General features: G+C 42.4%; 6 protein-coding genes, 2 long non-coding RNA genes and 9 other non-coding genes across 25 annotated transcripts; 8 read left to right on the top strand and 9 right to left on the bottom strand.

Annotated features, from left to right (window-relative positions):
- Positions 1-5,319: 5,319 nt before the first annotated feature.
- Trnaq-uug (transfer RNA glutamine (anticodon UUG)) lies at positions 5,320-5,391 on the top strand. Its single transcript has one exon. It is a non-coding gene; the product is annotated as a tRNA-Gln (tRNA).
- A 7,085-nt stretch (positions 5,392-12,476) lies between these two features.
- Trnay-gua (transfer RNA tyrosine (anticodon GUA)) lies at positions 12,477-12,570 on the top strand. Its single transcript has 2 exons — positions 12,477-12,513; positions 12,535-12,570. It is a non-coding gene; the product is annotated as a tRNA-Tyr (tRNA).
- A 396-nt stretch (positions 12,571-12,966) lies between these two features.
- Positions 12,967-13,038, bottom strand: Trnaq-cug (transfer RNA glutamine (anticodon CUG)). The gene has a single exon. It is a non-coding gene; the product is annotated as a tRNA-Gln (tRNA).
- A 94-nt stretch (positions 13,039-13,132) lies between these two features.
- On the bottom strand, positions 13,133-13,204 carry Trnaq-uug (transfer RNA glutamine (anticodon UUG)). Its single transcript has one exon. It is a non-coding gene; the product is annotated as a tRNA-Gln (tRNA).
- Positions 13,205-13,283: 79 nt separating this feature from the next.
- Trnaq-uug (transfer RNA glutamine (anticodon UUG)) lies at positions 13,284-13,355 on the bottom strand. Its single transcript has one exon. It is a non-coding gene; the product is annotated as a tRNA-Gln (tRNA).
- Positions 13,356-14,208: 853 nt separating this feature from the next.
- Trnaq-cug (transfer RNA glutamine (anticodon CUG)) lies at positions 14,209-14,280 on the bottom strand. The gene has a single exon. It is a non-coding gene; the product is annotated as a tRNA-Gln (tRNA).
- A 79-nt stretch (positions 14,281-14,359) lies between these two features.
- On the bottom strand, positions 14,360-14,431 carry Trnaq-uug (transfer RNA glutamine (anticodon UUG)). The gene has a single exon. It is a non-coding gene; the product is annotated as a tRNA-Gln (tRNA).
- A 323-nt stretch (positions 14,432-14,754) lies between these two features.
- On the bottom strand, positions 14,755-14,826 carry Trnaq-uug (transfer RNA glutamine (anticodon UUG)). Its single transcript has one exon. It is a non-coding gene; the product is annotated as a tRNA-Gln (tRNA).
- Positions 14,827-14,906: 80 nt separating this feature from the next.
- Positions 14,907-14,978, bottom strand: Trnaq-cug (transfer RNA glutamine (anticodon CUG)). Its single transcript has one exon. It is a non-coding gene; the product is annotated as a tRNA-Gln (tRNA).
- Positions 14,979-21,133: 6,155 nt separating this feature from the next.
- Positions 21,134-23,635, top strand: LOC143906066 (uncharacterized). Its single transcript, XM_077421854.1, has 10 exons — positions 21,134-21,296; positions 21,386-21,475; positions 21,761-21,823; positions 21,940-22,005; positions 22,088-22,129; positions 22,222-22,293; positions 22,370-22,473; positions 22,815-22,992; positions 23,318-23,321; positions 23,381-23,635. Exons 1-10 carry the CDS (start codon positions 21,213-21,215, stop codon positions 23,584-23,586), a joined length of 909 nt encoding a protein of 302 aa, XP_077277980.1. The 5' UTR covers positions 21,134-21,212; the 3' UTR covers positions 23,587-23,635.
- Positions 23,636-26,555: 2,920 nt separating this feature from the next.
- On the top strand, positions 26,556-34,181 carry Geko (olfaction protein geko). Of its 2 annotated transcripts, none has more exons than XM_077421856.1 (4): positions 26,556-27,584; positions 27,958-28,295; positions 29,452-29,584; positions 33,389-34,181. In XM_077421856.1, the coding sequence occupies exons 2-4, from the start codon at positions 28,091-28,093 to the stop codon at positions 33,558-33,560; spliced, it is 510 nt and encodes a 169-aa protein (XP_077277982.1). In that variant the 5' UTR covers positions 26,556-27,584; positions 27,958-28,090; the 3' UTR covers positions 33,561-34,181. The 2 variants fall into 2 exon arrangements, with proteins under 2 accessions (XP_077277982.1, XP_077277981.1); XM_077421855.1 differs by having other exon boundaries at positions 26,556-27,750; positions 33,389-34,180.
- Positions 34,182-35,956: 1,775 nt separating this feature from the next.
- LOC143905999 (uncharacterized) lies at positions 35,957-40,756 on the top strand. Its single transcript, XM_077421707.1, has 4 exons — positions 35,957-36,048; positions 36,667-36,856; positions 37,478-37,679; positions 40,113-40,756. The coding sequence occupies exons 2-4, from the start codon at positions 36,679-36,681 to the stop codon at positions 40,252-40,254; spliced, it is 522 nt and encodes a 173-aa protein (XP_077277833.1). The 5' UTR covers positions 35,957-36,048; positions 36,667-36,678; the 3' UTR covers positions 40,255-40,756.
- A 90-nt stretch (positions 40,757-40,846) lies between these two features.
- LOC143905998 (uncharacterized) lies at positions 40,847-43,667 on the top strand. Its single transcript, XM_077421706.1, has 6 exons — positions 40,847-41,499; positions 41,629-41,794; positions 41,887-42,143; positions 42,250-42,479; positions 42,564-42,871; positions 43,024-43,667. Exons 1-6 carry the CDS (start codon positions 41,345-41,347, stop codon positions 43,108-43,110), a joined length of 1,203 nt encoding a protein of 400 aa, XP_077277832.1. The 5' UTR covers positions 40,847-41,344; the 3' UTR covers positions 43,111-43,667.
- A 26,669-nt stretch (positions 43,668-70,336) lies between these two features.
- Positions 70,337-256,602, bottom strand: LOC143906000 (uncharacterized). Of its 5 annotated transcripts, none has more exons than XM_077421712.1 (5): positions 256,184-256,602; positions 255,730-255,758; positions 173,794-173,878; positions 86,323-86,762; positions 70,337-73,752 (listed from the first exon to the last, which is right to left on the bottom strand). In XM_077421712.1, exons 2-5 carry the CDS (start codon positions 255,754-255,756, stop codon positions 73,573-73,575), a joined length of 732 nt encoding a protein of 243 aa, XP_077277838.1. In that variant the 5' UTR covers positions 255,757-255,758; positions 256,184-256,602; the 3' UTR covers positions 70,337-73,572. The 5 variants fall into 5 exon arrangements, with proteins under 5 accessions (XP_077277838.1, XP_077277836.1, XP_077277837.1 ...); XM_077421710.1 differs by lacking the exons at positions 173,794-173,878; positions 255,730-255,758; positions 256,184-256,602 and adding exons at positions 98,924-99,175; positions 106,927-107,026; positions 107,890-108,031; XM_077421711.1 differs by lacking the exons at positions 173,794-173,878; positions 255,730-255,758; positions 256,184-256,602 and adding exons at positions 98,924-99,175; positions 102,306-102,386.
- On the top strand, positions 79,748-84,597 carry LOC143906079 (uncharacterized). 2 transcript variants are annotated; one of them, XM_077421869.1, is made up of 3 exons: positions 79,748-79,892; positions 80,434-81,334; positions 83,146-84,597. In XM_077421869.1, the coding sequence occupies exons 1-2, from the start codon at positions 79,784-79,786 to the stop codon at positions 81,327-81,329; spliced, it is 1,005 nt and encodes a 334-aa protein (XP_077277995.1). In that variant the 5' UTR covers positions 79,748-79,783; the 3' UTR covers positions 81,330-81,334; positions 83,146-84,597. The 2 variants fall into 2 exon arrangements, with proteins under 2 accessions (XP_077277995.1, XP_077277996.1); XM_077421870.1 differs by lacking the exon at positions 83,146-84,597 and having other exon boundaries at positions 80,434-81,928.
- On the top strand, positions 102,480-242,726 carry LOC143906002 (uncharacterized). Of its 3 annotated transcripts, XR_013259411.1 has the most exons (4): positions 102,480-102,603; positions 131,772-131,871; positions 217,695-217,770; positions 241,835-242,726. It is a non-coding gene; the product is annotated as an uncharacterized LOC143906002 (long non-coding RNA). The 3 variants fall into 3 exon arrangements; XR_013259410.1 differs by lacking the exon at positions 241,835-242,726 and having other exon boundaries at positions 217,695-222,147; XR_013259412.1 differs by lacking the exons at positions 102,480-102,603; positions 131,772-131,871; positions 217,695-217,770 and adding exons at positions 237,149-237,343; positions 241,626-241,756.
- On the bottom strand, positions 213,431-214,175 carry LOC143906071 (uncharacterized). Its single transcript, XR_013259439.1, has 3 exons — positions 214,164-214,175; positions 213,718-213,898; positions 213,431-213,503 (listed from the first exon to the last, which is right to left on the bottom strand). It is a non-coding gene; the product is annotated as an uncharacterized LOC143906071 (long non-coding RNA).
- Positions 256,603-265,338: the final 8,736 nt, after the last annotated feature.

Raw genomic sequence — 265,338 nt, 5'->3', positions numbered from 1 at the left:
AATACATACGCATACGTATATAGACACACACACGTACAGTCGACAAATAGGTATGTGTACACACGCGGCATAGCGATGGAAAGACAGGGTCGAACAGATATATGGCCCGAAGTGAACGACGTATCTAATCTAACCCTTCTGGACAAGATACTCCGTGATGGCCGAGGGGGTTGACCGACCATGCGTTAACCATAGCCCTTGGGCAACGAAGTGTAATCTAAAATTACAAGAATCCACCGTGGGCCATATCCCGCGGGCTGCCATTTGTCACGCGCCGCGACAATTGTTATCGACAGTATCGCCCGCGAAAAATATACACATGCACAAACACACACACACATTTATATATATCACGAAAAGTATCGCTTTCCATGACGCTATCAGCATTTGATATAATCTCGGGAATACTCGACGCGTTGGTTACGTGTTGGACACAGTTCAATCTGTCAGCTTCGGACAAAGTATGTGTATATCGTTGCGGTAACTCTCGCCAGGACTCACGATATGTTCTACGACGCAGTGATAAAATTTAGCAGGTAAGGTTCTTCATATTCAAAGAACTAAAAAGACTTAACCGTATTGTGGAATTTATTTTTCTCTGTCAGGGAGCAGCAGGGACAAATAGAAGTGTAAAAGGAAAAATAGAAGCAACGTTTTAAAAAATTTTGCCTCGTATTTTTCATTTTTCTTCCGTTCATCCCCACGATGGCTCTTTGTAGAAGCGAAAACCATTAGGTCTGACACAATTGCACCGCGGGGTGTCCGAGCGAGAGTGACTAACGCGAAGAGAAGGGGCAGTCTCGGGATGTTGGAGCCCGAGAGACCTGGCAGTCTCTCGACCGAGAGGTGCTTTTTCTTATATCCATTAACGGGGCTGCATGGAGACTCGGTGAAAAGTGAAATGATAACCGCCAACTAGAATAATGATCTGAAATGGGCGTGACCGGCGTAGATGCCATCGACGAGATAGTGCCCGCATCGTGGCATCTGCTACGTCCACTTTTGTCACGGCGCGGCCGTAAGAGCGAGCGACGAGATGCAGATTTGTCCGATAAAAATGATTGAAACGCCATGCGTGTCGGCGCGTGAACGCGTGTGAACGCACCGTGCAACGATTCGCAGCTAGTCGACCAGAGGGGCAGGAGGAGGGAGGGGAAGGCTCGTTCGGATGCGAGGCTGATGCGAAAATTGCTTCGTCGCGATCTCTCCCACCCGCTGCGTCGCGTCGTCGCGCTCTCGGTATGAATGGCTCTCGGCACTGACCTATCCAAGAGAGACCGCTGCCGGTCGCCGCGCTCTTCCGGAAGACTTGCTATCTCCGGAAAATGATCGCGCCCGTATCGTGAAATTATGCCACGGCGTAATAGCGTATACGCTAATGAGCGTACGCGTGGCCCTGGAACACGAGTGTGACATATGTCGGGGGGGAGGCACTGTGCGAGACGCTCCGAGTAAAAGAAGCATAAATATCTATTCTGTGTGCAGCATATGAAAGAGAACGTAATATGGTACATCAGTATGTTTCATAAAATACGACACATTGCCATTAAATAAACTTGAAAACTCGGGGAAAGAATGTACGTATAAACAATGGTATTATACGATCTTGAATGATAATATCTTTCGGTGAAAAGCTACCAATATCTTTCCGCAGCATTACTATTAAATTAAGCAGAACAATATGAAATGCTGAAAAGTAGTATTTTTTTTATAAAATGTAAGTCATGGTCATTAAATAAACTTGAAATCAGGAAAAAACTGTGACCCTAGGCAACAATAGCGCTACCTTGAATAAATGCTAATATCTTTTGTATTATTGAGTTATCAGTAATCTCTCCGCAGCATTGCAATACTATTAAATTAAGGAATGTTGTATGAAGTAGCAAAGAATAGTATTTATAGTAAAATGCAAATCATAATCTTTGAATAAAAATTATATAGAGGATATAACTGGAGATAAAAATATTAAAAAGCGATTTTAAATGCTAATATCTTTCGTTTTCATTTAATAAATGCGTTCAGGTACTTATTAAATTAAGGGGAGCAACATAGGATACTAAATTGTAAAGAGAAATAATTTTCCAAAATCCGTCACGCGCTGCATGTTACATTGCCCGTAACGTAACACACCTTGATGACTTCCACCTTCAATTTAGAACGACTTCAATGTATTCTCCCCTATGACGATTAACCGTATCGGCTCTATGCCATGGGAGCAAGACCAGTTCGAGAATAACAGGCGATTCAATTTTCGCTGTTCGCCGCGTATGAGTCTCGCGCCGGGGTAACTTCCTGTAATTAATTATATCGATGGCGTACGGGGGGGGGCTCTACCACGGTCGGAAACGGCCCGGCAATATGTCCGTGACATGATTTTCATAGCGTATCGCAGTCGCACTCGAGTCGCAGTCAAGTCGAGGACTCGAGCCGGCGCGGCGCAGGAAGTGGTGCCGCATTAGTCACAGGCCATTTTGCCACCAGGCGTGACGGGCGCGCTCTTTTATTTTCCAGCGTTAATTCGTGCCGCCCTTACGGCGTGTCATCCGCGTGCGTCCCACTTTTTCCCGCGCGTTTTAAAATCCCGCTCGGCTCCTGCGTGGCTCCGCGCGGATCGAGCCGAGCGGCGGGCACGTGGCGAGATAGGGGTGCATCATAATGCACTCGTCGTCGACGTCAGAGTCGCGCCTCGATCTTGTCCTTCCTCCTTGTCGTCGACCCAGATGCATACATAATTAATGTTGTGTCTATTAACAGGGCTCGCTAATGGGTCTAACGGCGCGTAAGCGGTCGATTTTTACGTGCGGGTGAATGCGAAGACAGTCAGGATGATGATGATGATGATAAATATTGATGAACGTTCGCCGAGTTACAGATATTATCGGTAACGAGGCGACTTATATATAGCGAGATATGCCGGCTTAATCGATATAATTAATTCGTTGTAACATTAAATAAGGTGACTATGCTCTAAGTGACAAATTATTTCTGCCGAGAGGTACCGCGTGCCGAAGCACTGCAATGTTTACGAGATAATATTAAGTAGCCGAGCAGATCATGTATGTGGGACAAGCTTAGATTGCTACAATGATTTGTTTCAATTAAGCGCGCAATAAAACTGGTAGGGATAATTGCACCTATGGAGTAGATAAGGCCGGCTGGCTGTGTAACGCCTCGTTCTGCACGTCACAGGATTCGTTGCGCGTAGCCACTAAATCTAAAGCTCATAAATAGATCGTCTTATCATCACCATAATTGTCATCTATTAAACTGATTGAAATATAATGCCGGTATATAGCGTTATAAATTTTACGACGTGACGGAAAGAATTGCGGATTGTATAATACTGCACAAATTCGCGAGCCTATATGATCGGGCGCGATGAGTGATCAACAAAAATTACGCGTGATTATTTTTATTTACGCAGTCGATTCACTCTGTATGCGTCAAACAGGCAACAACAAATTCCGCTAACGAGGCGAGCCGCGCTCAAATATTTACGAGAGCGGCGGCACAAAGGCGCAGTGTCGCGGTACGAGAAGCCGGAAAAAAGGGGTGCGCCATCACCGTGGGGCGCGGTATCGCCGCGATGATCAAAATGATCGAAAGGTGGCGAGCGAGCCAGCGAAGTCGGTCGTGTCGAGGGAGGGAGGAGTAAAGCGAGTATCGCGAGAGAGCAGGGGCGAAACCGTAAGCAAAGTGAATCTCATTAGTCGTGCCCCGTTGCATGCCGGCAACAGAGGCGGCGCAATGGTAGCGAGGGGGAGAGGGAGGGGACTCACTTTGATGTCAAACGAGGTGCCCCGGGGCCGCTGCCTCGTAGCACGCGCCGTTATTGTTATTACGAGCCGGGGTCGCTTCTAATTATCAAGAAGAAACCGGAAGTCGCAGCCTGCGACACCGCCGAGGCTTTGCAAGCATCGCGAAGGATGGGAGAAGGGGGCGGTGGGTGGCAGCCGACGGGGATGATACTGCCGCGAGATGACAGACGTACCCCACGACCATGTCACCTGGTGTTTCCCCGATAAACGCGTTTACCGAGCATATGATGGGTTTTCGGTCCGAGCTAATAGGACGGGTATCAAGATGAATTTGAATTACGCGTTATTCTCCTTGTGCGCGATAGATTTTCACAGATTCCGAGTCACTGATTAATACGAAAGAATAATAAAAGTGTAACTGTATTAAATCGTAAATTTCTCATTATCTCAAAGGAAGAAGATTATCCCGAATGCATAAATTTCATAGTTTATAGACATGCCTGTTTTTTGCTGACCATTTTTAAGATACCTTTATAGTGACAGATAGTTAACATACTTTTCACTCATATTAAATTATTATGTAAATGTTAATAAGATAGCTAAAAATTTTTTACTCGTTTTCTAAGATCTAAGATGCAAAGAAAATGTTTTGACACATAAACAATGGATTTATCGTCGATATTCTCTTTCAAGACATTATCCCTGCACTTAACAGACAACATACTTTCATGTGTGTTGCAAATAGATTTCGCGAAGAAAGTTTTCTATGTAAAAATCCTCTCTTTTTATTCTAGCATTTACGAACTTCGCGAGTTCCGCAGCGCGTCGACGCGCTGCGTCTTCCTCCGATTGCAAGTTAATCGCACGTAGAGAGCGACACGGGGTATAAATCCCCGAAGCGTATGTCACATTGATTGCACATCCGCTTCCGTCATCGGTGCCACGGCTGCGCGCTATTATAAAATCGGCCCCACGAAAGAAACAGTAATATTTATTGCCGGCTTCCGTTCAATTAGGGGTTGACACGGGGCGAGAAGGGGTCGACCTCCAACCAAGCTCCCGCTTGTCGATGCTTTCGAAATCTATGTTTCCACCCTCCACCCTTCTCCTCTCCCCCGTCGGTCTCTCACTTTGGAGGGGTGCTCGAATTTATACATTGTTCGCCCCGTTCTTCCGATTCGGGACGACACTCGCGAAACGGCTCGAGAGGCTTTTTTTCTTTCCTTCGCGATAAGGGGGGAGAGTGAGGGGAGAGTAGACAGGGTGTAATGTAGCAAGGGGTTTGTAAATAACCACTTTTACGGTGGCGGACATGTAACATGTGACAGAAATTGAAATTTATTCCCAGTGGTAATTTTAGACAGGCGCAACAGTGATGCTCAGATAACTGTAAACGCGAACATGTATATTCAACTTGATTGAGAATATGATGATTATAAAATACATTATGTTTCGTGCCATTTTGTTCTTTTATGTTTTCGTTTTTCGAATTATTCGCGATGTCCAATTTTTAATTGAGATGGTTCACCTGTACGTTCAATAAATCCGATGAGTCCGTGAAGGTCCCATGGTGTAATGGTTAGCACTCTGGACTTTGAATCCAGCGATCCGAGTTCAAATCTCGGTGGGACCTAAAAACGGAATCTTTTTTTTTTTTTTTTTTTTTTTTTTTAGTCACTACCTTCCATATGGTTCACTACCCATTTCGTACAGCATGCAATTTTTTTTCCACATTTACATTTTGTTACACCACGTATTACTTAAATTAAAATATACAATCAATATGCAAATTAATTGTGTAAGTGGACTATGTCGACACGTTATCAGAACATTAAAGAGATTTTGTTATACATGTAACCGATACAACCAATAGTCGTGTGTCCACGTGCCGATTGCGAAAGAGCTCTGCTCGATCGTCCGCTGAGTCGCTTAATCAGCGATTACGCAATAGCGCGGCTGGATCCTATAACGCGAACGTTCGTTTATCGTCTACATATAATCGTCGGACGATATACGTGCTTGCGTTATCGCATTGTCGCGCCTCGCTCGATTTCGCGCTGTCCATCAGACCTCTTATCTCTCCCGAATCACCACTCGGACGCACCCGAGTGACTTTTATTACCTATCGTTTCGAGCTCGAGCTCGTCCGTTTTTTCGTGTCGGTGTCGAAATTACGGAGCGACGCAGCGATACCGTAGCGATCGGAAAAAAAAGGACGAGGAAGCGTTTGCAGCGTTGCTCGGAGAAATACGATCCGCGGCTGGTATACCATCCGCCCGGTTACGGACTCGATGTAGGGTAGATATTTCGATAATTCCGGATTTACTTCGCGGTCGTATCGAGAGCAGAGCGAAGCCTCTAAAAATATCGCATGCCACCGCATGTAAACTCGCTATGCAAATTCACCATTTAGATTTAGCGACGTGAATTTGTCGACCAAATTTGCTGCATTTGTAGGAAAAAAACTTTCTATAAGACATTTTACGCGGACTATTGACGTCGGGAACATCACGGAGATGCATCCGCGCCGGGTTATCGTAATCTACGTCGGGCAAGTGTCCGCGCGGTGCGTTTATCTATATACTGACCATTCGCAGCGTGCATAAAGAGTGGCTTTACGATCCCGCCGAAACGGCGTATTGTCAGGTGGGCGGACATCGCACGCGCGTGTATGCATCCGCATTCGCTTCGCAGGTGGCAGTTTGTACACGTACAGGGTGTCCTAGGAAATCTCTGTAATTATACGTTTGTCGAAACATTGGCTGGAAGCTTCTCAACTATATACTTATTCCTCATAGATCCGTCCGATTAGATTTTTCTTGACTCTCCTTCATCTGAAGAATACCGTCTCACCGAAATCACGGATTTCACGGGACACCCTGTGTATATATTACGCATATACACGTCACGGGAGATATACGGGACGCTCGCATTGTATCTAGCATTAGCGGCGAGGGGCGATGGCGATGCGAAGCGTGCGCGAATCGCGACTGTGAGGATAAGTGGCGCGAAGGGGGTGTCGGACTATCCATTTTAAATGCGGATACGATACACTTTTTTTCCTCCCGTCTAGCGCTTTTTTCCGCCTGTTTCGTAAACACATGGAGGCAGGTCTAATGGTGCGTATTTATGCCGCCTCACGTGCCCGCCCGTCATCGCCCGGTTGCACAAACGTTTCTGCTATCAAATGCTACTTGCTCCACGCGCTGATTAATTGAGATAGCACGTGATATTGTTAGTCAGTCATGGTGGTGAGTTTGATCGGATTATAAATAAGTTATATTCTTGAAAAATATCATCTATTGCAATTTTTTAATAATATGTAAACATTATTTATATTAATCCTTAGAGAAATCTATCAAAGTTATAAGATAATAAAACATTTTTCATCTAAAAATATCTCTATGCATTTGCGTATAAAACAAATTGAAACGTGTTATTATTTTTATTTCATTAAATAATAATAAGAGAAATTATTTCATTAATTTTGATTCCTTGTTTCCAACATTTCTTAATTCTGTACAGATATTTTGTATATAATCTAGCATTCACTTTGAAAGTATAGTCGTTCCAATGCATTAAATCACACAACGATAAACACAATGATTCTGCTGGTTTTGAATAATTTTTTTTAAATTCACTTTCCTTCCTATACCAATATTATCGATATCTTTAGATCGCATGGGATCCACAGGTGTTAAATAGATTGACCATTCCAGGATAACCCGTTATATAATATAGTCACGGCGGCGCTCTCAATCAAGAGTAAATGGCACGAATAAGTAATCGGTGTTCATTAATCTCGGTAGATTCTAGTTTCGTGAACCATCAGATTCCCGCGGCGCGGTCGTATAGCGGGTTCAACGTAGGCGGCGGCAGACGACGGCGACATTTTCCTACGATCGTTACCGGAAGTTCATCAAGATGTGACAACGCTACCGTGAAACTCCCGCGCGCTCGTAAAATACTTTCCCAATTTAAATTTGAGCGCGACGATCTCCGGGAACTTTCCGGTTAACGAGCGGAACCCCGTAACTCAGACAGGCGATAAAATACTCCTCGTAATGATGGAACGTGTAATCGAGAATCACACGAGCTTTTATCCCGATACCCCGCTAACGGGAAATGCACTTTCGAAGAGATTCCGTCGCGAAGTCGAATCGATCGTTCCTCGGCCAAGTGTCGATTGATCATTCTTTCGAAAATTTGAAAGCCATTTGTCGCAGCTTTTCAATTTATGATTCTAAGTGTCTTTTGCATTGATTCATTTCGAGAATACTTATAGGATGCGTTTAAATTTTTCAAACCATTGTTACCGTCTCGGCAATGAAACTCCTGATGGACTATACTCGCGTACGATATAAAGCACGATCATTTCGAGTCTAAATTAATAATCCCGAGGTCGAAGTGGCTGCTTATCCGGCGATAGGCGGTTCAAAAGTTTTGAATCTCGATACTGCTAGCGTAAACGTGGTAGGTGGTACGCGAGAATAAAAGTTACGTGGCAGTAAATTAAGAAGATTTATGCATCCTTCCGCGACTCTGGATTTATCGCGCTTTAGACTCTCCCGCAGTGGAGCTTAACTGATCGACAATGTCGAGCTTACTTGGCGAATATGTCGTATTCGCCGTACTCGGTATATACTTTCGAAAGGTTTCGTATAATCGTCCTCGGAACTTGGTGGTTGTACAGTCTGCTTTATCCGCGAGATAATGTACGGATTGTCGTATAGTTTGCTGTCGTTCCAGGAAAAGACGGAGAACGGTATTAAATAGCTACTAGATATCGTAGAATTCGTGAATGAGAGATTGGACTAACGGTAATGGGATTTAACAATGACATGGCACTGGGTATTATATGATTATTATAGAATGTTAGCTACGATCTCTCAACTGTTATGGCATCACGATGACGTCATGAACGACAAAAGCGGACTGCGGAAATCAAATTGGAACGCGTTCAAAATTGATCACATTAAAAACTCACGTTCTACTTTTTACGAAATTTATTCTCTGTCTATAACAGTTTTCGCAGTTAAATGGTTGTAAATCCATCCAATCCATGTTTTTATCCATAATATATATCGTACAGTTTTCTATCGTCCTAAAAAAGGATGAAACAAGAGGACAAAAGCGCGACATTAAACAGCTTTCACAAACATTCGATATTCGTGAATGAGAAGATTGACTATAAGAAGGTGATTAATGATATTGAGATCAACAGCGTCCAGTAGTAAGATTAGATTCTACCGAATATTACATAATTATTATAAAATGTTTTTAACATTATAGATGAACTTAATTGTCACCATCCGATGCTGCGTCATGAACCGCAAAAGCGGCAGTCCATCTTGGAACGCGTTCAAATTTGATTACATTAAGAGCGGCTCTCCGCGAAATTTATTTTCTATGTTTCTCGGGTCTTCTCTGTTCTTCATAGTTTCAAATTTCATTGTAACGCTGCGATATGCTAATGCAAACGATCTCAAACATTCCATTATCTGAATCATAATGTACATTGTGATACACGTCTATGTACGTCTATGTACTTTGGAGAGCGCTTATAACCGTCTTCGCAGCTAAATGGCCGTAAAGCTACCCGACTCCCTGCGTTCTTATCCGCGAGATAATACGTCGCTGGCCGTCCCAGCGGCGGATTACCGCCGGTCTTTCTCTCTACAAATTCAAGCAGGAAAGACGGCGCGGCGCACGCGACGGCAAACGGGGGCGGAAGGACATTAAGTAGCAAGCCGATTGGATAACAAACATTTTATCGCGTTTAATTTTGAGAGTGAGCGCCTCCGCGACGTTAAACTTTAACAGCTTCTTTGGCAATAAATAATATTATGCAGGCGGGCGGGGAAGAGAGCCCGCGGGCGAGTGAGCCGCGGGGCAATTAAATAAAATGTGATATACCGTTCGAGTTATGACGGGAATCTTTATAGCTTATGGCCGCGGCGTAACTCCTTAAATCCGGGAGGTATAAAGTAACTTCGCCGTTATTATACGTCCGTTTATACACGAAACGCGTATTCAACTTCTTGCACGTTGTCTCGAGACAATTCCGTCGAACGCATTAGAATAAGAACCAGAGTGTCTTTTTACAGAAACCTCGAGGGAGCTCGAAATCCGGAAGAGAACGAGAACATCTGTTTCATAAGTAAACCAAAGTACTGGTGCACCAGTAACAAGTGAAAATAAATTTACCCCACTTTTAAAGCATTGCGATCGCATTTATCTCGCATATAATCTCGACGCCGAAAAACTTCTCGTAAATTTAATGGGGCAGGCAGCGTCTTCAGCCAATTTCTCCGTAAAACCTCGATATCTAAGATTTACGCGCGTCGCGTCAATTACAAGGTGTTTTATATTACAGCCACCGGAATACAACGTGGCATGGCGCGGCTCAACCCCTTTCGCGATCGCGCGACACACCCTCGAAATATTTTACGTCGTAAAAACGTTATTAGGCTTCGAGCGAGAGGGATGTGGCAGAACGAGGATCGATGTTTAAATAAGATGAGAAATTCTTTTTATACGCCCAAAACGTGCGTCGCGTAAAAACGCCCTACTTCGTAAAAAGAATCTCTCGAAGACACGTACCGGAAATGGCCGCGGCGTACTTCCTCGCATCGAATGATCACTGGAAGGTGCGCGCGTGTACACGACGGGGGGGGGGTTTAGCACTTCACTCGTGTGTACAATGTCGCGACTTAACTGTCCCCTAAAAATTGTTTGTCTACGCGACGCTTTAAAGATGCGGCTTATACGATCCATCCTGGCGCCGCTTTTAACCGGTCTATCTCCCGCTCGTTGATGTCATTGTTTAAAGATGGACTTTAAAGCATGGGATATTGCGGTGATAAAACTGTCCGCGACGAAACGGAGATACGCGCGTGTCCTTAAAAAATACAACGTTTCTGTCGCCGTTCCTTAAATAACTTGACTTCCTTTTAAATAATTCAGTGGCTACTTCGGAATTTACAAGATCTAAATTTTGTCTATGCGCAAGTTGCTGCGGTACTGCATTCGCTCGGATCTAAATTCCCGAAATGCACTTTTTCGATATTTCAGGATTTTGTATTTGCAACAAAAACACTCGGGACGTTTCTAATATGAATTCTGAATCAATATCTTGGTCGAGTCTTAAATGGCATTTGTGAAATAAGGAACACGTGGATAAATATCTGCTGTTCTTGCAAGAGCAGCGCACAACGGCTTACACAATTCTTGGCGCCTTCTACAAGGGGGAACCGACTCGAGATTTTTCCGACGTCGTGAAAACTATCTCGTGAACCGGGAACACGTTTCTCTTCGCGAATCCCTCATTAAACATTCGTCTCTCATTAAACCAGAGTGCGATCTAAGACCTTAATTCGGCGATGAGGAGTAATTAAGCGATGCGTTGGGAGGGCGCGGGTGGCGAGGCACTTTGTTTCGCCGTAAACCGAGTTTAATGACTTCATGTAAAAATACCCCATCGGTTTTACGATGGCCCACCTCCCTCCCACAGGGTCTTCGTTTTCCTCCTGGGGACGTCTCCTACGTCTACGGCCATAATTTTATAGTTTTATGTAAACTGTATCGGGCCATGAAGCACGGGCGTCTACGACGCTTTGATGGTGATTGGCGTGCACGATGAGGTATATAAGATATATCCTCTAGAAACCAGTGTTTCCCAAACGACGAGGAAGGAATATATCTAAAAACTTTGTTGAAAGAATTGTTTACAAGAAGTACACAGACAGGCATCAAAATTTAATCGCCACAACTATTACCGAATTTTTACTTCGTTATTTACAGTGAGTTTAAAAATCTTACTTGAAATTTTCAGGATATCTGTATACTATCTGTTTGCTGCGTGGATTTTTAATACTGAAATGATATACACATATTTCCTTTTTCTTAATGAAGAGAGAAAGAGAGAGAGAGAGAGAGAGAGAGAGAGAGAGAGAGAGAGAGAGAGAGAGAGAGAGAGAGAGAGGAGAAAGACCGCATAAAAATATTATTTTTTACCTTCTTTATCTTAAAAGAATAATGTATTCCGAAGATGTGTTTATGAAGCAAATTTATAAAACGCTGTTCTCCGAATATAAAAGTTTCAGGCTGTTTGCATAAACATCTTGATAATTTTTCGTTACCTCAAGACCAAAGCTGCATTATAAATAAGTGATAACTGTATCATAACATGATGCAACACCAGATCAAGTATCGAAGTTTACAGAATGAGATGGTACGGAGAAGTATTATCTGCGAATATACCATATCTTTCACTCTATATTTTCTTTTTTTATTTCTGCCTTTTTGCACATGTTTGATAGTAAGTAATAATAGATACGGGACAATAAACAGTAGATTGCTTGTAGAGCATTTTTATTTTTGTCAAAAAATACTTCATTATATATTAAATATTAAGAATAATAAAATTTTTAATTGTTAATGTTAGTTGAAGAAGAATAAATTTTATATTTGTTATCATAGGTTTTTGTTATTTACATTCCATACATCTCAATAATATATTTTATACATCATTATATTATAAAAGCAGAAATATTGAATTTTTTATTGAAAGAATTTTTCTAAGTTATTCGGTCATAATTTTTTTGCATTTAAATAATTAGCGACACGTGTTTATATAATTTCTTATATACTTTATGTAATATATAAAATAAATGCAGTAATGTGAGAAGTATCGATTTGAGCACGTTCGTCCCCAAGCCTTCGATAGCTCAGTTGGTAGAGCGGTGGACTGTAGTGGGGAAGATCCGATACGGACATCCATAGGTCGCTGGTTCGAATCCGGCTCGAAGGAGTTTTTTTTTGTTCCGATTTTTTTTTATATTTTTTATTTTACAATTGCGTATTGTTTTAAATGCGCTTATACAGATATGATAAATAAATAAAAATAAAGATACTGCTGTAAATTACTAAAACGTGAGTACAAATGTAAGGCTCCATTAATAACTTAGAATAAAATTAAGATATGTTATTTAATTAAATACGAATGTAATTAATATTCTTGCCTATCTAAGTTTCAAGTTTTTAGAAAGCAAAATTTAAATAAATTCTTCTAATGACACACACACACTTTCTCCTTTCTCCTATATATAAAAATCAAGTTATCTAAAAGATTCATCAAGATATTTCAGGATTTATTTATATTTATATACTTCAAATAAAGAAAAATAAACATTTATTGCAAAATTAAAGGTTCCACCGAGATTTGAACTCGGATCGCTGGATTCAGAGTCCAGAGTGCTAACCATTACACCATGGAACCTTTTGTTATACGTGCTTTTATTATTGCTTCTATATACTGAATTCTTTAATTTAAAATTTAATAAAAATTTCATCAATCTAATATGCAAAAATAAAGGTTCCACCGAGATTTGAACTCGGATCGCTGGATTCAAAGTCCAGAGTGCTGACCATTACACCATGGAACCTTCTGTTTGTTGCTCATTTGCATATTGTAAAATTGTAAATTTATTGACATTTTTATAATAAAAATTAAATAAAAAATGAAGGTTCCACCGAGATTTGAACTCGGATCGCTGGATTCAAAGTCCAGAGTGCTAACCATTACACCATGGAACCTTTGTTTATTGCTCATTTGCATATTGTAAAATCGTGCAACCTATAGATATCCGTATCGGATCTTCCCCACTACAGTCCACCGCTCTACCAACTGAGCTATATCAAAGGCTTAGGGACAAACGTGCTCAAAATCGCTACTTCACACATTACTGCATTTATTTTAAATATTACATAAATTATAAGAAATTACAAACACGTGTGCATATCGTAAATTTACGCTGGTAAATTCGTGTCAAGTTATACTCAACTTGAGTCATTTTTAATCATTTCTGCAGATCGTCACTGCTCCTACTCAATATTTAACTAAATATAACAATATTAATTTAACTACCAATGGAGTTAAAATAATACTCAACACTAACACCTTGTTGAAGCTCTATGCTCCTTATTTTCGATTGATTTATTAATCGTCTGAGCCTTTGATATTTAATTTTATATTATACGGGCTTCAATATGCGATTTTTCAAGTTTATTAGATATATTTTCGGTCATTACGTTTGCTTTCTATTGAAGGATTGCGCTTGATTGTGACTCGTCGACTTTATATCTTTGATTGTTTATATTTCTACACTGAAGATAGTGTAGTAACAAACCGAAAAGTCTGTAGATTAATTTTATCACAAATACAGGTTTTTCAACGCTTAACGCCTTGTTATGACTCTATATACGCTCCTTATTTTCTCAATTAATTAAAATAATACTGTTTTGTGTTAAAATAATGAATTTCAACACACGTGGTAATTGAAAATAAAATGTTATTTAATTTAAGATATTGGTTTAAATTTTATCCTTTAATATTTAACAGTGTATAGTGGCATTTTTATATTAATAATTTTATTAATACAAAAAAAATAGGTTCCACCGAGATTTGAACTCGGATCGCTGGATTCAGAGTCCAGAGTGCTGACCATTACACCATGGAACCTTTGTTTATTATTCATTTGCATATTGTAAAATGGTAAATTTATTGTCGTTTTTGTCATAATAATTTTATGCAAAAATGAAGGTTCCACCGAGATTTGAACTCGGATCGCTGGATTCAAAGTCCAGAGTGCTGACCATTACACCACGGAACCTTTGTTTATTACTCTTTTGCATATTGTAAAAACGTAAATTTACGCTGTTAAATTCATAGTGTCAAATTATATTCAATTTGAGTCATTTTTATAACCATTTTTGTAGATCTTCACTGCTGCTACTGCGAATATGTCGTTAATTTAACTAACAATGGAGTTAAAATAATACTATTTTATATTAAAATAATAAATTTCGACACACACTAATTAGTTAAAAATAACAAAATGTTATTTAACTCAAGGTATTGATTTAAATTTTATCCTTTAATATTTAACAATGTAGCGGCATTTTTGTATTAATAATTTTATTAATACAAAAAAATAGGTTCCACCGAGATTTGAACTCGGATCGCTGGATTCAAAGTCCAGAGTGCTGACCATTACACCATGGAACCTTTTGTTTATTGCTCATTTGCATATTATAAAATCGTAAATTTATTGGCACTGTTGTAATAAAAATTTTATACAAAAATAAAGGTTCCACCGAGATTTGAACTCAGATCGCTGGATTCAGAGTCCAGAGTGCTAACCATTACACCATGGAACCTCTGTTTATTGCTCATTTGCATATTGTAAAATGGTACATTTATTGCCGTTTTGTAATAATAATTTTATGCAAAAATGAAGGTTTCACCGAGATTTGAACTCGGATCGCTGGATTTAAAGTCCAGAGTGCTAACCGTTACACCATGGAACCTCTTATTTATATCTTATTTATCATTGACTGTGCATTTTGATTATTGCGTGTTTTTTAATCATCTGTGGAAGTATCGTAAATGCGGTGAAAAATAAAGATTTTGTTTTGGTTTATATTCGCGTCAGAATCAAAAATAGATTTAGACTATGGAATCTTTTCCGTTCGATGATGCTATCATCGGATTTACTATTATTGAACACTATATGTTTAAAACATAACTTTCAAGATTAGATATAAATATATAAAGCAAGTGCGTTATAAAGAAACACAGTTGATATGAGAAATTCAAACATAGCAAAATTATCTTATTTATATCTGCAAGATCATCTCTGCAAGATGCTTTTCGTTACAGCTGAGATCCATGTTCTTTAGACACTATTAGAAGTGGTCTAATCCTTCACGAGGGTTTCATAGTTCGTGACTGGACGAAAACAATTAATCAGGGACGCACGCGTGCGGTCCTTTGGCCGACGGTCTTGCGGAAACCACTCAAATTAATTTCAAGTCACAGCATATTCTTCGATTTGACATGTTCTCGAGTGACGTCCAATCACGGTCACCCCACATGATCCATGCGCGCGTGTACACGAGAACAGCGGCCGACCCACCCTCTCCGCTCGCGCGCGCACGGACCGGAATTCGGCAACACCCCCGAGATTCCATTTCTGTTATACTTTCCGTACAATGCTCCTCCTTACGGTTCGCTGATCCTTGACTGACAGGATACCCGTGACACTTGCGTGCGGGATAATCGGGGGTACTGTAAGCGCAGCGTGCTGTTACGCACAGTGGATCCACGGTAGGTGCGGCGACGTCGTGCCGAATGACAGCTGAGCGAGCAAGTGCCATTGTGAAATCACTTTTAGATTCGATTTTGGGGATGATTCAGAATGACCGTATGATATACAGCTCTCAAATCTTGCGCATCCGTTTTTTTTTTGTTTTTTTTTAGTTTCCGGGGCTCGAATTATTGCCAACGCGATAAACAGAATGAAGTCATGCTACGATCTCATTTAGTCTTTAATATTTATATTGATAAATAACATATATATTATATGTATTAAATTGTACCCCTTCGTTTATTATCAAAAAAGTTATTAAATCGTCTTTATTTTAACAATATAATTTTAAATTTAATTACATGGATTATGTTAATAATTAATTTAAAATGCGTGTTGGAGTGTTAATAAAATATGTTTTTTTTCAGTCAGGAAGAGACTTGACTCGACCTACTTCCTTCAACCAGTGTAATACAAGCGGGATGCTCGATTTATTTATCTTCTACTCTATCTTGCAACCAACTTTATACTCTCTCGCCACGTTTGCACAGCGAGTCCTGCGCGCAATAATTCTCTAGGGGTAACAGGACTACGCGTTATCTCGGTTCTACGATTACATCTTTATGGTTTTATAAAACGACTCGTGCGTAAGGGATTCTTTTTTTTTAATCCCTCGTTTGATTGAAGGAAAGAACACGGGAATCGTGTTTCCGTGAACGCGAGGTACTTCCCTCGGTTTCTCTTACCCTTGTGCAAATTCGCTTTATCGTCGCGACCGCCGTGGAAAGCCTCGCGCCCCTTTGCACCGGCACGGGAGGACTTCGTGTGTACACTTATTTCACGCTCGGTGGAACGACAGGACTCGAAGGGAACATCCTTCTCTCTTCATGAAACGCGTAAAATCGAAGAAAGCCGAGACGGAATATTTTTCAGTGCACGAACCGTGATAAATTTGAGCGGTAATGTACTTTTGAAAATGGATAAACGTGAAATTTAAAAATCTGGCAAAATATTATTTGATGGTATCTCTAAAAACCGTATATACATTGATATAAATGTACGTTAATAGTAAAGATAAGAACACTGTGAAGTGATTTTACGTAAAAAAAAAGCATTTTATAATCCTGCTTTATTATTTTGCCAAGCTTTTTTTTAACATAAGATCACATTTATTTAATTAGCGAACTCGATACTGTAATTATATATTTTTTACTAGATTGCAGATAATAATAATAATTATTATTAAAATACATTTTTTTAAATGATAGCTTGATCTTTAACGATAATGTAAACATTTCACTAAAGTCCATATTCTCATATTATATTGTGTGCATTAATTTCTAAGTCTTTTATCTATCTGTAACATTTCACGAGTTTGCTAGAATCAAATCAAGATTTCACGTTGCACGTTATGCATGTGGAATAACATCAAAGCACAATGACGCGCAAGCGCTTAGTGACATCAGAAGATGCATTTCATAAAAGGCCACAGCTTAAGAGACGCTCTGTCGTCGCAAACGTTTTCTCTTTTTCGCTAATGAATTCTTCATTCGAACGAGTAATTGGTATCTCGCATTATCCTCAATCAACGTGACTGTCCTCGCGCGGATCTCACGGACGAGGCGAGGGAGGCTGCGGTACCGGTGAAAGCAGAGCTGAAACCGCGGCGAGGTTGGGTGGGAGATGCTGGAAAACGGTAGCGAAAAGTGCATCAGCATGGGGGCTTTGCTGATTTACGTGGAGTCGTTGCTAGGAGAACATTAATATCCGTGACGGAATATTAAACCGCGAGCGTCAATGGGTAGATCTTCAAAGGGATTTCCAGGGTGTCAGGGACGAGGAAAGGAGAAAGAGAGAGAGCCGCATCCCCGCAAGATTATGAGATTCTCGTTAAGTGTCACGTGTAAAGAGTTCTTTCATACGCGGCCGAGCCAACCCCTGGATAGCGTTGCTTGTGAAATACTGTCATATAAAGGTGACATGAAAATTTATCGAACGTGCGGGGTTTTCAGAGATTCGCTTTAAACTCTTCCCCCAATCCTCGGCTCTGATGTCCTGTGTACGATGGAACGTAAAGCTGGGCTTACTTCGCCAGCGGTTTTACCGCGGTAAGCGAAAGAACAGAAAATTGCGCGGATGAAAGCGAACTCGGAGCTAAGTTTAAAAAAAGTGCTCGTTTCACGTGGAATTACTGTGAAATTTTTATCACATTTCTGTAACAGAATTTTCGCAGACTTTATCGCATTTATACAAAGACGACCAATCTCATTTTGTCACGTATCTCAGAGTTTTGCCTCTTACGATCTTCGTCACATCTTATTTTATCGTCACGATCGAATGTCGCTTGCGTTTAATGATTCCTATATCGATCGAGAAACGTCCAATTGAACGTGACACCGTGACGGAAACTTTTTTCTTCGCGCGAAATAAAAATCAGTACTTTATCCGCAGCAGAACACGAGCGGAGCATTCAGGGAAAGACGGTTAATGAGATAAAAGAAGCGGACCGATTCCGGTAATAACGAGGGAGCATTTTTATAACGAGGATCGGCGTCGACCTTCTCCTGGGGGACAGAAGCGAGACGTTCCTCGCTCGCGTTCGCCGCGCTCGTCCCCGTCGTGTACCCTGCCGCGTTCCGTCCCTTCGGCGCCGGTCGCGGGCAGGGGCAGACTTAATTATCTAATTAATTAACCTCAATCAGAACGATGAGTAATTTCTCGCTCGGGTGGCGCCTTTGCCGCCGAGACTTTCTCGTCGCGTTGACTGCAGGGAGCGAATTACGGATGAGCTCACGGCAAATCGATTATGTCCCGATCCTGTCGCCCCGAAACGGCGTGTCTCCGCCGTAGTAGTTCGCACACAAGAGAGGGTCCAGGATCCACGATCCTTCGGCGATATCCTGCTCTAGGTGGCCGACCAATTTTCCTCCCCCGTGCCTCGCAACCGCCTTTATCTTTGGCGCTTATACCGATCGCACGATAACTCGGTCGTGAAGGGCGATTGTGGTCATTCGTCCTTCGTGTAGAGTTCAACGCGGTGAAGCTTGAGTTGATTTGAGGGGATTTTGGGTAAAGAAGATAAATGAATATCCTCGCGAATCGCAACTGACCTTTACTTTGATTATATTCCCATAGAGAATGTTTAAGAGAGAAAATGAGTATCACATTGAGTTAAAAAAGATCTATATCGCACGAACAATAGCGATATAGAAAATTAATGAAGTCGTCTTGGGAATAATTATTTAACATTCTGGAATCAAATGTCGCACAGTGTCGCGTTTATTTAACCATTTAAATTCCCAAACAAACTGATTCTCCCCTCGTAAAATAATAACGACCCTTTCGCGGCGAACTCTCAATTTCTATTCTGGATATCTCAGGTTGCTTCTCAATCCCGTCTTTTCTCTTCGACAAAAGCACCCCCGGAGCTACCATCCAGCCGTACCCTGTGCGGCAGCACCGCCCCCGATATGTAACTGACGTTTTTGACGCGTCAAGTGGTTCCATCGCGCTTCCACCTCGAGGGTCGCCGCGTTTATCGGCTACTGTTTTACATAAACATCCCCGGGAGGGTGATGGATCGGTGAGAGCGAAGCTGCGGACGTCGCGCATTGCGACGGGGCGTAAACGCATCGCGGAGATTCCTCTAAGTGATCTCAAGTGTTTTCGCAGTTGATTCGGCGTCTCTCGCGCGTCGTCCATCACCCCGCAAAGCGTCCGCTCGAAGCTTTTTAAGCTCCGTTTAACCCTGGCCTCGGGACCCGTCTAACTTCGGTATTTAGTTAGTCAACCCTGCCCGCGAGGCATCATGGGAAACGACAAGTGGCCCGGTCTCGCCCCAGCTAGACCCTGCCGATGCTCGAGCATATCACCGCACCGGCTGTGTACATATTCGAGCGTATATACGTCACGTTGACGCGCGTGTGTGTGTGCGGTTTGTCGCTGCATGCCGAGCGGCCTGTATGCCTTTCATGTGATAATCCTTGTGTATTTAATCGAAGGATGTCGATGGAGCCGACTCGGTGCTTGACGCAAAAAGCAAACGATCCCTCGTGGATTAGTTCATAATTTGCTTTGAGCGGAGGGCCGGATAGAGGAGGGACCACTCGAACGCGACGGACGCGACTTTCAACGAGTGTTTGTTTAACAGTTTAGATTTTTTTTTTCCCCTCGACTTTGATTCCTGCCGCTTTTCGATAGTTACTGGATAGTTACTCGCGGCTTTGTTTAAGTTTCCGTTAAATGTACGTTTTAGTTGTCGGTACCAGTCCCGTGACGAAAGTGTCTGCATAGCATAAAGTTGGATTTAATACCTGTGCTATTATCTCGTAGTCCCTTGCCGAGTTGAAGCCGCGGAATAGCACGTTTTAATGACGACGACGTAGTGGTGCTGACGTTTGAAATTTTGGTTCGTAAAATTATAAAGCTTGTCGTTTACAGCAAAATTGCTCGCATATTAATTAAAATCCCCCATAAATGGGGGATTGTGAGTTCCGTTGTATAAAAATGAGAAAGATTATAGGTTGCATTTCAAGTTGTTATATACGTATTTAAGTACGATAAGCATTAGAGACAGTTCGAGAATGTAACACTTATAATAATAGCGGATTATGACAATGATAAGGATAATTATGACCCCAATGCGTTCTCTGCGCTGTCGCGCTTCCTATCACTTATCGAAATTACGCTCTCTCTTATCGCGGGAATTATTCGTACCACTCGTGTCGCAACCTCTGCAATCGATAAACGCGGCCATCGCTATATGAAGTCACCTGCTTCGACACACGCTTTCGCGCCTTAATTATGTTTATATGAAGGAGATTAGATTATCGCGATCCCGCGAGGTGTTATTATACGAGTCCACGCGGGGGAGATAATATCCTGATAAGGGAGCTTTTCAGAAGCTATATACGATACCGATACATAAAATATCGCAATTTGAAAACTATTAAACACAAAGTGTCAAACCTGCATTGAACCGATAACGTTTTTTATTAGCATAATTTTCTAATAAATTGAAAATTTATACGATTCTTATTAAAAAGTGCTCGTTATACCAAGCTCTCGATGAAAATCGTTTTGTTCCACGAAGTTCGGCACGGCTTTCCGCGACATTCCGCTATTCTCAAGTAACTCGAGTGGCGAATGTAAATGAGATACATTCACACGATGCTGTCAAATCGTCTGGAAATTCTCGTTTCGCGTCTTATCACAGGAATACGTTGCTCGATTTTCGCGCTTGGTGTGCTCGAGTTTCTCTAATTTTCGTAACTCTTTACTTTGCTAATGGATTACGCTCTCGAGGATGTTCTCGCAGAGGCCGTGCTATTTCTCACAACTATCGAGAAACCATCCGATTTTGAAGCTCGTTGACATTTACGACCGTCAGGTAACCCCTTCGAATCAGCATTAAAGCCAAAATGATTTTGCCATGACAATTGTTTTTGACATTTTTTCTATCACTGTTCATATTCGCAGTCGTTTATACGAGCATACGTTTTGGATAACTTCTACGTCTGCCTTTTGATGTACATTTTGTTCTATGTAGCGCTGTGGTATGCTAATAACGTAAGTAGTCCGCATAATAAGTTATGATTACAAAAGCAAGAAACGAGATATACTCGTATATATAGTTAATATATGTATTGTTGTGACTAAATTTTTATTAATTATATATATTTAAAATAAATGTAGAAATATATATATATATAAAATATATGTGCGTGTGTGTAGTTAATTGAAAGTTAGTTTACATATATGTATTTGCATCTATAATTTAAAAAAAAATAGACTGATTCTTTATATAAACCTTAGATTAATTTTAATATATTTTTCGATACAACCATTTTCAAGATAATAAAACGAATTGAGAAATCAAATCGAGAGATGTCAATAACAGTTGCAGAGAATAAGACGGTCAGTTCAATTTTGTTTATGACATTTATATACTCATTCAAGATCAGCCTTCCTTTTTACATAACGCTATAACCAATGCTGTTATGTTATGCATATTTATCAAGAACTCTTTTCAGAAACTAGACAGACTGGTTTTGTTAAAAAATAAGAAGGCGGAATTCGAGGAAGTAATCGTAAAAACGGTCAGCAGTGTTTCAATTCTTATTTTTTACTTTTATAGTAATATTTACTATGTATATGTAACTAAAGGTGCTAACTTTACAGACAGATGCGCAAAAGATGACTACGAAATACTTGGAAGATGAAGTAAGTTTAAAAGTTATGTGAATCATCTACGCATAAGTGAAACTTTTAATGCTTTAATGTTCAATCGTATAACTATTGAATTTATTATTCAGATGCACATACTTAGCAGAGAATTAATTACGACATCTAATAAAATCACCGGATTGGAAAAAGTTGTTGAAAAAGTAATGCTCGCGTCTCTCGACGTTTATTCTGCGGTTAATCATTTTACCAGCTTCAGTAATTGTTATTAAATCGTAGATGGTTTTTAGTACAAACACCCAGACGAATTACTTAATTCGGCCATCGAGGGTGAATGTCCAAAAGAATTCGAAGGAGTCACGAGCCCGCTCGAGAAGTTCAAGGTGAATTAAATGCATTTCATACAAAAAAAGGAACATTTAAATAAGATATTCTAAATCTTACATTATGAACTGATAAATAAGATTACGGGTTAACGAAATTAAATATGAATTAATCCCTTTTTCATATCCATATACAAAAATATTTATTGTTTTTTTTTTGCCAGAATTTATTCGCGGCAATTTAAATAAATTAAATCTTAATGATTTTATATCATAATCAATATATATATTACTAAGTTATCATTAAATATATATATTTTTATATATTAGATATTAAAGTTTAAAAAAAAACTACTAACTGGTTGTATCTTGCGCAAAATATTATGAAATATGATTTCAAGATTCTCGAACCGTCATTTCCACCGTCTGTACCACCGGAACCTCCGCCTCGAAAGTACGGGATCTTTGTCAGTAGACCGCCTGGGCAGCGGAGAACGTCGTCTGCAGCTGCATCTGCAACTCCACCGCCAAAAATCGGACTCAAATAACAGTGCCTCTGCAGAAGCTTCCTCCGAATCTGTAAATCAATATCGTAAGACATTAATTACATCATAATAATATTTAATCTTCAGATATCTATGAACAAACTGTTCAAACACCTTTTTGCGTATGAAAAATTATAAAAGCGAAGAGTGTGAGATATATATGTCAGTTCATGAAATTCGAAATGTGTTGGCCTAGAAATCGCGCATCTGCAATTGTAATTTTAATACATTCTGTTTTTCGCATGTGAACTGAATAGCACTCGTCTCATCTATTTCCTTTATGTCAATTGTTCTATGCAAGATTTTAAATTTTCTTTTTTTATTCTAGCTTGACATTTTTTTTAAATTGTATTATAAAGCCAAGTTTCTGCATATCAAAAATATTTTTAAATCAAGTTAATTTCACTATCTCTATTTTATAGCTACCAATAAGATTCTTTCACGATACAATTATCATGATGGTGATCGAAAAAGACATCCTAATAAATGGCTGTCCACAAAGATGCGTTCGCGACGATCTTCATGTTGCAATATACGTAAAATTCATATGGATTCCTTAAGAAATGTCACACCTTTCACCAAATCACTATTAGGATTGGCTACCATCTTTCTCCGTGGACATTCATAAGAGTAGAATATTTTAATAATTTCAATGACTCATAAATTCAATAATTTTCCTCGGCATCGTTTTTAAAATGATCGTTCTTTAATGAAAGTATATTACAAATTATGTCATTTTAATATTTTAATATTTATTCTTGTAATATTATACACTACTATAACAATTGTATAATGAGATTGTAATAAATACAATAAATATGTAATTTTATTACACACACTTTCTCTCTCTCTCTCTCTCTCTCTCTCTCTCTCTCTCTCTCTCTCTCTCTCTCTCTCTCTTGTTTTAATTCCTTTTTTATAATTAACTTCGAAAGATTTGCACTATTGCTATTGCAACAGCCTTTACGCTAATGTTCTAGCTTATTTTTTTTACTGAAGGGGGTAGCCTGGTGTAAAACGCCAAAAACAAGCTCTTTTTCTGGATTTTTTTTTAAAGAAACTACTTAATATATATTTTTGCAATTAACATCGTTTATTGTGTACATATTGAAATGTTCAAATTAATTTTTTTGAATAAATATATGTAAGTACACAAGAGTTATGCGATCAAATACGAAGGTGGCTTCGAAAATTTTTTCTGAATGGCGTACACTCTAGCATCCCGTAGAACGATCTGGAAAAAAATGTAAAGTTTATGAGTGTAGTTTCTAGTTATACCTAAAACATGATTTTTTTTATCATAAAAAATTTAAAAATGGTGGTTAAAAAAAAATTTTGTTCTTTTTGCATGAATTTTGCACTTTCTTTTGTTTATAACTTTTTTTAAAGAAAATTTTTAGTACATATTATAGGTATAAGTTTAAGGCAATTTAATTACCTTTAATTAAAAAAAAATGGTCTGGATCCATCAAGAATATTTTGAGTTATCGTGTACGCCAATTTCAAAAACATGGTTTTGAGAAAAACGCGTTTAAAGTTTTCGAACAAGAAAGAAGGTTGATAAAAGCTTATTATCGTTGATTTACCTATACTTTTTGGTCAATCTGCTATCCCTGCTTCATATAATATCCCCTCAACTTCTTCATACAGCTCGTTTTGCTCCAACAGCCGTTGTTTATGTATATTTTTTAGTTCGCGAGCAATGCTTTTACTTCGACGATTCTGCGAGGTCGTACGGCTATTATTAATTTTGTCGGCATAATCTCTGCATGCTGTCCCAATAACTATTTCCAAGTCTGACATTATGTTTAGCACTAACAGATATTATATAGCCTTTGTTAAATATTCCAGCTGCTATGTAAGCAGCCATTTCTATGATCTTCCGGCCGCAGTGGAGGTGTTTTGGAGCAAACCGCCAAATCTTTTTTTTCTTGGCCTTGATGATTGAAACTGCTCTTTTTTGCTTCTTTTCGGATACGTAGACATGTTCGAATTAAAAAAAACGGCACAAAACAACAGAAAACACGTTCACAAACGCTAACGGTCGAACTGTGTTTCTATAATCGAACGGCGTCGGTAGTCGGAATATACATTATAAACACTCATTTCAGCCCGCTAAAATCTAAATGCATGTTTAGGGTTTAGGGAGCGTATTCTAGAGATAGAATACTATCGATTTAAGCAAAAAAAATATTCGATTTTTTTAAGCCGCTACATCAGGCTACCCCCTGAATATCTCATGGACGTTTTTTCGCCATAAGCTGTAGTTATTTACATAATGTGTGCAATAGAGATAAAAGTATGCGCACACGAGAGGTAAATTTTTTACGAAACGATAGAGCAAAAGCGTGTTTAATTTTTTCCTTTTTTTTTAAATTTTTTCAGTAAATATCTCTTACACATAACTTACACTTCTTTGCGTAAGTTGGACATGTTGATATTAACTGCAATATATGGGTGGCATTTGCATTCACATTAAAAGACGCGACCTGATTTAAAAATAGTTCTTCATAAACCTTGATCAAAATGAATATTTATGCAAACTTCATTGCGGGACATTCAATAAACAAATGTGTTGAATATTATAGTTTCATGGATAAGAGCGAGAGAACGTTTCAGAAACAACTAAAGTATGTATTTTATTAACAATAATCCAATCGTACATATATATCACCATTATTTTCCTTCCCGTATTTTTATCTATCGAAAAGAATATATTAATTTTAATTTTAACTCTTGCTATGTTATTTAATTATATTGTAGTGCGAATATTTGCACCAATATTAATATCGGTATAAAAATTATCTCTGCCGCTGTGATTTTCATATAATAATTATTATACTTTTTTCTACGAGAAGAACAGTAATGTATCAATGTAGTTTTCATTCTGCATATATGTTACTATTTCTTGTTTAGAGTACACAGATAATACGAATAACATGACTTTCTCTCTCTCTCTTTTAGATATTTTATAATTAAATTAGAAAAAAATGTGACGTTATATCATCTTTCTGCTCCGGTTGCCACGGTTCAATTGACTCTCCTCATTTTCCCAAGCATTTTCACACTGTATCATTCTTGAAATAGCACGGATATCGCGAGACACCATTATATATTTATCGAAAATACAGTGGAGAAAAAATAATTATATTTTTTATTAATTGTAAAATTAATAAAAAAATAACTTTCATTGACTAAAATTAATATATATCTATATCTTATTTATTTTTCTATTCTACATTTATTTGCTATGAAAATAATTGTAATAAAAATTTTGTTCGAATCTGTAAATAATTTTAACTCGTTTCCTCGGAACCATATTCTTTCATTCACGCGGTATAAGATGCTTCTTTTTTCGTACTTATCGTAATTTTTCCGACTTTAAAGAGCAATATGTTACGGAGCGATACTTGTTGTAAACTATTGCCAATACTAAAAACAGCACGTTTTCCCGTGCGATTTGCCTCGCTCGAGCGGCAGAACTACAAGCTATCGGAACTCGTGGACTTACGAGCGATCGGCCAACTTTCACTGACGACTCGTTAGGTTCGCCGCCGTAGTTTCGAGTCATTCACAGTCATTCCGCGACTTCAACAGACTGCGGTTGCGCTGCTCGTATTTCTCTCTTCGTTGGAGACGGCGAGCTGTCACTCCAAAGTGCGGTTTGGTGATAGATCGGTAACAATACGTAGTGGCACGTTTGCAAATTCTACGTTTCGTTCAGGACGTTCTCCCAGTTTTTATACGGAACGTTATTGTGAGCTCGTTTGCGTCTCGCACAGACGTCTCCTGGTGACACAGAGTGATATTCGACGTCCAGCATTTTATCCGGATATTTTTCACGGTGAACCTTCGATTGTGCGTAATGGAGAAACAGAGAAATTTGTTACAGCCACGCGACATATACAATTGCAGGATCGACGCGCGATCCTGAGTTACGATCCGCGGATTTCGATTTACGCCGTGATTTGATTTAGCGAGCGAGTTGAAACGCGCGCGTGATTTTCGAACGTCGACGTTCGGGGATTGATCGTCCGCTCCTCGGTTAATTGCTTTCCGAAATTTCGCACACGTCGGCGCGCGATTTAATGGGCAAATCGCTTCGTTCGCGTTTGCGAGGTATGAGAAATACTTTGCCGTGCGCGCGAATTATAATCGGCGACGTCATTCGCAAATGCGAGTCACTTTGGAAGTGAATTCCGGCGCCACTCCCGCTCGATGACGGTGTTACAGCTCGGTGAGAGAGGTCTCGCGTCGTTTGCGCCGTGTTTCCTGGGACAAGGGAGTAAAAGGAGAATTCCCGTTACGATTTCGCCGGTCATTTCCGCGACTCCCGTGCGCTAGAAGTGCATTCGACGATACAAAGGAGTCGTCGACGTCGCGCTCGAAGCGGCCGCGGCTCTCGAGAACGAGCTTTGTCGCTTCGGATGAAAGTAAGACGAACATCGTAAGAGGATTTAGCTTTATTGCTGCGGCGGAACTTGAAGAAAGTGGAAGTTAACAGAAAGTGAGAGTCTTCTCGTCTCTTGAGAGAGAAAGAGAGAGGGGAGATAAAGAAAGAGAACTGTAACCGGTTCACAGTGTCGGCCGCCTGGCCAATTGCATCGATCGCGGGTTTAAGGAGAGGTACTTGTTTGGACGATCACGCGTATAAGTAATTGTGTTTCTTTGAGAATTCAGGTTAAGGCGAACTTACCGCTCCCGCAGTCGCGAAGCATGATCGACTCTACTCGTTTACGTAATAATACGTGATCGTTGAAAGCGGCGGAGTCATCGCCGCGAATCGACGTTTGTACGTTTATATCATTAGATAGCATAACTTATTAATAATCAACTGAATTTCAATATAATCCTGCCGCTTTGATTTTATACATATTTATACGTTATATATATTTTAACATAGAATATAAAACGGAGTCAAATTTTTCTAAATCTACACATTACGTTCAAATTTGTCCCTTAATTAATTAAATCCGCTCGATATTTCATACTTTTTCAGACGTAATTCTCTACCTCTCTGGATTCACAATCATCATTTCATCAGGCTTGTGTCTGATGAGATTGTCAGGGGATTAACAACAAATTAACGGATTATCTCTAGTCTAACGCCTTACTGAAAAAAAAAAATCGACATGGACACCAGTACGGTGCGTTTGGTGATATTTTTGGGGATGTTTCTGGTTTTCGCTGGCGATTATAGCGCGTTCATTGCTTCGATTTTCGGTAACGCGACGGAGAGCAACATAACTGATGCTGTAAGAGAACCCGAAGCTCAGTTCAAAGGGCCCCATGAAAAGATACCCGTTGTCTCGAAAATAGACGTCGATAAGAATAACGGTAAGAATGAGGATATCGTGTAAAATATATACACGATGTAACGTGAAACTTTCTCACAGATGCGTTACAAAATAAAAGAATACAATCATATTTACTTTGGACACAACACGATGATATCTTATTCGAGCTGTAATTTTATAGTTTGTGTAAGATACCCTTGGGTGTAAACTGCTATTTTTCCCTACAGTCATTGCATAAAAATATATTCGCATACGAAATCCATACCCACGTGTGTCGGCATACCATTATTCATCGAGTTACGCTTGTTAGTTCGCGTGGAGCTAATTGCTATACTCTTGCTATATTTGACAACATTATCGAGACCCCCTCCACTCAATGTATGTCTCATCTGTCTCGCAGCTTATCGAAATCTCGCTACGAGACCATAACCAGTTCTCGGTCGAAAAAATGCTATTGGAAAGTAGAGCACGATAAAATGGATTTCAATCCGACGCCGGAGCGTATGCGTAGTATATTCTTAAATATTAAAGCTTAAAGATATAATTAGGGAGTGATGTACGTATCTCTCTCCTTTAACGATAATATTTAATTAATAGTTACGATTATTATATTTATGACATTTTGTGATTACATTTTAGTATGTATTACTTATCGCGATAAGCATAACAATAGAGCTGCCGATTTGTATCATTATTTAATAAATTACTTTTTATATTTAAAATAGAAGAAAAATATGTATTTTATAGGATATTAAAAAATACGGCCTAATTGATCAAATATTTTCTATATTTTCTGTATCACTCAAATATTTTCTAATAAATTAATACCACGCGGTATTGTCTTTCAATAGCGGAAAAAAATATATAGCAAAAGTAGAAACTATAACGTTACTAATATACATTTGTATATGAGTTCAGTTTCTAAAGATAGACGTAACGAGAACGAAACACATTTTGTTCTGAAAGTAAAAGTGTCCTCCCGTCACGTTCCAGATCTTTAGAAATTTTCAAACTGCGTCCTTCGCTCTTAACTTGTCATTTACTTATCGTGCGATTAAACAAAGCCGGTCGTTTCATACGAAATACGCGTGGTCATTCGGAATAATGCATGTGATCCATTAATCGTCCCATCACTCAGAATGATATTGCATGTGTCACGATATAATTGACAGTATATAACTCCGATTTTTGTGCAGTTGCTTTACGCCGTGCGAAGATGATGGCGACAATCAAAACTGCTTGCTTGCCGAAGCTAATATGCGAACTCACCAAATCCGTTCACCAAGAGCAACTAAGTGAAATGGAGCGATCTCTTTTGAATCTTATAAGGTATGCAACTTTTACATCCTATTTACATCTATTTCCTTTTTTCCACATGTGTAGTATATTAAAAAGAGAAGGTGGCTCGGTTCATATTAAATAATAAATAGCAAACTTATCATTAAATCGCAAAGATATCTGATTTTTTTTTAAGTCGCTTGAGGGAGAATCTGGGAATGATCGGGGATTAGCTGACGGTTCGTACGCTAGTCAATTTATTTTGCTATAGCAAGGCGAGAATCTACTTTCATCATTGAGGCTCTTGCACCCAGTGTTCTTATACTTTCACAACTTTCGATCGGCATTGCAACTAAACGTCCGTCGACCCTGAAACGCAAGCGCTATGTGCGAAGATTACGGAAACATTTTCCTCGAGAATCACGTATAGGTAATGGCAAGGGGAAAACTACGAGAAACGTGATTTTTCAGAATGCGAAACGGCTGCGTGTTTCTTATCCAAAAGCATAGACCGACGACTGTCGTCCTCGACGAACGGGCACGGCAAATTTTGCAATTTTCACTCAGCGAAGCTGAAAGCTAGTAATAATATCACCCGTGCATTACAATTATACGGGACATTTTGGAAAACGACGGCGTAGGTGACCACAGGAAACATCCAACGAGAAACGCTTGCTCGCCCGGGAAAATTGGACGCTGGGACAATTGCGCGCGGCGTGCACGCCGCGCGTATTTCGCAATTTTCGTTTACGATCGGAGATAAAATGCAGCTAGGGTCCCGCCTCGCGCACACACGTCCACCACGTTATGCGGATAATGCAAAGGAATTATACCGCGAAATTCGCGCCGTTTTACGTCCTGATTAAAAGCAACACGTTTACGTTAAAACGAACTCTGTGGGAAAATCGGGAAATGCGGTATTCGTTCGTACGCGGAACGCTTTTAAATCCTCATATTTGCACAGTGTGGAATGTATCGTCGCGGTGGACCCTGATACGCGGAAATTTCCAACATAAATGTATTAATTATACATTCGTGTCGATCCTCGACGCGCGAATGCGTATTCGTTAAGTTTAGGATGTGATATAAAAACCAGAGGGAAGAAGAGAGAGAGAGAGAGAGAGAGAGAGAGAGAGAGAGAGAGAGAGAAAGAGATGTTCTCAAATTTTCACATTGATAATCTAGTCTGCGACACAACGAATTAAATTATTCTAAAAATCAAAATGCATTATTCCAGATTCATTATTTTACAATCACATTTCGCAAAAAAACTTTAAGAAGTTATATATTTGTATTAGCAAAGTGGCTTTGTATAATATTTCGTCAGCGACTATACATTGATTTCTATTTCTCATCGTCTAGAGTACTTATTCTTGTCGCCTCTCGTCAGTCTTTATTAGGAATTGTAAAAACATGATCCGCGGATCTTACGTTGCGTCGGATCGCAAATTAAAGATTGCGTCGTACGCATTTTTGAAAGTGTGTTGGCTGGCTGAAAATTACCGCGAAAGTCCGCCGTGTCTTACGTAAATCCCGTCCGAAAATGCGCATCTCTTGCCGCACCTCGCCGTAACTATCCTCAACGAGCACTTTCCTTTTCACAGGTTATTTCAATCCATATACTTTCTCCGTGACGCATGGCGGTATACATGTCATTTCGCATCTACCGTTCGGCCTTCCCGGAACTTCGACTTCCTACAAACATTTATTCGCGATAGGCAAACGCCGCGAGCTGATAGAAAGCAATACGTTTTATTATTTCAAACTTTGGTAATTAACTTGTCGTTCATATGGCGCTAAAGAAACGCTCGTCGATCGTTTTGCGCTCATCGCGGATTGATCAAGTCTTGATGTTTTCATTTTCGAGACAAACGTAAATTTCTTGCATTATTCGTGAATAAAGTGCAAACCGCATGTGTACTCTCTGTTTTGCATGCTTTTTACACGCTACAAGAAACAAATAAATTAATATGCACACTTCTATTGACAATTTTCGGTTTGTTCTTTCACAAAATAGTATGTCTCATTAGCATTTACTTAACTTTTCGTTTCTTATGGTAATAACTAGAAATTGGAACTTCTTGCGCATTTTATTATCTCTTTTCTCTGACAGCATTTGTTCTATAAAATAGTAATTCGAGTAATAAACAAATAAAGAAAGTAGTAGGTAATCATAATATCGCGATAAATAACATAAAAATTGAAGGAGCATTTATATACAATATATCGTAAATCGGTGGATTTAAGTAGTTTATCCCTAAAGCGACAAGCTCAAATAAAAGTCTTATATTTATTACGGCCGTTCACTTCCGTCCGTGTGTTAAACGAAAACGACGTCGACGAACAGTAAAATGAATTGACGCAGAAAAGCGAGTTCCATTAGAAAGTATAATGAACCAAAACGACGGCATTGTCTCGACGTATAGTACGTTTTTGTTTTCGTTTAAATGCACGATATTTTTTACACAACATTGCACACTCGTTAAAAGTTAAACGTGTAATTGCGATAAGATAAAAATTCCGCAGTCTTAATTAAACGAGAGACAGAAGCGCGTCTATAAAATAGAAGCTACGCGGGAGGGAGACGATTGTGGAAAATATTAGCTCTTGTATTAAAACTTCCCGGAAAGTTTCCAAATAGAACTTTAAATATAATTAGAAGTCGTAGGTAGGGCAAATGCAGCGCACGTTATCTTTCACGCGTCTTCATTGTCTTCCTGGCGCGAAAGTGGGCGCCATCCCCGAGCGAGAGAGAATCGCCCTAGGAACGATCCTTGCGCCGCGGTTAATGTCCCGGAAGGATCCGAGCTTTATATTTACTTTTATGCCTGCGTAAACGCCAGTCCATTCTGACGCATCTCGGGGCTCGATTTTTATCGACGCAGATCGCTCCGGGTTAAACCGATCAAGATGGAGAGGCTAAAAAGCCGTTTTGCGTTTATTCGTTATATCCTTGGCGCCCCTTCGAAGTCAGGATACTCAGGATACGGAATCGTAAAGGGAGGAAAAGCTTCCTCTCTTTCTTTCTCGAAAGAGGAAAACGTCTTCCGCGGGAGCCATGCGTGACGAAACTGCTGCGCTTTTACTCTCCTGATAAGTCAAACGATTTCTCGAAGAATTCAGCACGGTATTCGTTCACTTTTGACGGAATCAGGATGATTTTTAAGGCGGAAGATCGTCGGCAATCGACGTCGATTTTAGTTCCCACGGGAATCCGAGGAAATAGATTTGCAAAGCAACGTGTGGGAATTCCCGGAAAAAAGTCCGGAAGAAAGCGATTTATTGCCTTGCCGCTCGTATTCCGTGGTAATAGTTTACTTCAATAACGCTTTCTACAAGCATCTTTAAATTATTCTTTCAACTAAAAGAAGAACGAGAGAAATCGCAGTATTAAGAGCTTGTTTAAAGTGGAATATTATTGTGGACGATTTCGAATTTATGACGTTTTAGAAGAGATGATGAGATTTTGTTTGTTCCCCTTTGACTTGCCTGGAAATGCAAATGCGGGTACATTGAAGGAGAGAAAGGATCCAGGATACATCCTTTTTGCTGGGTGTAACCGGATTTTGCATGGACACATTTACCGGTTGGTGTCGATATCGAAAGTAAAAGGCGAGTCACCTTGTGCTGGTTCTTACAGATCGTGCCAGTAACCAGTTTAATAGTCAACTGTTTCGACATTCGACTTGGTTTTGTATAGTATGGTTTGTCAGAGGAAAATATTTTTAAGATTACCCCGATATTTGAAACGTTCGCTGTATATCCATAAATAGTAACATCTATGTTAAAATTAACGAATTGCGTTTCACGACTGAAAATTTGTTACGCTAATAAAAGCTCCATTGTTATTTACAGGGATACAAGTCTGAGTACGATGGCGGAAGTTCCGTCGAGGTACCACTTCGCGGCTCACATGGGTCAACTGATTTCCGGTATAGAAGGTCAGGGATGCCATAACTTTTACCCGACGTGTCCGTTGCCGGGTATCAGCGTTCTGAACATGATGAAGAAGGTTCGTCTACGCTGATGAGCCGTAACCACTGTAACTGTCGGAGTTGGCGAATACTGAACCTGTGATACTGCGGATACTTTGTTTTTACTCGCGTTCGGGAGATCATTAACACGATAAGAATTCAATTCGCGCAGCGATGAATCGCGTTTTTGGCGGTGCAACATGTGAATGGTGTACATAAGGTTTCGTGATAATATAACATCAATTACTATAAGGAAAAAATGACAATGTTCTTCGGCGTTTGAAATCTTATTTATACCGTAAAATAAAGGTTTTTAGCTCGTAAATTGAAATCATAAATTGCTAACATTATAGAAAAGTATCTGACCTAATATTGTTGACGTCTGATTTCTTTAATCCCAAAAAACTATTTCGTCAGATTTTACAATCAGTTGATACGTATGTAAATTATTTACTTTTTGTGAATTTAAAAGATGACACATGTATGTATATTCATGCTCAATATTACTATTTATTTATTTGTTAACAACTCATATCTCACTTATATGAATTTCTTTTACTCACTTTTGATACACCGTATATTTCAAATTTTATATTTCGGAAATCTTATGTAATTAACGTACGTGTACCCACAATCACTTATTTTTGTAACTTCGTATTGTTATACTGTATATATTATCATGTTTCAATTTTTAATAAGAAATTAAAAAAAATAAATTCCATCTTAAAAACACTGAATATTCTCTTTTTTCTGATTATAAAATATTCCTATACTTTATATAATTTAATTTTAGATTTTATTATATATTTTAAGAACCTTATTTTTATAACGCGTATGTATAATTCCTTAATTTCGTAATTTTGTACATTTTTATATTATAAATAATACTGTGTTTCAATAAGAAATGGCAAAAAAATTTGCTACTAGAGAACACACCGAACATTTCTTTTTTGTTGCGAAATATCCCCCCGGACATTGTCATAAGTTCACTGTATGTATACGATCCCAAAATCGTGCATTTCCGTAGGAGGTCCCATGGTGACGCTTTGCCAAATTATCAGAATTCCCGATCTTCGTTCTATACCCTATTCTTTTTCCTATTTTAATACAAGACTGCCATTCCCGGATATAATCCGAAACCCAGCGGGGAAACGCGCGAAAATTATTAGAATAATCGTCGGCGTCTTTATCGACTTAAGCCCGATGCCAACTCGTCCCGAGTGGACGTTTCCCAACGAACCATGCGGTCGTAAACGAGATCGTGCCAAGAGTTCTCGGTTAGCAGTTAGGACTGGCGCGATATGCGAGGACGAACGGGATGTAATGCCGATGAAACCGCGCCACTAACCGTTCCCATCGCCCTCCGAAACAGCCTGCGACACATTCGGAAATCTCGCAAAAATTATCGCGCGATATCGCCGTCGGAGTTTATTGACGTTTCTCGCGCCGATGCCAAGCCACGCGCGCGATTTCCAGTTGCAATTTCCGACTCATCTTTCGTAACGCATATAATACAACCATAACTGAAGTCAGATTGACTTTTCTAAAAACGACGGATGATATTAATAACTAAAATTAATTATTAGTCCGCTCTATTGAGACATCGACACACATAGACTGTTGTAATCGCTCCAAGAAGTTCCTCGAATATTTGCCATAAATGCACGACTTATTGCATTTCGATTGCGTTCACGTAACATTGCATTGTGCGCTGCATACGTGATTGATTCTACGAAGACTTGACCACTGGAAAGTAGGACAATAGAGCCCGAAAAGAAAATGTTAATCATTAAGCAATAAGGTAATGTGTAACCTATATATTTCGTATATTGGCACGATTAAAATATTCAAAACGTTCAGGATTCGTAATAAAAATATATTTCGTCATATTTTGTGCGTGTTGCGTCTTGTGTGATATTCCCTAAACTATTCGAATAATTTATCACGTATTTATATAGGTGACAAAACAGAAAGAATTTCCACATACCTCTTTGAATGTCAAAAGTTTAAATAAAATGATTGGATTAAAATACCGTAAAGTTTCAAAAAAAATGCACGATGTGTTTAAATCAACATCTCGCCACCCTGCTAAGAATTTTGCTTGCAAATAATTGCAAGTAGGCGACAATTATATATAGCGATACGAAAAAATGCTCTCTCGATATTTATCTAAAATTGATTTGCTATTAGAAAATATCTAAGTCAAATCGTCGCGTATCAATTTCGAAAGAACACACACGACTTTCACATTGGCACATTGGCACATCGAACTTGACAGGGAGAACAAAGTTACGTCCGCGAAGGCTCATCCTCAACGATCTGACGCGAGGAAATCCGAAAAGGTATACCAAATCTCTTGTAACATGAAACTGTTGGATCGAAGGCGCTGCCGGGAAGGGGCAATCACTTTCTCTTCGCCGGCATGAGCGACGGCCTCATGATACTCCAAGGAACATTCAGCAATAAGTTTTTACCAAAGCAGCAACTAGTCGTCGGTCCGTTGGTTGTATAACGTGTAACCGGTACGCCAAAATTACGCGGGTACGTTGGCGCAGCTGCGGAAGTGCGTGTTTTAGGTGATACGTGTGGTTCGCATGATCGAACGCGAAAATATATCGGCATGGTATAGGTGCAGCGACTTACACGTCTGTTATGAATTGCATGATAATGGTGCTTTGATATAACGGTAACGATCGATCTATTTGCGGAGGCGCGATTGGACGATTTGGACGTGAAGTGCGTGACTAAGATTTCGTAGATACGTAGAGAACGTAGAGTTTCATTGAAGGAAAAAGTGAAGCTTCCGATCAATTAAAATATTTTCATAATAAAAAGTGTAATTCATAGTGTTTTTTCTTAAATTATTATTATAACTTGTGATTCTGAAACAATCATAGAACTAAATTAAAAAAAAAAATGATTTAAGAAGATAAATTAAAAACCATTGTATGTAACGCATTTAATTGCACACGAGGATCGTTTCTTTATATGTATAGTACAGTAATGTAAAGTAGTTATTCTTTTGTGTTAAGTAGAGAAAGCTGCACGCGACGAAAGGAAGAAGTACTCACAATAGCGGAAGCTCTAATCTCCACGACCGTGTTTAGTCGAGTCAGTTTCACAACACTTTTACAATAATTAACGAATGCAGTTCGTTAGATCTACTACATAATGCAGTTGCCGCGGACATTCTTGCTCTTTGGTTGCTGCTTTCTGACATTGACACTTGTGGCCGGTCAAAACGAACCAATCTTCGACATTCCAGTGCAATTGATTGGGTTTCCGGTAATTATAGCAAGCGTAAGAATCACCAACTTCCTCAAGAAGCTCGCTTATGCTTTGAGTCCAGGTAATGCGCATAGAAAATATTTTATAATAATGCAGTTCTTATTCGCAAACACGTATATATTACATGACGGATATTTTTGGAATATATAATATGCATCGGGAGCATGAATAGATCGAATCGGCGAAAGAGGAAATACTATAAGAATTATCGGGAAATTCTTGTCAGTATTATGATTCACCAAGCGTGAAAAAGTATTACATGTCATAAGTTATTTATCTTTTCCGCGGTTAACTCACTAAATACGCGAATCAAATTGGCGAACAGCGAAAGCGAAAGTGTTGTTGTTGCAACTTCTCTCTTCGATCACGAAACCATGTAATGACATGATAATTGACTGAGGTTACTTGCCGTTAAATGAATACGTACGCCAAGAGATCGGAACAAGGCCGTAATGGCAAAAATCAAAAATACTTTAAAACTACCAGACGAGTTAATTGAAGCAACAAATTAAAAGATTCATCGTATTTAAGAAATTATGTGCTACTTATTATACACTAAGGGAAAAGTTTTGCAAAAATTTCTAACATTATAGATAGGTACTTATTAAATCTCAATAAACTGAATCAAATCTCTTTAAATTACTTTGCAAATCTTTCTAAAGTATTTTCTTTGAATTCTTAGATACTTATGTCAGTCGAGTGAAACGAGCACATCCTTTGATACACGACGAAGAGATCTTAGATGTCAGCCAAGTCGAAAAGAAGCTAGTAGCTGAGCTCGGAAATAACGTTTGCATCTACGAGAGAATTTGTGTCAAGTACGCGGAACAAACCCTTCAAAGAAGAAGCTGGGAACGCGTTCTTAATTGGAACGAGATATTCAGGTACGATATAAATGACTACAATACAATATTGTAACCGCTATAGTTTATCTGATAATTTCGATAAAAAAGTACCTATATAATATATTGAGAGTTTGCATTTGATAAGTATTAAAAAAAACTTATATATATGTAAGTCCGGAAGTATCTTCCGGGACTTTTATTTTTGATATCGGTATATTCCGGGACATTTGGCAGTTTCCAGGACTGTCCTGGAAAAAATTGATGTCCTACGGCAATTTTCGGGACAGTTTTTTGAATCTGATTACATATATATGCGTTATATTCCAGGACTGTACATTTCAAAAAACGTAAACAGTCCCGGAACATACCTCTGGACCTACATATATATATATATATATATATATATATATATATATATATATAAGTTTTCTTCAGGTATTATATATATATATATATATATATATATATGTAAGTCCGGAAGTATGTTCCGGGACATTTGGCAGTTTCCAGGACTGTCCTGGAAAAAATTGATGTCCTACGGTAATTTTCGGGACAGTTTTTTGAATCTGATTACATATATATGCGTTATATTCCAGGACTGTACATTTCAAAAAACGTAAACAGTCCCGGAACATACCTCTGGACCTACACATATATATATTATATATATATATATATAATACCTGAAAAAAGTTAAAGATATATATATTCGATATATTCAGGACGAGGGGGGGAGCGCATTATCGTTACAACTCTCTCGTGATTGTGTTATACAATCGTGACTCTGATGTTCACTCGAAAAATTTGTGTCTCGAACACAGGTTTCATGTATAAACGTTTCTCCTTGATTAGGAAATACAATCGATACGAGTTTTTCTTTTAACGAATTCATTAAAGCAACGAGAAGCTGCTGCTCCATTTGTGCGGTAATTTGTAACAATTCGTGTACTTTATTTACTTTTGCAAGACTAAGGTATTAGCGACGAATATTACTCAAGATGAAGGCAATTAGTGATAACTTTCTAATGTAAAAGGTGACTTTTCTTTTTAATATGCAAAATCGTGTGAAAACAATCTCTCTAATAATGGATTTTTTAATAAAAGTTCGAGGAAATTATTATTTGACGCGTTAAACATCTTAGTATAAATAATTAAAAGTTAAAGTAAAATTTTATAAATGTTAACACATATTAACGAGTTTTTAAGTCATTTTACGTTTTTGTAAGACATTAAAGTAAATACATGCCATACCAGCTTCGTCGTATCTTGTCGAATTATCGGAAGAAAAACAATTAATTCTTTCTAATCAGAAAAAATTAAATTGCCACCTATGGAGACACATGGTTCCTATTCAATCAATAGGCGGTCAAAACGTATGGTAACGCGTCGTAAAATCGTAGCGAAGATAATGTCAAGATGCAACCTACAAATTCTTAAAAGAAAATGCATTCAGAGGTACCTACTCTCTGTTAATGGCGACGGAACATTTTCCTCCCTTCTGCCCTCATTCTTTACGCACCCATTGAAAAATATAATAGAAATCCCTGCTACCGTCTACGCGCTCCGCGCAACCGTTTCCCGTCTTCTCGGGACTTACACTAAATTCAGTTGTAACGCCGGGAGCAAAGAACCTTTAATGGTGTCTCTACGAGCGCTCTAATGCATTCTGATAACTGTGTCCTTCTCTTCATCGTCACCGCGCCCTTCATCGTCGATCGTCTCTTCCGATCGTTCTCGTGACTTGGCCGCTATACGTGTCCAAACAGACTCCGTTTTACGATTGCCCTACTATCCGGACCCGTAAGTTTGAGGACCTGTCAGCTTATCTCGGACCTCCTAATGCCCCGCAGCTCGAGATAGCGAGCACGTGTCGCCGTACCTGTCGACGCACGATGCGTCTCTCCATACGCATTTCGTACCTTGGGTCTCCTCGTCACCTGCGGGCACCTCTCACGTAGGAGGTAGGAATATTCAAGATGCGGGAGACCGAGAGACCCGCAGGGGCAGAGGGGAGAACAGATAAATTGGAGATTGGGTACTGGCGGCAACTACCGTCTAGACGGACTTAACCGACCATGTGTGAGGGACGAAGCTGTCCCGAGATCGTCCCGAACACCTTCTCCGACTAGTCTCGGGGAAAGCGGTCAGTTGTGGAAGGATTGTATAAGCGGAGTGGCGTCATTAGAAATTAGGAATCCATTTAGGCGAGATAGCGATGTCGCGTAGACGACGACAATGACTAGGCGATAAGACATGTCGACGGTCGTTTTACAGGCGATACGATGCAGTGTAAACAAACATATATGCACACTTAAGGAAATATTATATTTCTTATCGTTTCTCTATTTTTCTCTTCTCTCTTTTCTCTTTCGTCTTTTCTTCCCACTTTTCTTCTCGTCTCTCTTTTAATACACATTTGCATGGTACAACGAGGTAATGTTGCCAATAATTTGCGTTATCATGATTTTGCAGGGAGTACAAGTCGTCGTCCAACCCGATGAAAGAGAATTACTTACTGAGCGTCTTTATGGGCGACATTATTGGCAGTCCGAAGCTATGTCACCTATTGGCGAAGAGAGGAAGAGCCTGCGATAATGCCACCTTGTCAGATTAGCTAAATGCATAATGTGAAGTACTCAAATCTTTTTGTTAAGTCATAAATATCTTGATGCCATAAAGAGTTTAATACTCATGATCACAAAATAAATTACAATCTGTTTTTTGTGTTAATTTTTGTGTAAAATGTCGATGCATGTGTTTGTACAATCATAATCTTTCATATCGATTGTATAAAAGATATATTCCTCTTTTTATCATGTAATTATTATTTCTGTTATTGTTCGACTGATTTAAATCAAACTGTAATTTCGTTTTTAACAAAAATGCAAATTAAATACATAAAAAATTGTCACGAGAAACATATAATTGTGTAATATAGCAAATATATAAACATTTTAATATTTTATTTATAATTGTAGATTCAAATACGTATTTTGCTTTGGTGTGATTTCGTATTTCTTCGATATATGTCCATGACATAAACAGCGTCCATCATGTAGTGCATCATTACATGTACTTCACTGTTATTATGTGAAAATAAATCGTTTGACATTTAAGGAACCATGCATCTATGAATCCACTCATTTTCGAAGAGCTCTTGCGAAAATAATGCCATTTCGTGTTGGGTTCTTCACCCGTACATTTACTTATGCATACGCACACACACACACATATACACACACGAATGTGAAACGCACATATGGAGTGAGAGTTGCTTATATATAGTGGCGCGTTACTACCCACGTCTTTACGGCCGAACGGTTAACCAGAGGATTGGTTTCGAAGAAAGTTTCAGTTGGCGCAAAACCTAGAAAGGCGACGCGATCGTTTGCATTAAGAGAAAAAAGAAATAGTTAAATACAAAACTGTGTTATTATAAATTTTAAAAATTAAAATAAATAAAAATTCGTGAATTGCCTAATTCGTAGAATTAGACAAAAGTACGTTTACCGTAAAACGCTTCGCGAGGAGACATTAATATTACAATTTTATGCAATGTGATAAAAGTGTTTTAATGTTCTAATATTATATTTAACAGTGTTGCGTTAAAAATGAAGTAAAGTTAAACTTTACATCTTCTACCGAGAAAAAGAGATTTGTATTTATTTAATATAAAGATAGTTTATACAGTTATACGCCGCGAGATGATAGGTAAATTTATCTTCGTTTGGTGCCTCTCATATTTATGTTCTGAAGTTTATGCCGAACATTCATCACAATATTCCCAAAAATCATCTGACAATACTCAATGCATTTTTAATGTTTCTCGGAAAACTTACAATGTAACAGATTTATTACGGTAAGTAATAACACAATATTCTGAATCGGAAGAATATATTGACGAAAATATTTAAATGGAAATATTATTGCGTTTGTATAAGAATAATAATGAAAAGTCGTCATTATTTATGTTCAATTAATCATACAGATGCATGGATGAACTCACTATCGATCTTTTCGCTCAAAACAATGATCGATCCTTAACTGTAAGACGAACAAGCCAAACGGATTCGTCAGTATACAAAGAAAATTCATACGGATTTCCTTATGGAAATATAATCTTAAATCTACTTAATAATGCCCAAGTTCCATCGGTAAGTTTAATTTTTATATTCTTAATATATTCTGACAGTGTGTGTGTGTAAGATTTACTATCGTTTATTAATATACTAAAAATATTTTACAGGAATATCATGATTTTCCATTAGATTTTACTACCGGTAATTATCAAGATACGCTGAACGATCGACCTAATCAACTTGGCGGATTTGGAGTAAATCTTTTCAACGCGCTGTCATCGATCTCTCGCCACGATGATTTGAAGTGTGTGCCCAGAATACTCTGCGAGGTGGCGAGTGGAAAGCCATCGGAAGAATATAAGCGAGCATCAACAAGGAATAAGGAGCAATATTTAGGAGAATTTGGAAGAAATGCCTTCAATCAGTCCGTATTTTTTTTTATAATATATGCAATAAAAAATTTTTAATAACGTACGTATTTTTTAAACTGATTATAGCAAAGTTATTACGTGCTTTTTTTATATTACCAGGTTGCTTGTCGGACTGGCAGAAACATCTCCTATATTGAGTTTTGCCCGAGCGGCCGTTTTGGGTTACAGCAGTAATGGAAATCCGGCCATGTGTTACCGCGCGTTCCCGAAGTGTCCGCGTAATCCCGACAAACTGGTGCATTATCTGAACAATCACAATGGTGGATTCTTCCGGTTCTTCAGCAAAACCGGACATGGGAGTTATCCTCAATCATCTTACGCTTCGCGAGGTAAAGGATGCGCCGTAGATTTGTCACGGGCGACATTCAAATTCAAGATTTTGTACGAGTTAAATCGCTTTCGTTTCTTGACAGATAATTCGGAATTTCTCAGAGAAAGAAAACGAAAAGCTCCGCCGCCGGGCATCGCCGGAGACGAGGCTGATCGTACCGGAACAAGGAAGTTAAAGTTTGACATCCCCGTTTTGACTGCTCACCAAGATTACGGAAAAAGCTTCTTCCCGAGAGAAAATACATTGGAGAACTCGGGACGAGTGGTTTTCCCGATTCACGAGGAATCAGATGATCGCCCATTGAAAAACAGGATTCTTAAATCCCTATCGGACTTACGAGACTCCGATGTGAATACATTTTCGCAAGACTCTGCGTTGGTTTTCCCTCAGGTAATATTGTATCTCTTTGTAGTTAGAGAAATTAACAAAAATAAAAAATAATGAAGAACAAAATAAAATTGAATGAAAATAAAATAGCAAGTGATACAAGTATACTGCAATAATTTTTATAATAAAGTCACATTTCATGAAATATTTTCCAGGAATCGGAAGATCAAGGTGTCCGCGTTTTGCGTTTTATTCCTGAATCTCCGGACTCGACATCCAGTGCATTTCGGTTTCCACGTTAATACTATCGAATTTTTTTCTTCTGACTAAAATTTTCAATAATATTTAGGACTATTGATTCTTACATTTTATTATTAAATTAATCTAAATGTTATATGATCCGAAAAAATTAATCAAGCTAATTTTATTGCTATTATTTAATATGTATACTAATATCTCTCTCCACGAACAACAGCAAACATGTATATTTTTTAAATTGATATTTTACATTCTATCTTCCAAATGGCTCGCAATGGGATATATGAATGAGAGGCAGGAACAAGTCATTCAACTCTTTTTATGCTGAATTCATCCTTTCAATGTTATATAGTTATTCAATCCTTTCATCCATTATATCACATTGACGTGCATAGCCAGCAAAATACCAGAAATTGTATAGATTCAGCTGGAAATGCAATTTTGATTTCGATAAGCAAGCATTCTACGTGACCAAGCATATTTTATCTTCGCAAAGGATTCTCTATTATTCACATCGCGAATATTCACTTTCTATCATAATGGATAAACAACCTTTTCAAAGTATATTTTCCACGAAATACAGTTTTTAAATTAATAAATCAGTTAGGTACAAAATTTGTCAGATTTTCATGAATTCTGTTAAAATAAATTCTCATTGCAACAAAAATTATTATTAGTAACTTAATTTACGAAGTCTAAAATTATAATTAAAACATTTTGCAGCATTTATATAAAGTAATTTCTGTTGTGATAGAAGCAGAAAACACAATACAGACGATTTCCGGAATTATAAATTATTCTTAGCATTCATTTATGAAATGCTATCTTCAGGGAATATATTTGCCATAAGATTCTTCGCTTAGGTTTGTGCTGACATGCGATCCCCCTTGAGCGTAATAATTTTCTATCATTATCATGAATTTCGCAAAAGCATAAGGCGATAACGTCTATGAGCAACTTGTGCGTATAGCTTTCCCGCTACTGCTTAGCAATTTTAGCCACGAGGTCGAAACTTGTTCGATAGGTGATCGCGCGCGTACACGGTCTTCCTATGATTCTTCCCATTCATTTCAGGTTTTGCTGTCTGACTCGTGTTCTTTTTCTCGCGTTTCATGTGATGATAGCAACACCTTGCTTTTCTCATATGTGCGCTTGCGTGCGTGAACAGGTATGAGCATTGCTCGACCCGCAGTCTTGAAATATATATAAGTCAGAAATGTATGTACTTTTCAGACCTATAATATAACATACACGAGACAGTAATGATTTGATATCTCTTTCTTTAGAAAGTATATCCAAGAAATTTAAATAAAATATTTAGACTTGTGTGTGTGTGTGTGTGTGTGTGTGTGGGGGGGGGGATGTGCGTTTTCTATTAAATAAAAAAAATTAAAAAGCTGAATCAAAAAAATTCTCCGCGAAATTCTTTTTTAAGAAAACAATTATTTTCAAAGAATTTATTGCTCGTAAAAAAATCGGTTATTAAAATACCTAAAGAGAATACCAAGTTGCAATGCGTGTCATTTTTTATGTTTTTGGTGTGAAACGTTTTTCACGCGGAGTCACAGCTGCAAAATTCACGTATGACTTTCTCCAAATAGCGGCTCACCGCTCGGTGACGTTGTAGAAATAGAACGCGCAACGTCGAAAAAGCGGCTGACAACGTGTAATTATTTTATCCTTTCTGGCGTGTAATTTGGGGCGTGCACCACGCTCGTGAACTCGCTGACTCGATGCAGGGGGGGGGAGACGTGGAAATAGTGTGGCCGGAGTCCACGGCAATGCCGTAGCCCAGAGGGGCGTGTGTCTCGGACAGGGCAAAGTGGGGTGCAACTGACAGCGGAAGACAATTAGCCTTCTGATACATCCAATGTCGCGTGATATGCTTCGCGTAGGAACTTTACAAAGATTCGTTTCACGCATCGCAACACGCGGAGCAAAATACGGGGGCGCGATGGAGGCCGTTGATTCGTAATCTACTGTAGGAAATATAATACACAAGGAAGTCATGTGTGCAATTAACTGACCTACGTATATTCTATTATGTGTTTGGATTTTAATATTTAAGAAAAAAAAGTTTCGGTAAAAACTTTAATTTTAGAACTTTTGTCAGAATTTTCGAGTGACACCGCAAACTCATAATTTTAACAATGAGTTGCAAAAAAATCGAGGATCGTTAAATGACGCCAATGGGTCAAACTCGCACGCTAGCAAGTTGTAACAGGTTTAGTCGGGCGAGGATACGATCTGCGATGATTCCGTCGTCCTAATCTTGTGCCTATTAGTGCGGCATTATTTTCCGTGGTAGACATCAAAGAGGATTTCCCGCGGGCTCATTGTATCGCAACGATAATTCCTCGTTATTAGCAACCGCCGTCGTCGGGGCGTTGGTCTCATGTCGGCTTACCACACCCCAAGTGCCGAAACAAATCCTCCCGAATTGGTGGTGCCGATGCAAAGGAGCTTCTACGACGCATAACGCAATAGCTCCAACAAAGGATCGGTCGGGGAGACGGCGATTGTGGCGGCTAATCCCCGTGAAAAATGCGTTGCAGGTGGACGAATCCACCATCGTCGTCGACGCTCAGGTGAAGTCGCGCGGGCGGGCGGCCGCGGGGGAAGACCTGAGTTTTTCCGACGCGAAGGGTGGATTAACAAGATATCCTTGGTGATCTCCGAATAGTCGACCCGGGAAGTGAAATTTGCGGGGACTTTCTGAATTCGCGATGAGCTTGAACGCTGTCATTTTATCAGTCATCGACGCGCGACGTAACAAAGAGAGAGAAAGTGTAGAGATAAAAAAATAATATTTATATTATATATTGAGAAAGATTTCTGCATTTTTGATAATTATAGATAACATTACAATAAGAGAAAAACCTGATGTATTTTAAAAAACCATGTTTTGAAACTAACCTTCTTTAAAGAGAATACGTTAACTATTTTATTAAATATTATATTATAGTTTGCGTGTTACTATAACGTAAAGAAAGTTTACGCAGTTTACGCGAGATATATATGCGTGGGCTATATAATCAAAATCCGTTAAATCAAACCCTACTAAGCAGCTTTAATGGTTCGTGATTTAATCAGGCTGTGCAGTAGCTACCACGTCCGAGTTGGCCCGAAAATAAGACATAAATTCTCGAATACACCCAGCTATCGTGCGCGACCATAAAACACCGCCGCGCGATCTTATTTAGCCGTATATTTTTTCCCCACGAGCGGTTCACAATGCCCCAATATCTTACCGTCGCAATATACCACGGGCTATCCTTTTCTTCTCGATGGACTTTTCAATTCGGGGCATCGGATCTTTGTCACCGGGATCGAGGACGCCAATTCGCCCGCACACAAAAGGACCGCGGCGACCGTAGATCTCGTTGAAAACTGAATTCCCGTCGCCCCTTCTTTCCCCTCCACACATCCGCCAGTTGCTTGATGGACAGAATAATTCGGTGAGAATGAAAATTCATGTCCTTCGGCGGTCCTTCCCTACCACGCGCGATTCGCACTAGGGTTCTCGAAAGCCCGTGAAATCCTAACGCGCTGGTCAAACCGCCAGATAAGTGGGTATCTGCTGGTACAAAAGAAAAGATACCCTCTACCTTTCGCTATCACCGTCCACCAGATTTCCCTTATCCCTCGCAGATACGTGCCAATTGTTGGCGGGACGAACGACCAAATGGTAATAAATCGGTACGTAGGTGGTATATTCGAATGCTTCTTTTATTAAAAAAAAGCCTTTCCTTGCGATATATATAAATGAGAAAATGATAAGCGGAGTAGAAAGTTATAAAAGTGATCAAAATCTCCTTATATTCACACTTCTTCGCTATAAGTCTTCTCTAAAATATTTTTATTACTGGCAATATTTATCACACATGTGTAAACAACGAAGATTACAAAACAACACGTTAATTCTCTAGTTGGCGCACAAAACCACCCACAGAGTTACCGCCGTTAATGCGGACGATCCTCCCCCGTCTTTAAAAAAACCACTTTACTCAGAGGCAGATCGGTTTTCAAATCGTTCATAAATAATGAATCCGGCTGCGGGTTGCACCGCGCAACGTCAGTCAGGCACGCTGATTGCAGCATTGAGGACACGTGTCGCGGATCAATCGTCAGACGCGTGTCAGTATTTTCGTATCATCGCCGAAGGGTGCTTACTACTCCTCTCTCTTTCTCTCTGTCTACCATCTTTTATCCCGTCAATTCTCTTCCTCCTCCTTCACATTCGACTACTTCCTTCTTCTTTTATGTCGTCGCCCCTGCTGCCTCGAGTTTGCACGCAAAGCCAAACGAGTGTCGCGGGGAAAGCCAAACGACGCGACGTGCAGGATCGGGTTTTTTTTAAAGCGACCAGACGACGGTTTAATGCGACCGGGATTATGCGGATGGACCGAAGCTACGGATTTTGCTCGAGATCGGCACGAATAAGGGGCGTGCAAACAGAGGTCTAAGAACGTCCCTCAGTTCGTCACGTCGATCGCTTGTCGGCTGCTGGGATTTGCCGCTTTTTAATTAAAAAAGCCGACGGAGCTTAGATACAGTGTCGGAGGCGAATATAGAACCGCATAAAGTTAAAGTGAGTAAAGTAAAGCGCGTACCGTGAAAATTATATTCATGGTAATTTCTCTAAAACACACAGCAACTTAATATATACAGAATAATCGCGCTATTTTTTCACGACAGGTTCTTTGATCAATTTGAAGCCTCAACGACAATGACGAGAGAGATCATCCATTTCTCGTAACTTTTTTAATCTCTCGCATCATCTTTGCAACTAAGCTTGAAATAAGAATTCTATTAAACTCCATCTAAATTCTGAAGAAAATAGTTTTGTAATTTATTTGGTTTACCAAAGTTCACTTCGCGAAAAAGTAAAAAAACTTCTTCACTCGCTCAATTCGAAAATTATTTGTGCCTCGACATTTTCGCTAAGCAAAAATTAATCAAATAATCTGAAGTTAAAAATATAATACGCGACATCTCAGTATATGAATCTGAAAATTAAGACTTTCTCTCTTATGTTACAACTGTATTTCTGATGCGCACAACGCAAAAGTATTTTTCAAAGCGATACATCGACAAATGAAATCTGTGCGCGGCGCAGCAACATCGTAACTCTTTCGCGAAGGAAATTATCGCGACGTGCCGCGCGCGAGATGAGCGAAGTACGCAACGGCGGCTGATATCTTCTAGGAAGAAGTTAGATGCGCTGAAACCTTAAGTTAGACGGAGAAAAAGAGAGAGGAAGAAAGGTGGACGATGAGTGAAAGACGACGGGCAACCCCGGATAATACTTCGTAAGTTGCGGTTCGTAGCCCCGGAGCCGGAGGCTGGCAATCTTCATAGAGCATCGTCTTCGAGACGTTTTAGGCTCTGCTCGATTAGATGCTCGTTCCGCTTCGCCGGGCTAATTTGTCTTCGAAAACGTTACGTCGGCCACGCTTCGGCTTTGTGCAGCTAGCTTTGCGAATTTTCTCGGTTCGGTTCGCTATCGAGCAGCCTTCCTTCGCGCGAGAACAGTTAAAAAAACTGCAAGTCTGTTGTTTACGCCGAGAAGAAGTTACGGGATAAAGACGTACGCGCGCCATCAGTAACACGCTCGTCTTGAAGACGGTCCGTAATTTTGTTCGAGAAACGGCACCGACAGTGGCAGAAATTATTTCATGGCGTTTGCTCGTAGCAGAATATCTACGTAGACAACAGCGCGATTCATTGAAATTGCAGATGCACGCGTTATTTTGTGCAGGCAATAAAAATGATTTCTATATAAATTATTTGTTTTAGACTTCGAATTTGATTTAAAAATTTTCACCATTAGATTACTTGTGTAACAAAAAAAAGATTTTAGATGAAATGCATGCAGTCCGAGATGCAGTTATATCGCAGAATAACCGTTATAATATCCGTTATAGTTGAGCAAAAAGCGCGTTACTTTCTCATAATGCGATCGAAATATTATCTGCAATATAATACTACTGCATAAAATGCGTTGTATCCGCCAAAGTTTATATATAATGACGGCACTGTCACGACGGAAATTATTACTTTGCAGAGTCAAATGAAATTACATCATACGTATCGGCGAAAAAAAATGCGGGGCTCTCTGTCGTTATGTCAATGATATAATTTCTGCAAACAGAACAGAAAAGCGGTAGCGAAACGGCGGGAACGACGACGACGACGTATCATTATTGTGTCGGCTTGTGTGCGCGCGAGTCGCGAATAAACGGCACCCCTAATGTCTCTCCGTGGTGTATGGCGCGCGGCCGCGGTATTTGCTCGCTTTCCGAGTATTTGATATTCGTAATGCGCATGAATCATGACCGGGAGGTACCGCTCGCTCGCCCGAGATGTGATTATACGGTGTCAGTGACGTATACGCGCAAGAAGGCCCGCACTTTGTACACGGCGGCGTATTATTAAGCCGACAATACGTTGGGGTTGCTGCGGCTGGCCGATGGGGTCGAAATTCGACTCCCATGCATCATAATGGAGAGACGCGTGCGGGGCCGGGCTGCCATTTAAAAAGTGCTATAATTATACGGACCCCCGCCTACCGCTTGTCGATCGCGGGAGGAAAATCGGGGTGTGCATCGAACGAGACTCGTCGCCCCCGAAAAATCACAATTTTTTGCCCGCGATTGAAGTTTGTTTTAAAAATTCTTGAATACATAGCTTTTGTGTTTCAGAAGACATACCCAGCTACAATTTAAATAACTATACAATTACATTTTCTCATGCAAACGTAAATTTTTAAGCATATATATCTAAATAATTTAGATTTCTCACAATCAGTTTTGGAAAGAATACTTTTTCATAAGTTATATTATAACATTATTTTGTTTTAATTTTCTTATTGCCGCATTACGTTCATTCCCCTCTAATAAAAAAGCACATTGCACGCCAAACGGAACCTGCAGTTTACCAGCACCCTGCAATTATAGATTTCTCACCACCGATCGTTCCACTCATTCTTTTCAAACCGAATTAACGATTGTTAGCCTTTCACCCCTATACGGTTATTCTTCGTGTACATTTCACGTCACACGATTACATCGCCGTTTTCACTTCCGCGGGTCATAATTAACGGAACGAATGCCCCGGTTGAATATTGTGCCACTTAAGTTTCATTGATTTACCGTTCAGGAGGTTTCTGAAAAAGCTACGCAACGCGAATGGAAATTCGATCGTGCCGACTTACGATGTTCATAAAATGCAAATGCCGAAATGCAGCTCGAAGTTATTCACGCATTGCGCTTAGGCGGGACAATTATCGCTAGAGACAAGAAACTCATCTAAAAATTGCAGCGAAAATTGTAAGAAAATCAATCGTTTCTTCGCGCTCCAAATAACGTACGATTGTAATAACGGCTGATTTATGGTTTCTTCCCTCCGCGGTCGACGATCGTTCCGATCCACTGAACGACTTTCAACAGGCCGCGCTTGAGATAACGTCACGCGATAACGCTGATGCCCTAAAGGATCGAATTATTGCGATTTATCGGTACGTCTTTTTATGGATAAAATGATGGAAAATTATAATAATCGGGAGAATATATATACGGGAATATAATTTAAAAGATATAATTAACATACGTATGCGTCTCTCTCCATTTAAGTAAAATACCGTGTAAAGTCCTTTAATTGAAACATAATAATAAGAATGATTTCTTTATCTCATTAATATAATCAGATAATATATATCAATTATATATCTTGCAGATATTTTTTGCTCTATTAGATGTTGCATCATTATATATTGTCATATAAAACACAACATCAAACATCACGCACAGCTTGGCATACGAGAGCTAGAGAAACCGGTTGTCACTTAGAAGCAATGCATTTTCGTTATCGCTAATTTATTTATCTTAGGCATGCACGAGAGAGAGAGAGAGAGAGAGAGAGAGAGAGAGAGAGAGAGAGAGAGAACCTTGATTTGATTTAAACGAATGTATTAATTCGTTCCGTAACAATGCGATAAATAATAAACATATACTGTTTCAACCGTGCGTTTTATCAGAATATATTGGAGTATAAAAAAATCTATATCGCGCATTAATCGTTTTTATCGTTGAACGTAATAAAAGAACAAATATTTTACACATATTTTTCTGATTTGCGCGATAATATTAATTATTCTCGTTTTCAACATATTTTTATGTATGTATTAATTAATTCAAATCTGCGTATTAAATATCATAAAGAAGCTTTCTCTTTATCCTCCTTTTTCCGTATCTCTCAAAATAAATTCAGATCGTAAATGTGTTACGAAAACACAATGTAATTATTTCTATTATCCCTTATCGAAACTTTGATATTAAAATTTAAATTGCAGACTGCAAAAATTTAACTGAAAAACTTAATTGTTTGCAGCTACTTCCGTTACCGCTTCTCCGCGTCGGTGTGAACGTTTAAACGGTAATTTAATTAACATATGTTATACATAATCCAACCACTACATATCTATATATATATATAATCACCGATTAATTTTTATATCTATCTTTTTTTTTTATCAATCGCATATGAAACTTTCTTGTACTCACATATGTTGTTCCTCGTTGCTCCTCGCTGTTGAAAACGATGCCATCCTGTCAATAGGTTCGCACAAGACACTCACGCACACACGGCAACGGCAGTACGCGATAATAATTTTTTTAACGACGCTCGGACTCGAAAAGCATATGTCTCACACATCGCGCTTTGAACTTCCCGTCGTCTTGAACGTAATTCGCACATCTCCGTGCTCGGAGTACGAAAAATAAACGTTCGCTATATGTCGAGCGACTCGCGAGACGTAAAGCCACAGTGAACTATATATACTAAAACATACTAGAGAATGTGAGATCCTACAGCGTCTGGACCACGAGAAGAAAAAGACGGGTTGCTTTGCGGCCATTTTGTCTATTTAGCAGATTGGATCAATAGTATTCAATGTGTCGTGAAGTACGGTAACAGATAAAAAAAAACCAGGTTTTTTGACCGCAATTCTCCCTCTCGTTCGTCCCGCCTTTTTTCTCGAGTCGAGTTCACGTTCCAGTTTAGCACACATCATAGTTCACTGGAAAGCCTAGTGTCGCGTCGTCTTAACAAATCAGCTCGGAACGCGTGACGCGGACGGAATATTCGGCGGCCGCCGCGCGCGTATTCGCACCTTGCGGAGCGGGCGGCGGTGGGTCGAGCCGGTCGACTGTCGACTGGCGCGCGCGACGCACGGCGCTCGGAGTCTGGAGATAAGTACGTCATCGCGACGTCACACCATGTGTTGTTTTCAAGCGCGGTAACCTTGTTGTCGTTGTCGTTCTCACGAGGACAATCGGACGGTTAGGCAGCGGCGCGCGGTTATACCGTGTGTCGTCGCGTTATTTCGTTATTGCTCCTCGAAACTCGAGACGCCATAACGGGTTGCGGTATACGGAGCGAGATGCCGACGGGTCGCACGATCGAACTGTGTGAAGCTGGAGCACGGTCCGAAGTTGGCACGCTCGACCAAGTAAGTTCCGACGCGGAACTATATTGGCCGGTTTTCATAGTCGGATTTTATTTCGACTCGGGTAGCAGCATGACGTCTAAAGACGTCTTAATGACGTTAGTGACGTAATTAAGACGTTATTAATATGTCATTTCCCGTCACTCTCTGCTACCTGGGCTGCGTTCCAAAATTCACTCTAGTTAACTAAAATGCTACGGTGTACGTGACGTAAACTATAGATTTTAGTTACCCAGAGTGAATTTTGGAACGCAACCCTGATGGGAAGATCGTCTTAAGCAATATCTTGAGATGCTTATACGCGATTGGTTAATAACGTGGATGCTCTGTGATTGGTTAACGAGTACTTGAAGCCGATTCAAATATAAGAACCGACTATTGAATATATACCGGCCTATGATCTGATTTTGTCGAAACGTTTCGTTGGTTCGAATAACTCCGGTACGTGGGAAGATTTGAACGAAAGCAGTATTATAATCATATAAGGTAGAAGAATTATAACAACGATTATATTTCACTTTGATTAGACACTTTGCCCGCGAGCTTTATTTTTCTCGATTGCGATTCGCTGGAGCGCGCATCGCGATTATAGATTTGCGACCATCTTCCGACGGAATTGTGGTCACAGTCCGTTGACTTCTCCCGTCGGGACGTTTCGTTGGCTCGAATAGCTCGGGTACGTAGAAAGATCTCAACGAAACCAGCGCATGATTAGGTAGGAATTATAACAACGATCGTTTCACCGAGATATTCATTTTCCTTGATTTATCATTCGCTAGAGCGCGTCGCGCGTCGCGTCAAATTTATTGGAGTAACGTCTATCGCGCGAGCATTCACAGCGAAGCGACGATCGCGTTCTCGATTACCGTGTTCCGCGAGTACTTGTCGTCAATCTTTGTTCCCGTATCTATATTTATAACTACGACATCTTTATGTTATCGCGGGATAGTAATCGTTAAAACGCGGGCATGTAACGCTCGTTACACAGAATCGGGGAAAATGCATGAAAATGCCGCTTGCTCCGGAGCAACAGGTTAGAATGTAGTCGCGACGGGCGGCGCAACGAAGTTGGTTGACGGTGCGACTTTTCGATTTCGTCACCCGCGCTTGGCGCGCTTGAGAGATTCGTCCGTTACCGTTACATTAATCTACGCCCTAAAGCACGGTCGCGTCGTCATCGCTGAGCGGACCGTGGCTTCCGTGCAACGTAATTTCGGCGTCGTCGCGTCGTTTTCTCATCTCACCGCGGTATGATAAAACCCGTGTCGCGTACGAATAATATCGGGAGTGCCGCGCGATCGTTGCATTGTGATGATTAGTATACGCGCGATCGCAGTTAAATATACCTTCGCGAGTGAATATTGCGTGAGTGCTCCATGAAGGAGCAGTAATGGCGGGACAGAGGTCTGAGGGGAGGAGGACGCCTGGGAGACGTCGGGCGACGGCGGAGCAACCGTGAGGTGAATAATTGACGATTTATTTGTTACTGGAGTCAAGTTAGGATTAATCCCTTATTAATCTCCGCAATAGAATATTAGTATCTATATTTTGTATGATATAATAAGCATGTAAAATATTTGATATCTTTTTTTCTAAATGCATATGTTTAAAATATATAATAAAATATTTATACTTACAGGATAGTATACGACAGGACGGTCCTTCACGGAATGAGAGAGGTTTCATGACTTTTACGTTCGAACCTTGGTGGCTAAGGTAATATTTTTTGCAATAAATTATTTACAGTTATATTTAAATCGAATCGATTTAGTCAGAGGAAAGGGAAGGGTTTAAGAAGGCTCCACTGAGCTACGTTGAACGATTGACATGTCAGTCGACGTAAGTTTATTAAGGTTGGAAAAAATGTGTATTACTTACTTATAAAAAATATTATTAGGTTACCGAGATCCAAGCTTCGACTGTAAATTATTTAATATAGATTGATTTTATACGGGATGTTTCCTAAGTAAGTACAAAAAATTGAAAGGATTATTTCGTGGCTTATTATAGGAAGAAAAGGTCCTAATATATGCCCTAAACTGCCATACCTTTTCTTCCTAAAATAAGTCACGGAATATCCCTTTTAATTTTTTGTACTTACTTAGGAAATATCCTGTATAATATTTGATATTTTTATATGGATGTATTATGCAAAATATATTTTTATTTAAAATTTGTACCATGATTATATATTTCGATTTATATAAAAAGCAAATGTTTATTTAGTAAATTAAATATTTATACCTAAGGTTTCTTCTTTTAAAAATTATGTAACTCTTTCATTATACTTAAAGAGAGCTAAACAAAAATTTAGTACACGCAATAATTAATGTTTTACGAAAAATAATTATTTTTGGCATTTTGCTTTAATTTGAGTATTTCTATTTCACAGATTTACGTACACACAACTCCGCCGCTGCGCATCGTATTGGTGAGTGTACGATTTCTTTTAATATCGAGTTAATGAATTTTTTAAAAATTACATCTGTGTATAAGATAAGGATAAGGAACATTAGAAAAGAAATGAAAGATTAAAACTTTTTGGCGATTATTTACAGAAAAAAATAATTATTCTACAGCCAAGAAAAGCACTTGCTTATTTTATTTTATTTCTTTTAAGCAAGTTTTCTTACAACAAAGAATAATTTCTTACTAATAGTTTTCAAATATCTTGACACGAGTCTTTGAAAAACCAGAATATTGTTTTGAGTAAATGTAATACTTACACGACTTACAATGACTTTATGGTAGATTTGTGGATATACATCAACCTTATCAAATACTTAATCCGCAAATCCACCATAAAGTCATTAAGTATTACATTTATACTCAAAACAATATTCTGGCTTTTCAAAGACTTGTGTCAAGATATTTGAAAACTATTAGTAAGAAATTATTCTTTGTTCTAAGAAAACTTACTTAAAAGAAATAAAATAAAATAAGTAAGTGCTTTCCTTGGATGTAGAATAATTATTTATTTTATGTGTGTTGGCATTTGAAAATTTAAATTTGCAGTAATAATTTGATCAAATTACGATCGATTAATCGATTAAAATGCAATTTTTTCTGCGATGCCAATACAACGGATTGCCAATACAACAGACGACTAATCGTTTAGCGAAAATAAAGCTCACCAAAACGTATTAAGCACAGTGTTTCCTAAACTGTGTCTCACTAAAGAAAACTGCAGTTAAAATTATGAGATAAAAAATCTTGCCAAAAATATACCTACTCTATATATTTTTATATTATCTATATAATTAATGTATAATATTGCCAAAAAAAAAAGATATTTTTAAATAGTCTCCACTGCAAAAATAGAAACGACATGCATCTGCTACTTTGCAAATAATGCAAGATTTATATTATCTTAGAGTTTTATATTCTTTGATTTTTTGCAACAATTAATTAAATTGGTGATCATGATATCTGAGATACGAAGACAAAAGTTAGAAATAAACTCGTGTCGCGGTCCATCGCGGAATTCTCACGATGAAATTTGGTCTGGGAGACACTGCGGCAGGCAGGCAGAGCGCGTGGCTCGAATGACCAACACGCGCGAGTCTCTTTGGCGCTGCAAATAAGCTGATTATCCCTCTACTGGCTCTCGTAGCGCGCGACCGTTCCGTTTCATCTCTCTCGGCCGCCTCCGTGGCAGTCCAGCCCCGACGAATTCGCTTAATCATCGAACGGCGTTAATTATCGGCCTCGAGCGATTTAGACCTAGCCGCGACTATTTCACAAGTCGTTGTAAAGCGAGCGGTAATTACTCGATAGCAGAACCACAATCATCGGCTGCCAGCACTAGAAACCGCGCGACACGGGCTCGGGTAAGTGCGCAACCATTCGAAACGTAAACAATCGCGATGTCGATCGGAGAGAGTGCGGACTGATAATCACCAGCACTTTAATTATTACGTTCATAGCGCAAGATCTTATCCTCGGAGAAATGATGCTTAATCAGTACCGCGTACAATCAAGGAATCGGATTAAATAGGGGTGTCAATAACAAGGTAATCTGTAATCATTCCCGAGTGCAATCAAAGCGTGAGATCCTTCTTTTAGAATTTGAATTTTTTGTGTGATTTAGTTTATTGGAATACATACAGTTGATATTTTACAATATATATATCAGTTTTATCGAATTTAATATTATTATAAATTAAAAAACGTGGTACACTCATTGAACTTGTCATTTATATATTTATTATGATTAATGGATATGCTGAACAGACTTCTTATTTTAACATCATTTTAATAATGTTTAAATCAAGATTGATTGAGAGATGATAACGGTGCACGCATGTTATATACACTCACGACAGAATGACGAATGCGTCGATTTCAGCGTACGAATAAGAAAACAATAAATTACATTGCACTTACCGCGCCTTATTACGAAAGCGAGCGATTTTTGTTTGCTCTCGCTCTGGAGGTGGCTAATTAATTCCCGGTTACACATTTACGAACTTGAAACGTAATAAAAAAGCCCCGGGGCGCGATTTGATCTAGAAAGAGAAATTATTAGCTTAAATTCCTAGAAATTCATTAAGATCCATCGTTGCTCTTATTCGAAATTTTTTTTCTCTTTCGTTTATTTTATTAAATCTTATATTGGCGTTATATATATATATATATATATATATATATATATATAGGCATACGCTATCGCGCCAGCGATCTATTAATGCTACCGGTAATAATTACATTTGTTTGTACCGCGGTGGGATACTTGATAATATTTATTGCCCTTTATTGTAGCAAGCATTATATATAGCCGTTATTTATCTTCGAGTACTTTAATTACGCACTATATCGTAACGTACCTACATAACGGTGAATTAAAATGTAGTGTAACTTTGTCTATAGTGGAAAGCGGAGAAATTTCGATGAATAATTTCCTGTATCTCTCTCTCATTTTTTGAACTCTTGTCCCGCTTCGAATTTTTTTTCAAACATCCTCGCGTGTCCGCGACATACGATCTTCGCGGGCAATTAGTTCCGTCGAAAGGGCAAACGAGGCAACCCTCCTGCCTCCTGACTCGTTGGCTTTTTGTCACGGCAATTAATATCACTTCACTATATTTCGAGGCAGTCGCGGGCAGCGCATAAATTCGTCGCTCGAATAATTTCGTACATAATTCAACCCTTTCCGTCATAACTCACTCTACCGCGGGGCACTGGCAAGTTGCTCCATCGTGCGCCGAGCGCACGGTGGTGACTCGCCCTGGTATGCTAACGACGCGCCGATGCAAATCGCGCGAGGCGTGGATCGCGCGAGATGAACAACAAACGAGACACGCGACTTCTTCACGGTGCGAGAGAATCGCTCCGGAAAAATTCGAGATAGAGTAGGTATATTCCGATCGTCGTGAATTACACGGAAGCCGCTCGCGGGCGAACTCTCGCAGCAGAGCGCAAAAAAAGGGACGTTTCTTCGCCTAATACCAAACACGATCGCTGGCGCTGCAATATCTTACGGTATAGAGTTGCGCGATGGAATACGACGTAAACAAGTTAGAAACGGGTTTTGCCGCGCGAGATTCGTTGGCTGATGGATCGGCGATTGGAGGAGGAGATAGGGATCGCAGGAAAAAATCTGGCGAAGAAGATAGAATAAAAAAAAAAACAAAATAGAAGAAGGATAATAAGAAAACGAAGATGTAGAGCAAGCAACAAGGGAAAAAATAAACTGCATATTGCAATTTTTTTTAACAAAGCGAATTTTTAAGAAATTAAATTAGGTTTGCTAAAAAGGATGAGACTATGGGTTAAATTGTTTTTGTTAATATGTATTGCGTTTATTAATATTTATCACGTTTCTCGGAGTTTTTCCGACGCAGGGAAAACATAAACACGCGCCGCGGGCAATATTTTTCTTAAATCTTCCTGCGGGCCATCTCGAGTCTTTTCACGCTCCGCTAGCAAAGTCTGGCGCAGCTGTTTAAATTCAACAATTTTTCCATCGTCCGTAAAATTCTTGGCAACCTTTTTGGCAAACGACGGACGAATGATGATTCCGTCTTAATTTATTGTTATTATTCGTGCACTATATATAATTTAAGTTTCTATCGTATCTCTCGGTAGATTACTTGCTGATGTATGACTACTATCACGTAAGAACGTAGGAAATTGACGGTTATATACGCTGCAACCGCAAAGTATATCGGCTTTAAAATCAAAATATAAAAGTAAAACAAAGAATTCGTAGCATTCGTAATCTTTCTGATAATTAATATATTCCAGTTAATGTAATTACTCTTAAGATCAATTAAAATCAATAAAAATCAAAGTTATTTTAGATAACACACATGCAGTTTATTATATCCTTATCGACTTTAATCTTCATAATACTTCTTAAATTAGTACTTTTATTATTTCTTAGTTTACTCTACTCCTCCTCCTCCTCCTCCTCCTCCTCCTCCTCCTCTTCTCCAGTATGGTTCTGCTTTCAAGTTTCTCCCGATAGTCTTTCACGTTAAGCTCTCTCGAGTAACGATACCCGGAAAACAAGTATGTTTTCCATGCTGCGATATTATAATAATAGTAGTAATAATAATAACATCACCGTCTTTATTATCAGAACAAAGGACGAGCCATGGCATAATAGACGCTTTACGATACCATTTCCGCCCACGAGCGCGCACATCCCCGGAACATCTCTCTAAGCTATTAGTGCTACCTTCGCAAAGTATATACCTCGTTGCACAGTTACTCCGCTTTTAAGCGATTCTAGACGACTTGTCTGCATTCAGCCATTTCAAGTCGAGGAGATTAGAAAAAGACGGGAATTACATTACAATGCAATGACTAAACTTTATAGATAAGGATAACCGCACAGAAAACGCTTTCGTTATTTGCATCATGAAGGATAGGATTATTCCGTATCTACTATATGTCTATCAGTATATTTTTGGCAAGAATTTTTATTTTATAATTTTAACTGTTTTTTCATTTATCATTTTTTTTTTAGCGAGACACAGTTTGGGAAACATTGTGCTTGATACGGCGAACTTTATTTTCGCTAAACGATCAGTCGTCTGTTAATCCATCGTAATGGCATCGTGGGAGAAATTGCATTTCAATCGATTAAAGAATTTGCAACAAAAACCTTTATTTCAAGGATGCAAAAAGCAACTTGATTAATAACTCGCGCACTTTCTTTTCTCAGTTTTATACGTATTTTTTTTTTTTTACAAGACTTATTCTATCCTTTACAAGACCATATCGATATCAGAGCAGCTGGAATTCGTTTTCCAATCGATTTCCCTGGTCGATGTACCCACTAGTAAAAGAACTTCCCCGACGCGACCTCTGTCTTCGCGACACCTGATTTACCGCACGTCGCGAGAAATGAATCACATTATCGGGCGCCTGGTCAGCCGGCCGCGACGATAGTCATGCTGCTGGAGAAAAAGCCGATAAAGCCACAGGCGACAGGCAGTCTAGCGATACGACGACTCGGCTTCTCCTTCCGTGTTCCACCGTGACCAACGTGTGGTGCGTTAACACGCGTATACGCGTCCCGCGATCGCGTACGCACGCACGCATGCACCTGTGTACACGTTCAAGCTCCGCATGTATCATTTCGCTCGCGAAACACTCACCTGGCACATATATATCTGGCTACCGTGTTTATTCGGTCAGCTTTTCCGCGTGATTGAATGCCTCTTCCAGGCGTATCGGCTCGTCGCCAGCCAGCTTATCCGAAGACCATTGATTCTCGATGCGGAGTATTCTGACGAGATGGAAGGGTTGATGTAATGCTGTTACGTTCGAAGCCACTTAAGCTAGGATCTCGCTCGAGAACATTGTCGAGTAGAGAACATGTGCTAGGCACATGATTTGAAACATCGTAATCCGATGAACATTTGTCGTTAATTTTATACGGCATTATTATTAGACCAGACTTACCGCAACTTTGCGTTGTATTTTATCAAAAAGTACTATTTTTCTAAATATTTAAAATACTTTATGTGATAAAATATTGTCAATGTTGCTTTTAGAAAAACGGCTATATATTTACTAATTATTGCACTTTTATTATTTTGATTGCCGTCACTAATGATCATATCTTTGTGTTAATTGCTATTCATTTCCTTTAAAGACTACAACGATTGCTATAAACCTTCACTATCCATATAAATTTTATAAAAGATTTATCGTTTCGAATGTGATGCCTGATTATCGCGATACGATAGATCAATCAACCAACACAATCACAAACCGATGATTCATCGTACCGTTTTACACGTGAGTTGGTATAGATAAAATTATATGCCACTTACGTTGCACGTAAAGATCGCAGCTCTTTATCAGACGTATTCCGATAAGCGCCACCGGTGCGCGACACTTTTTACTTGTGCATTGTTTGCAAGACCGTAGATATGTACATCACTGATTTAAAAAAACGGCGTGACTCATGGTTTTATCGTGTCCACGGAAGCCAATCTTGAATTTCTTTACTTTCATGAGTCGTGTACTCGTTGCTGACTTTAAGCAACGATATTTATTACATCATATTTCGCAAGCGTTTTATATCATAAAAAATGTCAAATTAAATTTAAAATGATGAATTTTATATATACACACACACACAGAAACGTATGATGCCTTTTCCACCGCACGTGATAGACATATAGTAGATACGGAATAATCCTATCCTTCATGCTGCAAACAACGACCGAAAGCGTTTTCTGCGCACGCGGTTATCCTTATCTATATAAAGTTAGTCATCGCATTGTAATGTAACCGCACCATCGTCACGTTCGCCACTTTGAATCATCTTAGATCCTGGCCCAGTTTCATGTGTCGCGCGATACAAAATACTAACACTTATACAAAACACCTGACGTACGCAGAAAATAAGTCACGCGTGGCACGAGCGAGAGCGGAGGAAATCCGTGCAGTGTCCGCGACGCAATAAGTCGCGTGTTAAGTCATTTGCGATTTTTTGTCCGATCGCACGTTGCAACGGTGACTGTTTACTATTGCAACGCAACGGGGGAAAGTATGATCGTTAACATTGACCCGTATTCTCGCCGTTGCGTTGTAAGTATCTAACATCGCTTGCGTCTGTGATTCTCGAAGTTATCGTGTGTCCGTTTATTTAAACTTTTAATATACATTCTGATATTATTACATGTCCAATAAGACATGAACTTAAACATAGCTTTTGGAATTTCGTTAACTATATAATATTTTTCAAGTTTCTCTCATTAGAGCCTACTTTTTTCCCACGTTGTTCGAACTTAATAAATGATCAAGAACAATTAATCACCGATCCATTCAAATGCTCTGAACTATCGAGCGCGTTGCTCCTTTTCCGTACGAGCGGTTTCGCGCACGCATCGCCTGATTTTCGCGCGTAAAGCTCGCCATCCTCGGTTCATCTGCGACACACGTAATCCGCGTTTAATATCCGCGCGTCGCTTATCCGCGGACAAAAGCAATGACGTTCATATTTCACGGGCCAAAGGGCTACCAATAAAGGGCTAACCGCCGCACCACTAACGCCTGACACGCGCTCTTTTGTGATTGACTGCCCATTGTTTCTTTCGTAGCGATGTCTAATCGGACGGAAGCCGCGATCTTCCTCTCGCCGGGCTCGATTACGTAAAAATTTTTATTTGATAGTACGACGCGGTGCGGCCAGTGGAAAATGTCGACACGTGCACCAGTATTTCACACCGTACGGCGATTAAAGAAACGGGGCGATTGATTTGTTGTGGATGTTTCACACAAAACTGCGCAAAAACTGCTCGTGCATAACGCGCGTATATTAAAATATTCATGTAATAAAGCTGTGCTGTGTTTAGCTAATAAAAAATTATTAACGTTGCATATATGATTCCGCTTGCGTGATAGTTAAAGTGGAAAATACCTTATATATATTATGTATCCGAGTTTTATATAGGGAGTAGATTGATTGCAAATAATTAAGTCGTGTAGAAGTGTCATGTAGAGACGTAGGGGCGCGTTTGTTCAGATTTATCTATCGCAAAAACCTCGACGAATATCTGAATAACAGTCCCTAAAAACGCGTAACAGATTGCACCACCGTCAAGCAAAATCGCAGCCCCTGCCAAATCACCGGCGTCTATCGACGTCGCACCTGCACCCTGCGCACATTTCCGCGTGGAAAAATATGACACGCGTATAACCGCGCGAAAGGCTCGACACTAGAACGAAAATCGTTGGCCAATCGTCGGCACAGGAGCAGGACGAAAAACGCCGCCGAAATACACGCAGGACGAGGGAGGGACAGTAGTACGAGCGGTTGGGCTCAAACTGGTTCGCGAATGTATGCAAATAGAAATGTAATCTGGTGTCAGCGGCGCGACCAATAATGTCAATCAAACGCACTGGTGGCCGAAAGCCAACAATGGGGAATTGGCGAGCGAGTATATGGCCCAGAGCGAATATGCAGTATGTAAATGTTGTCATATCAATGGGGATCTGCATATGGATGCACGCCAGATATACCGTCGCTTCTCTACCCGGTGACACGCGCGTTTTGGCGACATGTGCACTCGGTTTAACTCCCGCTTGCCACCCCCGTTGCGATGCACCGCACACTTTCGTAGTTTCCTCCGTCCTCCATCCTCCATCCTACAATTCCCGTGAATATCGCGTGCGCAGCGATGCAACGCATCGGCGCGCGGATTTGCGAATGCATTTTTCATTTACGCCCCGACCGGACGCGCTTTTGCCTTGTTTGCACGCAGTTTCCGAATTGATCGAGGATGAACGGCGGTATTAAAGATGAGAAGAAAAATATTCTTCGAAAAGGATATTTATTGTCCGAGACACATTACCATCGAGATTATTAAAAAATATAATCGAATTACTTTAAAAAAAGATTTAATTAAAATACGTGGACTTAACTTAAAAGAGAAACCATCTACAAGTTTTGAGTCAAAGTCAGTAATAAAAAATAATTTTTGACCATCGCATATGTATGAGTGCAATACAATATTTTCAACAGAAGAGACTATATGTAGAAAATAATTGATAGTTTGCGCATTCAGTTAAACCTATTGTTTCACATTGATCACTGTAGTTTCCATAGCTCGCTATTCCAATTGTGTATTCTCGCTTTATTCGACTTTCCGCACCTGCGTTTCCGATATATATAGCCGACGTTATTAAAAACATGGCGAAGCATTGCCAATGTTTTCCACGTATGCTGTTGCATCGGCGTCATCTTTTTTTCAGTTACACGTCGGACGTGCGCGCTCCTCTTGTTTGCTGTTGTTGCGGATCGAGTTAATCCGTGGAAAAACACCGCGAGCGAAAATCGCGACAGAAATGAGGATTGAAAGGGGGGAATTCACGGGATGCATATGCTTGGCGGCATATATGCACGCTCGTTATTCAATACCACCGATACGCAATTCTCCAGTGCGGCACAATCTGCAAATGCGATACGCCAGAATCTCCCTAATTAAAAAGCTTTTTAACGCATAACAATATTGCAGCTATCTTATTCCGCCATAGAGATACACATTATACGTTGGAAGACATTAGTAGCTTCCGTCTCGTTAATATTTCAATTTGCCGATTTGCATGTACCGTTGTCTACGCTCGTTACAAAGCAATTGCCACGCTCTAATCTGGTATACAGAACGCAACCAACGTCTTGCGGTTCGCATTAGATTCAGAACACTGAATAGAACGGAGCACAACGCTCGATTGGTTTGCGGTCGCATCCCTTAGTAATGAGCCTCGCAGATGGCACGTCTCAGGAAACCCATTAGAACGATTCTAAACGCCATGACCAATCCGCGTAGATCGATACGAATTGGACAATCAAGAGCGTTATATAAAGCTATAATAATAATAAATTGAAACAAAACTTTACTCTCTCTCTCTCTATTTTATTATATTAAAGAAAAAATATATACTATATTTGGGGTTATTTATTTGTTTGTTTGTATTATATAACTCGGAATAAAAAGTTTCTCTGATTTTGCAGTGTTTTACAATGAAACAAATGATATACGATCATATAAGTATAACGCAAGATGTTAGATAGGTCTATATAGGAAAAGGAACGGTATGGTAACGTATATAATGCAAAGACGCACATGTTAATGCTTTCGGCGTGTTCACATTTATTCAATAGAAAAATCAAAAAGTACAATAATGATACGGCGACGCATAAGTGGCCACCGTCGCAATCGAAGTTGCGTAACGTTATGATATATCGATAACTATATAAAAGTGAAAAAATCTGTACAATGAAAGACATGCGGGTAGCGGAGAGATGTCCCCGTCCCTTTGCGAACTCCCAATGGTCGACGTCGCGCCTCGAAGGCGCCGTGTCACGAGAGAAACGAGCGTGAAAGGGAGAAGAACAAAAGTGTAGTCGAGTAAGTCGGGCACGTTGAAGCGGCGGCTTTCAAGGCGCTCCATCGACCGACGACGGTCGGGCAGCGGACGCGAGAGCGATTCGTAAAAATAATCGACCATGGGGAGTGGTAATGTTTACAAAATATTAAGATTACAATGATAATAATAATCATAATAATGATGATATTAATATTAATATAATATTAATAATAATAATAATATAATAATATAAATCCGGTAATAATAATAATAATCTATTAATAGATAATAGATAATAATGATAGACGTATGCACATAGTACTTAAAATCATACTCAATAAAATTAATAACACGAAAAATTGTCATAAACTAAAATCAAAAGTAATCGATAACATATGGTATATGTAATGACTTATGATAGCACAGCATCGTATGATTAGATCCGCACGCCGGCCACGCATCGGCTCCTCGCTACGCGTATCACGCACACTTTCATCGTTCACTTTCGAACTCATGCGCGATAATCGGAGCGTTCCTCGAATACGGTTTCCCGAGAGAAGCCGAGGCGTGTACCAACGATCGCGCGACCATACATTCGTTTAAAACTAAAAACACCGATACAGCGCGAAAGAGAAGAGAAGGACGTAAAGACAGGAGAAGAGACAAGAGGGAAGAGTAACGGTAGGGGGAAAAAAAACTAGAAAGAAAGAAACAAAGTACGCGAATATTCTCCATATTCTGCGTAGATTGTTACGGCAGTCCTGCTTGCTCCCCGTCAAAGAGACAGGAAGAAACGAGCACGAAGGAGAAACTCGAATGTTCTGGCTCTCCTCTACACCTTGAGAACACTCCCGGGCTGCTCAGAGAGCGACCAAGCTCCGCGTCTTAAGCCGAAATTTAATTGGAAGCGAGGAGAAACGAAAAAAGAGAGGAGGGTAAAGTCGAGTTGGAAGAGAAGACGCGAAGAGAGTGACGAAGGGGAGAAGTGGATCGTTACGAAAGAATCGGGACTAATAGAGGAGACAAAAAAAAAGAGTCAAAACTAAAACAAAACAAATCAACAGTATTCTCTGCTCTCTTTCGCTTACATCTGCACTAAGGAGGGGAGATTATTACATAATACCATATATTTGTATAATATATATCACGTGACCGCCGTACATCTTCCGTCCAATCACTCGCATCGGGATATTCGAAGCAAAACGAAAGATATACATATACATATATATATCTAAAAATAAAAAAACAAAAGAAAAAAATATACAGACACGCGTATATAGCATCATCAATATCGCGAAATATCGATAGAAAAAAAAAACGAAAAGAAAAAGGACAGCACCTCAAGCGTCGTGCAAGCGCTCGCATCATTTCCCTCCTCATTTATTTGGTCGCTTCTTTGGATTGGTCAGCTGGACAAAAATTGATTGACGAGATGTATTGTCTTTACCGTTATATTTATGTTTCCTTTTATCTCTATGCGTATGTACACATAAAGATCGTATTCCTTTGACAGTCTTTTACAATCTGATTACGATTTTTCTGCGTTAGAATTATTTGCAGTCCAGACTCTATCACAAGGCAGCTGCGAGCTTTACATACGACTTGAGAGACTCCATAACGCCCGTCCTGGGAGAAATTCTAACGGTTAAAATTTCTTCTTTTTTGTTATCAAGAGTTATTCTGTTTTTCTCTCTCACTCTCGCTCTCTTTCTCTCTGTTCCCCTGTCATACGATCTCACGCACGCTCGGTCGATCCAAGTTTCTTCTCTCTCTTTCTTTCTTTCTGTCGTTTTCTCTTTTTCTCGCAAATAACGAATAGATCGCGGCGGTCTATATGGTCCACGGGACATTTGGCTACAGGTAACGTATTTTGTAGGCATTCGGAGTTTATAAACTTCTTGCTATTTTTAAGTGGAATACAAAAGATTACATAGCGCAGGAATAGGCAAAGGCGGTCCGCCGAGTGTGACTCGCTCGCTTTTCGCTTTGATCCGATTAACGTTTCACAAAAAATGACGAATAGTATACGCAAAATGTCGAGAGCAAATTTGCATAAAATACAATACACAAATATGTAAAACGCTGAATATTAAGTATATTAACATTGTTATTGGAATATTTTCCAAGAAAGAGATTTTCCCCAGCAATCACAATAGCGAAAAAGTTGATAATTAAAGGATTCGTCAAGAATAAAAGGATATATTTGTGTCATGTTTGTATATTTGACAGCTCATAATCGCGCGAATTAAGAATTAGCGGACAAGATTAAATTGCGGTGCGTATTTCGGACATCGAACGAGAGAGTCACCCCGAGAGACCCTTAGAAAAGCGGGGGTTTCCAAGTGGCACGCGTCAAACGATCGATCTATCAATCGGAGTTGCGGGTCACTGCTGCGTGTCCCAACATACTCCGCTAAGGAGAACAAAACCGTGAGCGACGGTTGGCACCTGACTGTGGCTGGAGCGACAGAATAATCGCGAATAATTCCCTTACTTCTAAACACGAGTACTACTACACATTCGAAGAACGTACAACAGTCAATTTATGGCAAACTTATACAGTCTGAGCAAATAAAATTTCTCATAAGGTCTTAGACGATTATAATAGTACTAAGGGCAAGTGTATGTCCATGTATGTTACGTGTATCGTGTAACTGTATATGTATATGTGTGTATACACACATGTAATTATATGTGTACAACGAGTTCTTGCTTCGATACATTCATTTTTATGTGTTATTTGAACCGGGGCTTGCCCACACTCGCCGTAAAAGCGCGAGAAGAGTGTCGATTGGAACGAAAAGATCACAATCGATCGCGACCAAGTCCTGCCCCGGTTTAAATACTGCTGCAAAGATCAAATATCTCCCGCGCATTATTACAATAATTTATTACTGTTGGAGATGGTCTTTTTTATGGAGACAAGTGCGTCAGACGCGATGTCTCTCTCAATCGAGACGGCCGCTCTCTGCCATCACAGCGAGCGAACCCGAGAGAAGCCTCGCCCCTGATGCTTTCGAACTCGGTACTTCGGGATCATGTTTATAGAAGAGGTGAGAGAATCGCGGGAGGAAGGGGGATTGATCAATTATTTAAAACAAAAAAATATATATATATATTTGTAAATATATATGTATATATGTATATATATATATATGTATGTATGTATGTAGAGGGGAAAATCTCGATCTTAGAAAATATGCGTTAAACAAAAATACACGAATCTCAATGGTTGGTCCGATAAGACTAGTCGATTATTTCTTTACAGCGCCGGGGAGTTTGAGACCTCGAGCTTTTATATGTTTTGCGAGTATAATAATAGAAATAATAATAATAATCAGTAATAAGAATAATAATAATCAGTGATCGTGCTATATAGATGATTACTGAGTGCGAACGCAGCGATAAAGTTTTCGTTGTTATAAACCTAGTTATTCGAATAAGATCGCTACAACAACGTCCCTCGTCTTCCCTCGCGTCCAATATAATGTTTATCTCTCTTTAACCGCTTAATTCTATCTTTAACTAACTGAGGTACGGCCAATCGAGCACCGATGCCATTCGTTTTGATGAGCCGTGTTGAGAAAGGAAAAAATTCGGGAATGAGATGTGAGAAAGAGAGAGAAACAGATTTCTCTGCACGCGGATGGGCGGAAACGAACGGCGTCGGCCGCTGAATTCGCCTAACAATCGATACCCCCGAGAGATCATATGAAAGATTTATTAAGATACACTTATAACTTTACTTTTACAAACTAACGCGCGCGCAAACGCGTACTTACTATAAAAATTAAGAAAAAAAGAAAAAACAGAACAAGGTGAAAGAAGAAAGAAATGCAATAAGAGGCGCAACTTCAGTTATAGTTGCGAAAATACGTTTAGATCGTGTATCCGAGAGTTTTTTCTTGTTCACGGAAAGGGGGGAAAGGGATATATCATAGTATTCGTATGATTATTCTTTATAATAATCGGATATTTCATTAATAATTACGAGATCACAGTGACGCTTTGACGCGCGGGGATCTCGGATGGGCGGGCTGCATCTACTGCTGGTCCTTTTTTTTTGTCAGATTTCGTGTTTGAACGTATTGAAAATTGCGAATGTGCACATGCATGCTCCAGACTGCTCCATTAAACGCAAGAAGATCCTCGAGAAGACCGCTTTTCTCGTGTTTTCCTACGTTGTTCCAAAAATGTGTCTAAATTAATCCTGTGTTAAGCTCTCGAGTAAGCGTATCAGCAGCCTGCCCCCCACGATCCACATAGTCACAGTTACAGCTTATTTCCCACCTTCGACCTACGTCCATCAATACCTCCATCAATCTCCGAAGAACCATCGTCTCCACTACCCTTAACACCACCTCTCCGTTATACTTTCTCCGGGCTCGCGCCCCTTCGAAATATACAATTCTCTCCATCAGGTTATCTCTCGAAACAGTAATATCCCCAACTATACCATTTAAAATATATATATTTTTTATATATGTACATATATGTCTTCCATTATATATATACTTTTATATACGTTTATTCATATATCATTACTACATTCTCAATATGGCTGACTACTACCTAAGTGCTTCTACAGAGCAATTAATTCTAGAAAACGAACAAAAAAGGTAAAAAAAAGAAACATACCGGGAAAGAAACCTTAGGTCATTACTGCGTTTACGGCCCCGAGAGAAGCGACTATGTACATGCGCCGTGTTTTCTCACTTTCAATTTTCCTCCGACACACACACACACACATATATATATATATATTATATACACGCAATATATGTACATATATATATTGCGTGTATATATCTATATCCGCCCCCGAGCCATAAATGGCAGGGGCTCGCGAATTCGCTCTGCCTTTCCCTATCTACGAAGTAAAAGGATTAAATGGCCGCGACTTTTTTTAGGCCGTCTCGCGTCTCGTTTCACCGCGCTGCAGGAAAACAGGAATTTTCCCTTTGGTCGGAATGCAATGCAACAACCTCCACCGAGAAAGAGTTGCCCTCTTAGCTCGTGGTTTGGCTCCCGTGATACAATGACGAATACTAGCTATATCAAATATGTATACATGATAATCTTGTACCTTTGCGTGCTCTCTCCGTGAAAGGAGCAAGCTGCACAGAGGAAACCCGATCGAAGATTGGAAATTCTACCGACTGCGGGAAGCTAATCACCGTTGAATTTAGATAATCCTTCTCGCGACATTTGTTAATAGTTCTGATAGTTGAATCTGATGTTCGATTATTGGCACGAATATTATTTAAATTTTGATAATTTGATCAAATTTTGGCACGCTGATGTGTAGAAGGCGAAAGTTTTGAATAAATATAAAAAAGAATTTCGTCGATGTAAAATTGTAAATATAATTTAGTTAAATAAAATTTGAGAATTCCATATATATATATATTTAAAACTTTGTGTGTAATTTAATATGTATTAGATATTTTAGTCACTTTTTAGTAAATATGTAAAAAATGCAGTCAATTATTTATTATGTATAAAAATTACGGATGAATTCGTTAAATGTGTATTTTTTTAGATAATAATTCAATTTCACCAAATGATAGTACGTATGAATTGTTTGATAATCTCGATATGTGCTAGATTCAACGGTGACCCGCGTTCCGCGGAACTGGATCTGAGTTCCTGATGATGAGAAATGGCTTGCGAAAACACGACAGAATGAAGCGTTATATGATGTGAAAATACAGACTCTACAATCCGCGCGTATTAAGATTAGAACAACGCATTAGCTTTCTCGCCGTGTATAACGCTCTTCTTACAGCGCGTACCAAATACTCGTATTCCCTTAAATACCTTTGTCTCAACAACGCTAACTATTTTCCTGTTTAGAGATTACGTGTTATGGACACCGACATTATTGACTTTCCACAAAGCCGCTCCGTTTGGAAGCGTCTGGCGAGAATTTGCTTATCTCGAAATGGCAGTAATATATATATATATATATGTATTCCGCCCGCGCGTATATATTTATCTCAAAACGCGGCCCTATTAGACGGTAGAAAAATCGGTATTGCCTACAAATAAATACTATAGATCTACACACTGGAATACTTCGACGGAATAACGTCACGATCATCCTAACAATAGGGAGACAAAGGAAAACGCAATAGACTTGCACTCGGAGAGAAGAGAAAGCGCGGCAGGGACGCAGGGACGACTGTACAGCAGCCTCGATAGTTTTGGTCTCGATAGTTTAAAACCGAACGAGAAAGCCCAAGGATTGTTTTTCTACCCCCTCACTCGCTAGGCTAGCCCTTCTGCCGTTTCTACCTAGAACCCTAAGAGAAATCGCAAAACGAGAAGGCTCGAGCCCGCTCGTCCGTGAAAATTGAGACTCTGGATCGTCGAGCGAACACAACACACGATTCTTACCAATACATGCTAAGTTCGAGATCAGAGATTACGTTACGTTACGTACGTTACGTACTCGCGCACAACAGAACAGTGAAGAACTGTCGTCAATAAACATGGAATTGCGAAGCAGGGAAATGAAACGGAGGGGATCGCGTAGAAGATTGAGGATAGGTGAGTTAGAGCCAGAGAATCGATAGACAGTTTTTGTCGCTAGAAGAAAGAAGATAGAAACGGGAAAGAAGGAAAGAGAAGAATAGACAAGTTAGAAAGGGCACAGGGGAAAGAAGAAGGTATTCCTTCCGATGTGCCACGAAAGGCGTCTCGCATGTCACGAGGGCGCCTACTAATAGCTAAGCTACCGGAGATCATTTGAAAACTGTCCACGGGAGTCGCAGCTAGCCAATCAAGATGCTGCGATCCTCGGCCTATCGATTATCTACTTTAATTATTATAACATCGACTTATTACTGAGTTTTTATTACTTTAGATAAATCCTCTATGCATATACAAGTTTGCTCCCCTGTCTCCATCTTACGTCCTCGCTCGTCCCCTATCCTCTTAACATTTTTGGAATCGTCGTTATCCCTCTCTCGACGTCTCTTTATATACATATATTCCGCTCACGCACCGTAGACGTCTGGCGAGGCCGATCGATCGTAACTATGAATTGATTGTAATTCAGTTGAAACAGATCCGTTGGTTAGGCTCGTGATATTGTCAAACGTATTAAAAAATCTTCGTTGTCTCGTTCCGAGGAAATTTACGATAAGCAAGCCTCGCGAAACATCGTCGTGGCGCGGCGTCGTTAAAAAATCTTGGACAAGAATTGCTCCGTCGACCGCTACCGGTCGGGGAACCGCGTTATCTACAAGCCACATATCGAAAAGTAGTCTTTCTATACCTTGGCGAGATCAAGAGAGGGACGGACGCGCGAAGAGAAGACAGAGAATTGGGGGGCGTATGGTCCGCCCTCTCTCGCTCCCATATAATCACACTACTTTATTTAATTCTCTTTATTTATCCGTAATGAGATCATCATTTGATTATTGGGTTTAATCCTCTTTGGATCTCGTCCTTAGTTTCCCCCGTCACCCTTAATACCTCCCTCCTCGTGTCTCGGGTCCGATCGCCACATAATACGATATTCTATTATTCTCGCCCGGGTTATCTTCCCTCTCCCCCCTCCCCCCTCCCAAAAAAAAGCTCCCGTCCTTCGTCCTTCGCCTACGAATTCACAGGGCGAACTATCGGCACGAACAAATAGCTACGTACGAAAATAACTCCTGCATCGCGAGAATGCACTTGTACTTCGACGTCGCTGTTCCGCCGTTGCTAATCCTCGCTTCGTCATCCGCGGCAATCACAGTCACAATTTATCGATAGCATGCAGTTCTCGATAAATAGCAATCAAGTAAATAGATTCTCCAGTCGACATCGACTTCTAATCAATAGAAAATATAATAAAACCTTTCTTGAAATCTCGCAGCCAATTTTCTAAAGATCTCTTAAAGATCTTTTTATATAAATTTTACCCGTTTGTCCCTGAGGAGGGATAAAGGGGAATATATTTAGTAGAGAGCAACTATGATTCGTCAACTCAATCATCATTATTATTATTATCAATTATCACAATCATCAATATAAAAAATTATTATAAAATTAATCCATTATCATCATTATCAATTACCAATTATTAATTGTCAATTATCAACTATCAGATAAATCGATTATTATAATCGATTATCAATCATCAAATTAATCAGAATCGTCAATTATAAGGAAATCAGAAGCACGCCGCAGAAGCAAATAATTATCACTACTTTCATCGTCACGATCAAAGATATCAATATTTTATATGCAGTCACATGGTCCCTCAGGAACCGATCAAAGTCGATCAAGCGCATTCTCGCGTAGCCGCGCAACGCAAACGCGAAATACAAAGACAGACAATATAAAGTTACAATTGTGTTATCGGAGTGGATGTTAACAAACAAGAGAACGGTTCGCCTTTCCGACGCGTTCTACCTCAATTAAATCCATTATCCGATCACATAGAGAGATCCGGAGTATGCGCCATGGACTGCCTCCTCTTCCTCCTCCTTCTCTCGAAACGATCCGTTCAGAAAATTCCACACAGGACTTCCGCGATCGCAGAAGGAAAGGAGTTGCCGGCGGTCCGTCCGTTCCATTTTAGTGGCTTCCAATATCGCCGTTCTAGCTACCGACGCAATCGTCGATCGAGCCCGCAGGGTCATCCAGAACGGGTTGGGCAAGATCGGCGCATCTATCGCAAGCGGGAGACGAGTCTCCAGCCAAGGTATAGAGCTACCGTTGCCCAAAGGGTCTCTCGCAGCGGCGTCGGAATCAACAGCGATAGCAGACTGTCGGTGGACGACGAGTTGCTGTTGCGACCGTTGGACAAACCTGGACCGATCATCGGTAGTGGCGATTTCTCGATCTCGGACTGCAACAATAAGTAAACAACATCGTTCAGTATTGCTCGGTATCCTTGTTCGAGTTTAACAGAGTGAAACATTGCTTAAATTCAATATTCGAAGTATTGCTATTGATCTGTTAATCTTAAAAATAATGTAAGATATTATTATGAAGTGCGAGCATATAGAAAATACGCAGATAGAAAAGATGTGTCCAAATTGCATACTGACATACGCACGAAACACGTAAAAAAAATAAAATAGATTAAGTGCAATGATATTTGCGACCGTTAGATCGCAATGCCGTTAAATGTCTCTGTGAAAATGGATCCAAACTGTAAACGGACGTAACAAGATTCCAATACTCGCGCGAAGATTTGGCGAAAACGACTTGTCGTAAGTTTCTTCTCGTTGTAGTAGATCCGGGGAGTCGGAGAATGGTACAGGAAGGAACAACGGTCGACGCGCGGGGTTAAGGTTCCTAATTGGGAAAGTCCTAATTGGACGGAATTACCGACGATCCGGCACTCTTCTGCGGCTTAGCCTTCGGTGGAAAAAAAAGGAGGAAAATGCGACGCGGTCGTTTTATCGAGTCCCCTTATCCCGACGAATTTACACGGAGAAACGACGATGGCGTTGCAAGAGGGGAAATATCGCGTCGCTAAAAGCTCCAACGTCTACCCCCCGGGCTCCCTGTTTTCTTTACGAAAACCGTTTCTCGCGCTCAGACCACTCGCGACTCGGAAAAAAAGGTTCAATTAAAGCCTGCTTATTAATGACACTAATTACCCAATTAACTTCTATTTCGTTGCGCCGAGTGATGCCTGCAGCTACTGGTTTTGGTGAAGCCGCCGCATGGGATTTCGTGCCGAGAATCATACAAATCGCTCACGCGCAAAAAGGAATTCCGTTAGGACGTACTTGTGAACGATACTTATTACCCAATTAGCTCGCGGTACCTTCGGATAAGGTCGGTATAATGATTCCGCGTATTAGTCGGACCGCGAGGATTCTGCGTTAAAAAAAGAAGACACGCGAAGTCCTCCACGCGAGACGCTTGTGCAAAATTTCTTGCAACTTCGTTCGCGACAGCTGTACAAATATTATTTTTTATATGGAAAGTTTATAATCTTCTTTTATCGTCGATTTGATTTTTGAGACGTGCTAAGCAATTCGATACAAGTTAACGTGTAAATTTACCCTGGAACAGGTATATTTGTTATAAAATACATAATTAATCTTATCCAGAATAAAATATAATACAAGGAACGCAATAAAAAATCCATTACATTGACCTAGCCAAAGTCCGAGAAAATTATCGCAGATCTTGACGGCACGTTCTTGTAATATCTCGCGTGAAAGAACGATCTCCTGCCACAGGACGATTAACTCCGAAGGGTTCCCTTTGTTTCTCCATTCCGCCCGCCTCCCGTCGACGTTATCTCAGCTTCGACCCGCGACTTCCGATTCCCGTCTCGTCTTAATCCACTCGCCATGACCGGACGTGCAATAATAAACGCCCGGGGAAAGCCCAATCGCCGAGGCGGCGGGTTTTTATGGGATGACCATAATATCTGGGCGACGTCGCCGGTTCGACCCCACGAAGAAAGAAGAGAGAGAAAGAGAAAGAGAGAGAGAGGGCGTAAGAGAATACATGTTCTCTTACACCCTCGCAATCACGCACGGGAAAAACATTCGATTCGTCGTTGGCGCGTATAAGCGCGAGAGGAAAGATTATCTCGGATGTGGATAGAGCGGAAAGTAAGAGGAGTAGACGAGAACGTCACATTAAAGGAGAATTATGTGGGAGGGCGCGAGAGTGCTGCTTGTGGGAGCGTTCTGCTCGTCAATTAATAGTGTCCCTTCCTCGCCGCGGAATCGCGCGTTGACGACTGACACTGGGGTGAGCCGCCGCGAAGGGTGAAGGGACGTGATCAACGTTCGTTAATGTCTAATGCGTAGGATCCCCGATCGGCCACCTGCGACAGTAACCGAGACCACGAGATGGACTTTCTCTCTTCGCGTCGACGCGTTGTTAGTCTCCGCGTGTATAAACAGCTACAGAGATATCGCCGCGTGATGCCGCTTTATAGTCCCCGCAGTCCGGAAGAGAACGCTCGTTCGAGAAATACATTTGTAGGTACATGTCATTTATAAATAGAAAAACTTTATGTCAAAACTATTTTGTAGAAAGCAAAATATGAGAAGTGCGTCTCTTTCCCATAAGATTACACTCACACAAAATGTTTCTATAAATTCATGTTTTAGAATAAAATTTTTTCAATACAACACGTTCGATAAATAGCAGAGATACATGTAAATTAAAACACTCATTGTTGGTACGTTTACACAAAGAAAAATGCATCGTCACGATACGTGAGTCAATCCTTCGGATTCGAAAAAAAAGAAGAAAACGAGGTCGACTATATCAATGGCAGTAAAAACACTTTATATACAAAAGAAAAACATTGCGATCAAATATAAAAATGCATGAATACAGATTAGAAAGCAAATTGCAGAAAAGACGCAACACACTCCACTTTATGACGAATGAATCGTAAAATGTAAATTTCCCCGTGATTGCCCCGTGACTGCCAACCGCAACCAATTCTTCAATACGCATCGCGAAAGGAAAATCGATATATTGTATTTCCGCGCTTAGGTACGTGCACGAGCTATCAATACGTTTGCTACACCGGTAAAGCAATATGAAAAACGATAGACAATTGGAGAATGAAGTAAGGACTCTCGCGCACGCTTGCCTCTCGGCTTATACATCGTGCAATCCCCGAAATAAATCAATTTACGAGCGGTGGGATAATCGCCGCGCCTACGAGTCAAGCGTAACGCTCGCGGCGATTTATCGCGAATTATCGATCGCCCAGAAAAAAATATCGGCAATTACGCACGAGCGGCTTTCGCGAGAGTGCGCGATGCGAGCGATTAAACCGAACGCTCCTCTCTCGCTCTTTCTTCCTCCATCTTCGTTCCACCGTTGTCGGAGTCCTGCCGCGGCGTGACAGCAGAGAGACTTTACGATCGCGAGCGCGCGCCACGCGCGACTATACTGGCAAGATAGATTATTGTGCAACGTAATTGCGCGGTTTGCCGTGGAAACGGCCAATCGCCCGACTCTAAGGTTATTCGCCGCGAAGACTAAGTAAGAAAAAGCCAATGGAAAACAGAAGTTGCGGTCGGCACGCTCGTTCGATACGTGCAATGCGCTCTCCGCGGCCACTGTCGTTAAAACGAGCTGCGTCTATCACGATACGATGGTCGGCGGTAGCAAAAGTGCCGTCGCGAAAACAAGACGTTGGATGCACGCGGAAACGTGATTGTTCGGGCGATCTTATTTCTTGAAGGATTAATCTCGTTTTCAAAAACAAATAAACAGGTAAACGGATAAACAATTTCTCATTATCACTCTTAATACTGTTGCTTACAGCCAGTAATGACTAATAATTAAACGTCGATCACCGCTAATTATTACGGCTATACTTTCATACATGTTAACTAGCTGCAGCCAGTTACCGTCATATTCCAGAAATTACCACGACTTTCACTATTTTTCACGAGGCGGTCGCTTATCAGGCAGATTATTATTATTATGATTGCTACAGGTGTCTCGTTAGAGAGATGCATGGAGTATTATATAAATTATCGGTGTCCCCGACGGGCGAAATCGCACAGGCGCGGTGCGATAATAATTTTCCCGTTTCGATCGAATAAAGCGAGACGAGCGGGAATTTCCGTGAGTGCTGCGCGTGACAACGCGTTATAAATTTGCGCGCAGGTTACGCGCAGTATAGCGCGGCCGCGTTCCGCGAGAAGACAGAGCGAGAGCGTGAAGCTCGGAGTCTACTGGTATCTACCGACGAAGATGAAAATAAGACGTAAACGAGAGTTAAGCGGTTCGCGTGCGGCGAGCGTAGACTATACGGCCCGAAGAACTATCGACTTTCTTGCATCGGGACTCCCCCTCTTTTAGCAGCGGTTCGACGCGGCTTGCCCTCGGCTTGCGCCATCGTAAAAAGATCCGTTATCTCGCCGCGTGATGAGGGTATACTAATGTATCAATTTGCGAGTCGGTCAGATCGTTTAAACGACTACAGATAAATGTCAGGCGAGCGCGCGTTTCGCCACGAGATTGTGACGGACGCGCACCTTATTTCGCGAAATGTAGGTATGCTATACTTGCCGAGCGCGCGGAAACAAATCAGGTCGAGTCGTTTAAAAGCTTCCGAGTTAGAGACAAGCAAGAATTCGGCTTGTTCGCGAGTAATGCATGAGTTTCGCGGAGCGGGAGTACACGAATGCAGTATCGGCATGCCCTCGCGGGAAATTGCTTGACTTCAATTTTCCAAGCGATACACGAGAAGTCAGCTATTTCGCTGTTTCTGACACGTTGAAGTACTATATCCCGCGTTTTACGAGCGCGGCCACTCACCCATAATCCTGTATTACATAGAAACGCAAGTTACCAGGTGTACAACCCTCTCTATCCGGAGGTCAACGAAAACACGGCGAGAACGCGTATGGCTATTCGATTACCGAGCAGGTAAGTATAAAAGTGACGATCGGCCGAAAGGCTAATCGAAAGAGCGAGATAGACGAAACGCGCGAGATAGGAGCGAACAAGCGGGCGGGGGGAGAGCTCCGATTGCATGAGATAATTGAAGATAATTTTCTCGGCCCGTGGCCACGGCTCGTGCTGCCATGCCCACTTAACTTTCACGTAAGGGGGATGTGGCCACTTAGCCGCTACATGCTCGCTTACTCTCCATGCATATGTAAAGCACCGTGCCGTCGCTGGTTTTCCGTGACCATCAGGTACAGAGGGGCAGACGAGAGGGAGACGAGAAGATCGTTTCCGTGACTCGTGTATTTCCGGAAATCCGCGGAAAGTTCGTCAGACGCGTTGGAAAAGTCGCGATTCGATGACGAGCACTTTGAGCACTACGCTTCCACATACTTACAATTTATTATATAATTACGAATACCTGACAAGAGACTCGACAAATTTATTCAAGGGTGACCTGCTTCAGTGCAAAATAATTTTTCGCCGAAAATAACATACTTTTATTGAGTGAGGAGATAATTAAATTTTTATGTAAAAATTCTTTAAGACGACAGAGAGATGTCGTAAGCTATAATGAGATCGACCATCCACTGATCGACGAACGATGTTGCCAGCGTTGTATTAATCTGACATTTCAATTTCTTCGAGCGCGCGAAGAAGATAAAAGCGTGAAGACGACCCTGTCGGCTCCGGGAGATCCTCCGCGATTCGTATTATCAACAAGACGCTCCTCGAGTTACCGAGCCGAGGAACTGATCGGTATCCGATCTCCTATGGGCAGGCGAGACGAAGAGATTTCTTCAATTTCACGGGTCTGTTCGCCCCCTCTCAATTACCGGCACTTAACCAGTAATAATTAGACGTTCCGGGATTGGGTATCACGCCGGCGGACCTTTAAAGTGGATAAAAGCGAGGCGGAATAAAAGAGAAATGGTTCTTTCCACCTTGTACATCCTACGATTCTTCCCTCCGTCTACTTTCTCTTCTTCTTACTTTTCCTATTACTGTCTCATCCTGCTATTCCTGCTGCCATTCACTTTCTTTCAATCCGCAACCGCAAATAAGAGTCGTCGTAAAACTGAGGGGAATTTTCTCGTTCATCGATACATATTTGATCGAACGACCCTCCATAGTCTTTTCAATGATGAAGAAGTGGGTAGTTCGTAACTGCCGAGACAGTAATCAGAAACTTCCCGCCATTAATTATGCCCATTTATTCTCTCGTGTATCGCAGAGAGCTAGCTGAATTAACTCGGCATAATATTGACGTTACACAATACGTTTGTCTCAACTAATTGTATTTCGCGCCTCTTCCTCAAGATCACCTGGTAGTACCCGCCTCTCCATGCCAATGTTACCACAGGTTAAAAGTAAAATAAAACTTTTTCCCCGCTACGATGGCGCTCCTGCGACGCGTCTCATGCTTCATTCCAATTTTTGTGCCAAATAGACCACACGCGTTTATTTTCCAGAAAACGAATATGGGTAAGAAAAGCAGAAAACGGTCGATTGAACACGACGAGGAAAAGGAGAATAAATGGAAGAAACGATTCCGACGTCTGGAGAGACGAATAAAGAACATCCATCGCAGTAAGTTGACGAGGTTATCAAGATTACGACACGCATAGGCCACACGTACAGGTTAGGCCTGTTACGTACCGGACTAGGTCCGGGGCCGCGTCTGCACGAACAGGAGTTCGACCGGACGTAAGCAAGATGCGTAGGCCGCACGTACAGGTTAGGCCTGTTACGTACCTGATTAGATCCGGGGCTGCGGACAGTAGTCCGACCGGACGTAGACAAGATGCGTAGGCTACACGAACAGGTTAGGCCTGTTTCGTACCGGATTAGATCCGGGGCCACGTTTGCACGGACAGGAGTTCGAACCGACGCAAACAAGACGCGCAGGCCGTGCGTACAGGTTAAGCCTGTTTCGTACCGGCGTAGATCCGAGACCGCGCTTGCTTAAACGCAAACATGAGACGCTGGCCATACGTACAGGTTAAGCCCGTGACGTTACCGAATTAGATCCGGGGCCGCGTTTTGCCTTAATAAAAGACAGACAAAAGTTTGTTTAGACGCAAAAGCGCACGCAAAAATTGAAAAAATTTTCACACTCAAATGATTTCAGATCGCAACGACGTTCCTGAGTCGTCACCAACAACGCAGCAATCCGTTTCGGAGACCGAGGAGCCCTTAGCCCCTATACAAGGGACACCACCGCCAGAGGATCCGGTCCAAACGGTCGATCAACCGCTAGAGGCGAACCAGGTCGACGATAACGTTCTCAAAGCACTAGGAGAGCGCGTGGCAGTTGACAAGCCACTTGGAGCCCCGATATTCGAAGAAATCGTACTAAGATGGACAGATCTCTTCAAAGCCGGTCTTCCAAAGGAAGAAAAATCTTTGCTGTTGAAGAAATACGGAACACCAGAGAATTGCTTGTTCATAAATCCACCCAAGATAAATCCCGAGGTAAAAGCTTCTCTCAATGAAGCATTCATAACCAGAGACACTCGCTTAGTTGACAAGCAAGAGAAAGTAACCGTCTGCCTGGCTGTATTGGGGACAACTTTATCGGATTTACTGAAAGGTCAGTCCGTCGATAAATTAACGCTTCTGGAAAGATTGAGCGATATAGGAAGGTTGCTAGTAGATCTACAACGGGAGGAGACTCTCACGAGGAGAGCCCTGATCCTCCCTAACCTCAATGCATCGGTTAGAGAAGCCCTTAAAGCTACAGTCGTGGATGAGTGGCTCTTCGGGAAGCAGTTAGAAGAGAACCTTAAGACGGCGAAGACGCTAGAGCATTCCGCTAAAGGACTGAGCAAGACAACACCGAAAGTACCTCCCAGTCGCATATCAAAAAACTCCAAAGGTCCGTTCCGTCAACAGACCTACAAACGACAGTCCACGACGACGGGCGGACAAAGAAAACCTTACAGTCAGCGATACTCGGGATACCGGAAGTCGGAACACGATCGATATCCGAGACACGATCGATATCCCCAGAAGAAACGTTATTAGATCCGGTAAGGAAATTTGCCGGGCGTCTTAGATATTTCCATACAAAATGGGAAGAAATCACCACGGACGCGGTTGTCTTAGAATGGATATCGGGAATAAAGCTACCGTTAGAGGAAACAATTTGTCAAAAATCGATTCCAAGAGAGACGGATTGGTCGCCTGTAGAAATATCACAAATATTAGAACAACTTGAAGAATTACTGAGAAAGGGGGCGATCGAGGAATGTGAGAACGTCCAAGGAGAATTCATATCACCAATTTTCCTTACGCCGAAAGCGGACGGCACTAATCGTTTTATTTTGAATTTGAAAGAATTAAACAAATTCTTAGAGACAGAGCACTTCAAATTAGAGGATATCCGGACAGCAAGAGATCTTTTGCGCCAGAATTCATTTATGGTAACGTTAGACCTGAAAGACGCATATTATGTCGTCCCGATTAAAAAATCGCACCGGAAATACTTACGTTTTAGGTTTAGGGAAAAACTCTTCGAGTTTTGCTGCCTTCCTTTTGGACTGAATATTGCGCCTTACATATTCACAAAAATTATGAGACCGGTGGTAGCATATCTAAGAAAGTTGGGACACATCTCTGTTACATACCTAGATGATCTTCTTTTAATCGGTAACTCTTATCAACTTTGCCTAAAAAATCGAGATGAAACTCGCGATCTATTACAGGAGTTAGGTTTTGTGATTAATGAGGAGAAAAGTCAGCTCGAACCCTCAAAGATTCGAAAATATCTAGGATTTCAACTAAATTCTAAAAGGATGCTAATCGAGCTCCCCGATTCCAAAAGAATCAAGGTACTGTCCGATATCCTAAAATTTGAAAAATTACGCTCATGCACGATACGGGAATTCGCGTCTTTCGTTGGAACACTCGGGGCATGCTGTCGAGCGGTACGCTACGGTTGGGTGTACATGAAGAGCCTTGAAAGGGAAAAGACGCTAGCATTGATAGCGAATAACGACAATTTTGAAAAGACAATGATCCTATCAAATAATATTAGAGAGGATCTAGTTTGGTGGAAATCAAACATTATGTCGGCAAATAATCCTATTGAGATAGAAAATTACGAAACGGAGATTTTCTCAGACGCGTCCCAATCAGGCTGGGGTGTAAGCTGTGAAGATGAGAAATCCTACGGACATTGGGATGAGGAAGATAGGAAACACCAGATTAATTACTTGGAGCTTCTTGTGGCGTTCTTTGGGCTTAAATGTTTCGCGAAAGATTTGAGAAATTGTAACGTACTATTGAGGATCGATAATACGACAGCTATTGCGTATATTAATCGGATGGGTGGCACACGGTACAAAAATCTTAGTAAACTCGCTAAGGATATTTGGAGCTGGTGCGAGCAAAGAAATCTGTGGATCTTTGCTTCCTATATCCGTTCGGAAGGAAATACGATAGCTGACTTAGAATCAAGAAGAAGAGAACACGAAACAGAATTTAGTCTGTCGGGATATGCGTTCAACGAGATATGTCGGGTGTTCGGAAAACCCGAGATTGACCTTTTCGCAAGCAGAATAAACGCAAAATGTGCACGTTATGTCTCTTGGCGGAAAGATCCAAATGCGTTGACTATCGACGCATTCACAGTCAATTGGCAAACATATTATTTTTACGCATTCCCTCCTTTCTCAGTAATTCTAAAGATGTTGAGAAAGATCCAATCTGATCGGGCTCGAGGCGTAATAGTTGTCCCTCATTGGCCATCACAAGCGTGGTACCCACTTTGTATGAACATGTTTAAATCGGAACCGATTTATTTCAAACCAGATATGCATCTCTTACTCTCTTCGTGTAGGGAACCACATCCCTTATGGAGGCGCCTTACCCTGGTAGCCGGAATATCATGCGGCAAGCCCTCGCACTAAAAGGAATACCAGAAGACGCCTTGGACATAGCAGTTTCGTCCTTAAGCGATTCGTCCGTACGTCAGTACGAAACGGCTTACAAAAAATGGTGGTCTTATTGTCAAGAGAACCACATCGACGCCTTCACGATTTCAATCCCGAATATTTAAGCTTTCTTTCAAGAGAATTTCACACTGGAGCGTCGTACGGGACGATAAATAGCTATCGCTCGGCTATCGCATTTATATTGGGACCAGAAATCGGCCAAGACGACAGGGTAAAAAAGTTTTGCAGAGGCGTCTCGAAGAAACGACCACCGAAACCAAAATACAACTCGACTTGGGACCCAAGGATCGTGATAGATTTTTTGGGAAAATGGACACCGAACAACGAGTTAGACCTAGAAAAACTTTCATTGAAACTCGTCACGCTGCTCGCTCTAATAACAGGTCACAGATTTCAGACCTTAGCACTCATAGATGTGCGGAATATCGAAAAAGCAAGAAACTTAATCGAGATAAAGATTCCAGCGAGGATCAAAACTTCGCGGCCAGGAAGAGAACAACCAACGTTAATAATTCCGTTCTACCCTCAGAATAGAGATATCTGCGTGGCATCCACACTGGAAGCATATATGGAACGAACTCGAGAATTGCGAGGCAGATGTACAAGCCTCTTTATTTCGTTCAAAAAGCCTTACAAGGCTGTATCAACGCAGACCCTAAGCCGCTGGGTTAAGTCGACACTAACGATAAGCGGAGTGGATACGAAGACATTTTCAGCATACAGCACGCGTCACGCTTCGACTTCAGCGGCAAAAAGGAGCGGCGTCAGCATAGATACAATTAAGAAGACAGCAGGTTGGACCATAGCTTCAGAGACATTCGCCAAGGTCTACAACCTAAGGGTGAGAGAAGAAAAAGAAGTATTTGCAAGGGCAATTCTAGAACAGTAAGCATTAGGAATATAACTCCCTGCAAAAAAAAAAAAAATAAATAAATAAATAAATAAAAAATAAAAAATAAACGCACTTCTGCCGTAATAGGCTTTAAACGTCTACCAGGTGATCTTGAGGAAGAGGCGCGAAATACAATTGTACGATTAAACGAACTTACCTGTAAGTGAAGTTCTATCGTAATTGTATGTAGCGCCTCTTCCGAAGAGATCACTTCCCACCCACCCATAGCTAAGAGACCTTAGCCCCTAAGAATTACGGCAGCACTTTAAAGAAATGAAGCATGAGACGCGTCGCAGGAGCGCCATCGTAGCGGGGAAAAAGTTTTATTTTACTTTTAACCTGTGGTAACATTGGCATGGAGAGGCGGGTACTACCAGGTGATCTCTTCGGAAGAGGCGCTACATACAATTACGATAGAACTTCACTTACAGGTAAGTTCGTTTAATCGTACAATAATAGACAACAGGAAATTGCATTCATAATTGAATAGAACGTTTAAAATTCAAATATTCAAGAAAGAAGGATTGCCGTCTCTCTAATGAGTTTCCCATGCATCTTTAGGAAAAAAGAGAGATATATTTATATAATTAATCTGTGTGACGTGGATGTGATATTTACTTCTTTTTAGCAAAGAATCTAGGAATAATCTCGTGTATATATAAATTGTCAATCCATCAAAGTAATATCACAGACACGTTTCATTACTGTGTTAATCGAAGTGATTGCGAAGGTGATGACATCGCACACGTTTCTATATACGTTCGTAATATATATCTCCGATCCGTAGTTCTCTATTTATTCGCCAGCCAATTCCCAATCGTCACTTTCTTTCTTCCGACCGTGAACAAGCGAGGAATCGTCGTAAAATATCAGAGAAGGACCACACCAGTCCGCGATACATATTTGATCAAACGACCACTATGAGGAGGAAGGGGATGGGTGGAGTTTTGATGAAGTGCCAGTGGCACCCGGGCCGTACACACGGGGGGCAATACTAGATGTCTCGACGGTGGTGAGCTGATATTTATTGCACCCACGGGACATCGCCGGTACCCTGATATAACTAAATTCGCGTTTATGACCCCGCCCACGCAACGACGAATAGTTTCTATCTTTCTTAAGGAAGAAACACACCTCTAACCGCGAATCCATCGTAGTCAGGCGCCTAGAAGTTCTACGGTGGAATGAGAAGTATTGAATCATTCGTGGCGCTATTAAATCCTGGATATCGAAAGAGGAATCTGGATAGTGGTCTATCCCCGGCCAAAATCGATACTCGCGTTAATGGTCATCGAGGTGAATAGATACGGGTCAGATGAGATAGATATAGGAATTCCGCGAAAGATTCAAATAACTTAAAATACGCGGATGGATAAGGGAAACGCCAATTTAATTATGTTGAATTGAAGTATTTTTTGGACTTGTTACGCATTAAAAAAAAATTTAAATTTGCAGAGTATATCTATAATACGTGCAAAAATAAAGAGCATGTATGCATTTATAAAACTCTTAATATAATCTGTATTAAGCAATAGGAATTTAGAGGTTTCAGAGGGGCAAGCGAAATTTCAAACTAAACACCCGTCGGAGGACTTTTCGTCGCGTATTCGTTACGTTTTATAATACTCGTGACACAAGGGTAACTTTATGACAAATAAAAGCCTTCATGGGGAAGATGAAATTGCGATGCGCGGAGTGAAAAGTTACACGATGGCTCCCGTGCATGCAAAATGCGTGCCGTACAATTTTTACGCGTGGCGTTTTACACCTGTACTCCTCTCACCATAAACGCTTCTGTATTACGCCATCAGCGGTAGCACTGACAGCGCGAAGAAAAAAAAACGACGACAATATCAGCGTGTTTGAAACGATGCTGATAACCCGATCCGAAAGTAAAACTTAATCTCATAAATTATAAATGGGCACGAAACTCTATACAAATATTTATAGATGCTATTTACAATATTTCAATTGTTCTCGATACGATGTATTAATATGATTGAATTACGGAGGAGAAATGCAAATTGCGGATCTCAATATGGGAAAGAACGCGAAAGAGTCATTCCATATCGAGATCCGCAATCTGCATTCCTCCCCCGTTATTCGATCGAATCGGAATTACGGAATCTCAATGCGAAGTAACGATGCATGACTGGCGTGTAACACTGACCTTGGTCCTGCACGCGTGGAAATCACCGGCGATGTTCCTGAGATTGGCACCCACGCTCGTCCACGACTGCCTCTCGTTGACAATCAAGCCGAGGTGGCAGCGGCAAGTGGTACCGTTGCAGTTGCTCACCTCGATCGGGCCCGTCTCCATGACGGAGCTCTCCGAGGCGAAGCGTCTTCGCGGCCGTGGCCTTGGGCTCGGCAACGGTGCACCGCTGCTGCTGACACTGTTACACTCGGGAAACTGAAAGGTTGCGTCTCGCATCGGGCTGCTGGGGACAGAAACTGTCACCTGGGGCGACGGCGGTGGCAGCTGATCCACGGCCGATTGCACCAGGTCCGGTAGTGGCAAGCTCGACAAGTCTTCGACGTTGCCGGGCTGCAGCCAGATCACCAGAGGTTGCTGGGATCCGGAACCGCCGGATCGACGCGGCGCCCGATCTATGGAACAAAGAAGGGAAATCTTCTTTTAAGACTGTACAAGTCTTACAAATCTACAAATCTTTGTCTACAAAGATTTTTTTTTTTTTTTTTAAGTATACGAAAACGATCACGAAAGAAATTGCTACATCGACGTAGACGAGAGTCTACGAGTCGAGAAGAAATAATGATGGGATTGGATCGGTTCGCATGACATAATTAAGATTCTTTCATCGCGAATGCATTTAACGGGCAACGGCGTCACATGATACTTGAATTAATGATGACCGCGTGGTTTTACAGCTACCGTACGCTAACGAACGGTAATAACACTCGCGCTCGTATAGCCACGCTTCATAACGACAATTGATTACACGCAAATTATGTTACACAATGCCATGGCAACTCGCCAGTGACCGAAGTGCGTTAAGACGGTTACTTCGCATATAAGGTTTAATGCCACTAAGTGCATGCTGCAAGGTAACGCAGTCCGAATATGGCAGGAGCGACATTGTTGGGTAATGATCGCTTTAAAATTTATAACGGGTGATCCGACAGCCTTCTCCTTGCAGTTTCGACATTTGTGGACATTACGAAAGAATATTCCTGCGCACGTGCAACTTTTATCTGGATATCGTAAGAAATGTTTATGACATTCGTTAGCTCCAATTTATCGGATAGGCAATCAGAAGTATTTTTACGCGAGATAAAGATATAAAAATAAATGCTTATGTGTTCTAAATAAATATTTAGAACGGAAACCAATATCAGAATTATGTATATGTCAGTGCTTACAGTTTCTTTGGCGCAAAGGGATCACGTCTGTTAAACTATTGCGCATCGCGTTGATGATCATGCGATACAACGTCATCGACAATCGTATTGCTAGACGTCAGGCCTTGGGATCAACTGTTCTGAGTTCGACAAACATACGTTGATATCAACGCTTGGAAAACGTGTGTTATCACGCGCCATAGCAGACTGCCTGTCTCCTGTCTGGATATGTGCGTGTATGCGCGTTTTTATCTGCCGCGGCTACGATTTCGTAGAACAGTCCTTCAACGATAAAGTCTTAACGCGCTGTCTCCCGCTACCGAGTGACACACGCTTGCCGTTGCACTTATCTCGTCACTTATTTATCATCAAGATATATCTTCCTTTTTGCTATCGTGTCATCGACTAACAGTTTTATTAAGCGACCACGTCATGCCCTCTCTAGCTGAAAAATAAAAGAATCCTAATACCGTCTGATGCAACAAAGTTGATTATAAATAAGTACCTATCGCTTCCTTCCACGATCGGCATCGGATATCAAAGCGCGCGAGCTGCTGATGTCATGCTTGCCCCTTACAGATAACCGAGCATCGAGAGGACACTTGTCCCGTGTTACGAAACATAAATCGCGATATCATGCTCCTGCACTCCGCGGTTGCAACCTTGAAAGCGCATCGCGCGACTCCGACTGCGCGGTGAAAGCGGCGTCCCCGCGGAAAGGCGCTTACCGTGCCGTAAGGTTCCAGAAACATTTAAACATGACCACTTTTCATTTCGCACCGTGGACGCGTACATACGAGCCACGCGTGACAAAATAACAATTCTATCATGCCTCGCGGCTGTCATTGTCTCGGTTCTCCTCTTTCTCTCCCTCTATCTCTTTTTCTCGGACTCGCCGTCGTCTTCCCGCGCAAGCACACGTGGTTGCATCCTTGACATTTCGAGTAAACGTCCGTAATGGCTCGCGGCTCTTTCACTTGTGCAATAGCACACACATCGCCGTCATCGCCTACATTCGATTAAAGCCGCTCGCCGTCGCGAAATCTTCGTTCTGTACAGAGCAGCACGAGCAGCAGCAGTAGTCGCGACTGAAAAAAACAAAGAGAGAGAGAAAGAGGGAGAGAGATGTGGCCGACCGCTCGCGCGCTTTTCACCGCTTGCAAAATATATGCGTCGTAGAGATGCGGCATCGACGCCCCGTTGGCTTTCTACCTGCTTTTCCAGCCAAATGTCACTCGACGGAGCTCGCGTGAGAACACCCGCGCTAAACCTTTGCGGAGAGAGATTTATAATAACCGAACTCGATATTTATTATGCCAAACTCGCAATGTTGAAAGATTTATGTCTTTATATGTGCGACTTCGTGTACGGTTTTATGGAGAAATTGGCAATAATTATGTGTAGTTCAGAAAAAAGACATGTATCTCTTTCGAAATTTGTTTCTATACTTGTTTCTATACTTTTATTGTAATACACGAACATTAAAAGCTATAAATGTATTGGAAATAACATGTAGATGTAATTTGAAATGTTGAAAACGCGGAAAGCAGCAAGCTAGACGAGATATGTCGTATTTTCATGAAAGATGAATCATCTCCAAGAAAAAATAAAAGAGATTAATTGTATATCATTAATTCTCTCATATTAATGATTGTAGAATAAAATTGTACTCTAAAATAATTGAATGACGCTCTCTACAAAGAAAAATTCACGGTAGATATATATATAATAACAGAATAATATTATATTTATAAATCTTCATTTATATTTAAAAAACCGTCTAGTTTTACAATTTCAGGGAATATTACAAAGGTCTCGAGAGCGAATCGATTTTTGCTACACATTTCTGCTTGACTGTCAGCGTTGTCAAAGGAAAACTCGACGAAGTATTCCCACTTTACGAAAAACACACGGTGATCTCGCGGTCGCGGTTTTCCTATTACATTTGTTCAACGGCGTATACCGAAAAGCTCGTCGCAGCAAATCGCTGAAAAGGGTATAAAGTTCCAACGCGGCCCCGCGCGCGCACAACGCATGAAAGGCGAAGGTTGCCCTGCGAGCAAAAAGTGCATCGCGCACGTGGCCAACACCCGCATGCACTCTTCGTGGTCTCGTGTGTGCACTTCGGCGTGTATATCTGGATCGAGCTATGTGCACACTCCAACAGTGGAGTGGGATAGAGACGTTGACCGACAAAGAGAAGAGTACAGAGAGTAGAAAGAGAGAAACGCGGTATATATGTGTTTGCGTGTGTATTTGTGTGGGTATATATATATATAGGAATAAGAACGAGAGAGAGAGAGAGAGAGAGAGAGAGAGAAAGAGAGAGAAATAAATAGAATAGGATGTGGAGGGAAAAGAGGAAAGATCAACAACGGGAGGAGGAGCGAGAGAGATGGAGAGTGCCGATAGCATATGCGAGCACGTGAGTCACATGGAGCGCCCTTTGTACATAAGTGCAACGCAACTTGTTACAGTGTACGTATGTAACGGCGGGAGCCAATCTCGACTGTGTGGGTGTACGCGCGCGCGCCAATGTTTCGCGGCTGTGTGAGCGCGAGCCGCAGTGAACGCTGAACCGCACAAAGAACCCCTCTCAAGGCCGCGTCGGAGCTGCACAGCGGCGCATACGCACGCGAATGCGTAAAATGCACCTCGGCCGCTGGCACCGTACTCCTCTCCGCGCGCTCACTCGCTCGCTGGCGCACTTTTTTTTTTATCGCGTCATTCTTTTGCACGCTTTTCCGGAACAATGGAACTACGAGCGACAGATGTACATTCGCGGTAATTGTAGCTACGTCATTTCGCGCGTTTATCGGAGATCGGCCGTGATTCTGCTGTTACAGGAAGGCGTCGATCGTGCGTTTAATAAGCGTGTCTCGCGACGCCTTAGTTAATCGGTCAGATCAATGTTCTCTTAAACGCGACATTTATATATCATTCGAAGAATTCTTATGAATTTCCTTGTATTCGATAAATACATCGACAATTAATCAAGTTTAATTTTATATATACCGTGTGACTATAAGTTTCACTATTAGATCGTTAACGGAGAGACTAAAATAACTTTTTAATAACTTATTCAGTTAAGAACGAAGTCTGCGATACGATTTATCGCTGATGGAGAAGTAAGTATGTATTTTGACAACGTTAAAAATAAACATTTTTTTATAGAGACGACAGTTCACGTGCATGCACATCGCGCAAACGTTTCGAGCAAAAGCTCTGGTTTTTTTTGCAATTTATCGCGAATTCAACTGCGGCAACGCAAATGTGTGTTCGGTTTCGAATTCTCCAAAGCGCGCGCACCACTCGAAAGGTTACACGTAACGATGCGCAACGTGGATCGATCGCGAAGCGAACAAAAAGGTCGGCCTGGCGGGCCCGCGGCGCATACGTACGCCGCCGCCGCGCCGTTGCGTTTATAGCTGGGTTAATAAGAAGCGTCATTATCTATCGACGATTTTAGCACGCTGACAATATTACCATTATTGCGATACCGCGCAATCGAAATGCTAAAAAATACACGTGCCGCAATACCGTTGCGTCAACCGTGCGCGATTACGACGCGAGCGATATTAGGCACGCATTTTCTATAACTAATCGTCTTGCCCAACGCGATTGCACTCGAGATTAAATTATTCCGTCGATCACGATTGATGATCGTAATAGGGTTCGATAATAAAATCGATATCGTGTCCAGAGATCGATTAAAACAAGTTGTGACTAAACATTAATTTGACTTAAGATTAATTATTTCTGAAAGATTTTCAGAACGTACGACAAAAGAGAATTCTGTGATACAGTTATTACTTTATTTTGTTATTAAATCGTTCCATCGATTATTATCGAGACGACTATATGATAGGATTAAAATTTCAGCAGAAAAAACTACAGAACCCAAAATTACAACACTCGCTGCGGCCACGTTTCGGACGGTCCATAACTTCTTGCGCAGCAGGTACAATTTCGGCGTTGATCCAGCGCAACTGGATCACAATTATTAGTCGCCCTCGGCCACCGTCATTATATTCCGCGAGTCTTCGGTAATAATCGGACGAGTTTCATAGCGGGCGAACGCGAGCGCGGAGCGGAAATCGATTCCTCGAAGAGCGATTCGCCGAAGAGGCAACGATCTGGCGGCACACAGCTCTCCGAACGCGCTGCAGGACACGTGCGGCCCAGAATGCGTTTCGCGAGTCGCGAAAATTAAATAAAGTACCCTCTCCTCTCCTGCCATCCCGCGCGCCCGTTGCACTCCCTCGCAATTGTCTCGTTCTTTTATCGCCCGCTCGCCTTACGAGTTCCCCGTCACGGCTCTTCATCCTTCTCCCTTCCCTCCGTCGGGCCTGATAAATTCGCGGAGCGTGATTCGAGCCCATCGTTCACGTATGGATGAGGGTAAAGACGAAGCAATAAAAGAGCGTAATATTTATTCGCTTCGTGTGTCTCGCAAACTGTCCCTCTTTTTCGCTCGTTGTTGCGACATTAATTCTTCATACATTCGCGATTGAAAGCGTCTCGTTTTTTTCTTTTTTTTTCCATTTTGTTATCTTCGATAATAACGTAAATTTCTTGGATTTATGAGGATTATTTTACTGCTCTCCGTCAAGGGAGTGAGCTCAAACGATCACGAGTATGTTTATCATCGCGTCCTCCTCGACGCGTGAGCGAACGCTTATTTTCGACTCTCGAAGAGCGCACTTTGCAAAGTGTCGAGAGCGTGAAGATCGCGCGAGGGCAAGCTCAGCGCATTAATCAGCGTGGTATTTGGGAGCCTTGGGGACTGAGCCTTCAGTTAGCTATACTTCATCAAAATGCACAGAGGATAGCGTCAACAGGCTACGCACGTACCGGAGGTTATTTTTAAAAATCGCGAAGGGTTTTAATTAAAACGGTACACGGTGCCTCTTTGACCGAATCACGTGTTAAGTTACTTTAACAAGTGACCAAATTGATGTGACGCGGATAGCGAGAAGCGGAGGCAAGAAATATTTAAGGTAAAGGGTTGTAATAAGCGCATGTAAAAGAAAAAAGGAGGAGAAAACGATTTGTTCCGCGGGGTGCACGAAGGATCACCGAGTGCACTTGACTTTCACGCTCGATGAAATTTCGATGACCGACCGCGATAAATTTATAATACGCGTCGGTGCAACCGCAGGCGCAAGAGGAGAACCCGAGATAAAATCTGCCGAATTTCATGAGCCGGTGAATACGCGCGTGCCCCTATCTGATCCTAAGTCTACCAGAAACGCGGGGCTTTAAGGGACTGTAAAAATGCTTTACACCATACGAGAAGTGGCGAAGTGGATATCCTCTCCGTATGAATATTAATGGCCGCAGATAGTTAGGTTGATTGCCAAAATTCGCGGAGAGCCTGTTGACTTATACTTCAATCAGCGTCCTAATTAACAAACCGGAATGACGCGCCCGCCGAAGATAAATATTCATTTGCGAAATATGAACAACGCTCTCATTAGTTGCGAGCACATTCGCAATAAATAATTCAACGAATAATGAAAATTAATTTTATATTTCATTTCGATACCACAAAGATTTGTCGAAATTTGTAAAAATATCTAAGCTTCATAGTTTTTCCGCTTACAATTGGGGTATTACTATATTTTATACATACGGTGACCATATGTTCTTTATTGTAAAGGACAGTCCTTTATTTCAAGAGTAACTGTCTTTTAGATTTATTAATTTTTTTAAAACTCAATTTTGTTGTCCTTTATTTTCACAATAATAGCACATTCTTTTCTACTTAAGAAAACTGTGCATCTCATTTTGGTATACTATGCAAGAAAATTTCGTAATACGAGAACTCCTGACAGTCACAAACTGGTTTGGAAATATGTTGGAACACACAAAAAAGCCCTAAAATTTTCAGGTCCTTTTGTCCTTTATTTTCTCCGAGACAATATGGTCACCGTATTTACACCGTATGCTGGTATCAACGTCATAATGTGAATTATTCAAGTCCTATTATACTTATGTAATTATAACAACATATTTAGATATCATTCTAGAAACTAAGACAGTAATGCACAATCAGGAATCAAAGAGCGAAAGAAATGCAGACTGATAATTTTTCGTTACTATTCTGATTCCTTCGAACCGCGGTATCATGTATATAGTTCTGACGTTCTGAGTTTCAGTGATTGCTTCTTTATACCGATCATCGACACTTGCGTAACGACTAACGACCGGTGACCGTCGGCAATTAATTAAACGTCTATTTCCGTTCGTCGTGCGGATCCCGCTACAACACGCGTTTATTATCGTTTCTCTGACGTTTCGCGCATACGAGCTGATTTATCGACGTTAAACGAGGCGTCTCCGACAGAAAAACTCGAAAAATCGGAAAGAGAGAGGAAGAACGAGAAAGAGGGAGAAAAATTCGATAAACTCGACGGGCGAATAGATAAAAAGAAGCAACGTCGCGCCCTCGAGTGTCTGCCTTGCGACGAGAGATAAAGCGCGGTTTATACGCGACGATAACGGATCGCCGATGAGGGAAAGAGGGACAGAAAGAGTCTCCGTCCGAGTGAGGGATGCGATGAATTTTTGAAGAATTCTGTCAATAGCAGTCGCTCTCGCGAGTATGAATGGCGGGAGAGGCGGCGCGGCGGCGATCGCGGGAGAGAGACTCAGCAATCTACAATGACGAATTCCTTTCAATATTTCATAAGGTCTATAGACTAGAGTCACTGTTCTCATCCCGACGGCATCGATCGCTCGTCTGCCGCTACTAAGTGGAATATCTTTGATAAATCAAGCCAGTCATAGTCGAAGTTTTCACGCTCGGTTTGTCGCCGATGAGAAAGCTTCCACGGCGAGATAGTACGGCAATATAATTAACAATTTCTAATTATATCTAAGTTAGAATTTATTAATAGGGAAGCATTATTCGAGCATAGTTTCAAGCGTGGCTTCGTCTTTACTCTAAAATTGTGAGCAGTTACGATAGCGTGAGACAGTTTACGAGAAAGAGAGAGAGAGAGAGAGAGAGAGAAACATAATATGAAGTTCAGTATCAAGTGCATATCGTGTTACGAGTTACCCGATCTTTCTCGTACCGAGAAATCAAACTCCTCCGATTAGAGCGATCGCGATCATTTGATTCGTCTTATAGACTTGTGGGAAAGAAGTATGAAATGAGAAAGCGAGATAAGTTGCTTCGTTCGAAACGTCAATCATTTAACCCGTACTATAATTTCGGAAATCTGTTCGCAAATCAATATTGCGCAAATATGAATATATTGCAACAATTTTGTCGTATCATGTACTTTGTGTCAACGAATTAACCTGACTGAAACGTGATAAATTCCGAGTAAACGTCTCACCAGAATGTACGCCCTGTCCGGATCGATCCCATCTTTGAAAAGGCCGAAGGAGGTGGCCGCCTTAAAATACATTTGGGACGCGCGCGTAATCGCGATTGCCGCACTCCCGCGAGGCGAGGCGTTTGTTCGCGCGCGAGAGCGCACGAGATGACGAGGGGGAAGTTTTCTGCAAATGTTACGAGAAGACTCCGCGCGGTGCGGGAATGTGCCCACAGCTGTTCCTATAAATAACAACCCCCGATTTGATGCAACCACGCGAGTGCTCGCAGCGGCAATTCTGCATCTTCTCTCGCGAAAGCGCGGCAACTATGGTTATTGACCTCCGTGCAACGTGCGCGCGGCCCGACACTATTTCCGTTCGTGAAATAATGGGCCCGAGCATCGTAACGCGTGATTTAAACGCGCGCAGGATAGATGAGGAATCCTCGTGTTGGTCGGCGCGTAATCATAATCAGTGCGATAGATTGCTCGACGAAAATTATTGAATATTTATTAATGGTGTGTAAATAATTGAAGAATGCCGTGTTTCATGTTAGTCTTTGAATATACTATTCTAGATTTCTTACTTGATAAATTTTTTCATTTTCTTAGATCGTAAAAAGGAAAAACGTGCCGATTCTCATTTCGATAATTTTTTTAAAGACCTAGGTATATATTGATGAAAAAAATCGGTAAAAAATTCTAAACTATGGTAGATTGAAGATAAACTTTTGACATTCAAACGACAAAATATAAAATGATGCAATTTCGCTGTAACGTCGCACGTAAATGAAAATTACGCGAATGGCGGAATAAGAGCAACGTGCGTTCGCATTAAAACGACGTATTACGATTGAAGATTTGATTATTGCACATGGCACGGGTAATTACGTTCTGCCTGACGCACGGCTTTATTCACGGCGAGCAAAATGCAATAAAATATATTATACAATGTAAAGCGAGGGATTTATCCGCGGATTACATTATCCATCACGGTCGAAAGATTAAATCTCCATAAATTATTCGTTGTACCAACGATATTCATTAACGGCGCGGTTCAAATAGCCGTGAAGTGTTACAACAGTAATGTGCGGTAAGCGTTACCGCACGCGTACTATATCTATTTCGAAATATATTTTAAATTTTATTTTCATTTTTTTTTAGCACTGAAATTATATTGTCGTGACGATTTCTGGTAAAGACTTTTCAATCGGAATTATCAAACCGCAACGCGGTTAAATAATGAAGGAAGTAAATTTTCTTACATTCCCTGCTAATAAAACTTCGATCACTGTTGCTGCTCCACTTGTTTAGAAGCCAATATCAGAGATTTATCGTTTCAGGCAGATTGATCGATCGCGCGACAGTAATTTTCTACACATATATTGCAATAGCGTATGCCGTAATAATGTTTTTATTGGTAGGAGATCGCTTGAAACCACTCCGCGCCTTACCGAGGCTTCACCGGGGATCGAGTACCAGAGCTCTTGTGGATTTTCTACTTGATTTACAGAGCGGCGAGGCGTACGCTGCTGGCGTGAAAGGGAGAGAGAAAGGGAGAGGAAGAGAGAAAGAGAGAGCAATCGATGATGTCACGCACTTGCGGTTGATAGCCGCAATCTCTCTGCGAGGTGCGCCAGCACGATCGACATCCGAGATTCGGACTTCGTCGCGGCCGGGGCCGCGCTGCATCGCGTTTTATAGCGCGTTTTACTGCGTGTGCCGTGGCTGACCAGTGGTCTCTCTTTCTCTCTCTTTCTTTCTCTTTCCATACGTCGCCGATTCTCCTCGCTCTCCTCTGGTCTCCTCTCTTTTCTCTGTAAAGGAGGCACGACCAGCGGAGCAGGGTCATGGCCGGACATCGTCTGCCATACTCTCCCTCTCTTTTTCTCTCTCTTTTGCTCGATGCTCTACACCCACACTACATCTGTTTTACCCTCGTACGATCTTGCTGCATTCTCGTAAAGTTGGATTTTACTGTGCGCCGAATATGAGACATATCGCAATCTCACGAGAACCGTCTTGTTCGTCGCTCCACGATCGAATAGATTTGTAAGAGACTTTTTTAAACGGGAATTGCGAGTGCAGGAACGTTGCCATGCGATTTACGATGACGTGCGTCGCGGCGTATTTATTTCGCGGCGTATATCATACACCATGCAGGAAGCATTTTCCAATCGACATTGTTAGAATTTCAAAGAGAAAAATAGATTTATATCAATAACACATAAAATATTCATGATATTGAAACTGTAAAATCTCCATTACAGATCTACGTGAAAGCTTTGCAAACTTCAATTGTCTTTATTTCCAAATACGCAGGAGTGCATTTAGATGTCAAATTAACAAAAATATAACTGTAGAACTAATACTTGTCGTTTCACTCAACACGATATAACATTTGTCAAAAAAATATTATGGGAAATTACTATGCTACGTATATATATATATTTATTTCAAAGAGTGCTCAAAGCGGTTTTGCGGTTTTTGTCTATCACCTCCGAAGTGACGTCAAAGGCGCACGCCCGAGGCACCGCGCGAAATTGAGAAACAAGGTATCTACGTCTGGCTACGTGGACCAAACGAAATGTTTCGACGGTGATTCACGGCGGGACAATGACCCCGATCAATGATATCATTTTTGTCAATATGGTGCAATACTTACGAAAAATTGAAAGGTCCTCCGATATTCGATATACCTTTTTTAAAACAAGACGCTGTCTTTCCAAGAAACGGCTTTTATTCTTACCGAGTATAATTGCAAATATAATTGAATAAATATGTAACTCAATATAACTATCTAATTTCAAAATTTTATTTATCTAATAAGAGAGACGTGCGCAGCATAAGTATATCAGTTGCTTTTAAATGAGCATTTTTTATGATGCTAATTTTATAAGTGCGACTTAATATTTTTGCGATGACGTATATATACCTTTCTGTTAAAGCGGCCCGTATGAATTATTTGCGGCACGTAAGAAATTAATCATCTTAGGCGCAAGAATTAAAATGTCACGCGCGGGTCCCTCACGTATTTCTTGCGTTGCTCCGAATTGTTCCCCGTCGCAACCACGTGTTGCACTACAGAATTCTGACCGAGATGCTATCGACCGACCCTTACTACGTTTATCTCGACCGTCAGCATTGCAAGTTGGTAGCTTTAGCGATCGGATAGTCGTAATGTTCTAAGGTAGCATTAGCGATAAACAGCGACTTTATCGAAGTTAGCACTTTAGTTACTTATAAAATCGTAGTGATATCTTGTGAATAAATCAAGGACTTTTTATTCAATTTTTTGACAAATTGCATATTTATTTGAAAACAGTCTTAATTATATATAATATTATAATATTAATAATATTTACTTATTTATAATATTAATCACATAATAACAGATTTTTTTTTCATATATTCGCTTGTTATTTTATAATATATAAAATCTACGCAATCTAAAAAGGTACGGCGCAAGCTGCGCTTTATTTCTAATAGTATCACACTTTATTTACAATAATGACCGATAGCGATATAAAAGGATAATATGTGATTCGTCATATTTGATCTCATGGTATAATCGCTCTCAATAAAATAGTAAATTCTCTTTCACGATTATCTTTACTCTCATTACTTTTGATCTATTACAGTCTTCTAACTAACGATAAATTATGCCCTACGTCAACACGCGTCTCGGAGCAAATAAATATAATCTCTTCTCGGACAGCCGAGAATACTTTTTCTTTCAATCTTTTCCAGTCGAGACTATCGTTCAATTTCCGGCCATAGTCATCAAGCATTATCTTTCTACATGTAATTACCTATCGACTATCTCTCCGATCATTTCGTTATTAATCTCAGAGTCGTTATTAATCTCAGAGTCGAGCTGCCCGGTCGATCGGAAACATGGGTTCGTACGCACGTAAGGAGACGACCGTGTCAATTATTCCTCTCTCTCTTTATGGATCGACGACAAATTTGACCTGTCAGATTGCATAGCGCGGACATTTCGATACGAGCGCGCAATAAGACGCTTCAAAAAGCTTTCGCATCGACGGTGAACATGTCTTAAAAAATCGCTCAACTCACGATTTCGCGACGGATGATGGGCGTTCCTGCTCCGGAGGGCATTGTGCAGAGTTACATATAGCTGGTACATCAACTCCTCCTCCGCCGTGTTTTCCTCGTTGTTGGGCAAAAACGGTATTGCCATGGTATATGGCTTTCCTCGCTCTTCGACTCGACTATTCGACCGGGGCAATTGCGGGCAGCTTGTAAGCTCGAGTCCAAGTCCAAGCTACGTGTATCGTTACCGCTCCCGCCTAGCCCGGGATCGACGCACTGCAACCGAACCAAGCAATGTCCGTTGTTGAGTTCACTGTTCACTCTCCGTGTGTCTCCCCCGCGCACTCTCTCCGGAGATCACCCCTCCGTTCGGAGTCTCTAACCAGATCTCGCTCTCGTAAATCGCAGAATCGTAAACGCGTTGGAAACGCTACACGTGATCGGGTACGAGTTCACCGACGCACGCTCTTAAAGTTCATCATTCCGGATCGCACGTGGCGCGCGCGCATGCAATAGATCGTAGAGAAAATGCTATTCTTCAGACTTCACGAATTCTGACAATTCTTTCGATTTTTCAAAACCAGACTTTTTTTCGAAACAATATCACGTCTGGTGATATTGTTCGACGGACGCTCTTGAGAGACGAGGAAAAAGAAGAAAAAAAGAAAAGTCACTTTCGAATTGAGAGAGTCACCTGCTGAGAATTGCAGATACAAAACTGTCTCTTCTCACGGCTGCTGACCGGCTGCTCGAACGCACTGTGCACGGAACACGTTGAACTTCCGTCGACTCTTCGAGAAAGAGCGCGAGAATTCCGGAGCACGAACGCGCTATCGTCGCGTTCAATGTCCCCGCGGTTGTCTAGCTGGCGGCTGCACCAGTTGGTTCACGTCACTCGTAAGGATGTAACACATACGGGGAGTCGACCGTGACGTCGGGTCACCCGTGACTACGGATCACAAGAGTATCTCGCGCGAACAGTCACGTGAGGTGTCCCGTAAAATTTTCTGCGACACGACCGAGATCACAGAGTGATCGGACTCGATAGTTTCACGAGCGACGATAATACCGCCGGATGTCCTCTTTGGCGCGATATATCACACGCGTGTTATATTTGAGCGGCGCGCGTACAACAGGGAGCGGCGAAGAAAGACGAGAATACGGAGCGACACGAAATCTCGACTGAGCTCAGGGTAAACGAGAAACACGTCTGTTCTCCTCGAGGTTTGGCGTGGTAATGATTCTGTGCTTTCGCAGCCACTCGGTCCGCACGTTCCGCCTCGCGGCAGCGACCGGCAGACATCCCCCACTCCGCTTTGCCCGCGCGACCGATTGGCTGTGCAGTGGGGGTGCGTGCGCGCGCAACCTGTGGTGATGGTAGCCGACTTAGTAAAAAAGTGGGGGACACGCGAGGAGCGTGACAATACATTGTCTTGCTCTTCGGACGCCGTGAGTGAGCTCCGTTTGAACGCTAACATTTACTGCAATCATGTTTTTGCAATCGCCAGACACCACGGCGTATCCAGTATCCACATAGTGTGCGAAAAATATTTTAATATCGAGATACCGCATTTTTAGGATTTTGGATCATGGAATATTTACGCTTTTAATAAAATATATATACATACATGACTAATAACATCATTAACTTATAATTATATAAAAACAGAAAAATCAGACAAATTGTTTTCTTTTATTCTTCTTTTTATCTCAATTTTAGGTGTCAGAAATCTATTAAAAAATATTTTGTACATTTTCTCGCCCTCTTGAGCATTTCATGCTTTTTTGCTTTGGTTTTCCTACGGCATTTCGTTCAGTGGATGTTGATATGAGAGCGACTCGGTCCGTGCTTGGAAGACGCAAGTGCAACTCAGTGCGGCGCGCGCGACATAGTCTCGAAACACAGCGGAGCGTGTAGCATGTAGCAATGGGATCTCGACGAGGGAGAGAGTGAGAGGCCACGCACACGAGAGTACCGGCGTTCGCGTGCACCTAGGAGCCGTAAAGGCGCGTATGACACGACAAAACGACACTCGAGCGCAACTGCGCAGTTTACGCGACCCAAGTACGAGCTCCGCACGGGGGTGGGGATGCGGCCGCAAATCGGAGAAACGTTTATTTTACCACCGTTAAAATTAAACTCCCGGAGAAAACTGAAAAAAGTTAAACGTTACTTTCATGCGAGATATTATTTCGTTTCTCGTTCTAATTTTAGTTATCCAACTTTACCGATTTTTACGATTTTGTAGTATTAACGAGATTCTTCGATATTGCATATTAATTCGTCAAATGGATGTCTTGATGCGTGTAGCGACAAAATATTGTCAGCGGTATTTCATTGATATTAATGATAAATATTAACGCGATAACATCATCGATACTGTTGAATTCACCGCGCCTATAATCGATAATAATAGACGCTCGAACGACAATGAATATCGGTCTGCAGTGTCAAAGATCAATTTTAATCGCTCGAATGACTACACGCCGCGTTAATGAGCTCGGACATACTTATAATTAATTAGGGACGGATGAGCGAAATGGAACACGAGACAACTCGCTTACGCTTAATTTCCCGATAATTTGCGACAATGCGAATGATATTCGCGACATCGCTATGGTTAAGTCTTTTTTTTTTTTTGGTACAGCCGATGAATGGACGAGAAAACGGAGAAACAAGAATACAATACGCTGCCATTGCGCGCGCTGATTCATGATGCATACGGTGCACCGTGCGCCAGCTACACGAGAACGCGACTGCATAAATAAATGTGAGCATATTGGCTTGCGCGAGGGCATGCACGACGCGCGTGAAAAATGGAATCACACATTCAACGTGGATCAAGGAAAAAGTCAATGTATTACCATTAACACGTTGCTCTTTTTATTACACGTAAAGTTCGCACAAATTTTAATCGCGCTCTGCAATAAAATCCAATTCGGGAATATTTAACACGTTCAAGGATCAAATATCGCGAAAATGTATCGCGCGTACTTTCTTTTGCTTTACCTTACAGATTTCATTTTCACACTTCAAACATGGAAACGCAATTTTATTCGAACAAGATTAACGTTCGGTCAATCGACGGAAAAAAAAACGGGATGCACTTCACTTCTGTGAATTTTCATTCATCAGACGCATAACGCAACGCTGGCGCAATAGAAGCGTGTTAAACAATCTCGAAAGCGTGAACGTGCGAGCACCACTCGAATCGATAGGCGATCGACGCGTCGTCTCTTTGGCGTGTGTACGCGAGCCTGAAGAGAGAGAAAGGGAGAGAACAACGGATTAATGTCAGAAGTGAGGCGCACGGAGAGACACTGTCATTGGATATCAGACGTGGGAGTTAAAGGCCAGGAGAATCTTGGACGCGTCGGGGATGACGTTACAGAGAGATGACATTACCACTGTAGAACGTGGAAACCGGAGTCGATGCGTGTATCGAGATGTGCGCGTCCTGGCCGTAGTTCGACGGAATGGCGATGCCGATATCGATGGACGCTTATATCGGTCGCGATGCGTCGAGAGATATCGCGCGCGTCAATAACGCACCGTCGCTGATAATTTCGCGCGCGGATATTTCAACGGAGGAGCCTTGAACCTTGGGATTCTCGTGGTGGATCGATACGTGAACTTCACCGCGCGTCTCACAGGAACTGCTCGTTATGAGAGACGCCACTTCTGCGAAGCCAATTGTCTCAATGTACGTAAAAGTCAAAGAGGCGGCTTCAGAGAGGGACGAGTTGATTGTGCCGTCATTGTACGAGAAGTCGATTATTCGCTTAACGAAGTTAAACTTACAATTAGTTGCAAGAACTTCGGAAGATATTTTGATGCCTATAATTTTTACGTACAAGAAGTTTTATTCGAGACGTAAAAAAATGAGGAGAAAGCTTAATTACGAAATATTACACAATATGTGCGCAATACTAAACGTTTTATAATACACGTTATGACAAGATGCGTCTTATCAAGTTTTTGATATAATTAATTTTAATCGCATAAGTAAACAAAATCATTTCTCATGAATGACACAGATACAATCATAACGGTACCAGCTCTGATTAAATTTTGATTTTTATATACAGGAAGATCTGACATATCCCGTACTTTTCACATTCTTATCAATCTTTAATTTTCTTATCGATCAATTCTATTTATAAAAATTCTATCATCGATCATAAAACTATATTGGATTATACTCGCATCTGACTCACGTGGACTTGACTTTCAAGACAACCTTATAAATAAATACTTGGCGTTGCAATTTTCCGCCGTTGTGGAAAAATCATAATTGTATCTCGCGAAATCTATTAGTCGTGGATGCAAATGTCGACTTAATAACTGCCTTCGAGCTTCGAGCTCCTCGTAATCGGAGTCACTGTCGCGGGTACTGGTCAACGTTCGATTAACGATCTCCGCGTTTAGCATCTAGAAACGTCCGACAAGCAACCCTTCCTTCCCGATCTTTCGCAACCCCGTCGCGTCGTTTTATTTCGACGTGAGGCATCACGTCGTGCAACGTGTAGCGTCGGTCGCCATCCGATAGCGGCCGAGATTTAAAACCGGTAGCACCGTACGCGCGCCGTACCGGACTGGTATATTTTTAGAACGACCACCGCGATCGCGTGGGTGGATGCTGGTCATCGGTCCGGGAAGCTGCGTTACTTTGTTTCAACCGTGCAAACCGGACAGGATCTTTCGTGTTCAGGACGATCCTATCCGGAATAATCGGCAATAGATATCTCTGCGATATTATAGTTTCAGTGGCGTAAAAAATACTTTGCAAAAAAATGCGAATCGCCCGTTTTAAAAGTCTGGCGACGTTAAATCTTCGCTGTATTCTGCTTTGGAGCGAACTTACTCCGTGGTAATAGATTATAATGCGCGCGTGTATATATAAATTATGTCGTGTTCGCAACTGGGCGAAATACACTATATCTTCATTTGTCGGCTTTTGCGGAATTCTAACGCCAACAGAGGCTCCTTATTCCGTGCATGTATGCATATCTATGATGGTAACAAGCTCATCTACATCACTATGATGATTTAAAGCTTCTGGCTTAACATCCAGAGATGTTGATGCGGACGCATAAAACCACTTATATGCTAGCTTGATTCTAATTCTAGTCGCTTTCTAAAATATTTGCAACGCACATATCGATTGACGCGTAAGCGATATTTATTCCGTTTCGGGAAGCGCGTTTGCATCACGCTTAATTTTTTTTTTTTTTTCAAATAAACTCTATACAATTAGTAGTCAGGCAATGATTCACCTGATCCATACCTGTTTGGAACGGGTTCTCCCTTCAAGGAACGCCCTGAGGAAGAAGAAACGTCCAAAGTTTAAGGTCTCCCGCGATTAACGAAGCGCCTTAATTATCGAGGCAATTATCGCGGCGGGAAGGAGTGTTATCGCTCGTCGCGCGACACGCGTCTACCGCGAACATGTTTCAACGGGTTTCGTGTCCCTCGTAGTATTACGGATACACTGTTGCCGTCGTTTACGAGGTTAACGGCAAGAGCGGCGTTATTAAACGATCCCTGTAATGGGTGACCGTCAAGAGCGAAGCTGTATATCGCGGTTACGTACGAGAGAAAAATTACGTTTTCTTTTTTTTCTCCTTAACATACTATCTTATATATTTTTTTTATCGCAACAAGTGAATTTATTCTGTAAATAAGACGTAAAAATTATCTGTACTTCCCCCTTTTTTTCACGTATATAAAACTGCGTGGATGACAGTGTAAGGAAAAAATGTACGGTATGAGAATCATCCGTTCTCTCGAAAGATGACTCAACTTATCAGGTTGATGTTACGAATTGCGTTTCTTATCATTTTTATCGGGTCATTGGTACGTTCACCCTTCCCGGCAGTTCATCGAACCAGATTTCGCACGCTCGTTTTCTGCAAATATTAGACCTTTAAATCGGCCAGAGGGAGTAAAAGACCGAAAATATCGGTAATACGTAGTTCACGGATGTTCTTCACGGTCTGTATCTACGTGGCTTGGTGATAACGGGCGAAGAAAATAATAAAATTTTTTTTTAATCACTCGTGACATCCGTTCGCGTTTTAAGTATTATTCGTGGCATTCAAATGAGATATGCGATTAACGATATGAGATTATATAACTTATCATTAACGCAGTAATAATTAAAAATAAAAATAAATCTACTGCATTGTAAGGCAAGTTTTGTGTAAGTTTATGTATTTTTTTTACAGCGTATATGAGTACAGATAAATAATAAAGTAAAAGATAAAATTTAGAGTCTTTTTCAGCCACACGCGTTTACATACCGCAAACAGTACGTTTTCCGTTATCATTGATAACCATTCGAAAGCAGGATAAGCAGATAGAAAAAAAGAAGTGTGATAAACTGCTGCAACGTAAACTCTCCAAACAAACTCGATGCGCATACACGTAACTCACGTTACATACGAAAGTGACGCGGGTGTATGTACACGCGTGTGTATAGATTCAACGTGCAGCTGCAACAGTACTATAATATCCGCAATTTTGTAATTTTAAATCATCGCCTACGTGCGCGCTAACTGCCGGAGTGAAAGAACTTGGCTCTAAAAGCGTTCTATAACGTTAGTCACGAAACCCGCGAGACACATTGACGCATTGTATTACAGTGATTTCCACGATAAGTGAATCCCGGTGTCAAAGGGGAGCGGTCGCACGACGAATTAGTTTCTCGAAATAGCCGAATTGCGACTGCGCGAAGATTATACGAAATTAACTTCCATTCGTTGTGCTTCGACATCTGTAATTATCGCGTCGTTTTTCAGGTCGCCAGACGGTGCAAATTGGCGTTTCTACCTTTAAAAGGAATGAAAGCACACGTGTTTCATATGCTCTTGCCATCGATATCGATTTCGATTTAGCCGTAAATAATCTGTACCGAGTGTTGAGCCAGGGGACACGCAAAAGGCGACACAATAAACGATTTTGGGAGAAAAAGTCACTTGTATTGAAACAAAAAGAAATTGCGTCGTTACGATGAGTTATTCTCTCTGTTATGTGTACCAGAGAATGATATGATAGCCGGACGCGCGCGCGCGCGCAAATGATGGATCCGTAAGGCCGGAACTTCGCGAGGGTGTTTGCGGATGTGGTAACGAAATCGTCGCTCTTTAGCCGCAAGGTCTCCTTGTCTGCCGCGTTCTTGCGGTTTTTTAAGAGGCGGCAGAGCCGTGAACCGTCACGATAAATATCGAACGTAGTTACGATCGCGGACAAAATTTCTGCGCAAAATCCGTTTTTATCGCGGTTCGATCGCCCAGCGATGGTTTTTATGCGCGCGATGAGACGAGTTTAATAAACGTCTCGGGGGGACAATCTTGGTTTTTCTCCCGATATTGATGCTGTTTCAATTTTACGCACGACAGCAGGGCTTGATTTACGTTGTCTTACAACCTGTTATTGACAAAATCGTCTATAACGTTAAATATTATGCTACCGCGTGATAACAGAGAAACCGTTCGTCCTATACGAGTTGCTAAGATATATCCATAGAAGTAATCCGTCCAAGAAAAAGGGTTTGCGCAAACAAACGAGCAATAATGGACTAAGTACCGATGCATGGATACGTATTTCCAGATGTGAGGGCATAATATCAAGGTATACACACATACACTTGAGGATAAGTATTTGCCGTCAGCTATCATCAAGATCCAATAGAGACGAGTGCAGTTTAGCCACGACAAGACCGTATCATCATCGACTAATTTCTCGGGATAATGCGGATATTAATAGCCAAGACGGGGCATTATATTGCCAGTGCGTACTGCGGTAAAATATCGCTAATATATTTATGACGCAACGTTAACGTATTATTTTTTATTCCTTTCGCGCGACAAAATATGCCGTTTAACATTGTTACACTCACTTCTATTACATGACACTCTTCCGACGAACTTCGCAATATAACTTGATATGCATGACGTAAAATATCTTATTTGGGAAGATATCTAAAGAAAACATTTTCAACATGATTAGAACGTTGTAATCTTACCTGCTTATTTTCCTTTAATCTGGTAACCGCGATAAGATGATGATTTGAGTTTTGCCTTGAACGCGAATAACGTCTAAGGGGACGATTGATAGTCAAGCATCTTGAAAAAAATAGGATATATATGTATAGGATATATATGTGTACGAATATATATGTATGGATATATGTATAGGATATATGTATAGAATATATAGGACATTATGACAAAGCTGTGCTTTCAAAATACCGAGACGTAATTATGATAATGTGACAAGAGAGACGATCTTATCTAAAATCCCTCGTGTTAATCATTCTACCGTGACGAGTAAACCACAACGCTGAAATAATTTTTATAATTTGCCTTGTTCGTTAACCCGACCGAATGATGCGATTCTTAGAAATGACCCTGAATGCGATGCGCTATCATAAAGCAGAATAAATTGCGGTTTTTACATGTATGCGTGCTCATTTTTATCTGTGTATATCGTTCGTTCTCTATAGTTTTATATATATATATATATATATATATATATATATATATAAAATTCTACTTGTGTGTTCCGAGGAAGTCAAAAGATGAATTATCTCGCCGTCCTAATATTTATTCTTACCGTCTCTCATGCACATGTTCCTTCGTAAGTTTCTTTTTTTTTCATACAAAGATACTTGAACATATTTATATCGAGATAAGTTATCTGAGATTTCTATTGATTTTTGACAAATCTGAGATTAATTTTTAAGAGACCTGAAATTACACTGCAAATCCAAGTGTGTTATTTTTTACACGCATAAACAACACTAAAAATGACACATTAGACTGCAGCTCTTTTTACATGTTTCTTTACGTGTTAAATTACGTCATTTAACACACGTATTAATCGTATTAAATTAAAAGTTAAATGACGTGATTTAAAACGGTAAGAAATGTGTATGAAGGGCTTCAGCCAAAATAACACACTTGGATTTGCAGTGTAGATGACTCACCAGTGCGATCGGCAGACGTTACGTAAGGTCACCCAATACCACACACTACTATAACAAAGATGCAAAGATACGCTTTCTTGATGTCACCGAACTTTTCTCTAAGCACTAACCAGGTGCTAATCGTATCAGGACCTATGTGCTTCTGTGAAAGCTGATTGTTTAATCAAGCGCTCGTCTTGTCAGTTCTCCGCTTAAAAAGGATTCTGTTGTTGGCGGGACGAAGAGGGTACCATGCAAAAGACATATGGCTTCAACCAATGACGACTCATCGCTACTCACTACGAGGAGTAGGCTGTACAATTGTAGGCTACCCGCTCTGAATCTTTTCCTGCCATTGGTCCTGCCTTGGCGTATCTTGGAGTAATACCTTTCATAATATATTTCTCTCTCTCTCTCTTTTTCTCTCTCTCTTTCTCTTTTACGTAGCATGCGTTAAAGAGCATGCGTCAGAAGCATCTTTTCGTGAGAGGGAGAGGATTTCGATCCCTCAGCCAATAGCCATTATAATGAGAGGGAGAAAATCTTATAATGGGGAGATTGAAAAGCTGATACAATTGCGAAAGAATTTGTTTTATTCCGTTGACTTTATTAATGTTTAAGTTAAACTTAAGTTAGTTTAACTTAAAATATACAAGGATATAAAGAACATCTTTAATAAAAAGTGATCGATTCTCGCACAGTCGAACTACTCGTATCTCGATTTTTTGAATGTAGGAAAAGCACTGATTAAGTTAGCTATACATATATGTATGGATAACTAGAGATAAAATAGGGACTATTTAGTTTTATTGCATAAAATATCTTTGTTGATTTTAAGAATAGAACAAATAACATATGAATTATTTGCTTCAAAAAAAAAAAAAATAATAATTTTGAAGACGATGTCCTATCATATGTTTTTTTTGTATAATCTCTCAGAAAATTTGTTCTATTTTTCAAATTAGCAAAAGTATTTTAAGCGATAGAAATAATTAAACTATTTTGCTCTATAATTGGTATTGCTTGTTTGTGTACAAGTGCTATCTGCAATCATTGACTCATCAGGTACAAAAGGTACGGGGCAGGTTCAGCGAAATATCAAGTAGATTACTCAGAAGCGAGATGAATCAGACGTTAGATATGTTTTTTCGATGGAACAGGTTCCTTCTTAGCAACCGGTCGACCTGGCAATTTTTTAGGTCTAAAGTAACGCAGGTCGTCGCCGCGAAACTCCTCTCGTCCCGCCTGACCGTTGAAACGTATCGAGTGTACCACGACCGCTGGGAGGAAATGAACCTGATGACTCACACCCGGAGAAACGAATTAACGAAGAGACGACACCGGCCCGGCCGCGAGCTCTTACTGTACGCTTGTGTGTGCATCGTGTAACCTTATTATAAGTGCGCTAGCTTCGGCCAGTCACGCGATCGAAAACGAGATGAAACGGGCGATCCTCGCAAATTCCACCCGCGAGAATCCTTTGTCTTTCTTGCTGCTTGGCTGCCAAGGTCGTCGGTTAGAGGGAGATTCTAATCGTTGAAAACGCGTTTCAGCTAAATTACACGCATCTCCTATCTTATAAAAAGCCAATATCTTAAAAGTTTACAATATCAAATGAATATTGACGGCTAAATTGTTTTGCTTAAAGATGCGATATTGTGCAATCTGTTATGCATGCTTAAATGGGCTGGTATGATGTCATGTGTTCGAGAAACATCACAATCTTACTGTGGTGACATCAAAACGTGATGCGTCATAGATTTGGACGCATGTTGACACTGAAAATATATAACATGATATCTGACTGATCGAATTTCATAACTCAATAGAATTTTTATTTCTTCTACACTTTTGGTAACTTGATAATATTATATTTGATCTTTCAAAAAAGTATATCTATTTTTTTTTAAGGGAAGCAATTTCTTTTACGTAAGTTTTCATAAAAAAAATATACATAGCTATAATAATTTTATAATATCTATAATAATTTCATAAAGAGAATGCTCAAGTATCATTGCTTTTCATTTCAATTTGTTACTTCCAATTTGATTCGCCTATTTTTTCAGTTTTATCGCTTTATTGTTTTCAGCTAACACAACATTCTCTCGACACATGGTTTGTTCTTAGAAACACCAGGTCTCTGACCACAGTTGTTTTTTTCCTCAGTTAGCTATGCGTTTTAACTTGCACGCGGCGTAATTAAGAGATGTTCCCGGACCGGACGTCGCCCACCGCATAATTCGGTAATAATGCGCTTCTAATCGCGGCCGGATCTGCCAACTTGCATTTTCGTGCGGCGCGATCTCGTTAATTTCGCACGGAATGGCGAGATGCGACGCGATCGGCGACGCGGCGGCGCTTTCGGGAGGAAACGCGTCAGGAAACGGGAAGGAAGATTTTTCATGCAGGATGCGAGGCTGTACAGAGCGGCTGATATTTTTGCCCGATAACGCGCCAACAACGGCCGGCATCGGAGTGAGTTATAAATGCTCCTCGATATATTTCACGAGAGGCCGCAAGAGAGAGTCGTCCGATCTTCCTAGAAGCCAGGAAATAAAGAGGGCCGAAAGTGACGGTATAACGTGACGTCGCGTTTAAACGAAAACCACGAAACTTGCATTTATCACTTATTATATAGTCGACCAGAAAATGCGTGCGATTTATTAAACGTGCACAGGAATACAAAGGCCTTGGACATACTCGTAAATCGCGGAAGCATTTTATGGTTTGTAATAGCTCACTTACAAAACGTATAGTACATCGTGTGGCATTTACGAAGATTTATTTTTTGGAACACTCTTACATTTCTGCTCAATTTTTTAAAAAATTTCTTAAAAGATTTATAAACATCGGCTGATCTGTCATAATTAAACTAGATGCCTCTTTCAATCACGCAGGGTATAATTATATAATTATAGAAAACAATGTGACTATTTTAAGTTAAAGTAATTTTCGGATGAAGGTTTTAAACTCTCCTTAGAGTTGTCATTTCGTTAATTACATTGAAAAGTGTCAAATAGGTCCACAATAAGTAATATTAGTAGTGCATTGTAAGACGCATGAACATGCAACCAGACAGTCGCCAGACAGACGGACACCAGGCGGACGGTGAGAGTTTTTTTTTCGCCTCTTTAAGACCAGTCTTATAATATTCTTATTGCCACTGCTGCCGTCGTTGCCGTTCTTCGTCTCGGGAGCGCGTTACGAGATCCCGCTTTTTATTTTCTATCGGAGTCCGTTGGGACTTGGGACCCGGTTTCAAAATTTTACTTTTTATATATCCACACACATTCGCGTGTATACATTGCTGAGACGCGAGATATTGCTCAATATTAAAAATGTATCGGTTAAATTCGTCCGCATGTATAATTCATGATAAAATATCGCTTCAACGAATACTTTGCGCTAAATCGGGGTGAAAAGTGTTCGATATGCCAATGTGGACGCGGAACTAAGAGCAATCAATCTTTTGAAAAAGAGATGCAGAAATCATTGTAGGTCAACAACCACAACAGAATAGAAAATTTTTCTGGAAGATTTCTGAGATAATTTCTTTTACCTTGTCTCTTTTCTGACGTCACGAATGAGTTTTCTGCGTATTTTTTTCACTCAGCTCAGGCTATCCTGACCGGAATACACCTGCCAGAAACAGGTATCAACATGTCTATTCTGAACAATAGTACCTTTGCTCCTACCTGTTCTTATACATCTCTGTTCCCATGTTACGAATTTCTTTTGTTATACAAAATATTACTGTTATAAAAAATATAGCTGTGCACGATTATCAAGGTTCAAATTTGTTGTTTGTCTCATACATCCTTTAGGAACGGGTTTCGATGGTATTATGAAAGTGCAGAAAGAGAGAGAAAAAGAGAGAGAGAGAGAGAGAGAGAGAGAGAGAGAGAGAGAGATTTATTATAGTTTTATATTTTTTTAAATATGAACCTTTATGTGTCCTTATAATTGAATCAACTGTGACAAATTCATGAAACACAATATATTGATACTCTAATATAAAAATATAGAAACAGTTTATCACATGCATCAGAATATTACAATATACGCATATTAAAATTTTATTATTTTAAGTAAATTTATTTTATTCTACAGAGTTTTATAACAAAAATATTTTTTCCTTTTGAAAAACAGTTTTTAAAGAGTACTCTTCACATTCGAATTTATATCAGATAGAATATAGAATTTATTTTTAAAAAATCCTTCCGGTTCTTTAAACTTAAATTAAAATTAAAATTAAACTATGTTCTTAAACATTATTTTTAATAAGCAATGGTTTTGCGTTGTTCGTTGTCATGCTGTTTTTCTACGAATCTGTTATCTAATAGCGAATTCGGGCGCTTGCATTAGTGCACACTGAGTGCGCACTAAGGCTCGTTCTTAATCAATTATTATATTTACAAATCATCTTAAATACTTCTTAGACTATAAAATGATTTGTACAATATCCATATAGATATTACAGATTATTTTATTAGCCAAAAAATATTTAAATGTGTATTTAAGCGACTTTAAATATAAGAATAGATTATAAACAAGCCTTAGTGCGCACTCAGCGTGCACTAGTGCAAGCGCCCGAATTCGCTATTAAATATTATTTGATAAAAAATGCAAATTCTATTTTGAATATTTTCGAACAAATTTTAAGGCTATTTCAAATCAAGAGTTCTTAGTAAATCCCTATCCTTGACATAAAAACCAGTTCTTTCAAGAAGAAAATGTTTGTCTGATGAAAGCTGTTTTATACAATAACTCGTCCGATATGCACGACACAGACTCGGACTTATTACTACTGACAGAACTACGTCGAATTCAGTCAAATCTTTTTTTGTTTCCATCACCTTCACTTCACACAAGACACAAGTACACTTGTGTCAATATGATCTAGTGAGTTGGTCAGTCCCCTCCCCCTTACGATAGAAAACAGTCCGAGACTGCGTGGTGCGCAGTTTCTGAGGAATTTACAAAAGATTTTTACGAGGGCTTCCCCAATCCGTACCACATCTGGTTCTGTGGGTTGTCCTTCGGTCTTTCTCTTTTTTCCTTCTTTTCCTCTTTTTCATTTTTCTGTGGTTCGTTCCATTTCCTGAAAAGATTTGCAGTGCTTCGTGCAATAAACAGCAGGGAAGAACGGGGAGGGAAGTGAGAGGCAGGCACTGCCCAAGACTGGTCCCAAAACTGGTTGACAAAACCTATCTTCATGGGATCTCCTGTGAAAAAAAGAGAAAGAAGAAAAGTGGACAAAAAAGGCAGGCCCTTCCGTTTCTCCGCGCGAAAGGTCCCTAAAGTTCCTCGAATTGAGTGAGTATTTCTGAGAATTTCGAGACCCGTTCACCCGTACAGTATAAACCGGCGATATATCGACAAATCTGTAAACACATTGGAAAAATTCTGCTTGGATTCTCGAAGTTCGTCAGCGGACGAGAATTTAATGAAATCAATACAGCAGGTGATGTTTCCGCGTGAAAAAGTATTTTCATGAAAGCTGATATTAAGCAATAATGCAAAATCTTTGTTGTATCATACTCTGACAAGTCCTACAGGAATCTTTGAACAGGTACATTATTATTGCTTTAAGTCACGCAACGATGTTTCAACAATGTAACGTGAAAATCGAATAAATATGCATTGAACACTGACAATGAGATTATTGTAACACCTGCATTTCATTATAAAAACAGTTAAAATTTTAAAAATTAAACATAACACTCAAATTCTATCAATCTTTATTGTTATCTAATATAATCGAATATTAGAAAAAAAATATTGGATATTTCATAAAATAAAATTCAATTATATCGAAAAATTTATTACATTTTATATATATATATATATATCCAATAGCGCTATGCATCCAACGTTTTAAAATGTAGCTATTCAGATGATAAAAATAAAAGAATGCAGAACGATCGATTACTGGAACAAAATTACATTAGCATTAAACGCGTTATTCGAACCACGTAATTATAGGGTATAGCGAGCAACAGACACTCAGTATATTGGAATAACATCGATTTGATGGAATGGAAACGATACGCTTTTTTCTTTTTTCTTTTTTTTAAATACGCTATAGCCGGCAACTGAGTTTTTTTATTAGCCATAAAACCCTTTTCGGTTCAGCCTCAGTAAGAGAATTTCAACGGAGGAATATAACATAAAGACAGAAGAGAGAATCGTTTAAGGTCGCCATACAGGCAGATTAAAATCCTCATAAATGATAGATGCTCGACGACGTATAGAATAAATCAATACGAAGAACTAGAAATTATGCCGTTAGATCGTCTCGACCTTCCAAAACGACACGGTTCACGGAAAAAACAATTATGAAGGGGCGACCAGGATTGGACAGCAACCTTGGATCGCGGTGTGGTGTACACGAGCAAAACAAGAGCGGCGAAACGCGTGCGTTTTCTGCGGATCGTCGTGAGGATAGAATTAGGGCACAAGTTAGAGCGGTGGTTAGCGTAGGAGGGAGAGACTAATCACAGTAATTTCGTTATGGGGGCCACGAATAGGGTGCTCCGGTGCGCCTTCTACACGATGCATTTTAATAAACGCGAGAGCAATGCCTGACCAGTGGAAGAAAGAGAAACCAGCGGATAGACCGCGGCGCGGGAGAGTGAGTAGGGCGAGAAAGAGAGAAGAAGAAAAAGAGAGAGAGAGAAAAAGAGAGAGCGAGAGAGAAAGAGGAGCCCTATGGTGTTGCCGTATGGGAAATCGCCGACGGCAATGGTCAACGCGCGCGTAATCGGTGGGCGTTACGCGGTATTATTACGGGAAGCCAAAAAGTAACGATGAATTATTCTAAGTTCGCGCTGCAACCGCAATATGCGAAAAACCCCTCCACACGCTCCCCTTTTCGTGGTCCCCGGGCCGCAATAACGGCCAATAAGAGACGTTCCTTGACCCCGGGATGCGCGGGGGCGCAAAGGGTAGGGTAGGAGGCCAGGTATAAATGCACATCCAAGAAATCGTCTACCGGTTCTCCACCATGGCAAAGGCCCAGGGGGAGCCCTTTCGGAAATTATGGGTTAGCAGGCTACGTCGATCCTCACTTCTTCCTCACTCCGCTCCGATCTTTCTTACTTCTCCCCGTCTCTCTTAACTACCGGATGAGACGCTCAGCGTGATTCGACCCGTATGATTGCACTTGATGGCTTGTATATACCTGTCGTTCGACTTTTACGTTTCTTCAATACGTCTCTTTTTTAAATTTCAGTTTGGTAAAATTGTTTTTACGAAAATGAGTCTTCCGTACGATGCGCAACACTAAATAGTTCTTATTATTTTATCACGACAAAAGATATAATTAATATTAAGGAGAATAATTCGAATTGGTCGATGAATCTGTAAGCAAAAGAAAACACAGTTTTTTTCCGCATCGCATGTAGTAATGTCGAAAAGTTTTATGTCATATTTGTCATTTTTGACGGTTGCCGTGGAAGTTCTCGAAAGTAGGTATTATCTACCGCATTCGTAAGAAGGGAGTCGCTCTGCCAAAATTATGGGTCAGGGATGCCACGTCATTTATCGTTTCCTTTCTTTTCACTCATTATCTCTTCATGCTCGCGCATTCTCGCAACCGGAGTCAATGACATTTTGCAAATTTATTCTTCCGTACTCTTTTAACGTCACTGATTTACCCACCTGTACTCTAATATCACTGATTTATTCCCCCATACTTACAGTCACGAAAACGAGTGAACATTTCACGCTCGATACCCAAAAAAATTATTGAGGGACATCGTTGTAGACATAATAATATTTATTAGTGGTGAAAGTTACATAATGAAAGATCTTATAGAAAAACACAAAAGAAAATTTTACGATTGAATAGATTTTAATTACACAAGTCGATGAATTTCGATTTTTTTAATTTTCAAATCTCAATAGCCGTTTCCAAAGGGATTTTGGGATGCTGAAACCGAATCCGTCGAGAAAATGAGCCTAACCCACATATCATTTTATAGTTATTTCAATTTAAAAAAACCGAAAAGGCCTTTTCTTGCACTTTTAAGTATAGATATTTCTGAACCTTGATAAAGAAATGTGATAGAGCAATTCGGTTTCAGACGAGTTCGATTTCAGCACGCCAAAGTCCTTTGGAAACGATTATTGAGGTCTGAAAGTCAGAATTGACGTCGGCCTGTGTGATCTTCGTTGTACTTAAATACAGATTAAAGCTGATTCCGGTTTGATGAGTTCAAACTTCCTGACAGGTTTAAATTGTGGCCCTTTTTGCCACACGCTTTGCCGCCAACTCCGGAAAAACATATTTTTCGCCGAAAGGAAATAAAGAAGAGGGCCACATGGAGTTTTCGTTAATCTAAACCGGGAGCCGCGGCTGCTGGAATCCTCTTTGGATGAAAGCATTAGCCGAGAGAGGAAACGAGCGGACTCACCAATTTTCGTTTTTTCCCTCTCGGACGCGATGATGAATAATTAGAGAGGTACCGGGATTTTTTCCGACCTGGCATGGAGGGAATTCGCAAATATAGACACGGGAGCGCCGAAGCAAATGTCCGCTTGCTCATCGTTCGCCTGCAGGGATACGTGCACTCGCTATAGCTAGCTGTTTCAGTAGCCCGTTCGACCAGAACAAAATGCGTTCTGCCGCCGGGAAAATCCCGCTGCGGGACACCGATGAAAGAGTCTCACCGTCAACAAACAGATTGAAGGCATATCTTAGCTTCCTCAAGATAAGATATAGGACAGAGAATAGCGCAAATCGAAGCAAAATTTATGAAGTGTTGGCTTCAAATTAGATTTGATTCCTTTATAAAAGAAACTAGAAAGATCGTTAAGAGAGATCGACGCTGATTTTATTTGATTTCACCTATTAAATCATGCGTGAAGTATCGCGACACGTAGTTGCAAGTATATATCGGTGTAGGTCGCAAAGCATTTTTTATTATCTGTATATAGTGTATAAATTCCGTTTAGACTTATCAGATTTCGTATATAAAAATAGCGCATGATTCATTGATTTTCTGCATTTCAGTCGTAATTATTTCACGATTTGGCGTTGTTTCGTCGTTTGACAAATATCGAATCTCTCTTTATCTCGCTTCGGAATCAGTTTTCCACAGATATATAAATCTATTTTTAATATAAATATTCTCAAATACGAATCAATATGTATGTATACGACGAGATTTCTGTGACAATATTCGTAGATAACGTTAATCCGATACGGCTATTTGTGATTATCTTATCGCGCTACGAGGGTTTCACACGAAGGGGTTTCTGACACAGTAGCTATGGCTTTAGCCCGCGAATCATAGGCGGAATTGTGTCACCTGCTTCTGGTTTCATCCGCCTGAGTTATGCGTCACGTTTAGGAACCTCGTCGTTCGCTCGTCGAGAGCAATGTCTGATTGTGCAATTTCCCCTTCCCTCGTTATTCTGAGGCAACAGGTTTTTGCCAAACGAATCAGCGGTTACTACTGGTCTTTAGACGAGGATACAAAAGTGAGAGAACGAGCGAGAAGTCTGACAAAGAGAAAAAAGGATCAGATGATGCGAAAGAGAGAGAAAGACAGATTTGAGTAATTGAATACACGTTACATATTAATATGTATATATCATTCATGTGATAGATAATTATCTGTAAATTTATCATATTTGTATATGTTAAAATTATATTTTCGGTTATTTTTATCTCAGTAATTACACATTTCTATCAAACTTAATCTTTGGTTTCTAGTTATATAAAGAAATTATAAAAAAAATATATAAAAGATACAAGTTTATGAAAATAATATCAACAAAGATTGAGACAGAAGAAATAGTGAACAAATAGGAAAAAAATAGATAAGTAGCAAACCGTCAATTACTGAATCATTTTCATGACAAATGACATCAATTTGTATTTTCATGCTTAAACTCGCGTAATTCGCGGAATGGCACTTTCAGTTAGTTTACTACTTGCCTCTGTACAGTGCAACAAGCACGCAAAAAATGATTCTCGACATACGAGCGCGGTCTCGGCCTCCGCCTTCAACTTTCCGCGACCTCCCTCTCTTTGGAATCTTTCTCTCTGGCGCACTGATGGACACGATTAACCAATTAGCAGCGGTGTGTTCCACTTGCACACACATATATCATTGCCCCGCAGCCGCACGGCTCAAGTGGCCGCTCGACCGAACGCATTGTTGGTAAAGAACGAACAAAACGTTCTGTTATTGCAATCCGGAAAACACGGTTCTTGTACAGCGAAGAATTTCCCGGAAGTTTTCGGCGTTTCTCGCTCGTGAGCTAACGAAGAAACCATTCCATACTCAAATAAATTTCCTTCGTATTTCTCTGGCTTGCATTTTCATTGATGTCTTAATATCGAAATTGATTTCCGTCAAACGATAATGTGAAAAATTTCTGCTGCGGTTACTAAAGTTTTGTGTAATTTCAAGACCAACTCAGTATATTCTAGTCTTTATTCAGAAATCGTTTGTTACAGTTGTCTACAATTTTGCCGAGTTACAAATAACAAAAGTAATATTTTTATTTCGCGAAAAGAAAACAAATGTAAATTCTAGCGAACGATAAATAATCAAAAAATTATTTATACACTATTGCTCAATTTTATAATCAACGTTTTTTTAGAACTCCATTTGTACGAGTTGCGAAATGTAGCGCATCCGGTCCGACGGTGGTGGCGGCGGCGATATCTCTCGGTCATAAAAATTCTCTCGGCTCCATAAAAATTAGTCTCCGCCGACTCGCCGGATTAATGTATTCGTATGCACCGGCAACGTATGCACCGGCGACGACAGATGTCGGCTCAAAAGATACTTCGCATTCCGGCAGGAAGACCGGCCCGTCAAATGCCGAACGTATTTCTATATGCCCACGCAGTGCGCCCGTTCCTGCAACGTTGTTTGCACGGTTTGCGCAGTGATGACTCACGCATTCGGCAGCAAATTCGTGCCGTACATTGACCTGGACATCGCTTCTAGTCACCTATTTTACACGTGCGTGGATCAGGTATAGTGGCAATGGTATGGGGAGAAAAGAAGAAGAAAAAAGAAGGTAGTGGTTCCGGATAACTTGATGACTAAGAACACGCTCGTACACGTGGCTCGCTGCATTGCGTTACTGTTAAGGGGGTAGCTTTATGGAAGGGGGAGTCTCGTAGTCGCCACCGGCATCATCATCGTCGTGGTGTGCATTATTATATCCGGGCCCGATGAGTCATCCGACCGTTGGGCCTTTACGAAGGAGCCAACAAGCAACAGTGCGGTTCGCAGGGGCGCCTTCTCGAACGTAAGGCCCCCACACTAGCCAGACTAGCTAACCTTGTTAGATCCCCTAGACACCTTGCACAACGCTGCTAATTATTCCATATACAACAACCGGTGTGTCTCTCCGGCGCGGCGGTACGGGAAGTCAGTCTGATGCTTGCACGCGGTTTGCAAAGTCAAACATAGTCAAACGATGCACTATATGTATAAGCTTGATACACCGTAAAGTGCATCGTACTTTACGTTTAGTATCTATTCCGCGTTTTACGCGATAGGATTCTTCTAGTAAGACGAACGTTTTATTTCACCTTTGTGTTATTATATTAATTTATATTCTTTTATTTAATTAATTAATTTTTCTGAAAACGAACTAGTACTTTTATTCTTTTGATTTCAATTAATTAATCGCGTTATCGAAGCTCCGCACATTTTCTCGAAACCTTACATTCGATGCTCAAATGAATACGCGCTTCGGAATGCAATCAGTTCAAAGGACGCATATAAACTTGTTCAATTTTATCGGATTGTTCACCGATGAATTCCAGAGGCACGATATCGAGCTTCGGTTTTGCAGCTGTGGTTACCTTATCTCTGCGATGTTCTTTTGTACAGCCAGAGATTCTGATAACGAGCAACGGGTAGCAATAAATGAAATAATGAGATAAGATCTTATTGAGCTGCAATTGAAAGTGTCCGTGATCACGATGATAGAATAACGGCCGAACTATTTTTACAAGGGAATGTATGTTTCTTACTTGGCGCATGTCAACCGGCGCGAGTTATGAGTCACAACGCTTATACCGGTGCATTTTCCAGTAATGAATCGCGTTCACGGTCTTTTACGTTTCAAATGATATATATGTCTGCAACGGTAATAAATAAATAATTTTCATCGATGCGACGGTCGTACCAATTTTTCAAAGCTCGTATAACAGCACAGAGAGAAAATGAAAATATAAAAACCATGCAAAAGTATATAAATGATATTTTTCGTCAATTTTAAATACGAAATGTAGATTATGTTACCAATTATGTTACCAAAATAAGGTTTTGAAAATCGTTTTTCTCAATTTAATGCAATATTAATATTTGAAAAGCGTTACAACAATATACAAATGTGAATAAAAATAACGAAACGTACAATTTATAATTTGTTTTAACATTTAATTAAATTATTAATTAAACATGTTAAATAACGTTAACTCACGCACAACTAACTGCGTTTGACTCTCAAAGCCCACTTTTCCTCGTTACTCGTTAAAACAGAAATATTTTTGTTCAAAATGTTTAATTACATAATATTTCTTAATAATTGATTTTTATAATATTTTGCTATAATCGTATATAATTTCATGACATCCGTAGCCGAACGCTATTTCGATCTCCGCAATATTACCTTCGGCACAATGGTCTGTAAAGTGTTTTCGTGTCGCGGAAAGGTGCAAATTCTGCACCATTCTCGAGAGGCTGTGACGCGAAAGCACGGCGTAAGACGGAGACCCGAGATGTCGGAGCGAAAAATCGGGAAAAGAGGCCGAAGTCATTCAACAATGTCACTCTACCGGGCGGGAAATAAATGAAATGCATTTCCATGGAGTGCATAGTACGATACTCGCGAACTATTAATATCCGTATGACAGTTTGACTAATGATCCTCAATATTCAAGCACGGCTTTGACATTACGAGATTAAAATCCGGCGGATAAAAACCGAGATAGAGTCAGATCGAGAGGAACAGCGGGAGGAAACTTTAGTCACGACGACTTAATACGATTATATTCGTTTGGCACGTCATTTATATCTGTTCAACGCGCACGTGGTGTATTGAGTCTGCAAAGAAGAAGATAATCGAATTCGGAATTAAGCTCGTTATCCTGGAAACGATTTATTTTTATAGAATTTGCATGAACAATGTAGTAAATACAATATTGTTTAAGTGAATATATATTCACAGACGTGTTGTATGAAGACATAACGTTCTCTTACATACACGATCGATCGCTTTGACTAGTTTTGTCCCGAAAGAAAAATGACGGGCAAAACACGGGCTCGATTACCCCTCTCGTCGGAGTCGATCAGCGTGGCAATAAGGGGTAGTTTACCCGGACCATCGAATTTGCGGGCGTTAGAGCGACGCGAAGGGTAGGCCGGGGTGGCATAACAATCTCGCAGAGTGTTTCTGGATATCAGCCTTAATGCGGGGTGTCTGGTCAACCAGATGCCCTGATAGGCCGATACAAATTTTTTATTCATGACTACCATCCTGATGGGATTTTCATCGCTGGCTCACCTGTCTGGCCACCGATCAGTGTCCGATGTGATTATCCAGACCGTATGTATACTATTTCCCTGGGCCATCTCGTATTTTCCTCATTTCATCGACGTCGGCGATCCAATCGTTATCTTTTTCGAAATTTTTTATTTCGCGAAGCGGTCTGCTAGCCTTGCCCTTCGGGCTTGTTGGCGCGCCACGATCGATAAATAATTCCAAACGGCAATATATTTTCATTCCGGTGCTCGCGTGTCCGTTTATTGCTATTTACATGACAGGAAGCGCAAGGGTTTAAGGTAGGCGTCTCGCTACGTGCTAGTCATGTGACTAGCTGTTTGTAGGTTTTTACGTTCAGAAATATATTTCAGGCAATTTTTGCTAAGAGAAAAATAATTTTATGAATTATGGTGTAAAATTTCATACGTGACAAAGTATGTTACTTTTTTCCAAATTATGTGATTTTTTCATTTGACTCCGTTTTGATCAGCTGATCATGCGAGTCGTCGAGAAAGGTTATCAAGTGAGAAAAATACTTTTCGATTGAATTTTGACAATTACTGAAAAAGGGTTTCAAAACGCATGAAAGGGTGTCAATCACTATCCACGTCGGCTAAGAAAGACGAGCCCCATAACCTGCAACTACAGTGATTAGCCAGCGGCGTTGCCAAGTCTTCCCAACCTCACCTCGACCAAAAAATGTCTGCTCGATTACCGCATTTTCACTAAAATAAACTAAAAAATTAGCAGCGAAATCTCCGGTAAACTATATATTTTATGGTTGCATCGGATTTTTCGAAATCTAATGTACAAAAAGCAATGTTTTTTCTCACTTCATCTAATAAAAAAATGCAAAAGTATGTGATTGAAACCGTGATAGAGCCTTCTTTTTCTGGCCGTCTGTATGAAGTAATGCAAAATTTGTGATTTTCGAGATCGATTTTCTAGAGTAAATAGTCGGTAAGGAGCCACAGAAAAATCGACTGCAAAGCTGATCATATAATTTGATATAAAATCCGAAATCGAAAACTTTATCTAACACATGCCCTGACGAGACGACTACCTTAAAACGTGCTTTATCCGCCAATTAGACGCAAATGCCTTGTTGCTCGGGCATGCATCGGGGGAAGTTATGCGCCGCCTGTCTGTATCGTGTTTCTCATGCGAAAAAACTGCAACAGCCGAATTGCAACCTTGTTTCGCGAATGAACTCCGCCTTTCCTGCAATTCGTGCTTATACACGAGAATTAAATCACATCTTTTGGTATAGGCAGAGGCGCCTTTTTCGTGCCGCGCAGAAATCGAATCGAATAATCAACGAGTGGCAAAAGTAAGTGGGAAGGGAGGTGGTAGGTGGAAAAAGAGAGATAGATAGAGAGAGGGAGAGAAAGATAGGATGAAAGCGAATCTGCCGAAATTATCGTTCATCAACGGAACGCTCATGAGAGTCCCGTGGGAATTCGCGCTCATCCGCTCTTTGTTGCATAGCAATTAAAATTAGTGCTGTTAATTACGTGCCGTCGCTGCGGCGCCTGCGACGCTTGTTAGCCCGGCGAAAACTGCCAAAATTAAACGCAGAACAAAATGTAATGCGCCGCGTCTAATGGTGTGCGCGCGTATGCGAAATTCACCGTTTTTTCACGCAACGAGTACCACCTGATTTAGGTACAACGATGCGAGCGACGGAAAATATTTTCGGAACAAAGAGGGAATAGCACGCACGCGCAAACATTTAATCGAACAGCAAATTTTGATGAGTCAGCCAGATGAATATTTCATAAAATAAAATATAATTGTAATAATAGTACTATATACACATTGAATTTAATTCAAATTGACTTTATGAGATGTAAGATGGATCTATAATTTTCATGATTCAATCCCTGATAATTAATGTTGAATCGTGCGAGGTAATATTTTCTCGATTATGTAATTCTCTGTTCATTTTATAGCGACGAAATTTGATTTCTGTAATTTATAGGGTCGACGTAAAGTACCTTTAGATAGGAAATTCTCGACGGCGGGTTATGTCTCTGTTATTTACGATCGTACGCGTCCATCATTACTTATGTGGCCATAAATAAATTGAGAAACCTTCGATCGCGTTCATCTATCAACGAGTAACCTTTCACCGCTTCTTGGCATAGGCCATCCAAGCCGAAGTGACGTTAATCCGGCAGCTGCCTCAGCGGCTTTTCCTCGCGCGCACGACAATGTTGGTCCCCGTGAGGCGCAGATCGCCGTGTCGAAGATTACCACGGTGCGAGGATCCGACGTGGTGATTTTCGACGGGAGGCGACGCGGCGCCACTCGGTCACTTAAATCCAATGTTCACGGACAGCGATCCGTTATTCGGGACTCTCATTCTAGATGTACTGTTTTACAACTGTGAACAACGTGCGAGACGAAGGGGGGAAGAGTCGCCAGATCTGTACGTGAGCTGAGACTATTTGAGCATCGAGAAGAAAGTCCATTCGCCGCGCAAACATTTATAACAAATGCAATCACGAATAGCATAAAAAGGAATCATTATAGGAATGTCAATGAATAATTGGTGGACGCGTGGCGTTTTATGATTTATTTTGTACTCTTGTTATGAGTTGGTCGAACAAAGGAGATATGTTATAAATGCAATGTGTATACATATGCACACACATACGAGAAAGAATAATAAATATATGAAGGAGAGAGAGTGAGAGAAGCAGAGCAAAACTTACATTAATAAAAAAGGAAAGTTTATATCGTTGCGTGTATAAATTAACAGACCTTTCACAAATTAATCGATCCCGCGTACATAGGCATGTTGAATATTCATCATCTCCGCGAAAAACGTTATCTCCGCGGCAGGTTTTTCAGACTCTTCGTTACTCTCTGCGACAGGTTCACATAATCATATTTTCTACCCCGCGTCTAGCAATATCTTCTGCGCAGTTTACTTTCGATGCAAAAGTCAGAGTAACCTCGTTTATCAGCTTCGTTGTAACGTATTAGCGTGATGTATGTCGATCTTACATATCCCGCTATATACTTGAAATTTATGGCGTATAAACACAGAGAGATATTAATCTGATTGCTGTTGCCAAATGGTAATTTATTTATGAGAAACAACGTTCCTCTCTATTTTATCGTGTAAACAATGTTATAGCAAATTAAATTAGTATCCCGTTGTACTTAACGCAAAATCGGACGGTCGACGCGAAGCGTTCGTAATTAATACGCGCGGAACATCGTCGAAATCGTTTCCCGTTCAGTACCCATTCATGGAGGCCCCGTATCGCGTACGACTGATCCGTACAATCCTGAAAAAAATGCGAAAATAACGTGGGTGCGCACGCTCCCCGTGTATTTGTTAAACAGTTGCGTAAGTACCCACAAACAGCGCCGTGATTGCGGTCACGTGGCGGCTCGCATCGCTCAAACGGAAAGTAAAACAGCGAGCATATACGCCCCGGAGGGGTTGTTTCTCTGAATGGCTGTTGATTGTAATCATCGGGTGTAAATAATGCCCGCACGACGCCATTATACACCGGCGTAAATTCGGCTCTGGAGTCGCTCCAAAGTACAGTCATTCGGTGTGTACACGTGCGTGCGTACGTGCCAGTGAATCCGGCTCCGGCTCGCCGTAGGAAAACACGGCGAAAATCTCTCTTTAAAACAAACGTTCGCGTTTCCACCCGCTCGCCCGCCCGGAAAATCGTTACACGAGCAGTTTATTTAAACGACTGCATGTCCGTTTGTAAGAAATTAATGACGGTGGATTCGTGGGAGGAGATCGCTGCTAGACATCGCTAGAATTTCATGCGCGAGAAAGCGCAAACGTTGAGCGGTACGGTTGAATTTTCGCGGAATTTAAATCTCTCGCGATGACACACGCTCCTCCTCGCGAACGACGTGTATTTTTGTCTTCGTTTATTATCGAGATATACACATATATAAAGAGATTTTCTATATATATTTTACGTAAATGTTAATGGAGCATTGCATGTCGCATTATGTGGCAATCGCACTTTGTCTCGAGCGAAACTAACGACGCGCGTTACGTAAGGTGCGCGTGTGCGGCGCGAGACCGACTTCCTGGCAATAAAATTTCGTCGTTACAATCTCAGCACTTGCCGTACGCGCCGCAATCAATCCTAATAAAACGTTCGTTTTCGTTACGCCGGATGCGTATCGCCGCGAATCGGTCTCTCTCTCTCTCTCTCTCTCTCTGCCTCTTTCTCTCTCTCGTTGGTGGGTGTGACCGCGTTGTTTGAAGACAAATATCTAGAGACCGTAAGGCAGATCGAACGTGTTTGCCGAACGGAAACACGTTGTCAAACTAGGTACGGAGCGGTTTGTCTCTCGGTACCCGAGAGCCCGATCCTAATTGGTCGTCGACGGAGGTGTCTCACCGCTCCTGAACCGCCGCGCCGCTCCGCCGCCGTAACTCCTTGACGCTTCTCACCAAATTGAACGTGTATGCTCGCGCGACAAATTGAGGAATTGAATATTCATACGGCACGGAGCCCTCTCTTCCGCACAAAGGTGAATTCAATTACGCATGATTGCCCGTCTCTCCTCTCGTTTCTCTTGCGTGACACCCCTTCTCCCTTTCTTCCCCTTCGTCTTGCAGAGCAGTTAGGCCAATTTTACGCTTATTGGTACGTAAATACGGATCAAGCCGATGGAAGCCTCTCGCCTGTGAAAAGATGCAATTCCATACACGTCACACGCTGTACCGATGACGACGACGACGACGAACACTCTCTGAGGTCTACATATTGACGTCAAAGCTATCTAACTGATCCGATGGAATCAGTGAATTTCTCCCTGCGCAAGTGAGTAATCCGTCTCTATGCGTGTCCACGGTCGATTGGAGGCTACAAGATCGTTTTCACTCGTAGGGATACGGCGCGCAGATTACGTCAAAGACGCGCACCTGTGGATAACGAGTGTCCTTGAATTTAATGGCGATGAACTCGCGTATTTTCCTCTTCAGCGAAATAACTCGCTACCAACTAACAAGAAATATCTATACGAGGCTCTATCTTGAGATCGAAGGTAACAGTTAATTAAAAAAGAAAATTAACTTCGCTATTGCGACACATAACGTGTAATATATTTAAGATAACTTTATCGGGATTGACAATTATACTATCGTTCACGTCAGTTCTCCCATTTATGAATATCTCGTGAAAATCACGGAACTGTCAACATCGTAATTCGTCCTTTACGATCGCCGGGCACAATGCCCGGTTCGTATATTCCCGGCCCTTTCAAAACTCAATTTCGTACCGTTTTTCGAACAATGCGCGACGCGAAGCGATCCGCCCCGTTATTCTCTTCGACGAGCAGATCGGAAATAATGGAGAGATCCGTGCCGCTCGTTAACGTACTAATAACTCATCAGTTTTATGACTGAGAAGGTGAGAGAGACGGATTTTAGGGCGACATGCATCGACGATCATCGCAGGTGCTAGACGGACCGTACGTGAATCGCGCTCTCCTTTCGGCCGAATCTCGCCCCGAATTCCGTCACGATTACCGGACGTGAGTTTATTACGGTAAAATACGGCGCACAGTACACATTGTGTAGAGGACATTACGCTCTAACAGCATCATTTCTAGCGTATAAAAGTGCGGTGACATAAGGTTCCGTCTAAATTACTTCGTCACTCCTAGCTATAGAGACATATGCCAGTATAACAAAGCTATGCGTGACATAGCTTACAGAAGTAAAGCTTTTTATATAAAAATAAATTAATTGAACAAGATAACAGACGTGACTATCGCAGTAATATCATCAATTAATTAAGGCTGCCATAACTCATTAAATCTCGTAATCAGAAAGCGTATAAGAAATATTAATTTAAAATGTTTTAAGAGTAATTAGACTTAATGGTATTGAATTATTTGAAGTTAATAAAATATAAAAAGTAACTGAGAGAAAGCTATAGGATGTTTTAAAAAATATCGTCAACGGCATACACAGCTTTTCTTAAAGTGATTCAGGAAGAATAGAATGTATGTAAATTTTTTCCGTATATTTCCTCGAGAGATCTCGACGTTGAATTCGATTTCGTGAAGGTTTACGCTCTGCGCACTCTGAATTCTTAAACTGATATTGCGAGTGACCGTTGCATTAACCCACGAATGTGTTCGTTGTCGACCATATAGTTCGAGTGACACGCCTGATGACACCTCTCGTCCGACCCCGGCGATCGTAAAACTGCGTCGCAGCGCGTTTCCGTCGAACTCGGGGCAGTCAGCCGACGGGATCGGCGGGCAGTTCGATACGGGCGAGGTAATACGAAATAAATTATAGCTATGATGTAGCGGCATAACACGTCGGCCGGGTTATAAGGCAGATCGCCGTTACTTCGGTAACGCCGGTGTGGCTCTGTTAACGGCCGCGCGATATTAATGGCGAACGAATGATTTTCATGAAAGGTCTCGCGCGGGAATTAAAGCGTGCGACGCGTGTTTCGCGATCGTACATTTTTCTCTCTTCACGGGCGACGAAACGTATTTCGACGAAATGTATTTCGACCGGTCGAGGTCGGCGCGATGTAACCGGGGCGCGATGTTAACAACGCTGACGTGATATAATTACGGTCGAATAACACATCGGGAATCGTAATACGCGATTTGTAATTCGTGACCGAACCAATTGCGGCCAAAATTTGCATTTAATCCAACGTTGAACGCAATTTGCGACGACGGGGCGAGCGCAATGTTGCAACTACGATCGATATGGGTTGATTGATATGGACGACGAACTCGTTGCGTCGCCAATTTGCCTTTTCGTTTTTAAAATAGCAAATATATTTTAATTTTCTTTATTCCGTAACTTATAGTTCCGCAACTATATAGCGTATATTCTACGCGCGTATAGTACGTCGGTTATAAACGGTAAAGCGTTGTACGCGTAGTTTTGGGGATTGCCGTGAAATCTGGCGATATTCTACAGGGAAAGCCTCTTAAATTTTAAACAAAAGCCCGTGCCAAGGGGATACGAAGCGGTGTGTTGTTTGCCAACGCTTAAGCGGGAATTAAAAGTTGCGGAAATCCGACTTGCGTCCGATCCCGCGCCGGGAAAAATGTGCGCGTGTACCAACAATGAGAGCTCCTCGCCATGAATGAAATGAGATGTAAAATCCCGCGCCACGAGATACGCCTTGGCTCAAGTTATCGCGATAATGATCGTTGCATCCCGCACCTTTGCAGTTATCGCGCGTAGCATTGCCGGCAACGAGAGAATTATTGCCGCGATTCCTGCGCGTTTCCCCGGTTATTTTATTTCGCGGTGAATTTCACTGCCCGTCGCGCCACTCACGCGATTCAACAAGAAATCGTACGAGATATAATCCTCCGGCAGCGATTTCTGCGATTTCCAAACAGTTTCACTTTGTGCGCGAACGTACGAAAAAATACTCAGGATAATGAAATTACCGGTTGCACGATATACATACAAGGAACAGTTGGATAAACAAGAAAAAAAGGTCTTCGGTTGTGAAGTAAGCCGCAACGATAGCGCTGCGTGCCGTTGCAGAGTTTGTAAGGCGGAAATTCGACTCGCGGTAGCGATTGAGATTAATCGCGTGTCATTTTCGAAGTACTGACAATAATGCGAAGTAACTGGAAGTAGTAATTGGATGATGAAGATATATGAAAAATTAGTCACGGTAAATCTATCAACGTGTTACACGTGGACCTTAAGAATAGATCTGTCGTAAAATTGATACAAAAACACACAAGGTTTTCACGTTTTTCAAAAACAAGCAATGTTTGCACATTCATTTACAATACCTTATTTGTTATAATACATTTTTAATACAGTAATCTAGCGACGAAAAGGAGGTCGAGATTATACAATAATATAGAAAAATGTATGTGGCAAATGTTGGCTGGTAACGTATCATTTCAGAGATAAACATATGTCTCGTAATATCGAGGACCGCAACTGCACAAGTCCTCCAATAAAATCGAAGCAATTTTTATAATAATATAAACGGTGCTTTCTGAAGAGTGCAACTTAAGTGCGCTGGGACTGCCGGTATACCGTCAATTATATCGATATGAAACGTGACGTGTAAAATGGTACGGAGTGACGCTCTAGTGACATCTCAGATATGAATAAACATGACGGTCATGCAGTCAGAGGGAATACAGGTTTACATTTGCGAGCGCGAAACGTAACGTCTATAAAAAAAGTAAATGTCTAACAATAGAAGAAAAGCGAAACAGAAATGTCTGTTCTTTGAAAGAGATACCTGCATTAAGTCCTCTCGCAGAGATTGCACTTATACCTTAGAGAAATTTCATTTTTCAGAGATTGCTAGGTGCAATGTAACAATCATCAAACGGAAAGGTGTTGTACGTGCGTGAACAGTTCGAACAAATGGTACGGTTGTACACGTTATGTAGTGCGGCGTAGCCGAAAGTAAGTTAATTGAAGCGCGATAAATCTTGTGCGCCCAACCTAATATTATACTTTTCCCTTTCAATAAGAAATATAGTCTGCAAATAACAGTATATACACACAAGATTATTTTCCAGACAATACTCTGCTATATTTTAGACAATATCGTCGATACGTATCGGCAAATACGAATATACGTTTTCATTACATACCAATTCAGAGTCGTCTATGCCAATTGAGGTAAAATTGTATGGCTGCAATTAAGATCCGCTCGTCCGAAACAAGTCGATAGGCATTCCTATCCAGGGTCATCCTGACGCATCGCCTAGACGAAATAAAAGCAGAAGAATGGAAGTCAGAGCTTGAACACTTTCCTCCTCGCAGAAATGCGTGGCATTTTCTCGTCGCGGACGAAGAAATCCTATTACGACAGCGAGGTGAGGGAGAAGGGCGAAGAGAAAGAGAAAGAGAAAGAGAGAGAAGAGAGAGAGAGAGAGAGAGAGAGAGAGAGAGAGAGAGAGAGAGAGAGAGAAAGCGCTCGAATAGTATTTTGTTTTGTCCGGCGTGTAGGTGGACATCATGATGACAGGATAGAACATAAACGTGGGGCTCCCGAGGGAGTTACGGGACATAAAATCCTGCGTCTCCCTTCTACGCTGGCGTCGAGATGTCGGGACTTTCCGCATTCCCATATAAAACGTACCCCACAACCTCTCGGCCCTTCGAGGCCCTTGCTCATCAACAGTGACAGTTGATCCTCCCTTTAGGTCGAATTTGTCCTACGATCGAGGAGCCAGATTGAATCGGCTCCTTCCCCCGTTGATCCCCGTGAAAGAGAAGAATCATCGCTCGTTGCTATTTGTGAGAGAAATGTATGTCGGCATTGACGTTAAATTAATATCTGAAGTGCTGAGAATGGATCTTTAAATGTTGAAATACTCCAAACGGAATATCGAAGTGTTTTGTAGAATAATTTTAAAGGAAAACATTTTTCATCCTATATAAGTGTATCTTATTCTTTAAAAGGATTATATTCATAAATTTCAATAAAGATTATACTTTTAATGTCTCTTCCCGTTTATCTTTCTTTTTAACCGAATTTTTACGTCAATAGCGGCATTGTAACCTTATTTCTTCACGTTTACAATACATATTGTTAAGAGAACTTGAAAATAACAGATTTAACAGCATGGTTATTCCCGCAGAGAATCCTCTCATCGTAAGAGGATTAATAGTTTTTGCGGACAAGTATTTAAAACGACACGGAAAAACGATAGCACGCTGAGACTGAAGTGTTGTGAAGTTCTTGAGGCGAATCCCTTTAAACAACAATCTGCTTTGATCCTTTTTCCTTCTTTCACTTATACGTGGATGAATGAGTTTCGCCCGCCTTATGTTCGCCCGTTGCTCCAAGTCGCGCCGATAATGACTTTGTTTATCGCGTCATAAGGCGTCCAGGTGAAATATTGCATCGGATTGGCGCTCGACACTCTCCAACTTAATTGCCACTCCGCGTCGTTTCCAAACGACTTTACGCAATAACAATCATCGCGCTCTCGCACACAGGTGCGTACATACATGTACGTACGACGCACGCGGGCTATCCGCACACACACACACGCGCGATCGGCTGCACGCACCCGCTAATGCTCGAACGGACCGATTCCGTATACCTGCTTCTCCCAGACGGAATTCATCGGCAAATTGAGCTGACTCATGTCTTCCCGTTACACCGACAACGCCATGAAATGCGTGCACACTTGGATGGTGGTAATCTTTTTCCTACAGCCGCGAATTAGCGTCACGAAACGAATGTGCTTCTCCACAGAATTCTATATTGGGTCAATAATTGTCATACATGTAGAACGGCTCGAAAAATCATGTATTGAGAATTAAAAAAAAAAATATACCATCAATATCATATTAATGCTAGGTCTTTCATATTCATTTTCTAATCGAGGATTTCGTATTGTTGCAGATATTGCATTTCTGAGAATTCCGGGTTAATGCTGAATCGAGAGAAGCGTTTCCAAAAATATTTTGGAAACCAGTTTGTGCGGGATTCCGACGAGAGAAAGGTAAGAAAAGAAGACGAGGCCAGAGCACGCGCTGTGAATTCGACCACGTGTGCCTACAGTGCCTACGGGTTACTCATACGCGTGTATGCATGTATGCAAATGTCCCCTGTCCGATTGTTATGCAAGATCTACGATAGATCTATGCTAATGGAAATCGTTAATATATCCACGAGGATCCTAATCGGTAGGCCGATAATCTCGCCGCAGAATCGCGAAATTAAAATACGCGCGCACAGGTGGGCATTGCGTGCGTGCTGCTGATCAGCCCGAAATTTGCGTGACGTCATTCGTGTAGAGGACCACACGGTATTTCCGGATTTTTTCCTTGAAGATAATGCATCAAAAATGAAAATAAAAGGCAAAAGAGATGGGATGAACGTACAACCAATAGTCGAACTTTTAGATTTTAATTCTCTACTCTAACAATTATAACTAGGAAATTAATAATATAAAATCGTTTTACAAAATAATAAAATGAAATAATATTGTTTTCTGTTACATGTTAGTTTCTGCTCTAACTATTCTTAATAATAATTTGTATAGAAATAATAAGTTGTTACCTATATACGATTATTAATTTTCTTCATATCGTTGCTCCGATATCTCTTTCTATACGTGCGCAAGTAGAAAGTGTGAAAATTAATATCTTGAGTCCCTGTTTTTCTTCAATTATACTACGTATTCTATTTTCCCCAATCTAATCAGAAAACACTTTGACGGTCGTTGATTAGATAGGCTTGGATGATGAACTACGTCGCAGGATAACATAGAGACTAACGCTACCTGTTCCAAAAAGCGTCGAATCATGCTCGAAATAATAAATCCGGTAAACGACGTAAATCCCGAAGAGCATTAATGTAAATTCATGCGAACGGGTCCTAATCGCCTTCGGGTACACCTGCGCGCGCCATATGGTGTTTTCTATTCCAGGACCACGATGTATACAAATAGAATATACAGGGTGCTCCGGCCTCGACCCCATCGTAGGTGAATTTGGAAGCGACTCCCGACCCCTCAACCCCAATCATTGTGCGCGGTGCGCTACGGCTAGACGGATTACGAGCTATTATCATTCCAAAGTCGAGGGGTGTCCGCCGCGCGGTCAGGAAAAACGCGAGCATATGTTTAATAAGTTCGTATGGCGTTTCTTGGGCCCTTCGGTCGGGAGTCAACCATGTTGACACATGGTAATTAACTCTGAGTAAGACTAATTGGAAAATGTAGCTCGGAGAGTAATATGTCATCGCAAATAGTGCTTTACGAGAATTAAAATCGACTTTAATAAAGAATCGCGACGTGAAATATGTGTGACAAATTTTGATATATTCTCTAGAGCGTAGAAATATTTTCCTTTACTAACTTCGGAGAACCATATTAAAAGAAGAGGAACTAAACTAGTATCGAATTGCTTTTCAACTATTGCTCTAAAAAATGTTTACCTTTGCGTTATATATAAAAGCTTTTCCTGGTAAGGGATTAAGGAAATAATGGCCTTTTAGAGCCGAATTTGCAAGGAGTACAATACGTAACACATATATGCATTATGTGTTTATTCTCGAACCTGTTTCAGCTGACAAGGTAGCTACTGATTTCTTAATTGATCTTCATAATGCCACGGAGTAAAATGTTTTTCTTCTTCAGAACGAAAGAAAAGCCGGTAAGAAAAAAAGCAAGCATATATTTTAGACGACTATAGGCAAATTTTCGCCTATTTCAACCGTGACTCACCGGCTTTCCGAGAAAGAGTAGAACCGATGTTAATTTGATTATAGAACTTTCTGTATATTATACACTATATATATATATATATATATATATATATATATATTTGTACTAAGCTATTAAATTTTAGCAGTTAAATAATATCAATTATTAAATGGTTTATATTTCAAGTAAATTTAGAAACGACGAAAAATATAAAAGCTGGAGATAAAATATCTCTCTATCTTAATTATACATACATCATAAAATAATGCATTCAAAAGTTTGAATTTTTTTTAAAAGCTTTATTATCATAAAATCCAAGCAAATTGTTGATTTTTATAAACATATATGTGCAGCCTCTTGTATACAAAAGCTAATATGGGAAGGAGGTGTTTCCAAACGAAGTCTTTAGAAATTCTGATCGTTAACCTCATGATAAATAACGAAAGTTCGAGTATATCTTTCGAAAGATCAGGTCGGGATAATGAGAGGCAGGGGCTGAGCCGCAGGTGTGGGATGGGGACCTGCTACTGGCCTACGCGCTTCATTGGCGTAGATACCAAAAAATCCTGCTCGATCAGTGAGAATTTTGTTTCCTCGACGATCCTTTGTGCGTCTCAATATCTTCTCCAAAATATTCTCGTTATGAAAACACATCGAGCATAAATGCGATAGTAATTAAATATTTGCTACATTGCCGACAAATATTTTGTTCATATATTTTGCTTCGGAATTAAAAAAAAAATATTTTTTTTTTATTAAAATGGCGAAGAAATAAAAAAAACTATAGATATAATGAATTCGGAAATTTGTCGAAATAACTTGAATTGGAGTGTTCGAATCTGTAAACGTTATGGTATATCACTATAACGGATATAGCTATAGCCGGTAGGAGCTCAACGACTACTTTATCCCGACAATTCACCTCCTCGACTGCCAGGAGGATTCATTTAGACCCGAATCACAATTTCCAGCGGAATCGTTCGTGGCATTCGAATAAATTTTCCTAGGGTCCGTTGGCCGGGTCCTTACTTTCCCCTTTGTCGAGGAGATAAATTTCCGGAATCGACGACGTTCGGCAGCGCCGGGGGGGAAAATCGTGCCGGCTAATTGCGGGCGACTTTTACGCCGTCTGGAGAGTCCTCTCCTCTCCGCAGACGGGCCGCATTCCGCACACAAGTACGCGCACGTTCGAGGGAAAATCTTGAGCGCGCATGAAGCGAGAGCTGGCGGAATGTAATTTCGTCTTGGCTGAAATTCTGGCGGAAGAGGCGCGACCCACCTTATTGGCTCTTATGCGACTTGACCGCCGGGTGGTGGCCGCAGCACCTATAAAACTCGCTCGACTATTATTGTACGTCCTGCCACCTATCCACGTCCAAACATCGTACGAGGATGAAAGAGAGAATCGTGGTCCCTTTATAACAAGGATGACAGGAAAGACAGGGAGTCAGTAGCAGGACGATATTTCGTCGGGCAATTTGAAAAATATTGCGGAGACTGAAGGAAATATTGCCTGGGAGCTTTTATGAACCTCGAAGGCATCGTCTATGTATAGAGATATGTGGTTTGGAACTGAGCGTTTCTTGGTGTTATGTGCTCTGTCTTTTTTATATTACTCAATAAGAAATACTTTTGAATTATTTGCAGAAGACGAGAAACTCGAAAACCGATTTGGGGGAGTTTTGGTACAGCTTTACGTTAGACCGCGCAGTGATTATCGCGGTAAATCAAGAGCGACGAAGCTCGACGACCTTTTAAGCCTCGCGCACGGAAACAGTATTTATCCAACGGGAGCCGCCGCCGTCTGCTCGTTTTCATCAGCATGCCCGCGATGACGGCCGATGATGACTTTGATTCGCAAACACGGCTCCCAATTACACGGGGATGGTACCCGTACGGTAGCTGACCGTGCATTAGCTGCACCAACAATGCATTATTCAGTGTATATACGCGTTCTGTTGACGTATTTGCCTCTTTCGTAATATGATTGCTGCGATATTATTCGACGCGCGCGGTTCAACGTACCTGAACATCGGTTCGAATTTTGCGAGCTGTCACCGACAAATTAATCCGGCCTTCTCATCGTTTATTCGCGCGCGCATAATCCGCGCCACGATTGAATGGAAAAGAACCGGAAGAGTAAATAATTTTTGTTGCCATCGCGTATATATGTATAAACGTGCGCGCGCGCATCGTGCACCCTTCCATTCGGTGGACACGCGCTGGATTTTAATTACACAATTTTTTTGCAAAAAAGGAAAAAAGAAACACTGCGGCCGCTATCATTGTTCGTTAAGCGGGATTTATTTGCGGTTTTCATGCGCTCAACGTGAAAAATAAAACGTCGCCGGAATTTTAGCGATATTAAACGCGCATTGAAGAATCTCGCCATGTAAATATAGATACATGTATAATATTAAAAGAGAAAGAGCAACATAGTACTGAATAGTGGACAATATCACGCTATCAACAGATGTTTCGCCGATGATCGAAATAATTCTATAACGGTGTCGAGTGTGAGAACACTGACAACTGATTGTATCATTTACTATACTCGCAGTTGCAATATCTCCGATGAGAACTCCTATTGCATGCAACTTTTAATAGATCCAAGGAACCGTGCGGGAGGCATTTCGCACGTATTTAATCCGTGACTGTTTTGCCGATGTTGGCTATTGTGCTGTTACTGCTATGTGCCATTTAACTTACTATTCCTCGATGAACTTCCGCGTACCTGTCTCGATTGACAGACGCAGGCGAGCGTGTTTTCAATGTTATCACGTGCGACTTGTTATACTATTTCCACTGAGCGATTGAATAACTTCGATTACAACTGATTAAAACGCAATACAAATATTTTCTTCTTAGGTATATCTGCGATCTTATCGTCTCTGAAAGAAATACTAGTATACGACAAAACGTAAGCAGTAAGTATACGACGTTTATGAAGCGACAGTAATCTCTAATATAAGATGTGTGTGTGTGTGTGTGTGTGTGTGTGTGTGTAATCTCTAATATAAGATTACAAATAATACGTAATCAATGTGTAAGTAAAGGTGTTAATTCTATAAATTATATCATTTATTATATGTTTAAAAAAGCAACAATATATAAAAATAAGAGTAACAGAATTCGATTGACTTCACGCCAGAATATAACAATCGTTCATGCCGGCGTACCGATGAACGATCGGCCGATCACAAATCCGAAATGCAGCGGAAAAAAGAATTTTGTTCCGCATGAAGCGATCCCGGCGCGAAATCGCCGGGCATTCGCGATTCTGTAAAAACCGTGGTAACCGACGCTTCCGCATCGTGAATCCGGACAAAAATTCACGCTGATGCAAATAAACAAAATGCGCAATCGTTAAACAAAAATATTCGGCCGGGCTGCCGGGCGCACACGTCACTGCCGGCTAAATATTTACGTAGCTGAGTGCCGGCGTCGGTAATAACAAAGGAAAATAGGCGAAACGCAAACAGCATTGCATTGCATTCGTACGACGGACCTGGCGGCGGCGCGCCTTTTTACCAGGGCGACTCATCGTCCTTTTTATACGACGTACTTAGGATAAAAGTATCTAATACTGTACCAGCTTATAGTTTCCACCGACCGGCACTAATGCTCTCTAATGTTGGTTGACTATTTTTAGGAAAACCGCGTTACCTTTAATCAGAGAAGGTAAATTTTCTAGGAAAAGTTTAACGATCATTCCTTTCCTTGTTACCTACGTTATTACGATAAGATAGAAAATGAAAACAATAAAATTTGACTATTTCAAACAACCATAAAAGTATATCAAACTAACGTGATCGCTATTAAACTTTATGAGTGACAATAAAATGTCATGCGTGTCGTGTCGAAGTTAAAATAATAGCGTTATAATTTTCAGTTTGCCAAAACGTAACAGACGTTACAAATATGTTACAAAGACCCAATCCATCAGAGGGAGTACGCATCAATGCGAATCCACTTGTCATATCTTATCACGTCCACGGCTCGTTACGCCAAAAACGCAACTCCGCGTGTAACCGGTCGCGACGTTGCAGCCCCCCCGAGGCGGTTATCGCGCGCTCGATTTAAATTAATAAAGCTAATCAGGCTAATCTATTGACCAGGCGAGGCCGCTCCGCGCGGCCGGCCATTGTTGATGGTTCGCTTGAAATATGCAAATGAGCGGGGGATGAAAGCGGGCGAGCGGGCGAGCAGGCGAACGGGCGGGCACATTGTCGCGCGCGTCATCACTCAGGTGCCCGGTTGTTTCCGTGTGTGGGCACGCCCGTGATAATGAAAATACCGGGCTGGCGATATAGCGAGAGGTAGGTCCCCAGCCGGACGATCATTACAGTCATCAGTGAGATGACCGGCTCGATAGTCGATCAATTAAATGACCCTGCCAGGATCTCTCTCTCTCTCTCTCTCTCTTCCTCCTTCCCTTTCCCCTCTCTGCTTTCCTCTCTCTTTCTGAAGCCCAAAATCGATGCCGCAATGCAGCGCAAATGAGGCGCCTCTGGCGTTTCGAAAAGAGTATGCACCCTGACGACGGCCGATAAAATTATTTTAGAAAATTACGGCGTTACCCCCACACGGATCATGATGATGAAACGGGAATCGAGTTAAGTAATGGTTAATGAGCGTGTGTTTTCGAGTGGCGGACGCCGCTGATCGTCCACGTACATATACTTTACCGCACGGCGAAATTGTTCGCGGATCTCGTTACAATAAGTTTGTTACTTCGCGTTCGGCCGGGCCGCTGTCGTGCGCAAAGAGGTAACCGACTGCGTTACATCGACGGTAAATGGAGTTTCATGGATAATTACAACGGTGGTAGGGTCGGAGTAAAGTTCGGTTACCCAGGATCTCGTTGCGGGATCACGAATGCTGGAGATCGCCGCGGAAATTTTTTCAATTTTTCCGCGAGCAATTACTGGAGGGTGTGGCTCTTCGTTAAATATTCTACGATGCCAACAGATAATTGTTCTATTATACGTCGTTTCGTCCGCGAAATAACGGCGCACGGAAATCCCCGATCATCATTCGATCGTGCGCTTAAAATAAGGATTGGACTTATACAGGTTCGTATAAGTAAGCGGCTCGCAAAAGTTCCGCGAATAGTTTCTTCTACGACGACAAAGGAAGAATAAAGATTTTTTGCGCAAATTATTACACTCTCCAACGATAATCCCGGACCATTCCGCTGCCTATAAAAACGAACAATAAACGGCCGGCTACAAGTATCGCTCCTTTCTATGCAACTTCTTCGCGTTGCCTTGAAGCACAGCGGCCTGCGGGAGCCCTACTCTCGGTCACTCATAATGCGTTTGTAACGGGCCACGTGGCCTGTTCGTCGTAAACATTACGCCAATGAGCGAACGGTACTATCCATGTTGCTTCTGCGAATTCGACAAACACTGCTCGAAATAACGCAACAACTTTGTAAAACTATCCGGCGACTACAGTAAAGCCCGATACAATAGCCTCCAAAAAAACCGCGCAACTTTTAGGAATTCTCTTTTGAATTCAAGGAAGTTGAACATCCTTTCTTCATCTTTTGTGTACTTCTGGCTGTATTGTATAGTATGCATTTGTATTTATATTTGACGTACATTTCCTTCGGAAACAATGGGAATCACGTCACTAAACATTAAGATTTATTTTTTTAGCTGTGTAACTTGAAATTGCATTGAAAGAGTGAAGAGTGAAGAGTGAACGTTCTAATTAATGACGAATAACAATTGAAATAAGATATTTTTTTCTTTCCCTCTTTCTTTCTCACCCTAATGCACGGTTCGGCAATGATGACGTATAGAAAGGATGATGAAAAAAGGATATTTTCTTCGAAGATAGTTTATTGCGAAAAGTTCTTTGTAAAACGCGCGCGTGCGATCGTACAATTAGCTAATATTCTCAAACCATTTCGCCGAAGGAACAGCAGAGAGTCTCAAGTCACCCAACTTCGTTTAGCGTAGCGGCTATGTGGATTTAAACACTCTTATATATCGGCGGTGGCTGTAAAACGAGCAGGCAATGAGCCAGAAGGCGTTGCTCTACACGAAAGCACGTGTAAACCGTACGGAGAAGGAGTTGTGTACCTTATGGGGTTACTGGGGTTACAGCGAAGTTACAGCGCCGTTTACGCGCGCTGTTGCACAGGCTGTTTGCCTTCGTATAGCCAGACGTGAATTACGCTCGCGATTTCACACGGGAACAGTAAGTAGCCCCGACGGAAATTCGTGGTTAAAAGAACGATAAGTTCGTGGCGCGAGATTTTACGCAATTTTATTTAGCGAATCGTTAAAATTGACAATGACATAAAGAAATAACGAAGAACATATGACTTTAAAATTTATATGAAGAAAATAATCACTCCTTCTTTTTTATGCTAATAATAAGTACATTTGAAAATAAGTGTTCACTCAATCAAATAATAAATGAAGTCGATCTACCTCGCACAGGGTGTGTGTAACACAGGGTGCGTCCATTGTTACTGTCACTTCGAATATCAGCGAGGATGGAGTGATTCCGTAAAAATATATTTGTTCTCTGAACCACCCCCGGGTCGCGGTTATCGTCATGGCGATCATGATCCATTTCCTTAGCCGAAGGGCGTTTATCGCGATCGTTGAACGCCTCCGCCGACCGAAGCTATACGCCGACCAGACGCGGCGCAGGATGTAGGCGCAATTACCGGCAAGGATAGGACTTATCCGGGCTGTGGGGCAGCGGGCAAATCGCGCAAAGGGAACAAGCGAGGATGCCATTTCCTCGGAAATCGGGACGCTTCGACGGCCTCGTCTGTTTCAGATCGGTCGCTGCGGTTCTCAAGGCGCGGGAGTAGGCTGCCGGTTAGGTTTATTGGTCTAATTTAAATAACGGATAATACAAGGGGATGCTATCTCGTCGCGACCGTTTCCCTCGTGAGAATCCCACCGTTCAGGATCTTGTCAAGCCCTCCTTTTCGTCCCGCGTGCCTGATGACTGAAGGATTTACGGACTTTTATTGCGCGACGCATTTATCTCGGGCGGGCGTTCATGCAAATTAAGATCTCGGTGCCCGGAGATACGTTCGGAGCGCATGATATGAGATGTTACCTCCGCTGCCGATGAAAGAGAAAGACGGAAATAGGAGCTTTTGTCTATATCTCGCAACGTCGGTGCACAATGCTCTCCTTTGTTGATGTCCCCTCTCCCGCACCCGTCTCCCTTTATCCTTCTTTCTCGGTGTACTTTCCTCATACCAATTTACACGCAGATGAAAACCCCTACGATGCTCTGGAAAATCTTGGCACGCATTTATCCGTTCGTAGAAAATAGTACATTTGTTCAAAATTGCGCGAGTGTCGAAAAGGTCTTTCCGTTCGTTCGAAATATGTAATTTCCTCGTTTTATCGTAAATGTCTACCTCCGTAAAGTTAGCACACTTTTATTTTTACACTAAAGTACGAGAAACGGCAGATGAGATAAAAAAATTAACGGGAGGAAATATAATAGTGGATATTGCTCCAATTGTAACTGTGAAAACAGCAAACGGCTTACTTTACAAGTAATGCTAATAATTCCGAGTAATTTCAAGCTCGAGTGACTTCTCTGGCAAGCCAATTTATACAAAGGATCACTTTTTCTCTCTGCCAATAGCAAGCATCGCAGTGATCATAGTACCGAGGAGCAGCATTCGATTGTGCGAATAACCTACTTTCTACTTTTACATTTCGCCAATTTCTTACGAGGGAAAGGGCACAAATCTCCAAGTGCGGTAACCTCGTAAGATAGAACATTCTATTGTATTCTATTGTATCTCCTTGTATGTTTAAATTAGTAATTTTTCACGTAATTACATACCAAACACACGCACGCACGCACGCACTATATATACATGTATAAAATTATCTTTCCTATGATTTCAAAGTGTTAATAAATGACATTTGCAAACGTGGCCTTAGAAACGAGGATATCAATTTTAGCACAATATAGGGAACTACTTAGACCCACTTAAATTTGCTTCCACATGCAGTTAATGACAGATCTTGCCGATATAATGGTAATTACTAGATAATCGCCTCAAAGCCAATGCATAATTTACCGTCCCTCTTAACCATGTAATAATACCGCGCACTGCATTCATTAGACGAACTCATTATTCATTTAATGCGAAAAAATATATCGTGTGTTTCGAAAACAAGCTTCATTATGCTTTTTGAATTATACTGACAATCTCTGACAGCTTATGAAAGACTGGAGGCGTAAAATATTTTAGAGAAAAGCAGATAAACAAAGATCTAAATATATACGATGAATTATTTCCTTAAAAAGTATAAATTTTTATATGTTTTATATATTTATATATCTTTGATCTACTTTTTTTGCATTATCTCATTCTCGCAAAAGTCAGCTAATCGACAGACAATCGACTGACGATCATCAAAGTAACGTCAGCTGTTTGAAGTAAGCTATTCGCAATTGTCTGGAACTGTACTACATATTTACTACAACCTACACTTTTCGCATTTTCACATCTATTTCAATGATATTCCCACCTCCTATTTTCGAGGAAGAAAAAAAGAAATATGCGTTCTCCCTGCCTCCGTCCCCGCAATTGCCTCTAATTTCCCTCATAATTAATGGCCGTGTATCAAGTATTAGCTATGCGGAATTTAAAAAAATTGCAGGTTGAAGGATACTCCATATTGCCCCTCGCTAGCCATCTAATAGTGGACTTTAGCGTAATTTCGTCATCAGGCGCGCGCGCTCTTATCGTGACGACTTCGTCATGTGCTCCGACCGGATCGGAGCAGACTGCGCGGGATGCAATTCGCAAAGTGCACGCCATATGACGTACGACATAGTCACCCCGCGACGGTCCGTAGGGAGTGAAAGTATATATAATATAATGTCGGCACGTACGAAGGAATTTTCTAGTGGCACGTGGTCGACGCACGAATTGACGTACATATGGGGAAAAAGGATTGTTCGACGGCGCGCACACGGGAAAATTAAATGCAACTGTCGGGAAGAAGGGAGAGGGAGGATCGCTAATTCCGGGCTGCAACGGGTTGGCGGCGGCGGCAGCGGCGGCGGTGGCGATGGCGGTGGTTTTTCGAAGGGTGGGTAAACGCATCATACGGCTCCAAATATAAATACTAGCGTGAAAGAGGAAAGGGGTGTCGCGGATTGGGGATCGCTACGAATGTGTCATCCGGACGGATCGAGCGTGCTCGAAAAGCTCCAATTCGGCTGCGGGGGATTGCCAACACGTATGGCAGATAGTGACTGATCGCTCTTCACGCTCGGATAATCCCCGAGTATTTGCGGCAGGAAGTCGAGAGTGTAGGTGTAAGGTTTAATTAATACGTATCGACCCGTTGATGTTTTCGACCTTCTCCGATTAAGCGGTGATTTTACTCTCTCTATCACTCTTTCCCTCCCTTTCGTTCTCTTATCATATTCCTTTTTAAATGTTTATAATTATGAAAATAGAATTAAACAATTTTCAATATAAAATTATCGCAAAAACGTCTCATAACGACCAATATAATAATATAATTATATATAGAGTAAGTTTTTTTCTTATATTTAATATTTTTATTTCCTACACCTATTATTTATAATATCAGATGTCATTAAGATAATTATTGGATCCACAATATTGAGTTTTTACGGTTTTAGTATCGAGTCCTCTCGCACGTGCGCAATAATATACAATTATATTCTTCTGCACAACTTTGCATATGAAGATTGAATAATAAAAATGAATGATGACTGATTTATAGCGATAAGCAATTGTGACGGCGTAATCTCGGCTTCATACGCATAAATGTATCGGAGCTAATACATATCCGCGGAGGTAGCAATTAGTGCGGCATGCTCTTGCGAAAGCGCGATATCGACGAATGGATGCCAGGGCGTTTGCAGAACGCAGAACTCGCAAGAGGTATAGTCCGAGGTATTACAAATAAAACGAATGCCACAAGATAACGCCTCCGGTGCATTGAATCGGTGGTTTCGATTCCGACAATAGAGGTCATGCTACGTGGGTACTCGCACGTGCCGGTAACTTCGGTTCTGCATTACGTAGCTATACTACCAAGTACTAATTAACATCACAATGGCAATTCTATTCTTCATCGGTTCTGCGAAGCTGCCACTAGATGATGATTATCATCAGTGTGCGTATGCCCGCGATAGCAATCAATAACGGATTATACAACAAGTATTATTTCATCGTGCTCTTAACATTTTTAGTGAGTTTACCTCATCTAAGTCTTACCTTTTCCTATAAAATTGAAGAACACAAAAAGTATAAAGTATAAAAATATAAAAAGTATTCTTTTAGAAATATTACCAACGACACTATATGCTAATGAAACGCGTTATAATTAACGATATAACGAACACAGACTTGGCTTCGCGCGACTTGCAATTGCTTTTGTCCATTTAGCTCCTGGTCGTGAACCCTTTTATTCCGCGAACTAACCTTCGCACCACAAACAAATCAGTAAGTTGCCTCGTTAATTTATATTCATTACGTACAAATTGAATATTATATTATTCTGCGGTAGGGCGCGAACTCCCCTAAGGGCTTCGCATGGCTGACACCCTCTCGCTACACAGACAACTGCGCTTGTGCGACAATGATTCTGGTACCATCAGCGAGAGCTCCGCTACATCGATGAATCGCTTTGTCCGTATTTCGTAGCCACAGAGACAAATGCTCGCTGAACAACCGTGATCGAAATGGCATCTGCAAAATATATACGCATTCTCGATCGACCCTATCGAGCGAGACAGTAAAAAAAGTTCTTGATTTATTATGACTTTGATACTCATCTTCGGTTATTTTCACGAACAGTTCGATGATACGGGAATTTATCTAATGCACTGCAGTCATCTTACCGCGAACCGCTGGGCACCCGTACAGATGCAACAGTAAATCGCGAGGAAATATCGTTCCCCCGAGAGACGAAACGGATACTTATCGTCCGCCGGAAAAATAGAGAGAAAAGAAAAAAAACAGAACAATGTCATTATTTCTTTCACTCCGACGGTCTCTATCGCTGATAATATATCGTAAAAAAACGCCACACAAACGTTCAGCGGGAGAAATCACCCCTATTCTTTATTCTCTCATATTAAGGATATAATTTCACGATATAAGTCCGTATTTTTCAATTACAGACCTCGCGCGGTAGGGTCGTCGCGGGATGATGACAGGGTCTGATGACACGGTCACAGTACATAAAATTGATTGGGCGTAGATAAATTAGAACCGGCCGTCGCGGAACGAGTTTCATCTCGTGCAATTTTGTGTCGATCGTTCGTGCGGATTATAGACCGCGTTCAAGACTGCGGTGCGCCGAACGTAGGAGCCTATCACCGGTTTAGAGGTGATAAATTATTTAGACCGACACTTGTCCCGCTTTTATTTCATGTGTCATGTCCCTGTGTCGTACGATTCTCAAGACGACAGCGACGAAAAGTAGCAGATGTCTGACTGGTAAGAGGACACTTCAGTCGGAGACAATGACCAAAGTCAAACCGGAATGCCCGCTCGTTTATTTCTCTCCAAGGACTTGTATTTTTTACTCGGTTTCTTCTAGAATATATCCTGCTATTTTTTTTATTCAGTTTCTCTTAGAATACGTGTATATCCTACTATTTTTTTACTCAGTTTCTCCTAGAATATATCCTGCGTAGTGAAACTTATACGAAGGAATCTACGAAGGAGCATTTTAGAAGTTACTTGCTAATTAAAATTGTCAACACTTTGTTTAGAGTAATGCATAGTTTTATTATATTAATTTTGCACGATGTAATTTGTGCAATTAACTTACGATAAATAATTTTACGGTTGAAAATATTTTATATCAGTATTCCTCGAACGTACACGACGTTCGTGCCGAACAATTCGTATTAAAAATTGATAACTATTCAAAGTAGAGATTCGACAGACAGCACAAGTGAAAACGAGTGATAAACACGAACAGGAGAAGCAACAGCCGAGCAGAAAAGTGGAGTCGCGCAAAGAAGTTCAATGCTATCAGCCACCACACTGAACGTCGCGATTCTTTTGATTATACGTTGTAATAAGGACTGTGAGCACTGTTCAAGGGACGCTCTTGCCCGTCCACGTCGCGATGAGGCCCTCGACCGTTCCCCTTGCGCGCGGCGAAAATTACGGCAATATACGCCGGTCAAACCCCAGTAAAAGGTCCCTTTCCCCCCTCTCCCTTTTGTGGACGGTGGCGTGGCCCGCGCGCTCAGGTAAAGACGTTCTTTACGCGTGAGCATAGGTTCTCGTCGCAGGTTTACTCGCTTCCTGGATAATTTGATGCTCCCTTTTACATCGTGCGCGTATATACGACTCATCGTTGTCGGTGGGCGTGCGTCACCCCGCGAGAGGAGCCACGCGAAGGATCCCATCGTGGCTGCACGTTGCACGTGCATGCATGCATGCGTTCCACCATGTTATGAAACGCGAACGTCAGTGGCCCCCGCGAGCTGCCTTGCTAATGAGGGGTTCTCTCCTTTCCTCTTCTTTTTCCTCTCTTCTGCTCTTCTGCTTTTTTTTCTCCGCTCGCCCTTTTTCTTTGTGCAGAGCGACGAGTTGTGTAAAACTTCGGCGAATACGCGGCTACCACTCGCGACGAAAGGACGAAGCGCAGCAAGTGATCACAGATAGGTACAAATACATTGTAGATTAGAAAAATGAAAATTATCATAATTATTCAGGATTAATGTGGAAGTTAAATTAGAATTGTTATTCTATGTATATACAAATGTTGCTATTCGCAAATGTATTTGAGTCTTCTTTGTGGAGATAAAGTTTAGTATTTCACCTTAAAGAAAATATCGCTTTAAGAATTCTCTTGGAACCTTTTAAAAATCATCTCATTAAATCTTTTATTCTTATTAATTATTTTATTATTAATTTATACATGACTTTTACGGTTCATATATCTAACGTTACACATTCCTGATAATGATTTTATCTCTATCATTATTTTCGTGATATACATATTTTTCTCATCTCGTACAATATCACGGCGAAATACGGAAGACGGTATTATATTATTTCTCCTGAGAATAAAATGCTAAATACCTGTCTCTTGAGTTTCGCTTCTTCCTCTTTTTCGAAAGAACAGAAGGAATGATACTTCAAAGAATTTTTACTACTTTTGAGGCGAAGTAATACCTTTGTTCTGGTTTAGGTACGACCAAGGAAGGGTCGATGAAAGGATTGAAAAAGGGACTAACAAAGGTAGTAGGCGTGTACGAATCATATCCGCGTCTTCCCCTACGAAAAGACATAATCAACATTTGCAAACATGTGATCAAAATTAATACAATGTATTTCATGTTGTGGTCAATGTCCTCGCGAGAAAACGTACATTTTTGTCAATAATTTCAATGTGAAATTCCAGCAAGAATAGTATGACACGAAATACGAAAGATAATTCCATTTGTCTTATTTAATTTTGATATCACGAGCTTAATATCCTTAATCAATGTTTGTTCAGCAACCTCACAAATTCTCGCGGCTCAAGGAGTGAAAATAAATGTTATTACACCAGATAAAGGAATGAGCTTTCTCTCTTTTCGTTTTTTTTTTTTTCCAAAGTCTCGACGATGGTTTACCCAAGTGTCTGCTCGATCTCGAGTGAGCCCTAATTAAAGAAAAGCAGCGATTGCAAAAATAATTAAATTCTTACGAAGCGGGCGCACCGAGTGGAAATACGCGCCATTCTCCCTAATAGACGCCACGATGACGTGTCTTCCAACTATTTCTGCTCCTCATAATTATCCGATATTACTAGGCGGATAATATATATGATTCGTCATCAAGTGGCGAGCAACATTGTTCAGCTCATAACATTCATTATGTCGCGACTATTGTAACAGCTGGTGAACCTCATAGTGCATCCTGGATTTCGTATGCTCTGTCATTGTATATATAGGCATTGCCACTATGAAGCATGAAAAGATGTGCGTATATAAGTGGTTTTAGATCGCAATAGCTATCGTGTTACAATCGTGATAACGAGATCATCTCCTTGATCCATCTAGTAGATATGGAACCGGTGGCTTCCAGAAAACCACGAAGGCGCCCGTCGACTCGAGTTCGCCGGGCGCAAAGGCAAATGACCCCTGCGAGATCTTCAGATTCGTGATCCAAGATGAGCAAATGGTCCTAATTATAATCGCATTAAGATTGCTGGCGCCAGCTTTGAAGGATGCTAAAGATAATCTGAATCGATTCTCAGTCCAAGTATATTATCCGAGTAAGACATATAATAACATTGTCATCTATTTTTGCGCTTTTTTATTTACACTTATATATTAAAAATAAAATATATACTTTTTTGAAAAAATCGAAGATTTAAATTTATATATAGCTAGTCTAAAAAAATCAAGGTCGACCGGTTAATATAATTTGTGAAATTACATAGCGCTTTTCAATTTCCTTTCATTATCACCTCTTCATCGCGTATAGATCTCTCTATGTCACAATAGCCGTCTCACACCTCGACAACGACCTGACGATGATTTTACTTCAGCCGCACAGTGAAACCTAATCCGACGAGGCCCTCGATCGGGATCGAAGAACCCTGTCGCAGGATCCTCCTGATCCGCCAGCCGTGCAAGAGGTGCTCCGCTTACAGGAGCAATCGAAGCGTGTCCTTCCCCATTCGTCGACGATGTTTCGCGTGCGCTTTGACCGTGACCACGAAGCGTGGCAGTCGTGCGTGTGTCACTCGATGACTCCTGGCCCTTGCCAGGATAGTTCTTCTACCCCGCCCAGAACGTGCACGCGTTGCACTCGGGCCCTACCTCTCCTCCCGTCGTCCCTCAACTATGCGCGGCGTTTCCCTCCTGCGGACTTTGAGGCTTAGGGCTTACCGCGAGTACATCCCCTCTGTTACCTCTCTCCCTCCCTCGAGCATCACAACGTGTCTAAATGTGTCTGCATCAGTGCAACGGCGTCAGTACAAAGTCTACTGTGTGTGTCCGCAAAAAGAATTATAAAGGAAGATTAAACGAAAAAAATCACACAAAATGTGATAATATGTATGAAGATTGAAAATTGTTAAATTGTAATATTATCAATTAAACTACATTTTTTATTTATTCAATAATAATTAAAATTTAATTAATTGCATAATTTTTAAAAATTATCTATGCTCGGCTAGAACGACGTTTTTTCATCGGCTGTCCACTATTGGCTACTCCCGTAAACGTCGAGTAGCGTTCGTCGAGTTAGCCGAATATTGCCTACTCTCCTATATGGGAAGCGGGGTGAGCATGTAACCACGAAGTGGACAATAAACGTAGTCACGCATAAACGATAATTCCTAATCATCCTCGACAACGACTCTGAAGTAAGAATCCAAGCGCGGGATTATTAATTCGAGAAGTCGCGTTGGGGGTCAAATTAAATTTGAAGCGGCGGGATGGTCTTGGCGTCCACCGTTTAATGCCCCATCCAATCTCATCTACAAAGTCGCGACGATTAACCCCGCGCGCCGACCGCGGACAGGCAGGCAGGCACCGGCAATAGCTACCGCCGACTTCTCTCCTTCAGGGGTGGATGACTCCGGGGTCGACTCTCTTACTCTCTTTCTCCCTTCCTCTCTTTTTCTCTCATCCTCTTTCTCTCCGCGCATCTTAACGTGCAACTACTGTTCGCCACATGGCCTCTATCCCTTCTTCCTCTCCGCTTCGCCTGCTCCTGATCATCATTTCTTTCCTCCTTCCTTTCTTTCCGTGCTCCGACGTTCAACCCGCTCGCTCGCTCGCTCGCTCGCGATGCCGCAATTATTGCAGTATTCTGGGCTGACGTGACACACTCGGCCCATGTGCGCGGGGTCAGGCTTCGGGGTTAGCTGAAATTACGGCCGACAGGCGCCTCGCCGAGGAGCGAGTTACGTGCACGCGTGCCGGAGGTTCCGCGCGCTTCCTCACCTGTACATGTGTGCAGACGCAAGGACGCGCATTTTCCCCGTGAGATTCGTGGTAACCGATAATCTCGCGGATCTTCTCTAAGGCTTTGTCCACAGTTACTTCGACTCCAATTCGCGAAAGCAAATGGCAAAATTACTTAATTGTGTTTAGATGTAACATAAGAAGTATAATACAACGCTTAAGGATATCTTGGCTAATGTACTTTTGTTTATGTCGTCATTTTTTACTTTAGTATGCAGCTGCGTGAGTCAATGTTGATAACGTTATTAGATATTCAAAGTTTTTGCTCGATAATTTTTTGCCTTTGAATGATTCATGAGAACTGTCGCCTCGCAATAAGAGCAGCTATATAATCTTATACAGTTATAATTATATATTCGACAAAAAGCGCAAGAAGATAAGAGAGAATCGTATTGGAGCACTTCTCCGTAAAACTCGCTTATCGTTATAAAGAAGGCAATAGACTACGAAGGATTAATCGAACACTTGGAAGTGCAGAATTTCGGCCACTCCGAAACTCGGGAGCAACGGTGGACCACGAGGAGATTAGCTTAATGTACCTCTCTTTCCTTCTCGTAGGGTCAATCGGAAAGAAACGAGTAACCTTCAAAGTGGATAGATAAAAACGTTACAATGGTAAGAAAGGGCAAGCAAGCAACGATCAAGAAGCACTCGCGAGCCCGAGCGCCTGTGCCCTATGCAGCTGGAAGTGTAGGAGGCGGAGAAAGAGAGAGAGAAAGAAAGAGGGAGACAGAGCGGGGGAAGAAATAAAGAGAAAGGAGTAGCAATAGCGAGAGGAGATCGGGAGGAAGGGTAGAATAAAGGGAGAGAGACGGAGCGCTGGAGGCTTAAGACAAGAGGATAAGAGGAAACGAGAGGGCAAGAGAGGGCCGTGACTCGCCCGTGACATCGCGATTACGCTCGCACACCTGTGCTCGACTCAAGTCAGCCACTTACTTTACCAGTCGTCACATGCTGCAAGAAGCCGGAGCCACGCGCGTCTACTAGAGATACACTAGACACAATTCTCTGCTCCCGTATCGACAATTTCTTTCGCGACGTTTTCCTGACGCTCGGTTTCCCTCGCTCGCCTCGATTGACACGACGTGGGGTTTAATGCGCGCCGCTCCATGATGAACTCTCTCCCTATGTGGCCAAGGTTAAGTGGGCTTTTTTAGCGGCACTCGGCGACCGCTAAGAAATCGCGCGTCTTCATTCGTCTTCTGCTGCTTAAGGCAATAATGGGTATATAAACGACCGAGGCGCAACGGCGCGACTTACGTTGTTGATTTACAATTATCAATATTTCTTCATCGTAGGTATTGAAGCTAGACTTTCAAAGAGCTATTTCCTTTCAATATTACTCGAAAGATCTTCGAGCTTTTTTATATATTTAATCTTTGGATGCATAACTTCTTAATGAATTTTGCAAAAATTTAAATAGCAGAAGAATAATTTGGATCTTTTTATAAATAGAGAAAAATGGCTTTAATGCTTTTCTAAAAACTATCTAGAAAAACAAAATAAAAAAAATATCAAAAGTAAAAATTATATTTAAAAAATAAACACTGCAAGATGTATTTTAAAACTAATGTAAAAATTAATCTAAAATTAAATTGATTAAAATTCCTTTCTATCTTCTTTATTTGGAATTACAGTATTATGTTTCAGAACTTATAGAAAAGTAAGTGTAAAAAATTATGTTCAATTTTGTGTCACAAATATAATTTACATCGCGTTAGTTAAATATAAATTTTCGTTGATGTATACTTTGGAATACACAGCATTGCTATTCGAGACACAATTCATCATAGTTTCGCAATACCATAGAGTTCATAATGCGATACGTGAAACTGACTATTCAAGTCTAACTTGCATCAATATTTCATTTGCAAACACAAGTCCTAAGATCACGGTCTGGAAACTTTAAATTGCTGCAAACGACCGTTTTCCACGTTGAATGTTAAATTTATTTTAGCTCCGATATCGACCCGCTTTTCGAGCGTTTAGTTGAACACTCATTACGTCGTTATATTACTTACGTATTCTGCTCGCATTGCCACGATATGACGACTTCGCAATCATTACATACAAACAGCCACGCGTCCACCCTCGCACCTACCAGACGCGGAATAGATTTGCATTAGAACTTTTATGCATATTGATTAAGTTCAGCTCTCGCTTCTCGCCGAGATCGGATCTGAGATCTTATTGCTCCTTGTTAACGAGTGCTGGGCGACCATGTGATGTGCATAATCAGGCAAACATTCACTCTCTCGCTCGCGTGGACCGATACATACAATCTCATTCGATCATTTCGTCGGGAATGCTTTACGGGTTCTTTACGTCGGGATTCTTACGGGTTCCGTGACTTCTGTATTACGCGCAAATACAACTTTCGCCAACGCCGTGATTTTGTGGAAACGTGTACTTTGACGTAGTAGGGTAATTCGCAGTTTGGTACTTCCATATATTTTAGAAAATTGAAGATACTTGTCGCAAGAAAGTATAAACATTTGTAAAACATTTCCATAATCTCCGAGTTTCTTGCACTTTGTGTTCAACATTGATTACCTGACATCTCGCAAATCCCTTATGATTCGGTTGCCGTTAAAGATAACGATAGTATCATAAAGTGAAAATCGTGGCGCATTTGCAGCTCATCAATTTTTATAATCTGTAAGGTTATTCTGCCCCAGTGATCGCCGGCTCCAAAACTAATAACGATTTATGTTATCGTTAAAGTTAACGATCGCGACAATCAATTAATATATACATATCCATTTCGCGCCGATACCGATCTTTTTCATGTCAAAGATAATCTTCGACGATCTCGAGATCTTTTAAGACGAGATCGCTTCTGCGACTCGCAGAAACGTCTTATTGCACTTTACCAGCATTTTTCATGTAAAATATTACAGAAACTGCGGTTTTACTTCGGCGGTTTTAACTAATGAAACCTGTTTGCGGATTTATCTTTTAATTCCGCGTAACAGCGCGATGCGATGAATAAAGAAAGAAAAAAGAGAAGTGATAATAGAGGAAGGGAAGAGAACTCTTCAGGCCGAAGCTGGCGCATGCCGCGAGTGTGCGGCCAGCACGTTTGCTATATTAGGTTACATGGCCCATCGGTTTAGCATTACCGCGTGTTATACGACATATTGTCATGCGCCATGGAGAAGCCCTAGGTCCTCAAGTCACAATAAACCGAGCAATAAACGCACATTCTTTGCGTTGCGCGTTTATTCGTACGTAAACCTGAAAACGCGATGAAGGCGAACCCGACAAATTAATCTGGCTCCCTATTATGTGCGCGTTTATGAGTGCATATACGTATTGGTACGTGTCCCTCCTTTCTGCTTCATCGGCACGTTAATTAAAGGCGGCCCTAAAGCGGAATTAAAAAATAACGCGTCTACACGTAGTTCGCGCGATGGTGCGTGACAAAGCGGCCACTTTATAGCCGCGGCGATAATTGAGAAATTTCTCTCATTACGTCGAAATGGTGAACGAGGAAATGTGAATGAAAGCTGAAAGCTGCTAATATTCCGAAAATAATACCTTTGTACCAAGGCTCAAGATAATAGTTACGAGATTAAAATCGCTGCATATTATTGTTATAAAATCGACAGATTCATAATGTGGTGATCGATATTGATAAAACATGTATGATATTGTAATTTATTATAATAGTACACCGTAATATCACGCAATGTACCGTGAAATCTCACTAGGGAACTATATATACAGGCTCACGTGATCACGGCGAAAATAATAATCATGTAAGGTTCGGATGGTTTCACCATCGAAATGCACGTGTTTTAGCCGAGACTGTCTAGCGTAGAGCTGTATGTGGTTAGGCCAATTTCATCAAAAATTGACCAAATGTTACGTCAGTCTCCCTTTCAAGCGCGGCTGGGCGCGCTGCTTTATTTCGCGGTGTTACTGTATTATTTCAAGCGAGTTAATGCCTGCATTCGCACAATAACTGGTTCGCCGCGGTTACGTAATGGCCATAAGATAAGAAATCCCGTAGGGCAGTAAAACTCGTAATGCTCCCGATCGCTTTTAGTTTTCCGCATGGGTTTCGAGCGCGGGCCCGCGCTCGTTACCTCGCAAGCAACGCTCGATTTCTCGCGCGCGAGGCTTTACATGTATCACGCGAAGGCGTAGCTACGGCCGTGGCTATCAGATCACGCTATAACTGTGCCAGTTCATATAAATGGATAATAGATAGTGGAGTATGTGCAAGAGATCCTAAAGCGACTTGAGGGGCCGAGCGTAACGCACGGCAAGAAGGGGCAAACTTATCAGTTGCGAGGTTCAAGGAAGCGGGCGTTACTATGAAATCAATCCTGTTACTTATCAGATGGAAGAAATATTGTATGCAGATTATACTTCCCGTAACTTTAGAAAATTGAATCGAACTACTGCTGTAGTCGCAGCGATTTTGCTATTAATATTCGCAACACGCGACTCGAAAATCATAAAATGTAAACTGCACTACCGCCTTCCAGAGTGTCATTGAATTTCTTATTATCGCACAAGCTGCCGGCGCAGCGATGCTGTGCATTTACGGCGCAGTTTGTAAGCGTACGCTTTAATTGATATTTTCTCTCTCTCTCTCTCTCTCTCTCTCTCTTTCTCTCTTTCTCTTGTACACTGTCAAAGCGCAGTCCGTTTCGACGCGCTCAATTGTCCGCGGTGAAGAGACCGGCTTGTCCAGAATCGGATCCAATGAAGTCAATACGGACAATAGCACGATAAGTAGATAATAATGCATAATATAATAAGAGAGCACCGGTCGCGCGGTACGTTCCGTGCGTGACACAGTGTGTTGGTAGCACGCGCCACATTGAACCGCCAATTCAACTGGTTGAGCAGCCTTTAACGACTCCTTTCTACGCGAGCGGGACTCGACACACAATACTGTTTCTTAAATTTTATCGTTAGTCGTTAGGCAGCAGTATTGTTGAGTTTATGTAACGCGTATTTAACCACGCTCGATCTAAAGGCCACGACGATGGCTCTCAGTTAAGTCGTTGAATTAAGCTTTTAAACGTGCAGGTTTCTTTCGTTATCTACGTGATTAAAATATCTTCAAATCTAGCATGACAGAAAAAGAAATCTTTCACCTAAGATATAAATTATGCAATTAATATATAATGTATATAGCATTTTTTAAAGCGAGAAAGGGAGACATATATATTGAATGACACGTTTATGTTTTATTAGACAATATAACTATGCTTCTCTATATAATCACATTTATAAACATATACTTGCACGAGAGAGACACGAAGAAAGTGATGGCTAATAATATTGGTTATTGGATCTATATGCGCACCAATATTCTCAATTCTATATACGAACAATTTAATAGAAGAGAAAAGATCACTCCCCTCGTTTTTAATCTTATATGAGATAGAGGCTCAGATTGATCATTTCCCCCATTAAATCACTCACATTTGAAATCGCATAATGAAAATGTACAGACCTTTTCACTCCGTGCGCGCAACGTGGCACACGCGTCGAGGCATTAAATTTTCATTCTATCAATTTTTCACTGGCGCGAGACCGTGCCGATGCCGATGTCGATGCGTCGATACTCCTAGTTGCATCTCTCATCGGACCGGCGCGTTAACGAATAAACTTTATGAACGTTGAACGGATCATGCGCTTTTACTCGTTCGCGCCACATGTAACACACGGGTCAGGGATGCAACTGCGAAGAGAACGAGGGAAAAAGAGAGAGAGAAAAAGAGGGGGAGGAAAAGAGAGAGGAAAAGAGTGAAAGCACGAGAGGATGTTTCCCTCTCGAACGCTTTTCCGCTCGTAACGCCTGCAGAGATTACACCGCGATATCGCAGTAAAGTACTGCATTATTGACGATCCCGGCGTTAGAGGCGAAGTTCGGAGGATTCGCTCGTACGCGCGTACGCGCCGGCCGGTTAAGTCACCTATGCTTTAACACCCCATAACTCATCGACCCCATGCATACGTACGTCGCTTAAATTACCAGGAGGTGAGGGCAGAGCAGCGCAATATACGCTCGCGACGGCTCTCTTTCTCTCTGTAGTCGCTCGTTCTCTCACTCTACGCACTGGCCAGTCTTTACCCATAAACACGGCTGCGTATCGCTTTACTCATGACAGAATGCAGCGAGTTTCCGTCCCGTCGGAACTGCGAGCAAAACAACCCCTCTCTGCCATCACCAACTCCTTTTTATGGACCTCATCGTTCGCGAATAGATCGCTGTATAGGGTGTAAATGAACTATTTTTATAAATTTGATCAATCTTTGGAATCTTCTTTTAATCGATTCTTCCTTAACGAAGACTTATCCAAATATGCGTAGCTAAAGTCATATTTATAAATTATTCAAATGACTTGCAGTATTTATGAAGATAAGAGCACTCGATACGACGCTGTATTTTACTCGTGAGTACGCAAGGGTGCGTTAACCCATTCCGTTTATAGGCAAAAGAGCACGATATCGCGAGTAAACATTTGGAATTTCGCGAGATGCGCGGAGGTAAACACTCGTCTGGTGGGCACCTGACACCTATCACTGTCTATTCAACGGTTTGACGCACAGATGCCGCGTGTTAATTCGGAGCTGAGTTTCCTCCAGGCTCGGCAAATTGTTTGTATAAAGACGCCTGTCAGCGCGATACGTCGGAACACACGACTGAATACCATAATTCAGACATATCACTGAATACACTGAATACGCGTTGCATGGTCTTCGATTTAATTCTCAGTCAATTTGTACTCGAGAAAAATATTCTACAATACAGCCGGAAATGAGAAATAAAGAGGTGTTATCGTCGCGTTAAAATCTCACGAAAGAGGATGTGGAAAATATGCAAACGACCGATGTATTAAGTCGTCGATAAAGGGGAATGAAAGCTCTCGGGAGAAAATAATTGTACCAACGTAATTTTTGTCCCTTCCGCGTATAATGAGACGACGAATAATTAAATTCGAAGCTGGCCCGGGGCGAAAACTCGATGCTGGCGACCCGGATTGTCTTCTCGTTGCTGCGCGCGGGCGAGGAAGCCCGAGTGGTGAAAAATCGGTTCGTAAAGAAGGGACAGCGAGCCCATCAGAAGGTAAAGTAAAACGGGGCGGGAGGGAAGCACGCCGTAGAAGAAGAAAGAGGAGATGAACAAAAAACACGGAAACGAATAGGAGAGCACCGGTATATGCGGACGAGAGAAAAGCGTCGAGCGGGTAAAAGCGAGAGAGTGCAATTACCCACTGGCAACGGAAAACAAACTAAAAGGGGAAAGAGGGGCAAAGGTAGAGGTGCGCGAACAAGTTGGAAAAGAGTGAGCGAGAGAAAGAGATAAAGAGAGAGAGAGAGAGAGAGAGAGAGAGAATCGAGGGAAAAAAGAGGGAAGGAGCAGAGTGAGGAGATGAGAGGAAAACCTGAGGAGAGAACGATGGAATAGGAGAAATGCCGTGACGCGTATGCTTCACCGAGCGAGCGAGGAGGACGAGGATGCGGCTGTAGGAGGCTGAGGAGAGCGCGCGGCGAGGTAGATGAGCCATCGAGGAAAAGAGGGAGACGGCAAAAAGAGTCTTATTGAGCGTGAGGTGGACGAGGAGAGACAAGAAGCGAAGAGAGAAAGAGAGAGAGAAAAAGAGAGGGAAAAAGAAAAAGCGAAGAGAGGGAAGGAGAGAAAGAGATGCAGAGATTACCATATAATGGTGCCCCGAGGGCGCATAAGCTGCGCCACAACGTAATTTCTTCGTCCCTTTTCAACGAACGGTGGCAACGCGCTGCGCACACGTTCTATCCGGGCGTCCTCGTCATTCCCGCACCAGTCGTGCTCACCTCTCTCTCTCTCTCCCTTTCTCTCTCTCTTTCTTTTTCACGATGCTCTCTTCGGTGCCCCACCATCGTCCTCCCCGAGAACTTGTTGCGAGCCGTGCGTTGCGTTGCGTTGCGTTGTCAAGTCGCGGTTTCAAACGTAATCCACCTACTTATCGAGCCGAGCCAAGCCGAACCGAGCCGCGCCGCGCGCGTCCCTACCTTAACTCTCCGTTTCACGGATCGAGATATAATTTCCTCGGTGCAAATGCGTTACCTGCGCTGCCAATCATCATTTCTCTATTACGCGCGCGCGCAATATATGCATCATTCGTATGACTGCCGTATTTGCATTTGTGCGCATTACGATTACGCGCCGATCTTTCGCAGCGCGATATATAGATACACATAGTCGTTCCGCACAGATATCGGTTCCTGCGAATTATCGCGTCGATTTAATGCGTAGTATCTTATCCCGTAAAACCGAATATTACAGATATGTGAGAACCAGCTTATTTCAAACCTGGCGCGGATCCAGGTGGTTGAAAACGTATGAATTTCAACGAGAGGAGGATATGAACCGACGCGACGCGACGATATCGATTTTGGCAAGATTTTTAGGTCTATTTAAATGCAATTTACATGACTCCCGAGATATCTGCATCTCGTATGGAAAAGTCTTTTCTCTTTCTTGTCACGTTTATCATCTATTTTAGGCGTGCACAATTTTTTAAAATAATTGTAAAAGAGAGATCACTATTGCATTAATATTTTCCCGCACGGGAAAAAGGTTTTGTAATAAAAGCAATATTTAAAAAACAAAATTGCAAGATATTTAAAGCTTTTGATGCCTTTCGCTTTTTTCTACTTAGATAATAAACTACAGACTATATATAAAAATATTTGTCGCGTATACAACTTGCCGAATAAACGAAAAGTCGAAAAATTAAATAATACTCATAAATGTCTACTCTCGATATTTTTTTCAAGAGCAAGTCGATCTATAGAATTGATCAAAATGTCTGAATCGAAATAAATTCCATTTGATCTTTCGCGAGCATTCTACATTCGATCATTTAGAGGATATCCACAATTCAATCTCGTACAAATCCCCACGACGATAGAACTTCTTGTCTCGTCATCGATCCGGAGAAACAATACCCGATTGAAAGCCATCACTGTCGTTGAATCGGACGAAACTGATCGACAGGAGCACCGATCGCCTAAGCCTAAGGACGTCGCGTGGGAGTCGTCGCGCACATTGGATGTATCTCTCGCCTTGAATTACGTCTCACATTTTGACGTCTTCAGGCAGCACGTGACTCGTATATTTACGAGCGACACAGATGCACTTGAGGGAGGTGGGGAACCAGGGGCTAACGCGCACGCACACGCGCGTATGCCCGCGTAACCGCGATAGTGGTGCGCCCAGCGCGAGCAACGAGCGTACGAGGAGGCAATGAACTTCACCTCCTCGACTCGTATTCTCGAAGAGACGACGACGACGACGACGACGACGACGACGACGACGGCGATGCGGCCTTTACGTGTGTATAATGTGCCCGTGTTTATGCCCCCTCTTTCGTACGTACGCGCTCGCGTACACGCTCACGCACACCTGCGCGTCGTGCGTGTGCCACGCACACGCGCGCCTTTATTCGTTTAACCCCGCGGGCGATTCGCGTTCGCGTACGTACGCACGCGAACCGCAAGGAGAGAGAGAGAGAGAGAGAGAGAGAGAGAGAGAGAGAGAGAGAGAGAGAGAGAGAGAGAGAGAGAGAAACAGAGAGGAGAAAAAGAGGGGGACAAAGATAGAAACCGGCGGTATTGTCGTGTCACGATAATGTCGCTCTCGGTGCAGTAGCGAGAGTCGCTTTCGATATGCAGCTCTGCGGCGCGTAATTTATGCATGCCGTAAACCACGTTTATGACGTGCTTCGAAATTTATCATCTCGGTACCGCGATTTTTGTCCCGCGCCGATGACGATGGATTTAAGAGAGTATCGTGTTGTCCGCCACGCGCTTTTTTCGACGGCGATCTGATTCGTTCGGCTGCATCGGTGATGATAGGCCGCGCCTGCTCGCGCGTACCCGTGATGCGGTAATAAACTTGTATATCAATGAGATAAACCTGTCTTTACGAGGTGCCATCATGAATTTGCCATCTGCTAACATGTTATTTCGTGTTTTATCGACGTTATTTCGATAATACAAATAATTTCCAGCCAGAAAATATCGATGTTCCTTGAATCTTTGATTACGTCGCGCGTGATGCTGAAATGACTGAGAGTTCGCAATAAAGTTATACACGTTACAGCTTATTCCTACGAAGTATACTCGTTGTATAGACACTTATTTATTTGATATTATCTACGAATATATATATATATATATATATATATATATGCCAGATCGATTCCTAATTCGTAGGAAATCTCTTGAGAGAATTATAATGCAATAAATCGCAGTACTTTTAAGGAAACATGAATAATTGGTTAACTATACGACTCAGTACATCTCAAGGTATTACAAAACGTGTCACAAGACAGCGTTGGGTCACGGAAGATGATTTTTACGAAATCCCTCGAGACTTTCGCTCATTCGTCGTAAAGAAACTACCGGGATCTACCGGTTGGCTATGCGATCGTAAAACGAATCGAATTTATTCCCGCATGGGAAAGGACATAGATGAAGACGTATTATAATTTTGAATCGGGCGAATGATTCGCGTTGACGAGCCGGTCAAACGGTTAACGCGAGGGTCAGCCCCGTTATCGTAAAAAAAAATCATCGCTCATCCCCCATCATAACGTCGCGCGTCTCGCGGACAAACGGTTGCGAGCGCCCGCGTCCGCGCCCGCGCGAGCACGCCGCGGCCACCATGTACCGTGCAATTTTCTTAAGTCCAGCCACTTATTCTCATTTACGTTCACGTTTACATCATCGAAGCAGTAAAGTGTTACTGCTAGGTGCACAGGTGCGCCCTGATTTTTCTTTTTATCCTCCGTCCGTCCGTTCGTAGGTCGGTCGATCGGTCGGTCGGTCGATCGGCTGATTTGCTGACTTGGTTCGTCGGTTGAATGCTCGGATGGTTGGTGTTGGTTGGCTCGGTCATAGGCCTTTTTGTTCGTGGTTCTACTATTAACGAGTCAGGGCCTGTCATTATCCGGCTCTTGCTACCTCCTCCGGCCTCCTCTATCTCGTCCATCTACGCGCAAATTATCCTGGAAACTTATTGCGGTAAACTTGGACAATAACGATGGAATCGAATATATTTTCTTAGCCGCGCAATAGCCACTGTGGCCTCGGCCTCGCTTCTTTTCCTATTCCGCTCGGTGCACCGCGCGCTCCCAGTTCGGGCCCGACGAGGGAGAACAGGCGCGCAAGTTTGCGCGCGAGCTCCGAGGAATCGCTTTATTAGCGCAAGAGCGTTATGACGTAGTTATATTCCTCGCTGCTTCGTATTCGATTGGAGACGTGCTATTAGAGGTGACTACGGCCAGCTAACTGACCAGCCGGTTGGGTGCGTGAGTTAAATTGGCGTCTTAATAACTTCCCCTTCCTTGCTGTGGTGATATACATCAATTATCCAAATTGGAGTGTAACGCTCTCGAAATTATCTGCGCAGTCTGCAACGTCGTTATTCGATACTGTTTCATCATTAGCCTGAGACCCACAATCTTAAAACGATATCTCGACTACTGGGTGTCTCTGCCACTTATACGGCGATTTCTCTCTAACCAACTGTGTCTCTTTTTTTCTTTCTCTGATAATTCTGTTCAGAGTTTATCTTATTAATTTTGTTTTACTGTAAAAGACGTTATATTTCGTGAATAATTAATCCTTTACTCGGTGCAATAAAAAAACCTCGCTTCTATTTCACACATCTGGTCTCTATTGACGTTAATAATAACACAAGATACATGTTATTACGGTTTTGTCGCGCTTACCTGACATGTGTTTTTTGACAGTATAATGAACGCGTATCTAGTAGAAGATACGCGGAAATAATTACAACGTGATTCGATAAAACGTACTAATAAAAATGTCGTGATGGCGCAAGTCATCCCTAACGGGAACTAGTTTATCGAGCCATCTCCCGGCGCGACTGCATTAGTATCTGTGAAACCATTTTACAGAACTTATCGATCGTGCCCTGCATCAATGCAGGAGTAAGTTTGTATAATTGCCTCCGCTCCGCTCCTGACGTTCCTATCCCGAACTTTTTTTTTTCTCGCGGGGTCTAACAAATGATTTTAATGTCGCGGCACGTAATTGACTATTAAGCTTCCTATAATTGCGACCTGCGTGTTTATACAGGATACAAATTGATTCGATGAATCTTGCCGATGTGTCTCGCTTGTTAAACGATTGCGAATTTGTGTTACTGATTAACCGCGAACGCCATCAGCGAATAGACATGCCACGAGGCGTAAATCATGTTCTCGGTATCGCTTCTAGTTAACCGAGAAGCTTACTTTCTATTCTCTTTAATATCCTTCCTGATTTTTTGCGACAGCTCGCGCTTACACTTACGGAGTTTTCACTTTCGTCACGTTCTCGGAACAAAAATAACAAACCCACAGATGGCCTTATAATTTTCAAAAACAGGCGTGTGTGCTCCCCTTCCATTAACGACCGATATGCTTCGCGCACGGAAGCAGGGATCGCTCTTCTAAATGGCACACGCGATTTCTCGCGTCGACCGGCCAATTATTGCGCGAGCGTGTACGACCCACGAGGCTCGCTTTAACGGCCTGCAACGAATAGTAAATAATAGTAAATAATAGTAGCGCGGCTGACCTGCCTCGCCTGTCCCTCACGTGCCGGAGTTGCGCGTCACATGTATATGCAAGCCGAGTCACGTACATACGTCGATCGCTGCTCAATCGACAACCTTTCTCACGTCATTTAGAAATCCTCGCACAGTTTCATTGAATTAGGAAAATCTTTTTCTTTTTAACATCCTGGATAACGAAATTGTGAAGAAAGTAAAGCGGATATATTCAATCTTATATTATTCTTAATTATAAATAACGTTTTGAGAGACATTCGTACAAGTTGAGAATTAAATCTGATTCAGCCCTATATTGCTTCTCTCTTTCTCTCCCCTCCCTTCTCTCTTCGACAACACGAACGTGACTTATTGATGAAGTCACTCGAACGTATCCCGAAGGCACGATTAAACGGAGAGACGAGTCGAGCGGACGCTCTTTTCACTTCGGGTTTTTCTCGTCATTCTCTCGCCGTAGCGAAATATAAAAGCCGTAGGGGCGACGCAAGCGCGCGCCACTGAAACGAGAGATCTGTCTCTGCCTCCGCGGGACGGATCACGGATCTTGCCGATGGTTTTTTCGATGCATCGGTCGTGCATGGTCGCGCGACCGTGTAGTTAAACCCCGACGAAGACGGATGAAGTTTCGACGGGTGGAATACGAGGCCGCATATTCGCGGAATATATTTTTACGCGAGCGCGGAGAGAAACGCGGAGAATCCGCCGATCTCCGCACACAGGCACGGTCGCGTTCCTTCCGCGCGGTGGCGATTTTTCCACGGTTTGTCCGTTGCTCGGTGCGCACCGGTGCGCGATTATCGAGCGTACATCCGAGAGAATCCTGAGCATCCGTTTCCATCCGCGTGTCGCCTGCGCCATAAATATCGTCCGCGTACGCACTCGTGGTGGACAGGCGCACCCACGTGCTGCTGCTGCTGCATCGTGCCTTTTCTCTATCCATCCTTCCTCTTCTCGCAGTTCGTGCGGTTACGTCAAGTATTAAGAGGCTGTGCCGGTCCCCTCTCTCCCTCCTTCGCCGTTGGTGACGAAAGTCTCAAGGTTACTTCGTGCATCAGGGTTCGACGACTTGCACGATTTTCGTGCGCGGACGCTGCGTGTTCTTGGGCATTGAGGGAATGTAAGATCCAATGAAGGTCTTACTAGGCCGCTGTAGAATAGCATCGATCTCGATATCTAGGTACATATATAATACACGGATACAAAAATTCTTCCCTGCCCATATTATATTAACCAATTCATTATTTATAAATGATACGATATGCTGAGGAATTATAACATAAATTGATAAATTTTGAATACAAAATATGTCTTGCAATTAATTTTTATAATATTACAAGCTAATTACAAGATCGATAACATGTATTTTTATATATCATCTGATTTCTCTTTACTCAACAAGTCGGTACGATTGCATCATACGTTCGTAATTATTATTTTTTTTAAATACGCTCAACTTCTCAAGTCTCCTATGATGTATGTCAAATCCCCGTTGACGTATACCATAGGAAAAGTCGAAATATCAAAAACGTGCGATAATCTATCGTCCGCTCATCCCGCAAGGGAGGGCTAAAGGGCGAGGAGGTCGCGCCAGATGGCTTCTAGGAAATCCCAATCGGTTTTCTAGCTGTCCATTGGAAGGCACCTCTGGGTCGATGGGTGTGTAACCTCGGCAGTAAGCGCGGTTTGATGTTCGTGCATATTCCCGTGTTTGGCGCAAGGAGGTGAGAGCGGAAGTAGCAGGGAGCAAGAGATAAATAAAGAGAGATAGAGAGAAACAGAAAGAGAAAGAGAGAGAGAGAAAGAGGGAGAGAAAAAAATAAAGAAAAAGAAAGAGAAAGGGACGAGGTGTGGAGGAGAAGAGAAAGGCGGAGGTGAGGAACGACGTAGGAGAAACGGCGGACGGCCGGAGGATGGTGCGTTCCCGAACGATACGCGTGCAGGGACCCCGTTTGGTGTTGGAGGTGTCCCGGAGGCTGGTGTTGGTGTTGAGGAGCCGATGGGTAACCGGTTTGGCGGGTCCTGCAGTTGCAACGTACGCACGTGTACGTATCGGCCTGGCCGTCGCACACTACGGCACACTACAGCGCCGCGCGCATACACGCACGTAACACGCACGCGGCGCACACCTACGTGGCCCCGGGCCCCGGAGAGGATTCTCCAACCCGAACGTATTATACACCCGAGATACTGGTCTAAATATAGCGTCGCATTTACATACGAGTCCTAAAGACCAGGGCTGGATTAATGTGTAGGCGAAACGGACGGTCGTCTCCTTCTCGACTCGGCCCGCATCTCCCCGCGTTCGCGAGGGGCGCCACAACGATTTTCCTCGGTCGGCGACAGGTAAACCTAGTGGGATCTTGCCTAACGGTAGGGCGTCTCTGTCTCGTGGTAGTAGAAATGAGATTCCGTGTGTAAGAGTGAGCGCGCCGCCGGGCGATTATGTCAGTACGACGCAATTGCGCTTTCTCCCGCACGAACAGTCCCGTCCGAGATCCGACACGGCAGTTTCCGATATATAATATCGCAATATATGTACAATAATTCGAATAGAATAATTTTATATACGATACAGCTCCGTGGCTACGTTTTCATTACTTCCTGTGATCAGCGAGAATAATTATTATCATCTTGATTTGTTTCTGTCAATGGAATTTTTTACATTTACTCTTCATTTTTCAGAAAGATATTTTTCTGGATTATCATGCAAGAAAGAAATTCAAGAGCTGTGGTAAAATCTCTAGTTTGCAATGGTCCGTAGGCATCCGTAGGTCAACGGAACATCAGCAACGTTCGTGTTTTAGGCGCATGTCGCACGGTGAATACGGATGATCCTTGAACGAACGACAGATTTCCGAGAGAGATAACTGCGAAGTCACGGTTCAACGTGGCTCTTCGAGTCCTTCGGATCACGCGCGTGATCCTCTGAAGCCGGCCCTGTCGAAGTCAACGCGCCAGGGTTCATTCTCTGTAGATAATCGTTGTACGCGGCGAGATAACTCGAACGTGTCGTGGCGGTCGTGGCGTAGCAGCTACCGAATTGAGCCTTACGACACGGCCGAATATCAATATCACATTATACGAGCGTTTCAAGATATATCGTATTAATTGTTCTGAAAGCTCGTACGATTAATTTTTGAAAATCTAAAACTGATAGAAGTTTTAAGAAAGGAAAATTTAGTCTAAACAGGTAAACAGCTGAGATAAAATGAGACAAGCCAAGACAATGCGAGGATAAACTCGCTCGTCATAGGCTTTGTCTCGACTGTTTACTTGTTGGTGTCCTAACGCCAGAATGTCGTGGCGCGGCGGCGAGGCAAACAAGTCTAGCAGGCACTGTTTCTTTGCCCATTAATAATATAAACGCTGAAATCCGTCTTATCTTATTTCTAGAGCAAAGCGTGCTGAAAGCTAACAAACAATTAAATATTTAACAAATCAATAATCAATATTATTTTATACTTTATTAAAGTATAAAATGTCTGGAGAGAAACCAGGTAAAATAATAATTTAATAAGAAGGGTAAATAGTATGGATTATAAAATCTTTCGTTCAAGACGATGCGTTATCTTTGTCGTCATTTTAACAAGATGGACAATAATTATCTGATCGATTAAGTTAACTTCTTTACTATTGACAGATGTTGTTTCTTTCTTTTTCATTGTCTTCAACACGTTTAAACTGTTATGAATAAAACTTATCACTAATAATGTGGCTAGGTTGCAGCAATTCAAAACAGATAATTCCATTCTAATTTCTGGCCTAAACAACAGGAACTTTCTAGATATCTGATAAATAGTCCTATTTTTCGGAGCGTTTTTTGAATATAAGAGAATTCAATAAAAGAGAAAACGCATTTCTATGCATTAGCCGTAAAAATTTAAAAATGTTTGACTATAGGGTACAGCAGTTCAAAATAGATAATTCTGTTTAAATGGCAAAACCTTTTATAAACGTTTAATAGATCAATATATTTTTCCAGGCATCTTTCCAGGAAAATGCAGGGAAAGTCAATGAAAACGATTTTCAGTTTCTAAAGAGAATTTCTATGCATTGGCCATAAATCACAATTTTTATACGAAGTTGTGGCTGGCACCAAAAATTCTCGTAATTTTCGCTGTCATTCCTCACAAAGCAAAAGTTCCAGGAGCGAGACAAAGATTCAGTTTCTTGGCTCTCGAGTTGGGAAATAAATGGTACACTTGACAGGTCCGCCCGGGAGAACCAGTAAGAGAACGGAGGGCAAGGTAGAGAGGAAGGAGGCCGAGCCACTCTCGAAACTAATTATCAACGCATCAAATATAACTTAGCTCGGCTACCGTATTCTCAAGCCGTCTCCTCCTCGAGCTCGTCTTTATTATTTCTTGTTTACTCGCTTGTTCTTATTGCTCGACCGTTCCCGTTCAAGCTCTGCCACTTTTAATTGGACGCTCGTACGTGCCACCGATGATTCGATGCCCCGACTGGCTTACACGCGACACAATTATCATAAGATACGTATCACCGTTTTCGGGATGATTTCGAAACGCATTTATAATCATCAGACGCGACGCTGGTCAGAGATAGATCCGTTACTCGAAAGAGATTGTGAATACAAAAAAAAATAAGATTGACACAGATGTGTGATTATCGTTTAAATACTTTTTCGAAAGTTTTTTTAATCTCATTATACAAAAAGATATTGCGATATGCTTAATATACGTATAATATAGTTATTTTTTCTATTTACCATAAAAGAACAAACCGTAAAAAAATATAGTTTATTGATAATAAATCATTAGCATTAATTAACATGCAATTTATTGTGCTTCTACTGATTTTAATATATAGCCCCTACATTATCCAAATTTGATCATAGTAATCGAAACTTAATAGCAAAAGATTTGTCCATCTCTCGCTGGCAAGTATGTTCCCTATGCAATTTTGTCGCGGGAACATGATCGATTATCGCGCGATAATCCATTTTTACGCCATCCCGTGTGTCTATAGTATGGGCCGTCCCTGATTCGCTGCACCGAAAATCTCTTTCTGCGCCTCTTCGAATCCAGCCGAGGGCCGAAAGGTTCCGGCGGGGTCGCGACGGGATGGGTTGAGACGGCGATTTCCGCGGTAGTAAAAAGCTCTCTCGCGCATAATTTAGCGTTCTGTAGGGTAATACAACGGGCCCTTTCCACCCGCGATGGGACCCCAACGGTGCTACCCATACATACTCGATTGCATCCCGTGAAAAGCGATGCGCGGGCCGGCGGGGATAAATGCTAACTCGGGATCCTGGAACGGTGCCAGGACTCCGTTCATAAATCCGCGCACGTCTCACGGCGCTAGTAGTCACTCCTGCTATCGCGTGTACCGATCCTTCTCGTTTCTCCTTCGTTCCTTTTACTCAAGGCGAGGCTCCTTGCTTCCTGAATTCTACCGATCTCCGTACAACTCCATAATGGAAGTTGAATTGCGATCAAACTTCCTTCGAAAGCACAAATGCGAGAAGAGTAAATTACTCTCAATGCCTTTTATCGCGTTTCCCTTGCGCGCTTCTTCCTCTCGACTGGCCTTTCCCGAATTCTTCGTAATTACTAAACTTCGATCTGACGTTCAAATCTGATTGGCTTGGCTCCAAAAGGAACGAATGCGATACAGAAACTAAAACCGACTATAGCACTCCGATTGATCGAAAGCATTGCGGTATCACGTTTCACAGTGGCAGAATGAAAAACGCATCGCATACTAATATACATTTTTTATTAGTTTGCGTGTGAAACTCCTAGTTTCTTATACGAATGCGTTAATTTTGTAAAAATAAAATACGAGAATGAAGCCAGTCATAAGATATCGTAAATTTAAATTCGATAATTCTTCCATTGTTCCATCCTTTTTATGCAAATAGTTCTCAATCAAGGCCGACGAATGAGAAACTCCCGTAAATACTGAAGCTAAACAACTCCTATAGGATACGTATTTCAATAGAAGAAAGTGAGAATTGAAAGTAGATATGGACGAGAAAACAATAACCGCGATTAGCTACGGTGCCAATTAAAAACGCATCGTGCATTAATAATGCGCTTTTGATTGGTTTTCTCGGAACACGTTTTCTCACACCGTTTCTGCCATTGTTTAGACGTCACTCACAATTTTTATCGATCGCTTCGATCACAGATTATCAGAAAAAATGGTAGTCGCGAGTGACGAGTAATGATTCCGCCAAATTGCATGCGATGATGCTTGAAAGGAGAAAATAAGATCAGCGAAATGAGACGGATGATTGATGTTCCGCCACGGTTTTCTATCCGTACCAACTGAATTACGGCCACTACGATAGACACGTTCCTGACACGAGAAACGCTGCAAAGGCGGCGATGTCTGTTCACTGGCCACGAGCCAGGTCGTATCGTACCTCTTATCTCGAGTGGTGCCGTCTTATCGGTTTGAAAGTTTGCCCGACCGGCCTTTCGTGGAATTGCATTAAGTTCAGGCACGAGACTGGGGGTGACAATTCCTCTAATCTGTACAATACCCTTAATAATAGAAAATCCGTGTAGAAGAAAAATCGTTCCTATTAAAAAAATGAAGATGCACGTCTAAATATTAGTTTTTGCTATAATTCAGAATTAATATAATACAAGTTAGTATAGTTTATTGATAATAAATATTAATGTAATAATTTGTGAAATAAAAATACGCGCATAATATTTCTTTGAAATATGCAGGTTTTAGAACGTGCTTCTTAATCTTCTTTGAAGCTTCTTGTGTGTTCCTTAGTTCCCGATAATCTTTCGATCGGAAATTCAATGGAATTGTGCATGAAAGTTTTATTAAATTGCATTAGGTCCCTACTTTGTATATCTTTCCGCATCGACAGGTGGACGGTTCTTAGATACATGTTCGTGAAACTTTTATGCGCTTTCAGCAACAAACTTTGAAATTCCTTCACCATTCCGCTATACGTAAGAAAACCGTCGGCGTTTATCGAAAGAGGAAATCGCGTGCACCGATATCATAAAAGTTTTATCGCAACTCCAAATATAAACGAAACATACCTTTGTCATTCATAATGCGAAAATGTCTCGGTATTAGAAAGTTTCCTATGATCGGGAGTAATCATTTGCATGGGGAAATTCTCTTTCACTCGCAAGCAAAATCGAGTGGCCACGATTGCGCGTCGCAAAGGAACGCGTAACGTTTAACGTTCCTACAAAGCGCGTTGAAATTTAGAACATCTAATTGGACGATCAGTTTTACAAATGGCAGTTTAATCCGCTCGTAAGTCTCTTTCCTCCGGAACATTTCGCGGCAATTCGTGCGCCGGCCCCGTAGTTTCGCAAACGAGCTGCACTCTCGGGGATTTACGCCCGCGCGATAAAAACGGCCAGATAGGGAGAATTACACGGCGGAGTACAGCCGAAAGAGCATTGCGTGCGGATCGTTCCGAATGCGTCGGTCCCCTCCGTCCCCGCCGGGACGTCTCTTGCCCGACTTTGAAAACACGCGATATCGCACGCGCAATTGGCCCGCTCGGGCTCGTCGGAAATTCCGGAAAACCAGACGGCACGCGGACGAGACGTGGAATAAAACAAAAAACGGGACAAAAATACCGCTGGCAGAAATTTGAGTTGTGGCACGATATCGCGTCGTCTATCTAAACGGACGGTTCATCCGATATTCGTATCGATTGCGCGTGTGTGCGATAAATTGATAAGTCGCTGTGCGCGCGTGTCGCACGCGCTAGTCGACGCGCGGCAATAACACGCCACGCTGGTAACCAGATCGAATCTTGAGCGTGCGATTTAATGGTAATTACTCGAGCGGGCGAGACTGACAAATTGTAACAAACGTGCGCGAAACACACCGGCCCCGTAATCATATCGGGCGCGAGCGAGCACCTTGAAATTTTTCGATATCGGAGCACCAGGAGCACCGGTAACTCTGGTTCTGGCTCGCACCACCGGGCGCGAGAGAGACTAGGTCAAGTCTACGTGACTTGACCGCGCGAAGGACAAGCCTACTTGTTCCGCGGCGACTTGTGTCGCGCCGTATCGCCGGAACAACGAAAGTTAATTTCTCCGTCCGGTGACTCGTAATAGGAATGTATTACGCGAATTAGCGGTAGCGCCATACACCGTGACGAACAATAAAACAAGCAAGTAACAGTATAAAGTAATTCCTGCCGTAAAAGCTGATGTGTTTTAAAATCGTTAGTAAATTAGATTCATGCTTTGCAATGAGATAATTCACACTCTCGTTGCAAAAATTTGTTTAACATCTCTCGTGTCAATCGTTTGTAAAAATAATATGCACTATAAATGGTTCAGAATTAAATCTATGTCTCGACGTTCGAGTTTAGTTGAAAAATAAAACCACCTCTCTCAATGCAAGAGTCGATGCACGTGCGGGAACATTGCACAGGTGAATTTTTTTATTGAATCTAGCTGCAGCATATCCAGTGGTGGTTTAATCCCGTCACCGACCTTGACTTGAACGCATGTCTCTGAAAACTACTGGAAAAACTCGTATTTGCTACGTACGAAACTGCACTGTAAACCTCAGTCTCATGCAGCGAGTTTATGCCGGTCGAAGATACATTAATTGCACATTTATGTGCCAGTAGCGCGTAACTTTATTGATATCGCTGATGTCGCCTGATGTTATCGACGATAAGAATACTAAAACTTCTTCGTTTAAGATCGGTTCAATTTTATTATATTACATGTTTAACCCATTTTCGCGGCAGTTGTGCAAAATGCGTTGGTTTGTTCGTGAGGCATACGTTTATTCGATTATCACCCTCATCTGTTTGTAAATTAACGTTCGCCACATTTGCGAAATGTGTATCATTATCTACATTGCGTAGAGCAATGTATGTCAATAAATGTGTGTTATTAAAAAACCATGATGTGTGTGATCAGATGGCAGCTTATTCGGCATTATTTTCGGGCATGCGCTCTGAATAAGAGAATGCGAACGAGCAATGACATCGGTCGTGTTTTCGGCGGACAATCGGTAGGTTGTAATTAGATGTACATTTCACCGCAGACCGGTGTCCGTTTCGTAACTCGTCATGCGACACGTTACTGACAACACGCAGAACGTGATCGTATACCAATGAATCATCCATCCGTCGCGTCCATTGCGGAATGTCATTAATTCAGAAAATGTCAATGTTAAGCACGATTACCATGTCGAAACGTCGAGTCGTAAGTGAATAATTACCGGCGCCTTAATTACACGCAACGCGGGAATAAAGCGGCAATTAACGATTCGTTGTACCGAAAATGCATCCTACGAGAATGCATCCTATCCGCTGCATGAAACGCACACGTGGCTGGGTCCTACTCGCCACTGAAAATTGGTATGTATATGTACGTGCGTTTGAACTACCGCATGTTACACCCTGCAATTAAACAACCGTTCGCGCGAATTTCCGCATGTTGTGCATTTCGACTGTAGCCAAATAAAAAAAGTTTCGTTCGTGAGGCATACGTTTATTCATTCTTTCCAATTCTTTTCTTCATGTTTGTATAAAATAATTTGTTATAATACACGAAATTACCTGCATTCATTGCATACCGTTTCTGAAATATATGTTATTGAAAAATATTTTTACCCTCTCGATTATAAGATTAATAGTTTCAATTACAAACAGATTAATTTTATTAATTTCTCATTTTGTTCAATTTCACGATTACTTTTTTCCGCAAGAGACTATTCGATTATTTATAAGATCACGACACGAAAAACGATTTCGACAAAAGTAAATCGCACAATCTCGCGACGTAAGCATCTCGATGGCACGAGTTCACCGATTTGAGAGTAGGAGAGGGTGGGTGGACATTGGAGGGGGCATATACAATGTGCAACCAACAATCAAGAGAGAGAAAGAAAGAAGAGAGGTAGGGGCGTCTCGACCATGCGTTTGAGTTGGTTGACCTGGAGCGGGCACGTTCTTACCTTCACCTCAACTTCGTCCTAAGGAATTGCCCTCACGCTTGCGATTTTATTCCGCGCAGACAGGCATATTCGGATGCGCGCGGTTATTCCCGCCACGGGTAATCCTCTCGTCCGATCGGATCGCAGAAAATTGATTACGCAGAAGACACAAAGCGTGATACGAGTATCGTAGCTACGTGATGTCATATATACTTATCACCGCGATAAGAATAACGCGAGACACTTGGCTTTCCGCAAATTCCATCGACGTTCGAGATGACTGATGAAGGTATGGTGATATGAATTTATAACAAATCGCGATATGGGTCATTCAAGTTAAGTGGTAGATCAATCTACCTAACATGAAGTGTTTTATAATGAAAGAATCATTTTATCAATTGTGCTCAGATGAACAACACGATGCGAAAATTATTTGGAACAATTTTCCAGCTACTTTATATTCCAGCAGACTTTAGTATCAAATCTTACACTTAATATGCATGAAAACTACTGTTCTACATCATACATGAATGTTGAAGACTCATAAAACCGTATCGTTGTACTTAGATGAGAGGTCAGACAAGTTAGATGTTAAGATTTATATCCTATACGTCGAAATTAAAAAGAAGCGATAAGCGTGTCGAAAGCCTATACCAACGGCGATATATCGATTCGTTGAATCCCCGAGTTCACTGGCCGTGATATATGAGGGCCGGTTATCACGCGCAAGAAAGTCCACTTGCATCGATATAATCCGCACGAGCGGAACATCTTCCGATTTCGAGAATCCTGAAGGAGCGTGTCTCTGCGCCGGGAGGTAGGATCAGAACGAAGATCGGGACAAAGCTGGTATTAGGAGAGGTAGCAGATCGAAATAGTATAGAGAAATAGAGAGAGAAAGAGAGAATGGGAGAAAGAGAAACATCGAGGGAGTAAAGGAGAACTCTCAGAGACTACAGAAAGAGAAAGAGAGAGAAAGAGAAAGAGAGCGATGTGCAAGAGACGAGGGAAAAAAGGAGGACGCGAATAAGTGAGAGAAAGATGGAAAGAGCTTCGAGGATTGTGCGTCTCCAATGCGATGTTCAGCTTGTGGAGGATTATTACTATACCTCTCGAAGTGAGAAAGGGAAGAATACTGTGAGACGGAGAGAGAGAAGACAACAGGGACGAAGAGACGTGGAGGACAGGAGGAGAGGGAAACGTCACATCGTCAATCATGGTCCAGTTGCTCCTATGTACTACATACTCTGGCTGAGCGCGGAGAGCGGGCCTGTACATGCTACTGCATTGTGGCGCACAATGTTCAATCATCTCTCCGTCGATTCCTTCGGCTTTAATTGAAGAAAGGGCCCGTCGAGCGGGCGCGCGAGAGGGCGGCCGACTGGGAAAAAAAAGTAGGAAGCGGCGGCGGGGGTGTCGTTGACCCCACGGCGACGATATTGTGTACCACTTCAGTCTTTAAGGCGGGAGGCCTGAGAGGAGCCTCGGCAAGGAACAAGGACCTCCTTAGCCACACTCAGCCTCGACGTCCTCGGGGGACATGGATCATTAGACCGGGGCGAACCGCGAAACACGAAATCGCGCCGAAAATCACGACCTTTTGAATCGAAACCCACCCACACTTACCCGTCGCTCGGAATCCCGCGCGACAGAAAGTTCGAGTGGCGTCGAGTGAAGCGTATCGGAGTTAAAAGGAGAAGAAACGCGAAAAACGTGAGACTCACCAATTTGTCGCAAAATGCTGCTATCGATTTCCCGGTACATCCGAGAAGGACTTCGAGCGTTCCTCCGCGCAGAAATAAAACGTCTCTGCAAAAATAAAACGGATCGCAATTATTTCGTGCATCAGAGAGGAAAAAAATATATCATCCAACTATGTCAAAATCATACGTAATGATTGATCGAACACAGTAGGCACGAGGTAAAATATTTATCATAAATTAAAAAAATTCAATTAATCTAAAAATAAAATAAATTTTTTTACTTTTATTTCTCATAAAAAGTAGAAAATTAATTTGAAATAAAGATATCTGAGAATCAAAATACTTAATGTTATTGTTAATCATATCTCGTGAGCGTAGTAAATTATGTTTAGCACTCAACGGTGCAAGACAACGCAGCGGGAGGTCGAGTAGTTCAGAGAAACAACAAGAACGAACGGGGAAATCGTATATCCGGAGAACGCCAAATAGAGAGGAAACACGATCCCCGAAAGCCACTTATGCATCTGCGAAGTCGCTCTAAGCAGCGACTCAGGTATTAGCTTCCCCTCGCTCGGGTCCAAACAATGTTCTTTAGAAACGGGAGCAAGTTCACCCTTGAAGTGCGCGAAGGCGCACACGGGCGTCTGTTTAGACGCGTCAGCCGAGGCACCTTCCGTGGCTCTCGACTTCCGTGGCCGTCGGTGTACGCGAAATGGGATCCATTTCGCGATTTCCTGCGAACACGCGCTCAAGGAGGCGGCATACACGTCGCGGCGTATAGAACACAATGCCGCGCGGCTCGTCGTGATGCCGTTGGCGCGCATCATACATACCCCTCGACCGGTCGATGGATACTGGTAAACGCGCCGTAAGTCAAGAGATACATCTCGCAGGTATATGGTATATGCCCGGAGCCGTTTAGGTTACAAAACAGGCGCAGTAATTAGCTCCCAGTGGCGCCGCGCCGGGGCTCATCCTGTTTCGTCTCGTCCTTCTTCTCTGCCGCGTTCGCCTAGCATTTACGATTCTTTATCCTCCTTTGGCTAAATGCGGCCGCGCATATTCACCGGGAATTATTCCCTACTGTCTCTCTCTTTCTTCCTCTTTCTCTCCACCGTTGCAATCTGCCGCCCTCTTTTGCTCTAAATGCTCGCAAAGCGGCACAGCCGCTTTATATACTTCTTCGTTTATCTCGCATAAACGGGCGGCTTGGCGTAACGTTTTCTGTTTTCTTCCCGATGCTTCGCGCTTCTTGCCTCCCTCTTCGCGGATGCGCAGACGGTGATATGGTTTCTGTTTGTGTCGCGGAAATGCTATAAGACATCTGCTTTTCTCGATTTCTGCACGCTTCGTGTGTTTTGTCGACTCGATATTATCCCCTGCTATTTTCGTGCCTCGCATCCATTTTTACATATCTTGTTTTATGCATCTTGTTTTCTCCATTATTATTCAGACGGATTCGTATGAAATTTAAATTAGAGGATCCTCCAACTTTCAAACGCGTCCTACATATCCTCCTGTTTATATCCCGTTTGTACGTAACGGACTAACGCAGAGATCGAGGGATTATAGATTACAGTGTAGCCTCGAGGATTTTTTAATCGGTATAATGCGGTATCTTCGGACTACCCACATCCTCCGGGCGAAGTATCCTCCAATCGTCAGCAATAATCGGTTTTTCCGCGCTCGCTCGAGATCCACAGCCTTCTACACGCACGCTACCCATTAACTTCTCCGCAACCGTTCCCGTTTCTTTCCGCTAAAGTCCGTCAAGTACGATTGCCTCTCGCGCGCTTCTTCCTCTTGCGTCCCTCCGGCCACGCTCAGCTCGCGCCAGTTTTATAGCGTTTCTTTGGCAGCGCTACGAGCAGCACCCGTTTTCTGCAACGGGATGCCCGGCGAGAGAGAAAAAGAGAGACAGAGAGTATGGTACACAGCCACGACCGCATGAGCGGTCTCGAATAAACCGCGAGAGAGGAGCCCGGTAAGCTCCGGGATGCTCAGCCCGGTGGATCACGAAGTTACCTTGAACTCCATCGAACCTCGCCGTCGAATCGGCGCCCATCTTGACGACTGCGTGCAAAGTCCTCCTCGGCTCAACATCGTCTCGCGAAACACGCCTAACTGCATCGATGATGGTGATTTTCGTCTCGCTCGCTTATCACAAGCCTCTCGCATCTCGATTCTTCTTGCTACACGCTTCGGCTGCACGCTCGCTTCGTTTCGTCTTCGTCTTCGTCTTCCACCTCGAGGTGGCCACCTCGCTCGCGGCCGAGAGCAAAGTAGGATTGCGCTTGCAAGGATTATCCCGGTGCACGTTGACCCTGGATTCACCATCGTTGTATGTCGTACAAATCCTGTTTCGCCGGCTGCCGCATTAGGATAATGAACCTCATTATCCGCCGCCGGGTAATACCGCGAATCATTCGGTGACTCGCGTTTAACGATCCTAACGCGAACGCGCCCGTGGAGCTGCGATAGAGCGGCGATAATTGAATCTCGCCTCGATGAACGAGTACTCCACTCAGAAGGAGAGATATAGGAAGGAAAAAGAAAAGGAAAGGAAAAAGAGAGGGAGAAAAACGACATCGTAATTGTACTTGTACTTGACGTTTTTCTTTCTATCAACGTAATTCGATGTTTCGATCGTTTTCTCGTATAAGAAAGAGAGATATGACGCGGCCGTTCGTACGGTTTAAAACCTTCCGTTTGTCATGATGCGCGACGTAGTTTTTCATCGAAGATGCTCGACCGCAGAAAGGCGTCGAGGAGATATAAGTGGCCACTCGTCACAAGAAACGACTCGCGCGTGTATTGATGCATATATACGTCTCTGTTTCACGGCATCGACAAGTCCATCGAGCTTCAACGCCATCGTATATGCACGTGCGTGTACCGTTAGTCGCTGCGTAGTTCCTTGGATAGGCGCGTTCGATCCTCATCGGGGAAATGCTGGACCCACCGATAGCGCGTATCGATTTCAGAATTAGCGGGGAGGTGAAGGGGTTGCGACTAATATCTTATATAAAGAAACCGTATGGAGTACTAGTAAAAACTGGTTTCATAGCGTGCGTATAGCGGTAATGCACTGGGTTTTCCATTTAGGTAGTAATCTAATCGCGTAATTTGTTCATGAACGATCGATTGATCCCGATAGATAGAAAAGATAATTAAATTTTAGCGTGTAATGTATCTGCCTTGTGTAATTGATTAATTTATAATATACAGTTGAAGTATATCCAAACTAGTAGTTGAGAGAGAAACGTCACTGTAATTAATTTTTGCAAGAAATCTGTGATACTAAATGACAATTACGGAAGTTCCGTAAGAGTTTTTATTTATCGCGGGGCTTATTAATGTTGTACTTGATTATTTATGTAACAAGGCTTTAGTTATCGTATTCCAGTATGTTAATTTAGTAGTTTCGAATGTGTGTATGTGCATTTATCAGAGCCTGTTACGTATGAGACGGTATAGCCATCATCGATCATTCGATGACAAGACAACAGACCAAAAAATAAAAATCTTAGAAAAGGAGCACGACAACATCTACATCGAGGATATGAGATCGCCTTCGTACGAATCGATTTCTCGATCATCTCGACGTCCGACCGAAAACCTCTGCTACCGGTAGCCACGTCGCTGCGGCGATAAAAGCCAAGAGATTGGACAGTGATAACGGAGGGTTCGAGAGAGAGAGAGAGAGAGAGAGAGAGAGAGAGAGAGAGAGAGAGAGAGAGAGAGAGAGAGAGAGAGAGAGAGAGAGAGAGAGAGAGAGAGAGAGAGAGAGAGGCTCGGAAGGAAGATCAGTGGACGAGCGAGAGAGCTCGTGAAAGAAGAAGAAGAAGAAGAAGAAGAACAGAAGAGAGGGCGAGAGAAAAAAAGAGGAATAGCCCTATACGGTTGGCGTCACGCTGTCGGGTACATCGGTTTCGCCTTCCCTCTACAACCCTCGATGCTCCGTCCGTGCACACTGACATATACACACGCGTACGCGCCCAATATTGCGAAGCGCAGCGTGAAGGGACACGCTGATGTGCGTGCGTGTCAGATAATTATATGTAATTGCCGGGCAGGATAATTAGCGATCAACAATAAGCTTCTTCTCTTATTCTCCCGTTTCACTCGCTCTCTCTCCCTGTCTCCCTGTCTATCTCCCCTGTCTCTCTCTCTATCTCTCCATCTCTGTCTCCATATATATCTCTCTCTCTTTCTCTCTCTCTCGTGTGTTGTCTCTGCGAACCGTCTCGCTCTATCGTTCGCTCTTATGTTCGCCCTGCTGCCACGCTGATAGGGCTGCTGTTGCCACAGTATACGCGCACACGAGAGACCATACGAGATGCATGTGCGTACGCGTATCGTATGCGCCGGTTTAACGTGTGCGTAATGTGCATCTACAAGACGTATATAGTCGTGAGCGCAATGCGTAGCGCGACCACATCCACGAGAGACGCGCGACGCGGTGGCTCCTCTTCCTCGGCATTGAGAGGAACAGAGAGGCGTGGTGCGAGGTACGGTAGCCCACAGGGGCGATCGGGGATGTTGCTAATAATATGCTACGCGAGTTGGCGCGTTACTCGCGCTACCCAGGCAGCGCGCAGCCGGGGAGATCGAAACGGGAGCTACCGGGAGCGCGTTCGAGATAGACGAGAGGAATCAAAAGGAAGGAGAAACAGAGAAGGAAATAGAGAGAGGGAGAGAGAGAAATCGCGCGCGCGAGAGATCCCCACAGCGATGCGCTTCGATCGATCGAGGACGAGCAGCACGACTTCGAGCTTTGACCGTGGGCTTCCCGGTGCACGTCTCCGCCTCTGACGTACGTATAATAGGGTTCCGTTGGAGCTTCGCGAAATTGGAATCTGGCGAATGCTTCTGCGCTACTCGACCGTCGTCATCTAAGCGTGCACGTGGTTGTCGATTATTGCGATGGCCATGTCGCGTCCGAGGCGTTTACGGTGTTTCATGTCAACTCTACGACATGCCATACGATTTTTACCTAATTCCAATGTTGCGTGTAATTTACGTTACAATAACTAAGGTTTTATATATATTCACATAACATAAATATATTAATATTTCTAACGTTAACGTTTTAAAAACTCGCAAGCGTGATAAGGGAATCATAAAAATGTTCTCACAAAATAAAAACAGGACTAATAACCATTTCGCTCAGGATATCCTGCCTATACAGCGATCGCAAATCCCGAACGGGAGGTTCGGTATAGGCGAGGTATAGTTCGCCTATATATAAGACCGTCTCTGAACTATCCTGTTGATCCTAAAGCTACTAATAGCAATGATAATAGATCCGCTCTAGTGGACACACGTCCGCGTTCGCTGGGGCATTACCGCCCGCACGTGACTAATCTCCATCGAGATCCCGTATTGACAAATCGAGAGCCTGAGATTTTTTTCTTTATCAATGTGGCGAACCACTCGAGCGCACGACTGTGTGCCGAGTGGTGGGACACGTCATGGGAGTGCACAGGTGCGCGACTCGATCGTCTAATTACGTGGACGGACATTATGGCACGTCGCCGTTTAAGACGTTCCGCGTCACGATCGGCTATCTCAGCGAATCGCAACTCGAGCGAATGACGTCGCGTCGATATTCCGAACTCGTGCATGACGGTATAAAATCCGTTGCTATACGGTTAAGGAGACTAGAAGGATCATAAATTGCGATAGATTTAACTAAAGCTGGCAGCATGGGGGAAGATTTATGTAGTGCGAAATTTAGTCTCGGGTGAAGTCAAATTTCGCATGCACGGTGACAAATACGTTCTACGCTGAATTTCAAATGGATTTATCACGGATGTCGGCATGTAGACGGTGGAACACGGGCGTAACGTAAAAACGCCAGAATCCTAAGGATGCATAATGCATTGTTGGTCTTCACGAAATATGAGGAGAACTATCCCAACTGAAAGTTACTTTTAATAGCCCCTTCACGCAATATCTATGTTGACGGGAACGATGCGCATCTATCAATTTTTTTTTACATTATATATAGATGATAGATGTTTTTACAATGTAGAAAAACACGTCTTACTGGCCGGTATAAATATATTTTATATAACAATAAAGATAACATTTTCTTGATTTCCGCACTCGATATTCCCAGGATTATTTTGAACGTCGAAGATCAGCAATATGACGGAAAAGCCATGCCAGCGAAGTTGACAGTATCAGGGACTCCGCGACAATAAAAGGATCGCATCCTGATTGAATTGACCTAACAACCTTTTCGGCAAAAGGTTGGGTCGGCAAAAGCGTGGGTGTCGACGGAAATAGAAAAAGACGCGAATTAGGTACCCAAGATAATTTGTGCGGGAAGAACAGAACAGAGGCAAACCGACGGTTTGTCAAACTTATCACTCTCTTTTTCTCTCTCTCCTTGATCTCTACCCGTAGGCGAAAAACAAAGTCAGGAAAGTTACGGCAAAACGCAAGCAACACGAAACGAGGGTCAAAATCCTTGCGCTTCGAAGGATGCTGCTGCTATAGCTGGTGCTGCCGTTGCGGAGACGCGCGAGGGGCAGGAGGAGCAGGAGGCAAGAGGAGGCGAGAGGGCGAACGAGAAGAAACAGAGACACCTGAAGAAAAGGAGGAGCAGAGAAGCGGGAGAGAAAGAAAAAGAGTGCGAGACGCGAAGGGCGTGCAAAGGGGAAAAGCAACGCGAGAAAGAGCGAGAAAGAGAGAGAAAGGGAAAGAGATACTCGGCTAGCGGACGTAGAGGCGCAGAGGAGGCGGCGGAAGAGAAGAAGGGAAAGGGGAGAGGAGAGTAAAGCTACTGCGCGTTAGCTGTGCCTGTAGTACTCTACCTCCGCGGCCTCTGCCACCTCCACCTCTCGACCGGCTCACCTGAAGACAAGTTACCCCGCAATAAAAACACCGAGAAAATTATATGCCTCCCGGCCGCGCGCGCCAGCGGTGAACGCCGAGCAAAAGGACCACTTGGCTTTCCTACTAACGCGGGGAAAAGGAGAGCAGAGGACAGCGATGCCGAGGTAACAGACAGGCGGAGGAAGAGGCGGCGAGGAGTGCGAGAGCGATCGAGATGGACGCGCCGAGAAAAGGAGACGACTCCCGCGAGGAGGGAAAAAAGCGCGGAGGTTCGCCAGGAGAGGACGAGGGAGGAGATAAAGGGAGATTGCGAGGGGGAGAGAAAGAGAGAGAAAGACCGAGAGAGAGCCTTCTCCTGGGCCTAAGGCTGCCAAGAAGCCGTTGAAGAAGACTGCATAAAGAAAGACGCCGTGCATCGCCACGGAAGCCTCGATCGAGCCACTAAGGCCGTCGCCTCTAAATACAGGGTGCTCGCCGCGTAACGCGGGTTTCGAGAGCAGTTCATTGTGCCGAAGACACAAGCCGAAGACAGCGTGGCGAAAGACGTCGATGTGTCCGGCGTGATTCTTATATAACAATACTTTTTTCTTTTGCGTATTTTTTAAATCGCAAGTAGGGTAGACCGGGGACAAAAGTAACAGGGTACAGTTGTAACATCGTGAATATTTCTTAAACTATAAAAGGTACGTGTGTGGAATCGCGAGGCGAGATCCGCTAGATAGAGCGGCATTTGTTCCTTAGTTCATTACCGCCCCTCGCGGAACATGCACGTGTGCAGGAGAAGAAATTACTTTTTTCCTTCCTGAAGTAAGTTTTCTTACGTGCATAAAATCTGAAATATTTTTCTTTCTTTATGCCGAAGGTATAAGATTTTATTTTTATATGTTTTAGTGATTATCTATGTGATAATTTGCATAATACGATTGACTTTCATCCAGATATTTATGTAAAAAATTTACTTCGAATCATAAAATATCATTAGGGGACAATTGTAACATCAATGCCTGGGGACAGTTGTAGCGTTACAATTGTCCCCGTTGCTCGGGGACAACTTCAACTTAACCTAACCCTTTAAATATATATATATGATTATAAATAGTCTTTCAGTTGAGAAAACAGTATTATTTGTTTTTGTTAGGTATAATGTAAAAATACTGATATTGTCATGTAACAAGATATTTTATCATTAAAGTTGCATTTCTTATAGAAAATTCGCAAGATTGATTAATTAAACATTAAACCTACTAAATAACCATTATTTTGTTTATAGATGATGTGGTACAATCGTTCCCCTCTGCTGTTACAATTGTCCCGGGGGTTGGGACGGTTGTAACAGTATTCCTCATATTCTTTAAACAATAATAAATTTTTTCCTAGTTACATTACTGAATTCAGCACAAAAAAATTTTGTAGTTAAATAAATTCTACATCTAAAGGTACAGGTCTTTTTTATGTAGATATATTTTAACTGTTATAAAATCTTAAACTCAAAATGTTACTTTTGTCCCCGGTCTACCCTATCATAAAAATAGTATAAACGATGAGTATCACGTCTTCATTTCACAGCTTCAGTTAATTAAAAAATTATATTAAATTTTATTATTATTGTATACAAGATATATTCAATTTTCTTAAGAAGGATCAGGAAGGAAAAAATTGTATTTTTTTTACACCGTATTTTCCGACGCGAAAATATAGAGTTTAGTGCCTTAGAAACCATTTATCAACCATAAACTCGATATCCCGATGATTCTCAAAGAGCTGGACGTTCGTATTCCGAATAAAATTCAGGGCAGTAACAATCTTTCGTGACGAAGGGAGACGATACCGAGCGTGGCGAGCGAGCGGAAGGAGGACGACAACACAACAGACCAGTCCGACCAGCTGATGAGCCGGTTCTCCGATATACTTTGTTTCGTCTTATTTTCTTCCTCGGTACCCTCCTTTTTATTGCTAGGGTTCTGGTCCGAGAGGAACCTCGATCTCCCCCAGTGTATTTATACCCGACTCTCACTGGTTCCTCCTCTTGGTCTCTCGCTGTGGCGTGTATATGTATCCCCCCCCCCCCCCCCCAGGTTCCGAATTTAAGGGCCTCAAGTCCTTGCGCACGGGCACCGATACCCCGCGGGAGGCTGCATCTACACGCGTCTCAGTTTAACGAGCTTTTTATATATTTTCAAGTGGACGACAATCAAGCCTCGTCGTGCGCCTCGCGCGTGACGTGGAAGGAAATGTATCGCCGTGATGTGATAAAGCGTCCGTAATATTTCAGCAGCGTCTCTGCTTATAATAGCGTTCGGGATATATGTATATTGGTATATATTTATGGAAATTACAAGAATTATCCTGATTTTATTGCATGGACAGCTTTATTCGCGAACCCGTGGAACGTGCTGTACCATATTTCATAAAAAATATTTATTTAATTATAGAACAGCTTAACATTTTTATATCCTCCCGCTGATTATAAAGCGGCGTAAATTAAATTAAACCGCTCCGACGCGCGTGTGAGGTGCATTTATTATATTATTTATATTTATGCCACAGCTCAAGGAAATCAAGCTGTTCCGACCGTATGAGAGCTGCAAAATAAACTTCATCAAGCGCGCAGGTACGTGCGTACGACAAGATGGATATTATTTAAAGTTCGTTCAAAGACGATAAATAAGAAAAAAGACTTAAAGGCTTCGTTTAAGGATGATAAAAAAAAAAAACTTTTCCCTCGAAACGCCGCGTCGATTCCGCGTCGCCGAGGTGATCGATGCCTCGATATCACCATCTAGGCAATGAGATCATTGCCTGGAATAAACGAGGCAATAATTTTATGCCACCGCGCGTGCATCAAGCAGCACCCTCGCGCTCGCTCCATCGTACCTCGGCCGCGCGCGCGGTTGCGCAACGATTTATTTTCCACTGTAATATGCAATATAGCGCGTAGCTGTAGTACAACTGGCCTTGGATGAGATAGGCATTGCACGACGGCATAATGCACGCCGGCGGCCGGCGCGGCGCGGCGCGGCGTGGCGTGGTCAGCTGCGTGCTCGAGGGCCCTGCATCATCGTTGTCGCCGTCGTTGCTCAGCGTCTTCTTCTTCTTCTTCTTCTTCGTCCTCTTCGTCTCGGACGCTACCGTTATTCCGGTGAGATGGGCCGGTGTCGAAACGGTCCGAATACGATCTCGGCAACATCACGCTTCGTTCTCTCTTACTAGAGATGTTATCTTTATATTAATCCAATCGGACGCAAAGTATAAAACGCGGAGATGACGATCCGTATACGTAAATTTAGAAACGTAAACGACGACATTCTCTAAAAAGTCCAGCACCGTTCTTTATGTCTACTCTCTCCGGGAAAGAGAGATAACCGGTGTTCACGGTTCACCATAAAAACGATAATAAAATCAAGGTCGCCGTTATACTGGCCGATTACCTACGACATTTAAAGAGAAAGAGATAGAATGACCTACAGCCTACAGATTCAGCACCTTGATCCAATTGACTAACGTAACTTGGCAGTTAAATCCGAAATTACAGCAAGCAAGGGTCCATCATCGCGATGTCAACCGGAGGAGGAAGTAGCCGGGGTAACCTTCAAAGCGCGGCCGTGATGCGCGCCCGGATCGACACGACAATGCGATTCGCCGGGTCTCTGCTCCCGCCACTCTGTGTACTTACCGTTCGGTATCCAGAAACTACACTGTTTGCCTCGCTAATTAGACACGTAGTACGTAGTACGCTCTGGCCGTGTATATATTTGTGAGGGGCAACGCGAGGAAGGGCCGAGGGATAGATAGAGGAAGAGGAAGAGAGAGAGAGAGAGGAAGAGACAGATCGAAACGCGATGTATACGCCTCCCTACTGGAACACATACTAGTGTTCGAACATGCACGCTGGATATTGATCCAGGTACCTGACTACATAGATCACGCCAAACACCGTGGATAACCGCCGGGACGCTCCAAGATTACCTTGGTCCACTGCCTTACTGCTCCCGGATTGGCGAACGCACCCGCAACTCTGCGCCCGGCTGGCTACTCCTCAAGACCTGTTATCAAAACTGGTACACCCCGCGCGATACATGGCGATAATGCCCGGTAGTACTCGATGCCGGCGACAAACACCGCCTCTCCGTACATATGTACTCCGTAATAAGTCGATTTGTAATCAGTAGGGAGTCCGTGGAGACGGCGGTAATTGCGATCCGATACACGTCCTTTAGCTAATTCCGGAGTACAGGATCGGAAAATTGAGTGTCTCGGCGTATCACTTTATCTCTCGGGAACAAATCGGTAATAATCGTTTAACGAATGTTTGTAGCAAGATTTACAATCTTTGCTAAGAACTTTAACGCGCAGTACCATCCTTTGTCCAACTAAAGGGAACGTAAGCGAAAGGTACTTATATTACAGAAGCTTAAGATGGATTACTTAATACATCAATTAATATGTCGATAATCTATAATGTGATGATCAAAGATGTAGCATGATAGACGGCGATAATGCTCTGTTGATCCTGTTTCCTCGACAAACATTCGCATCGGTGTGCTATTACCAATCGATTTGCAATTAGCAGAGACGTTAGGATGATTCAGTGTGCACGCAGTCGCGCTAATTCTCTGTCATGTTAGGAAACGTTCCATATTTGTTTTAGCCAAACTGCCGAAACTGCGTTATAGATTATCGACTTCTCGGTAAACCTGTAAACGCCCGGATATCCTCGAATTACGATTAAAACTATACACAACATTATTACGAGGCGTTACGGCGATTCTTGCTACGCTACGATGGAAATCTTTGTTCCTTTTTTCGCATTAAGGACGCGCATGAAAGTAATTAGCCGTAAAAGCAGCGCGTACGTGTTGCGCAATTATCTCCCTGATTCATCGAATAAATCTCAGATTTGCGGTGCAGGCATCAACAACTACACTTTTGGTAAATGCGTGCGTGCGTCGATGCGTGCGATGCGCCTTCGACCACCTGCGTATCACAAAGCTGACGATGAGTCTTCCTACTTCCGTGAGAATGGGAAACAGTCATCGCGTAAGTATCGTCTCACCTCGGTAATCGCGAAGATCCGAGTGCATGAATGTTGTTGCCACAAAAGGCTGTGCCGTATAGACGTTATTAGAACCTCCTAGCCTAGATTGACGTCACTCTCGAATTCCCCCGCTTTCATTCCGCTTCTCTCGATTCACAATTCACCGTTCCTTAATCACGATTAACTCGTTTGCGGTTTCTCACAAAATTACAGCCGTTTCATCATCTTTGTTATATATATATATATATATATATATGTGTATATATATACGCGAGTTATTTTACAATATCACAATTTCGAGTGAAGGAGAATTTTCTCTTTACGCAACATTCTCTTTCACGACGCATTTAATTATTCAACGGAAACCGTCAACATATATATACAAACTTTCGTACTAAAAGGTCGCTTTTGACACGTGCTAACGAAACATTACTGTCGGTTCGGGCTATTTCTTCGCGCGCGGGCTATAAACCAAACAACTACCGTCGAAAAACATGACGAACGTAAAAAATGTATTAACACGCGCGGTCGTAGAACTTTACAAATATATATCTTCGAGGGGCATCCTCCGCGTGTGAATCGGCCGCTTGACAGGTATCGATTTATGGAATCTCTTCTTATTTTCCACGTGCAACATTATTACGACGAAAGGTTACGCTTCGTCGATCGACGTTGAGCGAGTGTCATGTGACGGAGGACATAAACGCGAAGAGACCTTCCAGTTACGAGCATAAAAAGAACATTAACGCGCCCGTAGAAATTTACAAGTATGTTCTTTGTAGGGCGCCAATAGGGTAACACTTTCCTTTGTCAGTCACTCGTCTGACAGGCATCGATTTACGGGAAAAGAAGGAAGGAGTTATGCCCGTTAAGCGGCCGTTAGAAACGTCAAACGATCAATTTTTTAATGCGCCTTACAAAGTTGTCCATAAAACGACCGGCTGCTATAGCGTTAATAGTGTCTCAACCGGGCGCAGGGGTTTAAGACTTCTCGTAAGTTTACTTTCGGGCCGGCGTAAATTTGTTTCCCGTACAAAAACGCGGGCGATCCTTCATACGTACATATATTTCGCGCTCGATTTACTGTCACTAATTTTAAAACTTTAATATAATTTGTATATATAATTAGGACTCACATTTGCACATCTTTTAAAATAATTATCTCGAACTTTGCGAAACATAAGCCTATTTCCGAAACATATTTCTAAAACATAATTTCCTGTCCCCGGCAAAAAAACGTGATCCTTTTTCGCAACAACGCACTGCAATCTTTTCCCGCGTACATTTGGCTCGTTTTTTTTTTTTTTTTTTTTTTTTTTTTTCCTTGTGCTGATGGCACGAGACAGAACAGGACTAGCTGACGAGGGTCTCGAACTTCGGCCTTTTTCTCGAATTTCTTCCAGCCACGGTCGCTTGCCCTCTCTGGAAGCTCCTTCGCCCTGAGACGCGTGATTTATTTTCACTGGCATCGCGCGACACGTGTTGCCTCGTAACACGTGGCTGTGCTTACATTTCGTAGCTGCGTGTACACGGCACGCACGCACGCACGCACGCACGCACGCGTGCATCGACCGCGCATGTTATCTCAACGTCACGCCACGTATTGTTTTAAGGTCATCTCGTAGACCTGCATTGTTTGAACGCGGGTAGCAGCTTGGATTGTTATTCCGAGAAAGAATAACTCTTAGATGGCGAAACGGTGATACCGTTGTAAAATCGAAACGCGAGAGTCGCGTGTCGACGACGCGATGAATTTTTTCGCGAATTATTATTGTGTGCACTGATAGTTCTTACAATGAAGAAGATAAATAATATGTAGCAGTAATTCACCGCGTGAATGATAATGTCGTAGAATGTCGTAGATCATCTCGAGAGACGATAATACACGACAAAGACGCGGATCTAAAAAAAAAAAGAAACGCAGAGTCTCCTGGCAATATCTTAATTAAAAAATTATATATCCTTCGATCGCGGTAATCGGTACAATTTTCCCCGTCGAGGCATGCATAATGTCGGGCCATTACGGCTCCTTAATCGCCGGCAATCGTAGTCTCCGCGCGCTATCGACGGTTAAATCGATCACCGGTCGCGTCGACGACTTTCAGATATATCGCATCGCATTGTATTGCATCGCATCGCATCGCGGAGACGCATTGTCTCCGTGCGCGCACGCCGCGGCTCGATGCCATTAGCGTCGTTAATCATAGAGCCTGCGGGTGCATTTCGCGCGATGGAGAGAGAGAGAGGGAGAGAGAGAGAGAGAGAGAGAGAGAGAGAGAGAGAGAGAGAGAGAGAGAGAGAGAGAGAGATCCAGATATATGCGCGCGCGCAATTCTCGCCGGGGATCCTTGAACGAGGCACCTTAACGATCGATCGAAAAAGCCGTTACGCGACGTGCAATTAGAGGTGAGATTACGAAAGAGAATGCCTCCCATTCATTAGGATCCTCGCCAGCGACCGAACGCGCTGTCGCTCGCTAAGAGAGTGCAAGTTTGCTCGCAGGATTGACATCGTCGTCGTCGATGATCTAAACTTGGCCTTGCTTCCTCTCCCTCTACGTCGATTGCCGCTGTCTCTTGGCGACTATCCGTCAAGAGATAGCACGAAAGGTAGAAGGAGAAAGAGAAGGAGAAAGAGAGATAAGGGTTAATTCCGAGATTACAGGTTGTCCGAGTCTCGCGCTGCGGTAACCGCCGCGCAACCGTCGCAACGCTCTCGAGATGCAGCGTACTTTTTCTCGATGGAGAAGCGACGAGAGAAGACCACTTCTTCGATCCGTTGGTAATACAAACACGATTGACCATGACACCGTAACCTTACCCAATCCCTCTGATTGCTCGTATACCGACGGCGGCGATTAGAATCATTAGCTATCTCGTGTCATTAGCATCATTGTGCCCGCGTCGATGATGACTCTCTGTACGGCATTTACATAATGACGCGCAATTATTTATCTGGAGTGCGTTGGAAACAATAAAGAAAGAAAGAGAAGAGAGGAACAAAGGCGTGATTCGGATAATATTTTCTATCTGGTTTGATGATTGGTTGCGCATTGTAGCGCGAATAATGGCAAAAGTAATTTTCGCTACATAATATTAATATGTTTTATTCTCAATATAATTTTATAAGTATAGTTATTTAGATATAAATTTATATACGTAACAAAAGTATTATCAATTGTTAATCAAACGTAGCAATAATTTCCATTTCTCTTATAAAAAATGAATAATTTCTATTTTTATATTAGATCTTCTGTTCACAAAAACTCTATAAAATAGAATAACATTTCCACTACGTTTTCAAGTTTTCACTCCGGTAAGTCGCAGAAAAATATGATGTGCATATTTGAAAAATGAAAAATAATCCGTGAATATTATATTATTGTACAGGAAGCATATCGGAGAATAGTAGAATATTATATCAGATATTAGATCAGAAGAAAAATAATTCACCTCGAAGCGAAATGTTGCGACGTAGATGTAGGTTCTTATTTACCTGACAGAAAACCAGGAAAAGGTAGATAACCAGGTAGTTGGTTGTGACAAAGAATATATAGGTCCTATTAAGAAAAGGAAGGAAACGGGGAGTACCTGTCCAAAAATGTGCGTTTAACAAGAATCGTGTAACGTAGGATCCTTATTGTATTTAGCTGAAGACTAATATGCAACGTTGAAACAGCGGTGACAGCATTTGAATATAAGCAAGCGTAGCTATACATGATGATTAAAACATAAATCATATCTGTCATAAAGAACATTTCTTTAGTACATTATAAGACTTACTGCCCCAAAATCAGATTCTCTCTTTCAAAGTGATTTTTTTTTACAATGGATAGTATGGTGAATAAACGTTTCCTCCGAACTCGTTATTCGCATATTTTAGAATCATAACTTTGACGTCTACGCGTGGGAGCTTACGACTTTTATTTCTCTTCTCGAAAAACACCAGGTTATATATAATTTCACGAATGATGGATCCGAAGTTTGGATCCGAACCGGTAATATGCCTTTTTGTATTTGAAAGTTATATAATTGAGTAAAATCTATTCTTCCTCTCTCCTTTCTTTCCTTACATTATCTTTCAAGATATTTTATCTATACATTTCGCAGATGTGTAAACCGAGGTAAACAAAAAATACTACATTAATGTATTTTGGTTTAAAAAAGTAAAATTTTATCAAAGCTAGAAACGTTAAAGTTTGTCCTACATAATTTTATACATATAAAACTCTTTTAATTTATTACAGTTACGTTTATATGGCAAATAAAGCGATTAAAATGTTGTCTGCGTCTGTCACAAATGACGAAATCGTCTGGACAAACAGCACAAATGAGATAACCCAGATAATTCAAATAACTCAATTACGCATTTATATTATTAATGCTATATTAATATATTTTGAAGATGCAGGATTGTATCAAATTGAGCGACGATAAAATTTGTCGTAACATAACATTGTTATATCGCAGAAATTTCAATAAAATTACCTTAAGTTATTACATATAGCGTGCTTATATGGCAAATAAGGCGTTCAAAACGCTGCCTCCGTCCATCACGTTTATTATGACGAAATCGCCTGGATAAACGGCAAGTGAGATAACCCAGATAACCGTTACGACTATCGACGGTCCAATCTCGATCGTCCACGGACACGCGAGGGTTTCTTTGTCCCGCGTAAGATTACAATATTACGCGGCAATGCGCAATCGAACGGCAATTTTCTGCAACGATATCCCCGCACCGTCGACCAGTAAAAACTTTTATCACTCAGGTGTCTCTGTCAAAATCAAACCGCACGCTATTATTGCATGGCGCAGTGTGCCAACAACAAAACTAAACACATCGAGTACGCGTAATGAGTTTTCCCGTTATTATTACCTCTTACTGTGTACATTGACTGCAGTTGCAATGCCAGCTTCTTGTATTAATGTCCAACTGCGTGAAATGAGAAATATCATTATCCTCGCGATCGAGATATCAAAAACAAAGTGTACTTTTCTTTTAACCGAAAAAAGTCTTATTATTGATTGTATAATAAAATTATCATTTTATATAATGGTTAATTCGATTATTAAATTTTTATTAAATTTCAATTAACTGAAGTAATCTCATATATATTATGCGTATTATCATTTTTAATGATCTTGCATAAATTCTAATATTAGTCAACTGATCTATCGAATCCGTCTTTGTTGCACAATTTTGACAACGGCGTAATTACGAACGATATGATTCGCTGGCGTAAACAAAAGAAAAAGAGACCAACGTTTATTATATCGTGAGAGAAATGACGCCATCGAACATTGCCGCACCAGCGTCGGCATTACGAGACTGCATAAGATTCAGGCGAGCGTACTATACAAAATGAGACACTTCGCTTTTATCAACAGCTCGACGATTTTTGCTGAAAATGCTGACTCACCGATGATTGTCGCGGGTTAACAGACCGCGACATTTCGTTACCAATGATTTTCTCTCGTACAATCCCCTACTCCCGTACCATGAATCCTCGGCGTGCGATTGTATTGCCCGCGCGCACAAGCGACACGTTAATTAAATTTAATACGTATACGCTCATCTCGCGAGTGCACGAATCGACAATTAATGACATCTCCAGACCTATTATTCCGTGCAATTAATGTTTCGATGGAGCAGCGGATTATATCAAAATTGTATATTCAGTTCACTGTCGGATATCATTGCACATTAAATTATAATATGTTATGTCTAAAGGACGCAAATATTTGCGCGAAATATCATACACTTTAAAAATTAATTAGGGTCGATAATAAATTTCATTATTATTACAATGCTACAGTTCCAAGTGTTTGAATCACGGCGTTTTAAACAAGTGTCTCGAGATCGAAAGTTAAATGCGGAAACCTAAATCTGCGTTTTAATCTCACGCCATAAAATACCGCGATAATATAATTCACTGGGTTTACAAGAAAAAACGAGATGTATGAATTTAATGATGGATAAGCGTGTAGATCGCGTGTACCTGTCACAAAACGTGAGTGAGACTCATTGGGGTGCAGCGCTAACGGGCGATATTAAACCGCAATCATCGATAGAAGTAATCAAGAGTGCAACGATAGCGGGCCGACTTAATTATTGCCGTGTTCTGTCCGCCGAGCGGCGCAAGTAGATCGACCAGCTAATTAGCCATAAAGCTACAGCTAGATAGATCAGAGATAGAGAGCGTGTTGCCTAATGAATAACGGAAAGGAAATTAGGCGTCGGCCAATGGCGAGCGAGCGAACGAACGGTTGCCGGCGGGCATTATTGTGCCGGTATACACTTGCAGTTTCCGCGAATGCGAGCACTCCCGTTGCTCGCTCGCCAGTCGCCGTCGCACCGCCGCGCCGCACCGCGGCCGCGCTCAGGAGGTCCTTTTAATTATAACCATTTTCCGCGATTAAGAAAACGGAACCCGTATCTCTCGGCGCTCCGTTGCGTGATACGCGTGAGTGCCAAGCGGCTGTTAGATGAGATAATTTCTATTTTCCCACATAATCGCACCCTTGAGCGCGCGCTTATCGACCATCTTCCTGTCTTCTTCTCTCTTTTTCTCTCTTTTTCATGTTTCTCCGGCTGTTCTGCGCGTAAAATACAAGATAGAGCGGCCACGGGTTGCTCCGAGACAAACGAGTCGCGTCGTAATTAATAATACACGCCGCATTATCTTATAATAATTATAATTTCAGATATCATATAATTTTTGACGTCTAGCGGTACAATCGTAAACGTTTTGCCGGCTGCTCCTAATAGAACTGCCAGGACTATTTCCGCTAGAAAATGAAACGCGTACCAGATTAGATCGCCAGCCAGATTATATGTATATATCTTACGTAATAATTTCTAATTTATATATTTCTAGTTCTAGCCGCATCGCATTTGCATAGATCCAATTTGTATAATTATTTTCACTAAAAGGAAAAAGCCAATATAAAGAAAGTCACGACAATCCCTCCTCCCCGCGATGAACGAAGAAATTCACGTGATTGAATATCTCTCTTATTAGATTGTTTTATCGCTAACATTGGATTCACCACGTAAACTACGTCTATCTGAGTCAGAATACGCTTGATTTAAACGGGACGTGTGACAACGAGCTCTATTGTAGTCTCGTGGCTATTATAGTATGGTGACAGTATCCGCGTATAAATCGGGGAATAGCTTTGAATATGTTTGAATCGATTTGCAGGATTGTTGGAAGGATCGCCGCGCAGCCGGGCGCCCCGTAGGTTCAGCTGGAACCGGGCCAGCGGCAATTCCGGATGGAAATCTCTATTCCAACATGAATATCTTCGTTGCTGAGATTGTATCGTCGTATACGTGGAGTAAGGTCGCAACTAAGGATACGCGCTGCCTTATTTACGCGCCAATCAGCATCCTCTTTTTCCTCTCGTCTCAAACAAATCACGTTCGATTCCTTCTGCGACTATCGCGCGCGCATTTGCATTAATCGCTTCCTCGAAATGTTAATTCAGAAATAAAAGGACGAAGTAGCATAGAACATGGCAAAATCGTATCTTGACGTATGTGTGTGTTGTCTGATACGAGAATATTTGATATGATATTAGATATTATAATAACAAGTATATAAAACATGCAAGTATTATAGTTAATTAAATCGAAATCACAGTGGTCGTTAAAAATGTTCTTAGATGATAATTGACGATATATTAACGTTACTGCTTCGTTATCCTAAGGAGACAGCGTGAATCTTTAAGTGACAGTTATGTTGAAGTTATGCATCACTATAGACATGTCGTCGTAAGTAAAAATGAGGCGTTTATGAGAGCACTGCGATTCATCGTTCACGACTTTCGTGCCTACTCTGTCGGAAAACAGGTTTGTTCGAGATAAGAGGAGACCGCGGTTTGATTAAAAGTCCCAAAGAATATCTCGCGCGCTCGCGCGAGATTAATACAGCCGACATTCAAAAGTTAAGGAAAATTGTATTAGCAGATCAGATCGCAGAGAGATAAACCATCGTCTTAATTGCATCGCAATTAAAACCTCGTAAAAACGTCGTTTCGTCTTGTTCGAGCGGACTGAGGTCGCGCTTCGGGCTATCGCCTGATACTATACATGTATATACGTATATTATATACATTGGCAATTAATCCGGTATTTTTCGCTTCCGAGCTCTCAATAAGACAAATCGCACGCCTGCGCCTCTCTTCGATCATAGACCACAACAAGGCGACTGATTTGCATTTATAGTTTCCTGTTAATGTAAATCGCTCTGCAACGTTTCAATCAGATTCTAAATTTTCCAAAGAAGACAAACAAAAAATATATTTTAACAGAAAATATAAACAAAAAGCCAGATTTTTTAGACCTAACCTACACTTGAGAGGAATATTTTTTTCGTTTATTGCCAGATTAAAACAATAAACTAGGATTAAGAATTCAGAACAATTGGAACAATTTGTCGTATCGCAGTTAGATTGAAGATCAGAAACTTTTGTCTGTCAAATCATTTCGGAGTTACAACAAACAACAACGCAATTTGCGAAAGATAGCATTTCTGCCAGTGTAGAATCTAATGCGGTGTATAATTAAGCTTTACATGCTGGCAATGTCGAGAGTTACTTCAACAATGACGTCGTTGAGAAACACCTCGATATCCTGGGAGCAATACAGAAAACTCGAACGTTTCAACTGAAACTTCTCCGAAGAACGAGTGCCCACAAGTGACAAAGGATTTCCCAAAGTTTGCGAAATTTGTAGTCAGATCCCCAGTGTGCCTTCCGTGCGGAAAGGAGAGGGAGGGAAAGAGAAGGTGAAGAAGAGAAGTGTATCCAGTTGACGGACAGTCGAGTTTAAATGCACAGTTCCGTGTTATTCAGGTTAAAGATTCGTAACCCCTGAGGACAAAATAAAGATTAGGATTGATCGGTAGAGGGGTGGTTTAAAAACATCGTCGTATATGGGCAGGTCTAAGGTTCAGGTTAGTCAACAGGTGGCTAACCTGCCAGCCAGCGAAGCTAACCTACACAAACAATACATCTGATGCACAAATACAAATCTGCCCTCTCGGATATAACTTAGGACAGAGAGCAGAGAAAAGGTGGGAGAAGAGGCTAAGGGGAAGTAGTGGCTGTCGGGACAAACGAGGGAGAAGGAAAAAGGCTCCTATATCTCAACTCACACATTCGTTGGAGTACGATCTGAACACGTTTACGGGGGAGGGCGAGGGGACCTGGGCCGTTCGAGACTGCACGTGTTCCTAACCCTTGGCTATCGTGAGCGGTTCTCAAATTCACGTTCTTCTTGCATTGCCATGTATGCCAAGCAAATCTGTATCAGTTATTGTGGTCAGTGGTAATTTTCTTGCAAACAATCAAAAGGAGTAAAAATTATTTTTAGATGAAATTCTACGATACATGCATCCAGAGATTAATTTTTAAACAATACACGAGATCGACATTTTCGGAAAATGTATTTATTTCTATCTTTAACATTTTTGCAATCAACACAACGTATCTGTCATGAAATTTAAAAACATCATAATCCTAGGTTAAATCTTATATCTATTCAGAAAGAATTCAATTTTTAGTTACAACGTATCAAAATTAGGATAAAAATTGTTATGCGTATATTTCTTAATCAGAATCATATCATTAATATATTTTAATTTTTTAACGATAGTAGCATGGCAGAAAAATAATTTCGGTGCGAAAATTGTGCAAAATGCAACTTGAGAATCACTTTGGCCTTTCTCGCCGCGGGGCACCGTGACTCATCAGACCCCTCAGTTCCCTCTTGTACGAGAGCAAGGCCCAAAAACGAACAAAACCTCATCCATAGCGAGCTAAAGGCAGTACCTGATCGATTTACGCCCTACTCACACTTTCGGGAAATTTACAACGGAAAACGTTGCTATCGCATTTGCGCACGGGATGTATGTGTTAGACATCGAAGATGTCCGTCTTTTTTTTCTTCCTCACCTGACCCAGCAGGGAAGAAAAGGGCTTGTTGGGAGAAACGGGTGTCCAAACTCAATCGAGTCTTAAGACTGGTATGAATCTTCAAGGATAATTCTCTTTTTTGCTTAACACAAATCCTTCTTATTGTCACTATATAGGCACAAAAAGGATTGCGGGGACTATGCAGTCAAAGTCAAGCAATAGTAAACTATAATTAGACAATGCCTGGATATTGCACAGAAAAATACTCTAAAGCTACTGGAAGAGCATAAAAGAGCATTTTTCTTTATTTCCGAATAAGCTTTAGTTTACTGCGCAGTTTATTTTCTTCAATATTCATATTATTCAAGATAAACGAAATTTTTAGATTAACATTATATTATATAATAGATTGATATACATCACTAGATTTAATAATAATATAATGTATATTAAATTTATTGCCATCAATAATAATTTTTCCATGGTAACCAAGAAACATAAAAATTATACAAAAATTATCAAAATTATTATCAACTTATTATAAAATATATACTTATTTATGATTGCAAATTAGGTTATTATACGTTTCTGGTTTATATTGTATTTAATATATACAAAATGTGTGTAATTAAAGTCGTGATAAAAAAATCGGTGTAATTTTTTTTTAATATGATAGTGTATTAATATATTTCGTTGGTGAGCAATTTAAACAATGCATGGATCTGGACGAATTCATGATACTTTGAAGTGACAATTTCGACGCAGCAGCCCTATGTCTTTTCAGGTTCAACGTTCTCTTTAACAAACCGCTACTACCTTTAACCGTCGTATCTTTTTACCATCGCATCGTTAAATTCGATAAACATTAACCCTTTCATGGTCGATGGTACGAGCGTTTACGACTACCGTTTTATTGCGATTGTATCATTGCTAGAGCCATTTGCCGGGCCTGATTGATGATGCCATTAACAGACATCTCCTTACATTTTTCTTAATTTCAGTCACGCAGAGCTTCATATTCAATATGTACAATTACGTATTGGATGGATAATGACTAATAACATAAAACACATCGCGCGCTTCTCCTTAGAGAAGCCACAGTATGACGCATATTCCGCTTTGCCTCACCACGCGCAGACCCCGTAGATAATCTCCTCGACATATCGATGGATGAAGGATTACAGGAGCGATTGAAATTTCCAAGGCTTCGATCCGTGGGACTTTATGATAGTACTCTTGACCCGTCTGGTCTATCTCCCTCGCTCCCCGTCTTTCAAGCGGAGAGTATCGAATTCCCATGCACGTGCATTCGAGCAGTGTCATCACTTTCCATTGCCGTACATTTCCTACGTTACCTACGTCGCGCTCTCTCTCTTCTGCAGGATATTGTGTTTTAATATCGCCATCACAGTCATAACCCCACCCCTCCCCCGTCTACCTCGCGCGCACCCCCGAACGAATATTCGCCCGGGGCAAAGTCCTCAGCTCTCTTAGAAAACCATACACCTGTGAGATTCCCATACACTCCGCACACGGTTACCCTCGTTCCCGACCCTTCGATAATGCGAACCTTCCTTCTCTCGCCCTGGTCTCTGAACGTAACCAAAAGGCGAAGGGGAAACCGGCGAGCGACCGAGATGGAAAGAGGAGGGAACAAAAATCATGGTGTAACCGTTTTCTCCGCAGCGTTCGCCGTAACACACTTGTCCCAAAAGGTTTGTTCTTTTATATTGCATGGGGTAGTACACCTGCAAACTTAGTAGGGAGCTATTGATATGTAAATTTCGGTGTTAAGCTACACCTTTTGTCGTTCTATGAAAATAAGAAGCTCCAGGGACAGAAAACACCCTATTGTGGGATTGGTAGCCGCGGCGAAGGTCGGGTTCGTCCACTCCTTCACTGTACGAATATGTCTTCACATACCTGCAAGGATCGTCACCCACCAGGGTGAATAGTGACGGTTGATGAAACGGTGTCAAATGACAGAATGACACGTGCAATTAAAAAACAAATTTCTTGTATATGTTTCTACCTGAGGACTATTATTGTAAACGTCTCGGTAAACGTCTTCGATATTAGTATATTATAAAGTATAAACTGCGAAATTATAAATTCACGCGGATTGCATATGTATTCGATGTATATTCCGTTTTTCAAAAATGAAACAGATATATGATTTTGTAACAAACAATAGTAACGCCGGTAAAACTTATCTTAATCGCTTTTTCGACGTTTTTCTTTTTGATGACTCAGGTAACTATTTCAATATTTAAAAAGGAGATTACGAGTTAATTATTGAGCATTATCGGCATAATAACGAGAACAAAAGAAAGTGAAGACGAGTGACTTAGGTGGAATAGTCCCGGGGTGCTGCGTAATTATGTTACTCATCGATGGAAAAGCGGAGAAAGCATGTGTGACCTGTAAAGAAAGGGAAAGAGATAAGAAAGAGTACGCAAGAGAGAAGACGAGAGGGAAAAGAGACGCCATTGATCTTTGCAAATAACATGAATCATACTGAATCTTTACATGGTAACTCTAGTCCGTCTCAACACGCTATGTGAGAAAAATGAAAGAGAAGGCGCGAGATAATGGAAAGAAGTATCGCAAACGATAAAAACAGGTAACCGTTTGAGAAAAAAGACGAGAAACTCTTTGTACGGCGTGTAAAGTGAATAATCAGATTCCATTAATTTTCTTCGTCTTAAAAAGAAGGTGATTAAAGAATTCACGTTTTTACGCTTATTTGTAAGGAAGCTATATATCATATCATTCGAAGATTTGAAACGAGGAAAAAAACGTAAATCACTGTTTGGATGCCGGCCTGTCATGTTTCCTTCCCCCCGCTCTACTTTCTATTGGTTGGTCTCGTTTGTGTTTTAGAACACGACATCGTTTTATACTATTCAAAGCTCGAAAGTGCTTACTTAGGACAACTGGGCTAATCCCGAACGTTCATGCCTGGACACACTGGATGATGTGCGCGTTTCTATTCTCGATTTAGACTACACACTCATCCCTCACCCTCTAACCGTCTTTCTTCATCTCTCTTTCTCTTTCTCTTTTTTATTACTTTTTCTATCTCCTTCCAGTTCTCATTCCCCGCCTCCGCTGTGCAATGACCTGCCATCCATACCGGCCACTCAAGAACGATCCCTCGACGTCCAGTAGACGCTTAGATTTACTTTCTGCTACTCGCTGACAACTCGCCGTAATTATCAGCCACTTTAGATCTGGGTCACTGTTAGCCATGTGTCGGGAGCAACGAGAGCGAAGAAATGGCTCCGCTAACGATTTCGTTTTCTACGGCAGCTGGAAATACTAGACGCGAGTATAAGCTGCACGAACTAAGCTTTCAGTGACTGAAGAATGATAGACTGTCGCGTGCACGTTGTATACGCGTATCTTTTTCATCTCCTCGCTGCCACACAGGCAGTTCTCGTTGAAAACGAGCGGCGCGTAATCACGTTTTAATTATATATATATAATTATATAATTATATAACTAAATTAGCATAATTTTCTAAGACATATTTATGTATGGAAATACTCTTTCGAATAAGATATGGATCTCAGATGCACGCGTGATACGCAGTATTAAAAAGGCACGAACACTAATCACAACACGTTATTAGCACTATCAAGAAAATTATAAGATCATTGCAGTTTATTCGCACACCGATAAATACTCCTCGCGGCAATACTGATTTCACTTAAACTTAATGATCGACTTTCATAAACATACATTACTTTCCTATGGTATATTTCCGATATATTGAGTAAGTCGTCTGCAAATCTATCGAATCCATCTGGAAACGGTTGCCGCAGTAGGTACCCAATCTACTTATTATTCACGATTAAGCATCTATTCTCTACCTCCACTTATCTAACTGTCGCTTTCAATCTCTGTCGACGTATTCACCGGGCATACTGACTGACATCGGGTTGCATACAGTAGCTAACCCCTTCGTGATCTCTTTCTGAAGTCAATCGATCTATATCGTATCCAACCTGTGTGCGCTATCGTGGATCGTTATCTCGGAAGGAGCGAGCATTTAAACCAAAGAGAATTAAATAAGCTGGAGCAGTAAAACCGCATTAATAGCGCTACCGCAAAGTCAGAAAAAGCGTTTGACCATTGTGTAACGAAGTGAGATTGACCGTTAAACAAGTAACAACAAATGAGTTTATAGACAGGTTGGCAGATAGCGAATTGCGAAACGTTATCTCGCTTATCTATGAAACTCCCTGATAAATGCGAACACCGTACTCGATAATTAGAGAAAGTAAGATATTGCACAATTTGCAAATGTTTTGAAGAGAAGTAAATCGTTATTGATATTTAATTTGCAATTATTCGTTCACTTTTATTTTCTTCACTGATCCCGAAAAGAAAATATAATCAAGACGCCGTTCGTGATAATGATATAAACAAGAATGCTAAAGTAACAAGTTAATAAAGCAATAACACGTATAAATAACTAACGTTCCAATAAGACGTACAGATTTACGTTTCTCTAAATCATCCGCGGAATGTCAAAAGTAATCAATAGACTGTATCGATTAACATTTAATAGCTGTTCATCCGAGGAGTCAATAATTCGATGGAGAAAATGTGGTTTCAATTAACGTGAGGCCATCGCCGCCACTGCCGCTGCTTCGCATTGACATAATCGCGCGCGTGATTGTTCATAAACATTAGTTTACGCGTCTGGTATCGAAGTCATCAACACAGGTAGCGCGTCCAGAAGTCGTGTGGTACGTGAGTTTGTTACGGCGCTCGAGGGTCACGGCATAACTCACTTCTATGACTATTTTATGGTTCGCCTCTAGTGAGTCATACAGGGTGAGAGAGACAATACTGGAAGCCCTTCATCATGTATGGAGCCGCTCGCGTACGTGTGTGACATGGCGTTTCCGTATAGAGAACAGCGCCAGTGAGAGCGCGAGAGAAAGAGAAAGAGAGGGCCCCCACGTACCTGTTGAACATCCACATACAGCCGACTTACGCCGAGCACTTTACGCACACGCCGGCGCTACGCACTGAGAGTCACATGGAAGGTGATTCACGTCAAACAAAAGGCTAAACATTGTGTGACCGCGGGTGGAACACGTGTTGGAGAATTTCAGATGTGGACCATGCACATGTACGACATCCTCTAGGTAGCGGGGGGAGGTGAGAGGTGAGAGTGTAAATCGACGAAGAACGTAACAAGATGCCATACGTGCCGTAATGTGTGAATAATGATCAGAGTTGCGCTTTAAAATACGATATTGGACATGCCACGATACGTGGTGCGTCGCTCGATCGACCATTGCTAGAACATATATTATTTCGCAACAATCCGCTTTAGGACGTTTTATACGCCCTCGTATGACAATTTTTTTTTTAAATAATTATTAAACAGTAGAACACACAAAACATAGATACTCTCAAATTTAAAAAATTTTGAAAATTAGTCTCGTGACGACGAGCCTTCTTTCTGTGCTTCACCATTGAGGACATCATGTGTAATCATCCGTATGAAAGAAGGGCGCGCCGATTTTTACGACTTATTTACACGCGATATCGCGTCGCAGTTTACCTGGTTTTCAGGTCCACAGCGTGTAGGTATAAACGTCGTCAATTGCTCCTCGCCGCCTCTCTCGTCCATCCGGGCGTTTCATTACGCGTAATTACCATGGTCTGCGGTCTGTCCTCTTGGCTACAGGTACAGTATCATTTTCATAATGACACCTACCCCCTCACCCGCATCCGCGGGTCCTTTTGCTCTTTCACGTTTCTCGCGTCGGAAAAAAAAGACTCTCGACGAATCTTGGGAGAAGCGAGGGTGACGTAGGATCAAAGGAGAGAAAAGGAAAATAAATGAGGAACAAGTGGAAAACAAGATCTAGTAAGCGAGAGAGGCAGAAAAAAAAGAGAAAGGGAAGAGGGAGGTGGCCGAACAAAAAATACAATCAAGCACTTCGCTGTGACCCAATTCAACGAATATAAACCGTTGGGGCCCTTGTCTGGCTTAGGGCCCTAGGCTATTGAGGGCTGACTTGCACACAAAACACAATAGACCAGCTCGACATTATTCAATCTGAAAAAAAAGCATCATCCCTCTTGCACCGTTCGACGAGGTCAGCTTGGTGTCTGCATGTTTTTCACTTTATTATACCGAAAAATCACAAACGACAATAGATGGCCTACATTCATTAGTTCAACCGTTAACGAGAATATTTATGGAACAAATAGAAAAAAAGACAAAAGAAGAAAGAAGGAAAGAAAATGCTTGTTACGCGAACTAGATTACCAAGAAAAATAACGAGCAATAATAATGTTCATATAACATAATTTATATTATTAGTTATTTAATAACAATTTATATAAGATGTTTTTTTTCTTTTTGTAAAATATAAGATATAAAAATATATAGAATTAATACGTGAATAATATGCACAAGTGTTTTATAAATTTATTAACACAATATTCTCTAAACAACTGTTTTTATATACCGTATTAAATGCATCCCAGAAAGTACTGCATCGAAAGAGTATATTCTTACATCGGCCTAAAGTCGAGATTGGATAAAGTTGCGAGTGGCTACGCCACTGGAGCTCAGCTGCACTTTGCCTCCCTCGTGTTTCACTTTTTTCTCCCTTTGCTCGTTTCGTTTGTATCTCGACTCGGTCTGGTTCGTCTCGGCTCGGCAATGCTCGGATCCAGAACGGTCCTCCCTTTCTCTCCCTCTCTCTTTCTCTCTAGTTGTCTCCCTTTCGCAGGGCCCCTCGCCTCTTCAGCCTCTCGCCACGACCACGGGGCCCCACAGCTATCAGCCACTCGTGTTTACATCGGACCAGGTTGGTGGGGACCTCGACAAAACGACGAGCAAGTTAAGGTACCCCCGTCTGCCCCTCTCTCTCTGCCCAGCGCGCAGACACGTCAGTTCGATAGCCGGGGAGGAAGAGAAGGACGGAGGACTCAGCACGAATACACGTAGAGTGCAGGGGTCTCCACATAGAAAAGCACGGAACCCAGAAACGTGGATCCACCGAAGATAGAGACTCGAACGCGCGAGTACTCGAGAATTTTTTTGTCAAAACAAAACCCCAATCTTTCGTCGAGTCACGTTCTGGGGACAGAAAGGTAGAGGAGCGAACGAAGATAGATTCTAAGGGATGGATTGAAACGATAAGCCACAACTGGTATCCCATGTTGTCCACTTTACTAGCTAAAAGTGACCTCGAAAAAAATGATCTCCTATTCGACCTTTTATACTCCCAGATATCTCCCGCAGTTCTAAGCCATGTACGAAAATCTAAAATCCAGTAATTATCTAACAAGGATAGGCCCTGTGTCTGAAGGATCGAGATCGGACGAGGAAAATAAGTGAGTAGAAAGAGAAGAGAAGAGTGGGCTCCCTCAGATCGGCGGATCCACTATCCAGGATTACTCGTTATCCTTGAGAGAGAAGCCTGCGCGCGACGGCCCTCGATGCGCTCGAAGAATATAAGACAAGGGGAAGTTGGGTGCCGGGGACTTTGCTTTTTCTCCCGCCACTTTTTTTCTTCACTTCTCTCTTGCCCTTTTCTCGTCGCCTCGTCTCTTTTGGCCTCTTGACACCTGTTTCCTGAGATCCAAATCCTTTTGAAAATTCAGGTAGAAATCTCTTTTATTTAGGCATGAAAACGAAGTTCGATGGACTTGTCGCATTTATCTGGACTATATCGGAAATTGTATTGTTACGTGAATGTAATGTAGTTTAATATATTGTAAAAATAATTTACATATTTAAATTTTTATACATTTACGATATTTTCGCAAATAAATAAAAAATAAAATATATATTCTTAGAATCGTATCGATAAAGTTATATAATTATATGCAATCGTTGCACGTGTTATGCAAAGATTATCGAAAATGCGCGCGTTATTAATGGCGTCGCAGAAATCAGACAGAGACTTTCTCTCTCGAGGCGAAATTGCTCGTAAATCGATACTAATCGTTTCACGATCATCGCGACGAGAAAAAAAGGTGGAACATCTGTCGCGACGGAGGACGTGCGGCCGATGGCGATCGCCAGGAAGAAACAAGAGACTGCTCGTATATATGTATAATACGTGCGCAGCCGCCTACCGGCGCATTAGCGCCGCGACGTGAAGGCGCTACTGACAACTCATTCTCCGGTTCAAGGAAGTGCCGGCGAAGATTGGACGGACTCGACGTGGATTAAACTGGTCTCGGGATTCACGGAACCGAATTGCACCACAGCGGCGGCAACATCCGCGAACGGCTACCTATAGCGCGGCGTGGTCAGTTCAAGGAACCCGATCGCTGTGGCGCGCGCGCCTGATTTCAGCGCGTCGTCCTCGGAATCGACGACGTAGGAGAGCGACTCAGCCGCCAATATGAGAGATTCGTTCCGTCTCAAATCAATATATTTTTATCTCACAATCAGCTCAGATGAGAGCAGAAGTAAAACAGGATTTTCCGGATCCCCCGTTTGTCCGCAAGATGCTCGTTCGCGCCATTATCAAGCTTCATTTCTCAAGCGAGGCTGTTGTCGACGCATAATAATCCGATTTGAAACACGATCCTGATACGCACGCTTTCACGCATTTCAGAATACAGGATTAATGTTGCCGTAATCCAAAGTTCGCGGGCGTAGAGATTTCAAAATGTCGATCAGAATTGCTCAATCGTCAAATGCGTTTCGATACTAGGAAAGATCGGTGAAGAAACGAAGGTGCGATTTATTCAAACCGGTGCTTCGGCAGGGCTCGAGCGAGAGAGAGAGAGAGAGAAAGAGAGAGAAAAAACGGTTTAAATTAGTAGCATAATCGCGTTCCGGAGCGGCGACCGTAACTGCGTCACCGGCAACGCTGGTTGAGGATTCTGGTTGTTGGACAATTTACCGCAGCTCGTCTCCCTGTCCTCCCTTTTTCTGGCTCTTTCTTGTCGGCTGCCGTTTCTCGTTTGCTACCGTTCATCCATAACCACCAGTGGCATCGGCCGGGTGCTATTGTGTGCTTTGTGAGCCCGAGAAAAGGAAACGAGGAAAGAAAAGAGAAAGAGACGACGAATTCGTACTACGTGACGGTACTGCGTTGGACAAGTTCAAGTTTAGGGAAGCGCGGGCGTTTCGCAAAGAGAGGCGCGAGCTCCTCGGCCAACAAGCGGTTTGATAGAGACAGAGCCGTCTCTATATCGCCGGTGTTGGTCTAGACAAGAAACAAGTGGATTGTAGCCGCTCCTGGCTCCTGGTAATTTACTGAAGGCTCCGTGAAAGCAGATAATCCCTCGATAAAGTTAGCTTAAGCAGATAGGATACCGGCGAGTGTACGCGGAAGTGGAAAGGCAAGTATATAAGTAAAGGCAAATAAATAGCAACGAGGCTGACTGTTGCGAGGAACGTACAATTAATGGCGCAATCTATCATCAATATTAATTCATTCTTTTAAAATATCTACTGGACTCCGCAGCACTGAAATACATTTCTGGCGGGACGCACGACGTTGCTATATCACGATAGACACCAAGACAATAATTTCCAAGGGGAATGAGGCTCACGCACGTCTTACTAACGGCTGTTAACATTATCCGCGGCCTGCGTGCGTGCATGCGTGCATGCGTGCATGCGTGCATGCGTATGTGCGTATGCGCGCTGTTATCCACGCACACACAAACGCACCTCCGCCAGTGTCGCACGCATCGCGCACACTTAACAGTCGTGACACACACACGACGTGCGCGGCACTCGATGAACCAAAACAAACCAGTGCCAGCAAGAGCGGGACAAGGAGACGAAGAAGAAGGACAGGGAGAAACGCGCGAGGAGGACAGGCGCATTGGACGAGGAGAGACGCCAACCAACAAACCCGCCTCCACACGCATTAACACCTTCAAAAGTAACCACGGCATCGGGCTACACCGACGCAATGATGCTTGCACGCGCACCATCGACGGCGGTTCTTTCTCTCTCTTTCTTTTCACTTTAGCCTGCCTCGCGTCAAATTGTAAATATACCGCGGAACAAAAGCGCGCATTACGAACAGCTGAAAGTCGCTTTGTACGTTGCATCATGTTGTCGTGCGCGAATAGTCCAGTCAAATTAGAGAATTAGACATTTGAGCTCGGAAGTGAAACGGTATCAATAAAACCTTTTTAGGGTTGTTGGGGGGTTGTAAAAGAGCTTATTTCTGAGTTGTCGGGTTAATCGATGGGTTTTTAAGGGGGGGAGGGGGAATGAAAAATTTCGTTTTTTCGCAATAACTCGGCGAATTTTGACCGTACATGATTTACTAACCCCTCATTTTGTAGCTCTTTTAAAGCTCTACAATTCATTTCCTGAAGACCCTAACTTAAAATCAATATTTGTCGAGTTCTAGCCGGTAAAAGTGGGAAAAAATGTATTTTGTCGCGGTTTTTTGCGTTTAAATTCTATTTAATATCATGAAATGATACATTTATTGTGAAATAAAAGACATGAAAAAGATAATGAAAAAAGCTATCAATAAAATTAAACGGTATGAATTGGCCGATCATTGGCGCGCCGCCGCCGGCGACGATCGGCCACGCGTTAAAAACGCGACTTCCAGAGACTTCCCTGGGCTCAATTTTTAACGAATCTGAACGACTGAACCCCTCGTTTTGTAGGTCTCTTTAAGCCCTATAACTTTGTCAGTGGCGGCACATTTCTATCTATTAATGGAAACGAGATAAACGCAAAAAACCGCGACAAAATACATTTTTCCCACTTTCATCGGCTAGAATTCGACAAATATTGATTTTAAGTTAGGGTCTTCAGGAAATGAATTGTAGGGCTTTAAAAGAGCTACAAAATGAAAGATTAGTAAATCATGTACGTTCAAAATTCGCCGAGTTATTGCGAAAAAACGAAATTTTTCATTCCCCCTCCCCCTCTTAAAAACCAATCGGTCCGATTAACCCGACAACTCAGAAATAAGCTCTTCTACATCCCCCCAACAACCCTAAAAAGGTTTCATTGATACCGCTTCACTTCCGAGCAAAAGCCTTTTTTTTGTCTAATTTGACTGGACTAAAGCAGTTCTAACGACGTGAGCACGGAGGAGGCTGTACGCGAGAGTTTTGTCCGCGCAAAAATACGGAACGAGGCGATTTGAATTAATTTCGTGAATAGGAGCGAGGTGCGAGAACCTCTAACGATAACAAGTGTTGGAGAAAGAGCCGGCGATTTTCCGAGAGACTTTCACCCTTTTCCTGCCCCTACTACGGGCGCAACGGGGCAACGTCGCTATTTAGCACCGCAAACAACACCACTCGCCCCGTCGCGCCACCACTCCGCCCGAGCGCATTCGGTGCGTTCAATCTCCGCGTGCACCATCGCGCGCCGGCCAAGAACAAGTTCAGGCATCGAGAGAGACAGAGACGAAGAGCGAGGGTGGAAGAGGGACGGAGCATAGAGAAAGAAAAAGAGAGAAAGTGATGGAATGAGCAGGGAAGAGGGAAGTGCGGGAGGACGGTGTCGTTGGTCGGAGCGAGAAAATAGGCGAAGCAACGGAGGAACGGAGACGGAGGAAAACGGAGAGATCTCTCCCCTCACTGCCTCGCGCGCGAGCGCAAGCGCATGCAGTTTAAGACGCACACCAGGGACGGTGTGTTTCCAGCACGCACACACGTGCGTGAACCAGTCTAACCACCTCATCACGAACAATCTCCTCGTGTTACTCTTTTCCTCTCTCGTTTCTATCGCGCTCCTCGTCTGGCGCAAGCCGCGTGGCAGGGCCCTCTTTGTTCAAAGGCAATCAGCAGGACCCGATAACGGGCCTACTCTGTCGTAACCCAAGACACGAATGCACACAGACGCGTTGACGGGGAGCACCGGAGCACGTAGCGAAGACGCAAGACGTAAGAGAGAGAGAGAGAGAGAGAGAGAGAAAGAAAGAAAGAGAGAGAGAGAGAGAGGGGGGGGGGCGAGAGGGATCGTGGACGAATACGCGCACATTCGCGGAGTACTCGCGCGCGCTCGCGCAAAGGAGAGATGCGTAAAAGATTCCCCGTAATAGAAAAACGAATCGGCACGGAGGCCGTTTTTGCCGTGACGCGGATTTCTTAGGATCCTCTTCTCTCGAGGCGGCTGTTCAACGGTTAGTGGCTCGTGGAAACGGTAGCGCGCGCGATTAGACGCTTCTTTTTCGCGACTCGTTTACGAGCGGCCGCCGCTGATACGCGGAGACAATTTGTTAGTGTGAATGCCGACGAAGAGCGGGTGAAGCAAACCGCGTTCCACGAAATGAATCCTGCGACCAGGGATCGCATTAGCCGTCGAATCGATAGCTCGTAATCCAATTAACGCCATATATGCGTGCGCGAGCGCGAGCACGCTGATCAAAGGATTGATCGCACAGAGCGAGCCGTCCCGTTATAACTGCTCCGGCTACCGGTGTTAACGACTTTGCAAATTAAGGAGAAATTCCATTTCCGATTGATGAATTCTACCGTAACGACTGGCAAGCGTTCATAAACTGTCGGGAGTTAGTAATACGGTCTGAAAGACCACATGTGCCGAGGAATTATCTATTTCGTATTACCTCGATAGAGCTCGATGGATTCTCCTTCCTGCACCATAACTCAGAAAGTACATCAGATACGCCTTTTGTAATAAACCCTTAACAAACCGTTCCCTGTTATGCACTTCCTACAATATCAACATTCCCGGCATAATCGCGTTCTCGTTGTCCTGATTTATAGAAAATGAAAATTAATGCTTATAACTTAGAAGATAACTTAGAAGATTGCTGTTTCGAATCAATAAATACGAGAATTGAGTCAAACTACATCTATAGTCATACATTAAACTGGATAATTACTTGCCGAACGCATCCCATATATATACTGGACTGCACTTGTTTCAAATATAAAGTCTATTGCATTTATGTAAAATCGTTTAATCTTCAATTTATCGATACATAAGTTAAAGACTCTTTTTATTTCCTATTCACTTTCGATCAAGATGTTCGAAGGTCTCTACGAAACAACTCCAACTTCGCGAGTCACGCGGCAGACAAATCGAAAGCGATATCGCGTGTTGCAACTTCATGTCAACAAACTTGCCGCCGACGCTATTACTACTCGTACCTTAATTTAACGTATTAAGGTATACGTGATCCGTAGCGAGAGCGTCTGTTCCAGGCTCAGAGGCGCAGTAAGCGTCTCTCAAGAGAGCTCCCAACTCCCAACGACGACGGCGAGAATGCTATCGCTCTCGCTTCGTTGGCTAATGTCACGCGTCGAAAACGATTATTCCGCGGAGGTTCAGCGCAGAAAGGGAGGAAAGATCCAGGTCGCGGCACGCATGAGCGCGCACGCGGCGCGGAATTATTACGAAACGTCTCGGAGCTGTAGGACTTGCGGAGCGCGTTTAGGACCGGTTGCAATTTACATAGGTCGTCGTCGCCGTTCGTGCGGCGGTGGCGTGGCGGCGGCGACGATGCAATCGGATCGAAGTTATTAATGGGAAAACTACGAGCGTGTGGCCGATATTGTCGCCGTTGACGGACGCGACAGCGCGCGAACGGTGCCATTTAGATACGAAGATCGACGGCGAAAGGTTGCTCGGCGCCGTCTCCCCACGTCCTTGACAACGTACTCTTCTTATCGTCGACAGACATGCGTCCCTTCCGCAACGCGCCAACGTCTAGCGTCTCCCTGATTGACACGCGATAGCCTGTCGTGGACCTGAGTGCAACATTGCACTGCATCGCGCGGCTACTTCAACATCCCGGCCCGGTTTCTACTGAAACCGGTGTCTGGTTGGCTATGCCCATGAATAAGATAATAATTCAATCAGATCGTGTATCATCCGATATAGTGTCGTTATTATATATTAGTTCCGGAAACGGCAAGTGGTCGATGCGATAACATGTGCATATAAAACGCAAAATAAAAGTTAATTAAAACTATATACGCGCGCATATATATATTTTTTTATATCGTCGTAACAATTAGCTAAAGTACTGTGTAACGCAATGTAATATTTCCTGACGTATAAAGTGTCGATCTAATTACGATGCCGATGATAGATTATCGGATAAACGGCGTGCACGGCAAAATAACAACTTTCAAGACGCATCGCGTGAGCGACTCGCTCGAAATTACCGCGTACCTACGCGATTTTCTGCTACGGGGAACCTCGGTCGCTGCCGCCCTCAGCCGGTTCCACGAACCCCGCGACCTCGAGAAATACCCCCCGAGTGAAGTAACGGGTGGCGGGACGGGTGAGGAGAGGGAGGAGAGCCCGCGCGGCACACAGTGACGGCGAAGGCGGTGAACGACGGCGAAAGGCGCGACGTTACCGTGTCTCTGCCGTACGATGTGTTTACGCATTCGTAGTAACCTAGAAACGAGCCGGTGGCGCGTGCTGCATTGTGTATATGCCGAGAAAGATTAGCGGTGTGCAGCGTGCACCGCGACCACGACGACCGTGTGCACGTACGCGCGGTGCGACGTACTGCGTACGCGTGTATACGGTGCATTACTTTCGCCGTTCGGTGAACCGCATCAATGCCATCGCGAGCACGGCTGGTTGACTGGCTAGCCGACCAGCCACGCTCGCTGCTAGCCACGCCGCGCCGTTGCAGTCCCGACGACGGCCGGGACTGCCTGGAGAGAAACTGGTCAACTGGAACCGGAGTTTGTGCTACCGCAAAGTTGGACCGGCTGTAGACACGGCCCCGAGTCGTGAAAGACGTGGGTTCGAGCCCGGGACAGCTGGGCAGATACATCGGCCCACGCTGCAAGCCGTAACGTATTGCGCTATAAAGTGCGAGACAAGCCGCTCGGTCGGCCGATGCCTTCTTCTTTCTTCGTTTCTCGCACGCGAGCAGTCCACTTTTTCGCCTCTTCTCCCTGTCCCTCCGCCTTCCGCGTCCGTGGAGATGCGTAGGAAGCGAAAGGGAAAACGCTGTTGCTAAATGTGCGCAGGTAGAAGAAACGTTCGACCCTGATGGAAGGGTCCGGTGCACCACTCTCACTTTTTTTTTTAGCAGAAAAGACCTCTGAGAATTCTAAAAACGGCTTAGCAACAATCGAGGTAGCACTGATGTCAAATCGATACCTATTCGTAACTATTCGAACTAACAAATATTATTCAAGAGCCAGTAGAGATAGCTCAAAGAAGTGCCTATACAAATTCCACTACGAAGTTCATTTCCATATATAAACAAATATATTAGGAAATTTTAAACCACCGACTTATAAGTATTTATATTTTTGGTTTCCTCCTTAATGACCGAAGAAAGTCATTATAATATCAAAAACTTAAAGCTTTATTATTGCAACATATACGCCGTTTATAATTTATTAATCGATTTATAATTTAAGAATCGAAAAGTTTATGCGATGAACGAAAGAAAATTATAATTGTTTTCCGAGACGATTCATTTTCTTATACAGTCATCGCAGTTTCCTGGAACTCGGTTTTCAAATAATTTTTATAACGAAAAAATTCTTCAATACGTAAGAAAAGAAAACATAATCCTACATCGATAATCGCACTTTTAATGAAACAATCGAGATAACGCGCCTGTTTCAACTATAACGCGAGATGTTATTTTCTAATATCCATTTACGGATTTATCGTTCGCTCAGGATCTTCTCGTTATCGATGGGTGGCTTCCGACGCTATTCCAGCTTACCGGGATGAAACTATAAATTGTCTGGTTCGCCGTCGCGCCGGCGTGGCCCTCGATGAGGCGGGAAGGGAGACGAAGAAGGACAAAGTGCCGGTATATTTAATGGTAGTTAACAGAGAGAACTGGTATTGGTACAGTTCTGTGTACGGAGAGTACTCGCTCGGCGTCAGTGTTGGGGTATCAGTAGTGGGGTACGATGCAGGTGTTGGCCTTGGGCTCCCTAACACCAAGCCTACAATCTCTAAGGCTCGCCTGTATATACGTGTTTCTCGTACGTTCCGTACGCACCACCACCGAGATTCCGAGTTATATACTCATAATGCAATACCGTCAATCCGGGCCTTTGTTTATATGGCATTTGACACGACGGGGACTCGTTTCGTAAAATCGCGTTTCACGAAACGCGAGAGACACTCTGTACCCGCGTTTGCTCTGCCGTCCCGTGAGTTTGAGAGACGATCGATTTAACTTGGGCCGGACGGGGCCGGATAATCGCGAACGGCTATCCTCCCCCCACGCCCACGCGATCAAGGATTTCGATGCGATTAGAATGGCCGGTGCAAGGACAGCTGACTTTCCAGCAGAGAGGTCTATCATTGAATTAATTCGTTTCACAATGGGACAAGGATATAAGTTACAATCACGACAATTGGCGATTCATCGACGAATCGCAGCTACTGAAACGCCTTCGAATGTCCTAAATCTAAATCGTTTGTCGTATCTATATAATACCTAATACCGTATTAGTCTTTGATAATTACTCGTTATATACCTTGTCTACGCGATGTTTATGAATTGTTTCATCAATATTTACGAGTTAATCACGCCGACAGAAATTAATATTACTCTTAGGTGTACATCGCTCGTAAGCCTAATCTTCTAGTCACTCGGCCGCGCGGCTCAGCCGTAAACATGGCGATTGCGGCGATGCCGAGGGACTCGCATGAATATGTACGTGGTGATATTCCGTGGCTGGCACACGAATCACGAAAGCGTCGGAGTCGGCGGAGATGGCGTCAGCTAGACCGTCGCGGATTTATCCCGCGGTCCCGGTGCGTGTATAGCGAGGTCTGCCATTAACGCTATCGTGCATATTGTTATTATTCAGGGCGCGCTTTTATGCAAAGCAGACAGGGGACGCGCCTATGGGTATCGCGATAGCGACCGATCGACGGAAGAAGGCCTTGGAGAAAGTAGATACACGGGGGACCGCCATCGGCGGGGCACATCATCGCGGCGCGGCGTCAGCGAGCTGCGAGGCGCGTGCATCTCTCGCTCGCGTAGCACGGTGTGGCTTTCCAGCATCGAGCGGGAATAAATTACCAGTGGTACCGTTACTGTCTCGCGTTTACCCGCCACGCCGTGTTTACTCCGCACCGGCCACGCCGAGAGATGTTCGGGATTTTCAAGATTGATGCCGCCGAGCCGAGCGCGAGCACGAAGCTAAATATTTGCTGTAATAATATCGCTATTATGACGAAGCCGTATCAGCGCGGTATACACGGGGATGTGTGATCAATATGACCGAGAGAGTTGGGCACAATGAACTGTTAAGTAAGCACATTTGCGTTCGTGAATGTTAGACGAAGACTGAGATGGGAATTAGAAAGAAAGAAATATTCGATGCTAATATAGTTATTGTATAGACGCGAATATACGATACATTGAAAGAAAAAAAATACAGATATGTGTATTATTCAGAGGTAGAACGAATGCGTTTTAAGTTTACTCCATATTTAATCGAAACATTAAAAACACATGTTTTTAACAATAATGTTTTGGATTGCAATATACATACATATTGCAAAATACTTTATCGTATAAAATTGAACGCTCTGTAGTTAATTGGTATGGCATACGAAAGAATTTTAACGATAATTTATTATCTGTTGATGCGCGTAACACAAGCGATAAATGAAAGGATGTGGAAATAAATTATTGTCAATAAGCACCGGGCGCAATTTACCTCTCCCACGCGTACACCTGGAACGGTTTATGATCACCGAAGGGCGTATTGCACACATCAAGTTGTTTCATCATTCTCCACGACTTTTCGCCTTCACGCTCACAACAATGCACCGATTCCACAGATTCCTCGTGCCGCGTGCGCACGACTCACGTCAAGCATTCTCGCCGGGAATCTCAAACGATTTTTTTCCCCGTTTCCGTCAATCTGCCGTCGCCGCACAACATATTTCGCCACGATTGCGACAGCAGCAGATTGCAAAGGTCGACGTATGCAATGATCCCGATATTACTCTCGTGACACTATCGAAAATAGATTCGATGAAAGAAATGGAAATGTTTTTGCGCAGAACGAAAGAAGAGATTTTTTAAATTATAAAATAAATCCTTTGCCATATATACATTCCACATGTAGCTTTGATATGAAAAATCTATTTATATCTTTTTTCGAAGATTTGTGGTGTCACCACGAGAAATAAAAGTCAAGCGCGAGCGAGATATCGCGAGATTTACCTACGATCGCGCGATGCGTGACGTCAGGCATGGCCACGTGTCGAAGATGGAGAGATCGCATAGGTCCTGCACAGCTGGTGGTTCCAGGAAAAGATAATTTCAATATACGGATAACGAGATGTTCCGAAGATAACTGTATCCAAGCTATCCCATAATATTGACACGCAATACACACAAAACCTTTACTGATAGAAAAAAATAATCAAACATCACGTAAAACGGGCCTGTTGTATTCGATACGCTATATTATCGGTGAGACTGTATTATGTAACACGAAACCCCAAACGCGCCACCTGTGTCACATTTCCAATTGGTATTAAAAATTATTCCGCAATTTTCTCTTTCTTATGGCACAAGTTTTGAATAATTCATCTTTTTGAAGTTGACGTAAATTAACGGCAAATCGCGCTGGGTTTTACATTACGTGAAGAAAAAAATTATTACACGTACTCTCTTCCCGCGTTTTCCAGTGTGACGCTGAAAAATCCAATCCGCATGATTACCGCAACACTTACTCCGCCAAGTCGCAAATACACGCGCGTCACCGTCAGGAATTATTGCCATTACGCTGTTGGGATAATTATCGGTTGCGCATGTAACAACACACTAGAGATCGCGTAACGATACGCATCCCGTGATAGTATGCAGCAACACGTATTTATGCGGTGTGCTTGATATCTATACTTAATGTCGAATCTACATCATTTTACATCAGTTTTGAGTTTCTCTCATTTTCCTATCCCAATTTTCGCATGAAAGTTATATCAACAACATATACCTAAATTCGTCGAGTACGTTTCTAGATTTAGCCTAACACGTGCCTTCTCCAGACCTTTTAACGATTATATAATGTTCTGGAAAGTGAATAATATTCGCTGATGAGTTTTCGAGAGAATTCATCGATTTCCTACGAGCGAAAACGTTTCGTGATAATCAAACGCTAGCCACTGTGGAACCAGCTTAAGCCTCTCTTCGTGACGACGCTCGCAGTCGAGCAGTGCGCCTCGTGACGTCAGTGGTGACCACGTGCTGAACAAGAGAGAGAGTCGGAGAGTAAAGAAGCCTCTCCGTGCCTCTCTCGTATCGCATGGAGCGTGGCCCGGGGATCAAGGACGGTTTTACTCGCGAGAAGCGGGGCCGCGTGTCCCTGCATCTCGTCGTGATGCTGCGGTGGGGAGGAAAGGAGGTACGTGCAAGAGGCAAGAGTGGCCTGGGGGACAAGGAGAGAGAGAGAGAGAGAGAGAGAGAGAGAGAGAGAGAGAGAGAGAGAGAGAGAGAGAGAGAGAGAGAGAGAGAGAGAGAGAGGCAGAAGCAGAGGAGATAGGTGAGGGCAGCGACGGAGGGAAAGAAAGGCTGTGAAGGAGAGAGGGACGCGGGCCAAGTTATAATGCTCCGCTCGTCCACTGTCCCGAGACTCCCGAGGAGGTGAGGAAGAGGGAAGAGGGAAGAGGGTACCCCGTCCACTTGCTCGCTTCAACTTCTTTCTCCTGTCTCTTTCTTATACGGGTCTGCCCCGCAGCGTCCCTCCGGTTCCTTCGTCCTCGTTGCACTCTCCACGGGGAGATAAAGAGAGGGACGTAGAAGGGAAAGGGATGGCAAAAAGAAGGGGTCAGGAGGGAAGAGAGGGCGGCGGAGGTGGTGGAGGCCACGGGGGAAGAGGGGAGGTTAGGAAAACGTGTCCCAGCCTGCACGACTCGGTACACTACCTGCCAAGAATTCTGACCATAACAAAACGATACGCACCATCGAGAAGATCGTTCGATGTCGTGAAAAGTGACGGCGGATCTCTAAACAACGTCGCGAGAGAAAGACGCGACTCTTCAGAAAAATAAACACTATATACGGTCTCTCTCTGTTATTTCAGCAAACAATTGCGAATTATCAATCCGGTTGCTCAATCCGTCCCCTTTTTCGAATAGCGGGATAACTTCTTATTGTACGTATGAATTAACATCTGCATCACAAAACCCATGTGAAAATGAACAAATACATAAATTACAGACCTGAAAAGTGTAGACGAACAATAAACTATTGGTTTCGCATCAAGATTGGCGATCATCTGGTCTACAACAGCTCGAAAAGCTGTGTCGTTTTCTTCTTTTTCTTCTTTTCGCTGTTTATTTCCATTCCGTTTATGCAGTAACGTTAATTAATTTACGAAAATGTAAAACGATCGCGCATTTAAATGAGAACACCGTAGCACACACTTGACGTCGAGGAAAGGGCCCAGGCAGGTCTATAAATATTACATCCTAGCCCGCTCTCGGCCGCTAAGTGGTGCTCGCCACATCGCATCTGGATGCGATCGTGGTTATGCAAAGATTTCCGACAGAAATTATGCAAAAAGTCCCGCTCACGGTGCAACGGACTGCGTACGATTCGGCGCCGAATCATGGGGAGTCATGGAGAACGCGCGGGAGAGGACGTTTTCTTTTTTTGTCGTCGTCGTGAGGAGAGGAGGATGAGGGCGGGGAAGGGCGAGAGAGGAAGTTAGGAAAACGTGTCCGAGCTTGCACGACCCTGTACAGTCCCGTCAGTGAGTTTCGGCGGCGACGCGCTGCAACGTAGAATCGGCGCGACGTAAATGTAATGAAACGATATCTCGAATTCGAGAGCATCCGAAATAACGACACCGATCTCGATATCGCGTGAATCGATCAATTATTCCTGGCACGAGAGAACGTTTCCCGTTTCCCCCCTGGAACCTGGAACGAAATATAATCCTGTTGCCTGAGTTGCCTCGAGGACGTTCCGCGAGCAGGACGGGACAGGTTGCGCCGCGCGACTCTTGCGGCGACTATACCGGTTTTAAATTATCATAAACCCCTTAACCCCGCGCAAACTAAATTATTTTTGCGCTCTTGTCCGAGCGAGGCTGCAATAACCCGGGAATACGGTTTCTCGATATTGAACGTTTCTGTTTATCTTCCACGTTTTCGTCGCGCGGTCGCGGCTTATTGCGACGTACGTTGAAGACGCCTCGGAAGCGTCCGGTAGCTTCTCCGCTCCGGATCGCGTCAAACCGGTGTGTCGGGAAAAAGTGTGTTATCAGTGGCGATTACGTCGCTAAATCATTACGCAATAACATAAGCGCGCTGAATATATAAGCCTACGATGCGCCCGCTCGTTAACCGGTGATAACGATCGTGACAGATACCGCATTAAACCGAGCGCCGTACATCCGTTAGATCGTTATCAGACGGAAAATCGAGCCGCGGCCGGATCGTCGTTGTTTTTTGCGGTTGTGCCGCCATAAATTCATGCATATCGCGAGGTTTCGCTCGCGAGTCCTCTTCCCCCCCTTCCCCCCAATGATAGGTTGTATTCGCGTATTTCGCATTACCCGCGTTCGCGCGAGAAAAATTCGGACCTGCTCGAACGAACGAGGGAGATGATTGCGCTGACCTTGAAGGCTCCGCGTCAGTGCACAGCCATAATTGAGCCGCGATACTTTCATAGTGCAACTGCCGCAACGTGACAATAAACTAACGGCCGAGCTGATGCCGCGCTGTTTATCGCGTTACCTTCCCGCCTGTTATATCTTTTTGTTACGTTCTTCTCTCTTCCTTGACATTATTCACGATGGGACATAACTCCCGCCGCGGTACAACCGCGTCGGGACAACGGTACTTTCTTATTACGAGGGACCCTAGATTATCTATTTATTTTACTTACAGCCCTACACGCATGGCCGACAGTTAATGCCGACGGTTAATGCTTTATCGCTACTACCTCCATCGTTATAAAAAAAAAATTATAATGAACATTTAAATACATGAGGTAGACATATAAGTATATTTAAATATCCTTCGTATATTTTTTAAAGAAAAAATTTTACTTTTTAAATACGATGTAGCAACGAGGAAAAAACGATTTGTTTTTTAAATCTAACATATGCATATCTTAAGTTTTTAACCTTATATACTGCATCGTGAATATTGAAACGAACTGGATGAATCCGTTTATTTTTTTGTGTTTCAGAATATATTGATGCAACGCTGTGTATCATGCTGAACACCGTGGCACCCAAGAACCGCAGGAAGTTTCCGTTCCGAAGGTGTGCACCTCTACCTCTGGTCGGAGCAAATGAAACGCATCGTCGACTAAAGTGAAGTTTACTTACGCGTCGCGCTCGCAAGGCCAGTAAAAGTAATAGAAGCTCGTCGGTATATACACGTTCTTCTAGACACAAGTCGGAGACAACGGGGAGACTTTATTCCGTAGAATATTTCTTTCTCCCCGCCCGGAATCTCCATTGTCCTCGAAACGGCGAGGCTCGTCGCACTTCCTCCTTTCGCCTCCGACAAATGTCTCACCGAAAAGACGCGAGTTATACTATCGGCATCCGTGATTTTGCAATGGCATTAACGCAGCCGTAACTCGCCGATGTAAATATTTATGGTGGCGTATCCAACACGGAAAGCGCATCGTGTGTCTACCGATACCTTCGATGCGTATTTTTGTAAAATATCGTGCGCATGAATATTCAGCGAAGTTTGTTAGACTCGAGCACTCTTGTATAAAGGGTAGCTAGTATACCGAATAATTGTACCGCGCGCGAATTCTAATGACTCAATCGTGCTAAAGCCGAAACGACGAATCTGTTCGTCGAAGTGAAACGTTGAAAATCAATCCATTGTTGAATGACAAGACGACAGCAATCCGAATTTAATATACCATCGCAATTATTCGCGTAGATTCCTATCTTAGTATCGCGTTACGATGTGGTAAACTCAAACTCTTTCGTGCTATCGTAGATATTCAATTTCCGGGAGCTCCAGGAACGCCGAGAGCTTCCGCTCGTAAAATGCGCGCGTACGACAATCGCGACGATTCGACGGTAAAGATCGCAAGTGTAATGCTCGCATAAAGTCTCGTTCATAGCGTTTCCTGGCGGCAGATAAGGCCTTGAGGAAGGTCAGCGTACAAACTAAGCACTCGGGAAGAACGAGAGCGAGAGAGAGAGCGAGAAAGACGAAAGATGAGAACTCGCGGGTGAAGAGTCGCGATTGCAATTGGGCAATCTGGTATGTCCTCGACGGCGGAAACTCGAATGGAAAATGCGGAGTGCGCCATTTCGCGGGGATATCAAAACCGTCGTCGTCGTATCGTTTCGCGCGCTGGTCGCGGCGCCTTCCTCAATACTCAAGACTCGCTTCGAGAGCGACGCGTGTTGTCCTAGGATAAGACGACGATATCAGGACCTACCACTACGTGTGGGCGCTGCGTTGTCGCGTCGACGCGAGGCATTGCAGGCAGAAGGACGGGAATGAGCGAGAAAGAGAGAAAATACGAGTGGCCGTACGAGACCCTTAGCATTACCAAGTCAAATACGGCGAACGTTGCCCCGTCGCGTCGTCGGAAAAATAGCGAGGATGGAGGAATCAAGGAATCTCGGCAACAACACTATTGTTCGCCCGCACCCCGTAGATGCTTTTACTAGCGGCAGCGAGGCGTCACGGACGCCGCTTCAATTTACAGGAACGACGTCGCGGGTATATTCCTGGCACCTGGTTTAGGCGGACGCGCTTCCTCAGGGAGACCCACGGATTGAATTCTCCCTGAAGTTCAACTTCGCGTTGGTAATGCCGAACGCTTTCCAGACAGAACCTGAATCTCGGTGTCGCTGACCGACTTATGAAAGAGTATCCAGCAGAAATATCGCAAACATCAAATTTCAAATATGCTTTCGTGGAAAAACATCGCTAGGGAGAAAATATTGATATAATTGAAGACTCCAGATAAAAGCTGCGTCATTTATCCGAATTACTATATTGCGACGTGAATCGTACGCGTGGCGGAATCGAAAGTGCGAGAGAGAACGCGCACATGCGACGGAAGAAAGACAGAGGGAGGGAAATATTGCGTCAGAGATCGCCTACGGAGTTGCTGGCATTTTGCACCGCGTCGTGTGTATGCTCGAGAAAGTTTATCGTCCTATACTTGGATCGCCGTTACTCGTGCCGCCGCAGCTTCGCGGCGATCGTAGACCCGGGACTCGCGACTCGCGAGGGAGAGACGAGGAAAAAAATTGTCTTTCGATTTTCATGGCTCGGTAAATCCTCGCGCGCCGCCACTGCCGCCGCCGAGTCGCCGAGTGCGCGGCTTTCCACGATGAGTTTCGCAAGACGATGGGTCTGGAGATGAAGGCTGGCGACATCGAACAGCGTTGCCAGCTTCGATAATCGATCGACAATTACTAGTACCGCTAATTATGATTTTGATCGTTAATAAGCGAATTATTTTGATTGGCGCGCGATCCCGTATAAGCATCGTGTAGTACGTCATAGGTCGGTCATTATTGAACCTGTTATCAACTATGATATCACGATATACTTAAAATCAAGGCTGCCGTACTACCAGACGTTAAATCTATTTGATCACCCAATGCTTATAATTATATCTTTGCTGATACAATTTGTAATGATTAATACGATAAGTGCGTGATAGTTCCAATTTAACAGAAAATTAAAATATTGCAATTTTACACGAGCAATACCATTTTCTTATACAAATTACGTCACTGGATAAACTATCCGTTCTCTTCGTGCTTGGCATTGAATTAATTCGCAATTTGGCATCGACGCATACCAAGATCACGCATGACGACGATGATCAATGTCAGGTCGGTGTTGCGACGTTAAATGGGGTTACATGCTCGTGACGCTCCGTAATCATTATCCTCGATGTTACGTCCATCATCGTGCGGCCGTTTAGCCCAATTCCGTTTGGCTGCTGGTCAAAATAGCGCCGCGACGGAGCATCGATTTCCGTGACGCAGTTGCTCCGCGGTGTTCCTGACCTGCCTTCTTGTTTCTTCTTTTCTCCCACCGCCAGGCCGGCTAAGGCAATCGACAAGTCGGTGGCCCAAGAGCCGACCGGGTAGTAATCGCGATCCGAGCATAGGCCACTTCATAACGACGGACAGCCGGTAGGTTGTAAAGCCGTCGTAATTCCCGCGGGATAAAAATCCTGGCACACGCTCTCCCCGGTATATCCACCGTCGTCGATGGTGGTGGTAGCCGATGGAAATAGCTGATGGTGGGGCGGAAAGACCGGCCATTTCTTGGCTTGCGACACCCTTCGCAGGAGAGACCAGCGTTTTCCGCTCCTTGGCCTTAATTAACATCTGACACGAGTCCACTATACCGCCACTGGCCCGTCTCCGCCGCGCCGATCCCCTGCCGGACTTCCAATGCACTATTGCTTTTTTTTCCTCTTCCGTTGCCTTCTAATGCCGTTTAATTGCTTCTCCAGCTGTTGAGAAGTGGCTGAAAGAAGTGTTGACCGATGGCTACGCTTGTTTAACCCTGAACGTCGTTTTGCCAGGTGCGAGGGAAAGATAGCATCTCACGGATATTTAACTTACCGTGAAAATTCATGGAATTGATACCGCAACGCGCGAACAATTATTCCGAACGTCGTGTGCCGCTTATTACGTCGTAATCGGCGCCCTTTCCAAGGGCAAAAATAATTTTCACGAAGAAACCCGAAACGAGAAAGCAAGATTTATTTTTGTCGTTCGTAAAACCAGTCGTCACAACATCCAAAAGAAACATCGAGAACGAATATCAAGAGATTATTTATTTAATAAAGCTTAAAATTGCATGTAACACAAGTAGGCGGAAACAAGACGTCGTTTGTAAGCAGCAAGTCACGTTCTTAATCACGTGCTTTCCGGAGAAGGCAATTTAAGGACCGTAAAGTGCATAAAGCGCGATTCGAAAGTCGGAAACAAGTCGAACTGGAAACAATTGTTTTGTCATGTGGTATTTACACGAATAATATATAACAAGAAACAGAGAGAGAGAGAGAGAGAGAGAGAGAGAGAGAGAGAGAGAGAGAGAGAGAGAGAGAGAGACAGACAGACAGACAGACAGACAGACAGACAGACAGACAGACAGACAGACAGACAAAGACAGAGACAGAGAGAAACCGTCGTCAGGTAGCAGTCGAGATTGTCGAGATGCGAGATCGCGATTGCGCGCGGAATCGATAAATCAACGAACCGGGTAATCGATCATAAGAGCGATCACGGCGCAGCTCGGCTTTCAGCGCAGGACGGCGATTAGCGGGGACGTTCAGATAATTAGTATATATTCATCGCGCGGCTGAATTACGTAATCCTGGGACGCTGTCCCGAGCGCGATTCGTCATTAGGCCGTGAGCGCAACCAGTCATCGACACCGAAATGAAATTCATCCTTGATGCACTCCAAAATTGATTCCGTTCGTTAACGCGGCCGAGAGCTCGTTGCCCGCTCGACGATTAATCTTGTCGCGTCGAGAAATTTTGAGCGTGTAATAGGATATTCAAACACGGCTCCATGTATTAAGTTGAAGTATTATAAATAAATTTATTTATTTATATTTATAATATTCTAATTTTATAATTAAGCCGTGTTTCTATTATAGAACACACAAATTCTGATATAATAAAATACATATATACGTTATATATTTGAAAAATACTTTGTAGGTATGTTAAAAAACATTGTTCTTAATTACATATATACATTTACATATAATTATGTATATACAATAATTATATAATTAGGAACAATTGAATTTTAATATACCAAGTTCCTTCAAATATACTGACTAATAGGCGATGATGCCGTGGGCTAATTGCGCAGCACTCGATCATGACGAATTAATTACCGACGGTTCGTCGGATGACGGGTCAAACTTACTTACATGCCGAGTAAATAGCCGTAGCACGATAAGCGCGCATAAATACATAATAAAACTTTAATTTCTGAACGCATCCGGGCACGGCGCATCACGGTGCGATATCGATCGGTGAGAAGCGAAAATATATAGGCGAAGACGCGTCCGTGAACGTCGCTGGAAACGTAGGAAAAGTCGAGGCCGCGAAAGAAACATGTGCTCTCGCCGAATGCGAAAGAACAATGGTCGCTCGCTGAAAATTAACATTTTTACACGTAGAACCGACTTCGCCGCCGATTATGCGCTGCGCGATGTGTTCGGTTTGCACGAAGGCTCATTGTTCTGCAACGGCAACGGCGAACGACGCAGCGCGCCCGTAGTAACCTTGGCCCCGTTATTATTTGCTAATCTTCACACTCCGCGATCTCGCGCGAGCTCGGCGAGCGAAGAGCGCGCGCGGTTCCGCCAGCGCGATAGCTTTGTTTATGAATAGCTTCATCCTCGCTTCGGTACGAGCTACGGGCGAAACAAAGACACTGCAACCGAGGCGAGACGAAGAAAGACTTACTCACATGCGATAACGATATCGTATAGTCTATAAAGCTAACGTGTTTTTTGGAAAATCTAAAAAGTATCAATCTCTTAATATCATTAATATATAATATATAATAACGTTATATTAACGATATTTCACGTATAAAATACAAAATATCATTAATATAACAATTAATATATAATAATATTTATAACAATTACTAAAGCGTTAAAAATTAGAGACTGTATTTTTTAATCGATACAACTTTGCACAATGTGTGTGCTTACTTGTTACATTCATTTTGTATAAGAATCTTTTACATTATAATATTATAATATTATAAATACAGAATCTCGAGAAGAGAGTTCAAAGTGAAGCAGGAAACGATTGACCTACTGCCAACCGCGACCGTTCGAATTTTCCTTTAGCGGAAAGAGAACTTTAAACGATACTACGAATTATTATCTCGGAAGTAGTTCTTCGTGGCGGCTCACGCCTGAACGAGCGCTCTCTCGCTCGCCAGAGCTGATACCATACAACGCAGATCATATAATCACTATTATCAAGGTATATACAACGGTAGCGAGAGAGAAAGAGAGAGAGAAAGAGAGAGGGAAATTCTGGAAATTCAGATAAAATCGCGGTGCCCGACGTTACTTGGAAGAGAATAACGATCGCCGATAGTGTTTCCAGCGGCACGTGGTTCCGCGAACTTTATGTCCCATCGTCCAGTTGCATTTGTTATTCGCGCTTTGATCATACGCGTACAACGGTATATGCACGGGACAGTAATAAGGAGGAGAAGGTGGCAAAGGGGAGGAGGACAGACTTGGTGAACAAGCGAGGGGATCGTGGGGATGAAAGAGGGGCTCCCCTTCGAGCAATTTTCTACCTTTGTTAAGCAAGGTTCGTATGGCAGGGAGGAAGGAGAGAGAGTCGCGCGGGTACCGGCGATATAAACTGAGGCCTGATGCAATTAGTTTTACGAGAGAGAGACGGGGTGTGTAGGTATATAGATGGCTACTGTGGCATTAAAGTGCTACTAAGGCAGACACGCTCGCGCTTTAGTGCTTCTGTGTACGTTACTGCCAATGAGTCGTAATCGGACGGTCGCGGGGAGATTTAGCTCAGGGCTAGGCGAAAGTATCGGCATGGACGATCGTGCAGATCGTTCGGTATCTGCCGCCGTTGTAAGGGCTGAATTATGTCGCGGTACCGATGAACGTTAAGATGGCAATTTCAGTTTCTTCCAGGCGGCGCACAAACTAGTAAGATGAGGAAGAGCCGCGTACGAGGTCGCAATTTTAGAGCCAATCGGCGTAAAACGAACTTAGAAGGCGTGGATCTCTTTCTCTTGCCTGCGTAATAAATTTCGTGGTGTCGTATTAATACAGCAACGCGCACTTCGACGCTAAGCAACATCGCGTAGAAATCGCGGTACCTCATTTGCTTACGCTATAAAACGCGTCGAAAAAACCGCAACAATTTTCCCAGAGAGCTAATTGCGAAAATTGAACGAAACTCGTTGACGTACGCACCTTGCGATGTTGCGTAAGATCAATTGTGCGCACTTGTATGCACTTTCAGCGATTGCACATATGTGTAAAACAGTATAGGCATCACACATATCGTACTTTGTGGCGCAATAGTAAGGGCTCAATTATACGAGCTACTAATGATGACGCTGAGAAATTGCAATTTCATTTTCTCTAGGTGAAATGTATCGTTTATAAGAGCGATCTGCAATTCCTCTTCTAAAATGGGCATGTCGTAGGTATTGTTGTCACTTTTCCGCGATGCCGATTGGTTCTCTTGCTGCGCTTACTTCATTTGCAGCTGTCATTGTATATTTTGACAGTTGTGTGTATCAAGGGTTAATAGTGTAATAGTAATAGCATAATGTTAAAGCTAAATAGCGCGCGCGAAGCGCGCGTCTGTAGTGTCTAGTGTTTATAAAAAGAACATGAAATATGGATAATAAAGAATTCCTAACATTTAATAAATATAAAAATGTATGGTATCAAGCAATTAGAATGTCAATGTTTTTTATAAGACAGCAGGCAGCTAAAGTTGCTAATCATTGATTAGTAATTAATTTGATATTTGTATTGATGAAAGTATTAGATTTTGTGACGTTGTGCGATATATATCTGCGTAATTATATATATATATTTTTTTACAAGATATAATGACACATCGTCAAACTCTCGCATAAGCACATACATGCTTACTGCAAATACGCGCACGTGTGCTGCAGTTTCTCGATGAGGAAATCGAAAGAGAGCAGATAATAAACCAATTTTCATGTAATGTGAAGAAAACTTATTAAAGGTTCGTCGTTTCATGCGCGTTATTAGAGACGACTCGTGACTTTCGTAATGCGAATAATAATTTTCCTTAGCTACCTGTTTGAAAGCGGATTTAGCAAAGAACCTTTCCTTGATTAGTCGTGCCTGCGTTCTTAGTCCGTTACTGACACTACAAAACTTTTCTTTGATTCATTTGATCGCCAGACTTTAACGTTGACGCACAACTTCGCCCATTATAGAAAACCAAGACTTGAAATTTTAAGCACACGCTTTTATTTTAAGCACAAATTAAAATCATTCCAATTTTTATACTTAGAAAAATAATAATAATAATATATAGAGAATATTTAAAAATATTACATATATAACAAGATAGTCTGTAGGATTATGTCTATGAAAAGGTCAAGCTCATCGCTGAACATGCGTGTTATGTGTCAGGATTTGCGTTATGATTGGCAATATTATATAAGACATACATCTAAATTCCTTTTGTTTGTAAAGTAAATCTTATATAAGTGTACATGTTCATAGCAATTGATTAATAATCTATCGTATAATTAAGTGCCTATCGAGGTGCCTATACATAGTGCCTATACATATCGTGTACAACTCGAGAAACAATACATGAGTAACCAATCACGTAACCAATCGTGCGGATGATCTCGGAGAGTAACAGTAGTTTAACATTATCAAACTGTCCTGAAGCGTTTGCCTGTGTGTATGCGTGCACGCAACGCCCACACGCATGCGGGACCGGTCAGACGTCACGTAGAGTGACTCGAAAAGGACGTCGCAGCATGCAAAGCGAATCTTCCTTCCGATTCGACAATGGTAGCCAGGGGAGAGAGAGGAGGGACACGACACCAGTACATCATCTACACTCGAGATATTGTCTGTGTGTGTGAGATAATATACCCCCCGTGCTGTATTGTCTACCTTGCGGTTTACAATAATGACGACGCAGCATACAGAGAGCTTCATTTCACGATGCCTTTGACCGACCACCGCTGCAAGGAACCGTTTAAACTCTTTGTCGTCGAACGGCAAATACGATTTTCCCCAATACGTCGAGCTCCGAAAGACACCTTTACCGTACAAATCGAATCAACGCGTCGTATTCTGTACTTCGAGAGAGTTCATCCTTTTTCTTATTACGCACTAAATCTCGCGCGTGCGCGCGCGCGTGTGTACGCGTTATAAAGAATCTTTATTCGCGGAAAGGACTGAAAGCATGCAAGAATGACTATTAGGCGTGCGGCACGGATTTCAGCTTGTTAGAGTAATTGAGGAGCTGTAAAGCAACGGAGCGTGAATAAAGCGTTCTTTTATAGTAATCAAACACTTTCTCTACGAGATACTGCGGATTTTGCTGCATCAAGAAGTAACAGTACTACGAAGGAATAGGCGGGTTAAATCGAAACCACGAAATTGACTATAGGTATATATAAACAAATATGCGTGCACACACGCATTTGTTTGTATATATGCATTTGTATCGGCTGATAAAAATGTCGCTCGTTATCATTGCAATATTTCCTAATGCGATCCAAATATCGGCGATATTTGCACATAAAAAAAGTAACAGCGAAAACGTAATATCTTACTACACTCGTTATCGTGTCTGGCGATCGCATCGAGGATGAAAACTTTCTCACGAGACACGTGGCCGACGCGACGGACCTTTATCAAGCGACCACAGTGATAACAGGAAACCACCGGATTGACCGCGATGCGTTGCAGTATCGCGAGGACTCTACCTCTTGCGCTTATGTGGCACCATATCGATAAGGCAATCCGGCGTAAACTGATTTATGAGACTAAGTAGGTCGTAGACATTAATGCGTTTCTTTCTCGGCGCATCCGACATGTCCATTTGAACGTGTATACACGCTTCCGCACAAATAAATAAGCTTCAACTTTACTTTAGATAAGGTCTCCCATGTCTCGCGTATGCATATGTACGCATCAAGATAAGTAAGTCCTATTTATAACCCGCACTTACGACGGCTGGACGAAACCATAGTGTCCCTCATTTCGTTAGAACAAATAAAAAGAAAATCTGACGAAACAGACCGAAGATACAAAGTATAACTTAAAGCGATATATCTAACCGCTCCACCGCGGAAGAGCATTGCGAGCTTACTCGAAATACGAGGTTGTTGCCCGTCCGCTGTTAACAATGATATCTCGGGATCCAAGCAAACACCATTATTTCTGCCTATATCTGCTGCGCAGATAGTGCTTGCGCTCGGGACGCCGCAACCCGGGAACGGTCTCTGTAACGAATTTTTCAGGAATACGGACACTCGAACACAGCGGAGCGCGCTGATACCGAAAACGAACGAGGTTAGTAACATTATCGTAAATCTCAGGGCGAAGGCAAAGAAGACTCCTTAAAGGCAGATTTATCGAGCGTCCGCAGCAAGTTAATTCTCCAACTTAAACAACGCGGTCACTGCAAAGTGGATAAATCTATTAGACTTATACGCGAGGAAGATTTATATTATATTTCATTCGTATATATTAATAAAACGTAAATTACAAATATCATTCGCGCTCTATAAATAGTTTGTAGTCGTTAATATTTTAATTAAATTGCAATTCGTGTACATGAGATATTAATGATAAAAGCGATCAGTTGTATTATTGTACAATGTTGAGATGATATTGCCGCGGCGTAAGTTATCTCTCGTGTGAAATTAACGTATTCAATTAATGGGCTCGACCGTTAGCTCAGAAACAATCGTGCTATTAGTTTCCGACACCTGGGTCTCATGGATCCAAATTTAGGAATCTCGCACGACGTTGGTCGCGAGCTAAATAGGTCGTGCGTATGATAATGTCGCCATTATCGCGCCGCCATAAGGTCGGCTAGGGACCGTCAGATTTCGCGGGACACCTGAGTCTTTGTCAAGGACTTAATTAATTAAGGACCCTCCTACCGATTCGTCGCGGAAGGGTCGAAAGGGTTACGCATTTAACTTCGAACAGCTGATGTCCCCTTGTCAACGGCCGGCAAAAAAGATGCTATTATAAATTTATTATTCGGGATGCAGCTGCGTAACACGGATGATCCTTCGTCATGGTTTTTGTCGTCGAGTCGGTTCATTGTAACATCTCTAATTATACTTCTTTCGGGAAGACAAAGAAAAATCCAGCCATTTTCGCTGATAGAAATGTTACTTATCGGCACGTTAACCGGGCACACGTATCTACGCCCAAACTCTGTACATCGTGCATCTTCTAAGATCCTCTCTCTGTTAAGTAAGATCCAACAGAATTCTCATTCTATGCTTCATCGCACAACAAAAGCGCTTGTTGTCATGAATATATTACCCCCGCCTAAGGTGGAAAACTTGGCTGGGAAACACAGCGAGGCTGCTGCACAAAGCTACGTAGAACCTTCCGGCGCTTCCAAGTTACCGCGCATCCTTATATATGACTTAATTACCTCGCGTCTACGCATTCCCGTACAACAGCGGCTATCTTGGCGTATGCTAATCGAAGCACGCAATTTATTCGCGCGCTCACGACATCGCGTTACGAGCGACTACAAGAAAATTGCTATATTAAATTTAAGACCAGCTATTTGGACCTCGTATACGCCCACGTGCTATGATTTGCGCGACACGATTGCCGAAAATTTAACTCGCGTTTCAGCTCAGTCGCGAGTTGAGGATTAGCCTGTAATTCAATCACGTGTTTTCCTGTTGCTTCTCGTAACGAAATTAGGAAATCTAGGTTTGCCATTCAATTAGGCAGAATTTCTGCGTTCAAGTATACCATTTTTGAAATAAACGAAGCAGCAAGAGTTAAAACGTTACACTAGTTTGCATGACATTAAATAATCTGTCATCAATACCTCGTTTTCTAGAATAGGGTTCGATCGATTTTTATGCAATCTTATATTTTATTAACCATTAATTATATTTCTTGGCTTTGAGCTAGCAAGATAATCGAGCCTGTAAATCGTTCTTTCATGATCGAAAAATGGCATCTATTAACGCATATATGGCAGCTTTTTCCCAGTCACGCTGCGCAACATCGATCCATAAAGATGCGATTCAATTTTCCTAACAAGACGATCGTAATCGATCAAGATATAGGCTGTGTGCAGAGCGCGTCTCGAAGCGTATATAAAACGCGCGCTAAGCGGCACTGCTGTTTTTACACCTTGGTAAGGGCTCGTATCTCGCGCGAGTATTCGCCTGGCCTCGATATTTACGGCGCGAGATGACGTACCTTTACGTGCGGTATAAAGAGTTTGCATCTCGCGTCGCTTGTTTCTCGCGGCTGCAGGCGAGCGAGCAGCCAATAAGCAGATCCTCGTTCGTGACTGGTTCCGATCGGCCTCCAACTGATGCGACGCGAGACATTGCGTCGTCTTTGTCGCCCGATGTGCAACGACGCGGCGATTGTACAGCAACGTTGTCCCAGGCGGCTTATCACGTTGTAAGACACGTAACACGACAAGACAGATAACGCCACCTCCTCGGCCTCTCCCTATTCCGACTCGCTTGTACCGAATTACGTGGCACGATGCGGCCACGCAAATAGAGATGTACCGTTAGTCGTTTCCCATGGCCAAGGACATCGGCTAAACTTTCGAATTCTGTCCGTAACCACCGAAAGATGCACACTTTCGTGAAAACCACGTGCGGTGCGTGGATCGGGTTGCTTGAATAATACTAACGCCAGTCGTGCGTGCACGCGACACGCTGAGTAGGGATTAAATGTCGAAACATGATTCCGTTTGGACGATGCGAATGAAAATGTATGTGGCTGGTACAGGGAGCGTGTCGAAAGTTCGTGCTTTTAATTGTTATCCCATTTCTGAGGGAAAATTTCAAATTTTGATAAATTTAGGGGATTGTATAAAAGTGTCTGACGACGCATTCAATTATTTGATGGTTTAGACGGACCCTTATCTATCATCGCATACTGCTGCCGATGGAGGGGTCATTTTATGATCGCGTTGCCGAAATCACTGGCTACGTGATAATAAAATAATCTGGGTCTTTCGAGTCATTAGGTCGCTCCTTGTTACTTAGCAAAGCCCACTTAGCCTCGACGAAGTCCTATGGTTTAACTGCGCACGAAAGCCAGCGATCAGCGATGTACATATAAACGTGCAGTATTCAAACAAAGCGTATCAAAGTAATATCACCTTACAATGTACTTGTAATTACTGAATCAACAATATAATTATCTAAAAAGTAATATCATATATAATGTCATATATAATATTGTCATATATTTTAACATACAATTATCTCTAATATTATATATATTTATAATATTAGTAATAATAATTAGACATTGATGCGTAAGAAGTATAAAAAAGGGATCCTTAATCGTGATGTTTCCTCAATCTCTGACACCCCAGCGTCTTAATACAGCTTATTATAATTCGTCGCCTAATACAGTAGCGAGACTTTCACAAATCGTACAGGTTTCCAAGTTGCGCAGTGCGATTCGTTAAGGGTTAATCATGCGCGCATTAACACGGCGCCGTATTAAATTCCGTCTAACTATTCTCGAGTATGCCGCCGCCGCCGCCGCGCCGCCACAACGTCGCTACCGCGTCGAGATATATCCTTAAACGTTATAGCAAGATGTTACGAAAGTCTCGCCCGAACTATCCCCAATAGTTTCCAGACCTTTAACGAGACCCAGACAACGGCAATCTCGGGAGTCGTTTCAGTCCCTCGCCGGGTTATGGTGGCGCAACGCAACAACATACACTTTGCCATACACCATGGAGCAGTAATGTCGCATGGCGTATACCCCGTTAAGTGGATCCAATCAACTCGGTGGCAGTACGGCAGACAGACAGACGCGAGCGAGCGAGCGTGGTGATGCGCGGAGAGCGAAAGAGAGATCGAGGATCGAGAGAGAATCTCTCATGTTGGACGGTTATCGAGTGACGAAGAGTGCGAGTGAGAAAGAGAGGCCAAACAGAGATGACACAGTTATTATGTTACACGCATCTATAGAGGAGATAGCGCACGATGTTAACGCCCAGGGCGATAGAGCGACATTCGGCCTGCTCGCTGCGATAAACCCCCTTTGTGACGCGCCGTTGATTTTCGAATTGGCGTCCGGGACATTGACATCAATCCCGGAAATGAAGTTCCCGACCTCGAATCAAAATTGTCGTCGAGCACGGCGTAATCGTCGTCATCGTCGTCGTTTGGTTTGGCACTCAGTCGACGCGCGAGATCGTTTCGTTAATAATCCCGCTCACATATACAAAGGATATTAGCTACGCTGTGATACTGTGAAACAATGATGGAACGTGCCGCGGTGATGAAGATAAATTATTCATAAAAGCATGGCTTCTCTCTCTCCCCATTTTTCTCGAATATACAGCGCGTTTGGAAAGATCGCCGCGGGTAAAAACGTGTGTTAAACACGTCGCAATAGCATGACCGAAGACTGCATGCGATATATGTAATTTAAAGAATTTCAAGAAAATAAATATATATCAAGAAAAGAAATATTCATCTTTCAAACTATGCAAGAACGAGTAAAGAAGATTATTTTAATCTGTGTAATATTTTTCTGATAATCTCTTTACATAAGCGATTTACTACTACTCAATAAATACCAAAAGTTATATCTAAAAAAACAATAACTTCGATAAGTAAAATAAATGTGCTAATATTGACTTTATTCGAAGAAAAGTGATAAATATTAAGATAATTCCATCAAGATCGTACGCGCGTTAAATTAAAAAGATAATGATGATGTATCATCATTATTAGTACATCCTTTAAATAACCAAACCTTATTTGATAATATTAAAGCGATCGCATTATATATATCGAGTGACTATTCGTCAAATGACGAGTAAACAATAGAAGATATCCAAGTAGCAAGATATTTCGGCTACACGCATATCGCTTTCATGAAACCACTAATCGTAACTGTGTCGCTCCGCTTGCATGTTACGACGTACGTTATCGGGGAAATAATCCGCCGGTGGTACGATGCCTAATGCTTTTATAATATTATGGAAGATAAGATTGACACTGCGATAAACCCAAATAAGTCGACTAGAACGGGTAGGGATGAGCGTAGGTAGATCCTCGAACCTATTTGAAACGTGCAAAGAAGGACGGCACATAGATAACCCTCTAGAGATATCATATATCTCGCAATTAAACCTGATGCCTGACAGTTGACGTCGAATAGTCTGTGAACAATGAAATTGATCCTTCTCGTGTGTCGCGCAATTATGTAATTGATTGGATGTGCTAAGTTAACGATCGTTATCGTATTCATTGTAAAAGAATGGTAGTAAAACAATTAATTGCCTTATTTATGTACTTATCTTTTCCTGTATCTTTTTATCACACTTTTATCAAAAAATTCAATTTAAGTTTACCCCATTTAGAATTATGCCATTTGATTTAAACCATTCTGCATTTCATTGAAGATAATTTGTCAAAAAATGTAATTTTTAACTCTCTTTAATCGCCCTTTTCAAATATAATCGTACTTTCGGACTAAAACTTTTTTCACAATGCATTTTAAAATGTGCTCTTTTGTGCAGCTATTACGGTATAACTTTTGTTATTCTCGACAATAAATAAAAGAGCCCATTAAGGTAGATAATAACGTTAAATTGCGAGGTGTTGCAACTATGATAGAAAGAATATTTATGCTATAAGGGCAACACATATATGAAAACCTTGTGCCGTTGTAATCAAGATCTTTACGGGCTTTTAAAGCGTATGCATTTATCACGACCCGAACGTGTCCTAAAGCGCAGACAAACTAATAGCTTTTAAGAACTCGAAATTATCTTAAGCACACTTAACCCACATTTTCAGATGGACCTTCGTCCATGAATATACGCGCGGTCGAATTTATCGTCGAGCGAGTGTGCTATTGTTTCTGCTTTATTCTCAAACGGTTAACAAACCGCAAGCCACTAATCCTAATGGTACCTCTCGTCTCATCCTCCTCACAGATAAAAGCCTAAAAATATAATGTTCGTATGAAATAAGTTCACGATATTAGTCACAAACGTGGTTTTGGTTGCGATCAAAATCGTGTTTACCAGAAAATATTACAAACCGAAGAACACTGACATTTCGTAAAATTATCACAAATAAATTAGATTCACAACTTAACGGTATATTGTTAAACAAATAATATTTACGATTTGCTATAAGTTACCGCGCCTTTTAGATATTCAAGCAAGAAGCGATCGGCGGCTGTTTTGCATAATGTGATTTACTACATTTGTATCCGTGACATAAATCGTATTTCATACGACGGTGACGCTGCAGCTTTTACTTACGCGCTGTTTTAATTAATGACACGTAATCATTACGGCAAGACTTATTTTTCGCAAAAATCAAATTGCTTATAGGCGGAGTTTCCTCTCCTGGGTACGGTAGTCGGTAGCCGGAACGTCTACGAAACCTTTTAATCAGGATCGAATCGCCTCGAACCGCCGGCTGCTTTCTCCGGGGGTAATCAGGGTTAGAGTTGGGATTATAGGCTGATTGAATTAACCCCGTGTTGCCTGCCCTCGTAAACTCTTACTAAAGTCAAGCCTCAGCTCCTCCCGTCCCGTGTACTCGCATTACGGCCCGAAAGAGTATATCCGAGTAACGGCTCGTTATGGTCCTTTAGGAGGTACATTGTTGAATTTCCGTTTCCTTCCATTAATGCCCGCGATCGATATCGACGGTTTTCGGGATCTGCTATGACGATACGTTCTGAACTCATTAAAGCAATAATTTTACTCCTCGAGACAGTTTTAATTTTTCGTGTCGCACAGTAATAATAATCGTTGCGATACGCGCACGCAAGCCTTTAAGGTGGTCCTTTCGTGAGAACAAGTATTAGATAAATACCTAAATTTGATATATGTTAAATATACAGTAATAAGGGGCATGTGTACAAAAAATCAAGTGAGGTTACCGACACTTTACAAGAAATAAGTCATTCTAAATATGCGTTCGCGGGGCGTGCCATTGTCATTCTATCCTTGTTTACATCTAATGAACGAGAAAGATAGAATGATGCAAATCGCCACGTCCGAGGTTTTCAACGAATAATACATGTACTTAGCGATCAGATGAATACATTATTCATGTCTTAAAATATTCCCTGAAGTTTCCGGATTTCGTATATACCTTAAAAATAAGGGCTTGCCGAATGTTTTGCTCTGATATATGAGGTTAAATAAGTAATGGATCCAATCGCATATTGCTTTACTCGTACTGTCATGCCTGACCTAACCTAAATCGAGTCCAACCGCACTACTATTTTGATATTTTTTTAATTAATAAATAATTAAATACGATAAAATCGTGTGTGTAAAATCATGTTATATTATTATAATTATTGGGATGTTGCGTAATGTTTGTCAATATGTTTGTTTTCAATTACCTCATGACGGACTGTTACTTGACTAGCTGGGTCCGCGAAAGGATCACCTTAAACTCCCGTTTTCTAAGATAATTGAAAGTGTAACGGTAACACGCGTTCCATAACAGAATATATATTGATTTAATATGATAATAATAATGGCTTGTAAATAATTTTGTAAGTCAGAATGTAGTTCCGCGAGAAACTCTCGGAGAATTACGTTGGCTTCGATGAATCAAAGTATTGGATTTATAAATAGTGATTCCTATCGCGAAGAAATATACGTAAATGTGGAAACCGACGCGCGTTATATAATTTAATGATGTTATAGGAGAACGTGATTTATACGGCACATGCAAATGTTAATGACTTCGACGGCGGCAAAATGATCTTTTTTTTTCCCTCCCGCGAGAGCTGTTATACTCTCGATGATAATTGAAAATATGCATCTCTCACTTCGTCGGCGTCAATTAACGAGATACCGCGGTCGTAAGCGACGGAATAAACACGCGTTCGAATTGTTTCTTTTGTCGAGCGCGCTGATCAGCGTGACGCGGGCTGCAATTAACAATCGGGTGCGCGCAGTATTTCCATATAGAAGCGTGGAAGACGGAGAGAAAACGAAAGTGTGAATTAACGCGCAACGAGGCCGACTTATTGCACGTAGTAAACCCGCGAACGCTACGGTACATTCGCCGCGAATTTTATTTCGCATAACGAATATCTTGCATTACGCGCGCGCGCGTGCGTGTACGTGCCTACACGCTCGGTATATTACGCGTACTTACTACTCCGCGTATGTTTATCCGCTTGTTAATTCCTACGTGTGCCACCTGAACCCGTCGAGAGAGAAAGCTGTTTTTCCATACCTGACGCCGCTCGTCATACCTACGCCTCGCATTAGTTGCGTTACATACTTCTCGCACTGACCTACGCACACGCGCCGTGAGATAAATGCGCGATCCAACCGGGACTCGTAAAAAAGATATCCGGCGCGCGACACCGCGATACACGGTGTACCGATAAAACGGTTTTTTTTCCATGCCGAGGGTACTCGCGCGCGGCATACATAATCATTATCTTGGGTACGTTAATCTATTATAGATCAATTGATCGATAAGGTAAGAACGATAAGGAAATAACGCAATCGGAGTTACCTGGTTTGATTTAAGATGCTCCGATTACGATTACCAAGCGAGAGATTATTGCCAGCTCCGTACATTAATTGCGTCATATATTATCCGCTGACCTAGGCATAAACTGCATCTCTTTGCTGAATGTTTTAATAATGCGCGGATCTTATCGCCGGCAACATATCCTCCGGTTACGATCACTTTTTTCTCAACGCGTGTGCAATGAAACGTCGAGTTGTCTCTTTTTTTCCTTCTTCAACGCGCGAGACAGGTTGATGGGGTATTATTATTAGCTTTTACCGATACGCAACACAACGCAACACTTTTCTTTGCCGCGATTTAATGGACGCGGCGGTATTAATAAGCGAGATTAATTCCCCGCCGCGCATTCGCGTTCGTATATCTAATTATGCGCTTATCGCGCACTGCTCGCGCCGATAATAACTTCTCTCCTCCGCATTACGCACCCGTATACGTGTGCGTTTTGCGTTTCACGTATCATTACGTTCATTTCTCCTGTTCAAAGAATAAAATAAAAACGCGAATTATTTCAACTTACGCGCGGTCTAATTTACGACATTTGCTCACACTTATCTTCAACCATTAGAATAGAGATGGATTGATTCGAAATTTCCAGAAAAATTTTTAATACGCTGATTTTTGCTTTCAGAGTGCATTTACATGTTTTTAATATATCGGAAAATCAAAGTAAGTTCTCCAGCTCTTTCCAATAACAATAGATTATGTACAGAGATAGTTATTATATGTAAAGAAACATGTTTGTTTTCCGCTGAATAACATTATTTCCGATTTCAACGTCATGCATTTATTAAAGTATTATTCATATTTCTATGAGATGTCGTATACGGTGACAGTATCGCTATCTTTACACCGGCACGCTGTTCGAAGCTGTAAAAATGTCAAGCCACATTATCTACTGACTAGCCTTATTCAAATGAACGTCTCCGCCGCGCGGCGCTAAATAAATAGCTAGCATTGAATTTTAACGCGCACCCCGACCGCTTATCGTGGCTCGAGATTATTCAAGCGGCATCAAAACCGCGAGTTACATTCGCGCCATTAACTGCCTATCGATGTCGACAATGACTTCAGTCCTACACCTCATTATACGCATCAGTGTTTATATAGATATAAGTCCAAGGTAATCGCGTATGTCACAACGGCACGCGCGTTGCGCCCGTATGCGTGAGCGCGTATACACGAGAGCGCCCGGTTCCCGCCCGACCGGTCGGTCGGTCGGTCGCTCGCGCTCACGTTCACGCTCACGCACGCTGCATTGCGTATTGCATGCACTGCTGGGAGCGCATTCACGACGACGCGACGCCAACGAGCGCGGCTGCGAGTCTCGAGTCATTGATCACCGCGGAAAACGCGGGAAACCTCGACGCGGTGGACGCGGCGAGGCGAAACGACGCGGGTGATCGACGGCGGCACGACTCGTCGTTCGTCGTCGAGCCTATAAGGCGAAATCATATTTTTAGACGTGAAAAAACCAGACTCGGAATCCATGAATGAAAAGGCGGACAGGCTTCTGTGATTTCGCGGCAGTCGTGGGACGTCATCCCACCGAGAGGTACACGTCATCTGATTTATTCGATCGATCGCGATCGATCGCGTCGTCCCACGTTTCTACGTTATTTGTCTGGCAGCGTTTGCTTCCTTCCTTCCGTGCGGAGGAAGATTATGAGGAAGCTACACGAGACAGTGGGTAGCACCCGCGCGATTTTCCGCGATGCGTGGGTTCTCGCGGCATCGAACGTTCACACCTGATGACTGCGGCTGCGACAACGTTCCACTCCGCGCTGACCTTGCCGCTCTTCCGCGTCGAGGTGCAGCGCAGCGGCGGAAACGTATGGTGATTCCTCTCGCAGATGGTATCGGTGATTCGAGATCGAAAGGGCGATATATCTCGCTCGCGATTCTGTGACAAGTTGGATTTTTTAGCCTAGATCCGCGCTCGAGGGTCCTTCGAAAAACGCGTCGCGCTGATCTTTTTTGAATTTTGTATTAGTCGAGAGCGGGGCAAGGACTCCGATGCAACAGAGCGTCTCGTTATTGTATTCCGATCGAGATAATGTCTTGCGACACGATCGCGTGAAATATGCGTTTCATACATGATGACTTAAGTAGAACTCGCGTCGCTTTAAATACGATTTTCATTAAATCTATGTTTTATCATTGAAATTAATAATAACAACTGATTAATATTACATAAATTTGCACATTTTACTAGGATCTATCTATCTATAAAATGTATCTATATCTATCTCTATAACTAGGATGTATCAATTAACTTTTATTATTATGATAAATGACGTAAATTAGTCACGTTCGCCATAAAATGTCATCAGAAATGATTGAAAATTCAAAAAACCTTCGCTGACATTGGACACTTTTAAAAGAGAAGTAGATTAGTCACAGGACTCTTTGTAGTAAATTTTCGAAATGGAACGGGGTATTGAAAAATTCACAATCGACTTTGGGTGGTCTAATATGTAAACTTTCTCTCTTCAATACTGGTCATGGGATTCTAAGTATCCCGACGAACACCCATCGAGCCTGCTAATCACCTGTGTGGTCGTCTTTCGCAACAGGAGAGTTCGCCAGTGACACCAGGTGACACTTTCGGCAACTTCGTCGCACTTTGTGTGCACATTTCGAAGCTTGCTTGCACTATTATGAGGCTTAAGATGGTCATAAAAATGTTTAGGGATAATGACATATCATAGGCAAAATACTCTACGCAAGTTATTGTTACATGAGATGACATGAGATCTTCTTTGTGGTAATAATAACTTCCGAGGGGTGGTCCGCGTCACGGCTAAATTTCAAAAGTCGCCGACATTCGTTTGAAAATCGTTCACACCAAAAGTTACGTTGGTTACAAAGTAATAAATATATATTATATATGGAAGCGCGAGTGTTCCAGGAATCTTAACTGTTCTGGGAATCTTCTTCCAGTTCTAAGCCGAAAATTCTGAGTATCTGCACACTGCGTGTTTAAGATACAAAAATAATAAAAATCAAAGAATTTCTCACATCATATGATAGTAATATATCATAAATAAATCAATATCGTTGAAAAAATAGAATATAATGTAAACGTTTAATTTTCTTCTTTTTATTAATTTATTAATATAAAAAATTCTAACCGCCGTACTCTTGTCCTACAACACTTTCTCTAAACCTTTGGTTCCATTCGTTCCAATACATTTCTCCATCGCGTCCCGACATTTGAACGTCGAGATTGATCGAGCGATATAACGCCTTACATACTCGATATGCCATTGGTTGTGTCTCACGGCGGAACCCGCGGTGACGGCTAGGTGACGGATACTGCTTGACGAAAGGGACCAGCCACAAAATTTAATTCTGACGGCCGTTTAAAAGAATTACGGCGCATTAGCGCGCACCTTGACCCTTGCGGAATGCAACTATAAAAAGCATCACTAAAAAGCATAACAAAGCTCAAGACCGCCATTGTCATGCATATGCGCATACTGCGTACACGCGTTACCGATACAATGAGACCTAACTAGCCATTATGTGCCGCGACAACGGTTGCACGAATTCTCTACCGGGAATGGATAGAGATTTTTTTTTCTCGCGCATGTTTTCCCCGCCGAGAAATGACTTATCTTCTATCCGTGTCGTTCGAGAGAACTGAGGATCGTTTAATCTTCAAATCGTATTTCGGGGAATTTCACGTGGAGCTCTCGCGTTTAAAGGACGATGCGTCGCAAGCTGTGTATCTACGCTTAGGAGTTTCTTTCAATTTTTGGTTCTGAAACGGACAATACGCGATAACGATGGGCGTACCATCTATTATTACCGAAGAAATCGCATATGGCTAGCACTTTCGCAATACATACATCTGAGATCTGAAGTAAAAATGTAACAGCGGTTTCTTTGCATTGATGCTGATCAATGTTTCCATAAGCTCTCGGATGCTCGTTCATTGTATACAATGTAACGAGTAATTACTCTCAGGCTGCAATTTGCACGGCGATGCCTTGCATGTATTCATCGATACCTTGAACTGTCAAGAGTCTCCGGGTGCTCGAGGAATTCGTGCTCTCCGATGCTTGACGCGCAGAGGAGAACAGGTGTCAATATATTCGTCATTCGTACTGCTCATCGTTTCCTGCGCGAAGACGCGTGGGAAAGGAAAAGTGTTTGCACGCGACAATGTGTATCGGGCGGCTGTTTAATCGCGAAATTCCGTATTTTCTCACGCTATATGACGCGGCTCTCCGCCGTTTTCCACGCCGGCGGAACGGATGGGCGGAAATCGAGATCCTGTTAAGGAAACCGCGAAAAAGTCGCTTAATGACAGGTCGAGAATCTAAACCACCATCCGACTCCCCTCGCACCGATAATGACGGAAAACAATGGCGAGTGCACGTATCTGTCTTAGACGCGTACAATGGCATTGCCGCACACATGGCGCGCTCCTGCCTTCCTTCGGCTGTCCTCGGTTGGCGGAAAGAAGAAGAAGAAGAAGACGAAGGGAGGCGCCGTAGGAAGAAGAAGCCGCGCGGTTTACTATGCGGCCTACAATTATTACAATTACCGACGACCGCCTGCCATTTGTTCGTTAATCGCTACGCTACACTCCACCGACTCTAGCACGCATCTCCTCGTACGACGTGCGACTATCGTATACGAATATTTGCGGTCGCCGAGAGCCACGAAGAAGAAGGAAAACGCGAGAGGCACGTTACCGGTAATTACCGAGATGTAAGCGGTCACTCGGTGCAGAGATAAATTTCTGTGCAATGGTACGAAATAAAAAACTTGCGTCGGCGAACGATGTCAGCAAGATGCGAAGAAAATCGCGGAAAAACGCGAAATAATACTTGTGGATTTGCCGAATCTATTGTCATCGAAAATACCTGTACACGAAGATAGAAATATTGCTATAACTCACGTATGCGCGCGTATCGATAACTGTACAATCTCACAATGTCATAGAATTTCGTAAAACACTCACATAAATTCGTATAAAGTATAGGTAGTAACTTACATAGTCTGTCGTTGTGCTTTTGTAGAAGAGAACAGTCAACAGGTATAAGCTTCTGAACTGCAGACTGACCCCGTAGAAAAAGAAGTATTAATAGAATCGGCTTGTTTGATCTTTGCATTAAAAAAAAAAAATTAAATTAAGCACGGTGCGTATTTTTACAGGCCAAAACCTTTGTCGGAGAAATTTCGCAAGCGAAGGCGGATGCTAATAATAGAGTCACGAACCGAGATAGATAAGCGTGAAAGTTTAATGATTTAGTCAGCGAAGCGGCGGGACACAAACGCGGCCAATGCTATACATCATACTTTAAACTATGAAAAGCGGCCCGGTTTGAAACGAAATATTGAGACACGCGATCCGACCCTCAATGTCAGGGCAAAATATTTCCAAAACTTCACTCCGTAACAAATCCCCCGAGATCGTCGTGTAGATCGGTCACGGAATCCCTACTCCGTTTCACCCCCGACACACTCTATTCTTTCTCGTTCTTAGATACATAATTTCGGGCGGTCTTTGTCGACTGACTTATGCCAGCAATACGTCAGCCTGCGTTGTTACAATCGACTCGGGCCTCCTTACGTGCCTCCCAGATCGCGAGGCGACTCGACCCTTTGAAAATGTACGCGAGCGACCGAGCGCGTATATCTCTCGACCTCGTCGAGAGAAAACCGACGAGGTCGCTTTATCAAAAAGTATAACGTACTTATGGTCAACTGAGGAACGTCGTATGGTTGCGCGGAGATTTATGACGCGGACGAATAGTCGCGACGATGAAGAAGAACACCGGGGGAGATAGAAGCGTAAACCTCGTTTTTCATTTGATTCACAGGAGAAGACGATTCGTCGGGCGATGACTTCTACCTCGAATAAAATTCAAGTTGTGCAGATAGAGAGAACCCCGAAATCCGAAAAATAATTTAGTTTATATACGCTTAACAAGAAGATGGTACCTCTAATAAGGTCGTGAAACCGAATTGATTTACACAGTTATCGCCGTATAAAGGAGAAATTCTAATTTTGGATTTTATTTCTTTCTAGATGAAGTAATTCGGCCACGTGGAAGCGAAGACGCTCGATTTCCATCGCTCAACTTCATTGCGTATACGGCAGTGTCGGCTATATCTCGTAGGGAAAGGTCATCAAGCGCGACCCCGCGTATCACCGAGACGAGAGTTGGAGATCCAAACATCGGGACTTCCACCTTTATTGTTACAAATGACACGGCAGTCAATTCGCCTCTGACCCCATCACGGATGAGATCGAGGAAACAAGAAAGGACTTGTTCTCCCTTCTTGCCCCTTCCTTCTTCACCCCTCCCCTTATATATATTCTCTCTTTTTTTTATATCCTACTGTCGTTTCCATCGACAAACGTTCCAGGCTGTTCGGCATCGACGGTGAACTGTCGCGGCTGGAATTCGGTGAATTCGTCGGTAGCAAGCAGCCACGAGAAGCAAAAGCATCTACGTCAGCGAGATTCCGATGGATTAACCGACTCGTTTCGTACGGCTTGCGCTCCTGAAAAATTGGATGAGACTTCGCCGTCGACATTGTCGTCGTCGCCGACCGTTGCCGACGAACGAAGACGAATTCCGTTTACGCCGCTACAACGTAAGCAGGACGACGATGGATGGAGGAAGGTGGGGAAGAGATAAATGCGGATCGAGCTGGTTTATTATGCTCCAGCCATGGATCAGCGGCCAATGGTGAATAACAATGCGTCGTGAAACGGCGGTTCGTTCGTCAATTGAATAATCGATACAAACGTCTGTGTTAACACTAGGAGAATTGACTGGACGACGAATCATTTTTTCTTGCGATTGTGCTAAAATACGTGGTAACATTGTGCCATTACGGTCGACAAGATATATAGATACTTTTAATAGAACGGAGTAATTATTTTACCTTCTTTCTCATTTTTAAAAATGTGTATGTGCTATGTGCGTGAAAATTATGTTTATTATTGACGGGAGATTGAAATACGTTCTATATGAAACGCTACTATACCGCGAAGATGAAGATACGCGAAAAATTAGCAGTTTGTAATAGAAAGAGTACTTATGTAACGTAGATTCCTGTTTTATTCATCCCCGGCGTGTGCCGTCTACTTCCTTGTTCTCACTCTGATCTTTTTACGCAAGATACCGCCAAGATCGCTGGAAAATCTGTTATTACGTAACGAGTAACGGTCTAGCGGGAAAAGCGGAGACCCTTTTGCATGTGATCTGGATGCCTTTATCTCCGTCTACCTCGCGAGGCGCCACGCGTGTCGAGACGCGTTTCATTGGATTTTCTGCCCGAAGACGTTCAGACAGGTCCCTATTGATTCGATGGTTCGATATATCGTCTTTCCCGGAGTGCGCATGAATTAACACTTGAAACTTCGTTGGCGACGCATCGGATTACTCACGGGTTGCAGCTGCAACAGACGCGTCAATCGCGCTTGTTGTATTACGAGGGTGCCGTCGAGAGAGCGTTGCACCGAGCGAATTTGCAAACCGATAGCAGCAAAACTGCTGCACGCCGAGAACGCGATCGATCGGTAAGAGCGACTCTTCGTTTTGCATTAATCGCACTCGCGGAAGTCCCGTTAGCGCCGTTCATTGCATTGATGCGAAGACCTTATCGCCGACGCGCATTTTATTTCAAGCTTCGATATTTGTGCCAAAGATAACAAATATACTCGGGAGGGGTAACAATTCCGTTGCTCGTACGTCGTAAATATTTGTGAGAATTCGGTTCGTTATAATAATTTCCCGACGATATGCCCATTAACGCGCAGATCGATACCCATTTCACACATCCAATCTCGCGAGAGATCTCGGCGTCGATCGTTGCTGAGTCACGACGGACGGAGGGTAAAGATAAACGCGTCTAGCAGCGGGACGAGAACCGCGCCGCTTTTTCCAACCCGGCCTCCGAGTGATCTAAACGACGAAGTTTACGCGCCCGACGCGAAATCGCGCTTTCGAATCGCCTGCCGTCGAGAGCCGATGTCGAAGGATCTAAGGAAGAAAAGCGCGTAGCGGATAAAAAGAAAGGCCCCTCTCGTTTCTCTCCCTCGTACCATCTCTTGCTCGCTCTGTCCGCGTATTCATTTTTATTAACCGACATTTCTCCTGTAATAAAATCCCGGGCAATCTTCATAGAATCTTTGTGAAACACACGGTATCCAGTATCGTTTGACCGTCCCCTCGCATCAATCTGTCTCTCTCTTTCTCTCTCTTTTCCTCTTTATACGTGTGCGTGTGCGTGTGTATGTGTGTCTTCCCGTCGCCCCTCCGGCACGGATATAAAACCTGATGGCCGATAACAACCACTAGCACCCCCTCCTCTGCCGTCTCCATCGCCTCAGCAGGCACCGCCACTGTATCCGACACAAAAGCTGTGAGTGGTTCCCGTTTTATTGGAACCATACACGGATACAGATAGGGGCGATATACCTCTTGCCCACCCCATCGGCGTGTTTCGAGACCGAGACAGAGTGTACGGTATAGCTGGACGAGCGCGCCGGGGGAAAGAGCCGGGAACTCCGGCAACGGCAGCGACAGAGCGAGGGATGTTGATGGCCTGACAATATGCGATCTCCCTCTCGACTCAGTGAATTTCTTATACCCGATGTATACGCGATGGGAATCGTGGATTACCGGTCGAGGGGCTGAGCCGGGGGAGGTTAAAGAAATTACCAGCCTCGTTTGCGCCGCGCATTGAGCGAGAGCCTTTCGACGGCTCTTCGATGCCGAAACGGTTCTAGTGGAGAAGTCTTGACGGATAAGTTGAAGAAGCACCCGCTTCAAAAGTTAAGAAGATTACGGTTGAGAGTGAGAATTCGAAAGTGTTCCGAATTTCGCGAGTTAGCGAGAAGGAAACATCTTCAATCTCAACAATCTTCAATCTCAATTTGATAATTACTTACGAGTCGATCGAGATAAAAATACGGAACGATTCATTCCATATGTTTCATAATTGATAAATTATAATTTGAATTAAAGAATTGATATTTTTTGGAAAAAAAATTTACATACAGATAACATACGTTCAACTGACATTTCCGCTTATTCACAAATTTGATTTTATCTAAAATTTCTAGGTTCTTATCGCTGAAAGTGCAGACAACTACCAAAACTTTCGCGAGCGTTGCTTCACGTTGTCCGGCAGTTTCGTTCTCACAGTACGTTGCTCTTCGAGTGCCGTGTACTCCGTGTACGAGCACTGTTGATTCACTCCGAGAAAATCAGAGAATATCCATCGACTCTCACAATCCTTGTCTACGAACTACACGAGGGTATACCCCGTAAATGCAATTCTGTCTGAAGAAATTACAGCTCCATCTCGCCGACTACCGAAACGGTGAGAGCGAGTACTCCGGTAGCTGGCTCGTGATAGCCTTTCGTTTACCCAGCAAAGGATGAACCGGACGGTAGATTGAATTTGGGCGCGAGCGGTGTAGTTCGTACAAAGCGCGAGCGGAATGCTGTTTTCTCTCCGACAGACTGAATTGGCGGAAGTCCAGCATCACGGAGTTGTTCCGGGGCTCCCAGTAACCCCCTCGTACTCGTAGGTGTGGGACAGAAGATATAGAATTGCGCCAAATAACCGTTCTGGTCTCCGCGTCCGCGTTCCCCCCTCGACCGTAAGCGTCTCCTGATAATACAGTAGGGATATCATGGAGAGCTCTTGATATTTATGCGCCATAAAAGTCCTGTACACGGGGAAGGGCAACGTTCGAGTCAAGGGTGCTGACCGGACATCGGTTTCGGGGGAGGCCAAAACGGTCAGCCCTTCGTGATGCTTGGGATCTGTCCATCTTTCTCTCTCCTTCTCGCTTTATCGCCAGCCTGCGTCGCTGACGCGTACCTCGGCCTGTTCCTCTTCGTCATTTATGAGCGGTGAAGTGACCGATTTACTTACAATGGCCGTGGACAAGGCGGCCGCCGCGAAGCCCGTTTGATCGGAAGAAGCGTCGAGAAGAGGGAGGTTAAAGAAGAGATTTTGTCGCGACGAAGGATCCTTTAGCCCTCTTATCGAGCTGACAAATCACATTGAGCAACGTTTATCACGGATCTGCTTTTAAATATTCCATGAGCTTTTTGTATCGCTTATTTAAATCCGTTCTTGACCGAGTTGTAGAATCTAATCGATAAATATTATTTTTACGAAACAACTTTCGATGGAATAGAAACGTTGATTATTTTTATTAGAAAAAAAACCTATCCTTGAATAATAAAATAAGTATAATAAGTATTTCAGATAAAATACTTTAGATGAACATAATTATATCGTTTATCTGCAGCGAAAATCAGGCGGGTCTATAAATATGAAAGATTTATTCTTAAAAGTGATGTGTACACTATGTACCCATAAATATTACTAAGATGGAACGTCGAGAAAAACATTAGGAATGACAGTTGTAATTTCGTCAGACAAATCGCAACAGATAAAATGTGATCGGTATTAAGGTCGCATCATTACGACAGCCCAAGGTAAAGTGCTCCGACAACTTTTTTTCATTAAACGATACGAGACAACGAATTCACGGACGGTGGCGCTTAGCCTCCTTTCGAGTGGAGAGATTCTACGCCACGATCTCGATCGAGGCGATCTCGACGCAAGTGCAAATGCAATCGCTTCTACCTTCGAGTTATAATAAGAAAAGCTGCTTTTCGAAGGACACAAATCAATGCTTTTAGTATGCAATAAAGTCCAAGACGAGTCTCCACAGTTATTTACCAGAAAGGCATAAAAAATGAATTAAAAGTATCTAATAGATAATATATTGATTTATCTTTCTTCAGTTAAACGCGTTATTAAATTGCAAAGCTTACGAATATTTTTATTTAGTTAAATTGAAAGAATATCTGTTATTATCCAAAATAATTCCGTCTAACTAATTAATAAAAATTTATAGCTTTAATATTATTTCTCGAGAGAATGAAAATTGCATCTCATCCATACAAAGTTTATATCGCTGCGAGATATCCTCGAAGATTGAAAATAGGAAAGCTGCACGTATACATAGCAACTGCGCTCGGATTTTCATTCAAATAAGAACGCGTCGCGGATCGAAGTCCGTTTAGCTCGTTTGTAATATTACGCGAAAACAACAGGCACGAGACACCGAATGAGTTCGTTCCCGGAGGTCCTGTCATCTCGAATTCGCGATGCGAATAGCCCAGTCGTCATTTCTCAACACGTAAAGGCGGTATTCGCGCGTCTCGCATGCATACACAAGCAGGCGAGACTTTCGGGCCACGACCGGAAACGAGGCGAAAGAGCGCCGAGCATCGGCGGCGTGCGTGTCTGCGAGGATGTCTTAGTCTCTGTGCCTCAGTCTCGCGAATATCTGCTCTCGTCGTGGATCCCGCCGTCGCTGCCGTCTGGCTGCATTCGCGGAGCCCCATTTCCTGCGGGACTTCACCGACGGCAGCCAGCCGCCGCGGCCAATCTCGATAAAACGCAAGAGCAAAGAGTTAGAGGAGACTCGTCGAGCGAGAGGAAGGAGGAAGAGGAGAAAGAGGGAGAGACTCCGGCATCGTTTTAAAATACGTTTGCTTTTTCCTCGTATGCGCGGATATTTACAGATACTTCAAAGATACCACACGTATGCGTACGCGCTACCGAAGGTTCCGCCCAGGATTGGATAAGGAGAATTGATAACAAACAAAGTCGGACGCGCAAGAGAAGCGATCTTCTATCTCCCCGTGCAAAACTTTCTTCGTATCGCTGCGTTTCGTTCTTTCGGGCGCAAGGGAGTCTCGAACGTCAACGCGGGGTGAGGAAAAAGCGAAAAAACGGACGATCGAGGATCGCGACGGACGGCGGGATGACGGCGAGGGAGGGCGAAAGGTAAAGATTTAAATGGCCTCTCGCAAAAAGCATTTAGCTATTCGCCGTGGCAAACGACCATGGCGAAATGGCGAGAGAGAGAACATATTTTAAACAGATTTCCCTCTTCCGTGCGCGATGTATTTATGTAGCGCACAAAACCAGCGCGCGGCTCGGCCCGGCTGCTGTATGTATTATATATATCGCTTCGATGCTCTTGGAGAGGACTCGCCTCTTCTTTCTGGGGGAGAGTTTCGAATTTAAAAGGTTTAAAGCGATTTCCCAGGAGGGTGGCGCGTCGGATTGTCGGCCCTCGAACACCGATCGACCGACGACTCTTTCGCTCTTTCTTGCCCCCTTGCGTACTCGTCGTCGCGCTTGATCCCTTTCCGCCTCTTCTCGCTCCTTTCTCCCGTTCCGGCTGTGACTTATTGCGAACTTTTAAGAGAACTATGCCGCCCTGCCCTGAAAAAGGCTGTCTCTTTCGGCGCGCAAAATTTCGGGCAACATGAAAAATGGTGCGGACAGCCAGCACGCTTGCAATACGTCTCGTCTCGTTTCGTCGTGACACGTGCTGCTGGAATCGCGTCGTTTGTCGTGTGTGATAATAACTTTTACGACGCGCACTGGTTGTCGGGAGACCGCTGGCGATATTGCGGATCGCGTCGCGGGGAAACCCCGCCGCGGCGACGAGCGAGGATTAGGGAGGACCTTTCATAAAATCCCTCGCGTGATCTGCTTCAAGAGAGAAAGGTAGTATCCGGCATTCAATGCTTCAAGACATTCGGCCGAGTGTCGTGTCTTTGTCTTTTCAGCGTGTTTATACATCAAGAATTCTGTCGCAGATTTTATTGCGTATACAAGAAACCGCAATGTTGCATAAATTGCAAAGAAATTATGGCAGAGACGTATTTACTCGAAAAAAATATATCGTGTGGTATAAATAAATAAACGTGAGAAAATAATATTGAATTTAACATACATTTTTCTCCTACTTTTCTTCGCGATAAAACATTTTGGCAATTAATTTTAAATATAATTAATTGTGAATTTATATTTTTGATAATACTTATATATATTGACAGTCTACTTAAAGAATGCATGAGAATAATTTTGCGTTAAGGGGACGAGACGGATCTGAGGAACCTGTCCCTTCAAAATCAAAAGGGAAGGGACGCACGCTTTTTCTAATGGAATTAATATGCTCCTTATAACCCGCCCGAAGCGTAAGATTTATCTTTTATCCCCGAGAATATGTGATCAGGGTATTAGTGCCTCTGTATTATTAAGAGATGAAAACTGAAAGTGGGATGGCACGATGGGGGCGGCGAGGGATGACACGGGGGTAGGTTTGAAAGTCCTCCTGGCAATGGAGACGTTTTCTCGATTTCAATGCGCGGCTGATTTAAAATTCATCAGCTTCTTTAAGGGCTTATTTTTCTGCTCCCGCTCGAGAGTATTTTTTTTTCTTTTTTGTGAGACGAAGATGAGGAGCAAAGACATAATCCTGTATTCCCGGTGCCTAACGATTGCGGAGCTGTCTCCTCTTGTCACAGGTAGGTAGATAATAGCTTTAATTTCACGTGGATGCGTCAAGCTTCCCTCTCGTACAAGAATAAGATTTTCAGATATGCCAGACAGTTTTCCGCGTATGATAAAGTTCTTCCCGTCCGTTGAATGAACTTATGGATTTTTCGCATAAATCATACTGTGACTCGCTTATCAATAAATTTATCTTAATTTGACGGCGACAACGATTGCTGAGCCTAAATTCGCGGGGATGTTTGAAATTCGTTCCGGAAAGCGCGATGGCAATTTTTCCAAGGCAAAACTTCACAGATTGCATTAAGTGATATCCGAGCGAAATTAGAATACGCTACATTTGACTTTAAATTTATAATATCCGCGTACTGGCTGGCAACGCTATACTGGCACCCTGGGACCTATATTGTGCGAAGCGTCCTGCTAATGCACACCCTCACCCTAGTTTGGATTCAAACCAATAACACGGACGCAAAGAGATTAGGGACGGCATTTTTAAAGCACTCCCTTGTTTCATGCCTCGCTGTTATTCTAAATCATCCAATTTTCAATTATATAAATTATTATAACTGTTTCTCCTGCTTGATGTTACAAATTGTTTTAATTGATACCCCTGCAGCGATTAGATAACTTTTACACAAAACAGTTAATTAACAAAATTATCACACATTTGAGTTATAGATGAAAATTTTTGGATGCATATTTTTTTAATAATACTAATTTTAGAATGACGCAATTTATCAATCGATGTTATCAATTGCTAGAAGAACTCGATCAATATTTCGCTATGCTCTGAATTATTCTGTGCAACTGGCTCGTTCGCATAATCATGGAGCTGGTCAATGGGAATTGACGGGTCCGTCCGAATTGCATACCCGAGCTCGAAACAGTCGGCAGTCCCTCCACGAAAACGGCGAGGTCGATGTTATTACAAAATATTAGCGCGGTTCGGCAAAGCCTCGGTAGTACAGCGTTCGCTCTATTACCGTGATTAGCATACGCTGACAGGCGGCTATCACCCCCTGGAACTGGGGAAGAGAGAAGGTTGGTGGAGGGTGCAAGGTGAAATCAGTCGCCCATCCCATCGCGCAAACAGCCTATGGAGGTGCACGACGGGCCCGTCGAAACACCAACACTAACCCGATTCGATGGTGATACGGGACGCCGTTGGATGGTATGTAACATATTGCAACAAGCTATGCTAAACATTATGCCGGTGACGGCGACTGATGCTGGCTAACCAGCCAGCATGGTGATATACGAGAGCGTATCCGTGTACGCTATTCGCGCAACGACGTTCTCTCGTCACATCGAGGATGGCAATTTCGCACTTGCATTTCGTACCTATCTCGTATAACTTTGCGCTATCCCCGCGATAATGAAATCTATTAATACATAATAGACAAATGAATGCATCCCAAAATTTCCATCTATAACTCATGAAAGATCTTGTGGCTGATAAATTATTTTTCTAAAGAACAAAAGGATGAAAAGTTTTGTGATTGACATATAAAGTAAAACAGTTTGTTGCATTGCAGGGAAAAAGTAGGTATCATTCAAGATAAATTTTTCACATCGCGTTTGTCAATATGGTAATCAGCAAACCTGAATTTTTCACGGTGCATGAGAAACTGGTAATCGATTTTTACTAATATATATTTTTATTTCAATTTTTTAAATCTATAATTGATAATATTCTGTAACAAACAAAATTGTATTTTATAATGTTAGCTACTAGGCACTTTTTCGAAATAGCATCAATTAGCCTAAAATTGTGAGAATAATTTGTATCCGTTAATCGGTGTGACATCGATCCGTTATGGATGAGCAGCGTGGTGTGAGTTTTTTAATCCCCGTATATCAGGGCGGTACGTACTATCGCCGCTGCGATAAAGCGCTCCCGTTTAATCAGCTGGCCGATGCCGGTGCGTTATTTAGCGCGGCGTGATTACGTACTTGGTAGTTGGGGGCGGCGGGTATGACGCGCGAGATTTCGCTGGTTACAGTGATTGTATGCAGTCTGTATGAGGGACACGACTCAGGGAGATACTTGTAGTATAACCCGATTGGATGCTGGAAGGGACGGACGGACGGATGCGCTGTGCTCGCTGGATAGTGCGTAACATATTGCGACAAGCTATGCCAAACATTATGCCGGCGACGTCGACTGATGCCTGTTCTCGCGGCTCTGTAATATTCACCGTCGCGTCTCGTGCGTCTCTATATGCGTCGTTTATGAGAGCACTCGCGCGACTCTCTCTCATTCTCTCTCTCTCTCTCTCTCTCTCTCTCTCTCTCTCTCTCTCTCTCTCTCTTTCTCTCTTGCACGCGCGCGAGAATAATTATCACACGCACCCGGCCGTGTCATCTCGTTTCGCACGTTGACGAGCCATTGTTAAAGAGGGCCGCGACACGCGATTCTTACGACGGCCGGATGACAGCCGGCTAATAACCGACATTAATCGAGACGCCTAGAATGCGCTGACGAAGGTGTCTAATACAACTAAGGAACTACCACAGTCTGCGTCCTGGGCGTATGTCGAGACGTGCGAAAATACGATCGTAGAAATTATAATTGCGGACTACAATATATAAGTTAATTTACTATATAAAGCTTAAAAGAAAACCTGGAGATATTTTCCAAATCTTTTTCTTTCAAAACAGCACAATACGTAAACTACATTTAAACTTCCATAAAATTATTCGATTTTAATTTAAATTCCGAGTGTATATATATATATATGCCATATATATTATTAAATATAGATTGTAGTATTTTTATTGTTTTATAAATACTTAAAATGAAATAAAGATATATTAATTTTTTTTAAATCTCAGTAAGAACATACATATAGGTTAATGCAAACTGACAAATACAAGTGTCTGTGTGATACAATGTTTCAAATACAATATTCACAACAAATAGCGAACCGTACTTGTTTTCGTGCATTGTAATTCAGATCCGTATTAGGCAAATGTTCATCAAAGTTAACTGTACAAGAAACTAGTATCGTTCGCTACGATTATTACATTGTGAATATTACATTTGAAATATGGACGTTTACGCTTGCCGATTCATATTGGGCTGTATATTCTTATCCAGAAAAATATTTTATTATTCGCAGGGGGAAACCGCTCGCGGCGTTCTATGTCGGCGTGTACCGTAATGTGAGGCGTCGACTCCAGACTTCTTAGAGATCACCGTTACTTACTCTCGCATTTTTGGTCTCACGAATGGGACGGGCACAGATGTCTTCGCTCGAACACAACGAGAATATCGCGGCGATGCTCGCGCGCGTATGAATTTGCATTCACGCGATCGCCCAGCAGCGCGCGACTACGCGGGATTTGCATTCGAAACGAGACCGGCTTGGAGGATCTGTCGGAAAATGGCCCGTGCATCGAGTCGTCTAAGTACAAGGATAGCGGCAAACGATGTTACGGGGTTGACGGACTCATTACGCGGTGGTTTGCATATAGAACGCGCCAGCCGGCAGAGTGGGACGAGCTTTCTCGCAGTCTCTCTATGCACAGTCAAATACTCTCGTGTTCGAACGCGAACGGATGTACAGGAGGAGAGAGAGAGAGAGAGAGAGAGAGAGAGAGAGAGGGAGGGAGGGAGAGAGCACGAGAGAGTGGACGAACGGACACTGACTGACTACTACATGAGTAATATGGATTTGAAGGGCGGCTGGCACAATGGTGCCACTAATGCACAACCACCCCCGTATTGCCGTGCTGCGAACCCCTCCAGGCAAACTGCATACATGGACCATTCAATATTGGCCGTGGCTCTAGCCACTGGCTTATCTACGCTTAATAGCACGACATTAGAGCGTGCCGAAGAACTATGTCGAATCATGGTCTCGTCGTGTCATCAAGGATGATGAGGTTTCCGTAATGCCGTGACACACCTGATCAATACGGCCAGTGCATTCGATAAACAATACAAATATACTATTCTCGTTTAATGGACAATGCAATGTATCACCGCCATATAAATTGAAACATAAAACGAGATCTAAACCGTCCTGCAACATAGAAGTCAAAAGAATTTCAACAGTGTCGAGTTGGAATTTAGTTCTATTTCATTTTATACAAACTAGAAATTTATAAATTACTGATATTTTAATAATGCTACGTATCATTTTATAATAATAGTACGAAATATTAGAAAACGGACGAATTTCTTGTTTTCTGATTTGCCATTAAGACCATAACTTTGGTTTAGAAAATTGTATTCTTGTCCTATCATCGATAAAACGAACGTGGACGACAGTGTCCATTAAAGCGACGGCATAATCGCGACATCGTCGAAACCTCAACGCGCTGTCTTTATTAAAATCAAGCTACGGTCGACGCCGATCTGCACGATAACGTCAAAATTTGTCCACGCATCCCCAGACACGCACGATGAACTAACACGGCGCCGAACACGCGAACGTATGTGTCGGTCACATCGTACATACCGCAACACTTCGGCCTGATATCCGCGGCAAACATGGACCGGCTCCGGTATCAGCATGGCCCATTGCTCGCGAATCCGGCCAATTTCCTGCATCCTGATCTGATTGTCACTTTACGACGCGTGTACCAGCGATCGTCCAAAGCCCGACATTCCGACCAGAGCGCGTCTATCCACCGAAACCCGACGTGGTCGCGCGCAACCAAACCGCCGTCGCGCGTACGGACCATAACCATCGACCGTACCCTATGCACCAGCTGATAACATACGATATCGCGTTCTCTGGATTCAGCATAATCTGACTGATTGGCGGGGTAAACTGCCGGAAGGATCCTGCTGGTTATTGTCCGGCGGGTTAGGTTTATGCGACCGCCGTTTCAACTCCCACGCACGTATTTCCAAAGTTCAACGCAATGCATTCTGACGCGAATGTACAAATGACTCTGTGCGAAATAGAAATTGTCTCGCGGTATTCGCGAGAAATTCGTGTAAAATCGCGTAAAATTGTTTAATATTAATTATATATAAGTATCATGGAAATATCAAAGTAATATCGAAGTAATATGAAAAGATGACGCGTGATAGGAGAAGATGTAATGCTATATGGTATATAATACCGTATGATAAAAATATATACTTCTCATGAGCGGTTTTGAAATCGAATAATATGATGTGAAATCTAGCCGCACGTTCAAGAATAAACTGCTGGTTATACGAGCGTTTGACGTAATATCGCTGACGGCGGTGCCTGTTTGCGCGAACAGAAGCGAACGGCTTTAGAGCCAAGTCACGAAGCCGTCGATACAATCGGTCATACACGCGGGAACACGTACGGAGTCATTAAATTTTAAATGCAGAGAATCTCTCTCGTTTCTCTCACATTAAAAAGATAGATCCCTCTAAACAGAGCAAGCGATACATACCGAGAGTTTTTTTCTCTTCAACGTGGTACGTCGCTAGAATAAAGTCAGACTATAAAAGTTTCATGAATTTCTTGATAAAGACAATTAAATACGTTAAACCAAAAATTCAGTTTTGCAGCGAAAAATTTCGCCTCGAATACATTTCGCTCAAAGGATATTAGGAAATTAATAGTGGAAATGCAATGCGAAATATTTCTTAATTTATGCGAACAAAATATAAAAAGTTGTCAACATAATTAAAATATGTGCATATATATCAAACACGTATATAAAATATATAAATAAATATTTCAAAAATCCTCGAAAACCGGTTTTATAAAATATACAAGATAGAGATATAAAATGATATGTCGAAATGCATAAGAGACTTTGAAAATTGCTAATCGTGTTATCGATGAATTTCCATGATGTTATCTATTTAATATGTTCTACTAATATATATATACACACACACACACACACACACACACACACACACACACACACACACACACACACACACTCCTTAAAAAATCTCGAAATTTTATCGCGCTTGCTCAATACTTTGTCACGTATAGGGACGGCGACCGTGAGACTTTTTTAAAATCCCGGAGAGACGAAAATCCTTCCTAGCTATATACAGATATACTTCCGGCCTTCTCAGGAAACAGAGGCACGAAGATGAGAGAGAGCTTCGGCGCGCAGCGACGATGTTGCGGGGCGTTTATGAAATACGTGTTTCGCCTGGCTATTTGCAGTTTGCGCCAGGCACGACAGCAGGACGGGGCAGCCATTGTATGGGAAACGGATAGAGTGGCGGCATTTGCTATTCCCGTAGCGCGCAGACTACGTTCCATTGTCACATTGTGCCTGCTAATACGCTAAAAGCCTATCTGTGTTGAGATCTGCGCGCGGAATATTGCCGCGCCCGGGATCCAAGTCGGCGTAACCTCGTTACGCCGAAAGAGACAATCGCGAGTTAATGACTGCGTAATTGAACGGTGGTCGATGAGTGGGGTCGGGGGACGCCGGGTTGAGATAGGCGAAGGAGATTGGGTCTTGGCCGAGGACCTCTATCGAGCAGGAAGTCAGCTCGTAACAACCGGTTCGGTGGGGCACACATTGCCCAGAATAAATCAATAAATAGATTTTGCGAACGGCGCTTATAACTTTAATCGAACAAAATTATTTCAAACTCACCGGTACGATGCGCAGCGGAGTTGTCATATCTGTAAAAGAGAGCGTATTTAAATTACAACTGTGCTTCAGAATAATTAATATTTAAAAAATAATTATTCCCTCGAATTTCTTTATATTTTGGTTTCTTTAAACAGATGTTTAGCAAAATAATTACATAATTCTTAAAAGAAATTTATTTGTTTACAAAAATTCAGAAAGAATCTAATTATGTAATAATCTAAATAATTATCGATCTTAAAAATGTTGAAAATACAGATGTGCACAAATATTGAAATCTTTAATTTAAATGTATTTGTAGATAATATTCGAAAATAATCTAAAATATTTTATATGCATTATACAGCATTATATTATGTAAGAAAATAATACTTCATCGCTGAGATTAATAATAAACACGTATAAAATTATGTCAGGAGTAAAATAATAAAATAAATAAGTCATATAAGTTGCTTACCTCACGGTTGCTCCGCCGTTGCCCGATGCCTCCCCGGGCCACCTCCTCTCCTCCTCTCTTTTCAGTCCGTTGCTACTGCGATCAGTGCGATCCTTTATGACACATGTACGCACTAGAAACGCGCAAAAATATGATTGCTTTGATCGCGCACGCACCGATCAATATATTTAACGCACTATTTAACGATAATATTTCGTTGCTTTGTTTTATTTTCACAACATCTCAATATTTCGCGACAGTGCTCCAGCCTTTCCACGCACTTCCCGCACTTGGAATGAAAATGATACACGCGAAAATGATTTCGTATTGTAACAAGGACGAATAAGTATATACGAAGCAAGATCGACACGTCCGCGGAACGAAATACTGCAAATATGGCCGCCGTTTCCTAACGAACGTTCTCGGCGCCGAGTGACGGCCACCTTGACCGAATGAATCTCGCGAAATACGCACGATCACCTCTCGATTAATCACCCCCGACGGACAAGTACGCCTTACGAATGACGAGTATCAAGTCACGCGGCTAATTACGGTTCTACTTTACCAATTAAATGCGTCGCGACGCGGCCGACGCCCGCTCGGCTCCGGAGCGCGATCCGTTTCTCACCCGAGGCGTCTCGTTGATAACCGAAAAATTCAATTCCGGTGCAACTTCACACCGATGCCACGCGACGCGACGCGACTGATTGCCTGACGAAAACGCGCCACAAACAACTCACCCGCGTGTGAAACGGAAATTTAATGACGGGAGATTACGTTGCTCGGATTCGCCAATTCGCTTGCGTTAAACGTGAGACTTAACTTCTTGAATCAGCGATAAATCAATTAATTCGACGCCACTTGCGAACATCGAGAGACGCGATATGGATTATAATAAGTACATACGCAACAAGACGATCGACCGTGGCTCCATTCCGACACTCGTTCGCGCGGACAAAGATTCACGATCTTTCTTCTTTAATTACAATGGCTCCTTTTGCGGAGCGCGATAACGGCCAAAAGATTCACGACCGACAGGTTAGGAAACGCGAGAAACGCGGAGCGGGCTGAGCACAGTCTCAGGAATTCGCACTAATACTAATACTGTCCGCAAGCGCGACTAGGCACTAGGCAATAAGAAAAATTTGGAAAGAGCGGGGGAGTGGGGGAAGTATACGCCGGCCGCGCGCGTCGGGCGTCTCGCGATTTCCAGGAAAGTCGAGCCCAAAATCGTAAAACAACAAACAACCTCGGCGACATAAAAACGGCAATAGAGCGCAGGTGGCTCGTGCGTGAGAGCGACGCTTTAAGGAGCCTTATGGAGGATTCACATTGCGTCCGATCACGTCCGATGTTCGACGTACGACGATCCGACATCCAATAACAGAATTTATTATTAGAGACAAAAATTTCCTATTGGATGTCGGATCGTCGTACGTCGAACATCAGACGCAGTGTGAATCCTCCATTAACTCCCGTTCGATTTCTTCCTACGAAATAATAGGTAAATGAAAACTTTTTTTCGTCACGGCGATGAATGCGCGACGAGCAGGAAAGCGTAAACACATGTGATTCGCGGTAATTTCAGCCAATTTCGGCGCGCCGAAACCCGAAACGATCGCCCGTCGCTCGATCGACACTCCCGAGCCTCGTTCGCACGCGAGATTCACATCTGGTGGATAAAAAGACGCGAGAAGCACGTAAACACAGTCGCAATTCGCCGCGGCCGTCACGTTGGACCCGCGCCGCCCCGCGCCACCCCGCGCCCGCGCGCTACGCGATCGGAGTGGTGAATATATGACAGCCGTTAAAAATCGATAGGAGGGGGAGGGGAGGTGCGTTCGTGAAACGTTCACGCCGCGAGCGGCGCTGCGCCCCCCTCGCCGGCTTCTCATTGAATACGAGCCGGAGCCGGTATTACGTGAAAACGAGTAAATTCGCAAAATTTCTCCAAAAATGAGTTAGGGCCTTGGCACGTAGAAAAACTTAAGCGATAAAACTTAAGCGATAAGAAATTAACGGTATGGATTCGTCTTGTGCCACGAAGATGCAGCGACGAAGGAAGCCGAGAGGAGAACGAGGTCTGGGAGGCATCGGGCAACGGCGGAACGACCGGACGGTAAATAAATTATTGTTATTTATGTACGAATGATATAACCACGATTTGTTGAATTACATTTTTACTTTTATATTATTTGTATAATAATTCACATATAATAATTACTTATACTATATATTTATAATATTTTTTGCGGGCTTAATCATGTATTTTCAATTATATTTCCTGGAACGAATGATTTATATGAAAATTATAGAAAGATTTCTATGTATAAGTGTTAAAAGAAGCTTGCATCTAATAACAATTAAGGTTTTTCGTAAAAAATATGCAAATATTTTAATAAATATATTCACTTGAAAGAATAAAAGTTTTGACGCGCGCAATTATTGTTTCCTGAAATAATCATTGCGCACATATGTATGTGAATATCGATTATCTATAGAGCGATGCTATAATTTGATTTGTACATTTGTATTTTACAGATCACAACGTAGCGACGATGCAGTTACGATTCCGTTGTTGCGCATCGGTGCCGGTGAGTCATCTCTTATTTTAGTTGCATCCCTAATGGTTCATGTTATTTTCAGTGGAAAAGGAATAGCTATACGCGTATAAGATAAGCATCGAGCAATCTGCGCCGTGTGTACCTCGATATCCAACGTCATTAATGTCAACGCCTGCGAGAGCAAGAGCAAACGAATGGCACCGCGAGAAGATTTTATGTCTATGGCGACACTTGATCGCGTGTGTGCCGCGTTTCGCGTCGTACGTTACGAAATTGAATCGAATGTAAAAATTACCGCCGCTCGCTAACTTTACGTCACTCCTGCCTTCCTTGAATTCGCGTGCCCGTGGTACACGTCGGATAATACCGCGGTCAATTTCCTCCGGATAAGACGCGACCGGGATACGTATAATGGCCGTTCTTTCTTGTAAATAGCGAGAAACGATTTCGCGGGCTCGACTAACGTTTTTGCTCGTTTTGATATTGTACTGATCGCGCTGGCGAGAGGAAACGACCGACACTCGCTGCGCGACTGAAAGGCGGCGCAACCCTCGATTTCGCGAGATCGCGTGCACCGCCGGAACCGCAACCTGCCCCAAATTCCTCCCTCCCGTAAGAAATGACGGCGATCGACGCGATCGGCATCTATAATCACGGAAGAATTCGACACTTACGATACACACGACGTGTAGTCACGGAAGGATATTTTTCTGCGTCAGTTTAAAAGAAGCAGAACCAAAGGAGAGAAGAGAGAGAAAGAGTAAATCATTCGGCCTTTTGCGTTGTCTCTTCACGGACGGACGAGCGGCTGACGAGTGCGTGCAAATTCTTTTAACGACGCCCAGAGCCTCGGAAAAGCAACGCCGTTTTAGTCGGTAGCGAGTACGATTATGAAAATTTTTTTTAATAAATACCCCGCTTGCGTGCGTTCGCGTTCATTCAGCCCCGTTGCACGCGCTCCTCGTCCGAAAAAAAAAAAAATAATTACGTCGTCGCTCGTTTGAGACGAAAAAAACTTTTCAAGTTACTTCCGCATCGAACGAAATTATCCCAAGGAAAAAATTTCATGGCTATTAATCGCTGGCAAACGATTGCGTTGTCGCTGCCACGGTAACAAGGTTCGCGGTTTTATAAATATTTCATAAATCGTATCGTATATGCGCATTTAATGTTCGCACCGGTGCCGAAGACGACGATATTATTTTGCATATATAAAATATTAACTGACATATTGACAGCTGCAGAATTGATGACGCTAATTTAATAAACATATTTTTTTCCAAATTGCCCATCAAGAGATCAAGGAAATTTCGTCGTTAATAAACATCTCTTAATAGCTGACGTGAAAGGTACTCAAACTCACGAGAAGCAACATTTCTCTCGGGTAAAAGTCCTCCTTTTTTCGCGATCTATCATCCCCTCGCGAATTAATGCCTAGCGCTCAGCGTACGTCGCGCGAGCGCGTACGTATTTATACACGTCGACGAGGATAGAGACGCGGGAAAAAAAAGGAGTCGTATAACGGCTCATCGGGGGCTTTTTAGGAGTCGCCGGAATATCTCGTGGAATATCACTGCGGGTTTATCATGAACAATACGAGATAAAGCCGGTCGAACTGCTCGCAATAAATTCGTACCGAGCTTCCAGATATTTCATAAGGGTGGAATCCATCAATAACGGCCGCTCAGACGAGTGTACGTACGTGCGCGCGCGTGTGCGACTGTCGACGGCCCAAGGAACATCGTCGGGGTGTGTATGCCGGTGGGGTAGTCGCTGTATCACGAAAGAGAATGCTCGTGTGTCTCGCGGCAATAAATAATGCGATAAAACACGAGTTTGTCAGGCTATCACGAGCAACGAAGGGCGGCAGAATTTCGCCGGGGAAATATTCGCTCAGCCCCGACATCGACTTCCGTCTTTGAAGTTGTGCCTTACGTGGGACGAGCGGGGGGAGGGAGGATAATTTCACGGTTCCTCGTCAATCGACCGAGATCGCTTCGTCCCGGACCGCGGAAACTCTATTATGCACGCGAGAACGCCGTAAATTATTTACCTGGGGTAAACAATGCACTCCTGAAAATCAGATTAAACCAACGATAAGCTTGTCAGACGCGCACTGAAAAGCTTCTGCTTCCTTACCTTTCGCCTGTGTCGGTAAATTTAGTTTTTCACTAGAAACTCGCCACTCACCGCGAGCGACCCCGGCCTCCCGGCTGCACGCCGAAACTAAATTTCGATCGTAAACGAATTTTCTTAGCTTTTGCCTATCTCGAATCCTCGTCGAAGAGGTCAATCTCGAGGCAGACAAATAGAATTAAATACTAGCCAGACATTCTTTTCTGTGAAGTATAAATCCCAATATCGAAAAATATCTGCAGTTACAGAATTCTATCACTAAAAAAAAGATTTATTTGCTTCTTGAAGTTGAACATAGATAAATTTCTTCAATTTTTATAGATTCCATAATTATTCAAGTGTCAATTATTATACAGTCGTACGTAATTACTATATCGTACGATCTTCTTTTTCTTCCTATTATATATCGACGAATTTGCGCATATTCAATTTTCGAAATTATACGCTTAAGTGTTAAGAACTCCGAGAACTTTCGGAAAAACTTTCGGAACAGCGTGGAAAGGTTTCCCTTGATTCACGAGGGTGATCGATAAATTATCGTTCACCTATAACACTCGGCCAGCTTTCAACCCTCTTTCCGTAGAAGAGCCCCGTCTACGCGACTTCTGTTCCGGCAAGGGGTGCCGCGCGTCGAGAAAGCATATTCATAAAACTGCTGGAGCAAAACCGCTTTATATCCCGAGGTTCTCCTCTCCGATCTCCACCCCCTCCGGTCGAGGGGTGGTTGCCTTCGCTCTCCGCTCGAGGGGCGGCAGGTCGAATTTATTAGCACTAAGCCGGGAGAAATGGCTGGTGCCAATCACGAATTACGTCCAATAACCAGAATTGTAACCCCGATGGTTTTACCTAAACCGGGCGATTCTGCGGAATAGCGATCGTTACTCTCGCGGTAGCGAGAGAGCGCGTTATCTTACTCGATATGAACGTTAATAACGGGCGAGCGGGCGCATTCGGCTTTGATAATACTGAGAATTATTATGCGGACCGATGACGACCGGCGAAGGGTAGTGGTAGGTTCACTTGGGTATGCAATGTCATTTGTTCGTGGCATGCGTTACGACTCGCCGTTACGTTTATGTTGGGACATAAAAATACGTGTCCGGATGCCCGATCGACTGCCGTATGTTTCGACGATCGACTTGAGTCTTTTCCGAGTCGACGACGGCTTCCGTTTCTTACATCTCTCCGTAGAAAGACGTTTTAACGGCATTTGAGTGAAATACGTTTGCGTCACATGTGGAACAAAGTAGGGCTCTTGTAGGCAGAAATAATAGTATTTTTCAGCGCGCGCGCACATACTTATAGTTCATTAAATTATACGATCTTTGTATCGATAGCAGAGGAACGAATAACAGGAAGCCTGTATTCCCTATTTGCATAATCCTAAACTTAAGATTCGCAATCGCGTTTACATCGTTTTATATCGATTTTACTATGTGTTATGACACATCGTGTTGCAGTGTAATTATAATTTTGACACCTAGAGCTTTACGAATTTTATTGACGCAATTGCGTGAGCTCGAAGACACGCGATGTAACCAGGAAACCAGTTTTACACGCAATCGTTATTATTATAGGCATGCATCATCGAGCAAGCTCAATATAAATAATTATATAGTTATTTCAAAGTAATTGTACGTCGGTTATACAATCGTATCCTTTTAGTGTTCATATATCAAACGCATTTGTTACTATTATTTTCAGGCAGCTACATGTAAAACGACGATAGCTGAAGCGCGAGCAGAAGCAATATCCTCCCATAAACACAAACGTATCGCGTACGTGAGTAACCGTTATTAATTAAAGCGCCAAAGATAAACGCGCTTCCCGATTCGATACGCGACTCGATTCTCTTCGGGGGGCGGGGGGGGGGAACTTTTACGATTTTTAGCTTTCGCCGATTTAACGGCACCTTTAACGACCGTGGCTTTTGCCAACATACTGGAAGCCACCGGGGGCCGCTGCGTCGCGGTGGTGGACCCCCGCGTATTATCGAGTTACATCTAATCATCATAACCTCTTGTCCGACCAGCCAGCCAGCCAGCCAACGAGCTGGGATTGTAAAAGTTTAATATCCACCGGTTTACGATTCCATGACACACACGGCCGCGCATGGCACGCGTGTGTGCGCGCCACGCACGAGCGGATCGTACGTTCCACACGCGTAACGCAATATACCATGGTAAACGAGAGCTGCCGTCTTAAAACTATATGCTGATTCTAATTATTTTTATTATTGCATAGCATCATTATTATTTTATATAATATATTCTTACATCGTAAATGTCATAACAATAAAACAAAAATTGGCATTTTTACTGCAACTAAATATATCAAAAATTTATATCATGTAGATAACAATTAGGCAACCATAAAGTTAAATGATTCTAGGATAGAATTGCATAAACGTAATTATGTTTAGAAAGGCTTCCTGCAGCAGTTATCGTATTTGAGTTTCCGGTGTCTAGGATCGGATTCTGCGGCTTGTATTCGGGCAGAATGCGAATGCAGGCCGATGCACGCGTACACATCGCCGACGGACGTAATGCCCCAGCATGATACCCGCGGATGAAACACCGCGAAATCATGGAGCATGGAACATAACAGGTCGCGAGAGCGAGGGGGAGAGGGTACGAAGGTAGGGGGTGAGATGGAACGCGAGGGATAAACATGGAGAGTTCGGTTAGTTTGAATTTAGTTTCGAGTTTACGTTCCCCGGGCTTCCTGAGTTAACCAACCACGTAAACGTGGCCGTTCCGGCCACCGACGGGTTATATTCTATTACGCGATAAATATTAAACCGAGGTATATACGTGCGTATACGATTCGCGAGGGTGAATGGCGGCGGCGTATCGTTCTCCGCATTACGGCGGATTTAATTACGGTACATTGCGCCGCAACGCGGTCGCGAATTCGGTCCTATGGGCGAGACGTCATCTGTTCGATGCCGGATTAATTTTTTTATTTATCTGGGACATGACGAATTAATAAAAAATTTCGTATAATTTCACGATAATGAAAAATCTCTAGAGTGGGCTTTGTCATGATAAAAAAAGGATTATTATAATATTAATGAAACAAAATGGAAATGTAAATTTTATTCTGTTTTGTATGGTATGTCTGTAAATTGTAAACAATGATTAATGCCTAAGGTTGCAAAATAATTTCGAGCAGAATCGAGTTAAGTATATCATTATTCGTGTCGTTGTCGCGCGTAGCTATGTGCGAATTCCGTGATTCTAGGAAAAATTGGACACAACTGCTTCAATGGCGTTACAGTCCGACTTAGAATTCGCTCGAGACGCGCTCATTAAAATTTAACGCACTACACACAAGCATTTTTGAAATTTCGCTTACGACGGTTTCTCCTGCAAAATAAACAGAAGATGGCACATAATTGCGCCGTTGCCGCGGCTCGTTTTCGCTGATGCGACATTATTTGAAAGGTTCTCCAGTCCCGAGAACACTTCATCCCCGGCTAGGATGGAAGGAGGAGAAAGACGAAGGGCGAAGGGGCCCCACAAGGACTCCCCGCGCTTGTATCTACTCTCATCAAAGAAGATCCATTTCTTTTTCTTCCTTCGTTTTTTTGCTGAGCGGCTTGTCGCGCTTGTATCGGATGTGTCGGGTTTCCAGGCAACTGGGCGTCTCTTTTCTACACGTAATAAAGAGGGCAAACAAGAAGGAACGTGACCTCGTGTGGGCAAAGCCCGAAAGGAAAAGGTGTAAGATTACGCCCTTATCGGCAGTTCCTACACGCTCCCTGCCGGCGACTTTGGGTTATTTGTCCTGTGTGTCGTGTCTTCGATTGCTCTACGGTACCGCCCCCCATTTGACCTAATTTTCCCTCAATTTGGCCCTAAATAAATGAGCAGGCAAACATTAAATGAATCAAGACATTTATTTGGTCACGGAAAAGAATTTCGTGTCATTAGTCCGCTAGTCTGACATGTATACGCCGGGCCCTTTGCCCTTTATTCTTTTTTATTCGTCACGATATGCTCGAGCCTAAAATAGAAACGCTATCCCACACGTCACGTGTTCCCCTATCTAAATCGTACACATAATACACATATGTGGTTTACATGGCCTTTGATATCTATAAAAAGTATTTTTTGCCACGACACGTCGATTCTTGTGATGCGTGACTATTTTAATATTAACGCAAATGTGCCGTCGCGCTTTAAGGCACGTCGACAGCTACTTTATTTTACGTCTCACCCTCCCGTTCTTTTCGGATTCGCGATAGAAGTGCGTTCTTTGCCGATGAACCGTAGGAGGAGATTCTTTCAGTAAAGTGATACGACTCGCTTTGCATCCGAATGCTCGCGCCAGCTCGTACCTCGAAAGAATAGCCGGAACACCAAAGAGAGAAGAAGTGCGCGAGAGAAAGGACCGAGGAGTAGAGAGACGGGGCGGAGGAACAGAATGGTAGAGGAGGGAAGAAAAATCGGTGCTCCGTCGATTTGCGCCCAC

Source organism: Temnothorax americanus, unplaced genomic scaffold, assembly GCF_048541705.1.
Source record: "Temnothorax americanus isolate GAGA-0224 unplaced genomic scaffold, ASM4854170v1 Scaffold7, whole genome shotgun sequence".
Lineage (NCBI taxonomy): Eukaryota > Metazoa > Arthropoda > Insecta > Hymenoptera > Formicidae > Temnothorax > Temnothorax americanus.
The sequence above is the reverse complement of the archived record's forward strand: the minus strand, read 5'-3'. Positions and strand labels throughout refer to the sequence as shown.

Bases quoted from the DNA above. Each gene is read 5' to 3' on its own strand.
- LOC143906066 (XM_077421854.1), top strand. From the start codon at position 21,213: ATGTTCTCGCAGAGGCCGTGCTATTTCTCACAACTATCGAGAAACCAT. The intron at 22,006-22,087 runs GTCAGCAGTGTT...CTAACTTTACAG, and splicing joins AGGAAGTAATCGTAAAAACG to ACAGATGCGCAAAAGATGAC. The intron at 22,294-22,369 runs GTAATGCTCGCG...ATTAAATCGTAG, and splicing joins TGGAAAAAGTTGTTGAAAAA to ATGGTTTTTAGTACAAACAC.
- Geko (XM_077421856.1), top strand. From the start codon at position 28,091: ATGGACACCAGTACGGTGCGTTTGGTGATATTTTTGGGGATGTTTCTG. The intron at 28,296-29,451 runs GTAAGAATGAGG...ATTTTTGTGCAG, and splicing joins AGACGTCGATAAGAATAACG to TTGCTTTACGCCGTGCGAAG. The intron at 29,585-33,388 runs GTATGCAACTTT...TGTTATTTACAG, and splicing joins TCTCTTTTGAATCTTATAAG to GGATACAAGTCTGAGTACGA.
- LOC143905999 (XM_077421707.1), top strand. From the start codon at position 36,679: ATGCAGTTGCCGCGGACATTCTTGCTCTTTGGTTGCTGCTTTCTGACA. The intron at 36,857-37,477 runs GTAATGCGCATA...TTGAATTCTTAG, and splicing joins CGCTTATGCTTTGAGTCCAG to ATACTTATGTCAGTCGAGTG. The intron at 37,680-40,112 runs GTACGATATAAA...ATGATTTTGCAG, and splicing joins AATTGGAACGAGATATTCAG to GGAGTACAAGTCGTCGTCCA.
- LOC143905998 (XM_077421706.1), top strand. From the start codon at position 41,345: ATGATAGGTAAATTTATCTTCGTTTGGTGCCTCTCATATTTATGTTCT. The intron at 41,795-41,886 runs GTAAGTTTAATT...AATATTTTACAG, and splicing joins ATAATGCCCAAGTTCCATCG to GAATATCATGATTTTCCATT. The intron at 42,872-43,023 runs GTAATATTGTAT...AATATTTTCCAG, and splicing joins CTGCGTTGGTTTTCCCTCAG to GAATCGGAAGATCAAGGTGT.
- LOC143906079 (XM_077421869.1), top strand. From the start codon at position 79,784: ATGGGTAAGAAAAGCAGAAAACGGTCGATTGAACACGACGAGGAAAAG. The intron at 79,893-80,433 runs GTAAGTTGACGA...AAATGATTTCAG, and splicing joins AATAAAGAACATCCATCGCA to ATCGCAACGACGTTCCTGAG.
- LOC143906000 (XM_077421710.1), bottom strand. From the start codon at position 99,047: ATGGCAATACCGTTTTTGCCCAACAACGAGGAAAACACGGCGGAGGAG. The intron at 86,763-98,923 runs GTGAGTTGAGCG...TTTGTTCCATAG, and splicing joins CCATCATCCGTCGCGAAATC to ATCGGGCGCCGCGTCGATCC. The intron at 73,753-86,322 runs GTCAGTGTTACA...TTATTGTTGCAG, and splicing joins TCCACGCGTGCAGGACCAAG to TCCGAGATCGAGAAATCGCC.